This window comes from Copidosoma floridanum, unplaced genomic scaffold (genome assembly GCF_036245765.1).
Source record: "Copidosoma floridanum isolate Cflo_tuat_1 unplaced genomic scaffold, Cflo_Japanese_pri ptg000030l, whole genome shotgun sequence".
In the NCBI taxonomy this organism is placed as follows: Eukaryota; Metazoa; Arthropoda; class Insecta; order Hymenoptera; family Encyrtidae; genus Copidosoma; species Copidosoma floridanum.
The window spans coordinates 621,479-879,635 of record NW_028321907.1 but is presented as its reverse complement, the minus strand read 5'-3'; the positions used below and the strand labels follow the sequence as shown (position 1 = coordinate 879,635).

Sequence of the window (258,157 nt, the reverse complement as noted above, 5' to 3'; positions counted from 1 at the left end):
GTCACCGCCAGCGCGCAGTGCTCGCCTGAAATTATGAATTTTCCCGCACACGCGCATCCCTTGGTTCGCAGTTCTACTGATTTCGCGCGCTGGTTATCCACGTCCCCCCTTTTTAATCTCGTCCCATAAACAAGATTGGTTCGATCATTTTATCCGGTCTTTGTTATTTCCGACCTTCTTTCCCATATCCTTTGATGTGTACACCTTTGACGTGGTTTAAAAAAAATACTACCCACCGTGAATAAAGGCATTATTTATCCGACAATTACTATCGCAATAACCATACGAGCCTATAATTATATAGGCCATTTTAATTAATTCCGTTGAACAGACTTGATTTAATTACCTCGCGGATGAAGGTGTTTTTATATAGCTCGCTCAAAGCTTATACGCTTGCGGTGTTACGATCCTGGTATGATTACAGACTTTGCGCTTCTATTGTAAGGGTTATACCTTGTATTAAGTACCTACATTTTTTTTTTTTTTTTTTTTTTTTTTTTTCTTTCACGCAGGCATGTACACGTCGCCCTTTGTACATATTACTCATAGTACGAGTGACGCTGTAGCCTACACCGGTTAAACTAATCTCGGCAAGCTAGTCGACGACCTCGCGAGAGCAGGTACCTCTATATTGTGCGCACGATATAGTCACGTCTCGCTGCAATAATTTGCCCCCCGATGTAATAGACTCGTTTATTGAAATTTTCAGTTAATACTTGAGTGGGTGCAGGTGAACCTGTAGGTAATGATATTCATCCATCCCCCAACGATATAATGGAAAATCCTCATCTATGCGTGCTCCATTGAATTCGTTTGATAGCCGCGAGAGGCAATGTAACACAACTCGTACGGAGTGTAAAAACTCGCAGCATTTCTTGACGCCGAGTGCGCTTTCACCGGCAATTCACGCCACCGCTTGCTTCGGCTGGCTCTAAGCGTGTGCGCTTTTACCTTTCGCAGGGATACATGTATACACAAAGCTACCGCAACTACGTATAAATATATACATATAGGTGTTGCCACACGAGCAATTGGAGAGCAAATTGGTGGTTTTTTTTTTGTTTTTTTTTTAATTATTTTTCATCGAAACGAGCAAAGTTTTACTCGTGTGAGCGCGCTAAATTTGAAATCACGCCGAATAGTTCCGATCGCGCAATTACACGCCGAGCACGAGAATGTGATGAATGTAATTAGACGTGCGAAAGGGAGAGAGAGACGGATGTCGGGAGGAGCCTAGCTGTTAATAGCCAAAACATTCCAGAGATAATAGCCTTTTTTTTTTTTTTTTCAATCCCCCCTGCAGTCAGAGGCAGGCACATTATACGTTTTCCCTGTCTCTCCCTCTGTCTTTGCACCGTGTTTTTCTTGGGAAGCGTAGTCGTCTGGCGCCAGCGAATCGGAAGCGACGTCGTCGATTCCGGCGAATTTGCATAATCGAAATTCGCCGGGCGTGGAGGGAATACAGAGAGCGGGTGGTGGAAGCAAGTGGATGCAGGTATATGTTATAAATACACGTACGCCCTCCTCCAGACAACATATGTCTACCGTGTATAGGTACACCTATACGCATACAGGAGTTTTCCTGGGTGGATGTATTTACATGTAGGACATGAAATACAAGCTCGCGCGGGATAAAATTTCGCCCCGTCAGATTTGGGAAAGTGGAGCTGCGACAACAGGCCAACCAAGGGGCTTGGGCGCTCTTTTAGCTACATTAGAGTCAAGTGGCTCGGATAGCACGAGGCTGTCCATCGGAGTCAATTTTACTTGTACCCAACTGTGTTTGCTCAAAGTGGATAAATATGAAGGATTGGGTGGCACGTGCGACACAAAGGGGGTTGAAGAGCAATATCAGAGCAGCGCGAGCGCAAATTATGGTATTCATTTGGAGCGACGAGCCAAGGGAGCTGGACTACAACTGTACCGATATAAGTAATATTATGCCGAACGAAGCTTTTTTTTTTTCAGGCGCTCATAGTTCCCGCAATGTCCCATCTGCTGTACAAGTACATGCTCTATTTATACTCGCGCTGTACCTCTGCCTATGCGTATACCAGTTGTACCAAGGCACCTTGGAAGTTATACAAGGGCGAGCTCTTTTACTTTGTTGGCGAAACGCGTAGGTATACATTGATAATAATTATTGGTACATAATAAAAGGTAGAACTTTGTAATCGCTCGTAATTGGCAGAAAAAGTGTGAATTACGTGCCCTTTTGTTTTCATTCGTTTTCACAAAAACCAATATTTATTTTAAACGCACCGTAGCGGATAATTGGAGTGGGTGTACCTTGTTCTTTCAACCCTTGATCAATTTTGCGAGCAAATAAATCTCTTGACGGGGCAATAATTGAGCAAACCCACATATTTATGTATACAGGTACGATACACCGATGATGAAAATCAACCGATTGGAGTTGATGGTGAATTTCATTCGTTTTATTTTTATTTCATTTGTTCACGATCCATGTGTGTACCCTCTGCTCTCCGGACTACAGGTGATGCATTAGATTTCATTCGGTTTCCCGCATCTTGGAGCTCCTTCTTTGTACATTCGTGATAACCTGCTTCGGACGGACCTCGCGTCTCGAGCAACCCCGTGCCGGCTGTCAATCGAAAGACCACCCTCTACCATACAGTTCCTCACTCGTAAGAGTGTATTAGGGTCCGAGGAGGGTTGAGATGACGCTGCGCAAATTCCATTGATATTGAAAGGTATACATATGTATGCCTTCCCTCGTCATCGTTAAAATCTGACGATGAAGATCGTATCCTGCAAAAGCCGTTTTCATCGTTTTAACGGCGAATACCCATCACCTGTGTATACACAGAGAGGAGTCGAAATCTGTGTATATATATATATATCTGCACGAGCGACCTGCATGTGCGTCAGCCCCGATCGCGATCAATGGCACGTAAAGCCGGCTACCGTCGCGCACGTGCATGTATACAAGTGCGCGAGCTGGACTGGCAAACGAACGAGTTCGCCGACTCGAAAACTTTCCGCGGCAATGAAATACGAGCTCGGAATTTTAAGTAGGTATACGCGCACTGTGCACGGGAGGGGCTGCCCTTTATCCTCGCCTATATATACATACATACACCCTTGCGCTCTCAAGTTTGTATTATTCAAAAGTTGCCCTCGACGCGTATAGCTGCAGGTCTACATGTATACCTCAAAGGATGAGCTCTTGGGCGAAAGGAAAAGGAGGAAGCATATACATATAGTCCCTACGCGCTCTCGTCATCGTATTTCACTCGTACAACTCGATCGACATTGAATTTTCACCAAGTTATGCAGCATAAATGATACTTTATGGATATGCAGTACTAAATGATAACGCGTTTACCCATTGTGCCGTGTACGTATTATGGTACGGCATAACCATCACACACAACGGCTGAAAGAGCTCTGAGCGCCACACTACAATACCCACCATTGTACACCTATACACATATATATATATATACCTATAGAGCACTCGAGGGGGAGTATAGGTGGAGTTGGCTCGAGTTCATCAAGTTGAATGGCCGATGCCGCCTGCAGCTGCAGAAACGTAGTCGCGCGTGAAAACGCATCATACGCGCCGCGGGGTTTTTTTTACGAAGACGTGGCAACCGATCTCTATGATGCGCTATTTTTCTTCTTTTTTGCAATAATGAAAATTGGGCTGTTGCGGGTGTATTGTCATCACTAATGTACACGGTGCGTGGCAGGTCAGCCTTGGGCGCACCGATATAATCCGAGGGCCATTGTCGTGGTTGGGCTCTCGCGGGTGTTATATTGTGCATCGACGCGCTCGGAGTACGAGCGGGGGGGACGAAGGCGCGCGCGTGTCATTCCATTATGTAACACGAGAACACCCCCCGAGGCGCGTCTCTGGCAAACACCATTATGGCCCTCCCCGAATTTATGTACAGGTAATACCGATGTGTAAGTACGGGCACACCTCCGTATATATATACATACGTCCCTCGAGTGTAATTTATACCCCTGGAAAGAACCGCAATTATTTTTCAAGGCTGTTTGCCGGGGGTAAGCACACGATTTTTCTTTTTATCCTGTTCGGACAGCCGGGAAAGTAGAGCGGGCGTAGGTGCGAGAGAGAAATAATGATCATCCGTGGCTTGCTGGAACACCTGCGTGCGATAAACGGGAGTACATAATATTTCCCTCCCTCTTCGAAAAACATACACAGGCCGAGTTATCGAATGTACGTACGCACACTCCGATGCACTGTCCATTATGTACTCGCGTCTCGGGCAAATCAATTGAATCATCTCTCTGATGTGCCGTGCACCGATGCGATTGCAATTGCATTGCGGGTATAAAATGTACTTTGATTTAATTATCACGATAATTTACACGTTGCGTGCCATTACGTGCAAGGAGGCTCGCGCGTCGGGTGAACAAGCATGAGGAGAAAAAAAAAAAAAAAAAGCTGTACAGCACCTTACGCGCTCTAGTTTTTTTAAATTAATTAACGGGTAGGTTGCTTGACGTGAAATTTGAATTCACCGAATATCGTTACAAGCAGCCGTATGTACTTACTACCGGTATCGGTGTCGAGATATTTTTCCTTTTTTTTTTTTTTCTTTTACGCAATATATTGATTCGCTCGTGCTCGCATTCACATGCAGCAAACGCGCGCGCGCACCCACACATATGTAGGCACACGTACGTGGCTTGATCGGCTTTTATATGTATATATATATATGGATGCAGGAGCTGTTCTGTGTATCTTTGATGTATGTGCCATCTACACACGTAGGTACGATTGTGAGATGAAAATTTTGGTACAGTGACACGCCGATGGTGTGTGTCAAGGAACGAGTATACGTTTCGCTCGTAACTATGTAAATTTTTTTTTTTTTTTTTTTTTGCGTGTCTCTTTTCCTTTTCCCGGGTCATGAAACATTTATGCTCTTGTACCGTGGAAAGAATAACACTGTCCGCGATTCGTACGACCGTTTTCTTTCCTACATCGTTTTGTTGGAATATATTACATTGTTTCCTTTTTTTTTTTTTTTTTTTTTTCCACATCATGGTAAGTAACGGCAACTCTCAAGGTGTCTTTGTTTCGCATTGCCAATTTGCCCGTGTATCTCTTTTTCCAACATTTTTCCCGGCATACACGTGACTAGGAAGTGCCCCCTTTTTTTCAATTAAGCTCCTTTTCTAACAAAACTTTACACGCCCGGAAAATCCGGCGCTTATCCGATAAATTCATTAGTGTGTAAAAATAAGAGGAAACAACGCGATGGGCCAACAAGAGGGTAGCTCGCCGCTTTCTTTCCACATATATACGTATGCACGTTCCATTTCAGCTCTCTTCCGCTCCGCTGTTATTTATTTTTCTCCCCGCGTCCCTTAATTCCTCGGTTTCCCTCCATCTCTATTTTTTCTTTCTTTCTTTCTTTCTTTCTCCCCTCCGGTTCTTTTATGTACGTATATACATACATAGCCACTCCATCACGACATTTTCATCCCTCGCGAAGATAACACATTTATTATTTTTCCTACCGAATCGTCCAAATTGGATCTCCTCGAGTGCTCTCGATGACAGGTATATATACATATATATATGAGACTCGAGGTTTTTCATTTGATTTGTCCCCCACGCGCCCCTCCCTTTCTCGCTTCCCGATCCGAGTTCCATTTATAGATTGCGGCAGTAATAGCCCGTCCGAATTGGGAAGGACGACTACGACCTCCCAACTATAAATTAATTGTCTCGATATTGGAAAACTCGAGCATCGCGATGAATGAATCGTGGCATTATTCCGCTTTTCCCTTTGCGCGAATAACCATTCGGGGTGAAAGTGCCCACTTTACAATTGACAATTAGAATTGTCAAAAAAAAAAAAAAAGTCCTCTAAAAAATTCACACCCAAAGCACATGCCATCAAAAATTTACAGCTTTTCCATTCGACTAGTCGCTCATGGAATAGCAGCAAGTCAGTTTTCGCGACGGAGCAAAGAGCGCGTACATGCACAAAGTGCGCAGCAGGTGTAATTCAATAAAAAGCTCTCGCTTCGCCAAGCGAGCCCCGGCAAAGGAGCTTCCGGAAAATCCCCCCTTCCCCCACCCAACTCCGCGGCGTGAACGCGTATACATATATACATGCATAAGCAGTATTTTCAAAATTATCGGAAACCGCGTGCAAACTTCCCATACCAGCAGGGTCGTACAATACGGGGGCGGGTAAAAGTAAATCGTTTCGTCGCACCCGCACGTACACGTATAGGATATACGCGTGGTGTTCACGGAAAAGGCACCTCTCTCTCTCTCTCTCCTCGCCCGTGTGTACTCGGCATACATGGCCGCGGGGGTGATTTCCTTCCGTGGGCGTGTAAGCTCCTGCGAGAATATTAGGCCAAGCTGCGAGGGGTTCCCCGTGTAACAGCTCCGGTGGATTGCCCCCCCCCCCCAAGAGTAACCGGATGAAAACGAAAGCTTTCCACTCCCTTTGACGATTTTCTCGTGCAGCCTACCGGCACTCCTTTTTTTTATTATTCGTCGCGTTGATTGACAAGTAGTTGGTATGTTGCCACGTTTTGGTCTCTGTCGAGATCGACGTTTGTTTATTTTTAATTTGAACAGGGAGAGATAACATGTCACCGGGAAGCCAAAGAAGGGAAGAAAGGTGAGCTCCGGGTCGCGGCGAGCAAGTTAGACAAAGGGACAAAGGCTGTGTACGTGCATTTTCCAGGTGCGCGATTGCCCGACGAAGGGAGAAAGGTATATAGAAAGGAAGGAAGGAAGGGAGGAGGTAGAACCCCCGATATGGTGGAGATTTCATTGCTCCCGTCACCATTTGCGTCTCCCCCACCCGCGAGTCGAGAGAATTTAAAGCTTCGGCAAAAGAGCGACACTCGGCACGTTTCCGATTGCGCGCGATGCAGCTACATTTCCCGTCGCCTCGGTTTTACCTCACAAAAGATCTCCGATATTACACGCAGGGAAAAACGCCGAGTTTTTTTTCCTCCCCCCCCCCCTCCCGTGTGTACCGATGACTGATTTGATTTACTCATCCGCGACGACTTTGCGGTACGGTTGATTTGAACTCCTGTGCTTATCTGCCGCGCCTCTTTTTCCCCCCCCACCCCCCTCCCGTCTGTCTATTTATATACGCGCGAGGGTGAATCATTCGATCGGAAATTCAATTTAACTTGCCCGTATTACGGTACAACCGTGCAAATTTCATTGTACCGATCGCGCCTCTTTTGCCGTACGGGGACTAAAAAAATAACAAAGCATATACCAATTGTAATAATACCATCCGCGTAATTTTGTTTTGTTGTCGATCGGTAAAGCGCGCCAGCAAAAACTAATCGTCTGTTTCAGTTTCAGTTGTACCTCGGGTTAGGGGGGGGGGGGGTGACAAGTAAAGTAAAGCCTTACCAATAGCCGAGCCCCTCTCGAGACCACACGATGCAAGAGTTTGAGGATCGCAAGCGACTGTGGAACCACTGGGTGTATATGTGCTGTCACAAATTTCGGCACCACTCGTTGGAAACGCGTCACCCTCGGACCACGAGCTTCCGTACGGAGCGCATCGGCAGTCGAAACTGGCACAATTTGGGGCGCGGGTATATCGAGGTACAGGAGCCAAGCTCGGCTCCCCCGAGTTCGCGCGCGCGCTTTCACCAAGGATCACACGTATGTGTATACACCCTTTGCACCGTGCGAGCGAGGACAAAACCTCCTCCTCGTTGTTGTTGTTGTTTTCACGCAGTGCCGTGTTACGTAACGATTGCGCGTGCCAAAAACTCGGAGGGCGAGACAAAGCGGCGGTATATGCAAAATCGCCAAGTGTATGTATGTATATTGACGGGCGCGCGCCCGACGCGTACCGAAGCAGGGATGCTGCGAGACTGAGGGGGCTGGTTTCTGCTGTAGCCGCGATCGTGGCGCCCGCCGCAGATGTATACAGGCAAGCCCGGAGAGGGCGCAACCCCCGGAAAAACGGGCCAGCGCGACAGAGAAAACGAACGGGGTGGTTGGGTGGGGTGGGGGGGGAAGATGTGCGCTACCGGAGCTCTGTGTGTATAAGTGGCGGGTATGTATAGCCTGCACGCTGACCGTCTATTCTTTTCCGCCCCCACCCCCCGGACACGGACGCACGAGTCGACTTTAATCGCACTGCAGCTTCAATTAAGCTCGTGGTCGGTCCTCGTTCGGCTCCCTCTCTCTTTGCTCCCCAAAGAGCCCTTGTTTTTTTTCCCGCGCCGAAGATCCATACCGATTTCTCGATCGATCGACCCCTTAGGGGAGAAAAAAAATTGTACTCATTTGACACACACATGTGACGTTTATTTGTTTTTTGTTTTTTTTTTGTTTTCTCTGTATGAGGTAATCAGTATGTATAATATAGTGATCGTACAAAATATATGTTCATGCATGTGTACGTGTAAACAATCCCAGCTGTGGTATACATTCAACTTCTTCGCGCGACTTCTCTGGTCTCGTTGCCGACGACAATGTAGTCGACGTTGGCGTTCCCGTCTTCGTTCCGCGAGTCGAGCCGATCCTCGTGCGTCGAAATTTTCTCCTGCAACGCCTTTTCGAGCGCGTCCCAAGTAAGCAGCGACTCGTCGTTGGGGTGCCCCTCGGGAGTCCCCCGCGCATTGCTCCCAGGCCTCAGTCTCGAGAAGGTGCTGTTGCAGCTGACGCTACCCCACAGCGACCAGGTCCCTATACCCCCAGAGGAGTACCACATATACATATATGTATACATGTACATAGCGTGGCCGTGTGTGTATACCTTACCTCGAGCGCTGTCCGTCCAGACGGGGGTGCGGCGCCTCCTGATTCGGGCGCGCCCGACTGACCCCGTGGACGGCAAGCTCGACGACGCCAGCGACAACGCGTCCCACGAGGGCAGGTGGCTCCTGCTCCTCAGACCCCGGCTCAGGGTGTCGTGGATCTCGAGGATCTCGCGGCGCAGCTGCAGCTCACGCTCCAGTACGACGCGCTGCTCCACTCCCGGGGAGGGATCCCTCGTAACCGCTGCTGCCGGCTCCTCGTGCAACGCCGACTCGGACCTGTTTGCCAATCGATATTTGATCATGAAAAGAGACTACAGTAGAAGAGGGGAGGGGGGGGGGACTAATTAGTTACGACCGGAGGAGAGCCCTGATGGAAATTCACCGAGTCAGCTCGTCGCCCGATCGGCTCACGCCCGTTCGATAACGTCAACAGCTGTCGCCCGTCGACCTCACCCCTCTCTCTCTCTCTACTTACCCGTATGCATCTATGGATTTTGGAAAGGGGTATACCTATGTACCGCGGGTATATGGTACGAGGAAATTAATCGGAGGATCGACGCACTTGGGAGTGTAGAGTTGTCGGGGCTCGCTGGTGGTAGGGCTCTTGTTGTTGAGCTGGTCCGGGCAGCTGATGGCCCGCCTCCGTCGTCGAGCCGCGTCCCTTTGGGCCTGCTGTACCAGCTCAAGCATCGACGTGCGCTCCTTCGGTGGCAACGCTTGCGCCGCTTCTTGCAGTACCTGCGATGCGTTACAATATTACATACTGTCATCACCTTTGTCATCGATACAATTATACTTTTAATACATATTTGTATGTATAGGCATCGGTTGTAACGTAAAATGAATGCTCCAAATGAATAGCTAATACGTGATGCTTGTTCTTCGTTTTGTACATACGTGTATACAGTTTCGCTTGGAGCGTCAAAGCTGAGATAGCGACGAGAGCAGAAGAGAGAAGCAACTGATGTGTGTACCGCTGTCGTGGCACGTACGAAGTGCGGTGGGTGTGCGGCTTTCCCGGGAATTACGGTGCGCGAGTTTAAGCCAACGATTCAATCAAACTATAGTGAGCGTGCACGCGGCCAAGCAAATAATCAAGCAGTCACTTTACCCCCTCCACCCGCTATATACTTACTTCCTCCCGGTGCGGCGCTTCTAAAACCCCGAGTTCATCCCCTAGAAAACCCGACCGAGCGACTACTGTGTGTGTATATGTATGTACATAATACTATCTGGCGGGTGAACCCCAATATAACTATATTTATACGCAGCATATATACATACACTATACAAGAGGTGCGCGCTCAAGCCAATAAATTGATTGGGAGTTAAGGTGAGGACTGTGATCTCGCATGAGTAGAGATCGGCATCCAAGAGTTTGGATTTCTTTTGGTGCATAAAAAAAAATACTCCACGAGTGGAGCAAAAAAAAAAAAGCTGCTGTGTGTAGGTCATGCACCGTGCATTGTCGTTTCACGTACGTCAGGATCTTGTTCGTCAACGCCCAACGTTGGATGTTTTTCGAAAAGAAGAGGTTACACATCACGCGCTGCGGACAAATCGATAACGGATCATCCGGGATATATAATATATAATCCAAGGACTCGCGCGACCGAGCCGTCTTTTCTCGTGAAGTAGATTACCGGTGGCATACCTGCGCGCGTATATTATTCATGAGGGGGTGCGCGTGTGTGCCAACGGAAGCCGATGCGGGATTTTCGCGCCTACACGGAGCCCCTTGTGGATATACAATGAAAACATTTTTCTCTCCGGCCGCGCCGGGATTTTCCCATCATCTATACACAATGCGCTTTGCATACTTGTGTCTGGATAGGTAAGTATAGATACACCTATACGCGTAAAAAGCATCGGATTTTTTGGTTTTATACATCTAGGGTGTACGGCGTATTGGATTTAGTTTGGCAAAGCTTATTTGATAGCACCCGCTGAGCACCGGTCGAAACAAAAGAAACGCATGCAAGTGTAAAGGGAATCAAGTTGATGTGTGTACATGCATCTATATGTATACATATGCATGAGCGCATGGTGTACAAACTCACCCGAAACTTGTTAAGAGTCACCAGAGCCGGGATCAAGCCACCGGGGCCCCTTTGTCGGCCTCTTCGCCTTGCCATCTTGGCGACGTGCGTCAAAGGACTCGCGTCCCTCAGCTCGATGTGCCTTGGCGTACCTTCTGCAACGGTATACACACGGCTTTCAATTATCGAACCGTCAAATCGAATACATACATCACTGCTTCGGCTGTAACGACCTCGCATTCAAAGCTCGGTGTCGAAACTTTTGGTTTATGCAACGGGGAATAGTTATTAAAACTCAATAAACATTAAAAACAACACAATCAATTTTTTCTTTTCTTTTTTTTTGTTTTCCCCCCAGTATATGTATAGCACATACGGGCGATCGAGAAAACGTGTAGCTGTTGACTTGAGCTACACTTCAGTCGGGGGCCAAGAGGCCAAACGTCGTTATCGAGTTTCGCGACAAAGGCCACCAAACGAGGAGACTTTGTTTCCTCGAAGGGCAGTAGAGGGGGAGGGTCACTCCGCATTCGGATGGATGTATACGTCACCTCTGCCCAACTCCCGGTCGAGCATCAGCCCCGGCAGAGTGTCGGTAGCCGCCATCAGGCTCGTCCTGGCGGCGCTCGCTCGCCTCACCGCGCTCGTACCGACGCCCCTGGCCCTACTCCAACAGAGCGAGCCCGGCCCTCCGTCCTCCTTGGCAAACTCCAGCTGGTACCTGTACACTCGAAAAGACGGATAATCATAGCCCGCCAGCCTCAACAACAGACGCGGGAGGTGATTCACAATACCAGACCTGAGTACCCGCTCCGAGTCGAGAAAGACGAGGCTCGCGGCTCCTGTGCGCTCGAGCGTCCGTGCGACACCCTCGGCCCAGGCCCAGCAGCCCCGGGCGAGCGCCTCGGCCACGCCCCTTGCCGGTGGCAGCTCGCCCGCACCCACCAGCTTACAAAAGTGCCCCAACGAGCGCATCTCCGCGGCGCACGTGTCCCGCCTGCGCCGCCAGCTCTCCACGTGCCAGGCGTTCTCTCGCGCCGCGCTTGACAGCCTCCCCAGGTACGGGCGCAACAGCGGACCCAGCACCCGCTTATCCCTCTCCATACCTATGATGACGTATACTTTTATAATACAGCCCCGTTGTCGTGTAATATAAGGTCTCACACGCGATTATAATATGTATATACCGTAGTGGAGCCACTTGAGGAGCGCCTTGGCCATGACGGTGTGGTCGTCCAAGTCGAGGTAGGCTGTCTCCCGGTCCCGCCTCACGATGTCGACCAGCACGTCGACCGACCGCTCGAAGAACGCCCTGGCGCAGCTCGTCTTCCGCTCCGCCCTGGACGACCCGCCGCCTCGCTTGGTCCTCCTCCGTCTGGGCTTCCGGCCCGTCACCCGATGGCCCTTGGCTTGTCTCAGCGCCAGGCACACCAGGTACACCAGGTTCTCCGTTGACTCGCTGTACGCCGCCGAGCCGGCCCCCGACCACACCAACGAGCTCCACGCCTCCGATGCGCTGTTGTTGTTCTGTTACCCATAAACATGTGTATACTTATGTAGGTATTTATTGTATACATCTTCCGAATGTATGGAAGAAGATAAAAAAGCGTCCGAACCCGTAGAAGCGAGTCCTTGGCGCGGAGGACCTCCCCAACGAGTAGTCCGAGGTACTGAAGCTGACGGGTGTTGTACTCATCGGGGGGGGTTCTCGGCGACATCGTCGCCATCACCTGACGCCAGCGGTTCATCAGTTCGCGTTCCAAAAGCTCGGCGCTGCTGCTCGAGGTGGCCTGCTCCGGGAGCCACTCGACCGAGTACGCGTGCAGGGCCACCAGGTAGGCCTCGAGTTGGCGGGCCTCCGCGGCGTAAGCCTCCTCGCTCTGGACCAGTCCTCCTGTATGGAATTTGCAACACCATGTCAACACGAAGCTATAGGGTATAAGTGTGTACTTATGTACCTCGGGTCGACTGGATCATGAGGTTGCAGCCCGGCTGGAAGTAGCACCGTAAGTTTTGACACTTGAGGGCCTTTAGTAGGTCGTCGAGGCACGAGATGACGTGCTGGGAGACGCCCCGGTCGGACGTCCAGTCGGCCAGGGGGTCCTCGAGCCGCCACCAGTATATCGACCTGGCGATGTGCCTGGAGACCAGCCTCAACCAGCCCTGCGTACCATTTGTTGTTTATTTTATTTTATTTTATTTTTTGCCCTTTCTCGTGCATTTCTTCATTTTTACGAGTGTTGAAAACAACGAGCCGCTCGTCGGAGTTCAATTAAAAAGTTCCGATGGCTACTTCGAGAATGGGAGCTTTTTCTCCATTAGGAGGGGTACACGGCTCGAATGACGGTGGCGGCAAGTGGCGTGAAACATCATATCCGTTGAAAGAGGCGGGGGGGGGGGACGAAAAATCAAAGAATTTTCTAATAGAGGTGAAGAAAAAAGAAAGGGTGGGGGATGAAAAATCACTGTCAGTCTGGTGGTGCGGGAAATAAAAGAGCGGGACCAGTGGACCGGCGCGAAAGCTCTCGGTGCGAGCGATTCAACTTTTCTCATTAAGCCGCGCGCGCTTGTTTAAGCGCGACTATATATATACGTGTACGGCGGGGCTTTGGAAAATGAAGCAGTTGAACAGCGGACAGGCCAAAACTGAGGCCAAAAAGGTAACATAGTAGGTACATTTGTGCATGTATTCTTTGATGCATACCGTAGTTTTTTTTTTTTTTTTTTTTTCAAAGGACCTATACTATGGGGTGAAACAAGAACTGGCTATTGGATTTGGGATTATTTACTTTTATCACAACGTGCAAAACACCATTTATTTTCCAAGGATTGAAAAATTTCATTTTCCTTTATCGTGTAAAAAAGTTTTTTTTTTTCATAAATCACACGGTTACGACCTGAGCAATTTAATAATTAGCACTCTCCTGACTGATGAAAAAATTAATATTTAAAAAAGTTTCAAAATTTTTTCATTTATGTTTATCCAGTACACAGTTTAATAGTGACGAACTACAGAATTTTTATGTCGAAAAATTTGCATTTCAGGCGTGACAACTACATTTTTTACTATTAAGCAAAGAACTTGTAAAAAAAAATGTATAGTACACTGGCAAAAATGTTTTATTTTTACGCGATCCACAACTTAGTCACATAACATGTATGCCTGAGGTGTAAGTTGTAATAATTATAATAATTTTTTTTTTTTTTTTACTTATACATTTTCAATTTCGAATCAGAATTTCCTTTGTTCTCGAAGCAAGACAATGTTTTGAATAAAACAAACAAAATTGTTTCAAAAATATATTCTTCTATTCATCACTTTATATAATAACAACACTTGTTACTTGATCTATTGGTCAAAACGCCTCTTTCTCAAAAATTATCCATGTTTTTTCACTATAGTTGGACCATTTTACAAGTTTGTAATTTTTGATGTTCTTTAAATTCAAAGAAGGACATTTTGTTAAAAAGCCGTGGCTATGGCTTTGTAGTTATTGGATATTTGTAATTGCCACTCAAAACGAATGTCACAAAGAGTAATTAATAACTGGTATGAAAAAAAAAAGAAAAAAAAACCTCCTATACCCTTTCAGTTACACCCCGCAATGTAAGGAGCAAAAAGGTTGCGAAAAATAAAAAATTCCTTGATTAAAAATAATGATAAATAGTACGTATCGTTTATACATGACTCTGCAGGGCATACCTTACGTTTAACGGAAAAGTCGACCGGCAGTCTGGCCCGTAGCTGATCGATCACGTGCATGAGGGCCGCCTCCACGATCGCCGGTACGCTCTCGTCGCAGTAGTGCTGACGCATAGCCACCTCCGCAGCTAAAAGCCGGATTCTCCACAAAGTGGCCCGCTCCTCGCACCGGTAGCCCTGCCGCGGAGCCGAAGCCACCACGTACATGCCCTGCGAAATCGACAATCGTCACCCCACGCGCGCATAACTGCATGTACTTATATATATACAGTTTAACGATCCTCACAGTTTGGGCAGCCGAGTAGTGAAGAAGGGCGTCCGAGTGGTGGAGGGGTATTCGCCTCGGGTAATCGGCGCGAGCCGGCCACGAGTTAACGGAGGCCCCGACGAGCAGCCTTACCTCCACGTCCCGCGACTGCAGCGAGCCCTCCAGCCCTACTTTCAGCACTATCCCGCTCTCGTCCTCCACTATGGCGATCCTGGGCTCCCCGATCTCCGGCCCCACCTCGGCTACAGCCGATCGACTTTGTTTATCACCTGTGCAGCGTATACACAACGCGTACGAGATATTAAATATACCTTACCCGGGCCGTAGAAGACTCGACAGTGCTCGGGCTGCTTGAGTATCTTGTCCAGCACCTCGGCGTCGACGACCTGGCCGGGGGTCGCGCAGAGCTGCCCGTCATCGGTCGCACCTGTATTGATGCGCGCAACGACTAGTATACGGTGTTAATGGAACTGTTCGCATTTTGTGTACATTTATACGTACGATGAGGCCGTCTCGTGGCGGTGGCGAGGAGGGCCGCGAGTTTGGCCTTGACGAGGTCGCGTCTGAGCCGGCCGTCCGGGCCGAGGAAGTCCGTCCAGGGGCCGGTGTCTCCAGTCCTGAGGCTGAGGCGCGCGTACCCCGACAGGGCGCTGTCCTCCTCGACGCTCAAGCTCAGCCCGCCCTCCGACAATCCGTCCAGTCTCAGGAGGTACTCGAATCTCAGCTGCTGCTCTCGCGTTCGATCCCCATGTGCATATTTGTTTATTTTCACGAGTGTCCATCATTTTCGAGATTTTTATCATTAGGTAGAGGGTTATGGGTTTCGTTGTTTGTTTATTCATGTGGGAGCAGTGGCTTTAATAAGATGAATTGAACTTTCGCGATCAACGCGATTTTTAAGCCTCCTGTACAGCATATCGCGAATTGTCGGTGATTTTTTTTTTTATTACAAGAAATCACAACGTAAGCTGTATTTTTTTTTTTTTTTTTTTTTTTTTACTAAGATTACAATACATACTTTCAAAAAAAATATATATACCACAATAATGATATGGGCTAATGCGAGAAAGCGCATGAAATGTGGAACATATTGGTATATCGAAAATATTTGTTATCGATCGTTATGAAAAAAAAAAAAAAAAGTACGAATCATAACGTGAATTGTCAAATGAGAATATCCCTTTTTCTTGAAGAAAAGAAAACCACCGACCCAATTGGCTTGTACATTGATAATTATATTGCAAAGAGGGACGGATCCCACCCAGTATCAACGCGATCGTTCGTTTCCATCCTCTTTTGTTTTGTACATCTGCAGGTGCAATGAAACAACACATCTCATTACTTCCTCGCCGTTAAATCCTAATGCATCGAGCGCTTTTCCGCATCACCCCACCCCCCCCCTCATCCAGCTAGCAAACAATCATAGGCCCCGGGGCTCCCTCCCTCCCTATTTTCCATCCACCCCTTTTCATTAGCTCCCCTTTTGTCTCGTCCCTTTCACTGCAGTTTTTCACACACACACAGTCACCCCTTCCGGATCTCTTTTTCCCCGATCTTTCTCTCCGCTCCCCCCCCGTTCGTCCAATTCCAGCTTAACACCGCTCGATTTTCCTTCCACGAAACAGACGTAAAATGCCGGCGCGCCTCGCTACTTGTTACCTTTGCGCGGAGCTCGAAAAACAAATTGGCCCGATCGGCGGACGAGAAAGTGCACACAACGCGAGGGTGGAATAATGGAGGGGGAACCTGTTCTTTTTTTTTTTTTTTTTTTTAATTGACGAATTAAATGGATGCGTGTTGCGTTGACACCCACCTCTATTCTTCGGGGCTCGTTGAGCGAAACGAGAAAGGTGGCTCGAAACCTACTGTCCAGGTTGCCCACTCCGACTACGAGTCGCTGGACGAGACGCTCGACGGTAGCCTCGACACTGGCCGTGGATCTAGAAACTATTTTTTTTTTTTTTTTTTTTTTTTTCCACGGTAAAACTTTGTGTCCCGAGCAAGTTAAAAGTCATGTCAAAGTGCGGGTACGCATACCTTGGCGATCTCTGCGAGCTAGTTGTTTAAAGTACTCGTCGAGCTTGTTCAGCTGCTCGGGCTGGAAGTGCACCTTTCCGCTTGCAACCTGCAGCCCCGGTCCCGCCTTACTCCCCTTCTTCTGCTGGTCTTTCGCGCAACTGCTGCCTCCGCAACCCATTTTTCAACACTGGAATACGCTAAATCGGTAGGACACACTCGTTTTCGAAATTAATGTTGGAGGTGTAGTTCGGTCGACGTGCCGAACCCAACGGTGTTGAGGCGAAGCATCTCGCGATCAACAACGATTTTAGGCACAAGAAGCATCCGATTCGAGTAAAATGTACTTCAAGCGTGAGACACCGCTCAAATATACTTTGAGGGATGGGGTGTTTATCACATTTCACAATTTAAATCGGCAAAGAGATTTTTATACAAATTACCAACATTAAAAACAGGCACTTTACATTAGACGGATTGCGCGACGGTTGCATGATAATGATACCTGCAGCGGGAATTGACACATGTACACATAACGTGCTGAAACATATGCGCGGCCAGTCCGAAGTGTACCCAACAATGAACTGGTACGTGCGAGGTGTGTATAGTTGTAACACGGCCTCCACGATCGCGTAAACGTAACAATAAGTGTACAATCGGAACGAGTCCTGCACGCTCGCGTGGACATCCACGCAGCGCCGGAATTGCTTCCGCGATTCCAATTGTCCGCGGCGAGAATCGACTTCCGCTTTGCGCTCCCTCCTCCCCATTATATATGCCTACCGATCTCTCGTCGGCTTATATACCTCCTGCTGCCTACTGTTTAATACGCGCTTATACAGGTACACCTGCGCTCCCGTCCGTCGGATTATGTGTGCACGTCCGCACGAAAGATTATCGTTTTTACGGAAACTTGTTTGTTAACTCGAACGAGTGTTACGTAAAGTATATAATATGTAGCTGAGCTTTAAATCAACATACGTATACAAAGCGGTGGCGCATCAAAGGATTATTCTCATTTTTCTACAGCCGATTTGATTGAAAAAATAAGAAAATTAATTCTAGTGTTTACTAGTATGGTTTGATTACTTTTATTTTTAGTTTATTTTGTACCAACTGAATCCACGTTTGTAGTTCCGAAAGCGTTGTTTTTTTTTTTTCCTATATATGCATATACTTGACTACAAGTGTACTTATGTAATAATACAAATTCTACTGTGACCAACTAGTATGTACCTCATATTACGTAATTTTGTAACTTATTTACGCGTAAAATAAATATTTGTATATATTTTTTGATACCGAAAACAAAAACATCAGCGAAAAATAACGATTTCACAGACGTTGACATTAATTATTTCTTTGATGCACTTACCTTTGCGTGGTTCGTAAAAATATTTAAAAATGCACTTAATGAATCCATAATTCACATAATACTTATCAACAAGAATCGAATACCGTAATTTTTCGAAATTATTTATTAAAGGAAGGAGGCGACCCAGTAGAAATATATATTGTTTAGCCAATAAAAATAATAGTCAGACTTTCGTTGGTGAAAGAATATTGATCGTGAGGGTTGCGAATAATATTTTAACTTCTGATGTCATTTATTATTCTAAAAATATAAAAACTTTGAAGGCAAAGCTTTTTACGCGATTTCATGTAATACGTGTACAGTATATGTCTATAAAATACAGTGATTTGTTCTCGAGAAGAAGAATTTAATTAATTTGTGTCACTTTGTAAAAAGATAGAAACAATATAAGTTTCACGATATCATATAATCGTACTGTCACAGATTATTAAAGATATTTTAAAGCGGATGATGTGTGTTAATTAATATGTACCAACATAAGACGATAGAATTTTTCCGTTTGCTCCAACCGCAAAATTACGCACATATATACATATTAAATTTTAAAAAATGTGTAAAATATATGGACAAATTTCATAGATTTGTATCGGTTTTCATTGTTTCAGAATTAGTTCAAGTTTCAGTTTTTTTTACAACAGAAAGTGTGGAAAATTGAAAATTTATACGTAAATATATTGTATAATTTTACCATAAATTTTCATCAACATCAACCAGTTTTTTCTCCACTTGGACGATTGTAGCTGATAATAATAATTCTAATAATACATACACACATACTTATGTAAAAATTGGACGTCTCCAACATTTTGACACTCTGGTGGTTACATAGGTACCTACCTGACTGAGTGACCCTTTTAGAAAATATATATATAGATATATTTTATCTTAGGTTTTATACATAGCTCGTTAGGTATTTTCCCAACTTTCGTGAGTCGTAATACTTGTAATATGTTGTTTTAGTGTACAAATTCATAAATACAAATACTAACTCTCAATTTATAGTAAAACACATTAACTGTGCTATACTACTGTTGCAAGTTGTAAGAAAGTGTTGCTAGTTATCGTATCATGGCATGCTGATACATAAAAACGAATAAGTGCCCAAGTATTTATATACATTTGAATACAGATACACAAAACTTGGATGAGCAACGAAGTAGCAGGAAAACAACAACAGTAGTGGAGCCATGGCTTCGAATTACATCAAAGATGAGCAGGGTAAAACATTTTTCCACATTGTTGCCCGCATCTTTTTATAACCTCAACAATCGTCTCCGGTTTTGACAACAACCGACCTGCTTCTCCGCACTTCCAATGTTTCTTTGTGCTCTCAATCTGCCGAAGCACTTTGCCAAAAGCTCTTACGCTCTTTCTAAATGCAAAATACAGCAACGTCTTTGACTTCTGTTAAACTTTTCATACATAAATATCTCTTCAACTTTACACTTCTGTACGTACCTACCACTTTTCTCCAATTACAAGCTAACTTTAAGAAAATTTATCAGTGTTTGAAACTACAGTCATTTATTAACATCGATACTCTAAACGATAATTTTGATTTAATTTATTTGTTTTATGCTTTCATGGGTTTTGAGTAAATTTCGATTAATATTTTACGTATGCCAACAGGAGATACCTTTATACCTGCAAGTCAGAGACCAGATGGAACTTGGAGAAAACCTAGACGAGTGAAAGATGGCTATGTACCACAGGAAGAAGTACCGCTGTATGAAAGCAAGGGAAAGCAGTTTGTAAAAAATAAACCAACTTATCCTGTTGGTATGTCTCCGGAGTATGCAGCATCTCTCCAGGCAAAGAGAGAAAAGGAGATTTCCAAATCCAACCCTATTCCAGGTTTGGTGATACAAACTGAAACGAAGAAGAAAAAAAAGAAAAACAAAAATAAAGGGGTGGCAGCTGTGACGGAAAATCTTGCCAAAACAAAAATATCTGAACAGTCAACGGCTGTGAAAAATGAGCAGACTGCCAATGATAAGCCAACAGTACCCAGTAACAAATCCAAAACAACTGCTAACAATAGTAGTACAGTTTCTGGGACGGCAAATAAACAATTATCTTCTGTGGATCCTTTGAAAAGGTTGAAAAATTTAAGGAAAAAAATCAGGGAAATAGAATCTCTGGAAACTAAAATAAAAAATAAGGATATTAAAAATCCAGATAAAGAAATGCTCATGAAGGTTGCAAGAAAGGCTGAAGTTCAAGAAGAAATCAAACAACTTGAAGCTAATCAATAATATGCTTCATATTGGAGCTTTTATGAAAAATAAAATAGATTTTATCATTTTGTATTATATTAGTTGATATCTAAACTGTGACCCCCAAAAAAAAAATTGGGTTGTGATAAAATCTGTTTTCACAATAATTGCGACATTGCTAAATTTTTACTTTATCTTTTATTCATTTTGGTAGAAAATTTGAAATTTCAATAGTTTTTCTATAAAAATTGTTACAATCTGCCAGTGGAGTCTAGACTTATATAACGAACAGATTGATGTATGTATACATTTATTTTGGTTTGGTATATATGAACTCATAACTTGATAAATTTTAAAACTCCATCGACAAAAGAAAAACATTTTTTTAACAAATGAACATCTATCAAATTTGTCAGATTTCAAGGCGCTGACTGACGTGTAAATATTTTTACAGCTGAATAAAGTTACTATTATATTAATAAAACGTTGCATAACAATTAATTTTGTCTTAAGAACTAAAATGTCTTGCTGCTGTGTCAATATACGTGTGTTAGTTTTTTTGACTTTACTGGCTTCTGTACTAGTAACAATTTATATATATTACCCTGAACTTATCGCGGGTATAAACATGGGTCCAAACCAGACTGTGAAAATCAAAGATGCAGATTAAAATTGCTTGTTTTTTATCAGGAAAAGGTGTTGAAAAGGTAAGATCAGATCAAGTTGAAGGGTTAAAATTAAAAATAAATATTTTGAAAGATGAACTACAAAATTTTATCAAAGAAAAAATTATTAAAATGGTATAAAATATTTTATTTAAATTTACTGAATTTTATGCGAATTTGAAAACCATCTCTCGATAATTAAAGTTTGTACACACATCAATTTTATTACTAGAACCACCGATGCACAAGACTCTTTGAGGCTGCTCTTGGTAAACGACGCTGTACACTGTGTTGCTCGAAACCGGAACTTTAGCAAGTGTCACACCTTGATAAGTTAAATGAGAAAGGTATGGCATTGCACCACCAGCAATTACTCTTTCTTCAAAAATATTTGCAACATGAATTCCTTCATCAGGCAGATCAAACACCGTTGCTACTTCCATTGTCCTCAGATGCCACAGAGATAATTTTGGACCTCCACCACAGAGCTAGAAAGAATCCAAAAAGATTTTGTATAGCATAGTTATTCAAAAGTAGACACTCAGTGACTATTTAAAAACATACTAGCCAATCATCGGTGAGATCTACAGCACCAATCCATTTGCCCATCTTTGATCTCGTTACTTTGTTTTCCAAATATGGCTTAACAACGTTTGTGTTTTCCTTGTTATTGAGATCCCATAATCGAACGCTACCATCTTCACTACCAGATGCCAATTGTTTTCCCCTATCCATTCAAACAATTATTGAATGATTAGTTAAAGTAACAGACAAAAGTAAGTGTTGAGAAAGAACGCTAATACGTACGATAATGAAATGCTGTGGATAAAATCAGTGTGACCAGATAAACTATTCAATACTTTTCCATCCTCTAAATTGATAATGTGTATTTTGTTGTCTCCACAACCTGCATAAATCAAGTGATTTTCTTTGGAATAACTCATACAGTTAACATCTGGTTTTTCAAGACTGTCTCTGTAAAAACAATATTTATAACAATAACAACGAAAACAGAAACATTGTGTCATTGTGTTACAAAAAATTGAATATTTAAAGCTGACAAAAAACCTTTGTGACGGAATTTGAATGACCCAAGAAGGTTTTATTTTCATGGATTTTGAAGACGTAGCAGCTTTCCAATCCCATCCAACGACTTCACCACATGCTCCAGTGATTAAAAAATTTTCGGTGGTCAGCATGCTCTGTACTTTTTGATCCGGATGAGCCTTAAATTGATAAGTGGGCCCCTGTGCTTCATTGTTGTCCAATTGCTTGGGTCCAAGCGCCGAGAACAAACTAATTCGAAAAAAAAGAAAACTCAAAGTATTTCCTTCTTAAAGTAAAAAAAAGGATTGGATTATTGTAGAGCAATCATACTAACTCGAATACTGATATATCGCCGTAAATGTTACCTGCCAGTAAATACCGGCCATCCGGAGAAATGGTTTGACACATTACTGTGTTGTAAAACAATTTTGAAGTTAAATTCTCATGCATGGTTGCACTTTGGTATTTTAACTGTTTCACTGGTGCACCAAAAGTCAATTAATTAATAGTTTTATTTTCTATTTATTCAACGTGCAAAACGTGTTTACAAAACTCTCCTAGTTTTATTATATATAGGTTAATGTAAATACTGCTATACTGCTACAGGTTAAGGTAGGTGTACTCTCTTTTGGTCCTTGATGGTAGAAACGCGCTAAAATTTTAATCAAAGGAAATAAATTATTTGAATTTGCGCTGAGATTTTATAAGTTTACTTTACAAATTTTTATTTAATTAAATTAATAATTTTTTAAAGTATGGAAACGCAAGTATGTTGTATTAAAATTTCTTGCACGAAATGAATTACAGTATGATAAGAAAAGAAACAGGCAATGGGTGTATTAAGATGTTCCGCAATCGCCGCCAGCCACTTACATATTTATACGTACAACGTGACAACGTGAGTAGTCTATATTTCAACGTTCCTATTTTATTGGGTTATACTATTCCAACGTTCCTGTGTTATAAATTTTATAAACCAGTCGCAACATAAACCAACGGATAGAAAATAAAAATTTTATTGTCACATACCATTTGCGGCAAGATTAGAATTTATCTTCCATTTGAGATTCGATCTTTAAAAAATGGTTTTATGGTCGATTTTCAAGTAAAATATTAATTTTATTGTTGCTGCAAATGGCATTTTACTATACGACTAAACTATTTTTGTCATCCTTTGTACTTACAAAGTTGCAACTGGTTTATAAAAACGAGCACATGGCACTGCTTGAGTAAAAAATAAAGAATCAAACAATATCATAAGCATCAGTATTTTATTAACAGTATTACACGCACATCATACATAAAACAACCTTTATCGATTACAAATATGTAGTATCCAACAAGTGTATGGAAAAGTTTTCGGTTATGTTATATTTTTTTTTTTCTTCTCTTTTCTTGAATTTTCTACTCGTATTTTACGGATGGTCGTAATCTGTATGCCATGTCCGTGTTATATTATTGTTACTGCTTCGTCTTTCCTTTCATGTACTTATAAATCACGCGTTCTCATATCATTAATCGCTTTCGGATCATTGTATTAGTATACATTTTTTGCTTGATCACACAATGTACAAAAGAGAGAGATGGTCAAACTATACAAAAAAAATTATAAATAGACAACAAAAAATTCGTTCAAATAAAATCAGACTCCTTTGTAAAAAAAAAAAAAAAAGCCTACACTGTATAATGTAGTAATAGTACTTCTACTATCGTAAGGACAAACGCGAAGTCATATTTGAAGAAGAAAAACGTGTTTAGATTTTTTTATTTTTTTGTAAAAATTAAAAAAGAAAACAAGATCACAACTTTGAAAATAATTTACTTAATGATGTGCAAAAATAGTAAATGCAGCGATTTATTTTAAATAAATTTGACACCGTACACTTACGAAGACATTAAGTATTTTCATTTCATTACGGTTTTAAAACACATTTGCAGCATTTTTTAAACCATCATTAAGGTAATCCGACGGTCACTATAATTTGCTTGAAAAATTCATTATGTACATCATAACATTAAATAGTATGCTTTCTCAAAAGCAAGGATTGCATACTTATATGTTTTCTTCAAATTCGGCAGAATTCGATTTAAATAAAATCTCATTGTATACAAGAACAATTTAACTTGGATCAATATATTAAACTGTTTTTGTATCAATTACGATTATTATTTGTAATCAAAATTATCATAAAAAAAACTAGAAAAATGTATATTTTTAGGCTATGATAAAAATATATTCATTTCAATTTTTGGAAGATAACGTAAAAAAAGAGAAAAAAATTTATGGAAATGTTTACAATTACAATTGATTGTAGATATTAAAAATGAGAATTAAAATTAAAGCCCTCTGCTACAGAGGAGAAAAGCATTTTCTCTCAATTGTTGATTACAAATTTTGTTCCTCGATTATTTCTGCACTAATTTTTCTGCTGTATTACTTTTTATCCCCTAAAAATATAAAATGTTCACTGCCATCTTCGCGGAAGATTGCTTTCATTTCTCTTTCTACCCTTTTACAAATACTAGTTCCGAATAATTGGTTAATTTTTTTTAAAACGATATTGTCGCAAAAAGCACTAGTCGTTCAAAACGCTTATTTGTACAATCTTTGCTGTTGATAAAAAAATTTGGTTTTGTAGGAGTAAAGTTTTAAATCGACCGTTCGTTTGACAATATTACATCTGATCGTCAATCCTTTAAACTTTCGCAGTTACGAGTTTAACAGTCACGTGGGAAGTTCTGATAAAAATTATCATAGTAAAAACTTCATCTATATAAAAACACCACCAAATAAATTCAGCTATGCAATTTCTGGTGAAATTTCAAGTAACAAATAAAGAAATATTTCAAAAAATTTTAACTATTCAAAATAAAGACACTAATTATAAAAATTAAATTATACTTGACACTTGTGTTTCGTTTCTTTTGATAATTAGACAAATTTACCTATTTATTTTGACCATTTGAGCAACTATTAAGATATTAACATTTGTCTTTTTTTTCTCTATCTCAATATTACTATACACATGAGTAATTGATTTCATCTATAGTACGTACTTAATAAACAAATCTTTACATGGATCAATCTTAAAGGTTCATTATTTGTGATGCTTATGAATTCTTGTGCTATTGTACTGAAGAAAACATACACCATTAATATTGTTAGATTATTGAGTGTTACCATGATTAATTGTAATGTTTTTCAAATTTGCGTGGTTGCAAAATTATTTTGTTGTCATTTTAAAATTAATTTAATAAATTTGTTCCAATATCTCGATTACTTCAGAAGTATTCATGAATTGTATCACAGCAATTTATACATACAGGAAAAAATATAATAAAAATAAGCACTTGTGCAGGTAGCAAAATTCGTTAGTTTACATTTTTTGACAAAACTAAAGTCCGTTCAGATTGGTGCATTAGACTTTACTAAAAATACTATAAGTTTATATTCACCTTGAAACTACGCACAGACCACGACTCGTCATTACTCTTCATTTTCATTGTTTAATTCTTTTGTTTTTGTATGATATTTATACTTCAGTGACAAAGGCGATATTAAAAAAAAAATAAAAAAACTCGAAGGTAAAATAAAGTTAGAACATCACATTAACAAACAAAATTTTTTTCAAGCATATCAAAAATATAAAGTTTCAGGCTGGATATTTATAGGATTGCTGGAAAACTTTCACGAACTGTAAGCAAAGTATAGCATACAGATAATTTTTCGAATATTTCATAAGTCTATTTCATCTGATAGCAGTACAAAAATAAAAAAAAAAAAAAACACAAAAATTATTTGCCAAAGCTTGTCGGTGGATGAATATGATAAATTAATTCGGATCTTACGGAATAGGACTGCGGGTTGAAGCTACACGGATCGTATATTTTTATGTCACTTGATTGTGGCAACAGGTTGTTTGTAATTAACTTTGACTTGAGATGATTAATGAGACCAGGTTTTGCGCTGTTTCGATCCAGCTTTCGTCACAAAAGGGTTTTTGACGAGAAATTTGCAGCAGGAGCTTTTGTGATAGAATTTTCGGCAGCTTTTTACGCTGATCAGAGTCTTGACGAGCAGACAAGTAAATGATATTATTATTGATGCTGACGGGAGAATGTCGCATCGCAAAATCAAGATCTTTGGCTTGATGTAATATCAAAGAAGTTTTTCTTATTTCACTGGGACATTTGAGCGTCATATTAACAGTTGGCTATCTCGAGGAATCATTTTTTCCTGCACAGTCCGAATGATTGTTTTTAAAATTCAAAGATGGAACTGTTGACACAATTACCCAGGCTTGAATAATCATTGGATATTGCTAGTTGGTCGTGAGATGACACATAAGTTGAATATTGTCTTTGTCTCGGGCCCTTTGATTCAAATTTATTGGATAACTTTTTGATTTCGTTATGATTTTTCTGTGATAAAACAGCGCCATAATGGTTGTTTGAAACGGAGGTCTTAAATTCGATAAAATTATTGCAACTAGCTGTACTAAACGTCGTCGTCATATTTCCCTGTAACATGGGTCCTTGTTTGACTTTACCTACTCCGGAAATTGGGCCTGAACTTTTGTCAAGCTTACAATTCGATTTGATCTTGAAACTTGAATTATCATTGCTGGCATAATGAGATGCAGTGTGACTGTCTCTTGCTGGATTTTTCGACAATGTATTATTGTTACTCTTGTTGGACATAGAATTTACAGCAACGGCTAGTGATAAATGTAATGAAGCACTGGCTCACTTTTTGGTCATGATTTTCAAGTATTCTAAAGCATTCTGAGCTGCAAAAGCTTGAGCATCTTTACTCGTCAATCCGGACCCATAACAAACTGCAACCGGCAATGTTGACAATTGAACGAGACATTGACATTTTCCTGCAACAATACAAAAAGTTAAATTTTTTAATTTCATGTAATACAAGTAATAACTAGTAATCTAATTTTGATGACTGATTTATTGAGGTAGCTAAATTATATATTTTTTGAGAATCAAGATTTCATAAAGGGGTAGACAAAAAAAACTAAGTGGAACACAAAAAAATCAAGTTGTTAATAAATACGACATAAAATAACAGTATCTCAAAAAATTCGTGCACGTTTTAGTTTTTATAAATAATATGCTTGGAAGTTCAAGTGCTTGAAAAGATAAGCGCCATCGTCTGTGGAATATCACCCTGATATAATATAAGAACAGTTTTATCTTTGCAGCTTTTATTGTAACAAGTGTTTATTTTTTGCAATTAAATATCGTAAAACACTTTTTTATCATATGATACCTAATTGATTCATAATCAAAATCTTTATACGCAATATAGTAACAAAAAAAATTTACTCAAAGGGTGTCTTATGGTTCATTCTTTAAACGAAATATTTTTAATTTCTACTGCAACATAACCTATCACATAAAATTATCATAATAAAATAGAATATAAATTACTAAAAAAATATTCGGGCAGCTACAATTAGAGCAAATTCTTTAGTTTGACACTTTGCAATGAATTAAATAAAAACTTAATAAGACAAGCAGTGGATGGTTTGATATGCATTTAAAAATGACTCTAGATATTTGCACATACTTGGAAAAAAAGCGTTATCTAAATCTTAAAATGTTACAGGTCAGTAAGAGCGATTCCGACAACTACTGTAAACAAGATATATTTAAATTCAATACGAATCTTTAGAATTGTGCATACAACAAAAAGTGTTCGATCAAGTGAATTGTACTTTTACTCGAATTAGTTGTAAAATATAAAATGTCAACAAATTTGAGAGCAGCAAAAGCTCAACTTCGAGAAAAAGTGAAAAATATATTGGAGAGTATTGATGTCATTGAAAAAAAGCGACAATCCCAAGTAGTGTATGAAAAGGTAATTTTAAAAAAAAACAAAAAAAAACAAAAAAAAAAAAAATGACAAACAATTTTTTCAGTTGATGTCTTTACCACAATACAATGAAAGCAGAAGAATTTCCATCTATTTAAGTACATCAAATGAGATTGATACAATATCTATTTTAAAAGACATATTTGCAAAAGGAAAAGAAGCATTTGTTCCACGTTATAACAAAAATAAAATGGAAATGGTTCAACTTTATTCAATGGAAGATTATGAAAAATTGCCATTAACAAAATGGAATATCAAACAACCAGCAATTCATGAAAATAGGGAAGATCCTCTTGAGACTGGTAAGTATACATACACATTACAAATATTATAAAATCAAGATTAATACAATATCAGTGTTAATTTTAAAGGTGGCTTAGACTTGATGATACTGCCAGGGATGGCTTTTACAAAAAATGGAAAAAGATTAGGTCACGGGATGGGTTATTATGATAAATATCTTGAATCTATCGCATTGCATAAAAAACAAATGCCTTATTTGATAGCTTTAGCTTTCAAAGAACAATTATTTGAAGATATTCCAACAAATGAAAAAGATATTATTCTTAACACAGTCCTAACAGAGTAAACGAAAAGTAATTCTGTTTCATAAAATAAAATTTTACTTACCGTTTATCGATTTTTCTTCAATATCTACATAAGTCACCTCAAATTGCTGTTCCGAAGCGATTTCCTGTAGGAACTGTACTAAGTTTACGTCACCATCATTCAGACATGTACTCTGAAACATGAATAACACATTTTTTTACTAGTTTCATACAATCACTTAATATTTCAATTAAATATATTTGTGTAAATTACTCATAATTAACAAACCTGAAGTTCAAAAAGCTTAATGCCTGTGGAAGATTTCAAATTCTTGTGGAACTGTGATACCTTGTGACTGTGCGTCGTAGTCAATGTAGCGATTTTACTATCTTTTAGAGTCGAATAGTGAGTACTTACATTAACGTTTTTCTGCACAATCTATAACGGACAACCAATTAGAGAATGAAAAATTTAGATAGAAATAAAATGGCAAAGTGGAAATGAGTTTTAATTTCAAAGAAAGAATTATTAAATAAGAATATTAAATTAACATGATAATTTACATCCAAAGTATCTATTGTATTGGAAGAAAAGAATGTCCGTTATAGATTTCTAAGATGCAAGGACAATCAAACTTTCTTTAGATTATCAAAGAATCACTTCCACATACTTGTTCATATACATGCAAAATTACTAGAATATTTAAGGACAAAATATAAAAACTTAAATTATAAAAACTTTTAAATTTCAAAATTGTTTACTGCACACAGACAAATACATAAAAAAAAAAAAATAAAAAAAAGTAACAAAACAACTTATTTAGCATAATCCTTCATTTTACGAAAAACCACATTACATGAGTACCTTGAATATGTATGTAAATATGTATCTCCATATTTAAAAAAAATTATTAAAGTGGTATTACAATTCATTTACATACAATTAACATAAACTTTTGGTATTAAATTAACTTCATATTAAAAAAAAAAAAAAAAAAAAAAAAAAAAATTTGGGACGTGAAAGCTACACAAGGCAAGTAATGAAAGCAAACAAAATGAATTATTACCATCAAATAAGCGGTTTTTATAGAACTTTGAAATATTTTAGAACCAATTTCCAATGAATGCAATTGAATGTTCTACATCAAACTACAGCCCAAGTTTACTATGAGAGAAAAAAATGTTTACCTCCTCTTCATCTACAGCTTGAGTACAATTTGAAGTAGCCTCTTGTAATGATTGCCACATCTTATGTGCAGCTTGCCTTTTTGCCAACTTTTTACTTTTGCCTTGTCCAACTTGCTTGTATTTCAATATAGAACAAATAATAGTGAACTGTCTTTCGTGAGGTAAGCCTTCTTCACTTTCCATTGAATACTTTGGAGGAGGCCAATGACGAGACATACACATTTCTTGAAGTGAACCGATTGGATTATTAATAACTTTTTCTTCACCATAATTACTTTGAACCTCTTGGTTATTATGGGAGCTTGTTTAAAACGTATGTAGGTTGGTTAATCTTGTACATTAAAAGTAAAAATCGATAAAATCAATAAATATATAATCATTGACTTTTTACTTACTCGGAAATGCTGTTTGGAAGTGAGCTTTCAGTATTCTCAGTAGTATTTATTCCAATAATCTTATCGAGCACAGCTTTGGCAGCAGCATGCTTAGCTTCTTTTTTGGATCTACCTGTACCCATAGCTTCAACAAACGAATTTTATTTTATTTAACTATTGTAAATTTTTTAAAATTCAAATTAAAGTTAAATAAGTTTGCAGAATTGCATAAGATAAGAAGACAGCACTAACCAACAACGTCAGCAACAGTAACACGATAGCGAAACGTTGGCTCATGGATAGCACCTTCAATCTGAACAAGTTCATACTTAGGTGTGGTACCTCTCCGTGATAACAATTCTTGTAAAACAGACACGGGCGTTTTACTTGGTAAGGCTTTCATTTCCAGCCTTGCTGCCTCATCAAGTGGTAATGCTTCAGACATTAATGCATGCATTGTAACTTTAGTTTTAGTGCGTCGATGAGCATTATTAGAATGATTTGGTAGCACAGCTCCAGCCATCATGTTTCCTTGACGGATTACTTCTATTTGAGTATCCTAATCAATAAAATTATTATTAGCATTATTCATGTCAAAACAATATTAGAGTATTTAAAATTCATTGGAAAAACTTCGTACCATCATAATATTTGGTTGTACTTGGTGCCTCAGCTCTTCCATTATAAACTTCTAAAATTATTAATATTTATAAGAGTACAAGTCGAGTAACTGATAAGATGTATAAAAAAAAAATAAAAAAATAGTAAATAATCCTCTTCAGTTATGCTTGTACTAGACTATCTCAGTATTAGCTTGTAAACGAGACGGAAATCAGAACAAGTATTCGCATTATTAATTTAGATATTGGAAATTGTTGGAAAAGCCGGCTTTCATTATAAATTCACTTATTAGTCGGCCATTTTTGTTGTTAATATTAGACTAGCCGACATACTGTCGGTGTGCGCACATTGTAAACTTCATGAAATTGTGAAACACGTAATTTAATACATATTTTTGATAACGCACATGTCTTGTGACTCTTGTGTTGACAATACAAAAAATTCAAAGTGTATAGTTGAAGATATCCGTCAGGTATACAACTACGCAGACGACGTAGACCCAATTGTAAGTCAGAAATTGATTTTTCTGACATAAGTACGCGTTACACATCAGTCAACAGTCAACAGTAATTTACAACCCTTCATTTGAACATATATTTCAGCCACGGGCTCTCTATGATTTACTAGTATGAAGTGTATTTTCCTGTCTAGAGTGTAAAGTACTGTAAAATTACGTTTCGGAGCAGAAAAAAACATACACAATATAACCTGCAAGCTTAATGATCGAATAATAAATAAGTAGTAGATAAATTAGTAGCAAATTAGAGAAGAGCTTACTTTTTTTCACAATTGTAGAGCACTGTCAGAAAGCCGCAAACGTTGTTTATTGTGACAGCGGGGTGTGTTGTAGGTAGACGCTGATCCACCCCCTCGGGTGTTTGTGCGCTTTAAAGAGATAATACTGACTGATATTGACAGGAACAGGATATAGCGCCAACAACGACAACAATAGTGATGCTGCTGTTGCTGTTGAGGGGAGCTCAACTAGCCAATGTTCCTAGCGAAAAGCGAATCCTGCTTTTTGTGATCGATCCAAATCTCACAAAAAGCTTGATCCGTTTGACGACGGGAAAAATGGTCAGTCGAGCTGACTTCCTCGTTCGCGGTGGCTCTTCTTCTCTGAGGTCTGAACAGGCAATGGGTGTATATTGTTTTCTGTTCCGCAATCGCCGCCAGCCAGTTGCGTACGTACGACGACGTGACAACGTTGCGTGGTTGGCGGCGCTACTGTCGATTTACTGGTCATGTGACTGATAAACTGATGTTCTTCAGAACCGGAAGTAAGAACGAGTAGTCTATATTTCTTATATGTCTATAGAGGCATACTTCCGGTGTTATACCATTCCGCCGTTCCTGCTTTATTGGATCAGTGGGGTTATACCATTCCAACGTTCCTATTTTATTGGGTTATACTATTCCAACGTTCCTGTGTTATAAATTTTATAAACCAGTCGCAACATAAACCAACGGATAGAAAATAAAAATTTTATTGTCACATACCATTTGCGGCAAGATTAAAATTTATCTTCCATTTGAGATTCGATCTTTAAAAAATGGTTTTATGGTCGATTTTCAAGTAAAAGAATAATGTTATTCTTGCTGCAAATGACATTTTACTATACTTACGACTAAACTATTTTTGTCATCCTTCATACTTTGTACTTACAAAGTTGCGACTGGTTTATAAAAAAGACCACATGGCACTGCTTGAATTACTATTGTTACATGACGCCTAGTGAGAGCACGCTTGAATACGAAAGTCAAACTTTCAACTCACGAAAGAGAAGTTTGTATGTTTTTTTGTTAAGACTAGAATAAAAAACTTTTAAAAATGAAGTTCGCATATAAGGTAATTTTCAACTAATTTATACTATTTATTTTTATCCCTGCTACCTTTTGCTAAAAGACGTACTGATGAAATTTCTTTTCCATCAATTTACGTATTCCAACCTACAATTAAAACTCAACTCTGTTATATTTTATTTTTTAACCAAAAAATTTGTAATAACACGTTTTTTTTAGTTCAGTAATTTATTGGGATCAGTTTACCGTGAAGGTAATTTATTATTCACTCCTGATGGCATGTCAGTTATCAGTCCAGTGGGAAACAGAATCACAATATACGATTTAAAAAAGTGGGTTAATATTTTACAATTTTTTAAAGCTGCACTGTTATTAATATGTATATATTTTTTAAATGATGATTGATATCTTTTTTCTAGTAATAAATCGCAAACTTTACCAATAGAGAGTCGATTTAATTTCCATGCCTTGGATTTGTCACCAAATGGTTATTCACTTATAGCTATCAATGAAGGTACATTATAATTAAGACAATTTAATTTCTATTGAACAGATACCATATTCACTGTATTTATTTTAAAATTTAATGTTCACAGAGGGTGAAGCATACGTCATAAGTATGATCAGTAAGGTTGTGATTCATAGATACAGATTTAAGAGAAAAGTACAGTGTGTCAAATTTTCTCCTGATGGCAAACATTTTGCAGTATGTAAAGAGGGCACTGGTAAGACATTATAACTAATTTATGCTTTTTTTATTTTTTGTGAATAACCAACAGTACCAATTAATAAAATGAATTTTTAGTTTTCATTTTCACAGCTCCTGGTTTGTTAACTGGAGAATATAATCCATTTGTTATGGAACGAGTTTTTCATGACTCTATTGACGACATAACGTGTATTGAATGGTCTTTTGATTCTAAGTTATTACTTGTTGGTTCAAAAGATAAATGTGCAAGATTGTATAAGCTTGATAAATGCATGAATTTTAAAAAGTACACATTGGGATCTCACTCCGATGTCATAGTTGGATGTTTTTTTGAAAAGAGTAACTATGATCTCTCAACTGTTTGCAGGTAATTTTTATTTTTGATCTTTTTTGAATTTTAAGAATTTTATGAATCAATTTGAAATAAAAATTCTAAATTAAATAGAAACGGACATCTCCAGTTATGGGATTGTTCCTTAGAACCAAGTGACCTTGTTTATGAACCACTTGGTAAAAAAATTAAGCCAAATGACAGCGACAGCGAAGATGACGTGGATTTAGACAAAGTTCTAGAAAAAACAGAAAAGCAAAAAAAGATTTCTGAAAATAAACCATCAGACGATGAAGAAAACATAGTAATGGATGAAGTAAGAAATACAAGGAGTAAAAATAAATTGCTTAAGGAACAAGTTAAAAAACTAAATTACTCAAAATTAGGAAGACATTATTTGTTGGATGAAGTACGTAAAAATGATAAAGATGCTGTTTTAACTGCTGCTGCTTATCATCAGGAGACTCGAATTTTAATTGTTGGATTTAGTAACGGATCTTTCTTCTTGTACGAAATGCCAGAAGTTAATATGATACATTCACTGAGGTACTTGTTACACAAATTATTAAGTTATTGATAATTATTCTACAATTAATCCTGAAAATGATTTTTTCTAGTATAACAAGTCATCACATTTCTTCCATTTCGATAAATTCTTCTGGCGATTGGATAGCAATCGGGAGTAAAGAATTGGGTCAGCTACTAGTTTGGGAATGGCAGAGTGAAACTTATGCCATGAAGCAGCAAGGCCACAGTAGCAACATGAACTGTGTTGCTTACAGTCCCGATGGACAGTTTATTGTTACAGGTGGTGATGACGGAAAAATCAAACTGTGGAATACATCCAATGGTTTTTGTACCGTAACATTCCATGAGCACACATCTTCTATTTCTGGAATATTGTGCAGCAAAAATCGAAAATTCATTGTATCTGCCTCTCTGGATGGCACTGTTAGAGCATATGATTTAATGAGATATCGAAATTTTAAAACTTTTACGTCTCCCAGACCTGTACAGTTTGCTTGCGTTGCCTTGGATCCAAGCGACGAGTTTATTGCTGCTGGAGGACAAGATGTTTTTGAAATATTTTTGTGGAGCATGAAACTGGGAACTCTGGTGGAGGTAATATCATCAGCGAAATTACTTTTTCACAAACATGTTGCTTTAGGTTTTCTGTTTATAAGAACAATATTTACTATTTTGTATTATTTTAGATTTTAAGCGGTCATGAGGGTCCAGTCATGAGTGTGGCATTTAATCCTAATCCCGCAAGTACCGAGTTAGCTTCGGTTTCGTGGGATAAAACCTTAAAGTTTTGGGACGCCATAGAAAAAGGATCGAGTCACAATACAATACAATTGACCTCCGATGGTTTATGCGTTGTTTACAAACCAAATGGTGAAGAAGTTGCGGTGGCAACTTTAAACGGCCAAATCTCATTTTTTCATTGTAAAAGTGAAACGCAAGTCGGCACAATAGAAGGAAGGAACGATTTAGGCAGTGGACGATCAGAAACAGATTTAATTACTGCAAAAAAGAGTTTAGAAGGAAAGGCTTTTACAACCTTATCTTACACAGCTGACGGCAATTGTATCTTGGCTGGTGGACAGTCGAAAAATGTTTGTATTTACAGCGTCAAAGAATCCATCTTGTTGAAAAAGTTTGAAATTACTCAAAACAGATCGTTAGATGCTGTTGATGTAAGTGCGATCGATTTGCTATTAAAAATTATTTATTTGTGTAATCTGGAAATTAATTTTTGGGGGTGTATTTTATCAGGATTTCATAAATAGAAGAAAATTAACGGAGTTTGGAAATCTCGGTTTGGTTGAAGAGCGTGCAGAAAGTGAAGGCGGTAATGTCGCTTTACGATTGCCGGGAGTCAGAAAAGGCGACTTGGCGAGCAGAAATATGAAACCTGAAATTCGAGTTTTTTGTTTACAATTTTCACCAACAGGTAATTGTTAATCTCTTAGAATAGTTATCAATGATGTTGATAAAGATTTTTAATTTTTTTTTTTTTTTTTTATGTATTAGGACAAGCTTGGTCAGCAGTAACAACAGAGGGTTTATTGATCTATTCATTGGATGTTGGATTGGTTTTTGATCCATTCGAGCTTGAATTGGGAATAACGCCTATGACCGTAAAAGAAACTTTAAGAAAAACGGATTATTCGAAAGGTACTTGATTTTTTATGTATTTACTATTATAACGTATGCAGATCTACCCCTAAAGTTTCTTATATGACTAAAAATGTTATTCTCCGTCATTGCAGCTGTTATGATGGCCCTTAAACTCAACGAAGTTTCACTGATTCGTGAAGTGATAGAGAATGTTCCTAGATCTGACAGTAAGTTTTTAATAAATAAAAAAAATTTTGTGTTCAGCTTATGCTTACTATTAAAATATTGATAATGATTTAAATTTTAGTTGTACTGACTGTGGCCAGTGTGTCTGGAGCTTACATAGAAAGATTGATGAAATTCGTTGCTAGCGAATTAGAAGAATCGCGGCACATACATTTTTACTTACTATGGGTTGAATCAATTTTAACCGAACATGGACCCAAGGAAAATGCAATATTCAAATTACCGACATTGTTATTACTGCAAAAAAACATGCAACAAAAATACGATGATCTCAGTAAAATGTTAGCTAAAAAAATTTACTTTACAAGGAAAGATGTTTGACATTTTTAATGTTTATTTCACAAGTGACTTTTAATTTTCAGATGCGACTTCAATCAGTATACCATTATGTACCTCCAGAAGTTGAGTCAGTTGAAACACAGGAAAAACAACAAGGAAATCCAGGATGTGATGTCGGACAATGAAAGTAATCACGAGTCAATGGACGTAGATTAATTAGAGAAAAAAAATAGCTAGGGCAATTCTTTTGCTCAACATGTACAAAGTGTAATTAGACAAATGACTTTTCCATCTAATAATCATGAATTTTTTAATAAAGAATTAATATCGCTCGAAAATTGATCTACCATTTGGATGTTTATTCTCTGGTGGTTGTGGTAAACAAAATTTAGAATAACTGCGATTGATAAATTATATGAAAAAAATTAACGACTTTATTGAAAAAATTTGCATGTAACATCGTCTCTATGTTTCTACATAAGATTCAAGAAAATAACGCGTCAATGCAAGCAGGTCGACTGTTTGACAAAAGCTTCAAGCTCTCCATCGTCCATCGTAGAGGAAAAAGCGGAGCGAATCGTATCTTCTCAGGTCTTTTTCAGCAACAGGATCGGCCAGTAGAGAAAACTAAAGACCATGAAAAGGGTGGGGAAAATGATGCGACTGTACTTGTCGATCTGCTCCGCTCGGTTCTTTGGTCTCCTTATCAAAACCTCGGGGTCCAGCCAAGTGTTCTGCAAAAGATTGCGGCTACCCGCTCGCTTGTTTCGCGATTTCGGCGAGTACACGGATTCGTAGTCCCACACGGACACGCTCTTCTCAACGATCGACAGCCTCTGCAAGCCATTGTACAATTTCATCAATTTAACACGTCACACTGCATAATCACGGTTCTCATAACATCATGTTACCGTAGGCAAGCGTCTGTAAGCGTTGAAGGCCTCGCACTCCCTCTGGTACTCCAAATCCAAGACCTTGACCACGACAAACTCGCCGAGTGCCGAAAAAACGAAGAACATGCACCCAGCCATCCAGAGATCCAGAGCCTGAAAACAGCCGGTAACGTGTGTTTTTGTATCCATACTTGCAGTATGAATATAAATTTACGTACCTTGACGTAAGCGACGGGCGGTATGTCGCTCTTGAGGCCGGTGAACATAGTGACGAGGGTGAGCATGCTCGTGACGAGGAGCGTGATACGTCCTGGGATGGCGTCGAGGCCGAGCCAGAAGCTGAACCAAGAAAGCATGACCACGAGACTCGAAGGGGCGAAAGTTTGTATCAAGTGGTGGCCGATCTGACGCTCGAACTGGAAAAAGACCATCAGCCGCGAAAAGTTGCCTGCCCACCCACGCAACGATCATTCTTTTTTTTTTTTTTTTTTTTTTTCATCTCGCTTGCGCATGCAGAAATAAGAGCGCTTACCATTTTTCTCGTTTATGAATATCACCGACTCGCCCGCCTTGAGCGGGTTTTCCAAGTTGTACTGGAGCAGCTTCAGCTCGGGGTTGACGACGACTCCCTCGGGGCCCCATCGGAGGCTCAGTTTTTCGCTGTCGTAGGAGACTGGAAAGCGGAAAAAAAAAACAACCAAACGAGTTGTTTGTCCATAAAGAACATTTTTTTATTTTTTATTTTTCTAAAGACAGGGAGAAAGAAGAAACTCTCCCGTTACTTTCGGCTTTCGCGAAGCGGCCTTTTTTTTTTCTTCTTTAGCACTTTGCACACCGGCGTCATATTATGCACAATCATAGTTGACAAGTGCGCACGGTGTAGTAGGCTTTAGGCGCATGTAACGGCACCTACCTTTTCTCTCTCTCCTCTCGATCTTCTACAAAAGGCTCTCATTTTTTTTTTTTTTAATTGTAATTTCAGTTATTTGCTCTACACACAATTGAAGCAAAATCGAGATCGGCGCTCAAGTGCACCTACGTCACGTATTATTATGCAGATTTACGTGTCTGGAGGAAAAAAAAAAAAAAAAACTTTCATCCGCAAGATGTGCCTCTCTGGGAGAGGGGCCCTCCTTTTCGCTCTCCTATGGAGCATCTACATATTAATATGTACACACAAGCGCGCGCCGATACATCCGAAAGTCTAGCTGTATAATAAAAATATATATCTCGCGCGTGGATGCCCGTGCGCGTGTTGTACACACGCTAGATCGAGTCGGTCACTTTAATTTTCAAACCGGAGATTCGGGGGCACGAACGATTTACGTGCTTTCTCTCGCGCGTCCCGTTCTCCCGACGCCGCCGATACACGTCAATTTTTCCATATTATAAATATTAATTGACCCTCCGCGAGATTATTTTTTGTTTTTTTTTTTTTTTTTTTTTTTTCAATGGAATTTCTCGTGTAGGTACGTACGGTTTTATTTTTTCGACCCGAAAAACAAAAAACAAAAAAAAAACACAACGACGCGCCGAACAAAAAAGTAGGCAACGAGGAAAAACTCACAGCTTTCGATGTACATCGGGCAAACTTGCATGTCAATCGGATAAAATTGAAATTCCATCTGACAGGCGATAATTGCGTGCATTCGCGCCGCGTAACGGACGGTTTTATTCCTGTAGAGGGTGACGGAGGAGTGCTTGTTGTTAAGCGCCGAGATCTCTGGAAATGGACGTTTAATAACGGGCTTTCAATGAAAATGTTACTTTGGAATAAAAGCCGTGTGATGCTCGGACACGACGACGCGCTTACCCGAGACCTTGGAATTCAAGAAATACGGGTCGGGCTGCCAGATGTGGTCGAAAAATTCGGGCGGAAGCGTCACGTAGTCCTCTCCGTCTTCGAAAATTTCGATGGGCATCCTCAAACGGGACTCTGTCCAGGTTTGGTAGATAAACATGTCGACCCTGAAAAATTCTTATCTTTACCTCTTCCCCGTTTTACTCGTTTTATGTGCACCCGCGATTTTTGTGCCGTTTCACAACGACCGCAATGTATACTTGAAGTTTATTTCACTTGGAACTAATTTGATTGTGGTAAAAATACGGGAAGTTTTTACGGATCGAGTAAACGACGATGTAGTATACTTAACGAGATTACCGAAAATCCATGTCTTCGACGTTGATGGAGTTTATGTCGACGACGAATATGTTGAAATGCACGACCACTGGGGATCGGCCCTTCGTAGGTGGTCTTATTTCTGAAATCACAGGCGTATCGGGGATACATTGTATACTCGTGTTAAACTGCGCGGAGTCGTCAACGTACCTTTTATGTAATGCTCAGGCAAAACCATCCTCGGCCACGTGGTATGGTTCTCCCCGTGAGGTGCATAAGTACTAAAATTATAAAAAAAGGAGTTGTAATAAAAAACGAGGAAAGATGTGCTCTCGATGGAAAAGCATCGGGAGGCGCTCACTTCATGGAGAAGACCGCGGTAAGGGAGCCAACGATGGTGGAGTACGCGAGAAGACGTGAGACCAGAGTCGCGCTCTTCATCGTTACATCTGAGACAAGACAGTGAGGATGTATCCTAGAGGACCCAACGACCGAGAAGAAGAAGAAAACGATGCGTGCCGATTAATCAATTGGCGGCTCGTTTTTTCCAATCTAACGCTTGATCACCGGAACCGCTGGTAGTTGTTGCCGGCTCGACGATTAATTTGTTACACGTCAGGTGCAGACATATATACCCACGCAAGCTAAAATTTCCGTCCTCTTGCGCAATAGATCTACACATTTGTTGTTATATAGCTTTTCTCTCCTGTGACAATATTGTACCTTTATACTATACGTTTTAGCACACCGTGTGTTCCACCGATCGCATATATCGATAGATTCCGTGTATGGTCTACACTAAAAAAAATGATCAATCCGGGAAACGTATGAAAAAAACTCGCCAAAGAAAGACAAACGTCGAATTTCAAGCGAAACGATGCTATATTGGAGGGGGAAAAAAAAAACAGGTCGCCGGTGGACGATCGCAAAGTAGCATACGTAAAAAATCTGTAAAACTGAACTGCCCACTCGTGCGGATTGATACCGAAGAAGAGCAGAGCGAATGTGTTAGCACTTATACCTTGCGCCCGGGCATTGTCGCTTTCGTACATTATGCTAAAATTTCTGGTGCGCGAATACATGCGCGCATTCACGTTGTACTGTATAAAGGCTTACGTAAACTTTTGCTTTCTAAAGTAAGTGTGTGTATATAATACCTATATGCAGATAAGTTGTTGGCACCGCGTGTTCGCGAATGTATACCTATCGGTGTTACAGTTGTGCCGTTTATTTTGTTCTCAGGGTACTGGTGAAAACCAAAGAAAAAGGCGCAAAAACGATCGGGACCGGGGAGGGAAGGGAAGGGAGTATGTACAATAAAGGACACTGCATCACGGTGATGCTGCCAATGCCTGTGTGTACGTATATATATATATAAATTGTACATGTATAGGTACCCACTTGGTCGGACGAGCGCAGCCGACCTCAATCCTCGATCGAAGATGACTCGCGCTTTCCCCACCTCCTTTCCCCAAGATTGGACGGATGGACCCGTCAGCTCGGATCCAGCCGAGAGACCCGTAAACTCGTGGCATAGCCGGTACCGTTTCCTATACATACACCCGTACCTGCCTACGGCTCGCGAATCCTCGTGGGATTTGCCATTTTTTATGTTCAACCTCCAACAACAACCGCTTATACCAACACCGATTCGTAAAAACTCACATTTCGAGCCAAAGATGGGTGACATTTATTGTTTCAGCTGTTGTTTGGTTTGGGTAGACGAAACACTTTTGATTTGATCCGTAGTATCGAGCTTTTACGCGGATCGGTAACCGGAGGCGTCTCGAGATGATCTCTTGTAATGACCAAACGAACAAGACGAGTTGATTTAGATTTGGGGCGACGGGTCTCGTGGGGATTTTTTTTCTTCGATTTTCGAACCCGGAAACGGCTCCGAAACTCGCGCGTCAAGTTCACATACGAACGGTTCCACGAAAAAAAAAAAAAAAAACAAGGCTTCCAAACGTGTATTTTTTTTCTTTTTCGAAAATTATTTTCGTACTTTTTTGTATTAAATCTTAATATAATTTCAAACAGATAAATCGTTTTTTTTTTTCCCCCAAGTCACGCGAAAGCTAGCCTCGACTAAATGGGTTTGACGTTGAATGAAAAAAAAAAAAAAGAAAATTAACGATTGATACGTGCGGTTATATAAATTCTTGGCTTTGGCGAAAACAAACAATGTGACTCGTGTGAAACAGTGGCGCCTAGTAAAAACCTGAAAGCTCGAAAAAAAAGTGTGTCACGTCTCATTGATATTATTTTACGATCTTGAATTTTCCTGCGCTCCGAAGGCCCATGAAAGACACCTAACTGTATATCTTGCTCTCCCGAAAGAGTTTTCCGATTTTGAGTTTACCTAACTGGAGTTTTCCGTGGAACCGCTCGTACAGAACCCACGTGCTTGCATATTATGAATAAGTAAATTTATATCATTGTACACGTATACATATATACATATGTATATCCATACACTTGCCGCAGAATAAATTATAATAGAAACGATCGAGGAAGTTGATCGATCGACGAGCAAGGCGTTTCTAATGTTTTTTGAGTGGTTGTATTGTTCTTTTTTTGTTTCTACCAAACATAAAATGTACGCCACGTATTACATTGTGATGAACAAAAAGACACGACAAGTAAGTAGTTGTGAATCGGGGGAGAAATAGTGGATACGTTGTATATACAAGTATGCGCAGATGGAGCAATCAAACAAGGGTCCAGATCACCGCCAGCAGCCACTATATAGAGGGCAGTGCACCGAAAGAGCGTGAGAGAGAGAGAGAGTTCGGGTCGGGGGTAGGTATTGATTGCACCACGGCGTTGTTGTCGGCGTCGTCTGGCAGTGAGGTGGTTGGTGGCGCGGGCGAGCAAACGAGTGTGCATCGGCCGGCCTCGATACCATTACTTGACAACTCGCGTATACTTAACCCTTTTGCTCGTGAACTTGTGAACAGCTCGACATGCCTGCAGGACTCCTCGTCGGCATCGTCGACGCGTAAAACCCCGCGCAATTTTGGCACTGCCTGCCTCGAGCCGATACACGGTCCATCAGCGCGCCCACAAGGTTAGTGCCCTGTTGAGTTTCATCCCCATCATTGTACGTGACTACATGAGTATAAGTAGCATATATTATATTATACGTGTATCTACATATTTATGGTTCACAAAACATATTATATACATACCTACCCATGCGTGTTGAAGGTCGTGTCGATTTCGGTATGAAAACCCGAGGCTACGGAAAATATAAGAATTTTACTTAGTTTTTCACGCGTACAGACTATAAGTACCTATACATGCTCTAGGTAAATTTTTTTTTTCTTTTCATCCCTACATGGCATAATATGTATGTGTATGTATGTATTACACATACAACCACGTGACGAAATATTGGAGTAAAGTTGTTACGGCACGGTGTACTCGTTATACATATTGTACATACAGTAATATATGCCTTTACTTACGCGAGGGAGATAAGCACGTATAATTATATACAAGTGTAAACCCGTTGATAACGTCGATAATTGCGGTTAATCATCCGCCATTTGTGTCAAAAGTCATAGACGCGACAGGTGAACTCTGCGGGCTGTGCAAACTTTTGACACGAATGGCGATCATATGTATATGTAGTGTAGACACATACCTACCAATGAGCATACTTAGTGTTTATTCTGCCAAATTATTTTTATTCTTATCGGTACGATTTAGTGGATCTAATAAATAAATGGAAAGGCCAGCAGTTAATTGACATCTCGGTAAAAGTAAAAATTAATTCAATTCAGGGTCTTTGAAAAGCCCGACTTTGGATACTCTTCTTACCTTGAATGAGTATACGGTGTATATATATAATGGACTGTACTTTTCGCAGTCGTTTTCCCCCCAACCTGTGGAGTTATAACTGTCGATAATTCTATTAAACCTTTACATCATGGAATCGACTAAAAATACATCATTGGATGGTTTTCATAAAATGCAAATGGTTGAGAACAACTTCATTATCATATGGACAGGGTATTCTTGGAGAAGCACAGCAAATTATTCTAAAATTAGAATACCTCTCCAAATTAGGATACGTGTTAGTTTTTTTTTTTTTTTTTTTTTTTTTTTTTCGATAGATGAAAAGTGAGTGGTGTGTTTGTCTCTCGCTATCGTAAAACGTCGTCAAACCATAGTAAAAATTTTTCCCGTTTTAAAAATTGCCAATCCAAAATTAACCACATCTCGAGAATGGTATACGTCACATCTTCCTAGAATTAAAATCACCGATGTACAATAGAAGATCACTTTTTCTTTGAGGTAAATTTTTTTACCAAAGCCATGGAATTAATGACGATTGAGTATAAAAATTAGTATCAAGACTACATGCAGTTGAATCATAGGGGATGCCCACTTTGACGTTCGATACTTGCTGCTCACACCCCTCACACGTGCACGCTTTCATGCATACTTGTATAAGGGGTGGTTTAGAAGCAACGCTCTTTTGCAAGCATCAATGCACAACCATATAGGTGTACCGTAGATAATTATATCAATATGATTGAATATCTATCTATGTATATATATGTATATATATTCACAAAAGCTGCGTATCCGCGCGATGATAAATACGAGCAGCAGCTAGCAGTGGTGGCGGCGTCGGCGGCCGATGCTGGAGAGGAGAAAGTCAGTCAGTCGTGAAAGTGTCGGCTTTTGCATCCTTATTTTTTGAGTCCTCGCTCTTACACACAAATGCGTTTTCAAAGTCTTCGGTATAATTTTTCTTTCATTCGCGGCTACTTATACACACGCGGGCTCCGTTGCGCAAGCCACCGATTTAATTGATATAGGCGCGTATTTGCCTCCAGGATTTTTCTCTTCTTCTTCTTTTTTGTTTTTGGTTTTGTCAGTCGGCTAATAAAACATACTAATCGGTCAAAGGAAGTGATTATGGTTGAGCTGGTTGTTTTTTTTTGCGCAAACGATAAACTGTCGATTTTTCGTCGATGCCACTATATAGCAAATCGAAAACGCAATCGACGTACTTGAGACGCTTGCCTCGGTATCGTTGGCATTCCGCGAGGTTTTTCTGTATCGGTAACGCAGCTGCAGCGGTATCATTGTTATTATTGTTATAGGTACCCAGCAATAGCAGCGTCAGTCGAGCGGAGGATGTAATTTAACACTTTCACTGAAAGTCCGCGAGTGCAACGCTCCTTGGCGCTCGAGGAGAAGTTTAATTTGACCAGAGGGAAGGGGGCGGCCGGTGTTTTGAAAAGCAAAAGTTGATCCGTGAAAACCCTCTAGCACGTATAATAAACCAAGCCATTGTCACACAGGCCCTCCTCCCCCCAGGGATTTTTTCCGTTTCACCGATTCGACATCGGTACCTATATACATGATAAAAGTCGCGCGCGGGAGGTACACCCATCATCACATATACTTACGTGGGGGCAAAAACCAGTTTTGTTGTATACATACATAAATACGTTACGCGCTCGCACGCGGGCAGACCCGGCAATTTCTTCGGGCGCTGATTAGAAACGCGTTTCATGTTTCAAGTGCAATAACCTTGCGAGTATAACATCTGCGAGATGGATTTTCTAATGCACTTATTCGCGTAATATCGGAGAGAGGGCGAAACAACAAAACCCAAAAACAAGAGTCGGGGATATTGGTTTTTTGGGGTTTTTTTGGGGTTTTTTTTTTTTTTTTTTTTTTTTGGCGTTGTTTTTCATTTCATCGGAACGAATCGCGTATTCAGAGTGTATAATGCGTACACGTACACACGGAGGGTTGGGAGGTAAAAAAAAAAAAAAAAAAATTCACTCCGTCATAAACCAAAGAGAACGTGTAATATTTATAAGTAAGCTTTTAAGAGCTCGCATAATTTGTAAACTTGTGACTTGTCACGCGAGATATCTCTTCGCAGATTGACAGCCGTCTCTTACTCCTTTTTTTTTTTCTTTTTTTTCATAAGAATCATCATCAGAAGAAATTAAGTCTCGCCGCGTATGTTTATGTACAGTGATGAATAGAGTAGAGTGGAGTACATAGATAGATCCACACACATTGTATAGGTATGGGCTTCAGAAAGTGTTGTTCGAAAGTGCCTCGACCCTGCATTTGAAGAGCCGCGCGATGCATGCATTATACGTTATACACGTGTAGGGGAGAAAGGTGATTTCATTCGCGGATCTTCTTTCTCTCCGCCACAGTATAGGTATACTTACACATACACACTAAACTCACTATGATCCCAATGATGATGATCACGATGTCTCTATGCGGTCGCGGTTTAATTGTAATCGTTTTATGGCTCTCGCGTGGATGCTTTTTTTCATCTTCCACTGCACGCATTTGCACGCATCTCTCGCCCCACTCGATATCTAGGTGCCATTATTGGTGTGTTGTATAATTACACACGTGTAAATATGCAACAGATACAATGAATGGTTTGCGGGCTACAAATAAACTTGACCACCGTGGGTGCACTCGTATATAACTGTTTCACTTTCGCTGGCGTATGGGCACGAGATGTTCTGTAGGTATATATGTTATTGCCTCTCATCCTCAAGTATACGTCATAACGTCCCTCGCTGCGCAGCCACTCTGATCAGCTGTCCCGGAGAATGCATCGGTATACGCGTGTAAACCCGTTGGTATAGATTTTTCGAAAACTCCACGCACCACCGCAACTTGCACATGTATTTAATTTTTTTATTTTGACGCCTTTCTAAAAACAAAGTATATATATATATTAAGAGAAGCTCATAGGAAATCAAAGTCGAGCCGTTCAGTCGTAACGTTGATTCCTTTGGAAATATTTGTGCGGCGCGACAAGGAGGAGATGCACACATATACGTACATACAATAAGGTGTACGGGTATATATATAGTAATTGCTAAAGTGCCGATGGCCGTAAGAAGAAATAAAATCCAAGAGGCGCAGGTAGCCGAGCTGAGCAATAAAAATAAACGGGTACGGTACCTTTGTCGTTATCATCGGGAGCGTATATGTATACACTAGTCGGGAAAACCTCCAACGGGAATGATGGAAAAGTCGGGTGGGTATAGGGCTGTAAGAAAAAACAAAAAAAAAAAAAAAAAAAACACAGGTGTATCAAAATATATACTAGTGTATACAATTGTGATCAACGAGACTGGATACACGTACATGAGCGCAGAGCTGCAACGCGCTTTTCTTTCCTATACATATAGGTATAAAATTTCTCGCGCGTTCTTTTTCTACCACATCATACAGGTGGTATATTGCGGAAAACGCGGGAGAGGAGCGAGGACTCGGGAAGAAAGTATATAATATATACACGAGCCGAGGCGCGCTCGGACCTAGACATTGACCTCGAAAGTGGGAGTCCGCGGCGATAGCGGTGTAAATGTCTATACCTACACATTTTAAGTACTTATTCACTACGTCCTCTAATGCCCTGTTATGTTGGCTGCGCCAATATATACACCTATAGGTACTCGCTTTCATCAAATAACAAAACCTCGTTATAAGATATATCGACAAATGCCGAAACGTCGATTTAAGTATATATTCCTGCAGTCTCTAAACGTATGCTCATTATATTTACGCATAGGTAGACACATGTATATGTTTGGATGCAATCTAATAATTCGAGATGGGAAAATTCGCATGAGCCACATTAAATTATTGTATTTTATTCCTGTCGACGTGCTGTTTTTTCACGTGCGCGCAAAGTACGCGTTATTTTGCATTTTTCCAATTTTTGTTTTTGCCCATATTCCGAAGGAGCAAAAAATTGCTTGGAGTTAAAAATTTAAGTGGCCCGTAAATTATGCGAAAATCGAGAGGATTTCCTTTAGTTGGAGACGGATCGGTATACATTGTAATCACACACGCGAGCGAGGAAGTCACTTATTATGTAAATACGGTAATAATCTTTGGATGATTTATGATTGGCTTTGGTTCATACAAATATGCGTATTCATTGCCAACTAAAACGTGACCTTTACCCCGGTCTTGAATTTTTTGTGTATTTTTTTAAATTTCAAACTCTATTATATTTTCCAGCCCATCTACACCGATCATTCATTTTTTAGATGACAGAAATCATATCTAAGCTCAAAATTTTGAGGAATACACGTACCTATGTACGCATATAAATCCGTGATAGAAAGGCAAAAGCATAGAGCGAAACGAAAGTAAAAACAACGTCCGCGGATAGTTTTCGAGAGCTGTACGGACGCATAACACGAGGTTCGCTATTACCCGGTGATGGCTAGTACACGGCGTGTAAGCGGTGCACGCACGTTCGTAGCTCCGATACGAGCAAATAAAAAAAAAAATAAAAAAAAAATAAAACGGAGGGAAAAAGGAAGGGAGACAGGAAGAACCAGTCCCCCGATGACTTTCCGCAACACCGTAGCGCACCGCGTTACGCGCGATACATATATGCGCACGCTCGCCCATTACGGTGCTCGGCTACATCAGTCGTGGAAAAGTGTGTGCATGTACGAGTACTTTTACCGAATCGTATGTGTTATATAGCGCCCGGGAGCAAAAATTTCCACGCGTAATAAGATTAATCAAGCCGATTTGAAGATTTACGAGCGCGATTAACGGAGGCCTTTCATTGCTGGGTGCACTCTGTGGAATCGTAGAGAGAGACGCGCTTTTGTCACCAAATACCTATTCACGTTCCGAAGAACAAGACGTTTCTTTTTCCAAGAAAATATTAAAATCTTTGTCGTTTCGCGATTTTCGCGAAAAACGTATAATCGTGCAACAGGTGATCCGTGCAGTACAGAGGCGAAAGAGCTGGTTTTTTTTTTTATCTGTGGATTCTGATTTGAAATTATAATGGGATACCGCGAGCTGATACCCCCCACGTGTACGATAATATAATGATAACAGTGTAACAGGTAAAGGAGGTGCGCTTGCGTTAGCGAAAAAGTATGGAAAAGACACGGATACGAGGAAGAAGCGCGCGCGTAATTGCGCAAAGTATATACACGTATATAGGTGGTGTCCCATTACGAAACGACTAAACGCGGGTTTCGTCACTCTCTCGCGGCAATGTTTGAAAAGAGCGCAAATATTTTGACCCCTCGTTAATATGTTTCCACGACACGCGTTCGAGTGTATGGCTCGATTGCGTGTATCCACAGCGATGCACTGGACACATTACCATCGGGGTGCGAAAGTGCGATCTCGCCAGATAATTTTTCCTACCGATCGCGAAACTTTTATCGCCATTTGACGAGCCGATCTATCGCTAACTAACAGCAAAGATCGTTTTGTTGATCGAGAAAACTAAGCGATCGCGCACTACGAAAATGAAGTTTTCAACACCGGCCGATAGATCGGCACGAGGCTTGTAAACGCCGTGCAAATTAGTCTCGATCGAGAGGCAGGTAGCGTATGTACGAGCCGATCGGTAGCTGATGGTAGGAGGGAATTCGTCGCTGTATACCCGCTGATGCCTAATTAATCGTGAAAGAGAGAAGGGGGCGTTAGTGCCATATAGGTATTACTATAAGGTGCCATGTACGGTGGCATAGTTACGACTCGTATAATGCGCTTGTACCAATGTACATCAGCACTCGTCGGCCCGCGCCTCTCTTTGACTCGTGTACTTATCTATCCCCGACAGATTCCCCGAAGCGATTACGTGCCACTTTTTGCGCCACGGCGTGGCACGTGCGTATACGTATGTACTTTTACTCTATAGCTTTTTCGCACCTCCTATTTTTTTCTTTTCTTTACCCTGCAGAATCGTAAAGCTGGTGGAAATTAATACAACGCATCCAAAGGTCTATTTCGAGAGGACGATCGGCTCATCGCCTCCGTATATGTGATGGATTTTCTTGAAATTTCGTTAATTGATGTACCGTCCGCTTCAGAGCCTTTTTTGCGCTGAATCGATAAGAAAGTGTTACGGTTGAAAAACAAGTACCCGGTTATTTCTTTATTTTTTTTTTTTTTTATTGAAAAAAAAAAAGAGTTTGGTCTCGATGTCTAATGCGATGCAAGAGTTTGAACGAGATCGAGTAACTGCTCCATAGGTGATGGCGGATAAGGACGAGATGGAAGGTAAAACAAAAACTCGTTACTCGGAACACACGAGGAAAGTCATTAGTAAGTAAGTATATCGTCTTGCGCATCCACCTCGATCCACCATAAATTTAAAGATTTTTCTTTTTTTCCGTGCACGATAACTGTGTGTGTATAGGTAAAACCTAACCGATCGGCTCATCCGATTTCCATCCGAAATCAATCGAGCCCAGAAAGTTGTGTGGGTTAAACGGAAGTTCTTTGAGAAAAATCTCATTGACAAGAAATATTCAACATCGAGCCCGATACATTTTAAGTGTAAGGTCTCGAGGACCGGAACGCGACCGCAAGAGCAAACAGATCATCCCAGTGATAATTCATGAGCCTACGGCTAAGAGACGATCCACTTTTTCAAAAGTTATACTCTATCGGGTCCACCTCGTCGTTTGCTGTACGCACAAACATCGGACGTATCCGAGAGGATCCGAGGTTATTATTTGTTCAAAGGCACGAAAGTTGGCCCGAGGCTTACATGGCTTTATACGCGTACCGATGATCGCTCCCAACGCAGAAGGAAAGCCGTCACGAGCGCGCATTACTCATCACCGGTTTCGACAGGGGATATTCAGACTCTTGGCTTTAAACTGTAGGTATATGATAATTTGCCACGAGGGACCTGTCGGCTAATCGATCCGAGCGGATCAAAAATGACACGCGTTAGATGCCTACGTACACGGAGTTAATGAGCCACATACGTATATTTGTGTACAAGGTGTGTACGAGCGAATCGGGAACGCGAGGAGCGACCGGGAACAGGTTTCATTTCGGGGTTACCCTGCGGGTGATAGAAACAAAATAAAATAAATGATTAAAATGAAGAAAAAAAAAAAAAAAAAAAAAAAAAAATGTATTTCCTCCCGGCAACCTTTGGGTGAAAATATTAAGGTCGCGAGAGTGAAATCGCTGAAGCTTCAACTTTTGTCCGGAATCCGTGCAAGGAGCGATAATGTATATATACTGGGGAGCCCGATCGTTGCGTTACAATACATATATACATACGTGTGCACGAAACCAAAGATATACATACATATGCATACAAGGTGCCGTTCTACTCTTTTTTTTATTATACATGCACACATGCAGCAATGAGCGCGATCATCAAATTCCTTCGCACACTTTGAGTGTGATTCCAGGTACATTTATTAAGCGGACGAAAAATCTGCTTCGACCACATTGGTAAACCAGGTCGCAACAAAGTCGCCCGATGGATTAATAAAAAAATAAAAAATGTCACCGTAGCAGTGCATTATTTATAGCACACATACCTGCGCGCGTCTAACGACTCATGTATACCTCAAGCGTCCATACGCATAGTTAAATATGTCATCTGCATTTTCAAATTTTTTGCCTTTGCGTTATTGTTAGTGATGTAAGTAAAATTTGCGTCCAATACTATTATCACATGTTTTTGTGCGCATAATGTTTATAGGTACTATTGTCGCGCTACCAAGGCGATATGGGTAACATATGCACATGCTGTGAGGTAAATTTAAGTACTCCAAAGAAAAATGGACCAAGGGGGTGTGAAGAGAATCAAAATAGGATAAAATTTATCGAAATCAACGAAAAACGTGTATCAAGTGCCTGCATGGGCGAGCTTTCCGCTGGTGCCCTTCACTGCGCCATCCACGTGGTGATGGTAAATCTCCCCGGGGGGCATACATGTACTCTCGCGAGGTAGAAAGAAGGGGTTGCCCGTTGGGCCATCGTCGTCGGACCCGCCAACGTGATCGACTCGCTCGAGCCTTTCGAGCACAGGTGCACATCACTGCACACACAACCATCACCAGCACAGCCGAAAGTTTCCTCCCCCCCCCTCCAAAGTCCCCCTCCTCCCTGGGCATGATAGGTGCCTTTCGGGAACGGAGCCGTAGGTAGCTACCATCACCACCACCACCAGCGCGGCTACCGTGGACCAAGCTTATAAAGTATACCAGGAGGAGCGAGCGGGCCTGAGTCGCTGGCACTTGGATAGAGAGCCACGCGCCGTGTGCCACGTTGTGTGTAGTCGCTGTGCTGGCTGGCTCGGGGACGGTCCACCAAAAAAATCGGCGAGTCGATTTTTTTTTTTTTTTTTTTTTTTTTTTTCCCTTCGAGCCACGAGATCGTTGTTCCGATCTCGCGAGCCGATCCCCTCGATTCCGTTGAATTTCAACGCGCTCGCGAAGTGATTGCCCCTCGAACCCGCCCGCCAAGGACTTTCTATTGTATACCTGTTGTTGTGCACCGCAGTTACATCCTCGTACATTTGCATCTGACCGGAACTCGCTCGACTCGAGGTAAGAGAAATATTGGGTTTATAACCAGAGGGCTCCATCCTCCGCAATGTCATTCTCCCGCGCCTTACTTACTTACTTCGCACTGGCCCGAATGACCGGCACGCGCTCTTTCTTTCCTCCCCCCCCCCTATCCTCATCGCACTCGTTACGATCTTTCTCCGCGTGATTGATGGGATGAGTCGCCGAAACAACGACTGAGCTTTTTGCTCTTTCGTTTCGACTAACTAACTCGCGAAAATTGCAAATGTATAACGAGGCGACGAAAGTGGGACACGGACTTGCCTCTGAGCCAAAGTGGAACTGCAAATCGTTTCGAAGCTTGCACCTTTTTTTTTTTTTTTTTCCTTCTCCCAAGTCTCCGATAGAGTTAACTCTGCATCGAGACGTCTCGGGTGATGCTTTTCGCGCCGAGGCGATTAAACGAGCGCACACTTTTTTTTCCTCTCTTTACGACGATTATCGCTATTACCGATTTCGCACGGATCGTACGCTTACTCGTGATTGAAAAATTGTTTCTATGGTAACATTAGCTTTTTCGGTGCAACGTGGCATAATTGAATAGTGATTGTTGAAAATAAATTGTTTGACGAGCGGTATAATGGAGCTCCGTGAGAAATTACGGAAAATCGGTGCATATCGGTATGTACAACTCGATGCAGAGAGCCTCTTCCCAGAGACAAGATCGAATAGAAAGTATACGAATGCATTAACCATCGGGAAGAGAAGCGGGTGCTGTCATCGAACTGCAGCTGCTGCAGCGGCGAAAGTTTGCCCTTGGAAGAAAGGTCCGGTGGAAGTAGGTAAAACCGCGCTGTGTTTGCGGTGCCGTTCTTTGTGCGCTATGTATATATCTCGATACCCGCGCAATCTCTTTCTCTCTCGTGTACTTAATGTATTCTCTCATCGGCCAATCGCAGCAGTCTGTACTTATTTATACACGTGCCTATAAACCTGTTGTACTTAATGGATTTATTTTTTCTAAAAAAAAAAAAAAAAAAATCGTCTCTACGACTTAACGATCTCGTGTCTGACAAACGCGCCCGTTACGTGTTACGGGGATACACCTACGGTTTCGTAACTTTAACGAGCTAAAATTCAGTAATTTTTAGAAATTTGGGTGAAAGTGTCGCAGGGGTGGGGAGTGATTAATCGAACGGCATACATCAGATCGGATCGGTATAGAGCGCGGAGCACGAGAAGCCGTTAAGTGGAGCGATCGTTGTCCGAGACGCTGTAAAACGAGTTCCGTAAGCAGATGTATATATATAGTCGGGGGGGGGGGGAGAGGGGAAAGGAGTGAGAAGGTACGGTATCGGTCATGGGGCGGCGAAGGAAAGGGGGGGGAGAGGCCCATGGTGCGTATCAGCTATATATACGCACCGCATCGATCTCACTCTCGGTCTGGAGGCCAAGGCCCCCGCGGTAGTTATACGTACGTATACATATATCTGTAACTGCTCTCTGCGGTAGCGGCACATGCTGCATCAGCTAGCTCTCGCGTCTCACAAATTACGGAAGAGACGTAGAAAGAGGGGGTGAGGGGACGACGAGTTTATCCGCGGCGAGCATCAATTTGCACTTTCTCCGCTAGCGGGGCTCGGAAAAAAGGCGGAGTATAACTCCTATATATATACACCCACCAACGCCGCGAATAATACCTATACGCGTGGGTTTATGTATATACATACATATAAATAGAGACTTGGGCACTCGTTTCGTTTCCGCATATCAAGTGAAACTCCGTCTATAATCTGCCGAGTGCACGCGAGCGTTCAACGATCGCGCCGCTCTTGGGGTATTTGTACTCATACGAATACCGATTCCTACAACTTGCACGATTTTTCCCTGCGTCCTTTTCTATAATTGCCGATTGAACCGATTATTTCGGCTTCTCCGCGTGTGAAGGATATCTATATCCGCATGTTAAATCATTGGTATGCATCTTGTGCACGCATGATTATCACGGGATCATCTCGTTCAACGGTGATCACTGAAAGCTTTAATGTTTTATTGATGAGAGATATAAATTTATGTGTGTTAATTAGGTAGCAAGAGTTCAGTGACACGAATTCCAAAGGAAAGCGCACGAATTTCGTTCGCACGATTAACATTTTTTAATAACCAAATGCGTTGCTTGGGATTTCGGGGATTCAGGACGTGTTTTTTTTTCTTTTTAATTTCATGACGGTCGGCGGTGCGAGTTTCTTATATCTGTGCACTACTAATAATAATAATAAGTACTTTTTCTAGTTGCGCTCTCGCGCGCGCTATAAGCTCGGGAGCGATCATTTCCGAGTGAGAGTGTGAGATTTCTCTTTCGGAATCGCTGATGGGCGAGCGTGCGTGTGCGCTCTTAATCACATCTGCCTCGATGAGCGTGTAATGTGCACTTCCTGGTGGAAAAAAAAAAAAAAAAAAAAAAACATCGCCGTGAATAGTTTTTAGGTGCATCGTCACAAAACACGCGCTGCTTTCATGTGCTATGTTTGGTTGTTTGTTTACAGGCAATGGCGGGTCTCATCAATTCGACGACCACCTTCATAAACGACGCCTACGACTATTACCTCTGGACGCTGTCTCTGTCGGGTGAGGACTTTTTTTTTTTTTTTTTAATTTTTTGCAAAGTCAAGTACACATACAGCAATTGTAAGTGGAAGCTTGAAAAGTGCCCGATCGGCAGTTTTTATTTTTGAGGCTCGAGTCGAGGAATTTGTTTCGCAACCGCGCCTCGGCTCGAGTTCGGCTGACTCTGCGCCGCACATTTTCCCGAGGAGTCAATTGCAAATATGCGTACATATTTGAACTGCCGTATATTTGTACGGTTAATTTGAAAATAATTTTCCGTCTTTCGCAGACGAGCGGACCAAGGGATGGCTCCTCGTCGATTCGCCCAAGCCCACGGTACTCTATACACTGCTGTATCTCTTCATCGTGTGGTCGGGGCCAAAAGTAATGAAGCGCCGGAGCGCCTTCAGGCTCACCTGGGCCCTCGTGCCCTACAACCTCGCTATGGCCCTCCTCAACGCTTACATTGCAATCGAAGTATGCACGAGTTTCTCCTTTTTCTCTCCCTTTCTTTTTTTGTCTACTGTCACTTATGAGCAAACGTTCCGTTGTAGCTGTTTGTAGCCTCCACGAAGTTACGCTACAGTTACGTGTGCCAGCCGATAAGACACATATCGAGGCCCGAAGAGCTCCAGGTAAAGTTTCAAGAAAATTGATAAATCAGTCAAAGAAAGTTAAAAAAAAAAAAAAAAAAAAAAAACTCACTCAACGCAATTTGCTCCTTACAGATCGCTAACGCCGTCTGGTGGTACTACTTTAGCAAGCTCCTCGAGTTTTGCGACACCTTTTTCTTCATCCTCCGCAAAAAGGACAACCAGCTGAGTTTCCTGCACGTCTACCATCACTCGACGATGTTCTCGCTCTGGTGGATCGGAATCAAGTGGGTGCCAAGCGGTTCGAGTAAGTTTACATTACCTATCTTTTTCTTTTTTTTTTTTTCTTTTTTTCCTTTTCTTAAACTCACGCGTGTAATCTCTCGCCAGCCTTCCTGCCCGCCATGGTCAACAGTTTCATCCACGTGCTGATGTACTCGTACTACGGGCTATCGGCGCTCGGGCCGACGGTATCCAAGTACCTCTGGTGGAAAAAATACTTGACCATCCTCCAGCTGATTCAATTCACGACTGCCCTGATCCTCGGCATCAACGGCATCAAGAACGGCTGCGACTTTCCGCTCTGGATGCAGTACGCCCTTGTCATCTACATGGTCTCCTTCATCGTTCTCTTTGGCAACTTTTACGCCAAAGCCTACATCGCCAAGGTATGACATGGTTACAGTTTTTTTTTTTTTTTTTTCTTCTCTTCGTCATCGTTATCTTTGCATCAGAAATACATGTGTATATTGTTGGTTTCGCAGGGTAAACGGGCCTACGCGGCGAGGCAGTTGCAAAAGGAGAAGCTCAAGGCAACGGCCTTGGAAAGCAGCAGTAACGGCAAAAAAGTTGGCAACGGGAAAGCGAACGGCCACAGCAACGGCTACACGAACGGAGTCACCAAAAAGGTTCAGTGAGCGGGGGACACCTACAGTGTGCCTTATATAGGATTAATTTCAATATATACATACACAGGCTGGCAAAAAAATTACTTTTTGACTCGTTGTCGAATGCTCCGCTGGTTGTTAGGTAGAGAGTTTTTTTGCTTGCCCCGTATCAGTCGAACGACAAAAACTTGTTGGAGGCAGAGAATCGAGCGGATCGGTTGTTCGGGGCCGCTGTAGATGAGTTATTATTATACATTATAGTTCGCAATAAGTGTTCTTTACCATATTACCTATTTCTCTGTATCCTATATCCATGTACATACCTATGCGTATAATACGTATATGTATCCTTGCCTGGAAAGATAAATGGTCTCGCTTTTTTTTTTCATCACATAGTCAACTTGACTCCTTTTACATCGTAAAGCAAAGTTGTTCTTTTATTTTTCCCAGGCAGTGGTATACGCATGGAAACAGGCACGAAATTAACCGTTTGGAATATAAATATACCTATATCAATTGAGATGTGATGGTTATCGGAAAATTTTTAGTCGAACCAAAAACACATGCTGCTATTACATCATATTATACTACTGTTAATTTTTAAGTGAATAAGTCTTGCGAAGAAACAAAAAAGGATTATTTAATAATCGTGATTAGCAAGTAACAATAACATTAATAACAATTATTATACTTAAAATGATCATGATAATAGTAGTAGTAATAATAATACAACACAAACGAAAATCACATTGTACAGGCGTTGGTGTTCACTTTGACTCGTTTCGTCAAAGATTTTTCTACAAAACTTATACATATACATATTATGTAGTTATAAATTATATATTATACGCATTACATACGCACAATAAAGTGTATATATAAATTTAATACATGTATGTACGCACGTAAATCTAATTATAATATGTGTGGTGAGAATAATGTATACGTGTGACTATATGGTAACATATATGTATATTTATGTTGCACGCAAGCACGCGTATGTACATGTATTTAGTTGTTTTGAAATTTTTTACAATGCTTACACAATTTTACAACGTACAAAAATACCAAGTTTAAAGTACGATATATAACTGTACTCTTGATTCTACATAGTATACATCAGATGATAATGATGATGACGACAATTGTATACTGCGTGCAATTTATTTGATACAAATTTTGTGTGAGCTTAGATCAATTATCATAGTTGACCAGAAAAATATATTGAAAGAAAAGCTTGATGATGTGCGAATGGACAAAAATGGTGAAAAATCGGATACTCGCACTAATAATGTACACGTATTACGCGCAGTAAAGAAAAAATGAAAATTAGAATTAAAATTTGCTAAAAGTCTACACATACCACGTTTTTTAAACAACTTTCATTTATGTTGGAAATTTACAATGTTCAAAATGAGACAAAAGAAAGCTGTAAGATTATCGTTTGGATAATTAACGTTGTTTCTTGTTCTTTGTTGAAAATACATTTGTATTTGTTGTAGACACCTAATATGCTCAATACCTTGTCAATACAGTACATATTATTTTATTTTACACACATTCCAAGTAGAAATTCGTTTTTCAGTCTCTAGGAATGATGTTTGTTTTATTTTATTATTATTATTTTTTTTTATTGTTTAAGTTGTGGGCAATAAAACAAAAAGACTATCGAGTCATCAGCTGGTACCATATTATATGTAACAAATATTATTGTTATAAAAAAAAAAAAAAAAAAAAAAAAAAAAAAAAATCGTTGCTGAGCAATGTCTTATTTAAATCGTTTGCATTCGTACTTATTTTTATATAACACTCTACTCCAAACACGTTTGAAAAAATATACGAGCGTCACGTTAATGTTTTAAATTTATTTATTTATTTCGAGTTAAAGTACAAAATTTCAAGTACAATCAGTGGCATTTAGCACCCACACATAATGAATCGTATAAAAATTACTTTGTAAATTAACGGATATATCACCAAAACGTGGGACTCGATTATATATAAATAATTATCAATACTGCACCGGGATAATTCTTAATTTAAATAAGGTAAATTATTTGGCCGTCGATCCTACAATAGTAAAACGTATACATTTTCCGGATAACAATATAATATAAACCTTAGGCATTATAAACTTAGTGCGTAGGTCGCGTTCAAGTACGGTTCCTTAAAACTACTACGGCCAGCCAGACGGATCGGATTTTCCCGACCAACTTCTTGACGTGGCAGACGAGCGCGAACTCAATGGGCCCGGACATGACGTGAATTTTCGTAGACAGCAAAAAACCGGCCAAGTCCTCGAGATCGGTGTACCGCACCCTGACGACGAACCCGTGTGTATAATACGCCCTGTAGAGTTGGCGCAGCTCCTTCTTGTCGAAAAGCGGCTCCTCGGCCGAGGAAGGGGAGTCCTCGACCTTGTCCAGAGTCTCGCGCAGAATCGAGTCGGCGTGCCGGTTGAAGATCGTCGGCAGCCCGAGCGTCGTCCGCCACTGGGAGAGACTCTGCCTGAGGTTTTCCTCGATTTCCGCCGTCACGTCGGTCTCCGCGTCCTCCCTCGCTGGCGCCAGGTTCAAATCCACGGCCTGGACGCTCCGAGAACCACCGGCTGGAGCGTTGGTGAACAGTAACTGCCAGTCCTTGCTCACCTTCGGGTCGTACCTCATGTTCACGGGTGCCAGCGATTTCTGCGAGTTCTCCCAGATCTGCGTGGAATAACGTATCGATTGGCGAGCTGCGGAACAGCTTGTAATTTATTTCGAAGTGTTCGTACTCAAATAAAAAAAAAAAAAAAACAGCGAAACGCACGTTGTGATGGTTAATGATGCGCGAGACGCTTATGAGCGAGCATCGGTTGTCCTGCAGGTCGTAGTGCTCGCCGTTCTCGGCGTCCCAGAGGGTGGCGTCCGCGTTTTCGGCTATCGTCAGGGCGTAAGAGGCCCACTTTCTCGTCTGCGAGGATCCTGCGCGGGCGTAGTTAAATTTAGAGCCCGATAAAATCGAAATGGCCAACAGCGATAATACCAACCAAGGAGCACGTAAGATTGTAGGCCAAGGGCGGCGAGGAGGGCGGCAAGGAGGGCGGAGCGGCCGTAGTGGTCGACCTTGTTGAGATTGAGGGCCTGCCTGGGCGTAAGGGGCCCGTAGTGCACGGGTAGGGGCGCGAGTAGCATGACGAGGTTGGCCGCGTCATCGGGTCCCTCGACCTCGGCCAGCCTGTACGGCACGACGAGGCAGCGCTGGATGGCCTTGCAGAGCGCGTCCACCGAGCTGGTGTCGATCTCGCGGGTCCCGAGGGTGCCAACCTGCTCGAGCTTCATGAGAACGTAGATGCGCGTGTGCCAGTGGCCCGGGCTCGCCTGGACGTAGCCGAACGAGACGCTCGGACTGTAGAGCGAGGACAGGCCGATCCAGCGCTCGAACTGCTGCAAACTGCCCTGGTCGCTCTCGAGCGGCACTCGCGCCTCCCCGAGCCACTGCAGACCCCAGACCGGGTGCTGGTCGAACAGACGGAGCTGCACGCAGGGCTCGTAGCTACTGTTGGTGTATCATGGATGCGTTATTTATGTATTCCCTCGAAAATTGACCGTGTAGGCGATGAGCGGCTCACCTCATCGGCTTGGAGGTGGGGATCTCGAACTGGAGGGTCTGCTGCCAGACGGGGGCTGGGCCGTCCGAGGTGGTGGTGCAGCGCAGCATGTCGGCCCACTCGACCTCGACGATCGGCTGTACGAGGGCCGATTCCTCCCTGAGCGGGACCTCGACGCCCCGGAGTATCGTCACGGTGAACACCTGCCTGTAACGCCCGGCGTGGTGCGGCTTCGGTATGGCACTGCTCCTCGACGAGGGCCGGAGTGGCCGTCTCTCCTGGAACCAGCTGCGCACCGATATGTCCAGCAGTGAGAACATCTGCTCTGCCACCACCGTGTCCGGCTTCTCGGCCTGCAGCCGCCTCTTTATCTGAAGCGTGTACGTAGTGAAGTTGTATAGAAATGGTATTAAATATTATATTATACGCTACTGCTTGGGACGGCATTTTTTGAACTGTTTTTTTGACCAGAAAAGAAAAAAAAAAAGCAACCAAATTTTCTCATTTATAGCTGGTTCAAGCGCACATCGAAGAAACAAAAAAGAAATAAACAAAAGCAACTAGTTTGTGGGCAGTTACCGCCTCCTGTCGCTCCCCGGGCCGGCTGGGCGGTAGCGCCGTCGCGAGACACAGGGCCGGATCGTGTAGCAAAAAGTACCGGGCCTGCCTGGCGCTCTGGTGCCTGTCTCGCCTGAGTTGCGCCAGCGAGTAGCAGTTCCTCGGGTCGTTGGGGTCACTCGCCGAGGGCGTGTACAGGTACGTGCTGGGCTCCGGTCTCTCGGGATCCGAGCCCATGATGCTCAGCGACACGGTGCACACAACGAGGCCGGAACGCGGCCGGCCGGTGGCATCGCTCATGGAAAAATCAATCTCCATCCGGCGCTGCTTGGCCCGCCTCTCGGGCAACGGCAGCGGCAACAGACCACTCGCAGCCCCACCCTGGCTCTGCACCTGCATGCTAAAGTTGCTCGAGTCCAGGGCGTTCCTCACAAAAAACTTGTGCAGCTTTCGGTTGAACGGCTGGCTCGTCCGGCAGATGACCTTGCCCCGGAACAGCAGCGCCACGCTCGCCACCTGCAACGCCGTGCCCTCCTCGTCCCGGACGACCACGTCCCTCACGGCGATCTCCAGCAGCTTACCGTAAGCTTTCCCAACTGCCACTCCTTCGTCCTCTGACCGAAAGCTGATCTGGCTCTCCAAGGGGTAAGGCTTCACCACCCGGCTCGTCAGCGGATTGTCCGAGATCGAGTAGAACCCGTCCTCGCGGAACGATTGCTTCTCCACGGCGGCGCTTCTCACTCGGCTGGGGCTGTGCGTTATCACCCCGCTGTCGTCGATCCGCCGCTGGAAAAAAGCGCTCCGGTAGCACAGGCTTAGGCTCGGTTTCTTCTCCCGCGACGACGACCTCTCCTGCAGGCCGCTCACAAAGTCCGTCGTTCGCTTGCTCGTCGCCATTGTCGACCAAGGGTCGTTACTTGCTGCCCGACAGCGACCAGCTGCGACTGTCTGACACGTGAAATTTGTTTGCACCGTTTCGCGCCACGACGTTACCGTGGCAACCAAATGATACGTCCACTAATGTTATATACTACTATACCATATGCTACGTACGTCTTCCTTACAACCTTATGCGCGTTTTACTCGCTGCATGTACGACATGAATTTTGACGATGCGTACATCCATCACCACACGGTATGTATAAAAAAATCATCAGAGACAATCGACCTCGGCCTCGAAGTAGCCCAAGTTGTGGTTGAGAAAGCTAATCCTCATGAGGTCCAAGACGTTGGCCTGGCTGGCGAGCAGCTCGGCCCTCCTGTCGAGGTCAAAGCCTCGTTTCCTCGGGAAGGCCCGCTCGGTGCTCACTTGTACGGCCGGCACGGCCAGGTACACCCTGGCAAGGTCGCCGAGCCTCGGGAACAGCCGGGAGTGCCGTCTCCACCACTCGTTGATCCTCGAGTCCATCGGGACGACGTCCTCGCACAGGTAGTGCGCCAGCTCGGCCTCCACCGCCTTCTCTAGGCTCGGCTTCTGCTCGTCCCCCATCCGCGCCAGGTACTGCTCCAGCGGTGAACTCGCCCGCTTCCTCGACCTCGGCACTGGTGTGCCAGTGGTCTCGAGCATCTTGTCCCTGACGATGTCGACGACCGTGGGCCTCTCCTCGTCCGATAGCAGCCTCGTCTTGAACCTCGGGTCCAGCACCATGGCCACTACCATGGACTCGTTGGCGTTCAACGCGCGGCCGAACCTCGAGCACATGGCCCCGCCGAGCCGGTCGGCGAGACAGTCGTCCAACGAGGAAGCGGACCTCACGAGCTCAAAGACGGCCCGCGCCGTCGGTATGTACAGCGACAGGGGCGGGTAGGGCTCGCCGGAGAGCATCTCGGTGGCCTGTCTGAGGGGCGCCAAGGTCCCCACGTAGCGCTCCATCGACTCCCAGTCGGTGTCCGTCAGCTGCAGGTCCGGCGACTCCTGGAGAAAGGCGCGCACGGCACCGCGTAACCTCAACAAGCTGTCGAACATCTCGTGGATCGAGTTCCACGAGGGCACGACCTCGTCCCGTAGGAGGCTGCCGCCGGTGGAGGACCCGGACTTGGACCACAGGGCCGAGAGGAGGCGCTCGCACTTGGTCCTCAGGGCGTTGAACTCGTCGTGGTGGTCGAGGGCGTCGTCGACGGTCAGCTGGAGTAGCCGGGCGAGGCAGGGGACGCGTATCCAGTTGGGGTTGAGCTCCGTGGCCTCGACCACGTTGTGGCCGTTCGCGGTGACTATGTGGACGACGCGGCCGCCGTCGTTCGGGGCCCCGGCGAATCCGTACTTGAGCAGGACGTTCTGGATCAAGTGGAAGAGGTCGTGGGCCGTGTTCCAAGCCCGGGGCAAGCTCTCGAGCTGCAGGAGAAAGTGCCGGGGCTCAAAGTCGGCCGTCCAGTAGTGGGCCGTTATCGACATGTGGTCGCTCACGCTACGGCCCGTCCACCCGTCGATGCTCAAGGCTATCTGCTTCACGCCTTGTTTGTATTATGTACACGCGAGGGAATTAGTATGGACGCGCGGGCCGATGACGAGTCGAGATTACCTTTGGCCAAATCGCTCCTTACGGTCTGTTGGACCTTTTGCTTCACTTGGTCGTACATTCGCGGCAAGATGACCTCGTAGAGGTGCTTTTCGGTGGGGAACTGGTAAAAGGGCTCGGTGACTCGTAGGGCGTCCCTGGCGCGCTTTATTTCCGGGGACGTGATGGGGAAGAGATCGAGCGCCACGGAGAAGGCTATGTTTTTGGTTAATTTCCGATTTTTGGTCCAGATTTCGTTGAACGAAGGAGCGGCGCGGCTTTTCGCTCTCGTCGTGCCTTTGCTCTTGTTCATTTTTACCGGGAATTCGATTTCTTTCGGATTTCACTTAGTTGCGAGGAAAACGAGATCTTCCGTGTGTACTTATTTTTATTTTAAAACTCATGACTATACTTCTAACGTAAATATAATACAGGTAGGTAAAGGGATCTAAAACGTATAGGCTATAAAAAAAACTCTAGTCTACTCATATACACGTCCTGCTGAATGTCACGCGCTAGCTTTTGTTTCGTTTGCGTCAAAATTTCGTAAAAATCGATTTTGGTGTCATGTACCTATACCTGATGTTACAAACAAAACCATTTTAAAAGGTGAAAAAAAATCAGTTTTCGCACAAAATGGTAAAAATGGTAAGTAATAATGGATTATACGCATTCGATTTTGTGATATATATGCCATATATTATATGATACGTATACTGACATAATTTCTTCTTTACCGGCGTCCAAGTCAAAGAGTAAATTTTATTTCTCGGAAGGAGCCCACAGATGGCTAAAAGCGGTTTCTACATGGAATATGCAAAACCAAAGTAAAAAGTGTACCAATTATTAGCAGTTTTTAATATTATTCATTTTTATTCGAACAATTGAATAAAAATTATTTCAAATCGCAAAAAACACAGCTCCCATTTGAGAAAATCCTCGACATCGGCTACCGATAAAAAGCCAAAAGGTTTTTTACTATCCACCAAGAATGTCGATCTTAGGTCTCGGAACAGATGGCAGCAGTCGACTCGTACCAAACGCACACACGGGACGTAAAAACGTGAGATTCGATCAATTTTTACTACACAACTGTGGTAAAAAGACAAAAAAAAAAAAAAAATGCTTGATAAAAATTTAAAGACTCGTGATTTCTTATAGATCAAAAATTCCGTCAAAAGTGCGCAAAGCTCATCGCGATAGCGATCCTGCCGCGAATAGTAATGTCGATCGGTACAAAGATCGGATTCGAGAAAATTGATTTCCAACTTGGTGCGCAAAAAAAGACCTTCAAAATGGGAATGGATCAAAAATCGGATACTCTACGGGCACCGAGTATACAATCACTCGGTGTTGCTCCTAATGCCTGCTCTTATCTCGTGTGTGCATACACCCAACCGTAAACGATCCCCCCGAGCAGGTGGGTCATCAGGTACACTCGCTGGCTCTTGCAGGCTATTTTTTATATAGGCGGAGCCTGACCGGCCGCCTGCTGCACGGATATGTGTATATACCTCTCCTCCTCCTCCTCCTCCTCCTTTTTGTCCTCGCTTCGATGCAATGGCCGACTCTTGGGGCCTTATCCAATGCGTGCATGCACATCATTTCTCCCTCGAAACGCATGTACTTACCCACATGATACCTTAATTTTTCAATCTCTCGCTTGATTTTGACGAATCCAAGTACCGTCACGCGAGGAAGAGCGAAAAAATCGGCAGCCAATGGGCACGTGGGATCGTAAATTTTGTCCTCATGTATATGAGTAAAAGACACAGCGCATAGGGGGCCAACGTTGATGCAGAAGAGCGGCAAACGTGCGAGGGATTTTAAGCATCGGCTTGCTATATATTTCTCCCGATCGCCCGTGCACATTTCTGGGCCCTCGTTCACTCCTCATCGGCGGTACTTTGGCCTACGAGCAAAGAGTATATGTGTACCTATACATATACTTGCTAATACACGAAGCGTGTGCGTGGATACAGCGCACATCGGACGGGCCATAAAAATTTTTTGGAAAAACCTGGCCGACTAGCGAAGACGGGGACGCGCGTGTATATGTGTCTATAATATAGACACTCGGACGAAGGAAGGTCGGCAGAGATTCCCCGTTATACTCTCCGCAATGAAGTGCAAACGTGCTGCTGATGTTTCTTGCCGTCTCTCTGTGCGTTAGTATACGTGCGTCGCTTTCCTTTCTTCCTGCTTCCGATGCACTACTGCTATATATATGTATACACGGAGCGCACTGTTTGCTCCCTATATCTGCCAAGTCCCGTTACCCGATCCTGACGCACCGGCCATATAAACGCGCACCTATAAGGTACACATTTTTTCTCCGCCGCTGTCGGGGCAATAAAATGCGCAAACTTTCCTGATGCAGCCTCTGTCTGTGCGCGTCCATATAATGAGTATATGTATACATCCCCTGCACCGGCTATGCGACTCCAACGTGAGCCACCCCTCGCTTGTTTTCCTCCTGCATCGGCGCCCTTTTGACACACGGGAAGGAGAGAGCATGATTATACCTGGCAGTAAATTTAATATTGTTTAAATGTGGTTTGCCGAGAGTGGCCCCCCCCCCTCCTTATCTCCCCCTCTCGATACTGCCGAAAGAGAAAAAACAACTACACTGCGCTCTCGGTTTTTTGGATTTTTTTTTTCCCTCCCCCCAACTCCATCATGTCCGCATGCGAGAAAGAATATTTGTCAGAAGTTACAATAATATGTTTTTTTTTTTTGGTTAATCGTATCCACACGAGCGCGATAGCAGGAAAGCTTTGGGTTTTTTTTTTTTTTTTTTTTTTTCACTTGCACCTCCGGAGAGCGGGACGTTTTGTCGTCTTACGCCGTCTGCGAGCGATAAGGCGCAAGGGACTGACGCGTGTGGGTGGCAAACAAACGAGCAAACGAGGACTGCGGGATTAACTTTCGTTAATTGCTCTTCGAGCATATGATTTTTCTCTCTCGTGCTCGTTTTTTTTTTTTTTTTTCAATTTATTTTTGTTGTTTTTTTTTTTTTGTTTTTTAATTTTATTTTCGTCTCGACGCGTGTGTGTGTGTGTTTTTTTCGACTCGGCGCGAGTGGATTACACTACAACTTTGCAACGATAATGATATGCTATAGGCACTCGCTCGCGACACAGGTGGTGTAGGAGCAAAAAAAAAAAAAACAAAAAAACGAAAAAAGATACGAACGAACCTCAAAATAACAAGCGAGACGCTTTTCGAACATTTTGCAAGCTCTTATCGTTGTACTTACTTACGTATATATTATATCGACGGTTGGGTAAAAGACAGAGCCAACTCAGATACTTGGTGAAAAAGGAGCCAACTCGAAATTTGGGTTGAAAAAGGAGCCAACTCAGGTTCGGATTGAAGAAGCAGCCAACTCGGGAGTAATTTTTTTTCATCAAGTTTTGTCGTGGTAGCACTGAAATTCACAATATAGGTATACCTAAATAAGCGAACAAAGATTTTCCATTAATCCAATGGTTCAGAAAAATAATTTATGTTATTGTAATAGAGTGTGCTACACTCATTAAATTATGTACTTTACAAGTCTGCTGCGATTAGACGTAATTCTATGATCAGACTATGGACGTAAATCATTTTAAATGTTCTTCAAAAAATTTTTAAATACTTTTTTATTTTCAAACATCGTGTTAAATAAAAAAAACTTGTGTTAACTATACAAATGTTTTTTTTTGTGAACTGTAGCATGAACAGTTATTGTAATCTTTAATTTTTCTCTACTATTAATACACTAAATGTATGTCAATGCGGCACGCTACTTCATAATACTTTCATAAAAACTGTGATATTCTTGTGGGATGACACCACTCTGTCACATATCTCTAAGATTTTTTTTTTATTATTTAATTGAATTTTTGTATTGTATGCTTTGTTAAAATAAAATAAAGGATGACCATGGTATTATTAAATCAGATTTGAGAGGCAAACATAAGAACAGATAAAAAAATAACGTATAAAAAGCACATATTTTAATAAGTGTAGTACGCTCTATTACAATAACATAAATTATTTTTCTGAACCATTGGATTAATGGAAAATCTTTGTTCGCTTATATAGGTATACCTATTGTGAATTTCAGTGCTACCACAACAAAACTTGATGAAAAAAAATTACTCCCGAGTTGGCTGCTTCTTCAACCCGAACCTGAGTTGGCTCCTTTTTCAACCCAAATTTCGAGTTGGCTCCTTTTTCACCAAGTATCTGAGTTGGCTCTGTCTTTTACCCAACCGTCGATATATAATATGTATAAATACGAATGAATTAAAGCGGCGCTGCGGCGTAACGTTTGTTTTTCTTTAATCGAAGGAGCTCGAAATAACATTAGTCGTTCTTCCTCGAGAGGGGAATGCGTGAAAATATCGCTCGATCGAGTTGTACAGAAAATTTGGCAAAAAAAAAAAAAAAAAAAAAAAAAAAAGACACGTAAATTTAAACAGTCAAGAACAAGAGAGGGAGGGAGAGAAAAGACAGGCGTAAGTGCTACAGAGTGACGGCAGAGACAAACGGTAAGAGCGTCATCGTTGTAGGGGACGAGGGAGCTCGAGGCTCGTGAGGGCAAAGGGCTTTTAGCCCACTAATTTTATGTAAAGATATGAGCACAATACGTATACCGTCTCTCTCCACTTATAAGCTCGTGCTATATATTATGGTCCCTCGCTACGTTCTACGTTGGTGGCTGCTTGCTGGGCCCGAGCGTGCCATAACTTCGTGCCTATACGTGTATATCTACTAGCATCGTGTGTCCCGCAGGTGCCATAATCTACTCTCCGGTACGGATTTGCGCACCCCCTATCCTTGCCCCCCCCCCTCTGTACGTGGAAACGTAACTGCACTGCACGAAGCCCATCGGAACGAGCATCAGCCAACTATGCCTTGCTTCAACTTACACTTTGGTATACTGTATAGTGCATACTTATATGTCACCCTCTCCGCATAACTGAACTTTCGAGCCTGTGAACTATAAAACTGAGCATATACTACATATATATACAACAACGTTTTCGAGATAAGGCAGCCCTTGGTAGCTATATAGGTACGGTGAATAACTTTTACTTACCTGCCGGGATCTCAAGAATTTGGATACTTTCGCTTCGCGTGTATACATATATATATAGTTCGACGTGCACCCTTTGAAAAATGAAAAGGGTGACGTATATAAGGCACTTCTTTCTCTCTCGCGTAAGTGCAGTATACTATCCCTGGCTCCCACGGCTGCACGTAACGCGGCCTGTATATGTATGTACAGACGTTCTTATGCGAGGCGGCGTATAAAAGCTTAGCTGCACACACGCACATTATCCGTACTTCATTTGGTACTGCATATATATATATATATATATATATATATATATATACACCTACGTACAATGTGATGCGAGCACGTACATACATACATATAGGCCGAGAGTAATTCCTCTCCAAAGCCAGCATTTACATCCTATAGGATGTATATATATGCAGTGCAGCGAGTGAGCTTGTGCGCGCCTTTGGCGAGCCTTCGTTTTATTGGAGTCGTAAACAGTGAAGAAATAATAAAAATAGAGAACAACATTTTTACAAGTCGATCATTAAAGCCGGCTCGGCTCACAGGGATATATATATATACATACATCACGTATCCTCATCCGTACGCCAATTAGGTATAGCGTTGTTTCGTTTCCCTTGCCCTGCTGCTACTTTTTTTTTTTTTTTTTCGTTTTTTTTTTCCTCTCTCACTCCCTATATATTATATATATATCTTAGTATCAAGACGGAGAGCTGCATCGTGATGCCTCTTCTGCACGATACGGCGAAGCTCGCGTGTTCCTCCTCCCCTGGTCGCTTTCTTTTTCCTCCTCCTCCTCGACCACCGCCCCCAGGACACGTTGTACGTGCACGTTATGCATGTATATCTACAGCTCGGGGGCCTCTCTTTTTTTTTTCTGTTCCTATGCGTTTGTATACACAGGCCGCCGGAAAAGTTTCGTGCAACTTTTTTTATATATTATATACATACCGTCCGAGCCGAGCTGTAAACCGATTAGGTGTATACCTTTTTTTTAATGAACGCAGCGGCCATGCGAGAGTCGGCGCCCTGTGACGCGGTCGATCGAAGGGCGCACAAGCTGACACTTGGGTGCCTTTTTTTTACCCCTTTTTGATCAAACGCGCAGCTTTTCTCGGAATATACGTGTAATAGGTATATTACGCATTACTATCAGATCCAGACCTCATACATATAGGATTGGATAATGAGTATATATATTATATACAATAATTATCTCGTCCGACCTTTAAGTGTGCGCTCGCCCGCGACCGACCCACCCCCGGTTACCCAACCGCGACGAGCATCGTTTCAAAGTTATTATTTAGTCTCTCGTCGCGTGTATTATTTATTGACGTGATGTACACCTCTGTTGGTTATACATGTATACATACGATGCATCGCGGGCTTTGTTTGCTCGTATCAACGGAGCAATAAAAGATTATTATTGTGTACGTGTTTTCGCGAACTGCACGGGTGGGGCGGAGCTTAGCCGGGTACATTTTTCTTTTCTTTTTAGATGAAACTGGTATATCCGTCCGTTTGGTCAAAATTGACCATTTTTGACACGTGATAAATATAAACCAAAAAGCAAAGCGAGTTGTCTGTTTCGTGGCACTTTTTACAGTTCGGTTTTCTTTCAAAAAAAACAATTCACAGTTGCACCCACCATTGGCATCAATCGCATAAACGCCGTGCGATGGCGCTTAGACCCCAAAGTGCGGCTATCCCCAACCCCCGGAAAAAGGGTACACCCAAACTCACCTCATCTCGCCTCCAAATGACGCAGAGATAATCAAGTGGCCCATGATAATTGAACGCTCTTTGTCCGAGTCTTCAGCTCTGGCTTCATTTTTACAGTCTACAATAAATTACACGAGTTCACTTCCTCCCCGTGATGTTATATACCTACACGTATAAGCCCTTCCCGCTGTTCCTTCCTATCGCTGCACCAACGGTTCTTCCCCCCAATAAAGCTTTTCCAAAACTCTTACCCACACCTATACATTCTATACCTACGGAGGTACAACATATCTTGTACCTATTACGTGTATATACTTACAAAACGTCTCGTTACTCCTGCCCCCCCCCTCGCTGCCTCCGTGCCGCCTTGTTCTTTTGTCGTGACATTTGGCGGCAATCAATTAAATTGGTACATCGTAAAAAAATTAGCCCCTCTCTCTCCGAGAGGATCACCGTCGCTTGTTTGATTGCAGCGCGGATTTATTTTCAATACAAGCAACAGAAGCAGTCCGTAAACTCTTTATTGAGGGGCAATATTACCCCCGCAGTGCTATACTTGAACCATATTTATAGAGTATATTATATGGGTATATACCTATATACACACGTATACGGCCGGGTCCTCTATGTATCCTTCACCTATGCGCTTTTCTTATATCATTGTGCGTCCCCTAAACGCTACTTTATGAACTCTTGTACGTGTAAATTAATTTTTTTTTCTTCCGTACGCGAGCATCATCCCTGTATATTATTTGCCATGTCCTGGGAATAAAAATGGTTTTTTGGGATAGAAGTTTTAGAAAAAAAAAAAAAAAAAAAAAAAAAAAAAAAAAAAAAAAAAAAAGAAACAGGAAGACGAGAGAAAGGGGGGAAGAGTATAGGCGCAGAGGACGTTATTATTTATGCACGCTCGCAAGATACGGTAAGCTATTTACGACACCGAGGGCCCAACTGCGATGAGTAATATACGGCAAGGGACGGGATGCGCGGGCGTGCATGCGTGCGGTACGTGATCGCTCGGGAGGCGAGAAAAACGTGCAGGTATAAGTTTAAATAATATACATACACATATAATATAATGTACCTGGGACATGCAGATCGCAGATGGGGAGAAAAGTTTTTCGCAGGTCGTACATCTGTGGGGCGTCTTCCTACAGTACCGTTATGATGGGTCTTGGGTTCATTAGCGAAAAGCAGAGGGTGAAAGGAGACAAATGCGACCGAGCGCTTTGGGGGTCCTACGGACAGAAATCTCTTGGATACCTATGTGCGTACGCTCGAGTTGTCCTGCAGCGAACTCTAACAGTATATATGTGGAAGGTACGTCGACGTGTACACTAATGGATCCATGAAAAAATATCCTCTCTATGGGAATCGAGTAATTGAAAAAAAAAAAAAAAACAATTGTTATAACAATCGGAGAGTTAGCTCAAATGGTAATTTTAATTTTCGACCACGGCTATTTCCCATACACGACTAATGGCAATAGCTAAAAAAAACCATACACATTTATATTTTCCAAAAGCGCGCAACGTAATGGGTCACCGATTTTTCGTGGAGTAGTACCAGTAGATCTTGGACTGCCGTCTGCAAGACGCAAACAAATAATAAAAACTCTCCAGCTTGTAATGAGCGTCTCTCGGTATGTATGTGTATGTACAATATGCGTGTGCGGGTATACACGCGGAGACTCGGAGGGAAGGAAAATGGTCCCTCCGTGTCGGAGGTTCGTGCGAAGGGTGTGCCTCGCAAACAATATAAGAGCAGAGGCGGGGGGGGGGGAGACGTGCTCGAGGATGGCAAATTTTCCGAAAGGGCCTACGCTACGCACAACAGGTATATGTATAAATGCGTACAATGGCCCGTGTACACGAGGGAAAGATGAGGGGCCCCCTTCTATCTTCGGGCCAACAGAGCGTGATTTTTCGTCTGGCTCTAACTGCTTAATTGCAGGGCAAAAGTACCGTTAGGCACGTCGTCGTCGGGTATATTATATTGGTATAGGTACGCATGCTCACGGGTAGTAGTTTTTCCTTGGTCTCGTCATGCCCAATGTGCGGACTTGCTACGGCTTACGAGTGCACACAAGTATACAGGTACACTGATACCAACTGCAATGAGAAAGTAACTCTCTTTGGGACTCTATGCCAGCTTTCCTCTTCTCTCCCTCTTTTTTCGTTCTCGAAGGAAATTTTCGAAACGCTCGTGCGATACAACTTATTTTCGTGAGGGAAAATGGCAACAGCATATTATAATATATACACGGTACGAGTCTCAATGGCTTTCAAATCACGAACAATAATTACAAATTGCACAAATGGCAAAATTGTCCCGTGGGTGGGTTACCCGTGTATATATATATATACATCAATACAACAGCTTTTGACGCGCGCGAGTCGTCAACCCCCGCTAAAGCGCTTACTGTATTATCTCCATCTATACCGCTGCCGGTGATGCTGGTGCCGCTATTGCACCTCCGGTTATTATTTACGACGTTAAACTGCTTAATTTATTGGTTTGCGCTGCTTTACCCACAGTTTGGATGCGATGCGGCAGCTTACGCGCTCGTCGTATATAATAATGTTATAGACGAGCGCTGATGTGTTATATAAACGGCTTACGCGTGCACAGGTAGGTACACTATTACGCGTGTCGTAATGTACAGTTAATGGTCAAAAAGGGGATTTTTTTTTTTTTTTTTCCTAATTATCGACCACGTTTTATCGATTGTTTATCGAGGAACCATTTACTTTTATACGTTACACATTGTATACGATCATCAATATGGTGTACCAGCAGTGTATACGGCAACAACTTTTTTCATGCACCGAACGCACGTGTGTCCTGATTATAAACTTGATACTACAGTCACTAATTTGTGCCCTGCAATTTTCCTCGTGGGCATTCAAACGATCCGTATTTTTTTTTTGGCATACTAGACTCGATCGAAATTTCTCGCAATTTGCTAATAATATGTTTATCGTCATTATTTGGTGTGCCGGAGACCATGTCTTATATTGTCAGTTTTAGTTACAGTAGCAGCCGTTTACGAGTTAACAGCCCGTGGAGATTAACGATCCGAGTGTATAATATAATAGTTGCAATAACAATAATGCATATATAAGGTGCCAATATGAAATATATGAACGGAAGTACGAATTGGCGAGAAAAGGGTTGCAATCGGGTAAAGCCGCACTATACGACTGTCGAGCACAATTATCTTATAAATTAACCCGAGCCGCGGTTGAAGGTTTGTTTACAGTGCACCGAGTGGGAGACCACCGCTGAGCTGCGAGCCAACGCTTTTCAAGTTTCCCATAAACAGGATTATTTTGTTTCCCGTACAGCTTTACCATCATCCAACAGTCTTGTATCATAAGCCCTTTGAAGTTTATACGTGTATGCCCTAACATTTGCGGTTTCATGCAACATTTTAAACAGTCGGCTGCTAGTGTGTAAATCATCTGCGACGCGCTTGATGTACAAGTCGTTTACATTTGATCCAGTCGGACTAATTGTTATGGCGCAATAGCTTTATTACGTTTCAAACACTTTGAATCGCAGTATTTTTTTTTTTTTTTTTTTTTTTTTTTTTCTTCACGACTGTACTCTTAACAATCGAGGATACAAATGTTTGGGGGGCAAAGTTTGTTTTATTTTCAAATACGGCTCATTATTTTTACTGGAAAAATCTTGGGAGTATAAGGTAAAAGCACGTAATATGAAACGTGCCCATATTATGAAAACTCAAGATTAAATAATCATGAAAATTCTAATAATAAAAATAAAATATACTGAAGAATCTCTATAATACTACCGTATCAAATTAACAAAAATAGTAAACAATTTCAAACATTATTGTATTGAAAAATATATTATTACGAATCCGGTTTCCATAATACGGACAGTTTGAAACATAACTTGCAATTTGTGATGTTCCTATTTATGAAACGCACGAGCCCATTTAATTAACATGTATTTTTCATAATTGGGACTTGTGTCTCATGAATATGGACACAACTTTTTAGCTATTCCATAGTTATGGACATTTTGATCGTGTCAATATTTGCTTATAAAATTATTTTTTTACATCTAAATTTCATTTCAAAAATGTCAATTTGTTCAGAAGAGCATAGCACTTCTATTAAAACCAAAAATTATGGACATATAACTATTTTTTTATTTAATATTGGTCGATGAAACGTAACAATCGAAATTTGTATCCATAATACGTACTTTTACCTTACAGTCGGCATGTCGCCGAGTAATCGAAAAAATACTCGTATCCGGTGGGTCCTCACTTTTATCCGAAGATCAATGACTGTTTCGCGTTCCTCGAGTCGACGAGGTGTACGGCTGTTCATACAAACAGTCTCGTACAAACGTCGCGCGGAAACATTTGTATTTGATAAATATTTCCCCTCTTGGGTGTTCCTGTGCGCAAAAGTGAATAACTGGGTGTAAAAGCATTCATCGTAAATCGGCATGTATTATGGTAATATGCGTATAGACAGTTGCTGCACGTATTTCGATTTAGCCGAGCCTTTTGGCATCGAACGAGCGCTCGCGTGGCTTTGATTTATGAAAGAGCGCCGAGAAAATTATTTTCATCCGCATACGATACACTGCAATTCTCGAACGAGCCAACGCATTACACAGCGCAACGCCTTCCAAACGGACTCTATGTACGCGCGGCGTTTCGAAAGTTTGAGAAGACGCCATAAAATGATCCGGTGTACGTATATGATACATGTATATAATATAAATATACACACGGCAGAGTTCGAGCGCGTGTGCGCGAATCTGTTTCTGCAACGCTGCGCGCGATGCCTACTTGTCTGCGTTGCGTGTCCAAGTCCTCTTTCGGTTTCTCTGTGCTTATTTTCGAAAAATCCCGCGTGAAAAATTTTTTCCAAGTCCTGCCCATGCAGTCTCGGGAGAGAGAGGGAGATCCCGTTATTCCGAAAACATGGCTGAAATTCCTCCGTTTCCCGAAAAAAATTTCTGCCGCTTCTCGTTTTCCTAAACAACGTCTCACGACGGCTGGCTTTTTAATACCCCCTTCCGAACATTGTTGAAAAGATTATGAAGAGTACCTGAACAAAATCTCAATGACAACTGAAAAATTGCTATACGTTTTCGGGACAAGCCGAGTGTTTCAGACAATCTCGGGATTTTCTCGTTCGGTTGCACCAAGCTTGGACACATGAGTCACGAGTAAGTACAGATAAAGAAGTTTCTAAAAGCTGTATCGTAAGCACGTACGCGTACGAATTTCCAAGAGTTGGGGAAAACAAAGTTTCAGAAGGTGATTTTGTAGTAAACATTTTTCGGATCGCCGTACAGTCCCGTGCGCTGAGAAAACTTCAAAGTACAAGAGACTTGTATAGCGATCGGCATTTCAGTGTACCCCCAATGTGACACCGATGCGGTTGTGAGTCAAACTGTTCATCGAAAAAACCCAAATCGCGGGTCTTTTTTCGAGGATAATAAGAAGCGTGCACATCCCCAGAGATGTCATATATGGTATGTTTTCCAAAAGGCGTGAATCGTAAAAATCATTGGAGAAACGTTACATTGTTTCCTCGGTTTCACGACATTTCGAGAATTTCGACGCCAACAGCCTTAATCCTGCTCTCTTTCCTCCGGAGCGCTTATACAGTATATATGTATGCGTGTACCCTTTGTTTCAAGAGCCGAGAAATTCGCCCTCTCAAATACCTACGTATACACGCACGTCCATATAACGCCTCGGAAGAGAAGCGACAAGCCAGCCCCGGCGGTCCGTGTAATGCGCCATATAAGCCTTAAGACGAGCATTATCGGAAAAGTAGGAGTGCGAGGGGAAAAAGGAAAGCACGCCGGGGCCAATATAAATGACTCTCTGCAGCCGATCCTCTAGGTATGTATATACATGTAGTTGAGGCGCACTTAAAGTCGCACGGGCACAGCTGCCGTTTCCCCATTTCTATTATTCTCCTCCAAGTACCGTTACCTCGCTCCTCTTGTCGCAGAAAACCAGCGCGTGGAATTTTTTCTCCGCACAAACACCACCGTAGGATACATCCCAGGCATGTGTCCTGCAAGTGCTTCCAAAATCCGTGGACGCGCGAGCTTCGACAAAATATTTATACAACCGACCAAGTTGCACATTAACGTGTATACATATACTTGGGTCGCTGCTGCCACCGATCATTACTATTATACATATAGGGTACAACATTTTCCAAACTTATACGCACAAGGAAACTTGCGTCCTCGACAGTATACACTGTACGCGCAATGCCCAACTTTTCATATTTTTGTACTATTGACGCACGTCTATATTTTTATTATGTCCGTATACGACGACAACCCGTGCACTTGAACTGTAGAAATTTATATGGTAACGTATAACAGGTGGATCATCCTCAATCCAAGGTCGAGCTCGAGGCTTATCCAGCAGATAAACGGTGTACGCATCCCGAGGTGTACCTGTGTACAGAAAAGTAGTCGGCGTAACTCGACGACAACACACATTATCTTGCCACTTTACTTATAATACTTACTTACTTTTTTGGGCATCAAAAGCGACGTCTGAAAAATAAGACCCAGAGGTCGGGTAATTTGCTCTCTGGGTATACGGTGGTATACATACAGGGCCTTGGAGCAAAAGTGCGACCGGGATATAATACATAAACACCGTTATGACCACTGTGTACGGGACACGTTTGAATTATTGCACCCATATACAATTATTATTGGCCATTTTTGAATTGTTAACTGTACATAATGTGATGTAGTGGTCAAAACGCGCAATAGTTTCTAAACAATTATTAAGCTGCATCGAAAATAATGTAATGAGCTTAAAATCGGTAGTCCGCGTTACCGATCTCAATTTGGATTTGAAATGGTATGAAAAAAAAACCTACCATCCGCACGCTGGGTACAAAAGTATACGAATGTAACGGGACGAGGAAAATTTTTGCAAATAAGCACAAAACACATTTGCATTTTCGTGTACGGATATGCGCAGTAGACAGAGAATCGCGGGAGATATCATATCCACACCAGTGTGTATGTATGCGCACAATCGCAATCTCGTACAAGTGAGTCGAGCGACGCCATCAGGCCGAAGCACATTGGCCAACGCCGGCCGAGCCGTCCTCTCCGGGGCGGGGCCAAATTGGCAGCCTATCCGAACGGCAGCGCCGAGCATCCCTTCCTCCGCGTATACGAGCACGACCCTAGTACAGCTCTAGTCGCTCTGGCTAATGCTGCCCGGACTCCTCAGTTATCCGCCAGTGCTAGCTAGCGTGCCCCAACAAAAGTGTCACATAGACCATGTACAGTCCATACGTCAGTTTTCCAGCCGCGGTGAGTGTGTATACAAGGACCGGTAGTTCATGACAGCAGTTCGATCGGGCGAGTCGCCGATTTCTCGTTGCGATCGTATAACCCGTCCGTCCGAGGTATCAAGTACTTGTACTAGTGACGCGTTCACTGCGGAAGAACACAGTTTTTCATTAATTATGTGTGCCGCGATGTGCGTTTGATTTTTAAGTGGTGCTTGACCATTCGTCCCGTGAATATAAAAAGTGCTTGAGAGTAGTCGACACACGCAACAGCCCTATAAATAGCCAGAGTACATATTGTTATTATTGTTATCATAAATTAAAAAAATTCAACATTGGTGCATAAAAGACCGGGTGACAGTTGTCGAGGAGAGGGCGAGGACCCTCCAGCAGTCGGGCACATGAGTGCGGACATCGACGGTAACATGGTCTCGTATTACAACCAGCCGATGTACAGGCAGCCGCAACACCCGCCGGTGGCCCTCCTCGACCATCAGCAGCAGCAATCCCCGCCGCTGTCCGCTCCCGACGAGTCCCAGCAACAACAACAACAACAACAACAGCTGGTGGTGTCCGATCCCCAGCATCAGCAAACTGTTTTGCCCGAGGTGTTACCCGGACCGCACCAACAGCAGCAGCAGCAGCAGCAGCAGCAGCAGCAGCAGCCACAACAACAGTGCAGCACCTGGTACAGCTATGGCCAGTTGCATCCGCACCATCCCCACCTGCTGCACCATCATCATCATCACCACCACCAGCAGCAGCAGCACTCGTACCTCGATGGCCACGATCTCTGGAACCCGCACGCCCACTATCTCCAGTACCAACAGCACCAGGTCTACCAGCAGCACCAGCTGAGCCAACAACAGCAGCAGCAGCAACAGGCGCAGTTACCGATCGGCGGGGTGGTGCAGTCGCAGATTGATTGGAGCGGCGACGAGGGCAGCGGCCAGCCGGGGGTGATAGTCGGGGCGGGTATGCCCAGTCCCCCGATAACCGCGAGCGGCAGCGAACTCAGTAGCCCCGAGACACCGAGTACCCCGAACGGTAGTAACGGTAGCATCGTCGCGACCGGTTGTACGGCCACACCGACCGCAAACACTCCAAACGGTAACAACAACAACAACAACAACAACAACAATACCAACACCAACAACAACAATACCAGTGGTGGCGGCGTCACCACCCAACAGCAGGCCCTCAGGCCCGGGCAAAGCAGAAGCCCCTACGAGTGGATGAAGAAGACCACCTACCAGCCCATTCCAGGTAATTAGTGTGCACTTTTTTTTATTCAATTCTTTACCGTCTCTCTCTCTCTCTCTTTCGAGTACACCTATGTATAAATTATCTTCTCTTTCTCTTCGTCGTCGTCATCAACATCATTGCATTAATCTTTGGTGGATTAACATTCATATGATTGTACACTGCTATACCATGACGAATCAAAAAGAAAAAAAAACAATACCATTGCATACTTGTACGTTATTATTCACGTTGTAGGGTTTCGTTTGCACTATTCGTTGGGATTATCTGTTAGAGTTCGTATATGTGATGGGGGTAAATCGGCTCCGCGCACACGAGCTCCGGGAATTATTTGAACAATTGTATTGTAGGACACTCAATATTTTTACCTACTATACAGTTTACTCGTTAAATTTTCATGAAACATGAGCGCGAATCACGAGCGACGGACCGTTTCCGCGATAATCCCCTGTATATGCATTATATGTATATCAACACACCAAGATGTCTGGATCGACAGGTGCTGCATGTGTTTTAAAAACAATTTGCCAAGCATATTGGACGTTAATTGTAAAAACGTACAATGCATCGCACACCTGCAGTATAATTATTCGTCGCAACTTCGTATCGTCCGTAAAATCGGGTGATCTCGAAAAGAGCTTCGTTATCGTAGTCCGCGCGCGTAGGCGTTATCGCGCTCGAGATTAAACGTAAAAATTTGACTTTGTGCTTTTTTCCACCCAAGCTCGCGCCGCGGTTAACAGTGTATGGAAACGACGAGTTCTGTTTTGAATCTCAACACCACCCGTGAAAAAGGAAAAATTACCGATTTTTCGATCGCATCGCGCGAGTATTACCGATCCCGGGAACCGGTTGAAGCTCAAGGGGGGCCCAGCACCGATTGATTTCGCGCAATTTTGTCCACGAGAACAAACAATATATAGAAAACAAAAAAACCTGTGTCTGTATTGTTGCAGTGGCGTGCAGCAACGCTGCAACGGCCGCAGCCGAAGAGCTTCACCATCTCTGCACCTTAGATGGTATTTATTTCTCAATACTCACTTCACCACTGTAGAGGTTGCTGTTGTACAATATATACTTATGCATTCGATTGCTCTGTTTTTTTTTTTTTTTTTTTTTTTTCCCGCTACTTTTTTAGTTCAACTTTTCCTACCCTATGTATAATACTACATTGTGTACATGTTTTAGTTGTTGAAGCTTTGCTTACTTTTTCTTTAAGCAAGTCCTTAAAAATATTATGTTGAAAATACAGTACCAAGGAGAGATACGTAAATACGAATTTGGAGAGATTTCGCTAATCGCGAGAGGGGTCGCAAGTTGTGGCGATGGTAATAATAATGACGATGGCGACGCGGAGGGCTGCTCGTCGCACAGCGCATGTATAAGTATACGCGGGAGGGGCTGCGTGCGGAGCCATCGTCGCGCCTCCTCGGGAGAGAGAAAAACATCGGCGTCGTCGGCGTTCCTCTCCCTCCTCCTCCGCGTTATTCACTGCACGCGACGTGTATATAATACATATATATGTATACGCGTACTATAATAGTAGTAATACTCTTTCGATCCAACCGCGTATAATGGCACTGGCGGGGGGTGGCTCTTTCCATTAAAATCCAGCTCTCGTTCCAACCTATACGTTATTATTATACGGACATGGGATACGTCAGTCGGGGCAGGGAGGGAGGGAGGGAGGCGGGGCAGGATGAAAATCGACCGCAGCTGTGGATGGAGTCGCGGCGAGACTGACTTACTCTTTTCTCGAGCTATACTTGTTCGCTCGAGAAAAAAAAAAAAAAAAAAAAAAAAAAAAAAAAAAAAAGGACTTTACCAAGTCGGCGACGACGCTTGCGTGCTACATGCACGCCGCTTTTCAGCGTCTGCGTGGTTTTTTCTTTGATCGCTCCCCTCCTTTCCCCGTTTTTTTTTTGGTTCGCCAGCACTGGTGCTTGGAATCGCGTTTGGCCATTATCTGCATTTTATGGTTATATTGCAGTCTCGGGCATGACAGGCGAACGGGGCAAGCAGGAGCTTTTGGAATAAAAGAAAAGAAGCCTGCTGCACGTGGCCTCCACCGTCTCGTATTATACATACATACATATATACAGCTGACACTCGCGTCCATGGTGTATACACACGTATACAATTGCAACGATTTCGTGCTGCTTCTTAAATTTTTTTTTTTTTTCTCCTCGTTTCATTATTTCTTCCCTTTTGTTAACGCAATGCCTTTTGCGCCATCGGTATATCATTGGCACACGCATTGATAGACCCACGATGTGGAAAAGTTCCTTTTTTTTCCTGGCAAGTATGCCCCGAGCAAAATATTGAGTATTATCTTTTAACATCATGGCACACGTGGCGGTATAAACTTTTTCAACTGAACGCGTTGTTTTTTTTTTTTCTTCTTCAACTAAAAATAAAATGGTCCCGAGCGCAGCAGAGTTCGGTACGCGTGAGAGCCGACGCCATTTCGGCGCGCGAACCGATTTCTCTCCCTTGACGTATACGTACCCTACTTATATACTCGCTCACTACGTTGTTGACAAAACCATAATAGCCGAGCTCGAGCGCGCGCCTCTCGTTCTGCGGTCACTCGTTTCGCAGCAGGGCCTGCGGGGCGTCACAGTCGGGCGTCACGCGGAACGACAGGGCGGTGGTACACGTATATACATATAGGATACAGCATATTGGTACCCAACCCACACTTTGTTCGTGTGCCTCGTGGTGTGATTATGGGCGAGCTTAGCTGTGCCGTCCATGGCCAATCATTGTCCACGAGAGGAATCCTCAGTTGTTACTATACTTACTTTAATGTTCATACATTTTTTTTCTTCCTTCCTTTCTTTACTTTTCTTTTTCCTATGTATTTCCTTTTCTTTTTTTGTCGGTCGAGTCGCCTCTTTGAAAAAATAATGACAAACCAAGCTACGCGGTTTTGTATCATCGAAGGACCATTTTTTCACGCCCAATAAGACACGTATCATAACGCTGTGGTACCTATATAATATACTTATGTTGTTATTGCAAACAAGTATGCATATACAAATGTAAGTTGCCACCAGACTACACACGCGCACACGATGCAATAGACATGCAAGCATCGACACAATCGGGTCGCCGTTGACGAATGGCACCTCGCGGGACGCTACGTACAAGTGCCCATTGGGGAGTGCACGGGGCGATGCGGAGGCCCAGCCGAAACTGATACCGGTACACCAAAAACGAAGATGCTGCTGCACCGACGCCGTGGACAGTGCCGACACATGGACACGTAGTATTGTTGGTATACTTAGGAGAAAAAGGTGCGGGTGTACAAGCTACCCTCGTCGTCCTCGTTGCGTCGAAATTGAAGCCCGCCCGTCCGTGTAATGGGGTGGCAACGACTCCCCCGAGTCCCGTTTTCTTCTCCACTAAGCCAACCTCTCTCTCCCGCTCACTTCTTCGCTCTGCCTTTTTCCCCCCTCTCTCTCTCTCTCACTCTTAGTTATTCGTTCAAACGTCCCCGATTCATATTCTCCTCGTTGGTCCTCGGCTTCTCCCGCGTCGACGTGACGAGCGTGAATCAGACTCACTTTGGACTATATACCATACGCTACATCTTACTCAGGCATATATATCTCCGTCTGATGGATGTATTATGCTCCCGGCGACGACGCGGCTCCTCGTCTTGAGCCCACTTTGTTGGATTTTTCAACGCGTTTAGCGCCTCGACCTGTACAAATACATATATCCTTCATGTATACGTGTATCTACGGCCATCAGCGTCTAATCGGCCACCATCCACAGCGTATAAACGTCGTAAAGCTCATCCTCCAATTAACTACTCGGCTGTTTTTCCGAGTTTTCGAGGGATCCCTCAACGATAAAGATGTATAACATATACGTATTTATAGGTTTTTTCAGAAAATTTTTACAAAACACAGTTTCAATCTCTCGCTCCTGCATAATTATTATACTTCTGTGTGCATACGGGCATAACTCCGAGGTGAAAACAGGTTTTAGCCTATACGTATATAATTATTATGTTGTCTTTTGATGGTCGCTGTGTGTACGGTAATAACTGCTGCTTTATAGCCACCTTCGGGAAGGGTATATATATACACATACTCGAGGGTACGTGCTTTTTAATAGTATATATATACGAGATTTATTCGCGTTAACGATTCGCGAGGGGCCCCTCGTAAGGCTTTTCTTGTTTCACTTTCTTCTCTCCGTATTATCTGATGGTGTATGGAGGATGAATGTTCGCGCAATCGGTCTGATATTGCTGCGGAGTCTTGAGGGGATCAAAAGAGCCGACCTGACGAATTTTACGTGTTTCAGGGCAGTTTTGCCGAGTCGTTGGGTCACGAGATGCTGTTTTTCTTTTCGTTTCAATACTTGAGTTTTAATATCTCACATTATATGCCGTGCCTATATGTATTTTAAATGAGTCGAAAAGCACGTACAGTCGGTTTTTGTGAATTTTGAGTTCAAAGGTTTTCTAATGAAAATATTTTGATCATCTGATTATGGAGAGGAAGAAAGTCAAAAGCCTATGGGATGAAAAAACGTTTTTACAAAAATTTGTTTTGCAAATTGCTAAATTATTCGTGTCTCAGGGTATGATAAGGTTTTTAAACTAAAAAATATCGATTTGACGTGTCAGAGTTTACAAATTGAAATAAAAGTACGGTTTCCAAAACTTTTCATAAATCATACTGGAAAATTATAACATTGAGATAAATGCATCCCTGCAAGTTTTCGTTTGTTTCAAATACGCCGGTTATAATATTTTTATTGCAACTGAGAGATATTTTTCATTACGATGAAATTTCCATCGAAAAGTTCTTTAAATTAAAGCAAGTCTAAAATTAACTTTGCTAATTGTGCTAATAATACGTTAAAAATAATAGCATCCGTTTTCTCGGTAAAAATCAGCCCAATTTTATTCCTCACGTTTATAAAATATTCTAATTTCTCAACGAACCGCGCGACAACAACGCAAACATAATACACGCGTGCTAACCCCAGAATAGGATATAAAAATCATAAAAAAATAACGAAAAGCATGTCATACATGTATGAAAGTAATCGATGTAGCTCTTAAGAGAGTCACATCGGCCGAGTGATATCACATCCCGAGTTCAATGGCAAGTTCGATCAGGTGGGAGTATATAGACAAAGGATGTCGCGATCGTGCGACGATTAAAGGTCGATGTGCATCGGAACACACGTTGCCTGTACGCGTGTAATTTATAAATGCTACATACATACCACGTACGAATTGCCGATATAAAAATTATTTGATACAGATCATGTTCACGCATGCGAAGAACGAGCGAGTTTGCGAGAACACATTAAATCATATGAGAAAAAGAGCCAAGGTGTGAAGGTAGAAACACATGTATGTATTTTTTAATGAAAAAGCATTAAAACGCGAGTAGGAAAAAGGAGGTGCTTGGCACGCATATACGTGCGCTGCACACGGAATACAAGCGAGTATACGTATGACATGCCTAAAGAAAGAGAGAGAGAGAGAGAGAGTGAGAAAGACGAGAACAAGGGGGAGGGGGGTGGAGGCATCTTTGCGATTAGATAAGGGCCGAGCGGGCGGCAGACATCAAAGCGCGACTCGCTAATCCCGCACTCCTTGATAACCGAAGGCCTTCGTAGAAACGCGGCGCAGCTCTTTCTCTGTATATCTCTCACCTGAGCGTCTCCCGCTCTTTGCTCTCCTCCTCATCCTTCTTACCCTCCCGCGCAATCTTGTATTATATACTAAAAAGAGAGTACAATATAGCTCCGTTACCCATATATATATGCGTATACTCGTAGGTAGATACTTTTGGTCCCTTTTCCCTTGTGTGTGTGTGTATAAATATATGCTGTGCTCGCGCACTTCCTTCCGTCCCGTATCTCTCATGTCCGTAACGCGCCCACCTCCTCTCGTCTATACTTGTACACCAAACTTGTCTTCCTCCTCTCGGATATACTTCGACAATTGTTGGCCCCGAATATTGTCACCGCCTGTGGTTGGCTTATCTTCTTTTTTTTTTTTTTTTCTTTTCGCCAAACAGTCCACCAAATGTTACACGTATATACAGGTATAGAGACAGGGTCGATATCGGACTTATCGGCTCTTGTCATCGGAGCCGGGCTATTTGTTAGTTTTACGGCACCTCTCGTTCAATCCGATCTCGGGCGATTAGTATCAATTAGAGTTGACATTGTTGTGCTACGCGATTTTCTCTCGAGTGCCTTTTCATTCTCTCTTTTTTTCTTCTTCTGTGTTTGCCGCAACGAGTACACATAATATATGCCTTTGAGTGGCAAATTTTTGACAATGACAGGGTATCGTTGCAAATCAGCAGTGCCTAAAAATAGAAAAATTCATCTCGAGCCCTTTTTTTTTCCTTCGCTCGGCGCCATAAATTATTCCCATGGATTCCGATGGTTATCTCGCTGTCGTTGCTGACACATTGACCGATCAAAATCCCGATTCCACCTTCCCCCTCAACGCAGTACGTAACATCGATTTGGCCATAAATATCCGCATCAGCTGAAACACGAGGAGGCATTGCCTACTTAGCACTTTCGGGGTGTAAAAAGTCGCTTTGATGGATCCGCTTGTTTCTCCTCCTCCTCCTCCTCCGTCCGACGCTCGCGTTTCTCGTTCGGTGTCCCATGCAAATCTTCATTAGATCATTTTTACTGTCCACCAAAAGATTGAGCTGTTTTTTTTCTCCCCTCCTCGATTCTGCTGACCTCAAACACAACGTACTTGCTCGCCAATTCAATCGAAGAATCGCGTACAATATGTTTTTTCCCTCTTTTCCACTGATAACGGTGTAAACACTTGATTTGCATTCAATGCCCACGTAGTTCTTGTGCAAAAAAAATGTTACATATAGGACTCGAAAAGTTTTCGTTTAAAAATGGGTAATAATTCTTGCTTCTCACGCGTTGTTCCGCGCTTTTATCGAAATACGCATACAGTAAAGTCTACGTACCACGTAATATCGTAGGTAAAAAAAACTACGTAAACATACACACATATACGCGATGGGGCCCAGGGACACGAGCGCGAGGGATTTTATCAAGGCGGTCTTTTTCATCTACAGCCCGGCGTGCCTCTTGTGAGATACCTGTCTTGTATATGTACGGCGTGTATTACATGTGCCTATACTTGCGACATCGCTTGGTCAAACCGCCACTGCAGCAGCTGATAATGACAACCAATACGTGATGTGTATATATATATTTTTTTTTTTCTTTCACCAAGTCAAGTACAAGAGAGCCCCATACTCTTCGAAACTTGACGAAAAACCAATATTTACGCAATTGACGATAATGTATTATGTCACCAGAAATGTAACAGTTAATTGTTACATATTGATATTTCACGGAATTTCATTTTTTCACTATCTCTGATATATTTCGGTGACTGATATTAATATACTATTCGTTACGTTATTCGTGTAGCTCTGGGTTATTGATGTTTCACTGATTTGCAATTAATAATAGTTAAAGTTCGATCACTGGGAATAAGTAAATTGTCGTTGGAAAAATCGGTAAATATTTATATCCATGAAACTACGCGGCGAGAAATTAACAACATAAACATACGTTTCGGAAATGGATAAATTCTTACTCCATCGTCCAGGAAACTTTTTTTAGCACAATTATTTTTGTCGCTGAGAACGCTAATCTTTATCACTCATTTTTGCCGTTTACAAAATTTACTTTGTGAATAGAAAAATCCTCTGGATAACCAACGCGAGTTTACGGTTACAGATTAGTAATTTTAGTTTTCAACACTATCTCGAGGTAATTCCACTGATTTTTCACAAAATTTCCTTATTCGCGGTGACCTGATTTTTGTTATTTAAAACCAACAAAAAGATTTTTTACCAAATCGGCTTAACGGAGCAAAGTATTCCAATTTCATACGCGTGTAAATATACGTGCGATTGAGAATGGCGAGCAAAAATAGAGTAACGGGTAGAGATAAAACGAGTTCAAGAAATCCAATGTAGAGCAGGCTGTACTGTATGAGCGCAAAACGAAAATCCCTCAAGTAAACAGACGCGGAATTCAAGGTCTTTCAATTTTACATTAGGTTTAGCTATTACGTATAGGTACCTATAATATGTGTGAGTCAACACGTATTTCTTCGATTTTTTTTATTTTTTACATATTTTTCATTTATTTGTTACCTGCTACGAGATGGACCTATAGCGTATGCACGATAATCGATGAATTTTATTGTTATAGGCCAATCAATTTACACTAAAAACGCTTTAGTTTGCATGAAAATAGAATTTGAACCGTATAATGTATCGCTGTACTAGTCGCTGCTATAATATTGCTATTCAGGGTTTGCGCACTTGAAAGTTACAGAAAAACAAAACCATTTAGAAACTTTTCAAGACTTGTATAATAAAGATTTTTTTTTTTGTTTAAAGCACCAAATTTTAAATGAATTTTACTAATACGGCGTGTACGAGTTATATGAGATCATGAGCATTTTCAACTCGACTCGAAATATAACATCTATAAACGTTTATAATACGTCTAAAATTTGGTGAGAATAAAAAAAGCGCCATCTTCATTTTTTTAACATTTTTTGTTTCAAGTATATCAGTAGAGGCCCAAATATTTGTAGGAAGAACGCTCATCCTGCTCCTTATTGCTATGAATATTAAAGTTTTCAATTTCACTAAAGAAGCAAAAAATACTTTGTCTCGCACGACTCCAGAAGTGCGCACACCCTCGATGAGCGATTATTTATCGTACAGACGAAAAGAGCTAAAAAACAATAATTGTTAGCTGTGCTATATTTGTATAAAATAGGTTGAAGCAAAATAGTCTAATTTAAGCGTTTCCCACGCTCTCTTTGATATGTTGCAGGCAAGACGCGAACGAAGGACAAGTACAGGGTCGTGTACACGGAGCACCAGAGGCTCGAGCTCGAGAAGGAGTTCTACTCGAGCAAGTACATAACGATCCGACGCAAGTCCGAGCTCGCCGGGGCGCTGAGCCTCTCGGAGCGCCAAGTGAAGATCTGGTTCCAGAACCGGCGGGCCAAGGAGCGCAAGCAAACCAAGAAGCGCAACGAGCTCGAGCAGCGCGACGTCAAGCCGATCCTCGACGTTCACGGGGTCGTCCACCCCGGCCCCGTCATCAACGGCATGACCGGCCTCGGCCTCGGCGGCATGCCCGGCCTCGGCCTCGGTGGCTTCCTCCACCACGGGAGCACCGCCAGCCCCTGCAGCAGCACTAGCAGCACCAACAACCCAACCGGCGCCCCCGCCATCGCCACCACACCCACCCCACCGCCCACCTTCGGGACCCACCACCCGCACCACCACCCGCACCACCACCACCCGGCCCACCATCACCCCCATCACCACTCGCAGTCCATCTTCCAGGCGGTGGCTGCCGCCGCGGCCGCCGGCCACCCCCAGCTCTCCGGCCACTCGGTCCTCGGCATGTGACGCGACACCAGTCCCCCGTCCTGCACGTTCGCGACGGCTGCCGACGCCCTTCCGCTCTCGGACCCCCAATGATAAGCCACGCGCGGCTTAGCTCCAAGAAAAATCATACGTGCAAGAAGATTGTTCGCGTCGGTGAATCGAAAACGTGTACCTATTTACACGCCTTCGCGCGTGTGCGCTGCGAGTTTTCCCCCGATTGGGGGGGAGAAAAGTCGTTTTCAACTTTGATTCGGCGGAGGTGGTCCCTCGGGAGGGAGTGGTGCCGGAACGCTTTGAACTTTCGAAAAACTCGACTTATCTCTCGCAAGTTACAGACGGGGAAAGAAGAGAGAGGGGTGTGTGTGTGTGTACTTGCTTGCTCTTCCGACGGCCGCGAGTGTATAGTTTCATCCCGGCTCGGCGGATTGGAGTGCACGTGGTGGTGCTTCGGGCGCATGTAAATATATAGTGAACGGCACGAGTGTTGTTTGTTGTGCCGGGGGGTGTTTAGGAAAAATTGTTCGAGAGGTGCAATTGTGTACAACCTGCGGGGATCGTCAGTGCCGATTTCGCGAGTGTACGAACCATTTCGACGAATGGATGGTTTGTGACGTGCCCGGAATCGGGAGATCCGAGCTCACCTTCATCGAAGCTTTGGGAAAAGAATAATTTCTTTTTTTCTTCTTCTTTTTTTTTTTTTTCATTGTACATAGAGCATATGTGTAATACCGATGAAGCGGAGAATTGTAGATGTGATGCTGATATGAGTTGGCGCTGTTGTTAGTTAATTTGCAAAATTATATATTATTTTATTTTTTTGTGTACGTAGGCGTATTCACGGACATTTTATCGAATACTTATGTATGTAATGTGTACGAATTTAATATTACTTTCATTCGACGCATTGATAGGTTCGTTAAAGGGCGCTCCGTAACATCTACTCTTACGGAAAGTTGTTTCATTTTTATGATTAGCAATATTATCATTATTATTATTATTATTATTATTATTATTATTATTATTATTATTATTATTATTATCATTATTGGTATCATAATGATTATTTTTTTATATTATTGTATTTATTACGAATTTTATGGGGTAACGTGTCTGTTTGTTGATACTGAAAAAAAAACAAAGGTAAAAAAAGGACGCGTTATCCTGATAAATTGGTTCTAAATATTTTTATTATATACTGTATACACTTTAGTTGATCTTTAACTCCATTTTGATTGAAATACTTGAAAATTGCGTTAAATTTGTGAATTCGGAATCTCTAGAAAAGTTGTATCATCTGAAAGTAATATGAAACTATTAAATTTCTTGATTCAGTGAAAAAAAAGTACTAGTCTTTCAAAAATAATAATTTGTTTTGTACTTTATGAGAATTGAGTGATTTTTCATTTATATCATGGTATTACTTGAAATTGTTTTACAGCGATTGACAAAATATTACTCAGATTTCAAATGTTTTGTCGTGTTCACAAAAACATTATTTTTTCCGCCACCTTTGAATTTCATCGTTTTCGATAAACGCGATCAATTTCCATCACTTCATTTTATAAACTTATCAACTTTACCATTTAAAGTTTTAAATGGGAAAAATACATAAATGTATTAATGGCACGCCAATAACATTGGAATTTGTAATTAGCACGTAATACGTGAGGTATGGCCTTAAACGCGTAAGCAACGAGTGTGTGCGATCGTTGTGTTTCCAACAGCGATCGGAGGAGAAAAGCTTAAGTTGAAAGGCTTGATACAAATAAATGAATAAATATATAAAATAACGTGCCTTGAGCATTTTCTCTTTGATATTACATTGTTTTTGTTGATAATGATATAGTATTGTCGAGTATAATACGCGTTTGCGATAATCGTATTTAAAAGACACTTTACTCATAGCACTGTAGAGAACAACTATGGTTTGCAAATAATAATGCGTAAACGGTGTTAAACATGATGTATCGTTAAGACACACGCGTAAACTTGAAACGAAAAGTTTCGTCTGATTTTATTGTTTCGACATTGTAAATACTCATAATTGACCGGAATGCAAGAGTGTGAAAAAAAAAAAAATAAAAAATAAAAACGAAAAGACGCAAAGAAAGGCGATCGACTCGAAAAAAACAATGAAGAGTTGTAGTCTTGATTTGGTGATGTGATTGAAAAAAAAAAAAAAAAAAAACTTAAAATCTGCGATCACACTATTCGTTTCGAAATAAAGAAAATTTGATAAAAAACAAAAAAAACAAGGCTATCATTTTTTGTAACACATGACCTCCTCGAGCAAATGTTTATTCGTGTTTCTCAACACCGTCTTGATTTTGTAAAGGAAAAAAGAGAAGAAAAAAAAAAAAAAAAAAAAAAAAAAATTGAGCACGAAATCAGACTGCGATCAACAACTGATATACTACCATCGCCAAAACAGCCAGATAAGCAGCTCGACGAAAACAAAGATGATACAAAATTATAACAAGACGAGCCTCGAGCGGAGAGAGAGAGAGAAAAATATCCATTACACGTAGGTATAAATCACGAACCAGCACAGAAGCAAACAACACTTGGTAACGAGTAAGTACATCACCACATAATACAGTGTGAAACGCAAATAGGGGAGTAACATCATACACAGCCTGAACTATACATACATGATAAGTTGCCTCTCGTGGATCCACGTGCTCCTAAATATACATGAAGCCACATATAGACGTGGGTATATGTATACCTCATACATACATGTGAATCACAAATTCCGTTTGTGTTGCAAACAATACCGTGGGTGTGGGCGCAAAGTGAGGGAGGGGTCGGGAAGAACGAAAGCACGTACAGGGAGAAAGAGCGCAACGAGTCTCCGGAGGGCCCTTGACGTAACTGCCAGATCGATGTGCCCCGGCATTAGCTACGAGCTGACATTTTTTTTTCTCTCTCTATCTCTCGTTGAACGCTGTACTCGTACTCTATGTGTGTACTATGTACTGTCCGCCACCACAGCCATCACCGGGATTTAACGTCGATATTTCACCAGGACGACTCGCTCCCTTCGGCTCTTCGTTGTTATGTTGTTCTTCGCTACTCGTTACAGTCGTCAACTCGAGTACGAGATAAAAATCATCCGACTTGGGACAATGTCACGACTGACTCTATACTCGGGCACTGCAAAGTCTCGCTTAAAGAGGAAGATTTTTATACTTTACGGGCAATATTTCGTAGCTTAGAAGTAAAGGTGGTAGTTTTTGCCGAATAAAAAGTTTTGGTTCGAAGAAAGCGTGTGAGAGCTACGTCACCGTGAATACAAGTGAGTTTTTTTTTTTTTTTTTAGCTCTGATATCCATTGCCAGCTCAAATAAATAATTTCAAACCGAAATAGTTAGTCAGGACGTAAAACAATGTTTGGTAATTTGCCTCCTGTATGGAAAATGTTCGTTTAGCTTACTGGAGTTAGTAAACTAAAAAAATTATTTTTTTTTTTTTTATAAATTTTAATTACATGCATGTTAAGATGTTAATTCAACCCATTGGGACGCGCGTAACGATAGAAGGTTTCACAACAGGTGTGAAATGGATGTATCTTACGAATCGTATAAATAAAATATGGCAAAAAATTGAGCAAAAGGTTTCTCCAAAGATAACTTGCCTAAAGAAAAACATTAAAAATACTACGCTTGGAGAAACCAATACAATAAATCCAAATGTGTTTGTATGAAACGTTTGAAGCGTGTGTTTGGATTTTCTATTTTTTATAAAATCATGTAGTACACAGTAGTGCTAATGAGCACTTGACGAATGACTAAACCAATGGTTCGTCAACTATGTAACCAGCTCTACTGGACCAAACAACTACTCTCCAAGACTACAAAGTAAGTTTTTGTCACGTTTCGCAAATTTCTTTTTCTGTTGAACAATTTTTTTCTTTTATAAAATTGTTCAAATAAATTGATGATTAATTGATTACCAGCACTATTGTGATGTAGGTCATACGTGTACAGAACTTTGAATGACATTTTCAACTACGCCATAACACGCGGTGTACCCAAACTTACAGCGCGCGTATCACAAGCCTTCCTTGTTGGATCACTCCTGTTATTGGTATTTTGGGTGGAGCCGTGAACTTTGCACAAATGGAATGTTTACCGTTAAACAAATCCCTTGTCTGGTTTCCGAATGTCCATCGGACCAAAGCCGTATTTGTCTCGATCGAAGGAAAAAAAAAAAAAAAAAATTGGAAGAAGCAAAACAAGTAACTCTATAGAAAAGAAATCGTAAACTTTTTGTGCGGCTTGTATATACACGTATAATATACAAAAATAAGCCCGTCCGATAGCCTTGAGGGAGGCATCAGAAGTTCCGAGAAAACTCGTATAAATTTTAACACGTCCGAGAGTTGCCTTATATTTTTTGATACGTTTTAACATCTCTCGGCATCAGCGCGAGGAATTTTACAAAGAGGAAAAAAAAAAAAAAAAAAATAGGAGTTTCCGACGCGCGCCCGGGACTCTCGGAGCTGCGGCGAAAAAAGAAAAGCTCGAAAAAGGGGAAAAAAAAGGGTAAATAAAGGGATAAGGACGAGGAAAAGGATACAGTGCCCGAGCCGGCATCGGTGTATATAAACGGGTGTGTATGTGCAGGGAACAACAAAAGCAAAGGAGCTGCAAACGAGAATGGCGCGCGCGCGGCACCGATGGTAATTGGACTTTGGCTAATAGCTCGGGGGGGAGGGGAGGGAAAAAAAAACCTTGAACTTTGCCAACCAACACGGACTCGCCTCTGCATCCCTGCAGGTATATTTATATGTATACAAGCGAAGGTACGCGTGTAACCAAGTTAATTGGCAAAGTTATTTTTTATGGAACTCGTGTATTATAACTTACAAACAACTATGGATATATAGGTACACTCATACTTTGCGGTGTAAGTTTTTATTTTTGATTATCCTGAAAATGGCAATATTATAAGATGGAAAATCCTCGCTTATTTAGATAACATTCGACAAGTGGATTGATTATTTTGTCAAGTGCCATAAAATTTACAACCCACCGCTAACTCGACCGATGTACAATATCATCTCGCCTCAACTCATATTCTCACTATATACATGTACTTTGATATCCCATTCGGTGAAACGCTTCGCATTTCCCTTTAACATCGATTTGGTCGCTCACTTTTACGATTTTTCGCATCGCGTTGCAAAAAAAAAAAAAAAACATCAAGCAAAAAATCGGGCAATCGTAAACATTTGTTTTCCAACAAAATATTTTATAACTTACACCGAGAGAAAAAAAAAAAAAAAGAATATAGCGCAAAAAGTCACAGGGGAAAGTAAAATAGATGTACAACAAACCAGTGGGTATATAATATACACACGCGCATATTTTTTTTCCCAGCCCTAGCTCAAAGAAGCGCTGCACGGAGACGCCCAATAAAAACGTACGGGTTGCCGGACTGGCTTTATTTTTTTGCCCCACGCCGATGCGCTCACCCCACAGGAGGTAAGGGTATATATATATACATAAGTATAAATAGGTTGTTGCGGCTCAATTCAATAGCTTTCGAGGTATGTACATATAGGTATATATGGGGCGACGGTGCCAGTGCATTATATGCTGCACCCATTGGTAGCGAGTCTCGGCGAATGGTATATCCGCGCTGAGAGTCCCTTTCGGAGCTACACTGTGCCTTGGATACGATCGACCTAAGCTAATACCGCCTATATGCGTGCAGCGAGGGAAGAGAAGGAGGCAGCGGCAACGAGAGAAGTGGGCATCGGTGTATATGTGTATAGGTGCACAAACGGAGCCGGCTTTTCAGGACTTTTTTTTTTTTTTTTTTTTTTACGCCGAGAGCCGTAAGAATGGCGAGCCTCGGCCTCTCTGCAGCCGATACTCACGTATATATGTACCCGATGCGGCTCGATCCATCGTTTTTCAAACATTTATTGGTACACGAGCTCGACATTTTTACACCGATCGCCCGAGTCTTTGGCCATTTTTATACTCTTTGATAAGTTGTACCATTTTTCTTGAATTGACTCGCTGGAAAAAAAAAAAAAAAAAGAAAATGTGTCTTATTTCGGAGAGTATAAATAATAAAATTCGAGTCGAAAAATATGCAACGCAGGTATAGACGTACGCGTTTTAGGCGTATATATGTATATCCTCGATTTTATTGTTACTTTCGTGGTCGCGGTTCACATCATAAAGTAAAATCGTAACGTTCACTGTAAAATAAACTGGTTTCTCGATTGGCTTTCGTTTATTGCTCGGCCAATGTGGTCGTTTCATAACTTGTATAGGACCCGCAATGTTGTATACTCGAAAAATTCAAGCTGTGCCGAAAGTTTACACTTTTTTTCACCATAACTACACTGATATGTTGTTTCTTGAGTCTCCACGCCTGCATATTGCCGATGCAGAAGTATACACAAAAAATACTGGATTGAAAATTCCATGACAACGAACGACGAGTGCGCCGCGAAAGGCGGGCGTGTATACCCAGATTTTTAGCTGCCCCGTCTGACGGACCTGTCCAAGAATTTGATGAGATAATTATTTCTAAGACCGAGTAAGAGCATCGTCTCCTCGCACAGATATACGTGTATATGTATAGCCGTCGTAAAATAAAAGATCAGAGGCTAACGATACCGATCAGCGCCAACAACGTTTTCGTTTCTTTTACGACGCCCAACTTTCGAACCCAAACTCTTCCGCGTATACCTCTCGTTTCGATTGTTGTCTTGGGCTAGAGAGAGGGAAAAAAAAAAAGAAGCGACCCTGCAACGTTATATCGCGGGCCGCGCGTTAAAAACTCCCAAACGATCCTATAAAATCAACCTCGTAACGAACCCACTTCTAAGCGTATACGCATATAATGCCCATCACTTTGTGCGCTCGATCGCTCCTATACATTATATCCTTCGCCCCGTAAACTCGATGAGTGTATATATACAATACATTGTATGGGCATATAACGAATAAAAAAAGATGCAAAGAGCACTCCACAATAGTATCGGTATGTTTATTATCGAGTCGGGCGACTATTGGCCAGGTGCATGTCATGCAGCGCCAGCCTTGGTGTCAAAATCATCCAACCGCGGGTACCTACATTACACGTCAACAGCATACACCGATGCACACTTTTGGTAATAATTAATTAACTAGCAAAAAATAAGTGTATTTATTCATCTGATAATGGATGTTATTATAAAAACAGGCTTTAGGAATATCACGCACTCGATTTGTTTTAACTTGAAAGCCTTAAAAAAAGGTAAACAGTTGGTTGAAAGTAGTCATGTGTGCGATGTTACAGAATTTCAAAGTGATGGAGTTAGCAATTTGACAAGTGCCGTCGTAATAAGGCAGACCTCGACCTCGTTTTATTTAGATTATTTTGAAAATTGTCTATAAGTTGCATTGCACATGAAAATTACTTTTATTTACAGTTGGATAATCATTGAAATTTATGTAATTTCACTCCATTTGTCTTTGCCCTACTGTTACACCCACATTTCATAAACGTTCAAATAATAGAAATCACAATAATGATCATGTCTCATTTCGTATATTTATCTTTCTTTTTGCCATCTGCTTCTGAGAGTGTGCTCTGGATCGAAAACTAGAGAGGCTTCATTAATAAGTGTGTTGTTACATTGAAACATTTTACAACCGTTCTTGGCACCACATAGTTCATTTTTTTACATTTGTGTAACTGCAATTTCATAATATTGATACTATTTATGCATATGCATATATTCTTTCCTTAATTAAGCAAAAATGACAGTAATTTGGTACCCCAGGTTTCCTGTTTACTTGCACCTGGTCAATATTGTAAGTGTGTCGCTCTTATAGTTGGTACAGTCGTTGCTTGCATTTTGAGTGACATGAAGAAGGGACCAAAGTAGCTCTACGAACGAAACTCGCTTTAAAAAATGGCCAAACGCCCCGATACCATGAGGCATCATATAAGTAAGTACATACATTGGTATCAAAAGTGCATGCGACGGAGCGACGGCGAGGGTGCACCAAAATATAAGTATCCTCCGCGTTCTGTTTTCGAAAGATCGGCTCCAAACGACATCTCGCGATGGGCTCGTAGAAGCTCCTAAGCAAATATACGTGGTGCAATCCTCAGTCGATCTTTGGGGTGACCTTCAAAACGATTGGCAACGCGTTACATATTTCTTACAAAGCGATGACAGTCTGTTGTTGTTTTGACAAATGCCAAAATATAATACGGCATGTATTGACACAATAGAAGTCACCTGTATTATCGACCATGGCATATATGTATATATATATATATTTCGTTGATTAAAGCTTGAAATACTATCAAAGTAATGAAATTCAAGGAGGTGGATTGAAAATTCATTCGCGTATCGGCTGTTGTTAAGACTGAGACCTGTTTGCTCGGCATTAAATTTGAATTCAAAAATTTGAAGGAACATTGGAAAAAAGCGCACTCAATCGAAATATTAATAAAATGGAAACTAAAAGTCATTGAGATGAAAAATTTCACTGGGGCTAACGAATGGTAATCAAGTGCCGATTTTCTCGCAAGAGCTAGGTGTACTAAAGTAGAAGATAGAGCACCAAGATTATACGTATACGTACGTAATCGGAGCATTAGAAAAGCGCAGCTGATAGCGGTTCGACCGTCGGAAGGAGTGAAAAAAAAGCGAGAGACTGGAAGAAGGGTATAGAGAAGGATGGAGAGCACGTACATGGCTTGTGGGAGCAGAGAGAGTGAGTAGCCGTATCACATAATATATGTATCTAAAGGCGATACGTGAGCTTGATGCTGTACACGGACAGAGAGAAACAGAAAGGGGACTGTATAGTTGATACACAATAATATGCGCATCAGATCAGGCACGGATTTTATCACGGGCGAGAGCTTAAAAACTACCACCATGCGCTCTGCGTGGATGCCGTTAATACCGTTCTTGCGTGTATCGATATCGGGTAGCTCGACGGGTTCGCCACTGCCGGATTCAGGCTTGCGATCTGCTCTCTCTCTCTGCTGTAGTTGTATAGTTATCCATCGCACTGCAAAAAAGGAGTACAAGAGGAGCTCGAGCTTGCGCGTGCCAAGCTCTCTTTTGCGCTGCCCGTTTTGTTTTTCTTCCTCGCGGTTAGCTGCATGCGAATACATATATCTCTGAACGAATTCCGTCTCGGTCATCATCCATCGGGCCGGCCGGATCGGGAAGCCTCTCTCCGCGGGAGGCGTGCTCGACCTTCGTGGACTCTTTGCTCGTTCCGCCACTGTACACGCTGCTCTAATCCCATTTTCTCCATCTCACCTTGCTCGCTTGCTTATTCATTGACTCGCGTTACTTCGATTTGCGCTGGTAGGTAAGCACACTCATTGTTTCGCTTTTTTTCACTTTCTCTTGGCCATTGGCTTCTCTTTCGAGGTTCTATTTTGAATTTTTCGGCTTATTTTCAACGTACGAGGCTGATCATCGGAATATCATTGTCCTCTGCTATCGATTTTACATGAAGGTAAGCCACCAAGTTTACTTTTTAATTTTTTTTTAATTTTTTTTTTTTTTTCATCGACGTTAAACGCGCATTAAAAATAGTATAATTCAGTTGATAAATAAGTTGACAATTATTTTTTTAGTTGACACTGGAAAATGTCATCAAAAGGCATACTGAGCATCACTGAAGTAAATGCTCTACCAGTTGAAAATTTCGAATGGCTGTTTGGCAACGTGGTTGAACTATGTCCCGAAGCTGCGTCCAGTGCAGCTAAAAAACGACCATTCCTTTCGACTGAGGATCTTAAAAGAGCATTTGACGAGTATTTGGATAAACTGGACAACTCTGGTACGTCATATTCAATCAACAAACTTGTACAAGGTGCATTCTGATTACAATGAAAGTATCATCCACTCCACAGAAAAAGAATTAGTTTTGTTGAGACACCCAGACTTATCTAGTAAATTATCGGAAGAAGATAAATTGACCACGGAATCGCAGAGTGAATTAAAATTCGTGGACCTAAATGCCATTACGAAAGATGATAAACAAACGCTATGGAACAATAATTATTTGTGAGTACGATATTTGCAAGCCATTTTAATAAGCCTGTACTACAAAAATAATTTAAAAAGTTTTTTTTATTCACTAGATACACAGAAAAATTTAGGTTCCCATTTGTTATTTGTGCGAGAAAAAACAATATCGAATCTATTGTTTCTCGACTGGAATCGCGATTGAGTAATTGTAGAGATACTGAATTGAAACTTAGTATAGAAGAAGTTAAGAAAATCAGTCGAATGAGAATAGACGATTTGGTGTGGCCTGACTTGTAATGGATAACGTTATTGTTGTTACACTGTGTTACTGTTGATTTTGTAAATTTTATATGTATGAGATTTATTAAAAATCTTATAAATACAGATTATAAGGCAAAGTATAGATCAATATTTATTAGAAACAATTATCACTTAAAAGCAAACCTTATAAGATTCCCAAACTCTTTTCTACAACAGCGTGTGGTTGTCCCATTTGTTCCCTGAATTCTGATGTGTTTAATATATCTTCAAATCTATTAATTACAAATATTTCATACATTAGAAATAAATATCAGGATAAATTCATTAAAATTAAAAAAAAAGTCAACTTACCCTATGTCTTCATCTCTTCCAAGTATAACGTCACGCATCAGATTGGATGACGGTAAGAATGGCAGCCTACCGATTTTTTCAGATGATTTCAATTCCATTGCCAAACGCATTGGTGCATGTAAACCTTGTGTGTTGCGAAGCATAAGCATCTCCATACGTTCACTATTTTTCTGGTACTGCAGTGATATTAAAATTAAAATTATTTTTTAGAGAGTATTTTTTTGAATCGACCAAAGATACAATCCATATCTTACATTCTTTTCTGATGCTTCAAGCGGGTGTGAATAGCCTATTGTTTTTCTGGTGGCACTCAATCTAGACAAATATAATTGTGGGTCAAGACAAGTTTTATGGAAGAATACAGGATGAACTTTGTAACTGCTTACCCCGAGTCAAAAGGACTCTGAATTCCATAAGTATTGCTGCTGGTGTTGGGTTCTTCAAAACTCTTGGATGTTGGCTTTGAGGCGAATCCGAAACTCTGGAAACAACATTGACACACTCGAGTCAGAATTTATAAAAATATCTTGTTTGTTAAAACGAATAAAAGATTTGTAAAAGACAATGACTCAACACTTATTAGTCAAGAAGGAATACTGGAATTCAAACAATAACCTCAAATAAACAAATGACTCGAATACCAAAAGGCGAACAGTTAGAAATGAAAATTATACATAAACTACGTTAAGCTGTAAAAGAAGATTGCGGCGTACCATTTTGTTGACTTTTTTAACACTTTTGTCTACACGTTCACTAGGTATCAAAACCTTAAAATAGTTCTTGACACTTGCTGCAACTTTTTTAACCAAAAGCGGCTTTTCCACTAAAACTGAAGAGTGAGAAAGAAAGCACACACACATATGCAAGTCATGAAGATACCGATACCTGCGAAACCGTTATTATCGACTAGCAACAATTTTTATTTTATTTATTACAAAATTATTATGCTGCTCTAAAATGTTGGCAAATATGAATTCTTGGTAACCTTTTTTCCATTCTATTAATTATTTTTATAGAAATTACGATGCCATTAAAAAAAAAGTGTATTTTCAAAAAAATAAAAAATGTGTGTGCGCATGTATACGCGCAGGTGAAAAAGGCGCCAAGATACGTTATTGACAAAACAAACGTCAAGCGCACACCCGCCGCACTCGCCCTTTCCTCATTAGCATACTAACAAAAAATGTTCAACTGAACCCTAAAAGTACCAAAGTTAAATTGTTATGTAAAAGTGATCGCGAACAAACTACTACTGAGTACGCGATAAAAAAAAAAAAAAAAAGTACGAAATTCATATGAAAAAATGGCCGATTATTCGCACAGAAAGAGCACAGTGCGCGAGGCGCTCATCGGCTCGAACCTGCTGTCGTCCACCCAACGAGTCAACGTAAGGTTTTATATCAAGTGACAATAATTACCTCGTACCCACACGCGATGCCAAACTTGACCGATTTTCATTTTCGTTGTTGGTTGATCGTCTAAAGGATGGAAAATTACGGGGCAGGTACCTGTTTCGCGCGTCCGTGAGGCTCGTCATGGAGTACATCGAGTGGATAGGCAGCGAAGCGCTGATGGACCGTGAAAACGTCACCGCCAACGTCAAACTCGCCAAACAGAGGAAAGCCTCAAAGCTGGACCTCACGGTCAAGGTGCATCCACGCGTGTGAATTTGTCCACGTGTGCGGCGAGAAAAGGTAACAATAATGTTTGTTTGTTTGAAACGACAATCGCCAGGATCGGTCGATACTGCTGCTTTCGCCGGACAAGAGGTCCAAGGAGGACATTGAGTACGCGAGGTCCGTCATAGTAAACACGAAGGCGTTCAAGAAGTATCCGGAGGATATAAAGGAGTCCCTGGCTGCCGAGTGCGGTTACCAGTACGTGCTCCCCCAAAGGACCGTGACTCGGCAGGGACACAAAGCCACGGCCCTCTACTACGTCGTGCGAGGGACACTCGATATTTTCAAAGATGTCACCGACAAGACCACGGGTAAAAGTTTAAGCTGTGATCATAGAACAGATGCAATTTAGTTTAAGCTTTTACATTTTTAAATTTAAAAGAATATTTATATATGTATATTACAGGTAGTTTTAATGATTGGTAATTTGGTAAAAAAATTTTACAACGATTTTTTTTCTTCTTTGAAATATTTACCGACTTATGAATTATGAAAAACTATCAGCTGTGAATCATAGCTATTTTTGCATCTATGTTATTATAGCTACATTATTGGTATTATTATAACAGCTATAATTACAGCTTATTTTTTTAGCTAATAATTTTTGACATGTACTTACTCAAGCAATCGGATTTTCAACAGATGACGATCAATGATGTAAAAAAAAAAGTTATATCATATTGAGTAAACTTGTATTCGATAGGCCAGATAAATCAAACGATCGTCGGATCACTGGAGCCCGGCGATATGTTTGGCGAAATAGCACTCCTTCACAACGTACCGAGAACAGCGACAGTGGTGAGCAGAAGTAAGGAATCATTTGATTTAAAATGTATTTAGTGCCAAATGTATAAGGGATAAGTACGCGAAACTCGAGTCTCATTTTTCATCGCAACATTTGTTTTTTCATACTACTTTCACGCTGCGTAACATTTCATGGCAAATAGTTCGCGTAACTCCCAAGTATCCCTGGTAGATTATTAATAAAAAAAAAAAAAAAAAAAACCGTGTATTAATTGCTTTCTTTGTGTGTGCATACAGCGGCCATTGACCTGTTTGTAGTATCCCGAAGTGCGTTTAACAAAAACTTGAAGAATTACCTTATGGAAGAGTGGGACGTGCTTCGCGATGCCTTTGTTAATTTCAATTATTTCAAAGGCTGGAGCGAAGATACGATCCGCGAGTGCTGCATTTTGAGTAAAGTGATAAACTATGATCCAAACGAGGTGAGAATCAAGCATTATAAATAAAATTCGCAAAATCGTTTGGTTACAAAAAGAAAAAAAAAAAAAAACAACTGTTTTTATCCTCGATTGAGGTGCTCTTGGGGGACGGTCGAGGAATGGTGCACTACGTATACTTCATTCTTTCCGGGGAGTGCAGACTCGTGGAGCACATGCTCGTTGATAAGAAAAAGTCGTCCGATGGAAAGCAGGCCAAGTACAAACTCTACGACAGTCAGAGCATAGACAAGAATCCCACTAGGCAGCGCAAAACCAGGAGTAAGATGATCGTTGATCTCGCCTTGAAAGACGACTTCCAATCGATGATATTGAAAAACATTGCTCAGGTGCATTTTACTTGTGTATTGATGTTTTGGTCAATTTTGTATTTTCGTGGCTACATTAATTTTTTATTTTTTTAGAACACTGATGACAGTACAGTGACCGCGGGACAGCAAGCGTCGGCGACTGATAACATTATAAATTTAATATCGTCCAAGAAGGACGAGCATACAAATATTGCTATGGAACGAATCAGCGTGATCACTGTAACTCTCCAGGATGTCGTAAGTTGATGGTGTAACTGCACGTGTAGTTAATTTTTTTTTTTTTTTTTTTTTTTAATTTTCTTGCATTTATAAAATTTAGATAAACCAATGGCATGAAATCACCGACACCGTGGAGATGTTGATGAAGCGGCCGTCCGTGACAAACTTTCGGTATTATCCGAAAAGCGTGGAAACGATATTTATGCAAATTTGTATTCTTTACAGAGGTGCATGTTTTGGATTGGGTGAGTTCAAACACTTTTCTTTTTTTTTGTGACAACATTATTCATCGATATTTTTCGTCGATTTGAAAAGGTGAACAAATGAAAAATCGCCGAATCGTTTCCATCACGCCGGTAAAGTGCCTCTTGATTCCGCGTTTCTGGTTGACGAAACACAATCGAGCCAACATATGGGAAAGGGTGAAAAGTTTCTTGAATTTCAAGTATCCCAGCCATCAAGAATTATTTCATAAATTCACGAATCATAAAAGGTATACTGATAATAATAATGATGTTAGTTTAATTTGGAAATTCATCTCATGATCTATGAAAAATATTTCAGGTGGACCGAGTATAAGAAAAATTATGTTCAAAAGCTTAGGAAAGAGAAGCGCAATTTACCCAACGATACGAAATATTACGATGTACCGTATTCAATTAGAATAAATGAAAATATTGATAGTGACTAAATTATGGAAAAAATTTAATTGGTAAGAACTCCATAGTGAATAAATTAAAAGTTTTTTTATTTTCAGAATATCATGTACTTTGTTTCACTTACAGAATTTTCCAAATAAGGTGATGGTTTCAGTGGCAAGTAAAACGAATGGCTTAAAAATTTGTACATAAAAAAACTTTAATTCTCAGTATTATATACATATACTTACATTACCTACACAATAAAAAAAATTCTAATTTTGAAACGCATTTATCTGTGTTAAGTACGTACATAACAGTGATTTGTAAAAAGTAGATTGTCGTTGTTTGTTTTTAATCATTATTACCTATATGTAATAAGTTTAAATACTCAAACATAAACATTTTTTGGTAAAAAATTTTTTTTTTACACTCACACACACACGCGCAGACACACACTGCACCAACTGATACATTTAACCGCAAACAAATAACATTATGAAAATGGCGCAGTCGTAAACTTCAATGATTAACATTATTAGTATGTAATAGCGCTCTCAATGTACTGAAACACTAAAATTCATTATAATCGCACAAAAATAACTTAAATCGCGGATATACAATTACGTTGATTATAATTACACATGTAAGTATAAAAACAATTTGATTGTATAATAGGATTTTTCAACACTGAATTAACAGTTCTCACGGCTCCAAACACTATTACCTATACACACATACTTCTAGGCGTAAGAACTTGTGCGAGAGTTTTTCAACAAACACAGTTTTATCGATAGTCATGGTTCAACGTAAAAAATAGTACAAAAATACTTGTTCGCGTCTTTATACGGACTTACAGTGCTGTAAATTTTTACAGATATGCATGTCGTACTTGCAGCAAATAAAAAGGGTCCCTCTACGGGTTATTCTTCTTCCAAGGAACATCCGTGGAGTTTAAATTAGCAGATTCGACAAACAAATAGCTTGGATTCATAAACGTGTCCAGCGCTGAGCGGTATTTACTTCTCTCGGTTTCCCGCTGATGAATATTGACGTAATTGTCTTTTATCGGTATGACGATGGTCGGCTTGTCCGTGTCGTCAACCCCTTTGTTTTTCCCTTCCGCCCGCAAATTGTCGTTCACTTCCATGTTTTTCGGGGCGTTGCAGTAGCCCGAGTCCCTGTCGGTCGACAGTGACACGTCACCGCTTTCCCTATCCTTTTTCCTTTCGGCCTCGCGCTGCTTCATAAATTCCTCCCGTTTCTTGCTTATGTCGATTGGCTTCAAGTAATTATCTTCGTCCTGTTCAGGCTCCGTCTTGATTTTTGTCAGCATCGGCGTGTCCTCGCCTTCGGAGTGAACATTCCTGGGACTGTCGCCAATCACGGTCAAGTAGGCTGGATCCGCGGCTCGAGGCGAGCCGTTCATGTAGTCGTGCCGAGCTGGAACGTACTCCACGTCATCCGGTGACAGCATCATCGACAGGTAGTCATTCTTGCCCTCCAAGTTGCTGGCTTTGTTCATGCTTTCGTACATGTAGTTCAGTTCCACGTAGTGCATTTTGACGCCATCCTCCAGTAAGTCGCCGATGCTCTCGACTAGTTCTGTGAACGACGGCCTCAGACTTGGCTTGGCCTTCCAACATCGGATCATGATGTCGTAGCTGAAATGGAAGAAGAACAAGTGTAATTTTCGATGAAAAAAGAAAAAAAGAGGGAAAGGGGATAGCTTCTCACATGTCTTTGGTGGCATAAGCGGGCTGCTCCATTCTGTAGCCCTCGACGAGTTTTTGGTACTGCTTCTCGACTTCCATGCCAGGGTACGGGATCTCTGCCAGAGTGAAGAATTCCCAGAGAACTATGCCAAAGGACCAGATGTCTGACTTTGTCGAAAAGACCTGGTCCCTGATCGACTCGATGGCCATCCATTTGACCGGCACCGGGCCGTTGCCCTGCTTCTTGTAATTGTCGTCCTTGTACATAGTCTTGGCTAAGCCAAAGTCGCAGATTTTGACGACGTTGTTCTCCGCGAGTAAGATATTCCTCGCAGCCAAATCGCCGTGCAAAACCTTCCTTCGGGAGAGATATTCCATGCCGCGGGCCACTTGGAAGGCCCACGAGAGAAGGTCCTGCGAGCAGATGGGCTCGAGATTCTTCTCTTTGTAATCACCCTCGTAGTTGGAGCGCCATCCCGGCTGGGAGTCGCTGTGATCGAAACCAACGTTAAGTCTCATCGGGCCACTGATATTCTGAGTATCAGCGCAGTAGACGACCGACTCCCCACTTGGTTCGCTATTGCTCGAGGCAGTGCTAAATTGGTTGGGAAACGTCGATGTTGGGTGTTTTATTCTGTTGGCAGGAAACAATCATGAACGATTGAAAAAGTTTAACGTCATTTTTACCGATTTCTCGTTACATGTCGATTAATTGTTATATTAGTCAATGATTTATTAATTAACTCGTTTAGCTTTCAAATGAGTCAGTCATCTTGTAAAAAGTCAGAGAAATTTTATCAAACGAATTCGTCAAATCGATACCTCTTTGATTCCTTTCCAATGGATGGATCAATTTTACCGGTCGACGGGTCGATTTGATCGATGAAATTTTCTCGGTGACGCAGCAGATAGTTTTGCAGATTTCCAAATCTACAGAATTCAACGATAACCAAAAGTTCACCTAAAAAAAAGGTTTAAATAATATTTTTCAAACAAAAGTCATCAAAACGATGGTGCGAAAATACTTACGTTTGGCAATATTTTTGGTACAGGCGCCAAGAAGATTCACAACATTCAGGTGCTTTCCCAGATGCACCATAATTTTTAACTCACTCGCCAGAGCACGAATGTAAACTGGTTCTGCACTTTTTCGGACCATTTTCACGGCCACGGTCGTAACGGGCTCGTCATCGATGATCCCATATGCTTCTGCCTTCATGACCACCCCAAAGGCACCACTTCCCAGTTGTTTTCCTTTAATGAGAAATATCACGAGTTATTACGAAAACTGGTAATTTTTTTTCATTCGGGAGAACTTGGAAAATTTGTAAATACCTAACTTTACTTTTTCCCTCGGAAATTCCCACTTTCTGTCATACGGAAGGAGTTCCGCTTGGTCGTCCACCATTAGCTCCGGATTTATGCAGTCGAGCGCTCCTTCCTCGAAGTACGTCAGACCAGCTTCCAACAGTTGCTTTCTCATCAACTTCAAATTATCATAGAATAACGATTTAACATTAATTTCTATTAATTTTAAGAATTTGTTTTTTTTTTTCCCCCTACCTTTTCATGCCGTACTTTTAGGCAAAAGTAAATCAAAAGAAAAGTGAGAACAATGATCAAGCAAACTATCATTCCGATCCAAAGCCATGGCTTTTCAACCCCTAAAATCGAGACGAACATTTCAATAAAATACGACACTTTTGGCCTGATTCATTGAAACAACAGTTTTTGACATTGTGCAAATGTTTTGCTGTACCTTTAACGATGAATTTTTGGGATCTTTGAACCGATCCAAAACGATTTCGGGCGACACACGCGTATTTTCCGCTGTCGCTTTCCAACATGTATTTTATTATCAATTCCTGGTTATCGGACACAAGGTTGTACTGTTGTTCCGACAGTTCCAAAGGCGCGTCATTCTTATACCACGACACATTGGGTTTTGGCATTCCTCCGACGTAACACAGTAAATAAATCGAATTGTGAGCTTCTCTCGATGACAGAGTTACTTCGGTGTCGTTCATATTGACATTGATAAAGTATGGCTCTTTTGGATCTGCCAACGGAAACACGAATAAAATCATGTTAAACTGCATTAAAAATACGAGCAGTAAAAAATTAAAAAAATTATAATTCTCATGACTACCTTCGAGGGCAAGCAAGTAAGATATTTTATTGGTTTGGTAATCGAAATCCGTCGCTTCGCAATAATAGTCCAATTGATCGGATAGCTGCACGTTTCTGATGGTGAGAACAGAGCGGTGAGTGAATTTGGTATCTTCCGAGGTAACTTTTATTCTTTCTGAAATTCGATGAAAAGATGAAATTTGAGCAGACTATGATTTTCCAAAGTATAAGGGTATTTTAGAACGAACCGGAATTCACAACCAATTCTCCTTGATCGGACAACCACATTACCGAAGAAAAGTTGTAATTCACAGCAGCGCATACTAGAGTAACGTTGTCGCCTACGGTCAATTTTCCTTCCGGCTCTATGATCCCAAAGGAGGCGTCGGGTACTCCGTCTTAAAAAAACAATTTTTTAAGCTCAGAAATCGATATTTGATCAAACAACGTAATATATGAGTGTACGTACCGGTAATAAATACATTTTGTTCCACGGAATCGCAGGCGTATACATTGCAAGCGGTGCAGTTTATTCTGCCAAAGGTTTTCAAGTTTGTCGTTACTTTTGAGTTAACTGTTGTGTTACTCTGCCCAATTGTTTCCGTACCCTTGGACAATACAATTTTTATTATAATGCATACAATCATGGATAAAAATTATACATGAAAAGCGAAGATAATCAAAGCCAACCTTGAGCTCGGATTTCTCGCAGTCGTCTTCGGATTGAAATTTCGGGCAACTCGTGAAAAACCACGATATGTTGGACATGGGATAACCAAGTGCTTGACAAACAAATGTTGCATTCTCGCCGAAGCCGTAAAAAGACTTGATTTCAGCCGTATCTAGCAGAGCCCATGGCTTAGCTGAAATTAATTATTAATAAGCCGTACAAAGAAAAGTATCAAAATAATTCAACGAAAGATGGTGTTGTACAAGTACCGTGAACTTCGAGACTAAAATTCAAGTGTTTCACTTCGACGTCATTGTTCGCTTGAAGGGTGTAAATCCCCATATCTTGGATCTGAACGCTATGTATCGTCAAACTAGTCGCCGGTGGGACATTTGTCACCGTAAATTTGTTTCCCGATGAAATTTTCTTACCATTGGTGCCGAGCCTGCAGATTTTCATTTTTCTTTTTTAATTCCACCCAACACAATATTTGTCTTAATGCAAACAAAATAAATAAATTACCACGTGAGCGTTGGCGTTGGGTACGCATTGACGTGGGCTGAAAAAGTTACCGAATTGTCGGCGTGTACTATATAGTGTCTGTTCTCCTCGTCGGATGTTAAATTTATGTACGTGTTATAAGGATCTGTAAAAAAAGGATATCATACACCATGAAAATGAAGGGTTTGGTATTAAAACGTAGGGGTCGCGTGATATTCACTATACCGTGTATTTTAATGTAGACATTGGTACTCGTGATTTCCAAGGGTGCCTTCACTTGGCAAGTGTATTCACCCTCGTCGTCGTAAGTTACGTTGTTCTCGATTAGTTCAGAAGTGACCAATCTAACGCCACCTTTTTCTTCGTGAACCGGATCTAAAATGATCCTGGAAGTCTACAATAATGGCACACGCAAACGGATAAGCAAACAAGTCGATCACGAGAATAACAGATAGTCGTAATGATGCATAAGGAAATAAATATATTCAATAACATACGGAATTTCGTGGTGTCTTCCAAGATATGCTGTAGGGGTTTTCTATTCCCATCTCAACGACGCACTTGACTGACAGGGTCGAACCAGCGGTGACGTGCTCGAGACCGTCCGTCTTGATAATTGGCTTTTTCAGCGAATCCTTATTTATGATCAAAAGGTAAATGTATATCACTTGCGATGAAACGTCCTCATCGGTTTCACAGGTGTAGTAATCACTGTCCAGGATTGTGGTGTTTTCAATGACGAAACCAATTTTCGGATCGAAAGTTATCCTTTCGCTCGGCTTGAGGTTCTAAAGCGACGGAAAATCATAGGGTGCCATTATTTTGCCATTTTTCAATGAGTGTATAGTAAAGAAATCGTATGCACATTACTTTGTTGAAAGCCTTGAGATTCACGTGGAATCTAGGAGAAGTTGGACGGCAGGGCAGAATGGCCCGGTTCCCGACGTGCGCATAACGTATCACGTAGCCGTCGAAAATTTGGATGAACGCGCTTTCATTGGCTGCACCGGAAAAGAATGTGTATGGCGTTATACGTGATACATATGTGATTATTATCGAAGATAAACGTGGTACATATTTTTGTCTCACAGTTTACGTAAACGTAGGTCCAACTGGCATTTGGATCGTCGTAGTCTTTGCTCGTTACGTTACCGTCGACATTGGCGCAGCCGTACCAACCGGTGTCGCCAAAGACGGTCGATCGCCTTTGAAACTTTATTTCCACGCTATCGTCGCTCTTGTACCTCGAAATTTTGTGCTCCGACGTGGTTATCTTTTCATCGAGTGACACGGAAAAAATCGTTTTAACGATTAATTTTTTATTTTTTTATTTTTTCTAATTTGCCATTAAACTCACATTGTCGTCCTTGTCGTCTTCCGGGTAGTAAAAGTTAACATCGCCGAAGCTCGTGCAGGTGATTTCCAGAGCCTCTCCCTCGTTTATCTCGAGCTCCTTGACGTTCGGTTGGAGCTGGGGCTTGTGTCCCAGACACCCTGTCGTTTCCATGAAAAATTCGTGGTGTGAGCAACAAGTTGGTGGATCGATACGGTCTAGTATAGTTTTGTGGAGGAAAAAATACGCATGGGCCCAAATAGGAGGATCAGGAAATGGGAGTGTACGACGTGTGTCGCGGGCGATAACAAAATATATACATTTCTAGCCGCAACATTGGGCAATAGATGAGTTCCCAGCTCAGTTGTGATCGTGGAATTTTACGAGCGAGTTTTTGTAAAAACAAATGGTAAAACCGGTAATTCGTGTATTACAGTATTTTCCAGTGGATTTTCACTAGGTGTGTACATATTGCGCGCATTGGAGCAGTGGTAGCTTCAGAGGAAGTCTTTCTTCCCTTTTGTGATAAAGCGTGTTCATTATCAAGGCAAATGTATGGATATAATATATATATAATGCATATGTGCTCATGCAGATGCTGTACAGCCACTGTGTACTACATACAATGTCGATGATACTAAATGCGGCCAGTATGTTTTGCTTATTAAAATACAATTTTGAAATTCAAGCTATTGTTCGTTTTATGTGACCAAGCAGCCGGAAGTTGGGGCATTTGTGGAAATTTTCTTTGAACTCGTTTGTTGATCGAGAAAAGGATCAAAGCCAGCAGATGGTGATATATTGAGCGCAGAGAGAGAAGCTGCGGTGGCAGCCAATTAGTCATTGACGTCAAAACTATTTGGGAGAAATTTTTTTAATTTTATTTCTTAAGCTTTCACAGATGGGTTCATACATTTTTTTTTTAACTTTCACTTCCTGCAACTTTTTTCTTTTCAGTTTTATTTAATACTCGCAAAAAAATTCTTCCGATGAGGAATGCATCGTCTTTTTTTTTTTTATACGCTGATTTTAGTGAATTTTTAGATACGTAGTGCGACTTGTTTTCATTTTCAAGTTTACTTGGGGAAACATTTTGATGAAGATTAATTGTGTGTTTACAAAAATTTGTCATAGTAATGAATTATTTGAATACATCGTTTTTTGGTCAAAATTCTTTTGATGCAAAATTGCAATTCAAACGTTTGAACTAAATAAATTTGGAATGCATTACAGGTAAGGGTTTTCCCATACGATAAATCTGTCAGGAATCCACTACGTTGTGTACAGCGTACGTCACTCAGATCACATGAACCTATATATACACATATTATACGTGTGCAACATCAGGTGTATGAATCCCGAAAACTCATCTCAAGTGTTATACAAAGTAATTTTGTACTATCACGTGCACATATCCATGAATTACGTATTTGCGTATATAATATGACAAAAGAATTTGCCAGTACATGTGTATAGTATACATATATATTATGCAAACATAAATGTAAATCGGTAAGTTATTTTCCATACTGATTGATATGTGACTTTAGTTTTTTTTTTTTTTTTTTTTTTTTGAGACAAAAAATGTTCTATATAAATATAGTACGCGCAGAATTGCAAAAAGAAAGTTTTTGTACTTTCTCGAGTCATGTCACGAAAATACGATTAACGACATATGCTTCCCAAATTTCAATGGAATATTAACACGTGAAAAGTATTATTACCACCATCTGTCAGCACCATTTGACTATAATTGAAATAAAATTCCATCAAAAGCTACTTCTATCCCGTGGATTTAAAGAACATCTTACGATGGAAGCAAATGCTTAAACTCGAGGTAAAATAATGAACCAATCAAATATAGTTCAAAGAACTTTAATATTAAAAATAAACAAAGTAGCAAACGTAGGTGTATATTATCTTAGGCATGAAAAAACGTGGCTTTTACAATGAGCATCGGATGTGTATATTGTAATACAAAGATCGTGACGACGATGATGATTAAGATAAAGGTGTGTCGCACAGCTCGCGAACGTATACGCTGCAGAGGATAGGACCGTGAATGAGTTGCTCTCTTATGTTACGTAGGTATACATTGGAATGTCGATTTCAAGGCTGGATACACCATACGCGCGTACACGATTTACGTGTCCAAATAATTATGCGATCCGTATGCTTTTGCAAATAACTCGTTTAGTACGGGGCGCGTTCAATTGGCGATGAAACGTTTCTACCAAATTTTTGCGCAAGATGACGTCGAAAGGATGACAATTGAGTATACCTCGTTTCGCGACTCATTGACGACCCGTCCGGCCGCTCGACCGGTTTCTCGGACAAAATAAAACGTGACATCATCGGTTCCCATAGACGTGCCCGAGAATGTACACTCACTTACCTATACCGTACGCGTGAAAAGATATATAAGTATACAGCGACAGAGGAGAGAAAAAGGAAAGCCTGCTGCCGATGTGGATCGCGATTACAAGAGAGATCGGTGCGACGGCTACGTAACATGTATATACACGTGAGCTTCCAACAGGTGTGACGGTATATACAGGTAATAGGTTGAATTGTTGACTGAAGGCTACAATGTGACGATTACGTGCCTGCAGAGAGTAGGGCAAGCGCGAGGAGGAGCCACAGAGCCCCTCGTCCTTGGGGGCCCGACATCGTCCTACGGGTGTATATCTCCGGCTCGCTGGGATCGGACGCACTCGATACGCACACCTCACATGGAACGATCGATCATAGGCGCGATCGCGCACCAAACCGATTTTATGTATAATACTCGTACGCGCCCACTTACCGCGTGTATACGAGTGTACTTTTGAGCGCGGGTTCCAGCAGCCGAGCCGACACTGCCGAGCTGGAGAGCGCGCCGTTATGTCGCCGGAGCGCGAGTCGCCCGCCCTTGTCCCGCCTCCCTCCGCTGTGTATATGTGTCTCCCCACTCGCCGCGCGTTCCATCGACCTGGAGTCGATGCATACATTTTATACTTCCACAATCTTTTCGAGGCTGGTACCTATACATATATTTTTTCGGTCCCTTATCATTGCCCCTCCTGGATAATGTGCTCGCATACATATGTCGCGTTGAACGGGTCCTCTCCTTTCGAGCTCCGCTGTGACTGATTATTGCTGAGGGAGGGAGTAGCCTGCACCGCAGTTGTTTACCCGTCGCGGACGCTCTTTTTAACTATAGCCCGGGATATTTTTGGACCGGCCGATCTTATCGGTATGCGCGTGTGCTCGTTGTCCAGCATCCAGATTTACACACGCAGAAGCTCGTTTTGCCGTGGTCATTGTTTTTTGTTGTTGTTTGTTCTCGAATGTACGGGGAATTAAAAAAAATACAATCTTTTCGTACGATTTATAAATCGCCTCGTAAAAGGAGGATCAATTTGATGCCGGGAGAGAGTCGATCGCGACGCGCTACTTGCAGGTGATTTTTTTCATTTTCACGTCACAATCTGTCATGCTTACACAAAGGTATACAGGATCCACTTGGTTTTTCCGAGTCTATTTCGATCGAGTGCTCGATTTTGTAATAGTAATACAATACACGAGCCACTCTGTGAAAAAAAAAAAAAAAAAAAAAGAAAATTTTATACATGGTATTTTTTATGCCTTGGAATCGGACAATTTTTTTTTTTTTTCTTTCGAGGTATACTTACCTTAAAAATTTAGATTTTTACCTTTCCTTTCGCTTGTAAAACGCGTATAAACAATCAGTTTTGCAGCTTTTGGTGCTTTGGAAAAGCTTTTTATTTCCTCAAATTAAATAGAATCGCTTATTAAATTTCATTGTACTCGATGAGCCACTTAATTAATTAATCATTTCATCATTGTCTTGTAGTACATATTAAATTTTAAAATTATCGCATTAAACTGAAATTATTAATGTATGTATATATATATATATTTTTTTTTTCTCTAAACTTCTACAAATCATGCGTACTGTGCGCTTGTACGTAACGAGCAGCAAATGATTAGAAAGGAAGTCCTTTCCTTTCGCGATAACAAAGCTGATTATCATGTCAGCTTATGTTTGCGAACAAAACAAATACGATAAAAGAAATCTCAACGAATTTTTTTATGATCATAATTTTTATCGAAAATTTCAATAAAACTGTGCCAAAACGTAAAGCGAGTTACGTATAGTTTTTAATTTTTTGGGAAATGTTTAAAAAAACAAACAATGTGTAGGTGTGGAAGCATTGATGTATTTACTGTACTTGTTCAATACATAATATGATAATATATTAGTTTTTATAACAAACAATAAATTATAAATTCCATTTCTTCCATATCAATAGAGTTATATCCGCAAGATTAATGCAATTAAAATAATACTGTTTGGAATTATTTCTTTGAGAATAGTAAAACCATCTATATTTATTTTTATTTCACAGTGCTTACATAACTGTATATAATTTTTCTATTTTTATTTGTATGACCTAAAAATGCACCTGGCTTGGTATAAATTACAATAGTAAAGTTTTTCAAACTTTATTACACCTAAATATCGGACTCGGAACAGTAGCCATCATAATTAAAAATGATCCAAAAAACTACATTGATTTGACTGAATATGTAGCAGTGGTAAAAATATTGCTTATTACCTGTACTTTCAATGTAACATTTGGCCCTAAAATTTTTTTAAATCATCCCTTAATTGCGTCTATTAAGTTGACCTTAAAAAATCAACTGTGCATACATAACATGAGAAACTGAAATTTTCCAGCACAAACAATAATAAAAAATTACTGTGAACGGAAAAAGAATCAAATAAAATAACAATAAAACAATAACATGCGCATATATTTTACAGATAATATTGCTCATAAATTAAGAATAATTATCGACCCCACCTATGTTATTCAGTACTATAATTCTTTACTAAGAGGTATTTTTTATCTTTACAAATAATGGCTAGAAAAATTTGAATTACCAACTATTTATCTAGGTACCGCTTCAGATGTACATCAATAGGAAGTAGTTTTTGCGAGGATTAAGAATATTTTGACTAGACGGATTATTTGATATGAGCCATGAATATAGAGCAAATCTTAGAATATTATTTGACCGTTGTCCATTACCTAATGTGAAAATAGTACAAATCCTATTTCCTCTTATAAATCGTAATAAAAATTTTCATGAAAGACTGAGCACCTGATTTTAAATTAATGTATTCACAACGAAAAACTTTTTTTCAATTGAAAATTGTGCTCTTGAGAACCAACATTAGCGAGAAAACAGTAAACTAGTATAACTATAAAATTTTTTTTTTTTGAATACTTGTTATACCTCATGGCAATCAAATTAATCAAGTAAAACATTTCCATTTGCCTGGCTTTCAGCCAATTACCTGAAAAATTTTCTTATCACTAAAAGTTAAGTTTATTTATCGTTACTTGTAACTTTGAAGTCATTTGGTAGTACAACATATCACTTTTCGATATATTTCTCTCTTCATTTTATGAAAAATTTTTTGATAAGAACTCATGAGAAAAAAAAATGAGTTGAGTGGATACAATCCTGTGTAGCTAAAAGTGATTAACACAAACATAATCATAAAGTAGCTAGACATCCTAATGATTTCCTGATGCTGGAAGTTTCTGGTAAAGATACAGCCCATTTTCTCAGTGCAGTAAGTAAAACGGAACTTGTCACGAGAATCGCACCACCCACTGAATATTTATTTGGTATTTCATTGAAAAATAGTACTTGCCAAAAAAAAGCAAAAACAATATCTGCTGATCTAGCAATGGCAACTGGTCCAGCCTGTTCCATCTGTAGGGCTAAAGTTAGTAGAATTTGTCCACCAAAGCTAAAAAGAGCTAAGGCTACCACAAGTAACCTGAGAAAAAAAAAAAATTCGTTTTCTATACTTCAAAGACAAACACCTAATACTTTACTTCATTTCATTGACTTACGTACCTGTCAGTGCCGCATCGTGGCAAACACATAGCTCCGATAGCCCAGGTGACAACAATTGTCTGAACAAGTGCAAAAGATCCAAAATTTGTCATTATGATGGAAAAGTGCAGTCCTTTGAGGGCTCTCAATAAAATATAAGCGTTAGCTCCAAACAATGTTGCTGTAAAAGCTGCAGCTGCCCCCCACAAATCAGCGTGCTCGGTTTTTTCATGATTATCAATCAATGACACAACGGTATGGCCAAACAGGAGAGGTGGCCTCGTTATGAGAACTACTCCAATCAATGTTAGGCAGACAGTGATTATGTTGAACAGACCGCAGGGCTCTTTTAAAAATACTCTCGCAAATATTGCCACGAATACAGGCACAGAAAAAACTATGACCGATGCATCAGCCAAGGGCATGTGTCTGAATGCATAAAAACTGAGCATCAGACCAGTTGTTCCAACAAAACTCCTCAATATCAACATGAGGCGTCGACCCTTTGGAAACGGATGTTCCCCTTTGTAGATTAAAATTGGAATTGCAGGCAGTAAAACTCCAACAAAGCGAAAAGCAGCCAATTCCATTGGATTGATCTAGAAAGTACAATACTTTTTATTATTAATTTTATGCAGCAATAGTCAGATCTTTGCATCAGGGCAATTTTTTTATTATTTTGTAATCAGATTAGAGGTTTGCTTACATCAACCAAACTCTTGACAATGACACTGCAAAGTGAAAAAAAGAGCGACGATATGGTTGCCAAGAGAAGACCAAGGTACGGGCATGATTTACAGTTGAATGTGTAATAGCTGGTAGTGGTCGGACGGCGGCGAATAGATTGGCACTCAATTTCATCATCTACTAAATGCTGCAACTCTAGATGTTCCCGCATTTCTATACAAACGTACAAAATTGTCTAACTGATATACTGACAAAAAATATAATAACAATGACACAAATAAGTCTATAATAATATCCATACCTTGCAAATTAAAATACTCTAATGTCCGTTACAAAGCACAGTTCAATTTACTTAGTCTTCAAGTGTTACAGTGATGTGCGATTTCAATGAGTGTCAACTGAGCATAATTGCAATTCACCTCGATTAGCAACCTGAATGTTGACACTTTTTTTTGCTTGTGCATCTAATCATTGAATATCTTCGAGCTTGTAGTCACACTTTTTGAAGTGTATGTAAGTGAACCTTCAGCTGTCTTGGATCTTTGTAAGCATAACTTTATTTCAACAAAAATAAAACGGAAAAACCTTCAAGGATCTAACGATTATTTATTAGATGAGCAAAACGTGCTGCTACTTTAAGCTGAGAGGGTAATAAATTACTTACACATTATTTAAACATCTGCAGACCACATCACTGTCATTTTGTAAGCATTTGATAAAGTTACGCAGGTGTGCTTAGAAGACGCGTGCCTGAATCTGTTATTGCGGGTGTATTCCGCAATCGTCGCCAAGCAGTGAGACAGTTACACATATACATATACGGCGTGAAGCACAAATAGAAAGAGATGAGCATCGAACGTAGGTATTTTTTTCTTTCGCACATGTGCGAGAAAAACAGATACCCACGTTTGGTGTTGTCTCTTTCTACTTGTACTTAAGAACCGGAAATAAGAACGAGTAGTTTATGTTTCTTATATGTCTGTGGAGGCATACTTCCGGTGTTATACCATTCCGCCGTTCCTGATTTATTGGGTCACTGGGGTTATACCATTCCAACGTTCCTGATTTATTGGGTTATAATATCCCAACGTTCCTGTTACACTATTCATTCTTGTATCAAAGATAAATTCTGCAAAAAATAGCCACCTGCAACGAGCACGTTGAGCCCGTGCGTTGTGCATGGCAGTTTTGTCCGGATATCATTAAAGTTTGGATATCAAATGGGAACTCGTATTTATTTGCATCACTCATCAAAAGTTGTATTTTTCCATTTTTCTCTACGAGTTTCTCATCAATAAAGCTTAAAATTTGGATTCAATTTATTATTTGAATTACAAAGACTCGTCGTCAACCCTTGTTTTTATGAAAAAATAATTGTTTGTATTAGCAAATAATTTTGTAAAGCAATAATAATCGTATGGTGTTAAATATGAAGCTTTTGCTTAAATCACGTCAGACTCATGTCTTTACTGTAAACATGGCTTTGCGACTTGAAATTTGTATATTTTCGGAAAAATTCTTTAATTTTGATTAGCCTCGAGGGACCCCTTTTGAGATTACTACATATTTTCGTATTCGTCGAATGGGGGGGGGGGAGAAGGCTTCTTAATTCGTATGTACAAACGACACCTGGTGAGCAACTTGTTCACTGACTCACTGTTTCACTATACATACTACTTGATGTTTGCAAACAATAATTTAGACATTTAGTTGTGTCCTATGTGTTGTGTATATTTAACATGTGTCTGATGTGTCGCGTTATAAATAATTTAATGTGTAGAATTGTAGATGTGATTTCAAACGAAAACTAAAATAACTCGTCGTCGGAGCTGTTGTTAATCCGTCAGGGGTGTAACTGTGTACCTATTTTCCAAGTACTACAGTAAAGAAAAGGGAAAGTTCGTCGTAAATTAGTTGATTACTTAAGTTAAGTAGCAGCTCGAGAAATCGAGTGTGAAAATGCTCAGTGGCTGGAAAATGAGAGAATTCAAGCTCACCTAACGGGAAATGATTTTTGACACTTTTACCTTGTCTGCTCGACTGTGCAGTGTGGGTTCTCTTAGTATGTGATGTCTTCTCCCGAAATTCTTGTTTCACTTTGTGTAATTCGTATCGAGATCAGGGACTTTGATCTGCCCCCAAAGGACGCAAGTAAGTATTATTTTTGTTGTTTTTTCTGTTCTTTATAGAATACATGCTCAACTATTGTGTGCTGTAATGGTTTTTTTCTGGAATATCTATCGATTTTATTCAACTTGTGATGTTTTTTAATTAGCTGATTTGTTTTAAGGTGCAATGGAAAGGAAGAACATGCAAGGCTCCAGAGAGCCCAGGGACATAACTGTAGAAACTTATTCAGATCCAAATGAGAGGCCTTTGCCCATACTGCCTCAAGGTTCTGGAGTTACAAGCAAGTCTCATTCGATCTCAAGAGAAAATTCGGAGGAAAAATCTTACGCTGCAGCAGTTTCAGCCTCAGCCTCGAACATGGATAGCTCTGCTGGTGCAGCTGCTGCTTGTAATGTAGCTTCGGACCAAATCAATTTCATCTCTGGAAATCCCTTTGTAGAAGTCAGCAAAGGCATATTGCACCTTTACAAGGAAAAGTTAGTACCTGCATGCAAAAACGTTTTCTTTTCCTCTCTATATGCATAACTATAAATCGACTAATATTATAACTTGTATCATAACTTGCAGCACACTCACGGAGATGCGTTCAGCTGCCAATCAAAGTAACACGATTTGTATACTCTCTGTTCCTGCAAACATGACCTGTCATGACTTAATGACGTTTACTGCTGCGTGTCATCAAAATATTCAGTATTTTAGAATCATTAGAGATGGAAATCCCAACCATTATATGGCTCTTTTAACTTTTCGTTCATTGGTATATTAATTTAAAAAATGTTATTTTCTCACATTCGATTTTTTGCATTTAAAAAATTAAAAAAAAAAAAAATTTCCTTACAGACTGCTGCTAGCGAATTTTATGAAACATTTAACGGAGCTGCTTACAACTCATTGGAGCCAGAAATCGTTTGTCACATGGTTTTTGTTTCCAAAGTCGAAACTGCTGATAATGGTTTTCCACTTTCTGGACACACTGAATTACCATCGTGTCCAGTGTGCCTAGAAAAAATGGATGAAAGTGTCGATGGAATATTGACTATACTGTGCAATCATACTTTTCACGCCAGCTGTCTTGTCAAGTGGGGTGATACATCCTGTCCCGTATGCCGTTATGCTCAAACTCCAGAACCAATCGCAGACAGTCATTGCATGGAGTGTCGTGAGTATTTCAGATTTTTATTTTTAAATGAAAATATTCTTAAGCTTATTTTACAATCAAATTTTTATGTTACCATTTAAAATAAAATACTAGCTGGGGATTCGACTAATGAAGCACTATGGATTTGCCTGATTTGTGGACACATTGGTTGTGGTCGGTACGATCAAAGCCACGCATTCGAGCATTATAGTGATACACATCATTGCTACGCAATGGAGTTGGGAAATAATAGAGTGTGGGATTATGTTGGTGATCACTGGGTTGACAGGCTATTACAAAATAAAGATGGCAAGATGGTAGAAGGAGGCCAAGAGTCATCCAAAGGTGAAAGAACAGCTGTTGATGAAAAGGTTGATTCTGTACAGTTGGAGTTCTCTTACATGTTGACCTCACAACTTGAATCGCAGAGATTGTACTTTGAAGAATTAGTTGCTAAAGTGGAACAGAGAAATGCTAGTGATACAAGAGAGCTAACTGAACGAGTTGAAAAAATTACCGAGGAAAATTCTAAGCAAAAGGTAATCTTAAAATTACACGTAAATTAATAAATTGAAAAGCTATCATGTACTAAATTTTCGCTTTTTTTTTTTTTTGTTTTTTTAGAACCAGTTGGCAGCTCTAACTCGAGAAAAACTAGCAATTGAAAAGAAGCTACAACATTCAAATGCTAAATTAACACAAATTCAAGCTCAACTAGCAGAAGAAAAAGAACTCAGGAAGGCACTGCAAGATAATCAAACATCTTGGCAAATCAAGCACAAGCAGTTACAAGATGAAATGAATGTTTATAAGGAGAAGAAGGAAACAGAAATAAATGAGTTGAACGAGCAGTTACGCGATCTCATGTTCTTCTTAGAGGCGCAGAAGCAGATTGAAAACTCGGCTGATAAAGAAGAAATCGCATCTGGTCGGATTGTTATTGAACCGAGTTCAAACAATCCCAAGTCCAATCAACCAAAGAGCAAAAACAAAAGAGATAAAAAATAATGTCTTTTTTGTACTGTGAGCACTTCGTGAATTATTGTTCAACGACTTTTTACTTGTGAAATGTTAGTTTTTTAATCGTAAAACCGTAAATAAAACGAATAATTTTTAATACATAAATAGAGTTTTCTTGAATACTCCAATGTGTTTATAATTTTTGATCCATTGTTTTTTTGTAAGGACGTTAAGATAGTCATAAAAAAGACAAAGTATTAGTAATTTTTTCCAGTTTTTATTATCATATATAGATCATATATTTTTTTTGAAAACACTTAATATAATGTACTTATAATTATATCGTAAATTTTTGGACATGCTGGTTGGGTCAAGAGCCGTGACTCTGTTTCGTGGAGTTTTATTAATCAATTTTTTTTTATTTTTTTTTTTTTATTTAAACTTCAAATACGAAAAATTTGAAAGTTCATAATTTTTCTTGAAAACTCGCTCCCAAATCACGACCACGTTCTTCGCTTGGTTTCTTTTTACTCTATTTATCAACCAACTTTTATAATTCGCGCGACATAGTAATCGAAAGTTGCAATTGAAAATTCGTTTCTTTACAAGTATTCCCCCTTTATACCTTAATAATAAATACGTCACGATTAAGAAACGACAGACGCGCAATCAATCGGCTGAATCGTCAGTCGATTTATTGATCGTCCATCGGATGAACTATGTATACCAAAAGCATATTATACTCCACACCGCAGCAATCAAGTGTAATTCCTTTATTATTTTTTTATTTTTTTTAATTTTCATATCTTTCTCTCTCTCGCTTTTTTTTTACAAGTGTAATATTGACATCTGTATTCTTGACGAGCTCGTAATTACAAAATGCTGCACGCAACGCATTGTTGCCTTTTTTTTTCTAAAACCGCACAAGACTCCACCTTTTTTAAGTGTTGAGCAAATTCTTAAGTACAGGTCAAAATTTTTTCTTCGTGAGAGCGAATAGTCTTTTTCTTTGTAAAATTTTTATCTATCGTTAGTATTTAACTAACGTGTGCGTTCAACAGAATTTGTCATTCGGAATTCATACAATAAGCATACGCATTCTTTTTTTATCTGAGTATGTGTGCGTAGAATTAGCGAAACCTAAGTGTAATTATTGAATTCTTTGGTTTCTTTAGTTCCGTAATATTCTTTTTTTTTTTTTTTTTTATAAAAATAGTAAAATTGCGTCATGCAAAAAATAGCAGCGACGAATTATTCCCGAATTTTCGTCTCCCCCCCGCATAGTGCAAATTAAATTACAACACAGTTTTTCATGAATTTTAATGACATGATGAATTAAGCCTATATGCATAATAAAGTTTCTCGCAGATGGATTGGGTAATTTGCGTTGTTAGAAAAGATTTAAATTAAATTTAAAAAAATACACATAAGCTCCCCACCATCCTTACGTACTTGAGATTAATTGAATTAATCAACGACCTAGCGGATTTTCTCTGGAAGAAAAAAAATCTTTTTTTTGATGAGTCTTTTATTTTGCTTCGTTAAAAAATTCATTACCTCTCTATTAATTTATTTATGTATTTTTTCATAGCTTTACGACATATAACAATTACATTACATTCAGCTTTTTCAAAATGTGTCAACAGGAAGATTATTGGTCTCCGGACAGCTCGGTGACGGCATTTTTATGCAAATATTCCGTTTAAGTTAATTTGCGTGGTCACTGCACGTTGCGTTCTATGTTATCTATTTTTTTTTTTTTTTTTTTTTTTTTTTCTTATATTCCATATCGAAGATGTTAACTGTAATTCGTATGAGTGAAGAGGCAAGGAATATATATATATATATATATATATATTTATTGGGAAATTTAATTTATTTTAGTAAACAGTTGTTTTTTCTGGATCAGGCAAATTTTCCTTTTCTCCGTCATATTCAAGTTCCAAGTGCGTATAATGCATATACCTATAATTACGTATATGTACACTCATCACGTCATAGCAAACATCGGTGACTATTTACAATATAAATACAATCAATCGAATACTATATATATTAAATAAAATTTATTTATACGTGTATTGTGTCATGTCTTAGTATGTCGTACTGTTAGTATTTCATTTTTTTTTTTTAATATTTATTTATCTGTTTCCAAAGATTCATTACAGCAACACGGTTAACAATAATTAGATCAGTGGCGTAAAATAGCGCATGTTAATTCCTACAAAGGTAGTGGTCGTGTGGATATATTTTAACAATTATGGGTCGTGGCCGCAGAAAAAAAATTATTTCTCTGCATCTCGACTAGAAAAAAAATTCTCTCTACACCTCTGTCTCCTCGACTTTTGGGCTGCAGATATTTCCCAACTATACCTTCCCATTTTTTTAGCTGACATGAATGATGCATAGGTAAACGTTCGTTGTGCTCGCTCTCGTTTCTCTCTATTTTTCTCCCCCCCCCCTCTAATTTTGGATTATTAATATTAAATATTTTATTTTGTGTACTAATTAGCGTGTCTTATTATCTTTCCTACTCACACATTTTTCCATTATTATATATCGTTACTCGCGGTAGTAAAAAGCTAGCGTAAAAAAGTTTCTGTCAAAAGCATGAGGTACCTTTGTCATTATTTAAAAAAGATTTTTATTTTATGAATTATCAATAAGCACCACGAAAAAGATTTGGGTGATTGATAACGAGAGCGATAAATATTCGTGTCTGATGATCCTGATTTATACAGTATATTGATCTGCGATCTGTGCGTGGTAGTGTATGAGTTAGAATTTTTTTTTTGGTAATTAAAAAATACGAGATTTAATCTCTTTAATTTTTGATTCGACTACTAATAGGAGATTCGGGTCTCTATACTTTGACTCCTTACAACTACGTTTTATGTGAAAACGAAGAATAGATTCGTTTTAGTGTGGAACGTTTACTGTATATCATTCATTTTATTTTTTTTAATAGCTTGGCGTGAAAATATTTCTTCATACATATATTTATTAGAGCAGTATTATTAGTTTTCCTTAGATTAATTTTTTTTTTATTTTTACAAATATTTAAAATCTGCAAGAGTTGATCTACTAAACTTTTTTTTTTTTACAATTTTTCAAAAGACTTGACTTGTAAAAATTTTAAATATAAAAGTTTTTATAGTATGTTCTTACGGTACGTGAATAATATATTTAAAAATTTTCATGTAGAACTACGGAGATCCATTTTGAAAATTAAATGTGATTTAGCAAGGAAAAAAAGAGAGCGACAAATTTTATCATTGACAAATGAAAACAAGCAATCGAGTTTTCTCTTTTATCTCGTTATTTCATTCTCTATCAAATTTCATAAATTTCTTTTTCACACTTGTTTAATCCTACATATAGTAATCTGGTATTTCTCTTTTTTCGTAGTGTTTTTTTTTTTTTACTTGGTTTTTTATTTTATTTTATTTTAGTTATTTTTTTATTAAAAAATAGTAAATTAAGCATCGCGCAAGATTGCGATAGCATGTAGTTTTTTAAATTACTTTTTTCTTTACCCTCTGCCCTGCTTCAATTTATTTATGGAATACAGTGTTTTTTCTGGATTCTTATGTTATTATTTATTATTTTTTTTTTTATATAATATATATACGTGCAACACAAGATTGTGACGTTGCGTGTTTAGATGATCACAACTCGAAACTGTTGCCCAATCGGAAGAAACCAGCCGTTGAGCTACAGAATGCAATAAGTGTCAGTCTCAACACTCTCGTTTTTTTTTCTCGTATTTTATCCTTTTCATCAATTAATTTTACTTTTAAAATCCTTAAACTTTTTCAACCATTCAAAAGATATTCGTCTATTTTCAAGCTCGCTCTCGTGCCTAACGATTGATTTTGTTATTCCTTTTTGAAACATCTATAGCAGAAATATTCATCTAAACCAGACAGTCAAGCCGTTGTTTCCTATCTAGCCATATAGATGCTACTATTTTTACTTATACATATTGAATTGTTTTCAGTGTTTACGATTTAATTTTATCCGGTCTGTTTTCTCACGCACACGCACCCTCGTCTGTTTAGCACATGTGTGTAATCTTTTGCTCTCTCACCCATTGGCACCAAACTTTTATGATCAATAAACTCGTGCTTCGCAACGTTTATTTAATATAGTCCGGCAGTGTTTGGTCTTTACGGTCAATGAATACCTACTCGAAAGGCAGATGTAGATGCGAAGTTAAAACTCACAAGAGAAATGTTATTTTGCGTTTTTTTTTTTTTTTCTGATCAGCTTTATTTTTACAAATAAATTATATTCATAACAAAAGACATTTTCTTTTTTGTACTTCCGCAAACGATGTTTGAAAAAAATGTACATCTGTTGGTTAATTATATAGGATTGTTACACTTTTAGCAAGTTACATATAATTACTCTTTACATATGGCACGTAGAAAAAATAAGTGATACTATCGGTTGGTGTGTATATGTACGTGTGTATGTTTTGTGTGTGTGTGTGTGTGTGTGAGAGAGACATCGACAGCCTGAATCGTAATTGACATGGATTTTTAACGTCTCACAGTTGACGATTCAGTTTGTAGGTACAAGGAAAAAAACATATTATAAAATAACGTTGTTACGAGAAGTATAAAAAAAGTCATTGTAAATAAAGCGTCTTGCATTAACATTGAGAACGCTTTGAATAAACAGCGCATTTTTTTTTTCTATTAAAAAATATTAATTGATGTACACAATAACTAATAAAAATATACACTTTTTCTAGATATTCATATAATTATATATAAATTTAATTCGACTTTCGTTTGTTTAGCGTGACCTCGGTATGTATATCTTATCATATATCATAATATAATAATCTCGAGGAATTTTGTGATCGACAAAAGAAAAACCGAATGAAACATAACACATACATGTAAATGTATACATATATTGTATACCTGGCGCGCGACACGATTCCGATGGCCGCTGAAAGAATATTTATATTTATGTATAAACTTACAATGTGTTCGGCTTCGATAATTACTGTCGCTTTTTTTTCTTACAACCAATCATTGTAATAATAAAATACCCCGAATTTGCCTCGGATGTATATACGCAGTACATACTCATAGTAAGCACAATTACGTGTATGTATATTTATATAATATACGTCACTTTTATGTCGACAAATAACGAATTTCTTTTTTTTCTCTTTATAACTATATTATATAATATTCATACATTAATATGTCATTTACTCCTGTTTTTTTTCACGCATACATATCTGTCTCAACATCATGCATATTTAGATTAAAAATCTTTTTATATGTATATATATATATATATATATTTTTTTTTTTTTATTTACGACAAAATATTCGAACGTGGACGCTATGATAGTGCTAGGGTACACAACAAACTCGTGATTTCACAATTTTACATTCAAATCTCTCACGTTTTTTCATTAAAAAATACCATTTTTTTTTTTTTTTTTTTTTCCTATTTTTCTGCCGTTGCACCACATGAAAGCACCACGAAAAAAAAAAATCTCTTGTATACACACACCGTCAGTCAACATCCCAGCCTTGTTACGTGCCAAAGAAGAAATTAATCAAAAAATCAATCCACTAAAGTTGGAGTGCACGCGCGCGCTGAAAGAGATATTTGAGCAGTTCCCTGTCCCGAATAAATCACGCGTTGGTTCTCAATGAGCGACCAATTTTTTCACCAATTAAAGCTATGTATTGACTAGGTTCATCCACGGCCGCTTCTAATAACTTGGGCGTGCACTCCTCTTTCTTTTATCTTGCCACCAGTGAGACTGGATTCCTATTACATTGGCTGAGATTTATGTCATCCATTCATTCATTTTTTTTTTTTTTTTTTTTTTCTACACTCTCACTGCAAGCGGTCGCTTCATCTCTTAGCATCCAAAGCGACGTTATCTTTTTCTTCCTATTCATTTAGTCTTTATGTATATATATATTTTTTTTTTCAATAAGTATAGTTACTAATGGCGAGTATCGAAATAAATATCTAAATTCCATGTTTTCCGGCTTTCCTTGCTGGACCTAGCCATCGCCGCCTCCGAATCGCCGGCTCGTGGCGTCGTGTCTCGTGTACCGAATGACGATGACGATGGCGAAGATTATAATGATAATGGCCAGTATGTAAAGGCAGTGCTCTTTTGGCATCTTTCAAATAACGAACAGCCCGATGGAGTTTGGCAAAAAAGTGTCAGAGGTGGGGCGAGGCGATCCGCCGTGCGGGCTAACAAAACTTGTCGAGCCACCAGATGTTGCAGGCCGAGCTGACTCGTCTTCGTCGGCGCTTGTTCCCGGCCGCGTCCAGGGGCTTCTTAACGAAGCGCACGTTGTAGGGATCCTCGGCGAGCTCCGGGTAGAGCTGCGCGTCGTGAACGTACTCGGCCTCGTAGCCCGTGGCCACGCCAGCCTTGAGTATTTCCTCCTGCTCGGCGACCGTCCACTCGAGACTCGCGAGCGTATTGGCGCGCAAAGCCTCGACCTCCCGGTGCCAGGCCTTGTGCACGGCATTGAGCTTGGCGTGGTGCAGCAAGCGCTGGCGTTCCTTCTCGGCAGTCGTACCGTAGCGCAAATTTATCACGTAACTGGGCCCGTGGATCTTAACGTCGCTGAGACCCGCCGAGCCCGAGGCTTCGTGGAAGGTCGTGTTTACCTGGCCACCCAGCCGCTTGAGCTGGCCCTGGTCGTCAGGGGCGCGCCAGGTCTCCTCCTTCACGAAGTAGAACGCGTCCTGCTGCGAGGAGTGCACTACAAAGGTGAACGGCAGGAAGTAAGACTCATTGAACACGCTCGTGAAGACGTCCCGGTAGATCGGGTTGGCCGAGGGCACGCTCGAGACGACGGCCTGGCCGCTCTTGGTGCGCGACACGAGAATACCCCTGCCGAAGGGCGGATCCGAGCTGGCGCCCAGCCGCGTCGGGATAAGCTCGCTCATGTCCTTCTTGAGGGCGGAGCGCGGCGGCGCGGACAGTCCAACGGCGTCTGCCGAGTGCCGCTGCTGAATGTAAGCCAGGAAGCCCGACTGCACCCCGAGATTCGTCACGTGCTTTTTCTTCTTCTCGCTCTCGCCAAAGATCGAGCCGCTCGATTCGAGGGCCGGCGGTACCAGGCTGCTCGGAAGGCTCTCGGGGAATAGCTGAGGCGCGAGGCTCTTGAGGTCGTAGCCGAGGTTCGACAGCCAGCTGGTGTAGTCTGTCGACAGTAGGACAAAATTGCATTGAGACTAGTGTGACTTGAAATGGATTCATAATTTTTATAAAAATAAAAAAAAATAAAAAACTCACCTGTGGGAAGATTACTTTCCGAGGAACGTTGAACGTCGATAGGGTTGTTGCCGTTGAAGCGGTAGAGATGCAAGTGCGTCGGAGTTTGCAGCCTGTCGAGGACGTTCTCCCAAAGCGGGGACATCCATTGGCCGATGAGCGGATCGTAGACCTTGCCGTTCGGCATGTGCACCAGCGTGGTTATCTGTTGTCGAAAAAATGTTGTTCAAGTTTCATCGAAATCCAATAAAAGTGTAAATTAGAAAAAGCTGTACTCACTTGATCGAGCAAACCACCGCAGAAATCGACGGGTAGATAGAGGTACGGGTTGGAATCGTAGACAATGTGCCCGTATGGCGACCTCATGATCTCCCTGATGCCCTCGCCGTACTGATTGAATATCATGATCGGTGTACCGCACTGGTCTGTCGCTATGTAATACTTGTTGCGATAGACTTGGGCGAATATCAGATGGCCCCTGTCGTCGTACAGCAGAGACATTAGTTTGCCGTCCCGAGGACTGTAGATCTGACTGACTTCGTGGGGCCTCTTTTGGTTGTTGTAGAAGAACTGGGTCACGTTGCCGTAATTGTCCTTCCGAGCGGCGAGTCTATCGAGGTGATCGTAGTAGTACCTCACATCAAACCTGCCCCGCTTAGTGGCCCGGACGAGCAGGCCCTTGGCGTTGTAGCTGAACCTCTCCTCGCGGGCATTTTGTATCACGAGACCGCGGCTGTCGTACTTGTAGAGGCCCTCGCCGAATTTTACGATGCGGTCCATCGAGTTGTACTCCATCGGTATGGTGTTGCCCCGGTAGGTGAGGGCCAGCATGTTGCCGTTGACGTCGTAGCGGAAGCCCCAGGGCTCTTGGGCCTCGACACCGACCAACTGGCCGTCGCTGTCCCACGTGTAGTTCTTAACGTTGGTGTAGGTGTTGACTCCCACGTTGCGGGTGTAGGTGCGCGTCTGGTTGATCCTGGCGCGCGAGTCGTGACTGAACTCCATCCTGAAGACCTCGTGCTCGTAGATGGTCACGGTGATCTGAGTAACGAGGAAGCGGCCGTCGACGGTGCGCGAGAACGTAGCTGTACCGTCGTGCAGCGCTGTCGTGTTCGCTTGAGGCCGCGACACCTTAAACTGGCCAATCAACTCTAGTGCCCCCGTCCGCGGACTGTAGGCCATAGGGTGGGCGGGCAGCGCGAGGCCCCCTATCCTGCCCTGAACGCCCACAAGTCGGAAGTTGGAGTCGTAGTCGAAGGTGAATTTGGCGTTGCTCAGGCCCGTTTTTGCCCCAAAGTCGATGCGCTCCTCGACGAGGAGGAAGAGATCGCCACTGTCATCTACGCCCCCACCACCGGTAACACCAGCATTAGCAATACCAGCGACGGCAGCACCAGCACCCGCGCTGTACTGGTAGTCCCACTTGTAGTCGAGGTCACGCTCCGAGTGCACGACCTCCGAGGGTAGGCCCGAGTCGGCGTAGCGCATCTCGCTCTTGCCGTCGCCGTGAACGACTTCGGCGAGGCCACCCGAGCCGTGGTAGCGATAAACGACGCGTGCCCCGTCTCCCGGGAACACGGTTTGCAACAATCGGCCGTCGTGGCTGTAGTGCTGGAGGTAAGAGCGCTGGCTACCCGGTGGCGTGTAGGTAAGCCGGGTAAAACCGAGCGAGGCCTGGTAGGAGAATGAGTGCCTCGTGCCCGAGGGCAAGACGATGTGGCGCAAGCCTCCATCCTCGTCGTACTGTAACCCAAAGCTCCGGCCACTCGGGAGAGTTATGTTGGCCAGACTGCCGCTCAGCTCGTCGTACCCATAGAGCCTACTGCCACTGTCGTCCCTACCGTCGTCGCTGCTGACCTTGGCGAGCTGGCCGTGGCGGTCGTAGCCGTACGACTCGCTCGAGGGTCCCCAGCGCCAACCCTGGACCCGGTTGTAGCGATCGTAGGTGACGTTGAGCGCCTCGCCAAAGTCCTCGCGCGGCTGCCAGAGCAGGGGTAGTCCGGCCGGGTCGTAGCTGACGGTGAGCAGGGCAGCGCGGCCCCTGTCATAGAAGGTCTCTCTACCGTAGGCTTGGTCGAACTCGACGCTCACGGCCCGCGAACCGTTCACCCAGATCTCACGGCTGAGCGTCTGCTGGAGCCGGCTGGGATCGCCCACGAGGCCGTAGCTGGTCGTCATGACGTTGCTCAGCTCGCCGAGCGACATGGCCCTGTAACTCCACATCGGCAGCAACTCCGCCTCGACGGGCAGCGCGGCCTTCAGCAGCGGGTGCTTCGTTGTCGCAGCGCTCACGATTTGTCCACCTCCCGGGAGTTCGAGCTCGAGGGTGCCGTTCGGGAAAGCCGTGGCGCGTCTCACCGTAGAACCTGTTGCACGACAACCAAGGGTTATCAACAATATTGTCACGATATGGCAAGCGAGAGAGTGAAAATTGATTTTTAAGATAAGGGAGGAGAAGAGCAGCAGAAATTGCCGCGTTGTAAAATCAGATGCACGTACCGTCGGTAATGGTGAGCACCTTGGAGCGTTCGTTTTTCATCCTGAACTCCATAAATCGTTGTTTATCTCCCCATTTGAGAGCCTGAAGGGGAGCGGCCACTTTAACGGCGAGGCCCTCGTCGTTCGTGAGATCGGATGTCAGCTTGATTTTTTCCCCGGTCGGCAGAATGACATCTGTTACCCGACCCAGATCGTCGTAGTTGTACACGTAAGTTTCGCGGCCCTGGAAAATGCCGCGATGATAAATTTCAGTTGGCTGTGCAACACGTATATATGTATACATAAAGTATTACGCCATTCGCTTTATTCGATCGTAAATCCCTGTATGAACGTCCCATATAAACGAGCCGTATGCATAACCCGCGTCACAAACTTTGCACCGCGGCCCGATAAAAATGCATGAATAATTTATTCAGCGGGCCATCGCCATTGTCGCGACCGAGCAATCCATTTTTTACGTATTACATTAAATATTAAAAGTAAATCAAATTACGTGCTCGTGACAAAACCCGACCAGTGCGAATAATAGTGATGTCATCGGGTGGACTCACCCCTGATCTGCTGGTAAGCAGGCCTGTGTCGCTGTCGTATCCGAGGGTGATTTCTGCCCTACCCTTCTCCGACAGCCGCTCCAAGAAGCCGACGCCCGATATCTTCAGCTCGGACTTTTGATCCTGGGTGTTCTCGATCGAGCTCACTGCGTTGCTGTAATCGCGCAGGAACTGTATCTTGTTTCCCGCGCTATCCGTGACCGTCGACAGCTTCCCGAAACTCGTATTCTTGCTATAGAGGAACGAGTAGCGCGTCTTGCCCGACGTCAGGTCCTTTGTCGCCACGTGCTGCCCGTACCTGTGTATTCATGGTATTTTTTTTTATTTTTTTTTTTACTCTCCTCCATTTTAGTTATTAACAGAATAATTAAAAAATCGTAGTATTTTTTTTTTTTTTTTTCCAACCCGAGGAGATACGGTTGCGTCGGCTCATTCGTTATTAAACGCTCGTACGGCACCGTCAGGATCGACGTGCGTCAACTATTTTCAGCCAACTGCTTATTTATTTACAAAAGTGTGGATATCGAGTTACGTGCACTTCCAATCCTGTATATATGCATATACGTATTGGTAACGCGATGGGAAACACGAATTCGCAATCGATATGAATATTTCAGCTGATCCTCGCGCCGTGCGAGCCAAAAGCGCGGTCAATCGATCGTTGCTATTATGTATAGCACCAACGAACAAACAAACAAAAAATTGTAACATAAAGAAAACAAAAAAATGGCAAACGTGGTCAACCAACCTGTTGAAGACGTAGACCTCGTTCGAGGGCGGGAAGGGAATGTTGAACTCGCCACTGTTGTCGTACCCGGGCAAGTACGGCTGGAGCGCGAGCACGTGCAGGCTGCCCTGGTCGGCCACGTGGAGGACGCCATCGGGGGAGACCGTGAGCGCCGAGATCGACGTGAACCTGGCATTCGAGGCCAGCAAGATCTCGGCGTTGCTCGACTCCTCCGTACAGGCGCAGCCTTGAACGGTAGCCACCACCTCCTCCTGCTGCTGCTCGGACAAATCCTCGTCGGCCATCCTGGTGGCGTTGGCTCCGCTGGCGGCGCCACTACACTGGCACTGCTCGCGTGCCGCTGTTCCGGCGGTATCGCGCTGCTGGCCCGCAAAGTGGGACATCTTGCCGGCCGAGTCGACCACGCGGATGCTGTTGACGCGGTGCGAGTCACGTGCTGCTATGTAAAGCTCGCCGGCCGGCGAGAAAGCGACCGCGAGCACCGAGCCCAGGACTTCGTTCGACTTTTTGCGCGCCGCGGCGGACTGCGAGCTGTTGATCAGCTTCTGGAGCTCGGCGCTGTTGGCCCCGCTGGTGCAGTGGAGCGGCGTGCCCGCGACTACCCGCACCTTGAGGTCCCGGGTGAGCTTGAGGACGAGCCGGTCGTCGATAAAGTGGAGCGAGCCGTCGATGGGCGACAAGCTCAGGCCAGTTGGCCACTGCAGCTGGGCCTGCTGGGCTGGGATCGCGCCAACGCAGGGCGCCGGCGACCAGTGATTGTGATGGCCATGATGCCCCACCAGGGTGTGGATGACCCCGTCAGGGTCCACGGCTCGGATGTTGGTTCCATCCGCGATGAACATGGTCTTGTCGGCCGCGATCACGATACCTGCGATCAAACCGTGCGTGCCAATCAACCCAAAACACTCATTTGCTCGGAATTATATTATAATGGAGGGAGCTTTGCTGCCTCGTTGCTGTTACACTACACTATGTACATGTATACGTACAGTTGGGCGCTGCACGAGGGAGTTAATCGATGGCACCCGGCCCTCATTTGCTCCCGAGTAATTTGGAATCCAATCATTTTAATTATTACAGATGCGCTCGGGGATGACCCATAGTGCATGCCAATGTGGAAACGCGCGCGCGCGCGCGCGCGAGATTCTCCCCTTTCCCTTTATATATACATATACACGTATTATACGCTCGGGGCTCGTGAATTTGTAAATTACTCGCGCCTGCCAGACGTTTGTAATTTTAGGGAGCTGCACGGTACGGGCATTGCCATTTTGCGAAACAAATAGCCGATGGTGCAGGTATTATCGCTGCCCGTGTATCGGATACATCGGAATATAATGAAGCACTCGGGTGAAAATCGACCGAGCCTCGACGAATAATTTCCGGGGCTTCTTAAAACGCAAAAGACAGCGGTGGCATGTTTATACATTATACACACACGTATGCAAATATACGGGGCAAAAGGGGAGGGAGTAGGTTATGAAATAACAGAGACGGGGCGGGCTTCGTTCAAAGGCGCTCGAGAATAACACGCCGTCGAATGTTTGCCGTGGGCAAAGAAGGGGGTAGGCGTTTGTTTTACTTACCTTTGGGATGAGCGAGTTTGGCTTTATTAGCCGGACCCTCGTCCCCGCAGTGGCCCTCGTCTCCGGGTATGCAGCGCTCACCGTTCCCCACGACCGGCTCGATGTTCAAGCGCGGGTCTTTGACGTCGGTGAGCGAGAGGGTCCGGAGAATCTGATGTTTCTCCGGATCGCTGATGTAGAGGTGCCCATCGGCCGGCGACACGCACAAGTAGTACTGATAGGCGACTTGCGTGGCGCTGCGAACGAACCACCAAACGAGTTATTTTTATTTTGCCCCCCTTAAATTTCCTACGGAGAAACAATAAAAAAAAAGGCCTACCTGAGCACGAGGACGGTGTAGACGTTGCCCTCGGGCGTGATGCGGCGCACGAGATCAAAGTCGCCGACGTAGATGCTGCCGTCGGGCCCACTGGCCAGCGCCACCGGAGTGAGGAGGCGCGCCTCCTTCGCCAGGCCCTCGAACAAGTCCCGGCCGTCGAGGTCCCTGCGCTTCCCGGTCCCCATGACGACGTTCACCTTGCGCGGGTACTGCTTGAAGTGGAGGGTCGAGCCGTCGCCCTTTTGCAATATACCCTCGTGGAAGTTGTAGTGGTGGTGTATGTCCAGGCCCCAGCCACCGATGTCCGATATGGTATCCTGATGGCTGTCGGCGTACAAGCAAATTACGTTGTGCGTTGTTACATTGATCGCATGGTGCGTATGTATATATAAGTGGTCGTTGATTACCCCTCGAGGCTGGCAGTCTGGGTCTCCCAGATGACGGACGGGCAGCTGGAGTACTGGTAGCCGACCGAGACCCGGGCCTGGGCGACCCCGTAGACCTTCTGCTTGTACACGTTGCGCTTGTTCCAGGCGAAGGTGTGCACCAAGTTGGGATCGGCCTCGTAGGTCTTGGTGTGCACCGAGCCCTCGATCTCCACGTGGACGTGCACGTGGGTCAACGATTGGGGTATCACCGGGCCGGTCAGGCGCATCCGCACGGTCGAGAGGTATCCCGCCGCCTGGCTGCTCCGGTACATCAAGTGGAGGTTCGAGCCCGGGATGGCTATGCTCTCCTGCACTATCTGCGCTCGTGCGACAACAACCCCGAGATGTTAATAATAATCACGGATCGAGCACCCTTTCGAAAGAACTCCCGAATTCCCGAGATTTTTCGCATCGGCTATAACGGCGGCGAAGAAGACGCCCGCGAATTGCTCGAATGTCTCGATAAATCACTCGGCTAATCGCGTAGCGGTTTGTACGAGGCACGAAATTCCTCCGCGGCCAACAAGTCCTACCGGTCTCCCAAAATCCATGTAATTCCACGCGGCCGCGAGACTTGGAAATCCAGTCGTTACCTTACCGAGCTTTGGTTCGTTCGTTCGTTCGGGGGTGGAGATAAAAACGAGGTGGCGGAAGGCTCTACACATGCACACGCTGAACGTGTGTACAGGATATGGGGTGGTGGCGGTGGGGCATTATTATGCCAGAGTAGCTTATCAGGGCTCGGGAGTTTGGAGCTCGGCGCTACTTGTACCGGTACATAAATATATACATGTTGCGGTGGATGGGGGTACAAACAGGACGCAGGGACCGGCTGCAGCCATTAATCTCGGCGCAAAAGTGTTATTGTTGTTGGTGGTGGTGGAGGAAAAAGAAAAGAAAAAAAAAAAAGAAAGAAGCAACGAACCTGAGTTTCGGCAAACACGAGGCTCTTGCCTGGCAGGCCTCCAACCTTTTCTGGCATCCATGTGCCGACGATTATCGGGAAAAGAGTCTCGTGGTCGTGCTCCATGCACGGCCCGTGCTCGTCGAACAAGCTCCCCGAGAAGCCTGGAAAACCTGCGGGCGGGCATCGATTGTACAGTCACACTATATAACACTACACTTATTTGCACATGCATATTTTTTACAGGTGCAGCTCTTGTCGTCGAATATACATATGTAATGTGTATAGGGTTGTATTTTTATAAACTGCGAGAAAACTGCATTCTTTTTCAATCGACCCGTGCGAGAGGGGGCTGATGATATTTCCAGTGAAAAGCGACGGGGCGTAGGTATATACTTTCATGGCAAATGTTTACTTTTAATTATTGCGCGGCGATATACTATATAGACCTTTTCTTCGAAGTGCACGGGGTACCGGCGATGCCGGTTATATATATTCTTGAAAATTGATCAAGCCCCCTCGGTTATAGCTGCTGTACCCTGTAATTATACATATATCTCGGACAAGAGCCACATCGGAGTTATCGCTTTTCAAGTTAACGGGGAATGAAATTTTCCTCGGAAAAAGCAATGGCGAGAAAGTCGGGTGGGGGGGGAGATGCGCAAAAATACCAAGGGGTACTGTTGGGTGTTTACCAATGGCCGGGCTGGGCGGTTGATTAATCGGCCTGAAAGAGTTTTCCTCGTCGGCGATAGTCAGCACGACCGGCGGCAGCACAACAATCTGATTCCAGGGGACAAAAACTGTTCTTGTCATCGGCTTGAAGGGGCTCCTCTGGAATTGCAGCGTCACCGCGCCTCCGCCATTCGCGAGGATGTCGAACCTATTACCAGTTCAATTAACTCCTCAAAGACACGTTCGTTCGCTCATTTGTTTGTCCTCCTCCTCCTCCACCGATACTCCCCCTCTTCTCTCTCTCTTTTTTCCCTCCGTTCCGCTCTTTGTTTCAAAATAGCCCGTTTAATAAAGTCACCTTCGGAGGTATAAATTACTTTTCCCGCGACGGCCCTCGATAATGAAATCTTTCCCGATTAATTTTCGTCCTTATATATATAATGTAAAACCCGAGGCTGCTCGCTAAAAAAGAAAAAAAAAAATCGTATCTCGGATTTCAAATTAATTTTCCCGTCCTCCCCCTTTTTTTTTTCTTTAAATTTGATTCCCAAGCGGGGGTACAATAATAACTCGAGAGAGGGAGAAAAATGAAAAATCGAGCAGCCTCATCTGCTACACGTACAGCTTCCGATCGGACGGAACTTGATCTCACCCAAAGAGAGAGAGAGGGGGGGGGTATATGATAAATGTGAGGGAGTAAAGAGAGTATAGGTATGATTAAAAGTGCCACTCACCATCCCCCGGCTCTGGTCAGGGTGAACCCGAACTTCTGGTCTTTGTCGATGGAGACCCTGACGTCTATTATACCGAGTCCCTGCTCGGTCACCACTTGGCCTCGCATCACCGCAACGCGTCTGTCACAAATTTCAAACATGACTCTCTCTCTCTCTCTCGCTGCTGTTAAAACACACACATCTCTCGCACAGGGCCAGCCAACCGAGCGACACGCGTCCACCCCTCTCTTGCCCCAAAGCTCCATTAAATTACCACGTATAACATATATATTTAAGTAATAAATAAAAATACACAAAGGTGCTATAGAGAGGAGGAGCTCGAAGAGCGAGGGGGTGCGGGTGAGCTGGCCGTGGTTAGCTGGCCCCTTTCATTTTGGGGAAAAGCTCGATCTCCCGGCCCGCGCGGTATACAATGTACGATGTGTATATAGGTGCAGTGCAGCGGAGCGCGCCCGATCGATTCGCCGGGGCACGGCCAGTCAGCCGAGGTGGCGCGTTGGCGGGGACGACGACGACATTGCGGCCGGTGGTGCGGGCATCGGAGAAGCTCCAGTTACGGAAATGTAAAACGCCAAACGAAGTTCGGGGCTGCTGCTGCTGCTGCTGCTTCTGCTCGTGGTCGGTGTTGGTGCCGTTTGTGCCGTGCACTGCCGGCGAGTCGATCGGGGCCGCGCCGGTGGCGCGTGTAACTCTATACACCGGGAGGGCGCGCTTTTTCCCAATTAATTACAATAACGGCACTTATCGTGTACAATATGTATTTTCATGTATATTATTATATTATACGTAATAATCATAAGAACGAAAGTACTACATTGTTACTTCGAGGCGAAATTTAATGAGGTAGAACTCATGCATACTCATAACCATATCATTATAGAGGTGTACATTTTTGGTGTGCGTGTGTCCGTCCAATTTGTCAGTTTGTCTGTCTGTCTGTTTGTTTGTCCGATGTCCACGTGTTTTGTCATAATCACTGTGTGTGTGTTTGTCGGTCATTTCACGTTGTCCGTCCGTACGAGTTGATTGTAGGTGCTCGTGTTCGTGTGAATATATTATGTGTTGTGTGGGTATAATGAGAGAGTGAATCGAATGCAAATGTTTATTATCCAAGCCTGGCACTCGTCTCGAGCGATTTGCCGGAAAACTTGATGCGACAGAAGGTCCATAAGCTTTTTTTTTTTTTTTTTTTTTTTTTCTACTTTAGTATATGTTTATTGTTCATCCCATCGTTTGAACTTGGCATGTGTGTCTTTTGTTTTGTTACTTTTTTTTTTTTTTTTTTTTTTTTTTTTTTTTTTTTTTTCTTTTTACTGCTTTGATACAAACTTAAAGATCTACACTGCTTTTTAAAGCAAACTAAAACCGAGTATAACGTACTTGTTACGTGACTTTTAAAATCTTTATTTTGAGGATCGCTGCTTTTTCTTTTCTTTTATCGTTCGACTAATTGGTGGAAAGTACAGATGATATTCTCGTGGATTGAATTGCCGGCGTTAAAAATATAAATAAAACTGTGTAAGCCGAACATTCGATATTGTTGATGAGTTTTTGCTAAAAGGATTGCCCCAATTTTAAATGACGAGTAAAAGAACTGATGGACAATTAACAACGTAGGACATGGCCAGCTAAAATTATTATTAGTTTGTCGTTAAGGATTTCGCCCCGCGAAAAATGATCAAATTACCAAATGTTCGAAAAGTTTTCATTGTTGCGATGAACGAGATCCGATAACAAGCTCACCACAAAATTTAATGTTTGGCCTGACGTGTGCCTAATTAAGTTATTTAATAACGTAGACATCAAAGACGAAACGGCGTGACGAAACAAACAACGTAATTATAAATTATTAACGAATTTTATGGAACGTTAATGAAGTATGTAATTATTCAATTACCGTAAAACAACGTTGCTATAATATACGATTATGTAAAAGAAATTACATTCGCAGCGAAAAGTTCAAACCCACGCGAAAACACATTTAGGTATAAGTTATCGTCGTTTGAGTGTCTCATTAAAACACTGTTTTATTTATTTTTTTTTTTTTAATTAAATGATAAACGTGATGTAAAAAAAAAAAAAATAAAAAACAAATTCATGCTCATCATTATTTTGTCAGTTTTGAAGGTACGAAACGCCGTACTTTGTGCATCGACAAAAACAACTGCAGGATTTATTTTAAAATGTCTGAAAAAAGAAGTACACATGGAGTACCGCGCAATCATCGATTGCCTATCGAGTCGTGAAAATTATCCAGACCAAACGTCTCTTGGCACCAAAATGAAAATTTACTTTGTAAACGTCAGCCTTCCCGCAGGTCTGAGTGAAGAAGGAGAAAACAACTCACTGATCACCTATATAGCGCTGCCACATAAATTACATACTTCATAAACAGTTATCCAGTTATCGGTAAACGACGCATCGTGAATAATAGTAATAACGTCCGAGACGTCACCCGAACCGCGAGCTAGTCGCTTGAAGGCTTTACGTATACATAACTGTCGCGAACGGGAAGTTCTCTCGGACAGCAGTATGCACTCGTTGGGTGCTCAATGTACCATCAGCCGGAGGAAATAAAAATACCAGTGTAAAAAGCGTCGACGCGCCCGTATCGGATCTCGCGAGAGGAGGGGGAGACCCGCAAAGAAAGAACCAGGGAGGTGTAGAAAGCGAGAGAGCGCTCGGATATATATATATAAGCTCCTCATCCTCTTTACGTTACACCGATGTATCATCATTAACATCGTCATTATCATCGCCCTCTCACTTTCTTTCCTTCGAAACTCCATCGCTGTTACTCGGCCATGTACAAGACGTAAGACAGAGAGAGAGAGTAAATCGCGAGACTTCCTGCACCGAGAAGCTATCGATACGCCGTTCTTTCACTTTGATCTCTCTTGATCTTTCCCCATCTGTCAAAGAGATGTATCGCGATGTATCCCACGTTTCTCTCCTTCCACCACTACTTTCCTCCGTCCTCCTCTTTATTTTTTACTCTTTTCTTTTATTCCTTTCGTTTACGCATCCGTCCGGCTTGCCCGTCATTTCCTCGCTGATACCAACACCTCGGACTTTTCGAGGTGTTGAGAAAAGTTGCCGTTCGAAGCGAGTGACGAGCGGGCCTCAAAGATGACGGACGGATGGACAGCCGAAGTACGTGAGGGTCGAAGGAAGTTTGCAGAGCAACTCAGAGTTCAGGGGTATAGGGTGGGGATGTTGGATAAGTCGAGGATTATAGACGAGACACAGGGTTTCGTTGGATACTTTTTTTTTTTTTTTTTTTTTCTGAGAGAGAGAGAGATGGAATAGGGGTTGGGACGGGGTAGGGAGAGGCACAGTTTTTAGACGCAGACAAGGGGGCAGGACAATTTACACGGGACTTCCGGGTGATTACTGGGTCGATTCATCCGACACGCAGTAATTTTGGTTCCTTTCTCTACTTTATTTGATCTTTTTTTTTTTTTTTTTTTTTCAATTTCTACTAGCTTTACAACTTGTACTTTGCGATTTATTGATTTTTCTTACATTTTTTTTTTTTACTTTTTTTTTTTTTTTTTAGTTTTTCATAAGAAAAAATTTAATTTACTGTAACTAAATAATGATAGACGTTCTTTCTTAATTTTTTTTTTTTTTTTTCTGTGAAAATTTTATCAGCTTCGCGAAAAGCTATGACAAAACAATAAAACCGATCACAAAAAGGCGACATTGCGTAAAATGAAAAAAAAAAAAAAAAAAAAATCGAATGTATCTAATATATATTTGATATATGCTTTAGGATGTTCACTGACTGCTGTTCAGACAAATGGGACGTTCAACACGTTTTGTATTTTGACAAAAGGTGACATGTATACGTGAGTGCAAGCCTGGCAATATAACCAATACAAGCCTGATCAAGATGTTTATGCATAAATATACTGTGATATAGTAACAGGACTTTGTTAAACGTATAAACTAAATAAATATGGCAAGAAGACAAGACATGACAAAACAACAATCTGACGACATACCACAGATACATAGTAAGAATAGGAAAGGGAGGTTTTTTTTTTTTTTTTTTTTAATTGCGTAATTACATGACTTTTATGCAGCACATGGCGTGACATTATTACCGATACTCGACACACGTTGACCCAACTACTTAATCGTTTATTTTTATTAGGTAGAACATCCATACATAAAAAAAGACTCTCAAAATCTAATTTATAAATTTTTTGTATGAACGGAAACAAGAGTAATGAGTCAATCAACGTGAGTCGAATAGCGGATCAAAGAACGAAAACAAGGAAAATTGACAGGTATGACGATCAACAAGCAGAAATGACTTATTATCAAACATGACAATTCACGTAATGTAATGTAAGAGTGAAAGGAAAGGGATACAGCAAACACAAGTATGAAACGGAACAGTAGTAACGCACGTAAATCGAAAAGAAAAAAAACAGTGGCATCATCTCATTGTTACGAATGTTGTGAAGGTTCTGGGAATAAAAATTATTGGAAAAAGTATTTTTTGCATATTGTTTTAAAGATTTCTCGATTGACGCTTATTACTCGTATACTGTAAATCCAAGTGTGTTATCCAATAGAAAGTTACTCATTCGAGGGTGCAATTAACAATTTGTAGTACTCAAAACTAATGAAATTTTACAAAGACAGCAAAAATTTAATTTGCTCAGTATTGTAAAAACTGAGGTTCAAACAGTGATAGAAAAATGTTTGGACAGTATTAGAACGGTAATCATGTTGTTTTACAGTAAAAAGACATTTATGCATTTCTACTAAATTAACAGATTTTTCTATAGAGTGCAGAATGTTGGTCTTATACATGACTGACGAGAAAGTCAATAAAAAAACTTGAGAAATATTCAGCTGTATGGGGGTGGAGTAATTTTTCTTGATTAAAAGAATGAGGTCTCGCAGTGTAGATTTCGTAAAAATTGTCTTGGAGCAACACACTTGGGCTCCCATAGTATACGAGCGATGATCCGAATGGAAAAACATTCCCTTGGAGCGTGGGGGTACCGAGATGATGTGCGGGGAAAAATGGGCAGGAGGATAAGATGAGAAAACAAAAAAATAAAAACCGAGAGAAATCGGGGCAAACAGAGAGAAATAATAAACGATAAGTGCATAGGGTGGATAAACCTCTTGTGCGAGTCGTTGAAGGCGCGGTGTTGGAGGCAAAAAGAGAGAGAGAGAGAGAGACAGATTTATAGAGGGTGGATTGAGACGTGAGAGCGCCAGCGTGCGTGCGTGCGTGCGAGCAGCGTGCGTATGTGTGGGTGTGGATGTGTTTGTGTGGGCGTGTGTTTATGTGTGTCACAATATAAATGCGTGAGAGAGCCACAGGGATGAAACAAAAATAAGAGACACGTACAAATAGAAAGTAAAAAATATATATATATATATACATAACGTATAATAATAATAGTAATAATGATAATAATAATAATAATAATAATAATAAAATGAGAAACGAGCGACGAGCAAAAATTGATGATTTGGTTATGAAAAAAAGTAATTAACTGCAGTTTCAATTGATGCTGAATAAAAACGATTAGCGAAAGAGATAGAGATAGAGATAGAGTGAGAGAGAGAGAGAGAGAGAGCAGAGCTGCAACTTACCGCGGCTTAAAGGAACTCCAGAACGCACTACGTGTGAGAGAAAAACCAACGAGAAGAAGGGCGTTACCACGGTCACATGACTCACGTTAGCGAGCCCGAGCGATTCTGCCGATTGACCCGTGGACCAACCGATTTACCGATCGTCATCGCCTCTGTCTGATGTAATAACAACACCGGAGTCGAGGTGATGCCGCAAAACAATTATTTATAATGCGTGTGGTGTTGTTGTTCACGAGTAAATGAGGAAAAAGGTGTGTAGGCGTCAGGTGGCAGATTCGCTTGGGCTCAAAAAAATACAGAAACATTAGACGTAGACAGCACACGCACACGTACACCCACAAGCGCACACTTAAGTAGTTTACAAAAATCACTCGGCCATTCGCGCCCTGCTCGTCTCAGACACGCACGCACACACGCATGAACGCACCCACTCACGGACTCGACCAACACATAGAGAGACTGTGGTACTTTTGACGTGTATGACGGACACAAGTTGGATACTGCACAATTAGGTATACACACATTGACTGGGAGAGTGAGAGTGTGAGGGTGAGAGCGAGACAGAGAGAAAGAAAAGCTTCTTCTCCTCTTTTATTATTCATACTGTTTCAAGCCTTTTTTCTTTTTTTTTCCTTTTTCTTGTTTTTCAGGCTTTTTCTTTCATTATATATGGCTATTGTTTTTCTTTTTCCACTTCTTCTTTTGTTTGCCTTTTAAGCTCTCTTATTCACGGGCACAGGTACAACACTCAACGATTATGGAAATGAAAGAGGCTCTATGACTGATTCACTTGGAAATTAATCTTTGTTTTTTGTTAATCGGTATGGCAAAACAAATACATACATGTACAAAATGAAAATGGAACGGCAGGGTTGACTAGGAATCAATGAAGTTTTTTTTTTTTTTTTTTTTTCACTACGTTTTCCGCCTAATAAGAGGTAAGTACCATAAACGCAGTGGCGACCGGACAACACGAGTATAAATAACATAATTTTTGCATAATCCGCGATACTCGCGATATATAATATACCGTCTGAGGCGATGTACGTTTTGAGATGACTTTTCTGGACGTATGGTGTACACATTTTTTGCAACCTTTCCTAAATGTCTGCGCAGGGGTTCACTAGTGGTTTAATTTATGTAAAGAAACCAAATGTTTGCATGCAAGCCACCACCACTGATATATAGATTTGAGCGCAGCAATAAATTAAAAAAAAATTCTCTTTATTTGCTATTTTTTACATTTTTTGTGGAATATTTAGATTTTGTTGTAGAATGTAACAAATATAAAACACAATATTGATTGCACTTTGGTGACTACAAATTAATATTTGTCCTCATTAAAAAACTATTTAAACACAATAATTGACTTGAGAACGAATAAATGTATACTTGATTTTTCGACTACTAAAATTTATTTGAAATATTTACTTTTTTTGAAATAAGGGAACAAGCTCTTACAAATTACTGCGAGATTTTTTGCACTTTGAATTCATTCATTAAAAACAAAAAAAATCACTTGGGAGTATTCACTTGGATGGATAAATTTTTTTCTCCAAGCAGTGAAATTTCAGGACAAACGTATATTTTACCATCTTGAATTGACTACTTGAATTCGTAAATAAAAAACATGCAGTAGATGAATTAATGTGGCACACATGAGTTTTTCGAAGCGTTTAATCAAGTGCCGCACGATTATAAAAAGTAAAACGTTCAAGCAACAGTATTTGAAACCCTTAAGCAGACAATTGGAAAAAAGTTGGGAAAAAACGTGTACAAGTATTAGTGCACCGAGTGCTACCGAAGAAGTAGTACTAAGACTTTCACGGCCACGGCGTAAGTAAGTAAACGGGACTAGCGCGAAAAATCACCACGCGTATAATACCCCCTTAAAATTTCCAATCAATACCAAGTATATAATATTATGTGTAGTGGTGGTGGTATGTGTTGGCGCGTTGTATCAGCGATGCTACCGTGCTTCAAATAAAATCGTTAAACAAGCGCGGCTTCTACAAAAAAATGATCGCTCGGCTAAGCTCACAAAAGCCAGCTATATGCGTGTATGTACTATAATAATATATAGAGAGAAAGACAGAGCAAAAGAGAGAGAGAGAGAGAGAAAAAGAGAAATACAGAGAAAGCACGGTAAAAGTCATCTCGGTTACAGGCTGAAGGTGGTGTGTGTATGACGTATTGAACTCGCACACTCAAGGATTAATGTATGAACAAAGTTTGTGTGGAAAAGCGGAGAAAATTCAGGTGCGCCTTGGTTGGACCGAATCGCGTAACTCGACGGGGTGGTGGGCGCACTCTGCGAATTTCGGGTCGCGAGGCCGGAGTGGCCAAATCGCGCGCTGAGGTACGAACAGCAAAAAGCCTGTGCACCGAGTAAGAGGGAAAAAGCTCACGACATCAGATTTCAAACTTGTGTCAGTCATACGACGTTATGCGGCACGACGACGGTGGTATAATATAATTATATGTTACACATAAGAGAGGCCCGTGGGCTGGCCGGCCGAATCGCGAAGTATACACATACAATATAATAGGTATACTCTGTATTTTACTGCCCCATATTCGCGAATCTCTCTTCTTGTGTGTTTGTTAGTGCTCTGTCGTCGCCTAAATTTATTACATCGAGTCGAGCCCGCAAGTTCGTTTCATACACGGTGTAATCCTCTGATCGCCTGTGTGGCGCCACGCCGGCTGGCAAAACTCTGCGGGCCCGCAGTGGCAATATCACGATTCGGCCGGCACAGCTATACGACCCTTTTTTACTGCCTAGTTATCCATTTTTTTTTTTTTTTTTTTTTTTGTTGCTCACAGCAACCTCATTAGTTTATCATGTAACGGACTACTCTTTTTATTTTCCTCTCGCTTTTGTTTTGCATGCTTTCTGGCCTGTGAAAGGCTTCTTCTTTCATAACGTTTTTTTTTTTTGTTTTTTTTTTGTTTTTTTTTTTTTTTTTTAATTTTTAGTTGCTTTGAGTTTTTGCGGGGCTTCGAACTGAAACTAAAGCAAACTTATGGTTTTTGGTTCCCTGTACGTGCACGGGTTATTGGAAATTTTTTTCGTTTTACTTTTGTTTTTTATTCAGTTCCGGTTTTTTCGGAGCTCTTTGGTCGAAAAAATGAAAGAACCGAAATCGATACACGTATTTGCTCTTTGTAAAGTAGCGAGAGCTGATTTTTCGTCTTTTCTGATATTTCACATAGGCTTTCCGACAAATCTCTCGCGTAGGATTGAATCATCGAATTTTTTTTTTTTTTTTTTTTTTTTACTTTCAAAATTATTTTTTTAACCAGAATGAAAAAAAATGATGGGGAAAGAAAATTTGAGCTGTAACAAAGCGTTCATTTAGTTTCAGTTGTCAGCCAACTCTGATTGAAAGCGCTTGTGACGTTTTTGATGTGAAACGTAATATTATCCAGCAAATAAATGTTGGCAACTGTGTAATTTATTTTCATTTGCACGAAAAACGAAATAAAACTTTTTTTGATAGATACTGCAAATAATAACACTTTTTTTTTTCTTTAAATGGTGAAAAAGTAAAACAATGCATTTATCTAACGAAATTGATTACGACTCTTATTGATCGGACAGGAAAAAAAAGTCAAAGGAATTAGTTGCCACAAGAAAAGCATAAAAAAACAACGTGATACTCGACCTATCTTGAAAAAAAAAAAAATAAATAAATAAATGAAAAAATTTAAATAAATTAAAAAAAAGTCCTTTGACGTTGTTAACTTTATTGACAGTCCCGCTAGTTGAAGCCACTGTGGGCTCAGAGAAGGGTTTGAGGTATTGGGTCAGGTGGGTTATACACAAAAGAGCAACACTAGACGACGAACACGAATCCCGCCAACACCAGAGGCACTTTGAGAATTTCACAGGTTCCCGCACCCCGGGAGAGCAGCACCGAGAGAAACAAATAACTTGAAATGCTTTGACTGCAGCCTCGTCGCGTATGGTCGAGTAGCTCTCTATTATTACGCGAAACACACGAGCAAAGGTACACGGTACGACGACTTTCAACAAATACATATACATACCCAAGCACTTTGGGTGTGTAACTCGATGTATATCCGCGTGAATTCGCGAAAGCCCTAAGAGCGATTGTGCGATGTGCACCCGAGGTAAGTGTAACCAAACACAGAAAGACGCGCGTATACGAGCAATCGAGCTGAGAGACACATCCGATTAGAAAAAAAAAAAAAAAAAAAAAAAAAAACGTTTGTAGAAACAACGGTGATGGGTATGAAAATAATATTAAAAATAAATAGCCGAGGTGGTGCGAGTTAATTTCCTCGTGAATTTTCACGAGCGCAAGGAGCCGGTTCCACCGCTCGATAGGATATCCCCATAGCTCCGGGGTAGAGAGAGCGAGTCGAACGGAAGGGCAAATAGCGGGTCCTTTGATCGGCGTGCTTCCGAGGTGATTTCAGTGCTTCTGGCATTCGCAGGGGGGCAAGAAGGGGGAGGTGATACACAGGGAGCAGAGGAAGGCTCAAAGAGGGTTTTCTCCCTTTTAGTTTTTTTTTTTTTTTTCTTTCCTTTCCTTTTTTTACCATCCTCCTTTTCACTCTTATACACTCCATGATGTATGTGTTTTTTCTTCTTCTTCTTCTCTACATACTATGTACTTTTCGACTCACAACCCCCCCCCCCCCAAATTAAACTCTGCTCTTGTTGTTTTCCGCTTCTTTTTTTTTTTTTTTGTTTACCTTCATCTTATCCGTCTCTTTTTTCTCATTCGTGCCAAATCCACACTTTGCATTTAATGAAACAGATTGGCGGGTACGCGTATATTCTCCTTCTTATTTTTTCCTTCCTCCTCTTTTCTTCCGATCGTGCACAGCCCTCCCACTTCAGACGCTACTTTTCTTATCCATTCACGTTGCGAAGGGGAAGGAAGGGGATGCTCGATCTCGGCTCGTTATAAAAGATTCTGCATGAAACGCGAAAGAATTCCCCGAGCCCCTGCCACGGGTAAGGTCTCTCTTGTTATTAATTTTACGACGAGATTTCCCGCTTTGAATGCTAAAGAGGGCGCAGCGACATCGGATGAAAGTGCCCTTTTTATGCTGATCTTGAAAATTTTGTTGAAAATATTATATACGTGCCTCGATCGATCATCCTGGCTGCGTAAATTCACGTTTGTGTATACACCCATCACGAGAACACATGTATGTCTCTAGAGGCATGCAAAGAATAATAATAATAATAATAATAATAATAATAACAACGTGATATCCCAAGTCTAAGATAAGTGGCGCGTGTATTGTTGTACACGTATTGATTTACGCAGCCGAGGCCGGAGGAAAAAGTAAGAAGAAGAAGAAGACGCGCGCAAAGGAGGAAAGAGTCGAGCGGGGCTCTCTATATGTATATGTATCCATATATACAGGTGTGCGCGCGTTCCTCCTTTTCAGCTCGACTTTTTCCGACCTTAATTTCACCCGCCGACCGGGAGAGTTTGATTAAAAATTTTTCCTTTCTTCCCCCGGCTGGGGGCGCGCGCGCGTCCCTTTGCGAACGAGCCCCCGCATTTATACGTTGATGTATACGCGCAAGTGCACGCCGTATATCTAATTCGATAAATAAATGCACAAAGGAGCGGTCACACACGTGCGGAGCCGCCGCTCCTCGCTCTTGTACCAAACTCATGTAATATCGCTCATATAGGCAATATTAATATTACATATTACATATAAATAATAGATAAAGTATATATATATATCATATAAAATGTGTACGTAATTAAGTATAACAGAGCGTCGCTGATGGGGATGTATATATATATAACGTACGAGTGAGACTCCTTACCTCTCGCTGTACTCGTCGATACGGGCGTAGCTCTGGACGCTGTTCTCCTCGATGAGGAACTTGACGCGCTGGTAAAAGGTGGCCGTGACGCTCGGGGGTTGCTTGCGCAACAGGACCTCGACCGGGTCTTTGCTGGCTATGCACATCAAGTGATCCGCGCACACGGATTGCGAGCAGCACTCGCTGTCCGAGCAGTCTTTTGTACCATCTGCGAGGATCATCGATACAATGTAATATACTTTTTCCTTACTCACCCTTGTGAAATTTTTATCGTTTACATCGGGAATGATTAACGTTCGACCCCGTGCTAAGAGCGCAAGTGGGCTTGACGATAATTTGCGATTTCCCGTTTGGGTGATCGTAAAAATCTTAATCGCCCACCGAGATGTACATATATAGGTACGGAGGACTCCATTGTATTATTGTGTGGTAATGATACCGCAACACGAGACGTCTCGGGAAAACGAGGCCGAGCGCTATCATCTGTGCGTATTGAGCGTTCGGGGGGGGGGGGGAAATTCGACGCTGTAATTGCTTAATTTGCAGTCCCGCGTGCAGATACGAGGGTATACGTATAACAAGTACCCATACACGTGCGATACATCCCACGCGGAAAAAAAACAAAATTTTATTACCACCGCGTTCAGTATGTAAATTTTTGCTCCAAGCGCCTTCCATTGTTGTATACGCATGCACATGGGAAGCGAATAACGAGATGATTACGGCCCGGCATCCCAACAAGTATACACACCGAGTGTTTCCGAGCCGCGAACCTTTGATAATGCACACTCTTTACGAGTTGATGCGAACAATTGATGCCCATCGTGTTAGCGTCAATTAACCAAACAGATGTAATCAAACGCTGCAGCGCTTTTGGGTGTCACATACAATACTTCGATTGTACGTCTTCCCACATGCGCGTTTATTTTCACACAGGCGATCGGAAAAATATTTTTCACAGCTTATGCATTTAAGATGAGTATAGGTGCAGTACTTATTCATGGTTTTATTTCTCCTTGATATTGGTCGACATCATCGCGTTGGCAGTTGCCGATGGGGTAACTTTTCCAAATTTAATAAACTCGAACAATCCAAAGTTACTTCTGGCTCTCGGCGCGAAAAGCACGGGCAAGCCTCTCCCCGGCTGTTTTATTTTCCAATTGAAAACGGAAAAGGACTGTCTAGCGCGGGCATTATTTGTGGTATCGGTTATTGGAGAAAAGAGCCGTGCACATTTCAAATTTATCATGAATTAAAAAAAAAAAAGGGAAATTAATTGAATGCCGGAGCTGTCGATTTGAAAAATCCGCGGTCTCTGTTATTATTAAAAGGAGGGAAAAAATATAAAAGCCGAAAGAGCGAGCCAGTAGGCGGAAGCGTTAGCGTATTAATATCTCGCATTACGGGATTGAAGTTACCGCATCCGCGAAAAAAGCGCGGAATTATTCGCTCGGCAAAATTATAAACATCGAAACGTCACGGCATCATCCCCGAAGCGCTCGCACAGCCGCAAAAAGCTCTCTCCCGGAGCACAATGCAGGACAGGGGCGCGACACGACAAAAAGCCGCTCTGGCAAATGGGGGAAAAAAAAAATTTGCGGACCCCTCGAAAAACGGCATTTATAGAGGGCGAGCGCGTATATGTGTACCACTCGGAGAGGAGGGTGGAATATTGAAGCGAAATTTATTTGATTATCTCACCGCCATCGTTGTCTATGTCGTCGTCGCAGTCCATTTCAAGGGGAATGCTGCAGTCCCGGCCGGCCCAGCCGGGCAGACACTCGCAGCTGGACTCCCCGCCGACGGGCGTGCACGAGCCGTGTCCGCTGCATTTGTTCTCGCAGCCCGCTGAAAAGGAAAATTTACGCCCCGAGTTAATCGTTTTACTTCTCTCGAGTGCAGCACCCGGCACCTACACCACGTACACCCTCTGCCAAATACAGGTAGCCCCCCCCCCGTTTTTAACGAGAATTCCTCTTGTTTCCTTCGTTTCTCTTTTCCACGTTTCCTCCGCTACAGGGTACTATTTTTTTTACTCTCCGCGTCCCCGATCGAGCGACACGCGTTATAGTGTATATTAGTCTGTTGCCGGCCTTTTGGTATTTCAGCCGAAAAACCTTTCCCGTATCGACCCGAGCATCCGTATAGCTCCGGGTCTCACCTTTTCCCCCGAAAATACCTCGCGTAATGAAAACTCGATAAAAGGAGTCGATAAACAGCCATGACGTGGACTTACGTAGAGTGCAGTGCTTGCCGTTCCATCCCTGGCTGCAGACGCAGGTGCCGTTTCTGCACTGGCCGTGCTCGGCGCAGCGGGGGTCGCAGGGCTTCTGGTCGCACTTAGTGCCGGTCCAGTTGTCGTGGCACCTGTTGAAGATGATACATAAACACTCGAGAACATCCGCAAAAGGTGGTACAGCGGTGATGGGGGTGTGTATATGTATATAACGTACTTGCAGCGGCCCTTCTCGCATGTGCCGTGGGAGCCGCAGTCGAGACCGCAGCTCGGCTGGGAGCAGTCTACGCCGGTCCAGTGCTCGTCGCACACGCACGAGGCGCTCTCGAGGTCGTAGGTCCCGTGGTCCGAGCAGCCGGGCAGGCACTTGTATACCTGCTCGTCCACCTGGTCGCACCGCTCGCCCTGCCAGCCGGCCTTGCAGTAGCACTTGCCAGCGACGCAGGCCCCGTGTCCGCTGCAGCTTGGGTCCGGGCAGTCCGCTGTAGGCAGCACACATTTACACCTTGTGTTTTATTATACATTGTTTGTATTGCTCTGCCCTACATGCTCTACCGTTATTGGCACTCTCCATCCCAAGTTGATAATATACTTTCTGATGTGTATGCACTCGCACGGTGTACGACCCGTACTCAAGCTAAATGAATTTCAAAAGTTAAGCGGTCGCGTGTTTGCGAATTTGTGCTTGAATATTCATGAAACTCCATCGTTTGGAGGTTAACTGCGACTTTGTGCTGGAAAACTGATTTCTATATTAAAAAGTATCGGCAAAGCAGTTTTGGTGAACGCGTCGACAGCATTTATCGTGTTTTTTTGCATCGTATAATTGCATTACGGTTCGTAAAAATTATATTCATCGCATGGTTTCACCTCAGAGTTATGGCAATGAGAAATTTTCTTTTTTTTTTCCTGCAAAACAATGAGAATGTTTTTTTGCATTTATATATTTTCCCGCAGCTCCGCTCCCCCGGTATTGTACGTTTATTCCGATTCGCCTCTTCGTTATTCCGTTAAAAATAAAATGTTCAATAGATACCTACACGTAGATTCAATTTCGCGTTATCGGATTTGGCATACTTTAATGCATCCAACTTTGCCGGACAAAAATACCCACATCCGTACCGATCGCGTACTGCGCGTGAAAATCGAGATCTTCGATGATATTATTCTCACTTTTTTTTTTTCCTTTCTTTCTCGCTTGTTCTCGGCGGTCTAATTTTACTTGAAAAATGGCTCATTCGATATTCATCATCGACCGTCAATAATTGAAACATCCGCTGTCACATCTGGCACGCACGCTGATTGTACACAGGCCGGATATATACACGCAGAAACGTCGAAACCGACGGTGATCTCATTGCCGATCGAATGAAATCGGAATAATATATATATTGCACGCAAATACGCGTATAGATTTGTCGGGGCTAAATTATGATTAAACGTCGCGGCTTCGAGTTTCCGGTGCACGGCGAGTGCCGCGCGAGTAATTACAATACCGAACAATCAAAATTGCAAATTCGCATGGGCAAATCAATCGGGGAAGAAGAAAGAAAACCGGTCGCAGATGACCTCGAAGTACATCCACCCATGTATAATCACCCACCCCCCCCTCCCCCAATCAATTGCGATTGAGTCGAGCGCAGACAATCACGTGTATATAACATGTGTTCCGGGAAGAGTTGCCGAACAAATCGGGCCCAAACAGCCGCGTGATTGCCGTAATAGCTCAATCTTCCAAACTATGCCCGCAGTTTAGTTTCCGAATAGTATACGGCCTATAGGTAAGTACGGACTCATTGTCATTCCCCCGCGAAGAGAAGGGGGAAAGGGGGGAAGCTCCGAAGTTGCGTTATAAATAATCCACGCGCAGCGTCGGCGACTCGGTATGCGCTAGAGATGGACGCGAATTCACGCGAGGGAGGCTTTTTCTCATCAAGCTCCCCCGTAAATCCAACGGGCTGCAGGCTCGGACGGATTATAGTCCAGGGGGATGTGGGTGTACGTATTTAATTTATATGCGCGGTGGGTGATACTCACGCTCGGAGCAAAAGTCGCCCTTCCAGCCGGGGTTGCAGACGCAGGAGCCGCGGACGCATTGGCCGTGCTGATTGCAGTCGGGGACCTGGCAGTCGCCGAGCGGGATGTCGCACTCCGCGCCCTTCCAGCCCTCCTCGCAGTGGCACATGCCGCCTCCGTACTGGCCGTGGCTCGAGCACAGCACCCGGCACATGCTCTTGCTGCAATCGGCGCCCTGTTGGGAAACACACACATTGTCACGTCGACATACACTTACTTTTTACACGCTCCAATTTTATTCATTATACTTTATATTATATACATGGATAAGTACAATCGATGGACATTGCGGCGCTCCAATACGTATAGCTTGTAATACCCAACAGCTGCAGTGTGTATTCATCAATACGTTATATTTTACGAATTAAGGGATTAACTTGCATGCACGCTAACATTAATTACACTGTGTACCTACATCGAAAAAGCTGGAAAACTATCGGGATAACAGCTTATTTGGACTGTACCAGTTTTAACTTAAAGCATCTAATGGTAAAAGGTGAGGTCCAAAATTATTACGTTTTCATTCATTTCGAGGATCTATTAATAAAAAGAAGAGAAAAAAAACTCCTGGTTATACCATTTTAAAGGTATTTTCGACAAGTTAGGGGTGATCCTTCAATTTCATGTCTATATGGAGAAAGATGAAGCTTACTGGTTGAAAGTGTTGGACATGAAATTTAACGTATTGCTTGCCTTTCATGTACAAAAAAAAAAAAAAAAAAAAAAAAAAAAAAGGACTGGCACTAGATGTTATTATCACGTAACAGAGACGACAAAAGCTCTTGGCCGTACAAAGCTCGAGCTTTATTTTTCATTTAATACATCATGCACCAAAGCGTGAAAAAAAGGGCAAATGTGACTGTGTACGCAACACTAACGATAAAAGAGGAAGAAGGAAGGGAGGAAGAATCGTAAAATGTTTTTGCCGCTTCATCATTAATTAAGTCTAATCAAGAAGAAAGTCCCTGGCGTCGGCACCACCGCCGAGACAAAGGTGAACTTTTTTTCCGTAAAAAAAAGGGCAAGCAGCAAGGCTGGTTGCTCTCGAGGCGGCAGTTGCATTACAAAAACATCCTCGCGCCCCACATATATACATATACACACCTACCGTATATTATATGTATATGCACGCTCGCGCTCTTGATTCCTCCGTCGCGGAAAGAGCGTCTCTACGGTGCGACTTTTTGATTCCCCCGGCCCGCGCACTGCCGCACCTTTTTTTCCTCGCTTTCATCCAAACCTTTTTTTTTCTTTTACACTCCGACCCTACTGCTACGGCAGTCAACCCCTCGCGCGACAATGCCCTTATATATAGGTACAAACAGCACAGCACAGCGGCGTCGGGGTATCGCTGGGAATGCGAGTGTGTAGGGGCTGGGACATTGTTGCTGGAAGACACGCGACGCAATATACGGCGCGACTCGCGCTTACGTTTGCCTCACGTGACAGGGCTGCATGCACACGTACTTACACAACGAGGGTACGGTAAGGGGGAGGGGGGGGCTGGATTCGTTTTGCGGCCCAGATTTAGTGCGCCGACCGCGCGAGCTCGTGAATTTCGCGGTTGTTTTGAAGCCCAGCTCCGTCCCTTAGTTTCCCTTCGCCCCGTGGGGCTGCTTGTGTTTCTGAATTTCCGAGAAACGAGCGCCCGAGGGTTATAAGCGGGTAAATGGATTTTTTCCTTTTCTCTCCCTCCCCCACCCTCTTTCGGTGCAAAATGTCGGATCACCGGGGAGGGGGGGTCAACTAAATAAATTGAAAGAAAACAAAAGTGCAAAGTCGACTTTGCGCCCCGGCTATTGTGTAATTGATAGTTTTCACTAGCTCGGCCCTCCGCCGCTGGTAATCCCTCCGGCAAAAAGTTGGCCGGGGAATTAGTATAACTCCGGGATCGGCCGAGAGCGGGGCTTTCAAAGAAAATATCGTTATGGGGGAAGGACTGCTGCATCGTTTGTCAAGGGGGGGCGCGGGTCCAATGAGGAGGAGAAGTCGCAATTAAATTGCGATTGCTACGGGCTCCAAACCGAGCCGGCTAATTATAACCCGATGGATTTGCCAAGAAATTCAAGTGGAGGATCCCATACGTATATATATATAGCTCGGCAGGTATACTCCCATGCCTAATGCGATTAAGGTAACAACAGTTTTGGGGTGTGGGGGAGGGGGCCCCCATACAATACACAAGTTTCGGCGCGCTGTATATTATGTGTACGGCAAGTCTTTTGCACTCGGCGGGGCTCTACGCCTGTATACCTATAGTTTCGCTCCAGCGCGATAAATTTTAAGCCCTTCCCGGTCTCGCGATTCTCCGGAGAGCTTTGCGCCCGACGTTTTTCGACAGGAAAGTAAGTGAGTAAGTAACCAAGCCCACCCAAGTTACCCCGATGCTCTTATATTATAGACGCACGTATAGGTGAACGCGATAGTATTGATTTTGCAAAAGTACTGGCATTGAGTACGGGCTCGGTGCAAGATTGTTTGAGCGTGTACACCTGGGCCATTTGTTAGCGTGACGGATGTCAATGTTCCGATGATTGGCTCGCATCATCCGCGACCTCGGCGATTTGCCCCGTACAATGGCACACGAGGGCATTTCAGGGCGTCATTTAAAATACACTCGAGGGCGCGTACAAATGGGCGGCGCGCGGAGATCATCTGTCTCGGGACATTGAAACTGCAGGTCCGGCCATTCGCGGCAGGTCGAGCGCACCGTAAGCGCCACGGTATAAGTGAATTGGTTTGCCCGCGCGCCATTGCACGGCACTTATCCATACTTGATGTGTCTCGTAGCGGAGCAATAGCCGTGTGTCTGTGCACCGTGTATGGATAACGTCGGAAACCGCGGAGTCGCAACGACAGCAGATGGGCACCTATATATGTACCTGTACCCTAAAAAAAAAAAAGCCATTACGCGAAAATTGGCAAATTCGAGAGTCGCTGACTGTCTGGCTCCTAAAAACGTCCCGCGGTTGAATTTTACGAGCACGCGCTTGCATTATTTCACGCGCGGGAGAGCTTGCGTGGCTCTAGAGAGTCCTGCGACGCACACAGGGCGGAACAGACAGCGCAGTATCGAGAGTAAGTATCGAGAGACAACAGAGTTTGATTCTCAATATCACGATGACTAACGACATTCCAGTCTACTGCTCTCTCCCCCCTACCATTCCTAATTCTTCTTTTTCAATGCACCAAGAGAGAGAGAGAGAGAGAGAGAGCTGTGCATCGAGAAGAGGTTTTAAAGAGCAGAGTTCATCGCTCGGGTCGGTCGACGCACAAGCAATGAACTCTTTTATCACGCATAAATAAGTAAGACGTAATAATATAAGCCTCTCGCGAGGTAGAGCGACAAAAAAAAAAAAAAAAAAAAAAGAGACAGTGTCGCATGCAAAGCACTCTGCTAACGTTTGTATTATAATATGTAGAATAGCACGAGCAACACCATCATACGGACAAAATAATGACGAGGGATGGGGGTGCACATGTGTGCAGCGTGACGTGAATCACGCCGCCTATTCGTTTTATCGGGCTCATCGAGAGCTCGACAGATATACAAGTATAAGTTACTCTCACATGGAGATATACATATACTTAGGTAGGTCTATGACAATAAGGTTCGGCTGCGCGCGAAAGCCCAAAATTTTAATGACAATTAGTCGGCGATGGCATGGAGAAAAACAGCCCTGCGGTTTCAATGTATATAGGTATACCCTATACTATACCCAACGCGGGCACGTTTAGAGTGGGCGCGTCATTCGAGGCTGATGCATCAGGTGCACGTGACGTTGCACGCGGGGGAATCGTGTACACCCCGAAACGAGACGCGTGAAATTGATAGTCGGAGCGGGCGCGCGGTATATAGGTAGTAGGTATATACAGAGCACCTAAACCATACGTGTAATTGGTATACACCTATGTGTGCTATATATATGCACACAAAAACACGATACTGTACACGCGTATATATGGGTGAACATAATGTAATATAGGTAACGGCGTGGACTGGCAGGCGTGCAAATCCGCGTGTAATGTGGAACACGTTATACTGCTGCCATATTATATATATGTTATGGCCTCTCAGTCGTAAAGGGCGAAGCGCACGTGACGCGCTGAATTCTCTATCTGACGGTAAACTCGGGTAAATCGACAGATGAGGCGTCGAATAATTAAGATAATAGCCTTTGTTGCAGCAACGGCGCTTCTCTTGTAATATATATATATGTATACGTACCTATACATGGTACATGCACGACGACTGATGCTCCGCGGAGAGCCACGATATGACGATATACAACTGTCGCGCCGGCGCGCATCAAGGATCGCGAATTCAGGTCACGTAATATTCCGCGAATCGCAAGCACGACCGAGCTTCGGCACCCCCTTCCCACCCTTAACCATCGCTCTTTCTGCTTGTACGGAGCAACACTCGATTATTATGATTTTTTTTTTTTTTTTGTCGCCCCCCTACGCTCGCGTGCTCAGCTTGGCTCCCTTTCTGCGATTAGGTGGACCCATACACGTACACCTACCCACCACCACCAACTCATCGTCGCTTCGTGTGTACTTACTACTTGCGACTGTAGAAGTAAATCAGGAATTGTTTTTATTTTTGCTGGCACTGCGATGGTGGCCAGCGTGACAAACGAGATCCACGCATGCAACACATCGAGTTAAAATGTAGGCATATATTTAAATGTACTTGTTACTATTTTTATCTAAAACTCGTAATGTCCTATAGCGAATATAACGCGTATACGTGCACCTCATCCTACTTAGGCCCCAATGGCATGGGAAAACCTTGTGGGCGCACGCGATCTGGAAATATTGAACGATCCTTTTTCAAAGATCAGCGCGTTTGAAAGGCGCAGGGATACCTATCGTGTATAAGCACTTACGTACACGGGCTGTAGAAATAAGCCCTGCATGCGCTCCCGAGGTATATATATATATATGGATACGTGAAATAGGTCATGCATACACGTAACCCCCAGCTCCTCTTCCGCTTACATTGATCCGGCAATCGAGCGAAAAGTGAAAATACCTCAAACGATCTCAAACTTTTCAATTCGGAGCACTCGTAATTGCGTCGATGGATTTAATCCGGTTATACATAGGTACCGCTGCTCGCGCCTGCAGTCGAGCCATATGTATCGGCACGCAAATTATCCACTTGTGGAAAATACGCTCGGGCACAAGTTTTGCCAAAAGAAATACGGAAAATTGCGGCCTCTGATCCCCCATTGACATTTTTTTTTTTTTCCCTCGTCCCGTGGGATTTATGGCCTATACGGTTCATCAAGCATCAGTTGCTTGCAGCTCTTTTGCTAATCGAGCATTAAAAAAATGTGAAATTCATTTGAAACTATCACCATCCACGAATTTTCGCAGTTGCAGGCGAGTCGAAAACTCGGGCATTCAGCCGAATTCTCAGGCATTTAATGAAAATTCCGGAGAGTGCGATTGACCGATCTTCCCGATTTCCCGGGTATTTAGCCGAACGTTTACCTAGACACGATGTAATCAATGTTCAAACTGGCATTTGAAATTAAAAAAAAAAACAAAAAAAAAAAGGAAAAAAAAAACAGTTTGCAGAATTTATAAAAAACTTTGAGTTTACCATCCCTGTCGCCGTTGACTTTCCAACATTTTTGCTAAATGCCTGGGAAACTCGTTAGTGTAATGCTATAGGTTTTTTTTATTCACCTATACGTCGTACCCACAACGTGTGTGTATATGTGTACGTATAACCAGAGCACTCAGTTTTTATCCAATTTCTCGTCGCCGAAACAACGGTCCATCACCGCCACTTGCGCCCCGTTTCTCCACCCCCCTTCTCCCTTTCGCGTAACCCTGTTCTTTTTTATTGTCGTCATAAAAGAATGTTAAAGGCCTTTCTTTCTCTCCGTTGCTGCAGCGTGTATACATCATCCCCTCTATAGAGCATTCGCCGAGGGCGCGTAAAAATAGCCATAGCTGTCGTCGTGGAAGACCAAACAGGGGGTGGCGGTGGAGGGGTAATGCACCGGGACCCTTTCTTTTCTACCGACTTGAAACTGTGTCATCATCTATATAGATACACACACCGCATCACTTATCATACATATACGTCAGCAGACCCTCGAGCGCCCCAGACCTGCTCTGGTTGTGTGCATACCTACGTCGTCAATTTTATTTGGCCTCGCAACCTGGGTTGGGTATATATACATATATATATGTATGTATGTATGTATACCGGCATAAATCATTCGAGATGACGAGAGAGGCATTTTAATCCAAAAGCTCGGAGGACACGTTATGTAGGCCATGTGTATGCATGCGAGCTGATGTACAACGTATATACATATATATATATACAAGTGACGCATGGCGAGACTGTGCATGTGTGTGTGTGTGTGTGCGTGTGTATACCTGAACCCGAGCTGCAGCTCGGAGCGTCGTGGGCGCATCCGAGATTTTTCGAAACCATTCGGCCTCTACAGGCTCCCCCTCGTTGCCTCTCGCACTCCCCCCCCCCTGCATCACGGAAATCACGAGCGATTTCAACTTTTCATCACGTCCGATACGTATGTGAGCCACCCCTATGCTCCTTTACATTCAGGAGCATCGGTCGAATCCGTGTTACAAAGTAGCCTCTACGTCGGGTGAAAATACGGGGCCGTGCTGAATTAAATAAGCACCGAGGGAGTGGGAGGGTGGATCGGAGATCGGTAATTTTCCGGAAAGGCAAGCCGAGAGCATAGGTTTGTGTTTTAAAGGACGTCGGCCTCCAACCGGGCCGGTAGCTGGTGCAATTATTCCCCTCGGCGCGCAAACGCGATTTTTAATTAAGTTTCGACAGGCGCGAAAAGCGACAAGTACCGCGGGCACCCCGTCCACTGTTAAAAGCGAGCTTGGTCGTCGCAACAGTGGAGCCCCGAAACGTGGGAGTTCCCTTGGCTGGCTTTGTCCACCGGGGCACGGCCGTGCGGACGCATCCATTATAATGTAACATTTTGTGCGGCGTCGTCGCTAATTTTTTTTTTTCTTTGTTTCATCCCTCTTTGTTTTTTGTCCCCTCCGTTCGAATAATACGAGCTTCCTGGGCGCCGGAGTGAAAAAGAGAAAAGGACGACGAAGAGGAAAACGCGGAGCAGCGGAGGAAAAGAAACAAAAAGGTAGCAGCAGCAGCGAGGGTGATGGTAATGGCGGTGGCATTTTTTTTTCTTGTTTTTTTTTTTACACGCGCACATGTACTGGTATGGTGTGCATATAGGTATACGTCGCGCCGTGAGCATACACCGATGGGTGATGGGGTCGCGCCGTCTCCGGTCTATTCGAGATCGACAGGCAGAATCGCCGAGACGATATGACACGGGAGCGCACACGTGCGAGTGCTCGCGGGATTTTCATCAAAAGTGACGCGCGAGTGGGAAAAGTACAAGCTGCCGGGGGGACCCGGTCGTCGGCTATCCTACCCACTGCCGCTGCTTTGTATATACGTGACGTGTATGTATATATGCACGTAAAACGGGGGAGGGCGGGGACGCGTATAAATCGAGCTATAGCGAGCGAAATAAATAGAGGACCTTTGGCTCGAGAGAAAGGAAAACGGCGCGTGGAAACAGAAAAAGGGCGCAGAGGGAGAGAACGTGTGTGCGGAAAAAAAACAACCCCCGTGGCCTCGTGCGGCGTGTACTACACAAAGAAAAAAAAAAAGAAACGCCAAGAAGACGAAGAAAGGGGTATGATGGCGGTCGCCGGTCAACCGCCAATATATTGTACACTGTGCGTGTTGTACATATCACGCAGGGGCAAGGTCTGCGGGGCACGTATATACATACTCTCGCACCTCTGTACAACCACTACCGACACGCGTTCGTTTCATATGCAGACAATACGTGTACGAGCTTGGTGTATACATATATATTGGGCCCAAGTTAATGAACATATGTCGACCCTGTTTAGAGCCTCCCTCCCTTCCTCACGCTCTGGTCTACAGTGCCGATGCTGTCGTTACTTACACCGCACGCGCGAACTGTATGGCCAAACGCGCAGTGCCCCCGCCATACATACCCCATACCCGAGTGCTGTCCCATGTACCTATATGATGCGGGCGCCCGTAAACCGTAGTGCGGCGTCGGGGGGTGGTAGGGAACCGAGGGGTGCGTACAAAATATATAGTTGAAGGGGGCAGGGCGCGCACCCCAATGCACCCGCTGAGAAGCAATAGGTACACGTATAGAGTGATATCCTGTGAAATCACGGCACGTCACAAACTATGTGTATATGCACGTACACGTAATACCTGCGTAAAAATATATGCCGTGTATGGAACGCGATGTCGAGGACCAGCGTTCAAAACTTTAAGAGATTCGAGGTGACAGATGCACGCATCATACATGTATATATACATATACATATACATAGGTATACGTGCAGAGGAGGCGAGCGGCGCCCGATGTCCCGATAAGACGAATAGGCGATAAATTTATGCACCGGCCATCCAACGCTCCGCAGGGAAATCGCTGTCGTCCACCGGGACGATGGATACCTATATTATATGTACCCTGCACTCTATACGTATATATACTTGTGCTCTGTATATACATATATTCGAAATGTACTCATTTACTCTATAAATCTAAAAGTGTACTCTCGAGTTTTTAGAAATCCTCGCGTTAGACGATGAAGGGATATTTTTCTTTTTCCGTTTTTTTCATTTTAAAAAGATCGACTGTGGAGACCCTGTTGTAACGAAACGAAAAAAAATCACGTTCGATACAAAAGCTAAGCCTACCTATAGCTTCTGATAATTTTATTAGCTCGGAAAATTTTTTTTAGCCATCTTATACCCCACGTTCCTCCATCTCTTCATCAATGTACCAGATTCATCCACAAAGTCAACTTCCAAGGTTCCATGCCGATAATTGGCCAGTGTAGCAATCGAGCATCACGCGATGCACACTGTTTTATTCATCAGAGCCGAGGAAGCGAAGACAACCGGTCACGAGCAGGCGGGTCCAGCAGCTTCATACATATAAATATAAGTGTATATATATATATTACAGTGAGCCGAGAGCTAGATTTATTTCCGATACAATAACTCTTGTTCTCCTTTCCCGCCCGAGATAACAGTGTTGTAGTTTCTCGTGTAACATGTACGGCTATACTTCGCATGTTGACATGGTATTTATTTGTTCGTGTTGTTGAAAAATAATTTTTTTTTTCAATTTCATATGTTTAACATACGCGAGTTTTGTAATATATACACGACGACGAATAGATGTATATAAACGAAGTAAGAAGGGAAGGGCGTGAAATTACAGTGAAGAAAAAATAAAAAAAAAAAAAAAGGGTAAAAACGACGGCGACGGAATTAACGTCGGCAGAAGCGTCGCGTCGCCGCGTCACGGGGTAAAAAACCCTATAGGTCCACTCCACTCCTCCGAGGCGCTTAAAGTATTAAAGGGATAACCGAAGCAGCATCAGCCGGACGAGGCCGGCGAAACACATTTAAAAGTACTCTTTTCTCCCCCCCCCCTCGCGCCACCCGCGTATATATAAGCCCGAATGTCCATTAAAAGCTAAGGAGCCCTGGACGCTATCAAAAAGCTCACGCTTTCGCTGCGATGCTCAATCTCGGCGTCGTAATCATTAATTTGTCGTGGAGGGAAACGAAAAAGTAGTAAGCACCGGCGCATCAGCCGTAAAATACCAAGCCGGACACGCTCGGCCACAGAGTGCATCATTCGATCCCTATACATCACATCTCCGGCGCCCGAGTGCATATATTATATATGTACAGTGAAGCGACCGCACTATAATCTTTGAATCTCTCTTTCGTGCCCGTATAGGTATGATGTGCGCGGGGTACATCACTCTTATATTATATGCGTGGCGAGGCATGTCGCTCGGACGAGGGACCGACAGTATACAGGAGAAGGAACTAACGCAAAGTTGACAAACGGAATGTGCATCCGCTGCGCGTCATTAATCTCGCGGGTGTCCCATACGTGTATCGGAAACGAGGCTCGAAAATATACCTGTGCATGCAAGTGCACTTTGTCGTTTATTCAAGAAGCACGAAGGAGGAGGGAAAAAGAAGCTTCTCGAGAGGTGTGTTGTCGTGATTTTCCGAGCGAATATTTCAGCGTTTTCGTGGGAGCGATTAGCGAGCTTTGGGGCCTCGGGAGTCGCTATTATTCATCCGGAGGCAGGGAGCAGCAGTGGCGAGATAATGGCGACGCCGTCTCTTTGGCCGGGGATCTAAAAATAACGAAGCGCCGCGAGATGGGGGGTGGGGGGAGGGGAGGAAAAAAAAAGAAGAAGAAGGAGGCGGGAAAGGAAGAAGAAGAAATCCATATCCCACTCGAGCCGAGTGGATGAGGGAGAAGTCGAAGAACCGATCGTCCGAGAATCTTGTCATCATTAATCGCCGTCGCGCATGTGTCTCGTCCGCACTCTCGCCGAGGGTTAAGTAGCAACACGTAAGTCTCTCTGCCACTACTGGCGGTGAAAGAGGAGGAGAGGGTAACACGTATATACATGTATATGTACGAGGTGTGTGTATATATACACAAGGGTGAGAGACAGCTGGGAGTCAAGAGGTCGGCTATGGAGGAAGAAAAAGAAGAGGAGGAGGCGCGCCTCTAAAACATCGGTTTTACATTTAGCGTCATCTCTCGAGTGTCTCTCTCTCTTTCTCGGCTCTCGAGCCGTCCTCGTAACTGCCAGGGCTGCTCCCTAATGGAGGAGGCGTGAGCGCGATAAACTCGCCCTTTCCCTCTCGCTTGCTCGTCAAGAGCCCGTCTCTCGTATACACGAGAACAAAAAGAAGAGTCCCTCTCTTGTATATAACGTACAGGGAAACGAGATCTATACGGAACACCCCCTGCAGTGTCTCACGCGTATGCAGGTCAGAGGCTGACGATTGTGTGCACCACCGGCCGATGTACAGCAGAGAAGCCCGTGAGTGTGTCACCTTTGCACCCCCTGTTATACGTTGACACTCCTGATTTCGAGTATCGCGCAGCGTCGTCTTCCTGCTTCCAGTTTCTTTCTTTGCTCGTCTCTCCAGACTCGGTGATGAGAGAAAGATACAAGGTGTATATATACTGCTGGCGCTGGACTGCGAAAAGGGATGGGGGGGGGGGGGGGAAGAAAAAATAGAGGGAGCCGAGAGTGCGCGTATGTATTACTTATGTGATGTGTATACAAGGAGGAGGAGAAGGAGGAAGGCGGGTACCTATAGGCCGGTGCAGTCGGGCTGGGTGTATAGGGCAAGTACGAAGGGGGCGCGTGCCCTTCCCGGCGGAAGGACGAGCTCGTATATCCTCGAGAATACATATATAATATACGTAATCAAAGGAGCCCGAATAAGAAGTAGAAGAAGCCATGCATATAACGCGTAGGGGAGGAAAAAATGAGTAAGTACAGACGGTATAGTTGTAAGGAAACTCGACGGAGTAGAGAGAAAAGGGAGAAGGAATAAGAAAGGGGGATATGCATCGGGAGGACTGTATATAGCTTCTCTGCATTTTTTTTTTTTTTTTTTTTTTTTTTTCTTTCCGACCAGCGACGACGACGACCTGCAGATACTTACCCCACGGTGGATGGAGCACGCCAACAGGATAGGACTGCGAGTGGAGCGCGCAGGGTTGTCTGCGCAGGACGCATATCGACCGGGCTTCGTCCGTAGTACGGACTCCGTACAACCTACATGTATATACATGTACAATAATACCACCACTACCAACCACCTACCGTACGTATATATATGTATATGTATACCAATACACCCACCGCGACGACTGCATTACGTCACGCCGTCGTCATGGAAATCGCCGAATCGAGAATATGCCGCAAGCGCCGGTGTGCAGGTTCGCGCACACGCTCCTCCTGCTGCTTCGGGGGTAGTAAATGCGTACACGCGAATAATACGTGTATACAAGCGGTACATATATATATATATGCATTACATGTATAGGAAGGATTTTCTCTTTGCAGCAATACATGATGGTTGGTACATTTATATACCTTTGTGAGCGCGTGAGTATGGGTATATACACACAACATCTCCTTTCTCGTGCTCGTCCCGCCACCGCCGTTGATGCAGAAGAAGAGGGGGGCAATGGGAGGCAGACGTCGCGCGATTAGGCCTCGACTCGACGAGTTAAATCGCCCGAATTATTCGCCAAGTACGCGCAAATTGTATCCGTAGCCCACCCACCCTCGACTGCCACTGTCGGGCGATGTCTTGATCGTATACTTGTATACCTATACGGGTAGCGTCGAGCCCGCGGAGATATATGGGAAAAGGAAGAATAAATAGCTTCGCTTCGGCGAAGGGGTTGATATTACATTATAGGTGCACGTGTATCCCATTGCAAATAATGTCGGCAGAGATCCCGTTCTTCCATACCTTTGGAGTACGGATAAAAAAATGTTGTTACAATCATTTCAACGGTAATTCCTTCCGTGGATTTATTATCGTTCGTTTTTGCGCTTTTTTTTTTTTTTTTTTTTTTTTTTTAGCAGAAAAAACTCCGGGCTTTTTTCCCTACACTCTTAATACACACATATACCTACTCTATATACTTTTCTTCTCTTCTTCCACGTTTCCCTCATTGTTGTTGTTGTTTAACGGGCTTTACGCTTCGTTTGTCATATGCTCGTACGACGGTTTCTCCTTATTCCTTTTTTTTTCCCCTTTTCTACGCGATTTAACCGAAATTGAGGTGTATTTGCGCAAGGAGACGCAGGAAGAGGCGACGTACGCGCACATGCACACAGCCATGTATAGGGGGGTAGTCGGCAGAGTGGAAGGGTGGGTCACACACTCGGGAAGGCTCGGCGTTGCGCCGCGCGCATCGATTGTGTCCTGCATCGCCGTATATACTTGTACACAGTCGTCGGTGCCATCTGGCTCGGCTTGTACGTTATAGTACATGTACACTCTGTGCACACGCTAAGGGATATGCAATGCCTACACCAATGTACCTACACTACGACAGGGTTTAGCTGTACAATGGCGCGTTGAAACGACACACAAGCAAATGTGCGTACGTATGTGTGACGGCAGGGGTCCGTGGCCACATTTAAAACGCATGTATGGGTAATAAGTCAACAAATGGCCCCAATCTAATGGAGATATAACCATGACTGATACCATTAAATTATATCTTTTCGAGTTTATCTGCGGGATTTCGGGGGCTTACGAGGGCTCGCGTCCATATTATATTATTTATTGTACCTATATATACGCATACCGTGGTACCCACGTATGCCCACATGTATGTATATATATTATATGCACGCGTGGCTTAATCTCGTATCCTGTGGTGTTTCGACCGAGCGCGGGTTTTAATCCCCGCGCATTTGCATCCGTTCGCGCACGGTACACACGCGCCTCTCGACCTCTCGCTGGCCAAACTTTTCTCGAGAAATTTAATAATTTAGAAAGTTTTCCTCCCCGAGAATGCCCCCCCTCCACCCTCCGAAGGATTCGCTCCCGGGGAAAAACTTTTTATCGGTTTTCCCGAGCGCGCGATAGGGAAATTTATAAACTCTTTCAATCCCAACTTCTTATTTCGGGATGTCGGTGGGCGCGCGCGCGCGAAATTTCGGAATCCGATACAATGAAAGTAACGCCCCTCCCCCCCTCACCCGGCAAAGTTATCGGGTGTTATTTTTATCATCCGAGCTCTGATAAACGAATTCCGATGCACGAATGTTTCCCATACGCGCTCGATCCATCGGTGTTGTGGTGGTTGTTTTTTCCCCCTTCCTTCGCGAAATAAGAAACGCCCGATCAATAGGGAAAAACCCTTTTCTCCCCCCCCCTTTACCTTCCACTCGGTGGGCGGGTGCGAAGAGAGAGCCGAGAAAAGGAATAAGTGCAAAAGCTAGTATTTGTTCGATCGAGGCAATTGCGCGAGAGAACCGAAGCAGGGGAGTTAATTGCCGCGTAAAATTGTAATGAGGGCGCGTCGCTCCGGAAGACTGCCTGTAGATGTATACTGCATCGGGGGTAACTGCACTTGGTGCTCCGTTATTGGCCCAGCCCGGGGACCAATCAATTAATTAACGCGCGCCAAGGAATCACTATCTGCGTCGGTAAAACTACAGAGTCAGCCAACTGGAACGACTCGCAACGCGGGCATATATAGGCACACCCCCAATCATCGTCACCACCACCACCAACGCTGTCGCTATGTATTAATATACAACATGTATATGTATATATGTGCGTACATCCCTCGTGATGATCGTAATATAAATATACTCGCTGGTGCGTGGTGCGAAATTGGCAATCGAGTGCCAGCGACGAGCCAATCGAAACAACTCGAGAGAGAGAGAGAGCGCCTGCAGATCTCTGGTTCCTTTTTATTTCCTCGGCGTGCACATAATCCTCGGAAGAAGAGCCCGCACCGAGAGGAGTAGGTGTATACATGAGAGGCGGATACGTATACGGGCACGCCGGCCCGAGGGAGCGCTTACGGGGGCCCGCGAGCAATAAACACCGATTCGTCACTACTACGAAGACGTGTACGCACGGGGGGAGAAATCGTCGGAATTGCATTTTAGCCTACCAATATTAAAATGTCCAAATCAAATTTCGCGTCAAACGCCCGGCACAGAGAGCCCCAACCCCCCCTCGGTCTTTCCTCCGAGGATCAAATTAGAGTTGGTAGTTTGCCGGGCGACAACGGTCCCCCTCTGCATCCCACCCTCCTGATCTCTACACAACACGCACACACGGCTACTGTTCGAAAGGGGGCTCCTTCTTCTCTCGCCCCCGGGTCCTCGTAAAAAAAAAAAAAAAAAAAAAAAAAATCAAACTACACGTCTCGCCAGCTAGAAATTCGCCAACTATAAACAGCTCTGGATTTTTTTTTACGACGAGATTACGTCGCGGCTCGGATATTTTCTCCTTTCGGTCATTCCTAACGATGGGGGGGAAAAAAAAACATGCTCGCCGTGACCGTAAAAACCAAGTGCTCGGAAACACTTGCAAAACGGTATCCAAGCCTGTAACACGTATATATAAAAATGATAGTAATGATCCACATAGTGGGTGTGGCAAGAAAGATGGGTGGAAAATAAATCGAGATGTCAAGAGGTCGGGGGCAGGGGGGGGGCTCGATTAGATCAGATACCAACATTATTTTCGTGAAAATTCACGCTCCACGGGGCACAAGCATCAGAGGGCAAATTGCCACGAGACGCGTACATATACACACATCCTCTTGTCCCGAGGGGGTGGGACTCGAAAAGTACAAATTAAAGTCCCGACGCGCCGGGATCGAAATACATCCCACGGCTCGGCGGGCGCTGTCGGGGAAGACACATCCCGCTAATTCGCGGAGCAAAATCGTCATCGCGGCCTCCCTAATACAGCTCGACGTACATCCTCGAAGGGGTGACCCGATGACGGAGGGAGGCGAGGACAAGAAAAAAGAAAATCTCCTTCGCACCTCTTATCTCCGGGGGGGTAGACACATGGAACGGGGGTGCCCTTAGCCCTCGTGTACATACATCTTTGGGATTTGAATTTAAGTCACGCGGATCAGTCCGATTTGAGGAGTTTTTGCCCTCGCAGGGCCTTTCACCGGGTTAGCCTCTCCTCCCTCCGTATACACACACTAGTCTGTATGTACCTGTACTCTCGGTGGGTAGGGAGCGAGTACAGTCCAGACAGAGCCAACCAAAGGAATTGGTGGAGGGTGGAGCGCGCGTGACTCCGCATTAATTCTCCGATGGTGGGACACGGTTACATTTTACTACCCCTTTGTATATATATACTGTGCCATCGGTATATGTGTATATATATATGTGTGTGTGCACGTATGATAATAATAATAATAGTTTGGCCAACGACTGCTGGCGCGACGAAAATCGTTCCTTATCGCGGCCGGCCGATACGGCCTCGTGGCTGTATCTCTCTGCCGCTGCTGTGATGCTCGGACGGACAGTGGCCCCCGAAATTTCAGAGGAGGAGGGGGGTGCGAATATAATAGCGCGAACGTGTTGATGCTGCAACAGTATAGAGGGCGAATGTGACGCACGTGCCCCGTACACTATTAGCTCGGCTGTTTGCGCATAATAATATGCCGTGTATGCTTGTTGTCGGCAGGTGTCCCGTGGCGCGAGGCTACCCACTCCCGCAATGACTCCCAAAGTGGGATGAAAACAAAAACAGCTCGATACTCCAAGTACATATATATATATATTTTGGTGCGTTTAATGTGTATCCCATTTCCGGCCGTGGGAGCGAGTAGAGTTGGGCCGTAAGCGACAAATGTTGCAGTTGTTTAATTATAATTAGTAGGTACACACGTGATGCCCTCGGAGCCCCGCGATGCTGTTTGCTTTACAATAATACACGGCCGAGGAAATTGTCTGGCGTGCTATACGGTATATGCATTATAGGACCTGCGGTATAACCTAAGTAATGAGTTGCGGTACGTAGGTACGTGTGTATATGTATACGTGTGTAGCAGTGGGGTTACCTATATAGTGCTAGCTCTCGCGCTGAAGTAAGAAGAAGAAGAAGAAAAAGAAGAAAGAGTCCATGCAGGGACGATCGAAGTTGAGCGAGCCTTGAATTTTTCATGCCTTGAATTTTTAATTTCAATCTCGAGATTTCTCGGGCATCCTGATTCATTCTGCCGGCTCGGCTCGTGCGCTTTTTTTTTTTTCTTTTTTTTTCTTTTCTTTTTTTTTCGTTCGCGCGCACCGCTGATGCTGCTGGTATTTTTCCCGTCCGCAGGAAACCCGGCAATTCCGGCCCGTGTTTAGACGTGCATTCTCGCGCCCCACCGGCAAAGCTACAAACTGAAGATGAGATTTCGCTGTCGCGTTGTTATTATTAATTTCGGCGGTGCCCATTCGGCGCGCGTTTCCCCGATCCAACGTGACTTTCATCCCCCAAAATAACTCCCCACAGTATATTTATGTACACGTACGTCACATCCGAGTGAAATTTAATTGTCGCGGTGGATATTATTCACCTCTGCGAGAACGCGGGCAACTTAATTGAATGTTTTTTTTTTTAAAAGGCCATACCGCAACGAAACCTACACACGTGAGAAAAAATTGGATCGAGTTTCTCGAAGCAGCAAAAGACGTTTTGATTGGGGCATCACGAGCAGCGTCGATCCGTTCCACGCAAGTCGCGGAATATTCGTGGATTGGAGCCACAATGTCCATCGAGCGAGACATTCGATGATAATGGTGACACATGACTGACCTGGTAGCCGTCGATGCAGTCGCACTTGCCGAGGTAGCAGGAGCCCCTGCCGGAGCAGTCGTTGGGACAGGTGGTGGATACGCCCTCGGCCTCGGCGACGATGAGCGTGACCTTGTACGGCTGGAGCTCGTCGTTGTAGACCGAGATGAACCAGCGGCCGGTGTCGAGGTACTGGAGTAGGCTGACGTTGACGAGCATCGACTCGAAGCTCGAGCGCTTGTACAGCAGGTGCTGCAGCACCATCGAGGGCCCCTCCTCCGACGGGGGCTGGGCGCCCTGGGTCCTCGTGAAGCTCACGTGGTCCCTGAGGGCGTCCCGCTTCAGCCGGTGGTCGAGCCTGCCGCCCTTGACGAACTCGACAAAGTCGTACTGGGTGACGCTCGGGGCAACGTTGCGCCGGCCGTACACGGCAAAGTTCGCGCCCCAGGGCAGGGTGAGGTTCAGCCGGATGAAGGCGGGCTGCTTGTTGCGGAACTCGGTGCTCCAGAAGTGGTACGGGGGTATCACGGCCGAGTGGGCGACGTTGTACGACTGGAGCTCGCGCACGGCCGGCCATTGCTGGGCCGACTGCTGGATCTGGGGGTCGCTCTGCTGTGGCTGCTGCTGTTGCTGCTGGGACGACGACTGCTGCTGCTGCTGGTCCGCCAGGTCGGCCGAGCTCGAGTGCTCCGCCGTGCTCGTGGGCAGGCTCTCTGAAAAAAGGACCCACACCTTTTGTTTACACGTTCGTCAAGCTTGCTGGACCGTTCGATCGGGGAATTCGGGTATATGTATATACATTGCATGGGGTAAACAAATATATATATATTTTTTTTTCCCAACTTCCGAGATAGAGGGAAGACAATAAAAGGTTTCGAGATACGTGGATTTATTTCGCGTGTCCTTTGTTCCCGAAACTCGCGGGCCGTACGAAGTTTATTGGGAAATAAAGTAAAAATGGCAGCCTTAATGGCACCGGGGTTATCTCAAAAACGCAGGATGCGGGTCCCCCCTCTCTCTCCCCCTTCCCCATTTTTTCCGGGCCCTCTTATTGTTTAGCTCGAAAGTTTTATCTAAATCCGTTTTCCGTAAAACTGCTGTGCCACCCCGTACGTGAGCGTACACAGGGGAAAAAGTGATTTCTATACACAGGTGGCAAAAACACTGGCAATTTCTTTCCTCGGGATAGCGTTTGCAATACAAGTCGAGGAAGGAGAAAAGCGTTTATTTGACATCTTGTCGCTCTCTTCTTGGCGAGGGGGAGGAAAAAGTAAATTAAAACAACACCGAGTGCAGGCATTACGACGAGTTGCGTGGGGGCACGATGTATAAACAGTTAATACTTCTTTGACGCGCCTTTTGTTTCTTTGTTTTTTTTGCTGTGCGGGCCGTCGCTTCCCCATCCCATTGTCGCGATGCGGCACGAGACACCCAAAGAAAGGAAAAGGCAAAAAAGGGAGGGGGGCACGCACCTGCAGCGCGGCAGTAAAATCTGTCACGATTACGCTCGCGTTTTAACCGTACAAACGGAAAAATTTATCCCGCTCCTTTTTCCACTGTCCTCTCCCCCGCCTTTGTCCGGAATTCACGGAGGATGCGCCACAAAGGGGTATAATTTATTTGTGTTACGTAGGCCCACGACTCCTTTGACGCGACCCACTCGAGTCTGGATTCAAGCTCCGCGGGTGGGAGGAGCCGAAAATTTTTCCTCCCAACAATAACAGCGGCATATATTGTTACTGGCCAATTTGAATTAATCCGCGGAAGGGGTTGGGAGATAAATTATAATATAAATTCAAATTTTAAGTCGAAAAGGCGGCGATTCGGGAAAAATGGCGCGGCCGGAGTATAATATATGTATATATACGGGGTATTAGAGGTGCGCGTTAATGATCAATATTGCGCTAAGCCGGGGCGAGAGGGGGAGAGCACGTGATCGCGCATACCATCTGCATATTAATGGCTTTCGGTGTGTTGGGTTAGGGATAAATGCCGAGGGGCCGGAGGAAAGGGGGTCACAGACTCTGAGAGCTACTCTTTGTACGACGAGGTGAAGGAAAATGCTCTCTCGAGAACTTTTTCCCGTGTGTCATCCGCGTGTATCGATCGCCGCCCACGCGACGAGCAAACATTGTTTTTGTCCTCCGCAAGCAGCTTTCCCGGGACGGAGTGTCGCCCGAGTGAAATAATTAAACTTTTTCCCCTCCCCCTCCAAATATTATTTTTCACGTCGCTCGAGGGAAAACACAGGAGGGAGGGAGAAAAAAAAGGGGCATGGTGGCGCTGGCGTTGCAAGGATGTTTGCCGAGTTTGGGCCGTGCGCCGGTGTAACGGGTTATTCGGCAACACCGGCCCGAGGGGGGTGCGATCGATTGTTGGAAACTCACCTTCGGTTGGAATTTGCGTGGATATCGAGTCGTGCGGATTTGCATTTTCGTTGGCGACACTCTTGACGTCTTGCACCAGGCCGCAATTCGTCGTGTCGATTTTGTTCATGGAGTTAACAGCTGAAAACACACGGACACCTCGTTAATACAATCAAATGCATTTTTTCAATATCCCATTCCTCTCTCATTCGCTCACTCTCGTTCATCCGATATACCCGATGGATCGTCGTGGACGCGCTTATGAATATTCAGGCGCTGAATTCGATTAAGCCAACAGTTGCCTCTCGGCTCCTTCGCTCGTCTTCGACTGGTACAGTCGTCGGGGGGGCTTTTGTCATCCGATCGCCGAGCCCCACGAGTACAGGTATATATACTATACATATAGACGTGACGGACGCTCTTTACACTCTCATTTATCTCGCGAACGTCATCTAAACTCGTTTTGATGCTTGTCCCATCCCAATTTTTCCGTGAGGTAGGAAAAATTTTAATTAACGGTCCCGTTATCGACAGCGATTCGCCAAACGAGTTTTATCAGTTTCAAATAGTATCAAAACTCCGCAGAGACGGAGCCAAGAGAAAAGTTATCTCATTTCCAGTCGTGCAAAATGGCATGACAATCGTTGTTGCTCCAACTAGGAAAAACGTTTTTTTGCAGACGAGATGCTCTTTTTTAATGTTCGTTTCACCCGAGAGCAAATATCACGCCGGGGCCAAAAGTAGCATCTCCCGCGCCGCGGTGTACAATAATGCCATAAATAATACGGCAGTCACGAGTGTAGTGTATAAGTATGCCGGGCGCGTGTGCGCGGGAACGAGAAATTGCCCCGACTTTTCTCCGACGATTTCTCCAAAGCCCCCCGCGTGCTCGGCGCGGCTTTGTGCCCTGATTACCCCGAGCGCGCCTCTCGCATCCAAAGAGATAGCGCCAGCCCCCGAGACACGCTCGTTCGAGCCCATCGAATTCCCTCTGCGTGACGATCCCCCGATTGATTGTCGATCGCGCGCTACACCCCCCCCCCTCTCTCTGGCCTTTATTTCAACGACACGCACTGCCTGCAAGTGAGCACCCGAGTATGTGTTTCAAACATTTCGAGTCTCGAGACGCCTTCTTTCTTTTATTTTGTTTGCGGTGAGCTATAGCGTCTCCGAGAAATCCGCAGAGTGCAAAACAATGGGGTGCAAATGGCGCGGGGAAATCACAGCTGGCCGCCAGATGGTTTATTGCACCGTCACCCGGTGCAAGTAGACGTGTATTATTCGCAGAGCCCGAGGAGGAGGAAAAAAAAAAAAAAAAGTTTTCCCGGCCGCCACGCGCCGTAAGTGTGACGTTATCTTTTATTAACGCCCGTGCGAGCAATTTCTCCGTCTCCTCCCGGTCATATTATCTCCCCCCTTTGGGGTAAGGGGGAGAATTTATGGGCTTTCGTTCGCGGCGAGGGCGAAGACAGAAAAAAAAAGAAACTTAACGATTCAATAACGCGAGAGAGCACAGCGGCACATCGTCTTCGTTATCGGATTATTTATGAATTGTGAAAAATCCTAGCCGTTTCGCGTCGGCCGGTGCAGTTACGGCTAATTAGGAAAGAAATCGGACGCCGCTCGGTGTAGCCTTCGGAAATGATAAATGTGTCTCAAGTGACTCTCAACGCCCCCCGACACCGGGCTCTCGGAGGCTCGTGGTCGTTAGCCCCTGCGCTGCTACTTATACGCCGGAGAAGGGGACGGCGTATAGAGAATTTCGGAATATTATGTGTATTTCAGGGGGAAAAGCGCCTTTTAATGTGTCCATAATTAAGTATTTAAATTCGGTATTTTTGACAATGCCTGATGCGTTCTCACAAATGTGTTTAAAAACCCTCTACGTGACTGTTTTTTTGTTCGCTTTGTGTGGATGCGGGACTCTAAATGTAAATGTCAAAATAAATATGTATATCTACTATACGGTGCTTTTTTTTTTCTATGGACCGAAAATTACGACCTTCCTGCTCACGGGGAAATATATGTACACAAAAGCGCCTCGAAAACGTGAATCATGCACTCGAGAGAACATCAATAAAATTTTACATTCGACTTATTACGCTCGTATCATCAGCACGTGATAAATTATTCAAATTCAACAATTTGGAAATTTCATTGCCCGAATGAATTTCATTGCAGCTCGAATGATTTAATTTTGTAATAAATTTATCGCTCGTACGTACGTCGTTATGAAGTACAGAACTCGAACAAACACCGAGGGCACTCGTAACTTTTATAGTTAAAAACTTTTCCGTCGTAACAAAAAAAAAAAAAAAAATGCTAGATACACCCTATCGTTGCGGGCGTGCGTTTAATTTGTCTACTCACAACGTGTTGACACACGCTTGAAACGCTATCTAGTTAACTCGAGCTGGGGGAGTTTTTTCTCGCTTAAGGGCGCTAATTTCCCCTCAAGCTCGTAATATTTACTCGGATACCTTACACTGATGATTACGTTAGAAAAGCTGGATGTGCCAGGATTTGCATGCATTGCCTTTCGCGTGAGTTTGAGATGAATATACAAAGACTGATGAAAAAAGTTATCAAAGTAAATCACGATGAACCGGTGCTCAAAGTTATAATTCCAAGAGCAATCTCCTTCGACCACACTCGCACACGCAAATCACGCGAGAGATTATGCTAGCGATATATATTGGAGTTGGAATCGGAAAAATTGTTTTTTTACAGGCACAACTTTAGAACATAAATTACGTAACGCGTGACACTATCTGACTTTTTTTTTAAAGGTTTTTGCGTGTATTTTGCTATAAAAACTTTATTTTGGTTTTAGCTTGAGAAAAAAACTCCGCAGTAATTTATTAAGACTTTTCAAAGTGACAACTTGATAAATAAAAAAAGGCGTCAAACGTTACTTTATGAATGCTCAAGTATTTTTCCACCATAGCTTGTGGAAGACACAAGTTGTCGTGAGTATCTCCAAAGTGTGTGCGATACGAAAAAAAAAAAAAAGATTTTTCCGATCTTCAACTAGATATTTCTTAGTAATTTCATTCATACGTCCCAATGGTGACGTATAGCAATGTAAACTCACTAGCACAGTAGGTAAGCATCGCGACGAGGGCCACGGTGACGAGTATGAGGGCGATGCTGAAGCACTTCCAGGAGCACCGGTGCTGGCAGCGCTTGTCGATGTGGAAGCGCGACGGCGAGTAGGGCGAGTAGTGGGGCACGGCCGCCGCCCTCATTGGAAAGCCCGGCATGACCAGGGGCTGCGCTTGGGGCACCACGTTACCCGAGCCCCCGCTTCCCGCTGCTCCAGCCCCCGGGCCCAGTGTGCCCACTGGCACTTGTTGCTGCTGCTGCTGCTGCTGAGGTGGTAACCTGCGACAGAAAGAGAACAAGAGGCTGAGTTTCGTTTGCTTCATCCTTACATACATCTACTATAAATAAGAAATTGCTTTGATTTATATAAGTATTACGTGTGAATGACAAGTGCACTATACGCTCGAAGGTATAATCTTTATCTTGGGCCACAGACCGAACGTGATAAATATTCCACTGTACCAAGTCGTACCATCAGTGCATTATCGGCACATAACCGATGCACGTGTAAAGTAATCATCCCTGATGTATTCGTGTTTTTGGGATTCGCAGTCTACGGTCGATTGAAATTTTGCACGTCTTAATTTAAAATCCTGACATTTAACGTGATACTGAATGTAGGAACAACAGGAACCGCCACAAAATGATTGTACATTTATGGAATATATTATATATATATATATTTTTGATAAATCCCCCGAAAATGTTCAGCACGAGACCTACTTTCCCGAGGAGAATGAAATACGACTCGGTCTAATGTAACTTTAAATTGTGATTTATTATTACAGCGTGTTTTAACTCTTGTGGGTAATTTACGTCCATGCATGCCCTTACGCAAATACTCGCGCGCAGAAAAGTAGATGATGAATACACTTCTTTCGAGAAAATGTCGGCTCTGCGGGAACGAAGGAGGAAACGGAAGACTCGGCTAACGAGGACAGGGGCAGGTTCCGAGATTCTAAACATTCGTAAGTACACTGTAAATCCAAGTGTGTTATTTTAACAATAAAATAATAAAGCTGCATATTATTTAGAAAAACTAATACAACAAGTAGATTCAAATATCACAACTGAAAATTATTTTTAATAACATACGAAAACTCACAACACACATACAAAAATTCGTCACTTTTGTTTAATTAAAGTTAAATTAATAACTATTAATAAATATTTTCATCCATCGGTCTAACTATCACTGACCCACAACACTCCCACGCGTGTGTCTTTGCCCAGTACTTTTGAGGGCTTACAGCAAAAAATGACGGTAACCTTTAAAAAATATCGTCCCGCACTCCCGCTCGTTGTGGACGCGAAATCTAGATAATCCACGAGTCCATCCGGGAGCTCATTTTTTTTCCTCGCCCCTAAACAGTCGGCGCCCACGTGCAAAACGAAAATCAAATTTCCAACCTCCGACAAAAAAAGAAAAAAAAAAAAAAAAGAGAGAGAGTCCAGGTCCGAGAGCAATAATACATTCATAAATAACCCTCGCTCCGCGCGTCTGCGTAAATTTCGGGTCAAAAGAGCAGCCCGTCGCCCGAAAACAAGGGGGAAACGAAAAATAGTTTCCTTGATTAATAACAGCGGCGAATCATCCGCAACAGCAAGAATGAGTTCCGGGAAAAAGAGAGGGTCCGTTCTGGAGAAAAAAAAAAAAAAAAATGTCCCTGTCACGTCGAGCGGAGAGAAATATATACATAAGAGCGGTGGGGCGAGGAAACCCGTACGGCGCGGGCGTACGTCAAGCTGGTCTATACGTGTGCACGTGTGTTCGTAATGTGCCCGAGCGTAGGTGTTTTGGAGTTCGAGTTTCAAAGGGTCTCGAATGCCACACGGGAGGGAATATGACTAAGCCAAGTTCGTCCTTGTTACCGAGGCGCCTCACGTCCACGAAGCCACGGTCAACCCTTGGACTGTATATTATTACGTACACGGCCCCGCACAATGGAGGCTCGGCCGCGCGCCTTTTATTTTATTTGTATACACGCACGCAAAGCACTGGAAAACGTGTTTTCCTGTGTACATCTATTATAGCCCGCTGGATGCGAGTCGATTTTTGATTTGGGAGGAAATGACCGAACCGTACGCTTATACTGGCTTTGGGGTTTTTCCACAAGCTGTATGTACTCACGAGAGCGAATAAAGAAAAAAATCGATTTTCTGCTCCGCTATTATTGGTTGTATATATGTGGGCATCTGTAACATCGTATAGGACTTATTTTGCTGAAATATTTACGCGGTTTCTCGAGAAATGCTACGTTTGACGGAAAAAAATTTTCTATTTCCAACGACCTAGCTTTTCTCGGGGAGGGAGGGAAGAAAAAAAACTAAACCAGTTTTGAGTTGGCATTTTTCCACGGTTGCGTGCTTTTTGCGCGATTCCGCTATTACGTGAGAAGGAGATCTAATCTAGATTTTCTCTCGGGGCAGCCCAACTGAACGAAATTACAGAAATTCCGCTCGAAATGAAACACTTACACCAATGAGATAAAAAAAAAATAAAAGATCATTTTTATTGAAAAAAGCTATTTTATTTGCTCGAAACCGAGAAATCAGCGAAAGAGCTAATCGTCGACACAACAAGCGGAGCTCGAGGAAGAAATTTGGAGTTGGGGAAAAATTTTTCATTTGGATTCCGGCGGGGCACGGAAATTTTTTTCCAGAAAAGGAGCCCAACTATAAACGGACGGGCACACATCGTCTCGATCCGAATGCAAGAGGAGGAAGAACGAAGGCGGCAGGAGGTGGTGAGTATGGGCAAGAAAGGAGGAAAAAATTCGTCGTACGTGGCGAACGTGCAGGATCGAAGGGCTCGCTGGCAATTAAAAGCGTATAGATACGACGGAGGAGGAGAAAAAGAGGAACCGGATGGCGAGTAAACAAAAGAAATCTCAATTCGTAATAAAGCCTCGAGTTCTTATATCGAGGGTGTACACGTACATATACCGCCGGCCGGCATTCCTCGGCATTCCCGGAGCGACAATAGAGCCGGCCCCTCGACCGCTGCGTGTTATGCTTCCTCCCGGCGGGTCCGAAATATTTCTCATTTTCACTTATTCAAGTTGTTCCTCCTCCTCCTCTCTTCGTGAGAAACGCTATCAGTCGGCGCACGCACGCCCACGTATACGCACGTAATAATTATCAGAGAAGAAGAAGAAGAAAAAAAAAAAAGGGATGAGGGATGGGTGAATCGCGCGAGTTGGGAGTTTGATCACGTTCAGGCCCGACTGTCAGTGTTGTGACTCTGGACGATCGAGGATGAAGAAACGAGAGGAAAGCCACTTGCCGCTGCAAAAAAATGGGAGGAGGCATCGAGGGGGAAAAAAAAAAAAAGGAAGAAACCCCTCGCCTCCGTGCTCATAGCCGATGTCGTTACTTACGCGCGTAAAGAGATATATAGAAGCGGGAGCTCGAGGAAAACTCGGAAGCAAAGTGTAATACATACGCATACCTATATACACTCGCTGCGGAGAAGATTGGTGGATGGGACACAATGTATACTGTGGTATACGTATAGTGCACGTAGCCGCGCAAACTTTGGTAGTTGCCGATCGGACGATGAGATGGTGGCATCGGCGAGCGGAAAAAGAGAGAGTTAGGACCGGCGCATCCCGAAGGGAGCCCTCCCCCCTCGCTAATGCACAGCCGAGCAAAGGCGGCCGGGAATATTACACCACGTGTGCCGGTAATAAGATTTCGGGCACGTGACGACAATACAAAAATCCCCGCGTTGGCCCCCAAATTGCTCGCCAAAGGGGGCGCGAGCCTACTCGCCTCCTCCACTATCCCCACCCCCCTTCTTTCCATCCGAGAGAGCTATTGTCCCGGCTGCTTTGCCTCCTCTTTCTTTACTCTCTCTCGGCGGGTTAACGCGCGATGCTCTACATGTGCCGGGGAGGAAATCGGGATTTTCGCGCACCGACGCGCGGCCGTACACGTATACATTTACAGAGACCGCAGAGGCCCGTTTCCGGAGTGCTATCGTATTTATTAGGCGCAGCCGCCCCTTCTCCCCCTCCCCCCTCTTTTTCCGCTGTCCTGCGCTAACGACGCGGGGCTCTCTCTCTCTCGAAAAAGTTTGCGGGTGCCGCAGTACGTGTCACTCGAGAGCGAGGTTTTGGTTTTTTTATGCCTCGCCACCCCCGCAGTTGCAGGGGAGTTTTGTTTGCCGCGTGTACCCATTTCGGGTACTTATTAGCATTCGGTTCGTCTCCTGTTATTGTTGTCGCTGCCATCGGGGATCGTGTGTATATATACCTATTGGGTAAATTCCCCCAACTTTTTTATTCACGAGCCCACGGACTTTGGATATATATTGAGATATAATCTTTACGTTGCGATCGACGACGAATAGATTATTTTGCAAGAACATGTGCACCGAATTTGTCATTATAGGTGAGAAAAGCGAGTCTCGGGCACAAAGGAAAGGGATTTAATATTAAATACGCCAACGATATAATATGTAGACAGGCAAATAAATCTTAGTGTTTCAGTATAGGTGCGATAAAAAAGAAATTGCCGTGAAAATGGTTAAAAAATTAATATCGAGATACCTATCTGTGTGTACTTGTAGAGGGGAGCTCCACTCGAACCGTGAACGAGTGCTCCCCTCGGGAGAGCCTCGAAGACGATGTTTATCTCAACTCTATACGTATACTGCGTGAAAAACGGGGAGTAAAGGCATCGACGGCGCCGCCAGTGTAACGTAGCTACAACAAAGAGAGCGTAACACAGGGGGTCTTCGTAGCCATGCCACCCAAGAGTAAGATCCGATATGGACTTGCCAAGGGTTTTAACGACGCGGTCACGAGTGCATTTGCAACAATTAGAGAAGCTGCGTGCGCGCGTCGGCGAATAATGTATAACGAGTTTCGGCTATGATTTCGCGCAAACGGTGCCTATATAGAGAGATCCTCCGAGTCAAAGAGCTTCGCTGCAACTAAAAAGCTTTTATGATTGGGCGACGGAAAAAGGGAAGCGGACCACTCGGCTGGGACTTGTTTGTTAAAAGTTGAGCGGGTTTCCATCCCGCCGATACGATTATTCAAAACGATCGCGCCACCACTCAATACATATATACGTGTATATACATATATGCACGTGCAGAGTTTTATAACTCTCAGACGTCTCTCTTCTCCGTCGGTCGGTGCATCCAATTGGCCGACCACTCGCCGGGCGAGTAAAATAAAAAATACGGCCCCGGCCGTAATTCCATAACCGAGATTGAGATGATTATTTCCGGGGTCGGGCGGGTGCGGGCATAAAACGAAACGTATTAAATTCATGGCCCAATTTTCAAGCGATTCAAGCCGGAAGGGTAATCTTTTTTTCCTCCTTCATCTCGGCTTCTTCTTCTTCTTCTTCATGAACCGGCATCTTTTTCTCTCCGAGGGCGCTTAACGCGCAATTTGTTGTAACAACTTTTCCAATAAAAAACTCTGCCCCCCCCCCCCGGGGGCGCGAAGACCATCAGCCAGACACACTTTTTTTTTTTTTTTTACATTTCCCGGCAGCTACGTGTACTCAAATACGTATAGATGTAATGCCGTCGTCAAACTTTATTAATAAAAAATTTCCCCCCTCCCCTTTCTCGTCGCCGCGACTCTGCCGCACTCTTTTATACATAGCCAAGGAGCTCCTCGACGCGAAGGCAGAGTCGTATAACAGCCAGTGCCAACACCATGGCGTACATAAGTATATATACGAGCGGCGCCGATAATCATCGTAAAAGTGTACCCTAAAATAAACACGCGTAGGTCATATACCGGGTTATGATTAAGCTTTTGTCCCCTCGCGTTACGCCGCACATAAATCCGAGAGAGGGAGAAAGGGGGCTATTTCGGAGACAGGAAAACCCGCAAATGAGCGATGGAAATAAAAAAGCTGCGAATCGGAGAAGTGCCGAGCAGCTGATGCTGGACTCTTGGATTTTACATAGCGGGTGGACGTCAGAGGTAGGTACATACACCATTAGAGGGAAACACCTCGTAAACGTGGCCCCTCCCAGCTGCAAAGGTGCATCGGGTATAAAGGAGAAAAAAAAAAAAGAGCGTACATTATATACCATACACAGACTACGTGCCTTTTTCTGCGGCTTTCGTGCAAGTACGTCTATGTGCGCGCGAGGGAGCTACAGCAGCTACTCTGGCCGGAAACTCTATTTTAACGTAATTGGAGGTTCTCTCTCTCTCAAGACCCTTCCCCCCCGTTTCTTCTCGTCACGACGACGACTCGCAGTGGTACACGTACAGTCGTCCAAAGAGACTCTCCTCTCTTCCGCGTGCACTGCCGCAGTGCATCTCCGTTGCGCTTTTTTTCGACACTCTTGGCTCATCTCTCCCCGAGAGCACCGCTGCAGTGTTGCACGTCCCGGGAAGATGCAGCGGCTTCCCTGCCAGCTTTTGCCTCCTCTTACCGCGTTTTTATCGAAGGGCGCCCACCTCCCCCCGCCACACCTCCCGCTCTCTTGAATTCGAGAGCGGCAGTGTACGGTATTTCACACACGTACGCGGACTGATGACCAGCCGAGCGGTGATCCGAGTCAATTTCGCTGTATTAGGGGAGCCACACTCGTTTCGGTTCATCATCGCGCCCTTGCTGTACCGGGCCACTCTAATCACGACTCTGCTTGCGCAACGGGAATGTGGGCCACTTCTTTTTTTTTTTTTTTCCATTTTCCGCTCGGATGGCTTTTTCGGGCATTTTTTTTTAAACAGAGTCCAACAGAGTTCAATTGTCGAGATGAAATTCCAAACGGATGGGGGATTTTATGGATTTATTTTGGAAAAACAAAAAATTGGTTTTAATCAGCGAGTCTCTTCATTCCCATTGTTCCCACCGCGTCACTTTTCAAGGGATATATACATATATGTATATTATCCAGCGGCCGGAAATTTTTCCCGCACTTTTGTGCTTATCGCGCTCTTATAGAGGAATTGTCGCGTGCACGGGCTAAACGCAGCTTGAGAATAAAGCTTTTTTCCTCTGGGGCGTAGACGGCTGCTCTTTTTTTTTTTTTCTCTTCAACGCGAAATTTCTATTTTATATTCGTAGGGGCAAAGAGACTGTGTTTTAAATAAACGTGCAACTGTACGCGTACGGCTGTGCAGGCGCTTTATTTCAGGCGGCTTACCTCTTATAATGGATTTAACTTATCTAATTTCGCTTTTTCTCTATTTTCCCGTTCTTTTCAAAGTTAATTGCTGCTGGTACATTATATATACACGTGCACCCACGTGTATTTCATAATCATCGCTTATTCGGGTCACATGCTTTACGTGCACACGTGCCAGTCAAATAACATTTGCTTTGAAAGTACTTTGCTATTCGTAGTTTTCGTGCGTAAAAAGAGTGTGCAGTCGCTGGATGCAGTTCAACGAGAGGCTGGAGAAAAAGAGAGTGTTTTTATTTCTTGTGTTTGCATGAAATTCCTCGATTTTTTCATGCATTTATTTAAATTCTGCAAGTAATTTTCAGAACAGTATAGAGCTGCTCTTTTCACACGGCTGCGGCGGTAAATCGGTAATAAAGGACGACAATATTGCATTTTTTTTTTTTTTTTTTTAGTGAAAAAATTTATTCATTTGCAATGAATATGCAAGCATGTACTTTATATAAGCAACATCGATGAATAATTTTCCTCTGATTTTTGATGAATATTAATACTTTAATGAAGATTTTTTTTTTCATACAAATTAAAGTAACAAGTTTGTAAATACATGTTTATAGAGTGAAAAAATCACTGCTAATTTTTTTAAGCGCATAGCTTTTTCGCTGCACGTTATTTTATTTTGCTCACCATACTTACGAATGGTGCTTTTTATCGATTTGCAAAGTACTTCAATCCATCCATTTTTTTTTTTTCTCATGAAAGCAGATTAATTAATAAGAAAATTTTTTTAGTGCAATTATCGAAAAAACGCCACATTTGATTTAAAAAATGGAAACCTTGAATTTTTATGATAGAAAAAAAAACCCAATTATACCTACGTAAAGATTTACATCTAAATTTTGTAGACGCGCTTTTTAAATGTATAATTTAATTTTACGGTAAAAAGCAAGAAAGGTGCTCTCGTCCATCAAAGCAGGCCCAGTGAAATCAATACCCACTTTTCTCCGGAACAACAAACACACAGAGTCGGGCGTGGGCGGACATCACTCAAAATCGGCGTATTGGCAGCAGAGAAGCACTTATATGCCTGTACCTCGTAATGCCAACGCCAAATATACGCTCAGCCCTCGAAAAACCATACACGAACTACAAACACGCTGCGTGTGCACGAAACATCAAGGGCGATCGGCCGATTTGCCGAACAATTTCGTGCAGCCGGCCGATGCTCGCCCGCACTCGTGGAGCTTCCAACAAAATCGTTTGTTGGTTCTCCCTCTCCCTTCCGCCCCCGCCTCCGCTATCGAAAAGCCCATTCGTCCGAAGAAGAAAAAAAAAAAAAAAATCGTAAGTGGCCATTCATTCGTGCGGTCTATCCTCTCTCTCGCTCGCGCTGCGAGGCGCACGAATGATTTTTTACGGTGTGTGCTCTATGGCCAACAGATGCAGCCAGGATCGGCCGAAGCTCTATGCACACACAGGTCCTCCACCTCTCGTCATTCGATCCTCTTCCACGCTCGTGCGCCGGCGAAAATTTATGGGGGCTTCCCGGAAAAGCCGTCCTTTTTTTCTATGCTCGCGCCACATGCTCGCCGCATGCATCCACGTACACCGTATATATACGTACAACACACGGACGCGCCGCTGGCCACTTTTACTAGGGTTTCCTAATTTATCGCTGCACTTGCACGCTGCACGTGTAACACACGATGCACATATACGTACGTATGTGTCCGTGTGTACAGACGCGCGTACAATAGGCGTTGACGACGCCAATGGCCTTTTCAATTTTCACACGCACCACCGATTTTTTTTTTTTTTCCAATCGTCATATTTACCGTATACATATTTATACGTGTGGCTGCTTCGGCATAATGGACGTACTTCGCTCTTCCGCCGCGCAAAACATTATGTGCCGTTATTGTGACGCACCCGAGGACCTATTTTTCATAAATACACTCACATCCACATTTTTTCCTTTGATATATTATTCTTTACAATATTAATTCGATACAATGTACCTATTTGTGTGTTATTCCGTAGCTGTCGATCTGTCTTTGTGCTTTGAGATACACATACGCACCTACGTGTGTCTGCTGCATATACATATACATGGGTACTTGAATACATATTGTGATTGGCGTTTAAAATATATGTACCCGTAAAATTTGATATTCACCGGAATCGACTTGCAAAGACGTTTTTCAAAGTACATATACAAATGTATCTTTCACACCGCATCTATATGCCGCTCATATATTATACACGTCAAAATTTTTCTTGAAAAATATAATCAATTTTTTTCCTTTTATTTATCATTTGAAGTACAGTCAGTCCAAAAAAAATGTTGTCAGAAAATATAACGTACTGCATTTCCAAAAGTAAAAAAAAGTGTCCTATAGCGTTTTTTTAAAATGTATCATATTCCCTAAAAATGTACGTACAAACCGTATTATTTATAAGAAACACAAGTTGGATGAGTATACTAGTCGAGAAGAAGAAAAAAAAAAAAAAAAAAATGTTTTAAAAAGCTACGAAACAATCACATAAGTATCCCTTCCGCCACGTCCCATCGTTCCACCAGCCACCCTCGACGTAACGGTGGCTCACATTGTTAAAGCGTCGCGTGCTCCTCCTTGATTTCCTCGATTTCTCATCATCCGGGGGCCATCGGTGTACACACAGTCGAAGGCAATAGATGGAAGATACACTTGTACACCCATAAGCTTGTGCGCCCCTCTGCAACTTCTTTCACGGACGAGTTGACGCCTTACAAATGAAAGGACCCGCTCCCCTCCCCCCCGGCCATTGTTACGGTTTAATTGTATTTACGTGACGACTGAATGGACACCATTTTTCTCCTCCTCACTGCACAATGCTCCTCATAAAAGTCGTGGAAAATAATAATTGTACGTGTATACTTTTTCCTGCGGATAGCTATACGCGTGTCGTACACTTTATTCTTCCCTTTTCTGTTTCCGTATAGATTACGCATCAGCTTACGCGTCACTCCTTGAAATTAATTCAGCGTCCCGGAGAATCGTCAAATTCTTCTGTCGTGCACCGTATGGTGTGCACACATACATCACATTTTTAATATATTAGATTTCCGGAAAATGTGACAAAGTACTTCATTACTGCTAATTTCACAGTATAGTGCTCATCACATTAGGTATACAGTTTGCAAGAGTATAGGGGGGGGGAGGAGTCATAATGAAAAAAGTTGAACGATCGATAAGGTGGGCCGGCCTAATTGTACGTGTTTCCATCGGAGCCGGGAAAAACGGGATGGTCGATTCGGACCTATCGATCAAAAAACCGGGAGAGGGATGGCGACGCCTGCAACGCGCGATAAAAGAGCAGAGCCAACTGCGAGCGATCAATCAAAAATCCGGAGCAAAAAAAAAAAAAAAAAAAAAAAAAAGAGAGAGAGGGAGCAAAACGCAGTAAATCAACCAATCATCATTCGGCTCTCCTTGGGCGTCGCGTTGAGCGTACACGTGTAAATCAACATCGGAGATGTAACTGCGCGCGGATTCATCGAGTGCTGCAATATCCATAGGGCGCCATCCATAGTTGAGTCGGGGGTGCGAGACTTTAGCCAAAATAGGTATATATACTCGTATAAAACCCCAGCGCAGCGTCGTTAGTGCTCTCGAGTCTTCCTGTCCCCTTCATCATCGGGATGAACAGAAAGGATACGTCGCTTGGTAAAAGAGAGGGGAGGAGGGGGGGAGGGATATTAAAAAAGAGAGAATCAAGCGCAGAGCAGCGGAACAAGGGCAAAAAAGGACAGGAGTTGGGCGGAGGGAAGCCGCTCTCCCCTGCTAATACCCCATACACTATATATATACTCTGCCGTTGCTAAGAAGAGAGTCCCCGTGTACGCACACACGCTTCGCTAGTAATTTTATTTGACAAAGGCAATTCATCGGTCATCTCTCCAAGGCAACTCACCTATAGTGGTATTAAGTATTATATAGGTGGGTACAAGAGAGCAGAGCCTACTCCTCGAATCGAAAGCCGGCCTGTCGGGAATCATTTCACGCGCTGCTGGATGCACGCCTAACCAGAGCTACTTCAGACTTTTACCATCGACCATGACATGTATGGTATACTCTATTGCGTCGATGCCTCATCCATGTGTGTGGGTATACTCACTCATCCACATATAGAGCATGGATATCATGTGTGGACGAGCGAGGGAGAAGAAGGAGACCATGCCCATCCAGTGTATACACGGAGCATATAATATACAATATCGACTACACGGGTTTGTTGTATAATGTATAGCCGGCAAGTTCGGTGCAGTGCATATACTTACTTACTCTCTGTGTAACGAGCTGCAGTGCAGCATCAATGGCACACAGGAGGGGTGGGGGTGAGCGCGAAACTCGAGGCTGGGGGGAGAAAATTAGAACACCACCGCCTCGCGGGGCCATGCAGGATTGCTTATTTATACATATATAAGGGGGAGAAGGGTGAGCAAGGGAGTCAAGAGAGAGGGAGAGGTGCTACCGCAGTGGGTGAACTCGTCTCGAGATCGTGCCCCAATTTGGGGGACGATAAACTTTTTTCTCTCTCTCTCTTTTTTTTTTTTTTTATCGTTTCGCCTGCATCTACTCGAGCCGCTCCTTATTTTCGTTTCCACATCTGGGGTAAGTGTGTGTGTGTGTGTGTGTACCTACTGCGGCAAAACTCGGCGATTGATGTCGTATATATATACACGTTTATACGAATCGAAGCCGGACAGATAGGGCCCGCGTGATCGATCGATCTGATTAATGCCGGGCGCGTGTGTACACACGCTCGGCGACTCCACGAGGCCGAAACTTAATCACGCGCCGTTCGTATTATGCGCAAACTTATTTTCATCATTGCCGCGGGTGTATACAATCGTATTGGGCTAACTCCCGTGATCGATCATCGATCTTCATCGCGCATCGGCACATGACGCGGCGCTGGCGCGTAAACTCCCGGCAAAGCGAAATTTAAGAGTTGTAACGAGTTTCTTTCTTTCCTCCTTCCCGTACACACACACACACACACGCACAACGTGTAGGGTGCACGTGTATATGTATATACCTACACGCGGGGCTGGATTGATGGATAAGGGGATAAAGTTGTCGGAGTCGCGGATTAAACCCCACCTTCGGCGTTTGTGCTTTGGCTGACGCCAACAAGCGAAAAAGGAAAGGGCTTCGATAACAGACTCTTTACGATATCCGAGCAGTTGCTATACGATCAATTGCTCGCGATTTACTTAAGGGGCCGGGGAAAATAATAAAAACGAAAGGAGGGATTTTAGAGCCCGACGGTGTATACATATATGATGTTGCAGTGCAGAGCTTACAGGTATACCTACTTATGTGTGTACGTGTACTATATTTTTTTATACAAGGTATAAGTACACTTGGATCCCCAAATGACACGTCACAGTATAGACACGAGTGCCAACGACAACGTCGTTTTTGCACTTTTTACTTTATGCAGGACGGAAAAAGAACCGAAGGTAGGTATATAAAGACGACGTATTCCCATATGCAGGTGGGGAGGCTCGATATATTGCGGAGCGGGGCTGCAAGAAGAAGCTGCACACGCGCTTACTTTGAGGATGAGGGACAGTAGGTACAATGCACACGAGCGGCTACATAATATATTATGTATAGGTAGAGGGATGAGCAAAAAGAAAAAGTAACATAATGGAGTGCGGATTAGGTATCATACGAGGGATGAGGAGGGGGAGCTGTTACGCGCCGCTCGCGATTCGTCATCGGCATTGTGAATCCCTCCTCTCCCCCACCGCGTCATGTGATGTGGCACTGAGCCGTAATTTGAGAGACGCCCGGATGAACGTGTGCGTGTGTTATAACTCATAATGTACTTGCGCGTATATGTATACAAGGACAACAACCCGAGAGAGAGAGTATAATGTACGAGAGACTCTGGTCCCTCGATAGCTCGACAGAGTCGCAGCAACAACGGCGTCTAAGAGACGATAACGGCGACGGCCACCAGGTGCACGTTACCTATCGGCTCGTTACCTATCGGCCAACCCCGTGCTACATGTTTATACTATATGTATGGAGAGGGCCAAAGGTGCCCCTTCTTTGCAGGCAAGCATATCAGGTAAAAAGAGACGCAAGCTCTCCTACGGGTGTGTAGGTATACGTGTGCATACATGCAACACGCCGTCGATCGGAATAACGAGGGGAAGAGAAAGCAGCACGCGACAGTCAGTCAGTCAGGGGTGACACTGTATTACACGCACTGCATACACCATACTTGTATAGGTACAGAGGTACGACACTTTGTATCCGCGCTCTCAAGGTGCTGGTGGAGTAGGTATACTTACTTGGAGAAGAGGCGCGGATGCGGAGATTAGAGATGAGGCACTGCCTATATATGTGTATATTTATACAGGAGGGAGTAAATAGAGGCGTAAAGGCGGGGCGCCGGTGCCACCAATACCACTACCTTACACGAGACAACGGAAGGTAAGTATAATAGAAGAGACGATTTTTTTTTTTTTTTTTTTTTTTTTTTTTTCTTTCTTTCATTATTCCCATACCCAGGCATGTAGAGATGGGTATCTATAACTTCTCTTCTTTTTCTTCTTCGTTCCTTTCTTTTATCTCTTTTCCCGATCCTCCTCGCCCTTTTCACTCTCGATGTCTATTGAGGGAGGGTGGGGGTTGGGGAGAAAGGCTCTTCTATGACGAGCTCGACGGATCCACTGCAGCAGAGTCCGCCTCACACCTCCTCTTTTGCCTCCCTCCGCCCTTGTATTATATTGTATTCCTGTACGTACAGTCTGCAGTACACAACACCACGGAATATGCACGGTATGGCGCCGATACTACTGCATTATGTCTACACACAATACCTATATAGCTACGTGCATACATATAGGTATGTATAAATTTATGGACTCGTAGGAGGTACACTATTATCGTATGTATACGTCGACAAAGAAGAATATTTTTCCTCCTCCTCCTCCTTTGTGTCGCCGTCTCGGCACCTACAAGAGTCGTCATGGTAAACTTGGTTTTTTTTTTCTACCTTATACTTCCTCGCCGTGTGCAAGTACTGCTGACACCTCCTATCACATTTACTATTAAACACGTACCAATAAGTGACATGGCAGCACCACGTTGGCAAATGAGGGCACCACGATATCGTGCCGGCGAATTAGCACTTGGATAGCCGGGACCAAAATATTTCAATGGCAAATGAAAATAATCACGAGTCAATAGGTCTCAGGAACTATGCATCAAAACTTTTACTTGCTAGAAAATTTTGTACTTTTTGTAAGTGTTTTTTTCTTTTTTATGGGATACAATAGTACCAGCGTGACGAATGTACCAATGAGTTGTCTATATTAGGTATATGTATATAGGCACATTTAATAGCTACTCGTGTTATTAATAGCAGGTATAAATACAAATGTATACAAGTGCCCTTGTGCACTCGCTCGATCAACGGATTGAAAAATAATTAAATTCATGCCACTGCCAACTGCTACGTGCAACTAGAGTGGCCTGATTTATTCGATACCCGATGATGGTTGGGGCCCGTACACAATGTACCCCATTAGACATACACATACGTTTACAGATACATATATATGTATACAGCAGAGGCCCCTCGAGGTCCCTTCTATTTTTCTTCCCTCGACGAGAGGGGATGTTTAAAAAGCTCACGTGCAGAAGAAAGGTGGCCCCGTAATCTGCACTGAAAGAGGAAAACGAGGAGGAGAGAGAGAGAGAGGAGGTACACCTATTGAAAGATAATTCCTTATCCGATCATTGTTTGGCAGCAAAATCCAAAGAGGGTTTACCGTGTATACGTGCACACAGCAGCGACGAGGCCGGGGTTCATTATACCTATACACACCCTATACATATAGGGTACGTCGAGCTGACGACGGGGCGTTTAGCTGATACGCCCGTGTGTGTGTGTGTATGTGCGCCCGGTGCTTCCGCTCGGCTGGCGCACGAGCTCCCTTTCGCGTCTGTGTGCAATCTTGTACACAAGAGCCGAAATTTCTCGAAAGGCATCGGCTAATAAGTGCAGTCGAACGCCGGGGGCTGGATCGAGAATTGGTGATGTCGGGGCGCAAGGGGTGGAAAAAAAAGGATGTTACCCGATGGGTACATCTAATGGGGATCGAGAGGAAAAAAAAAAAAAAAAGAAAAGGAAGGCCGGAAAATGCAATGCTCGGCAAGAGTTGTATACATATATATATAGAGACACCCCGCCCCACCTACTACTTCCTACCGACTATGTACGTACATATCCGCGAACGTGCAGGATTTATAGAGGAGTTTGTCTATTGGTTTTAAAAGTTCGCCCCGTTCTGCTGCTCTTCCTCCTTCCTCCTGTTCGATTCTTTGCTCTTTCCGTCTGGCCCCGCGCGCCTGTTGACTTTCAAAGTTGGCAAGCGCGAGCGAACAAACACTTACGTTTGCGTTTACAATTTTAATTGTTCGATCGGTTTCTCTTCAAATATTCCACTGGTGGCCGGGCGGGAACGGCAAACCCGGCGCTCCCTCGTTCTCATCGGGCAAAGTGCGGTGGAAAAACGCTGCACGCGGTGACATTAATGCTCGAGCAAAGTTATTAGCTCACGATCAAAGATATAATTATATGTATACATTTGCTTTGCCGAGGGCAATTTTATGTAAATCGCTTTAATATTTCTTAGCACATTAAACATCTTGTATGGAATCAGAGGTATAAAATATTTAATTTCCCAGTAAAATATTTACAGTATTGGACTTTTTATTTGATTTGATTTTTTTTTTTTTTTTTTTTTTTCGAAGGATTATCAGAGTCTGATGAATTATACTTATTATTTTGCGCTTTTCGCGAGTTGCCTTTTATGCTTTTTTAACCCTAATTTTACTCTTTATTGTTCTTCCCTCACGAGTTATATATGTCGCGAAATGGAGTACCCGAATGAAGAAAAAAAAATAAGCCAACTACCCAACAATAGTTTAAATTCAGTCAGCCATGCATATAGTACATCCAACTGGGAACAACCACAAGCTGCTGCTACAGCTGCTGCGAAATGAATACTAATTCGATCTGAATTTCACTCGTTTGAATTTCAAAGGCCTCGACTGTAAGTGGTTTTTATTATTATGATGATTACCATGGTACCTATATTATACACAAGAAGAAAGAACTCGTCGCGACAGCCCTCTTTCGGATCGGCATAGACCCGCTCGCGCGTGTACCATATATTAAGCAGTTGCTCGATCAAGAGGCATCATCGTAAAGCCGAGCTATTGACGAGCGCGGCTCGGTATATATAATATTGTACCACCACCGTATGGGTGTATACAACGTGTGGACGAGATAAGAGAGGAGAATCGCCGGAGCGACGGGATCATTGGCGCGACCGTGAGCGACGGCGATACACCGAGGCGTGGCGCGCCCGGGTTGAAAATAAAATTGCCACTTCGGTACAACCCAGTTTGAATAATTGAAAACGAGCGCAGCGAGAGTCCGGCGAGAGCCCTTTGGACGCGCTGTTTTACATTATGTACCCACCACCCGCCCGGATCATTTTGCGCCGGAGTTTACGATTCGTGTATACCTACGTACTCGCGAGGCAGAGATGAGCTGCTACTGCTGTTTCCTCCCCCTCCCCTTTTTTTTCAACGCCATTTGCGCCGGAGTATTTTTCGAAAGTGATGAAAAATGCACGCTTGCATGGGGTGGAAAAATAAAACTCGAGGCGCTTCTTCCCTCAGGGGATGGAAGAAAACAAAAGCAAAAAAAGATACCAACGCGGAATTAAAGTGGCGGAGGGGCGTGTTTGGCAATCAATTTATGTAGAGGCACCACACAGACCCGTGTCTTTCCCAGACATTTTTCAGTCCAGACATCGCTCAATCCCCCAAAGAGAGGAATAGACACACACAAGTATAGTAATCAAGAGTTAATAGAAGAGTTTAATCAAGTCCCCGGTTTGTGCATCGACACAATACGTAACATTAACCACGCGACGTAGGTGGTAAGAGGGGGGGGGGAATTGGTGTGTGCCCCTTTCCCCCCACCCTCTGGTGGGCTGCCTTCGAGACGTCAAATACAATTACCCAGCGGGGCGATAAGATTATCCAACGCGTGACAAATAACGGAATAATGAAGGCTGAAGGCGAGCGAGGTTGCGCGTAGTAGATGGGCTTCAAGTTTGGAAAAAAAAAAAAAATAATCCTTCGGGCCGCCTGTACTTCTCCTCGGCGGAGAAGCAGATGGAGCACGTGCCTCGTTTTTCTTCCGCTCCACGCCTTCGTGCACGGCCGCGTCTCTCCCAATCTCGGTAGAGCACAATTATACATGTAAATTTTTCAAACTGCCGCCGTCGTCGTACCAGTTATGTATACGTATGTAGGAAGGAGCAAGACGAAGCAAGGGGTCGACGAGGCAGGGCGCGAGAAAAGGGACGGCCGAGTTTTCAGTGGTAATTGGACGATTGAGCGTGTCTACCTATATATATATATATATATGCGCGCAGGCAGGGGATGTATTTGTAAGAGCAAGAGGGGCAGCCAATACCTACTCCAAGTTCCAGAGACGCTCGTTTGATGTCGAGTGCGTGCGTATAGGCATTGTACATGGGTATATATATATATATATAATATGTGAGCACTAAGCTGCCTATACTACATACATATATTGAGCTATGGGGGACTTATTGGCGGAGGAGCGGTAGTGCGTTTGACGCTTTCAAGTTTGCGATTGCGCGCCAATGTACCTATATGTATATACGTATATGCATACCCCACGCATCTATCTATCCATCTCGTCTTCGCTTGGTTCGCTTACTCGGCAGTGCAATGTACCCTATATACATATACATGTATAACGGGGTACGAGGGTGCCCGTACAATATGTCTGTACAACAACAACAACAACAACAAAAACAACAACTACCGTAGCAGGGAGTATGGGGATGCGGTATATATACCTATTACCATCCAACAGACCTTCAGAGGCGTGCCAATGCGAAACGCAAGCTTATATTATGTACGTGTGCACACACTGAGCGTGCAGGGTATATGGGGGATGCCTTTACCGTGAGTAGCAGCAATTGTTGGCTCCACACAGAGAGACGGTATATCGCGGGAGACGTGTGCAAGCGCAAGGGGATGCGAGAAGGAGAACTGTCGGGGAAAAGGCTGTACGCGATGCCAAAAGAGGGTATTGGAATTAGAATCAAAGTTGTTTGTTCCCGACGCGCTTCGTCCATTAATCCTAGTTAATTCTAGTTTGCGTCCCCGACGAACTTCAAGGCGCTCTCATCTCACGGCTGTAATTTGGGTTATCGGGTATAGCCTCCACTGTCAATCCAAGTGTGTTATTTTAATATACTTAAGCGTGTAAATCGCCGTCACAGAATTTACACGTTTCTAGGCGTTTTATTCCAACACGCCTCAACTGTGTATTTTCCACGCGCTTCACACGTATTATTGCAATAAAACACACTTATGAGTGTTTCTTTAACACATTTAAAGTGCTTTTAAAATATAACGCGCCTATGTTGTGCAGTGTTAAAATATACGCTATATATGTGTAATTAAACACAGTTAGATTTACAGTGATCTGTTGCTATAAGCTAGAGTATCGCAAGGGAAAACCCAACGCACGAGGATCACGGTGTGCATCGTTGGGTGTAATTGCAGAAAAAAAAAAAAAAAAAAAAAATACAATACCCCTTACGTGGACGGCAATTAATCACGCACTCGATGAATCAAACGGCAAGCATGGATCATCCGGCTTTTCAATGAAACGCACCTAATGGAAAAGAGAATGGATCGAGCTTTTATCGTAAATCGTAATTAATAAGGGCGCAACTTTGTTAAGCTTTGGGGCTCCCATCCTCACGGAGAGACAGATCCACACAAGGTGCGGGATATATACGTATATATGTGTTGTCGAGTAAACGCGGGAAAAACAAAGCATCAGCGTAGAGAGAGAGCATGGATGGAAGATGAATTGAAATCAGAGAGAGATGGGTATATCCGCACGTGTATATTGTACACATATTAAAGGATCTACTGGTGGACGCGGGCGCGACAAAGCCGAGAATGAAATAGAGATAGATAGGATCGCGGGGAGGAAAGGAAGAGGACGGGACAAATATACATATGTATATATACGTATAACGTATTATACGGTAAAGCGAGTGGAGCTCAAGGGGGTGTGTACACCCCCGTATATACACAGGGAGCTGCCGAAGACGGGCCGTTGATTAGTCTCCCCTTTCCGATGTTGATTATCCGTTAGCCGAATATTCAGCAGCAGCCGGGAGAGAGAGAGAGAGCTTTGTACGGGAGCCGGGGAGGGAGGGAGGCTCTTTATGGCCAATCCTTACGACGAATCTGGAATTAATGCCACTACAGTAATACGTTTTCGAAAATAACTCCTCCTCGCTGATATATATGTATGGACTACGTATAGGTACGTGTACGCGCAGCTTCCTCTCGGGCTCTCGGATATTAATTTTGCCGGCAATCTCCCCCACCAACTCGGGCCTCTCCATGCGGGCTGAGGCTGAAAGTCTGCCGCTGACGTGATATCGGAGCCCGGCTCGGGTTCTACGTGACAAAGCCCCGCGTTTATTATGCTTGTTGTTGTTCTTGTATTGTTATTGTCATTATAATGATAATAATTATTATTATTGTTATTGTTATTGTCGTTATCATCATTATCATCTATCAGTTTCGCTCTATTGTCTCTCTCTCTCTCTCGGGCATATCGGACGTGAATCGCAAAACGTTGTTGGGGCCATTATAGCGCCTGATTGTCGAACAACGTGCTCTGCCGTTCCATCGACACTGACAGGAAACACATAACCCAATGAGACCACACATTGTACAGCTTGTGTTTATACATTATGTACATTTATTGGGGACAAAAAGTTCTTAGATATGTATCACTGATAAACGCATCAAAAATATTTTTACCCATTCACATTCGTGGATCGTAAATTCGAGTAAAATATGTTGTTGCTTTCACGCGCATGAATTAAATTAATGTTTTTCAAAAAAAAAAAAAATAAATAAACGAAAATAAATAAAATTCAGTGGAAATAAAACAAGTAGGTATACATCTTTGTCGAGCTGATGAGACTCCGCGCGGTATCGTAAATTGTAAAAAGTCATGTTTTTAAGTACTGTATACCGAGGTCATCGGCACCTGCCGGCTTATTAGACAGCGCGGGGGTGCGAAAATAGCGTTTCATCGGATAATGAATTTGTTGCCAAGTTTAAATGGCATTCGCGATACGAGTTTCTCTCTCTCTCTCTCTCTCCAGTTCTCTGGCTGCCACGCGTATAGCTTACACATCCTCCGCATACGCCGCTACGCTGGTGCTTCTAGAAATAGTCGTCGAGCGGATACGGAAAAGCCAAGCGGTGTAGCAATGCAAATAAAAAGGAAGTGGCAGCGTGGGGGGAGGGGGAGGGATGAGGAATAGCGCGCAGATGATTTGCACCGCTCAAGACTCGGCTGAACTCTGTTGGGCAAAATTACTCGCGCACCCAAAGTTTTGCCTCCCGTCGAGGCACATATATAATACTCTAGCTGCGACACCGATATGCAGATGCGCGATCAAAACATCGGGACGCGACGACAGAGAGACAGCAAGGAAGTTTATAAGCTACCCGCGTGTCTCCGACAGGAATTTACAATGTACGACTCATTAGGGTGAAATTATACTTACAATTAAACGATCTATCATATTTTTATCAAAGTTAAATAAACAAGTCAAAGTTTAAATAAACAAGGCGCGTGTGTTTTTTGAAATATTCAAAAAGTTAAGCGAGTGCGGATTAAGCGCGAACGAGTATGTATATATACTTACCCTCTCGCCGCGAGCCCAACTACAATTCTAGCTCGGCTCTAAATTAGAATTAGTTGAATTTAATTGCGCTTAGCAAACATTCGGTGGATTAAAGTTGTATATCATACACGTGCACGGGATGGTAGGGGGGCGCATTACACTTGTCAGTCTTGATTGTAAATATTGCAGCTGCACAGCCCGAGATAAAATTTATCCATCAGGGGCTCGAGGCGATTATACTCTGGTGAAACTTTTCGGGTCGGCTGAATTGTTTACATCTGTATAATTTTCTGCAAAAAAAAAAAAGAAAAAAAAAGAAGAGAAAATTAAATATGAATCCCCATCGAGTTTACGACCCCCGCATCGGGTCGAGAGAGAGAGAGAGAGGCACTCTGTATATATATGATATTATACTTCCGACGTGTGGATACAGGTGGTCGGTGTACATGTATGGCGAAGCACTAAAAATCACTTTTCATGTACGTGCGATGTCGCAGCCGTATTCCGCACGTTCGAGGCCCCCCCGAAAGGAGGGTATAATTTTTTTCCACCGCTCGCGAGAAGTACGTGCCTCTGCCACTCACACTCGCGGGACATGCGTTGAATGAGCGATGGCGCGAAAGACCGGCAAAGAGGGGGGGGGGGGAAAGCTCCGCTGCTTTCATTTAGATCATATCGCAGCCACCGCTCCGTCTATATTTGTCCCGGCGCACTTGCTGGAAAGAGTCTTTCCGAGTACACCGCACGAGAAAGAGAGGGAGGGAGAGCGCGTCAACGCGTTCGCGCTTTGCCGAGGCCGCGGGAAAAAAGGGAGCGAGCAGCTATCTTCTACCGACTTCCGTTCCCCCCCTCCCTCGATACACGTGCACGCGCCACTGTTGTTGGCGGAAGCGAGAAAACTTAGCTCCAAGGTACACACACGCGCGGTCCGGCTAATTGATGACCTTTGCGATGCGCCGACGCCCGGCCGCAATTATCGGGCCTAATTAAACCCACGCGTAAATCTTGGTCTATTTTTCTTTCGCTACGGCTGCATCCCCCCACCCCCGTTATCCTGCGGGCCGAGATCATTTCCAAGTAGTTTCCGAGGCCAGTGGCCTAATTGTGAGTTACGGGGTGGGTATATATGTTAGGGGGTGGCCGCGGACTTTGATGGGCCGGTTCGATATTTATAGCCCGTTGGCCGGGCCGGCGACGCCCTGACTCACGCTCTGGATGTGTGGTATGCGCGCCTTTCTCGGGGTCGGTAAATAAAATTACGGTGCCTTACGGGGAAAGCAAGTGGCGGCCGATGGAGGGCCAATAACTGCGGAGGAAAACAACCGGAGGGAGACCAAAATTACATTTCACCCGTACCAACGGGCCGTGCACCCTCGTCTACCTTTATATGTAATATAATAGGCCCACGTAAAGACACTCTTGCGCAATATTTCGCGCCCTCCCAACTTACATAAAATGTGTGTACGTGTGTGTGTATATTGTATAAGCTCTCGGCTCTTTCCACCGGCGAGCGTGTCACATGCACAGGGTGAGCCAACAGAGGAGCACCAAGTCTCGGCAACAGGAGGCAGGAGGGTCTGGGGGGGGGGTGAGCTAAAATTTCCAAAGTTTTCGCATGAAAACCAGAGCCACAGGGAAGACGACGCGGAAGGGTGTGGGTCCACCGAAGGAGGTGCAACAAAAAAAAAAAAAAAAACGAGGGAGACTATATACACACACACTGTGCAAGACGAGTCGTTTTGGAAGACGAGTAGGTACACCTACATTTATATATTACACCGAGGAAAGGAAGAAAGGATTTAAAGGGAGGAATAACCACTATTTCTTCTCCTTCCTCAAGGGGGTAGAGGCAAAGTTTTCGGCATGTCCCGGTTTTCCCGTGTCGGCTACCGGTGATGTGTACACCTATACACACGCGCAGCTTGGGGCTACAAGTTTATTTTTATACCTGTATGCCTACCGCGTACAAGTATATAATGTATCGTATACGTGTATACGGAGAGGGAGGGAGGAAGGTAGAAAAGATAGGCACGCGTATACACGGTACTCTCGTTCTTTCGTCCATCGCCTCCTTCCGGCCGTCTCTCTCACCCTCCAGCAGCAGGCTGCCATCCTCTATACTTTCAACTCCCCGCGCGGCTCGATATTGATCCGTTCGTGAGTCGTCGGAGTGCGCAAGAGGGAGCGACCGACCGAGCTTGCAAGAGAGAGAGAGAACGGGAGCGCACGGTGTGCCGCTCGCTCGGTTATTACTTTATGCCCTGTAGATAGATAGATGCAAGCGGTATACGGGGGGGAGAGAGCAACAGAACAGAAGCAGCGCGGGGGCAAAGCGAGCCGATCGGCTGCGACGTGTACACACACACACACAAAGTCATCGGGGGGGCTAGGCTAAACCCCCCTTTGCTTCCGTATTATACCGACACACGACGGCGACGACACGACCCAACTCTCGTACTTCCTCCCTCTCGCCGTCACATCTCCTCCCCCGTCCTCTATACGTCCGTGTATGTGTACTGCGGTGGAAGTAGCGTACTCCTTCGACTTCTCCGATACTATAACCACCACCACCTCCTCCTATCTCCGTGATACGATATCGTGAGCGCCAACGACGCCACTGATGCACGGCGCAGACATTCGACTGCATAATGTGCATACACTCGGCTCTTCCCTTACGTACGCGCGTGCATGCATATACGGTGTGGCTGATGTGTTTCTCGCGTGTACCTATCCATATGTATTAATGTACGTAGCTGCCACCACTGGCCCTCTCGGCTCCTTCCTCCCCGATATAGCCATGCATGCACGCCTCATGACGTCTAGTCCGTGCGATTGACTTTCGACCCGTAGGTATACCTACAAATCGACCTATACCTGGCATTACGTTACATTTACATGTACACAGGGTACACACCTCGTGTGTCTCTTGGCCTATGGCAATCTGTCCCCCTCCTCATTCGAGTTATATTTACCACCACCACCACCACCACCAAGCTCCATCTCCGGGAGGAAACCGAGATACGGGGTGGCTCGTCCACGTACCCATTCGCTTGCATGACCCCGACTTATTTTTACTTTTATATTTACGATATGGACCGATGGTCCATATGGTTGTACCTAATTGAGATCGAGCTGCACTCGTGACGGTTATCATTCAATTATCCACCGATAATGCACTTCGATCATCCGTTCCGTGGTCCTGTCCATACATATTTACCTGCACACATTGTATAGCGTTAATTTGAGCTCGGCAAATTCATACGTCAAAGTGTACGTATACATATACGTATGAGGCCGGGTAACGCTGCTATTGCCCGCAGAGCCATCAGAAGTAAAAGAGGAAAGAAGAAGAGATACACTCGATGTAAATATGATTCTCACCAATGAGTGAATGCACAGCTCGAAAACTAGGTTTCTCACAAGAAACTGGATCAAAATTTCACAATTGGATAATATCCGGTGCACGCATATATTATATTAACCGCACCGAGTGCGACACTGTTAAGTTACACGTACACAAGACTTGTACATTTACAGTCAAAGGGAGGAAAATGAGGTGAGTGTACATGCAGTCGTGCGTGTTAATATAGTACACGGATGGGGGAAGGGGCTCTGCTGGCAAATGATATAGGTTTTCCGAGTTTCGTTATTTAAGTTCAAGGATACCTGCCTGCTCGTTGTTTGGAAAGTTTATACTGCGCTCGCGGAATGTACAGTGTACGCGTAAATAGCACGACCCCAGACTAGCTCTATGGCTTCGCAAATATACCTACTACTTATTATTTTCAGCTGTACCTACTTACTCTTTCGTTGAAAATTTCTCGTTGGTATATCTATATTTGCCTCCCTCCTCCCGCCCACACCCCCCCCCCCACAATCACCTTGATTGTTTCGATGAACATTTTTCTTGTTATGTCCAAGTGTAAGTATACTTCGGTACACCTGCAACGCCATACATCCAATAACAGGGGTTATCGAGCTTTTCATAACAACCCACGTGTGCTGTAATATATATTATTTTTTTAATAATCACTCCCTTCTTCCTCTCCCCCAGTGATGAAATAACAGTTTTTTGAATAACCGCTGTGATGTACGGCACCCCAAATATCAATAGGGCACCCATAGGATTAATAGTTCAATTAAGGATATGAAAAAAAAAAAAAAAAAAAATGGATGGATTTGAAAATTGGTTGCCTGTAATAGCCCAAAATATCAACGTCAAATGTACATCGTAAAACCGATCGAATAACCAGATCAACGAGTAAACTCGTGCGATCAAGTGCGACGTCTACGAGAATGTACAATTAATTATAGTTGAGGGTGGTTGGGGAGCAAACATACCCGAGATTAAGCGACGGGATCACCACCGTTGCGGCTGGCGCGAAGCCGAGCTGTATACGTATATAGTCATGCGCCCCGAGACGAAGGGGGATGAAAAAGTTCGGAAAATCGCAAAGCCCCCGTTTCCCCGGCGATCTCACGGGAAATCGCGGAGGAGATGATTTCAGAAATTGCAACGGGCTCGCGCCACGTACAGTGCACGCTTAGCGGGTATACCTACGTACAAGTTGCTAGGTACCTCGCAGGGAGGAGAAGGGGCTCTCGGGGCGACTCGGAAGGGGTAGAATGTATTTTTAATTCCACCGGGCGAGTCAATGTTTCAGGACTCGCGGAATCCAGCCAGGGACCGAGCACGAACTTCGCGGGCCAGGTAGTACACGCACACTCGGTTAATTTTAAATGTTCATCCCCCACCACTCCCCTCTCTCTCCCCGTGTTATACACACCCACGTACCCGCTTCTTCCTCCAGCTGTCGCGCTCACGCCAGCAAGTTGCGCGTTATCTACCGACTCGCGTGTAACATCTCGTCGCCGAGGGTGAAACTTTGCCCCCTACCGTGTTCCATCGAACCGGATTCCCTCTTTGCGTCGCGTTCGCCGACAGTGGGAAGTTCCACCGCACTCGGATTCGCGGAAGCGCGCTTCTGAAAAATTCAACCGTCTTTATTAATTTAATCCCCTCCCCCCCGTCCGCAGTTTGGCTAATCAAATTCAGGGCGTTTTTTTTTTTTTCCCACGGGCGGCCAGACAAAACTCGATTCGCTGCGTTTATTTTTTCTGGCTAATGGGCTCCCCCTTCCTTTCTCTACCCGCGTGCGCTCGCGGTTCGCGAAATTGAAGCGAAACCCGGGGGTTCCGTTGTGCGGGCGGCCGCGTTCGAAGTTATGTAATTAACTACAATTAAACAAAGCCGCGCGCGTTTGTTTACCCGGCGTTTTTATACAACTCGCGGCTCGAAAAAGCGACGGCCCGTGTATAGTCGTCGACGCTGTGCAAATTGAACAACAAAAATGAAAATATTGCTCGGCGCGCTCCGTCTGTCGTGGAAAGTCGCGTTGTTTGTCGCTCGAAATTGAATTTTTCGTAACGCGCGTCGCGAGAGAGGGAAAAATCATTTTGAATTCCGAATGAAAAAAAAAGGGGGTCGGGGTGGTGATAATGTTTGCGTCGAAACTTTGTTCCCGGTGGGTGGATCCGCAGTGGGCATGCAATATCAAATTTTATCTCCGTACTTCCGACATTGACGGGGCGCAACAAGACTAATTGGCCCGAGGATTTAACAAGTTTCGGCGCCGTTAATTGGGCGATCGCGGCGTTTCGTTGGCTTCGCGGAACTTCTTCTCGCGTATAATACATGTTCTCCCCTTCTTTCGCTCCCGTCATTCTTTTCCACCCCACCGTTTCAAAAGAGTTAAAAATACGCCCCATAACGTCTACATATACACATACACATACCGGCTCGTGGAGTAGCGCGCCCACTGTTTTTTCCGTGGCTCGCGTCTCTCTGCCTAATTTCGATCGCGGCCCTTAACTTTTCATCGGGTCCTTGCGCTCCCCTCGAGACTAGACGTACCCTCCCCGCGGACTGTCTGCTGCCCCCCAAAGCGCGGGGGTGGTCGGCGGATTGATTTATTCATCAGGCCAGCACTGTATACGCACTACCATCCGAGGGTAGGAAATAATATTTATAAAGACGACTGCGCACTTTTGGTCCCTTCGTTACCAGGTGACACTGGGGCTTCGATCGGTGGGGCCGGGGCTGTCACTCTCTGTGTCGACGGAATTATATAGGAAAGACCGCCGTCGTCGAGGTGTATTGGGATATATCCCATCGATCGAGGTATACGTATCGCGTTGTTCATTATAAATATATAAGCGCATTTTTGACGCTCCAAAAAAAAATCAGAGGCACGGCGCAGGTTGATAAATATCGGAGACGCTCGACGAATGTACGTCGTTGCCTTCCATTCATGCGCACGTTGCTTTTTTCTTCTTCATTTTTTCCGCGCGACTTGAAGCCAAGCCAAGCCCGAGATCGGAGATAAAAGGGGACGTATGTTTGCGATTACGCACACGCGCCCGAGTTCGCTTGTGTCATGCGGCAGCGGAGGAGAAAAAGCGCCACTTGACGCTGATCGCGGAAGCGTGCAGGTCGGCCGAAAATAAAAAGCGCCGAGTAGCATTAGCTGGGTGGGGGGGGGGGAGAAATTGCGCGTAGGTATACGAGCCAACGCAAGAAATCTCCATCAGCGGCATCTGGTGCTGCAGCTCGCGCGGGGAATCTCTAATTTAAAGACAATTTAGCCGTCGACGCGCCTCGAGAGCCCGAAATTAACCGTCGCGCGCGTATACCCCATCGTACCTATATAACCAAACCTCGTCATCGGCAAATACGTGGAATGAATATAAAAATAAGCTGTATACGGTCGCACCGCGCGAAGAAGATGCCGGATAGGAGACGAAAGAGTCGAGAGCACGAAAAGACGTCCGAGCCTATACCAACGAGGAGCTTTTGGCAGCTCTACAAATGAACAACCAAAGATCTATCTCTCGAGCTAAAAGTTTTCCTCGAAATTCTGAAATCCAAACACATAGCGTGCACAGAGAGCCTTTTATGCGCCGGCGATGCGTGTGCTTTTACTGTACACACCAGCGCCACTGTTGTATATGTATACATGGGATGGAGATGCGCCCGGCGATAAACTTGCGCGCGATGAATAAATAAATCCGAGCTGATGCCGATCGCTGATGGGCCCTCTCCCCTCTGAGCTCCCGGGCTCTATAATAAAACACGGCTATCTCTCGACAATTCATTTCGCTGGGTGGATTTGGAACGTCTACCTACATATACATATATACAAGTATGGACTGGAGGACAGTGTTTGTTTGTTTGTTTGTTTGCCGTGGGTTTTTTAATTACGAGATTATCGCGCAAAGTAAAATTGGATTGTCGGCGACCGAGGGGAGAGAGATAAAACTGGAAATCAATATTTGTAACGCGGAGCTCGTCAAGCCCCGTCTACGGTACGAGCGAGTCGGCTGTGTATTGGCAATAAAAAGAGTCGTTTGTTCGGCCATTTACGGAACGTAAGTGCCGGGCAAACGAAAATGTGCTAAGAAAAATATAAGTATATATACATCCATCGGGCCTCGAGTCGCTCTAAGCCCATTTGGCCTTTATGTACATTCGTGGGAACGAGGGAGGGATGATTTTATACATTATTGTATTTGTGCCCGTCTGAGCCTGGAGACTCGACCGAAAGCTGGAAAGATCGGGATTAGTTTTCCCACAAGTAACGCGCATCCACACAAATGGAAAAACGTAAGAGGATTACGCATACGTGTATACATTGGAGATGGACGTATCCCATTGTGTGCGAAAATGGTGACGATGACGATGATAACAATAATAATGATGATGATGACAATATGCTGCCACCTAATTCCATTATGCTGCCCGTAATTGATTATCGAAAGAACGAGTGGTACGGTCTACCGTAGGATTAGGCTGTATATATAATATACATTGCTTAATTTGATGTGATATGTGTCGGAAAGAAAAAAAAAATGTCTCAAGCTCAGTCGAGAGTACAAAGGTGACGACTGCAGGGTAACTTCCTTGCGAGTACAATTGACGAGTGCCAGTTGTGTGTTACGACGAATGGAGGTTTGACAACCATTGTGTCGAAAAAAAAGTCTTGGAAATGTGTATTATATACATACATGTAGATGTACCTCTATAATAATAATACAGATGTCCGCCAGCATAATGGCAGTAAATCGACCGACGATGATAATTCGGTTAAACAACGGAAGCCCCCGCGACTCGAATTAAAAATAATTGGCCATTGTGTGGAATCCATCGAGCCTCGTAAATCATGACGACAGAATGACAAAACGTATTTCATGCCTCGCTGGGGCTAGAGTGGCGTGTGTGTGTGTGTGTACGAGTTCGACGTTTGTGTATCGGTGCACATACGCGCGCCCGCGGTGACAAATGATATTTGACTGTGCGCCTAGATGATCCGGCAAAGGAGCCAATTAGATTACCACCACCGGCCGAAACTCGATAAAAGTGCTGTGTGTGTATTCGCGCCTAAAACCCGCGCGATCATTTGATTTCGAGTGAGCTTTTTTTTTTTTTTTTTATTTTCATTTCAATTTAGAACTCGCGCGTAGCACCTATACGTAGTACTCAATCCCAAAGGACGGTGTGAATGTTCACTCAGCCCAATCAATATTGGAAACTTTGGTTAGGCTCATTATTGAAAAAAAAAAAAAAAAAAATGTAGATGAGAAGAAAAAAACCACGAGGGGAGTCTTATTGTTGTTCACCGTGCGCCCCGGAGTGTAAAACAACGGTGATGAAAAATTCACCGGCCGTAGCTGTAATACTCGGGAGATGAGCCAGGTAGACGTAGAAATTCTTTTTGAGCAGAATTAAAGAGCCAGAGGAGGAGAAAGAGTAGGGGCGAGGGCGCAAATGAAAAATGGAATATTTAAGAGAGGGCGCTAATTGTCCCAAGACCGAGGGACATTCGCGTAATTAACACCAGTCCCCCGTCGAGCATTAGCAAATGGATCCCCGGAGCTGTGCGCCGTGCCGTCCATATCGGGATGTAGAGGTGTACGCAGCGAGAGACTGCAGGGGTGCAGAGGACGGGAGACGAGGAGGAGGCGCGGGAAAAGCGAGTCTCTTGAATAAGTAACAGTGAGTGACCGCTCAAGTACGAGCAGACCGACATCGGCCGGGCGTATTACATCGGTGGTGCTTCCCCGCGCTCGTTGTATGATTAAGCACCTATTTAGTGCTCTGTCTGTCTGCTGGATTCCATTTGGCCCCATAGGCTACCTATACATATACATACGACGGGCACTGCTACTGTGCGTGCGAAGGTACTTACGGGCCGCATAAGGAAATGCAGTATTTATCACTGCGATCCGTCGTCGTTTCAGCAGCTCCGTTCGACGGGGGGATGTGTAGGTATGTATATCACGCAAACCCCCTGCGGTGCATGAGCTGGTAGCTGAATTTAACGCACGCTTGGGCAGTCATTCGCGATTTGAGAGTCCCGGAGTAGGTATAACTATACCATATGTATAGGCTATCAAAGTTATTTTTATGTTCACTCGGTTGCATTTACCTTTACAGACATCGCCGTAGGTGATTTTCAGAACAAAAAAACAAAAGGGGGCAACAACAGCAGTCCCGAGTAAGTCGGAGGTTTCAAAGAAAAACTCCCAAATTGGTAACTCAATGGAATAATTGTCACACGTCACATCAAGTAAAGGTACTATTCTATTTCGTTTTTATTTTGTCGCCCTGCCAGATCTTCTTTTTCTCTCTTTTCTATGCCTCGTTGTGCGTAGTACAATAACCTTAAGTTTGGGCCTCATTTTTAAGCAGAAAATTATAAGTTTAAGTAATGCCATCAATTTAAAGTCATACGCATCGACAATCTAGACGAAATAGATACTTATCTGATTTGTTTTAAATATTTCTTGTACGGTTCCAAGAGCAAACAAAAACAGCCAAATAAAAATACATTTTTTTTAAAACATTTATAATCCAAAATTATGGCTTATTTGGCTCTATCTACATTATTTACGAAAATACGGGCGTTTTAAGATTTGGCGATTTTTTTAAGCATAAATTTCAGACTCTCAGCGATGCTACGGCTTCGTACTCGATAGCTATAATGTTCTGGACTGCCTGGACACTTATCTGATAAGTTCTTAATATATTATGTGTGGTTGCAAGGGCCCAGTATCAGAAAAAAACAAAATTATTTTTGTTAATTTTACTGATCCCAAATTATGGCTTATTTAGCTCTATCTTCATTATTTACGGAGATACGGGCGTTTAAAGATTTGACCATTTTTTTGCATGAATTTCAGATTCTAAGCGATGCCACGGCTTTGCAATTAATTGCAATATTATCTTAGACTGCCTAGATACTTATCTGAAATATTTTTAATATATTATGTTTAGTTGCAACGGCCTGATACCTTAATAATTAAAAAAATTTTTTTATTAATTTTGATGATCCCAAATTATTGCTTATTTAGCTCTATCTCCATTATTTACAGGGATACGGGCGTTTAAAGATTTTACCATTTTTTTTCCTGAATTTCAGATTCTAAGCGATGCCGCGGCTTCGTAATCGTTTGGAATCATGTTCTAGACTGCCTGGACACTTATCAGGAATAATCGTAATATATTATGTGTGGTTGCAAGGGCCCTAGTATTAAAAAAAAAGAAAAAAATTTTTTATGAATTTTAGTGATCCCAAATTATTGCTTATTTAGCTCTATCTCCATTATTTACGGAGATACGGGCGTTTAAAGATTTGACCATTTTTTTTTGCATAAATTTTAGATTCTAATCAATGCTACGGCTTTGTAATTAATTGCAATAATGTTCTAGACTGCTTGGGTACTTATCTGATAAATTCTAAGTATTTTATGTGTAGATGCAAGGGCCTAGTATCAAAAAAGTTTTTAAAAAAATTTTTGTGAACTTAAGTGATCCCAAATTATTGCTTATTCAGCTCTATCTCCATTATTTACGGAGATACGGCCGTTTTAAGTTTTATTAATTTTTTCAAGCATAAATTTCAGATTTTAAGCGCTTCCACGGCTTGGTTATCGATAGCTATAATGTTCTGGACTGCCTGGACACCTATCTGATGAATTTTTAATATTCCAAGTGTAGATGCAAGGGCCTAGTATCAAAAAAATTAAGAAAAAAATTTTTGTGAACTTAAGTGATCCCAAATTATTGCTTATTTAGCTCTATCTCCATTATTTACGGAGATACGGGCGTTTAAAGATTTGACCAATTTTTTTTGCATAAATTTTAGATTCTAATCGATGCTACGGCTTTTTAATTAAATGCAATAATGTTCTAGACTGCTTGGGTACTTATCTGATAAATTCTAAGTATTTCATTTGTGGTTGCAAGAGCCTAGTATTATTAAAATTAAAAAAAAATTTTTTATAAATTTCAGTGATCCTAAATTTTTGCTTATTTAGCTCTATCTCCATTATTTACGGAGATACGGCCGTTTTAAGTTTTGGCAATATTTTTAAGCATAAATTTCAGATTATAAGCGTTTTCACGGCTTGGTCATCGATAGCTTTAATGTCTTAGACTGCCTGGACACCTATCTGATGAATTTTTAATATTCCAAGTGTAGATGCAAGGGCCTAGTATCAAAAAAATTAAGAAAAAAATTTTTGTGAACTTAAGTGATCCCAAATTATTGCTTATTTAGCTCTATCTCCATTATTTACGTAGATACGGCCGTTTTTAGTTTTGGTAATTTTTTTTTCTATAAATTTCATATTCTAAGCCACGCCACGGCTTCGTTATCGTTTGCAATCATGTTCTAGACTGCCTGGACACTTATCAGGAATAATCTTAATATATTATTTGTGGTTGCAAGGGCCTAGTATCGAAAAAATTAAAAAAAAAATTTTTATGAATTTTAGTGATCCCAAATTATTGCTTATTTAGATCTATCTCTATTATTTACGGAGATACGGGCGTTTAAAGATTTGACCATTTTTTTTTTGCATAAATTTTAGATTCTAATCAATGCTACGGCTTTGTAATTAATTGCAATAATGTTCTAGACTGCCTGGGTACTTATCTGATAAATTCTAAGTATTTTATGTGTGGTTGCAAGAGCCTAGTATCATAAAAATTAAAAAAATATTTTTTAATAATTTTGATGATACCAAATTATTGCTTATTTAGTTCTATCTTCATTATTTACGGAGATACGGGCGTTTAAAGATTTGACCATTTTTTTTTGCATAAATTTTAGATTCTAATCAATGCTACGGCTTTGTAATTAATTGCAATAATGTTCTAGACTGCTTGGGTACTTATCTGATAAATTCTAAGTATTTTATGTGTGGTTGCAAGGGCCTAGTATCAAAAAAATTGAAAATAAATTTTTATAAATTTCAGTGATCCCAAATTATTGCTTATTTAGCTCTATCTCCATTATTTACGGAGATACGGGCGTTTAAAGATTTTACCTTTTTTTTTTGCATGAATTTCAGATTCTTAGCCATTCCACGGCTTCGCAATCGTTTGCAATCATGTTCTAGACTGCCTGGACACTTATCAGGAATAATCGTAATGTATTATGTGTGGTTGCAACGGCCCTAGTATTAAAAAAAAAGAAAAAAAATTTTTATGAATTTTAGTGATCCCAAATTATTGCTTATTTAGCTCTATCTCCATTATTTACGGAGTTACGGGCGTTTTAAGATTTGACCATTTTTTTAAGCATGAATTCCAGATTTTAAGCGCTTCCACGGCTTGGTTATCGATAGCTATAATGTTCTAGACTGCCTGGACACCTATCTGATGAATTCTTAATATTTTATGTGTGGTTGCAAGGGCCTAGTATTAAAAAAAAAAAAAAAAATTATTTTTATGAATTTTAATGATCTTAAATTATGGCTTATTTAGCTGTATCTTCATTTCTTACGGAGATACTGGCATAAAGTTGTTGTGACTTTGTAGTCGTTTGCAATAGTGTTTCAGATTGCTTTAATCGCTATTCAATTTTTAAAAATTATTTTTTAATTGACGGCATGTGCCTACAATAAGCGAAATAAAAAATCAGTCAGTAAGTTATTTTAAACAATTTAAGTCTACGCTTACCCTATCGCTATTTTTATTATCTACAGAGATTGTCGTTTTTAATTTTTTGCCCTGCTAAGTCTTTTTTTTGTTTTCTTATATCTATTATTTGTTCTTGGTACATGTACAGAGCGCGTCAGTGTTTTATTGTTTGGAATGTAAAAACAAAACAGAAAAAAAAAAAAAAAAAACAATGGATCAACTAGTTGACTAGGAATTTTTTGTTTTTGGATGGAAAAAATTGATTGTTAGGGTGTAGTTGCGCGCAAGCTACGGCAACCCTCGATGATCCTGAAATTTTAAGGGATATCGACCGTTGGCCAAGGGAGACTAAGAGGGAGTGAGAAAAAAGCTAGTGGAGAAGTGTCAAAGTGCAGGTACAGTGCCATACAAGGGCGCCAGATCGCCCAGCTGGTCTACTCTTGGTGCGTCGAATCATGGGTAAATTTTCTGTTTATTCATAGAAGAACGGATGTGTGAATATCACTTGCAACGTGACTGTTGCGGCCATTATGGCTGTCAGGCGTGTGGCAATTTAAACATAAAAAACTTCGATGCTTGATTGCCCCGCCCCCCTCGCACAAAAAAAGGAAAAGTCATTTTCATCGACGATACATATTTATGTACCTATTTGAAGTTGTCTCTGGACGTTTACGTGTACACCTGTTATTTTTACATGCAGTCTTTAGGCGTTAACTTTCTTCTTGCGTGTAGCTCGATGATGAATAAATAACAATCAATAGCTATTCAAGAGAATCGATGGGGGAAAGAAAAGGCGAATTAAAATGCTCGCAGTAAAGGAAAATATAGAGCCAGTTGCTTGATACCATGTGAGTACCTGTGTATGATCACGACGGATGCGTAACATTTTATACAATTCACCACTGACCAATATATACGTTTCGATGTAATTGTCATGCAGATTTTATGTACAAAAGGGTAAAAAACTCGTGTACTCAACGAAATGCAAGTTTTTACAGCGTGACGACTACGTGGTGGTAGATCGAATCGATAAAAGGGAAAATCCCCGGTTCTAAATTGAAATTTTATAAACGTACCAGCGGCCACCGCTTTCATGCTGTTAAAAATTAATTTCTCAGCTTTCGACGCAAGGGCACAACGCGATATTTACAGTGTTGTATACTTAATAGCTCGCGCGCACGTATACGCGTGCACGCACGTGGCAATGGGGCGTGCGCGTGCGACTCTGAGGAGGTGGCCGCTGAAATTACGACAGGAAGCGATATCGCGCAGCTTGGCGAAAATTATTATTCAGTACAGAGGTGGGGAGGAGGCAAAACGGGGTGAAAAATTATTGGTGCTCAAGCGGCCGTGATTATGCAACCAGAATCATACTTGGCTTTGGTTTAAAAGAAGGGCCATTTTTCTGCGTCAATACATTCGCAAACGTCCTCCAGTGTTATTTGCAAATAATTTATTGTGGGGTCATCCGATGGGAGACCTCTGTCACCTCTGTCATTGCCGACCAAACAACAAGTCGAATCACTAATCTCACGGCTTATATAAATACCTCCACCACCCCCACGTAGGTATATATAATTTATGTACACACATACGTGTTATAGCTATATATGCAGGGAGTAAAGCCGTTTGAGCTCCGCACCGCAATTATAATACAGAAGACGAACTGTACGTGCTACATGATGGGGAATGGAGACGTAAAAAGCGAGGCGAGCCAACGTGTAGCTGATGGGAAGCCGGTATAGACGTAGAGCCGCGCTGCCGTAAATAATTCATCCGGTGGCGGTAGGTTATACGAAACTGCCGGCGCTTCGCCCCTTACCTACATGTATACAGTCTAGCGTCGAAGGAGCTGCTCCACGTCCATATACCCGTATGGATATATATTTATCAACAGACAGTGAAGGTATATACGTATATATGTACGAAGAGTGAGCTTTTCCGTCTGTATGAGGGTAAAACACCGGTGTTGGTGCGGTGTGTGCTCGGTGTCATTCAACTGATGAGTCAATTGCGATGCCACCCCCCCCCTCCGCTACCTCAGCGCCGTCAACCCCTCGAACCCATCGTAGCTCTCTCACTTTGCGGTACACACGCCGGCACTTGCCACCCTCGCAATTAAAATGTAACACTTTCTTCTTCTTCTTTTGCTCTCTTTTTCCCTCTGTATGCGTGTGTGTGTGCAACCCCTGACTCGAGGACGCGCCATACACCCGTGATCCCTCCGACTCCACCTTTATACATACATGCTCTTTTTTTCCCTCTATGCACACCTTTGGCTCTAGCGTCTTTCAATGCATTTCATGTATGACTTGAAATATTCATGAACGAGCCATGCACCGTGTATTATACATATATGTATAGACGCGAGCCTCTCCTACAACGTATCTATACACAGTAGCTCGGTTAGTAGCTACATAGGTTGGGGCGCGTGGCATTTTGCAACGTGAAAGACCGATAATTCATGAGTCGACGCGTGTTTATACCCACGTACGCAAGGCGGTAGTTTTTTTTTTTTTATGCCTTTCGAGCTCAGCGGTGGCGGCACCAGTGATGCTACATTACATACAAATATGCCGCATACGCGACGCAAAACACGCGTCTTTTTCTTTTTTTTTTTTTTTGCATCATACTGTATTTTTGCAAATATATATGTATACGCTGTTGTTTCCGTACGCGTTTTTTAAATATGGATCCTTCAAGAGTGCTCTCGTCCCTTTGTGTCTTTCTCCCTCGTTTGCTCCCTTCAAAGTAAACTGCGACAGCGGGGGGTCGGGATAACTTGATAAATCATATACACGAGCTACTGCGCGCGTATTCCATCATGTATAGGTATTATAAAATAGAGATGGGCGCTCGAATCGATTTATCGAGGAGCCACCGGACTACACGTGAATTCATCCGTAGATTGGACGTACGTGTATATGTATATACATACATGCGCGACGATTTAATTAATTTCGATTTGATAATACCTGTACCTCCGGATTTCGTCGACGGCGAGCGCGCTACCACCACTATAGCTACTACCCTATATCGGCGAATAAAATCGCGTTGGCAACAAATTCGTAGTTGTAGGTTTGTCCTCTCGCTTATATACTAATATAATATCCATATGCACATAGGTATTACGCGCGTATACATATACAAACAATAAAATACGTCGAAGCGAGCGGATGAAATCCCTCATTCGTACGAGCGCGCGATCGGGAATGGGCTAATCCCGCCCGATGATTACTCCCGAATGTACAACAGTTCTAGTTTCAACTATTGTTATTGTCATTGTCGTCGTAGTTGTTGTTGCAGTAGTTTGAAAACTCATAACAATTGAAATCGTGATTATAGTACCCGGGGATTTCACCACTACCGTAACCCGATGAGCAAAACTACAAAGTGACGAGTAATGTTTTTATCCATATATAATTAAAGGCGAACCTGAACACGAGCACGTGATTTTCTCCCCTCTGGCGTCCAGCTCTTTGTTTCACCCACTGTACCGTGCGGTCCCTTTGTATTTCAGGTGTCCAATTTATCATCGCAGGTGGACGCACACACGCGCGCAAATAAAGCCAACCCTCTGTCATAGTAGCCTACAAAGCAAACAGTAACGGCTATACTTACGTATAGCTATGTTATACCTGGGATGCAGCCGCAAAAGGTGTTTTGCCACATCATCAGACGCACACCTAACGCTGTGGGGACGAAGAATGAGGCAAGTTAAGGTATAGAGCAAGAGCTAGAGTAACGAGGAGACGTACCTATCTAGGTAGGAATTTGAATGAGGCAGCGCCGCGACGGGACCAAAGAGACTCGCAAGGGAGGAGTCTGCACATGGAAGAGCAGCCAAGGGTAAGTATATGTATACATGTTTATACACCTGTGCACGTAGCTGCGTTTAAAGTATTCGGCTCATTAGGCACGACGGTGCTCCCGGAGATAAGAATTGAGTGGCTTTACGAGCGGGAGAGCAGCTGCCGTGAGATTGCCCTTGCCGGGGAAAGAAAAAATTATCCCCCCTTCCCCTCTCTCCCTCCCAAGGGGTGAAGCGAAGATCATCGGTATGCGGGTCACTATGGTACTCGTTCACCCCCACGGCTCACGCCATACTGAGGATAAAAACGCGAGAGGGTGCAACGGAGCTAACCGTGAAGAAGATGAGAGTAATTTCGACTCTCTCGATATTCGATGGAAATTCAATATATAGGCATTTCGAGGGATATACCTGTGCATGGGTGTCGCCGGTGGCGGTGCCAATAATGGCGATGATACGGTATAGAAGAGCCTCATCCACCGTATGATGTAGGGGGGGGGGTGATGCAGACGGCACACAGAAAGAAGAAGAGGGAGAGAGGAAGCTTGCAGAGGCTCGCGCGCAATATCAGACAAACGAATAAGCCCGAAGCTCATGAAAATAAATTTCGCGGGGAGGGGGCCAAAGGCGCGCGCCCGCTTTATTCGCGACGCATATTTAAAGAGCTTCCATGTGTGCCCCGTATATACATGTATATGCATACCCACTCTGCTCGGGAGGGTCGGCGAGTATAAAGAGGGAGAGAGTCAGAGGGCGCGGAAAAAAGCAGCGCCGCGAGAAAGAGGAGGGAGTGGTACACGTATAGGAAACGGAGAAAAATAAAAAAAAAAAAGGGGGGGGCAAAGAGAGGAGTAGTCGCCGGGAGGAAGCCGGAGGCCTACAGCCCTGTATATGTATAGGGGAAGCGTATAGCGAGGGCCAATCGTTGCCTTCGATTGTCCGGGCATGCGCGCGCGTGTTTATCCAAGGGGAAAGCCGCGGAACCCGAGGGTACATCGGGCAGGAAAGGGGGTGCGCGCTACTACCGCTCCGATTGCGTTAGACAATTGACATCCGCGCGACGCTATGTGGACTCTTCTCCTCCCCCTTCCCTCTGTGTCCTATCTTATCCGCGCTGCAGTGCCGGATACAGCGCCATTTTCGGATTTTCCTCGGGAAAAACAGGAAAATGTTTTGACGCGCCCGAGCGCCGACGGGGGAAAGCGCTTTCCGATGTAACGCCGATGATCGGGCGATGGGAGTCACGTGCAACCGGGATGAACTTTTTTTATTTTTCCCCGAGTCCGCGCCGCGACCCATGAAACGAAATCGTTTTCCCGCGCACCGGCCAAGCCGATATTGACAGTCGAGAAGTGCACGTGTGCCCCTGTATGATGCGAGCCGGGGATAATACATTGGTGAACCAATCCACATATATACATACATCTACGTTTACCAACGCGTTTTTTGCATATGTGTGGGTACGTACGCCAAACAGCTGCTGTACGATATAGGATACACGGAATATATGTATAGGGAAGTGCGCAGGTTGGCTTTTAGGCGCCAGATATATACAGATTACAGCCACACGATGGATTTCGAGCACCAGCTTGAAACTTTCTGCCGTGTGATATAACAGTTATCAAATTTGAGATACGAATGAAAGCTCTTTTTACATCCATCCCCCAAATGGTATATATGGGTAATTTTACAAAATTGTGCAACGGATAGGTATCATATATTATATCCTTGCTTTTTGTCAAATACTGGATTTTCGTGTAATTACATAATATGTATAGGTAAGGCAATGTATGGTTAACATTTTTATGATAAAAGTACATACATATAGGACGACTGCATCAATAAATGACCAGGCACCATCGAGTGACTGAAACGAGAGAGAAAACATATTTGTTGTTATCACATGAGCATACTTTTATGCAATCAGTAATTATCATATAATCATTTTTATCGATAAGGCGATAACGATACAGTTGATGATGTATGTATGCATACGTAAATAATAGCGTATGTGTGCATGGCAGTGAAAAAAAAAAGCAGATGCTGAAAGCTCGGCTTCGTACGTACTATAATGGGTACACATATGTATATATAGATGTTGATGAAAATGATTGCGCGCTTGGTGACGTGATCCAGTCATTACTGGCATTAACTGGTCATTTACCGAGGCAGCCAGCGTGAATGCGAATTCCAATCAAGACTCGGTATACGAGTCGCTAAATTGCTTTCGTTCGAGCGACGTTTTAATTTGGAAGAGCAAATCTTTCTTTTTTTTTTTTTTTTTTTTTTCTCCAAATGACCCTCCGTTTTGTTTTGTTTTTCATCAATTTGAGTGTCCCCCACAACCCCCCACTCTCGATACCTTTTTTTTTTAATCCCGTAAATGACCAGATATTTGATGCGATTGTTGATGGGTGATGACTGATGGAGATTGATGAGACGATCCGTAAACAACAAAAATCCACGAAAATGCGCATGCAGCAGTGTATACGAATACATTTGAATGAATATGCGTACAGAGTTACGCCAACAGCCAGACTGGGTGATGGTAATTCATAAACTTTGATCGGATAAACGAAAACTTGCCCGAGGGTACGAATAAATTTGAAAAAAAAAAAACAAACCTTGGCCACGGTACAATAACCACCAAGATATTTCGATTATATCGTGTAACAGAAAGCCGTGGCACTGATACACGTACGTATCTCCTTGTCGGAGGAAGAGGGAGGTGGCATCAAAACGCTGTGTTTTCGTTGTACATTTATACACGCAGGAGAGAGAGCGACGGAGGCGGTAATCCGAGAAAGAGATATTAGAGCAGAGGCCATCGGATCTCCGCGCCCCTCGGCCGGCGTATGGAGAAGAACATTATTTCCGTGTTTTTTTCCCCCGCTCAGCCCCCTCCCCCTCCGAGAGATAATAGAGGTGACGCACGCCCCCTCGTGCATGTGTGTGGCACGAGCGCGTGTCGCACCCCTCTCCCCCGCGCCGCGGACCAACACGGAGAGGAGATCGTATTTCGATCGATCCCTCGCTCCGCCACGCATCAACTAAAAGACGTCGACGAAGACGAGCGATGAAAGAGGCTCTTACGCGCCGAGTGGACGTTTCGGTGCGTAAGTACAATACCCACCCTCGTACAGATATATACATATATACCTACAATCGCGGGAGCTTTCGATGGCCCACTTTCATTTTCTCAACTGAAGGGAGGATACCATGGTATATAGGTGTAGGCGTGCGTATATTAAGGAATGACTCCGCGCACACGCCGAAGGATCTACACGCGCTGTAAAGGTGTATACGTGCAGTAACCCACGGTCCTCGCGAGGAATCGATTTTCCTTGACGCATGCGCCAAGCGCTCGCGCTTTTGTATCTGTCTTGGCGGAATGAAAGAGCTTTTACAGAGAGAGAGCTTGTCTTCCACCCCCTTCGCTCTATATTGTAGCTTGCAGGGACGAAAAAAAGTCGAGTATTAGGGGGTGGGGAGGGGGGGCAGCGCGAAATTTCTTTTTCAGCCAATTTTCGCCCATAAGCGGGATGAGAGAGGGGACGAAAAACTTGGGACGACTCCCTTCTTCTGCAAACTTTACTTTCGCCAACACCGCGTATGAGTAACTTTTTAAGCGCCACCCTTGTACTTTGACCATCATATTGGAAAAAGCGCGAAGCCATGCGATCGAACTGTTGGGGGTGGCGAGAAAGACCGCAGCTCTGTATATTGTCTGGTGATAAACTCGGGTATAGCTACGAGGCCACGTTAATTAAAACAAATACGGCCCTTTTACGAGCCATCTGACGCACGTACAGGTATACGCATCGCCTACCCCCCCTTTGTCTCCTATCTGCCGGTCCAAAAGTAACCAATTTAAGTGTCACTCGGGGGGAAAAATTCGATTTGCGAGATCCCGATACGCGCGAACCGGTGTTATTTTCAAGAAAAACTGGCTCGTGCGCTACGTGTGCTTGGATTTTCAAAAAAAATGAATAAAATAAAAAAAAATAGTAGCTCGCGGGGGTGAAATTAGAAAAGCGATCGCACGGATATCGACTCGCCGAAGCTCGCGGGGCCGTATTATAAATATATAACCGTACATACGTCGAGAGAAAGCGACTCAAACTCCGCTCGGGAGCGCACACAGAGGCAATTTGTTTCCATAATATGCCTGCTGTACATGTGCAAGTCCTACGTATACGCTACGATTTGAAATATAGCGAGGCGGTGCGCGCTACACGCGGAGAGTACATCATGTTGTACACATCACGCACAGGCGCGCACAGGAGCCCTCGTGTATACACACATACATAATATACTGTATACACCCAACAACTGCAACACTGCACCCCTTGCTCCCTTACTCTGTGCATGTCTCCCCGTTCGCTTCTCCTCCCCTCGTATATTTGGTTTCGACTCGTCCCTCGGCGACGGTACTTCCGGTCCGCGCGCAAGTGGTCAATTAACTCGTTCCTATTTGTATCTTATCGATCGTGAAATTCGTGCGTTCTGAGGAGGGGCTCCTTTGACCATCCAATCTGCGCGCGAGGAGTATACGTGTGTGTGTGTGTGTGCATTGTGGAAGCCCGTCGAGTCGAGGAGACCCTGTTAATACACGCGGAGAAACCGTACACATACGCCACTGGGAGAGAGTGTGCGAGTGTAGCTTAGGTGAGCTTAGTCGAGGACGATTTACACGACTTGATGAATCTACCACCACCTCGTGTATACCTTATACCTACACGGCGCAGCTGTACCCTATACATCTCCCATTGTCATCTAGTGGACGATGCACTAGGAGTAAATAAATTCCAGAGAGGAATACTTGGGTGTGCAAAAAATGATCCCTTACCGCAAGTAGTATAGTCCGTAACCGGTCCTACGACTTTATTGTACCCGCCATTCTAGTCTTAGGTATATACTTGCAATCGCCGCCTTGATGAGTTGATACCACTATAGGTATATATACCGTGTACTCGCGTTTAGCTGCGTCAGTTGTGAGACTGCGCGTACAGTCTCGGTTATTTTGTTTGAAAAAAAAAAAAAAAAAAAAAAAATTAGATACTACGCAAGTGCAGTCAACAGTGTATAGTTACACGGTCGAAACACCAATGAGGCAAATGGTTAAAATAAGTGATTTGACAAGCTTTCCCAACAAGATATAAAAGCCAAAACCAAGGAGAAGAGCTTTCTCTAAAGTGAATTTCCATCTGATGTACTTACCCCGAGACCAAAAAGTGGACTAATTCACCTTTTGAAAGTTTGTAATTAACATTTTTAGTTTAAATTTTCAACCTAATGCTCTACGGATTATCATAGATGACGACCTTTTTTTGTCGTACACGTACAATGGGCATGAGAGATACATGCATACGCATGATGGGGAAGGTTAATTAACAGTATTACAATAAATGGATGAAACAGAAAGAGGGAGGGAGTCGGGCCAAAAATACACACAGAGCCAACCTTTCATTTTCGCCCTCGAGGAACGAAAGGGGGCGGGTGGGGGGTTTCCAATGTAATCTCGCGAGACACTGGGCATAATTTAAATTCAGCCACGTCAGGCCGGGCTGCGGGAAAAGAGGCAGGGGAATTTATCTTGGCACCTTTTCCTTCGTCAAATTGCTCTCCGCAGCAGTGGCAGTAGCAACAACGTCCCCAAGTGCCTCTCTCTCTCTCTCTGTATACATGTTAACGGGAGACATGTCGAGCACGGGTCGAGGGAGGAAGGGTTCGATGCGATATCAGCGTTATCGCGGCCAACATTGTCCCACCTAAATTTCCGGAGGCACCAAGACCGTCCAGCAGCTACACGCGCACACATATATGGACGTGCGATAGGGCTTTTGCTGGGGGGGGGGTGCCCAATAATGAATGCGCGTAAAAGTACAATCGCAGCCCAAGTCGCTCGATAATAATATCACGGCGTGGGGGAGGCGGTCAAGCCAATATCTCCCCTTATAATACATCGGTATAATTTTGGCGTGGCGCCTGCCGTGGCAGCACCAGACACAACAATGGGAAAGGATACTCGAGCGTATTCAATCGGGATACAAAATACGTGCCTCTATGTGTCGTATACGTGCGCCCATCCAAGTGACCAAGAGCCAGGGGGGAGAGAAACGTTTGAAAGCTCAGCCTCCCCTACACACATACATGTATATATAGGCACGTGGGCGTCAAACAGAAATATACCTATACTGCAAACGTCCATATACCGTAGGCATCGGCAACACTCATGTATACGATATATATATAAATATGTTCATACGAATGTATGTGTTCTTGCGAGGGATACACCTATATACATACCCATACGCATATGTATATCTGATGTAGCAGAGAGGAAACGAGGTATAGATCAGGCTGTGTATTATATCGACAGGGGAGCCGATGCGAGTTGTTGTTGATGTAGCATCGTGTAACATTTATGCCATTGAAAACTCAACAAACTCAAAAAAATGTGAAGCTATATGATCAAACGGTAGTTCCTTGGGATGAGCATTGTTCGCGCGATTAATCAAGAGTCGAGGATTTATCGGAGCAACGCGAATGTGCGATATTATTTCGCTTTGCCCTCCCAATCTAATATATCTTCCCGCTCCGCGTGTTATTACAAGATCTTGTTACACCGAAATTAGTTAATTGTATTAGGAGTGGGAACTACAGTGCCGGCAGTTCTCTCCCCGCAGCGGTAAGTAATGCGTGGGACGCTACGAGTATAATCTATAGCGCCCGAGGAGCGTATGTACTTATATGGCGATGGAGCTGAGAACGGCCAAGGGAAGTTTGTCCGGTTCCTCCCCTCCTCTCGACGCGGGGGACACAACTTTTTAGCTCCCGGCTCATCGTCGAGAGCTGTTTTTCCCTTTTCTATCTAGAACCATTACTCGATTGTGTCTTTTTTTTTTTTTTTTTTTTTTTTTTTCCGGTTCCGGTTGCGCATTTTTATTTCCCCCCAAGCGTTTATTATTCACGCGTTGTTTGGCCAAATCGATTAGAGTAGTTGACCTGCGTTTGCCCGTACGTACCTTTGGTGAACCAACGGAGCTTCAAAAAGCGATGCTGAAACGAAATTTCCAAGCTAAAAGCGGGGAAAAGCTGTTTTTGAATAAAGTAATGTTCTGTTAAAACTGCAGGAGGAGAGATTTATTTTTTAAAAGTTATTTGGCCGAAAAATCGGGAAAAAGCTCGGCAGGGGGTACATTGATGCATCGGGGTTTCTCCAACGCGTAATGATTCATGGCCGATTCATATCGCGTTTCTTCCCGTGACGGCTCCAGATACTTCATTTTCCTTCCCCCCCACGTTTGTGTTCTCGAGTTATCACTGCAGAACTGACAAGCTGCGTAGGGACATTTTATCGAAGGCACATCCGAAGATGAGCTTCCGCCCGTGGATGCGGGCTGTTTTGACTTACTACAAATGCTACTCGCTGAAAAAGCCATTTCGTATATCTTGACTGATATTCCAGCAGATCTCCCCCGATACCGAATAATCGAATACGAGATTTAGGGACTTCCGATGGAAAAGCTCTTTTAATATTTCAACAAATATCTATAACTTGTTCCCGAATTTATTGGGGGCACGAGCGACATCCGTTCAGTGAACGATATATTATATTTCGGGTCTCGCTGTTTTGATCAAAGTATTTCATTTGATCGCTATACAACCGCTGATGTTCAATATTAATGACCGGATTTACTCGTGTTTATAAAATGTCAGTCTTGAAAGTGCTGGAGGATGACTAATCAATCAAATTAATTTGTTAAACTGATCGTGACGTCACTGCCGAAATTGGATAAAATTTGAACAAAGTTTGTCATTATTCAAAATAAATTTCGTTACATTTAATGGATCATTTGATTTTGTTCTCAACTTGAACCATTTCTTCGTTTGAAATCAAATATTTGAGAAATTATTTATAAGAGACATGCATGTCGGCAATATTTTCAGGTGTAACAATGACGGAGTGGAACTTTGAATCGGAAACACGACATTTATGGCTAAAAGGGAAAAATGTCCTAAAAATGGGTGCAAAAGCGGCTAGTAGTGCACGAAATTTCGGATTCGTGCGGCCACACTAAACGCGAGCGATGGACTAATGCCGTGGAGTGCACGCATATACACGGTACAGCTATATAGGCATGTGGGGGGGGGGAGGGCTTTTTGACATCGCGTCAGCAGCAAGGTTTGTGGTGGCGACGCGGAAGGGGCGAGTTGATTTTTGAAATTGTTAAACTCGCAGTGGCTGACCCTAGCTTTTGTGGAAACGAGTGCCAAATCACAAGATAAAATCTATTTTTCACAAACGTCACGTTTTTACGTGTGTTTTTGAACAGCTTTGTTTTTTTTTTTTTTACTTTTGTTCTCAAAATCAGTATTGTGGTTTGAAAATTTGAATAAAAATTATGAATTTTTCATATAATTTGCTTTAAATTTCAGAAGAAAACTTAAAAAAAGTGTTTGATTTATTTTCATCTGACCCCGTATACGTGCAAAATAAGAGAGTCCCGTTCCGGGAGGTATGTTACAAAAAACTCCCTGTCTCTATTCCTGCGTCAGCTGATGGGAAAATAACTTTTGCTCGTCTAATTAGACTATTTATGTACGAAGGAGAGTTCAATGAGACCAGGATCAGAGTATTGACTCGATGAATAAATCAATCGCCTGCGGTGGCGAAACTTTCAGCGCATCTAAATAGCCGATAGTTTCAATTGTCAAGCGGCAATAATTAATAATAATAACTGCTGGAAGATCATCCGATCAGACGTTTTTTATACATATAGTAATACACGTTTAATGTATAATTCATTAAAAAAACGATTTGATAAAAATAAACCATCAGTGATGCATGACGATTTATTTTTCTTGAACCATCGTTTGGAAGGATTATGTACCACCCTCTTTTCTTGCTATCAGCAGTACTCGTAATCTAATATGCCACGATTTAAAGTGTAAGCACGCGTAAGTGTATATATTATATATATGTGCAGTGCACAAACAAAAGCAGATTCTTCCTGGCGTACATAAAAAACGACGGAAAAAGGGGGGGTCCTCTTTGGGGGTAAGAAGCAAACTTAATGGAGTTATTTCGTAATTTGTCATTTTTTAAAAGGAAGAGCAACAGCCGCGGCCGACTCGGTGGAAAATAATAACAACGCGGAAGCGCGCGCCGGGAACGATGGAGAATAATGGGGCGAGCCGCGGAGAGAGAGAGAGCCGAGGTGCACGTATAGCCGTGTATTGCACGGGAGCGCTCGTCTGGGGCCCGATATTGTAATATGATTCCAAGCAAAGGCAGTTCAATAACCAGTTTTCATTGTACCGCGCCAGGGTATATACGCGGGTGGTGCTCTCTCTCTCTCCCCGGGAAAGCTGCTCTGATTAACGTCACCCTTTGAACGAAAACAGTGTAGCTCTTGTGTGTTTTTGTGCCTTTGTGCGCACCTCCCTCCCTCCCTCTCTTTTTTTTTTTTTTTTTCGCATCGCTTCTAATGCTGCCGCTACGGGGAAAACCGATGCGCCCTGTATTTACGAAAATTTGTACGCTGCAGGCTTTTAACGAGCTCTGGCTTTTTTCGCTCCGGGCGCCCCGGTGGCTGACTCCCGACTCGGGTCAACGCGATTTGCATTATTTAATGGGCGCGGAAAACACGTTAAGCTCGTCCCCGGCCGGCCGTAGGCGGAGATCGGAAGGAAAGCGTACACCTCATCGCGCTCGTTTGCCCATTATCGCGGCTGCTAGGCTCCACCCTGTAGATTTTTCTTTTTTTTTCTCTCCGAAAGTGCGAAAATTGCAGCAGAGTTGGGGTGAATTTACGCTCGCCCAGTGCATATTCGAGGCACAGTTGGCATCAAAGTACTGCGGGTGTGCGACCCGGCAAATTCAAAGGTCTCTCGCAGGCCGTACGTATCAGTTACAACAATTAGCGCGGAAACTGCTTTAAATTCCGAGAGTCTGTTGGGCGACGTAACGGGAGGGGAAGCTATATCCACTCTCCCCGCGAGCGAGTACGCCAGTGCGTATATATATATAATATTGTGCGTATTTTTGCATTAGAGTTCACTCGCGGGGAAACGTGAATTATCGGCTCATTGATGCAAAATGTGCGCTAGTGTGTGGCGTTATATTCCCTCGGCTCATTTTGCGCGGCGCATCGCGAGCGGAGGGTCGTTTCACAAAGGGTGGAAGGAGGATGAGGATGGAGGTATAAAAAGAGCGTAGTAATCATTATTATTACTGAATCAATAAAAAAAAAAATAAAAAAAAATAACAATATCTTGTTCACGCACCTCACCCAACGCGCATATATTTTATAACCCACTTTACCATCAATTTCACTCACCAATGTTTGTAAAGTTACGGAATATTCTCATTTTTTTTTTTTTTTGTTCGGTTGTTGAAATTGGTTTTTTCAAAAAGCCCAGCTCTGGAGTCGAGAAAAGCATTTTACAAAATTGCGCGGAGCAACATTGTTTAATGATGGATAAAACTCATTGTTTTTTTCGATCGCTTCGTTCATTCGAGGTGAAAATCCTTGCTCGCTTGGTTGATTGGAGTATTGAAAAGAAAGAGAGAAAAAAAAGGGGGGGGATTAAAAATAGCACGCACACAGAATATAATGTAACAGATATTGTTTGCCCCACATAGTGGACGTGTTATATTTTTACATAAAATTCAAAAATGTCAAAGAGGGTTATCAAACCATTTGCGCTCCGTTGAATAACCATGCATTTATTGTTATTATACATATATGGTGAAAATGAGATATGGTGATAAGACCCGACGGAGCTGGACCGATCTTTTGCCCTTTGAAACGGATTGTGCCGAGGTGGAGCGTAAATATTATTCCTAATATCTTTAAATACTAGAGGAGTTGGGGAATGTCTCGGCTTAACCCTAAGAAGAAGCATCAAGGGTGGCCGGTCGAAAATGTGTTTGTTTTCGCTTCACTGATATACATACAGAGTATAAGATATAGCCCCCCCACAGGAGCGGCGCGCCGGGCCTTTTTTCTCTTTAAAGTTGCTCACGTCACTGAGTGTTTTAAAATGAAAAAAAAAAAAAAAAAAAAAAATCACCCTTTTCCCGCACCGTCAGTTATATTGACTTGTGTTTGTGTATTCAACTGCAGAGACGGAGAGATGGCTCTCCGAAGTTCTTGGAATAAAAACTAAACTCGACATCTGCTCGAGAGCAAAACCTTTTTTTTTGTGTTTGTGTTCTGCCGAACGTCATCTGCATTTGAATGAAACGGAAAATTTTATTTTCTTGGAGATGAGAAGAAAAGTAAATGAGCTTATTATATTTTTGGAGTTTCACTCCGAAGCAACAGATATCGATCCGACCTACACACTGTATCTTACGTGACGCAATTAAATGAGGTCGGCGAACTCCCTAGAGTTTATCCTTTTTTTTTTAATATTCCGCAACGGTTGCGAGTGCATCTATTCATAGAACATTAACCACTTGACCTTTTTTTTAAAAAGCATGCAAAACTCAATTTGAGAGATGAATTACTAGCATCGTCGAGCTCAAGCTAATAAAAATGGAATAAGGTTTGTTTGGAACTTTGTATACTTACTATAATTTGTCAATAATTGTTGATTACATGAATAATTATTCTGTCATTCAATGGCGTATCGATAAAAATTAAAATTTAAAAATGAATCATGTTAAATGCAATGAAAGATGATGCGGTTGATGATGTTTTATTATTAATATTATATATATCCATGACCATGCATCAATGACCTTTAACTGAACTATAAATATCATCGCGTATGTATTGTTTGCACCAGTACTCGCGTTATAAATACATTCCCTCTTTATTTATGAGAGTACAGAGCTGTGACATATAAAGAATGGATGTACCTTATAAATCAGAATAAATAAAAAAGGTTTCAATTTGGAGCCTTAAAACACAGGCACCATAGATCTTTGGATAATACTTATTGAGCGTTGCGTTCGTAAATCTCGCGGGGGAGCTGAACTCAATTTAGGCCAATCTAAGAAGACGTGACTTATATGTGCACATGAACAATGGCGTAATAAGATAATAACATCAACACACCGTCGTCAATAAACGGCATTCAAGTTTTTTGGTCCAAACGAATTTGACTCTGTGTTGACCTGGTAATTAAAAAAAAAAAAAAAAAAAAAAAAAAAATCTCGGATTTTGTAATTGCGCGACGACTGATTTCGTATGAAGAAAACAAACACGGAGCCCAGCATAAATATAGTTCAGCGGAAACGTCACAGATGAGACGGGCCGCCAAAAGCAGACATCAGCTGGCAATGAGTATAAAAAAGGAGCATCGAGTGGGGGACTCACCTGGCGTGCCTCCTTGGAAGCGGGGGCGGCACGGGATTGTGGTAATTGTCCATCATCGCGTACGAGTCCCTGTCGGCCGGCTCGAGTTTTTGCGACTGCGATGGCTCCTGCTGCTCGTAGCTGTCGAGCTGGTCCAGCCGTAGGAGCTCCGCGTCGCGGGGCGAGTGGAGCTCGCAGTGGGCTACGTGTAGCAAAGGCCTGAGGCTGGAGCCGCCCTCGCGCTGCTGCTGCTGCTGTTGAAGCGACGGGGGTGTCTGGGGCTGCTGGACCACCCCACCGACGCGCGAGGGCGGCCCCTCCCGGAGCAAGCCCGGGGGGGCGGTGGCCACCGGGTCTAGGCCATTGGCGAGCCGGTACTGGTGCTCCTCGCCCCAAATCTCGAACTCACCGGCGGCCGAGTAGTCGCCGAAGCCCGACGTCTCCTTCAGGGTGGAGCGGGCGGCTGAGCTGCTGGTGGAGTGGCCGCTGCTACCCCCAGGCCCCCGGGCCTCGAGGCTCGAGGAGCCCGAGCCCGAGCCCGCGCACCGCTCCTCCCGCCTGCGTTTGCGACTTATCTTGAAGGAGAGGCGGCAGCGGTGGCCCGAGCCGCCAAAGACCTAGCTCTCCGACCGGGGGGGGGGGGGAGCCCTTTCGCGCGCTCGATCGTCCACGCTCACCGGCTGCCACCCGGGACTACAGCACCAGCCGCGCACATCACTCTCGATCTTCACCGATCTCTCTTTTTTTTCGCGATACGAAATACCGCGGCCAGTCACTCAGTCTTTGTATATACCTATATTATACAAATATGGTAAATTAATAACCTCGCGCACAGACACAAGTAAACAAACAAACACGGGTCACTCGCGGCGAGGAGCCTCCAGGATCGATCATCCACTGCGGGCCTCCTTCGCCTCTTCCTTCTCCTGCCCGATGCTGCCGTGCACTGCGGCAGCGCTGGCGTATATCCCCCTCTCGCTCCTCTAATTGGGTCAGGCGCCGGCGCTAAAGCCCACCTCGATCCTCCTTCGTCTCCTCGTCCTCGTAGTCCTGGCTGGACATGAACGACCCGTGCCAATGGAATCCTTGGTGGCTCGCGTCCACGCAGTTGTTGTCACTGTAACATCACTGCAGCTGAAGGAGCGGTAGGTACAGTGCGTTGTGTGTATGGCTGTTGTATAAATATACACCCGGCACAAACAGCTCCGATTTGAAGACTGACTGAACCGAGAGAGCAGACTGAGCAGACGAGAACAAAACTGGAGAGAGGGCAGATTCCCTGTGTGTACGTGTATATGAATATATATGTATATATATACGTTTGTGTGCGCAGAGCGGAGGCTGCGATGTAGAGAGAACGCGAGCTGGCTGCTGTGTGTGGTATAGAGAAGTGGAGTGACACCGTCGGAGCGCGCCGCGCGCCATAGCCGTTGCTTCCCCCACTTCTTTCCATGGCCCTTATGCAGCCATACCGTCATGGTGTATACAAATATATGTGTACATGTAAAAATCTCCGAAAAGTTACGAGATTGAGATAATCATTGTTTATTTAATTCTTACTTTTTGCACGGTTCAAGTATTATTTATTACCTTCTGTGGATTTAAAATCGCTCATTTATTATTACGGCATTGTGTTAAACTTCGATCGAGTTTTACCATGTATTCTATAGAAAATGACACTTTGAAAAGATTGATGGCGCATCGCAAATTATACTTATTGTGTACTTTTTTTTCTTTCTTTTTAAGGAAATGTTATAATAATAATAATAATAATAATTGCACGTTATTTAACTTGGCTTGCGAGTGATTCGAGTTTGCCTTATTATTGGTAAAAGTTTGGGAACAAACGATAACTGCCCACTTTATTAAGTCGTTGATTAAATAAACCATTTTTATTCTAAAATGTCCATAATTACACCAGAATTCAGATTACAAGCCTTGTTTCAACAGTACTGTCGATTTTTCTCCAAACGAATATTCCAACTTTGTTTCCTTCCGTACATGATCATTATTTCTTATATATATATATTTTTTTTTTAATGCCAATTATTTTGTCAATGCTACGATAAAACAATGTCCTGTTTTTTTTTCCCGCGATGTACAACTAGATATTTTTTTATTTACCATCGAAGCAGTTATTGGGTGTAAAAAATCGGCATAAGCTATCGTTCCAAAAAAGATGTAGAAAGCACCGAAGACAAACTTCAAACTAATAAAACCTTCCATGGAGTCACGCATCATTTAGATAATAGTTTTACATGAACCAAACAATATTTATCAACAATGATAATATATATGATAAAATCCTTACGTATGTATACATTATCGTACTCGCAATCGATTTCAGATAACTTCCCCAACCTGTTCAACATGTATGGGCAATTTTACCAATTCCGAACTTACAGATTCTCTCAACTGCCTACAAATACGTTAAAACTATAAATTAATGATGTAGTTGTAAAATTGTGTTGTGAAGGCAAGTATTTTTCAAAATTTTCCATACCCCCTTGCGACTCGAAAAGTGTTTTTTCATAGATTTGTACATTCGTACGTATATATCCCGAGGCGCTGCAGGGCGCGCATATATCTCTCCCCCTGTAACCCTGTATACACTCGGCGCTTGCGCTCGCATGCCAATCCTGCTCTCTCGCTCCCACTCACTGCCGATCATGCAGGTTATATTCTGCTCGCTCCGACGCTCATGCCGCAGCACACACACACACACACGGCGCAAGGGTTCATGAATAAAAGTAGAGGTTGACAGGAGCAATGGTACAGCCAAGGATGTGACTCACATCATGTGAGGTAGGTATAGAGCAAAGTGCCCACTGCGCAGCCCCCACACACGCACACACAAGCGCAGGACGCGAAGGGTCATTGCGATCCTCGCGCCGCCGGGCGTCCTTTGCGCTCGATTTTACTCTGCCGCGGCGTGTCCCCGTACATATATGTATACGGCCGCGTGAGGATCATCCGCGAAGGAGAGCGCGAAAACGCAGATCCACGGGTAATATAATTATTGGGTGTGGCGTTTTTGGGATTTTTTAAAACTTAATTTTCCCGCACGCACCCTCCAAGTGCCCGAGGAGGACGGGTGTACATCATCATCTGCCATGGACGCCGTTTGTCTTGTGCCGCGCGGGAAGAGCGGAGCGTATACTCCTCGGCTGCAGCGTGAGAGATTCTTATCTATCGTCGCGTGGAGTTTTGCAAACGCTTTTCCCGAGCACGCGAGCTCTTCGGCCCACGGGTTAACATATACTCACAAAGGGATCGCGTGTCCTTCCCCGAGTTTGTTCGGACTTGAAAAGCCATACACGCGTTTCGGATAATAATTACGTCTTTGCCTCTTTTCTTTTTTTTTTTTTTTATATATATATATATTATTACTATTATTATTTTCAATCGTACAGTCGCATTGTTTTCCTCGGATCTCAACTGTATAATGGATTGCGTTGTAAAGCTTGCATTTAATTCATCACGATCGAAATCGGCATTTTATTGTCGGGTTGTGTACATTGTTTCCATTCATCGTGCCCGTACGTAGGTACACCTAATAGGTATACATTTTGCAATGACGACGTATATTTTAATAGCGCAAACGGCAATCGTAAATTCAATGGAAACGATATGATAAAACAAATTAATTACGATGAATTCTACACTTTACTATAGTTAATCAAAAGTTTGCCCCAACCGTTTCGCCGCGCGTTAATTATGGCACCCCATCCAATAATATCCGCGATGTATATACGCGCGATCAGGTTGCCCATAAGATTGTGTGCGTTATACGCGCGCACACATCTCCTGTACAGCTGATTATACACAATACACGTATTTTATGTACGGGTATGTAGATACACTACATATACATATACCCTGCGAACTAACTATAGAGTTCCTTATACAGCTGATGGAGGATGGGTTATATTGCGTGCGTAGGTATATGGGTGGAGTGAGTAAATGTATGCATGTAGCAGAGAGATACGCGGAGGCCGGGGGCTCGATGAAAGCTCACGAGCGATCGCGCCAATGTACATGGCAAAGGGGCCGCCCTCGTGCATGCCCTACCTTAGGTACACACTCATATGTGTTCACGTGTAGTTTTGCACGCGCTGTACATAATGTATACACGATGGGGGGGAAGGGATTTTTGATTCAAGGACCGGGTAGGTATACCCAGTGGCAGGGAGAATCTGTTGCCCAGCGAAAGGGGGAGCCAATAATTCACGAAAAGGGCTCCTCGGGATTCTCGAAAATTTTTTTTGAAGCTCAGGGAACGTATAGGTATACCTTTACTCGTGTACATATTGCACGCGCTCTTCCCTCCTCTCTCTAGATATATATATATAATACTTTCGGAGCGGGGGAAAGGGTAAATCCGGGATCAAATTGATTTAGCTGGCCTCCCGGTACGCGTATATTTGTGTACCCTCGCCTATCTCTTTTTTGCTACATCTATAGGGACGTATATGCATAAGGGTTCTGGGCGCCCACAAGCTCATCTATAATAATACACCATACGGCAAGCATATGAATATAGGAGTACAAAAAGTATAGGCACACCTATACCTACCTTGTACCTGTAAGCGATTAGTTATCGATTCGGCATATAGCTGCTCGTTCGCGATGATTGCGGCGATTAGTGACTTTTGTGCGCTCGGAGGGGACCCGAAGCTATAATTATACACGCACATCATCAACGGAGCGTCGAGAGAGTGTGCTGCTGGCCCCATTGTTATGGTAATGAAGGCGCGAGGGAAGATGGAAAAATTAATGGCACACGACCAGTGACGCGTATACTCAATCTCGCGCCCTCGCCCATACAATATATACACACCTGTGTACATGCATACGGGAGTGCCCAACGAGCTTCATAATGTACCCCCATCCCCCTTCACCCTTCGCTCGGTACAGCGATGCAGGGAAAATATATAAAGCTCTGCAGCGAGCTGCCATCCCCTATATATATATATATATATATGCTTGCACCCTTCGTCTACTCTCCGCTGGCGCCCCGTAACGAACAAAATCAATTTGGGTCAGTTGCCGATGGAATCGAGTTTGCTGATTCGAAATTACACGCGAGCCCGCATAGGCCGGTTCGTTAAAAACAAAAAAAAACGGTGGGCGCCGGGAGGAGGGAAGAAAAAAAAGCTCTCGGGGGTAAACAAGTTAGCAACATCATCATCATCATCGCTTCACACGCTGGTATGGGTGCACATGTATATTACATTGACAAAGGCGGTGCGACGTGTGCCTGTACAGTATGTGGACAGAGCGGACTATAAAAGTTGGTGGGGGGTCGATGATGGGTTGTCGCTTCAGCTGGTAGGCGATAAAGTTGACGGATCACTCTAATTTTGTTTCAAAGGATTTAACGCGAAAGTTTCGGAAAAATGGGAGAGCACGTGGCTGCGAGATATGTAGCGCGGTAATTTTCACGGGTGAAAACAGACGGGAAAAATTATACGGCGCTAAAACGTGCGCTTCGACATGGAAATCCAGTGAAACTCGGTCCAGCAGCCGCGCGTAAATAGTCGCACGAGTGGAGGGCGGCAAAATCTAATTCCAATGCGAAGCCCCCGTTCCGTGATGAAACAATGCCTCCGTTGAACAATAATGTGGTCAGTGCGTCGGGTGACTTAAAATTCAATACGCTTAGGTAATATCGTTACGGCGCCGTTCGCGTGACTCGACAAAGCGAGGCCTCTACTACTGCACGCAGTTGCTGAATTACAGTGAGGAAACGTATAACGGAATGGTGCAACTCTGGGTCGGCCAGAACCATCTTTCGCCATCTTCGTATACCTATAATACCGGGAAATGCTGCAGTGTGCGACATACCGGTGGCAAATACAAAGTGTATACACCTGCCTTACCCGTTTACCCTCGAACTTTCATTTCCGTTTTATCCATTTTGAAATTTCGACAGCTAATTTATTTCTTTTTTTTTTTTTTATTTTATTTACCAGAAAAATATCCTCACTGCGATTTTTAATAAACAGTCGGAGCTTTTGGTGATATTGTGCCGTTTGTTACGTTTTTCATCAACTTTTCCAAGCAGCAGACTAGGGTACGGTTTTTTTTAATTAAAATGCCTCTTCCAAAAAATACTCATCATCCCGACGCGGGTGCACTCTATAAAATAAGTGGTTGTAAGTTGCTTGGCGCTCGAAACGAGCTTGTATTTCGTTGATTGTTTGCAAGAGTATGGGAAATAAATTAAATTTTTGCTGAAAGTAAACATATGTGCTCGTGCGAACAATCGTTTGAAACAAAAAACGAAAAAGAATAATTACAAAAGTGAGGCAGAAGCAGCAGCTCATGTGACTCAAATATGCCAAAGAGAGACTTGCACACAACCCAAACCGAGAGTGAAAAAAAAAAAAAAAAAAAAGGAAAAAGTTGGCAAAGGAAAGAAAAGGAAAATATGTAAGGAACCGAAAGACTTCAAAATACACATACATAGGCGAGGGTAGCAAGCCCAGATGCTCTCGCTGCAAAATTGCATTTCGCTTATTTAACGCCAGCGACGGCGCGGCTATGCGAAGACCGAGCACCAGCATAACCCGATTTGCGGCCACAAAAAGTTAGCAGCAGTATTCAAACTGTACGACGAGCGGGAGCGCGATAAGGCAAGTTTGAAAAAGTAAGACGATGCCTCAACAGCCGAGCGACTATTAGCTTCTGATTCGCAGACTCGAGTTTTCGGAAAGCAAAAGGAAATTATTTTTTTATCAATATATCACCAATACTTTGGATTATTAATGTCTCTTTTATCCAATTCAAGAATTTTACCAACATGTATGGTAAAAACAAAATGTTCGTAGTGATATAGCAGACTGTCTACAACGATATTCCAGCTTCAGAAAAATTTTGCCATGGCCTACTTCGCGTAAAATAACGATTTCTTCTTCAGAAATAAGCCTTATCTGTAACGCTTATAAGTATAAATTTTTAAAATAGCATTCTTGAAAAATCACCTCAAATACTAAATTAGCCTTGTAGTTCGTATACTGTATCCCAGCGAAATTTTCGGGCGTTTTTTACACGTTACAATTCACCACGTGCATGTTTATATGAATGAATTTAAAATAATAAGAATTTCGTTGTGATCACATAATAACGGTTAAAGAGAAAAAAAAAAAAATTTCTCACGTTTATTTATTAATCATGCGTATCTTGCAAAGTATGTACAGGGGTTCTCTACGTAGCAGATGCTTATACATGCATAGTCGGAGAGACCGACTGCAGGGGGACTCGAGACAATCCCAAGCTGCCTCAGCTTCTCCGCGTGTTCCTGACCCCTTCGCGAGCATCACCGTTTACGTACAGTTGTATGTATATATTGGCACGCTCAGGTGCGTAAAGCCACTCTAGTATACATATGCACGGGCGCGCGCATACACCCACGCGCAAAGGTACATCGACCCCAGCCTCCCCGTGTATACAGAGTCCTGACGCGGACGTTGAATAGAAAAATTCATATAGAGGGTATGAACAAACTGCTGATAACAAATCTTTGTTTTTCAGCATCGCTGCCGTTTGATTTGACAGTTGGGGGGAGCAACAATTGTATCGCTCCCTCTCTGTCTTCCTATATACGGTCCATAGTTTTCAAGCGAGCTCGGGGCGAGTATCTTTTCATGGGCACGTGGCTTTACAAGTTCACTTGTCTTGGATTAGATTTTTTCCACTTTTTCTTCCGCAGAGTAATTTTTCGTGTGTGATGTTTTGGGAATCGTTGGAAATAAAGTAGCTTCTAAAAAGCACGAAGCACTACGCAATAAATTAATCATCGCGTCGGAACTAACAAGGTTCATACTACTAAACGGCACAACTTTTTCACCATGAATTTTGACGTGGGCATAGGCCCATTGAAAGCAAACTCGCTTGCTTCAACAGTTTTCGGGGCGTTTTTGCATTGCCGGATATCGGTTTACCATAGCCAAATAAAGAGCCCTTAATGATTATACACACCATAAAATTCGACGTGTAAGCCTTACTTTTCCCCAACAGGACGATGAATAAAACACCATACCCGATCAAGTCTCGAGCGTGCGCACGTATAGTTTTGGAGTTTTAATTTTTCACCAACTTGGTACGCAAGATAATTGAAATTGTATTTATTACAATTATGCACGTACTCTGGTTAACATTGAATGACCTATGGCACTCGTTCCCGGGAGCGAAGGAGGAGCTACGTATTATGGAGTCGAATGAAAATTTACCACACGAGCTTGATTTACAATACTGATAAATATTTCAAGCGCGCCGTGCAGTCACTGACTTATTTAAAAGACTAAACGACGTGCAAGCACTTGTTTTTCATACACCTAAAATTGCCTGTACAAAATTCTTAAAAAAAAAAAAAAAGAACCATACGTTTGTCGTAAACAACGTGGTGCATTTTTCAAGCTCTCCGTCCACGAGGTGAGAAAACAGATATGTATACGTATCGATCGATCATCAGCAGCTAGCTCAGCCATGTATACTTTGCGGGTGGAAAAATGAAGAGTACATTCGTATCCGTCCCTGTCGGCTCCCTTGACTTTAATGCGCATAAGAGCGCGGGTGTAGCAGCTAATGCCTTATGCAGAGAGCCACTCCGCGGTACGAGAGGGAGAGACGTGCAGTAGGGAGGCAAAGGGAATACAGGAAGCCGGGGGTCCGCACGCAACCTAATGCATATACAATGTCCGCGGACGCGCAGGCGCCCCGGGTAATCGCGAGACGCATTGAGAGATTTCTCGCGCGAGGAGTAGCCCCTTCTTGGCCCGACTCGGTCCCGCTCGTTTCATCTTCTCATCCTCTCAACCGATGACCTCCCGATGGGGAAAAAAAAAAAATAAAATAAAAATAAACTGGACACACTTTTGTTTCTCGCGCGAGAGGATCAGAGCCACTTCCTGCAGCTTCGTTAGTTAGCGTTATCGGACGATCGGCGCTTCGTCCTGGCGGGTGCGTGCAAGCAGCTCTTGCTTCCTGGCGCATCGATCGACCCTTGGAAATATTGTCAACGCGACCCGGTGCGCCTGCGCTCACCCTCCTCGCGTCGCGGCCCTTATACTTTTATTGTACGTATATACATATGTACCTGTATACGTTTGTGCGCCTTGTACTACCCACCTAGTGAATATTACATGGCTCACGGGTGTGCAGGTTGCGCGAGATTGTCCCGAATGTGGAATAAGAGCCAGCTGTGGGCGAGGGCCTGGCCGGCGTTCGAGTGTACACCTATAACAGGACACCTTTGTCGTGTATATGCAGTGAACACACTAAACTCCAGACTGGAGAATTTTTTCCTCGTCCCTCTGGCCAGCCCCAGCGTTGCTCGATGGCTTTTGACTTTTTCAAGCTGTGCATCATGAATGCCCGTGCCAACTTTTGCGGAGAATAATTCACGGGGGAGAGAGTCAAAGAGAGACCCCCCCCTCCGGAGTAATGAATATCCCTGGAAGAACGTCCATGATTGATGAATCGGGGGCTTTTTTGGAGATGAAAAATCGTCGATTAACAAGCCCCCAACAGATAACCATGTGTATATATTCACAAGTGAATCCCTTTGCGCGATAACGAAGGTGAAACCGAAATAATTACATTCGTGACTTTTGCGTTGGTTACCTCGTCGGCAGAGGTGTGGAGAGGAGTAGCAGTCGAGCCGGCTGAAAGTTCGTCGCCGCGAATTCTCATTACCGACAAAAATAAACAGAGCAAATAGAGCTTTGCGATGAAAAAAAAGAGAAAAAAAAAAAAAAAAAACGCACTTTCATCAAAAAGCGGAAATGAAGGAAAGTCCCGCGGCACATTGCGATGATGAGGAATCCCGGGGCGCAGGGGGGGGCGGGGTAGGACTGCCGGGAAACAAAAAAAAAAAAAAAAAAAAAAAAAAGTAGGTTAATTTTGGCACAAAACAGAGGGAGGGAGCAGGTCGCTTTAAAAATCAAAATACAGAGCGAGCACAAGTGGTTCAGCCCCCAACCCTGGGTTATGCACTTGATACCAACATCCACCGCGAGCGCTCTTAGTCTTTTTTGTTCCTCTTTCCACGTCCTCCCGTTCCGGCGATGATTTATCAAAGTCACCCCCGTGCAACGTTACAACATACATGTGCGCGGGTGTGTGTGTGTGTGCACCCTTGGAGGAGGGGGGTGGTTGAAAGGGGCGCGAGAAAAAGCGAGAGCCGGATTTCAAGAACTCTACTCCCTTTTTGTCCGACGCCAGCGAGCGGCTAATGGCGTAACTTGATAGAGTGCGAAATACGCGCCCCGTGAATCCGAGCGTGCGAAATTTGTCCTCGCGCGCGCTCTATATACATATACATATATATATATTGGCCACGCGTACCGTGTATACATATATATACATGTATAAGCGCAGGGAGATAGTTGGAGCTTTTCTAACGAGATTCCCGAGCGCCGGTGGCTTCAGCCTATTATACGTGTACGTAGCTGCTCGGCCTTTTTTTTTTTCTTTTCTTTTCGCGCTCGCTTACCCGTTAAACCGAGGGACGCGCTTAATATGCGCCAAGCCTAATGTACCGAGCGGGATTTAATGTATGCAGCGCGTGTTTTAATCGTGTACACGGGGCTCGCGGGGGAAGCATCGCCTACAGGAGTACAGGATATACCTTCTGTTATCCACGTTGATGCTCAACTATTACGTCCAACGTAAGCTCATGACAATGCTCGATTGCACACGTTCAATGTAACTGTGTGTGTATTACTCACTCCGAGTGCATCTATATTTATAGAAAACATTTGAGTCATCAAAACCGTTATTAGCTCGAGTTGCGGCTGTAATTCATCATTTTTTGACGGAGAGACTATGGGGGGTGAATTTTGAATTTGAAACGCATTGCATGCCGCAGGCAAATTGTGATTCAATAAAAGTGCCTTGGAGCCTGACGTAAGAGCTACTCGTACTTTTTGCAGTGCAGCCACTCGAATGGCCAATAAAGTTATTAGTCTCGACACGGAGGCCCGTATAATTCGTCCATTCGTCTCATTCAAATGTGTATCTCTGCAGGGGTTGGAAAAATTCCAAGTGCTACGGTATACGTGTATACACGCAAATGTGAGTGCATCTCATCTTGCTTCGATTCCACACGTTATTTATTGTGTATTAAAACAGTAAGATAATAAATTTCACACTTAAAAAAGATTGAGTATTAATCTTGTTACGTTTTTATTGGTATTTTTACTGTAAAATTACCAAGATTGTGTTTTATCATGCAACTTGTGACGTAATAGACTGTACAAGAGATATATATTATGTGGAGTTAATCGTCGCACATAATATCCAACACGTTTATACCTACTTGAAAATTCAAGGTCACGTTAAGTAAGAAAATTGTAAGTTGAAATTACCATACTAATGCATTATTTGTAAGTTGTAAACTAATTTATCAAAACAAGATATCATTGTCATGAATTTCAATGAATCGGTTCTGCTTACGCTTACTAAGCAGTCACGTTTGTGATTGGTGCAGACTTAATGGCTTCGTCAATTTTGTAACTATGTTGTTGTGCTCACTATCATGGAGTGAAAGTTGAAATTTGTGATGTCAGTACTTTCAAAATTATTTTCCACAACAATGCACATTTTCGATACAGCGTCCATGCAAGTCACCTCGGAAGTCTTAGATGAGTAGTATTGAAACCTACGAATGAAGACGTACTTACATTTCATCTCTTTAATTATTACGTTAATTCAGAGGGATGATTAATTGTTGACATACATCAAGAAAATTTCGTCAAGTTCAGTCTGTTTAATCAATATTTGGCTTAATTGAATAAACATGTGCTTAAAAGTAGTTAAAGTTTCATACCTGGGCTCAAACAACTGACGGTAATTCGCTTAAGGAACTATTTTTTTCTGATTTAGGAAAAAAACTATTGCTTAGTATTCTCTTTTTTTTTAATTTACATTGTGACAGTGTTATAAAAAAAAAAGGATCACAATCATCTTCACATTCAACAAAATGGATCTCGTAGATGTGATGAGGTAAGCAGTTTTTTTTGTTATATTTAAAGTTACCGTGATAAATAATTAGTGACATTTTATTAAAAAAAAAAAAAAAAACTACTTGCTCTTTTAAACAAATGTAGAATTTTGTTATTACACCCATGTGAATATTTTTAGCGACTGTAACATATTATGGAAAGTGATTGACGTAATGCAACTGGTGATAATAGTACTGGGCAACATCACGGCCATCCTGACTGTGATACTGAGCCGTGGCCAACAACAGAGCATCACCTCGAACCCTCTGATCCTAAGTCTCGCAGTGTCGGATTTGCTCGTTGGTTTTGCGGCACTGTACAATTTCACCGTCATCGACGAATCTCTGCACGACAACAAGTATCCGTGCCTGCTGAGGTTAGTCCATACGTGTACCTTCAGTTTAAAATGCCATTTCTATAAATCCAAAGTCCCCAGGTATACGTATTTGTATTTTCCACGCATATTTATAACCATATTCGTTACTCCATCGACCAGATTTGTACTGTTGTGCGGTTCCTGCTTAACAAGCTTCTACAACATCGTGGCGATAGCCGTCGATCGTTACATCGCGATACTTTACCCGCTCAAGTACCAGCTGTACATGACCGAGGGCGTGATATCTGCCATGGTAATAGTCATCTGGTCGGCAGCTTGGATGGTATCGACGGTACCGTTCTACTGGAACACTTACGATCCAAAGTGCGAGTGCTGGCTCCACGCGGTAGTTCCCAGGTATGAAGATCGAGATGATTTGATGGTCAGGTCCGACAATCTCGTGTGACTTTTTCGACTTGTCGCTTTGCAGGTACTACGTGATGCTGGTTTTGGGGCCGATTTTTCTGGTGGTTTGGCTGGCCATTACGACGCTCTACTGGCGAATCTGGAAAGAAGCGAGGGCGTACACGCGCAGGAAGCTGACGATTTCCACATCCACCGGCCAACAGTGCACTCCCAACTACGGCAAGAGCAATCGGGTATGGGATCGTTGGCGTGCACGCAATATCTCATACACTCTGCATTGCCATAGTCGTCATCGTTACTTTGTTTTTGCCCCCTCAAGGTGGTGCTCACGATATTGGGGTGTTTCTCCATCTGCTGGCTCCCGCTGATGATTGGAATGTTGCTCCAGTCGTTCCACGTGAATCTTAGCATCACCGTGCACCGAGCGATGTATTGGGCGGCGTTGTGCAACAGCAGCGCGAATCCAATAATCTACACGTGGAAGAACTCGACCTACCGCAAGACCTTTTGTCGCCTATTGAGGCTCGAAGTACGGCACGGTGAGAAGAGGAAACAGAACGAGCCGACCAAGAGGACGACGTTGCAGGAGCCAAGGACTATCTCGACTGTGCTCCAAGTGGAGGTTATTGGGCACAATGCGGCATCTTGAGGGAACTATTTTTTTTTTTTCCTTTTTGTATTTTTTACTACGCCGTAGTTGTAGAAAATCATCATCGTGTTATCTTGATCACAAAATAACTGCTCATCAACCATTAAGCTGGGATTAGGCATTAATATCAAAATTTACTTTTAATTATACTTACCCGCAAAGATAATTAAAAAAATAATATTATAAAGTGGTTCAACACGAGCGTCATGTTTTGTACGAATACGGTTTAGTTTAAAGGAGAGCTGCTCACTCTATAGTTTTGCAAATATCTTACAATTACGAAACGCGAGAGAACATGTAGAAATAAAGAACGAGCAATTTGTACAGAAAAATGTTTTTTCAATTTATTAATTATGCATCACGAGAACTTGCACTATATTATTGATTATAGTTATTAAAGGGAAAAAAAGATAAAGTAATGAGTACTTGATAAGAAAGGAGAAAAAAGGCGGGAGTGTGTAAATATGGTCCCTTTGCGTGGGTCGAGAGACGAATATTACCGCTTACCGGTACTTTAACCAAGTATAAGTTTTCCCATTGAAAAATAAAAAGTACAAATATAAGCTGCATTTATCCGCAGGGCTGTGTAAATTGAACAAACGCGAAATCGCACGTACGGCTTAAATTAATAACGATACGACGCGTGTTTGCATAACGGATACAGTTATACGCGTATAATATATGCCCAGATGGGGGTGCAGGAGATGTTATTTGAATTCTTGGGCATCTCTAATTTGCAAGTATCGCTGTTACAACTCGGGACCCAACGTGTTGCTCCGCACGTAGGGGCGCATCCTTTCCTTGTCTCCCCCCGAATCCGAGAGAACCGACGGAACTGCCTCGGTATGCCGGGTTGCTCGCGAGAGCGGAAATTTCGAGAAAATCGGCAACAATACACGCCCCTTGAATTATTTCGGCGGGGGGTCGGTGCGGCCGTCGTGGCTCCAATTATCGAATATCAACAATTAGCCGCTGGTTAGCTGCTACAGCCGAGCCCCATCTCCGCTGGCATTGCTATTCTGCCGTTGCCTTGGTTAATCAGGAGCGTCAATCGCATACTTGCCGCTCCCACTCTCTAATCTATATTACCTGCATCTCGCGTATCTCTCTCTCTCCGTATAATTGCAATTACGTCAAATGCACAATTTCAAGAAGCCCCGCGCGCTTCGCAGTATACCTGTAGGCATGTATATACTCACTGGCCAATTTCAACTCTGATGCTATTGTTGCGCTGCATCCTCGTCTAAAATGCACGGCATCGCGGGCTGCTGGAATACTTAGTTGGCCAAACATTACTGAACGTTAAGTATATCCTATGCACTGCATCGGTCCGCAAATTACAGATACGAAAAAAGTTGGTACAGGTAAGTACATACTTGAGTGTACATGGGCCTGGGTATCGGAAAAACGCCGCGTGTGCCTTTGCAATGACTTTTCATTGGATCACGCCTTTAGAGCTCCTCCGCTCTTACTTGATCCGATTGTTTTGGTGATTCGACCAAAAATGTGTTTGATCAGGAATAGTCGTTGACTCGTCAATCTAAATAAACATTTTTTTTATTTACTTGTTCGCAAAGTCCGTTGATTATTTTTAAGGGTCATGTTTTTACACGGACAGTTGAAAGCATCCATGTACCGGGTATACTATTTAAAGACGTACCTTTTAGCGTAAAAAATTAAGATAAAAAAAAAAAAAAAATCGATTGATTTCGCAACGTCTTAACCCGATGAATGTGTTAGCAGCCGCGAGCACTTGATTGACTTGCCGGCTTTTTTCTTTTTCCATATCGATCAGCCCTTGAAATAGAACTCGAGGGAACGATCGTAGATTAAATTATTGATGCACTCCTGGAGGGGATTCGACATGCAACGCCACTACCAAAAGGGATATCGGACGTCACAGCTACCTTTCGAATAGCTCCACGAATGCATACGGATCGTTCATGCCGGCGCTCGCTGCCTCTGCATCATAAATGATTTTTAATGGGTATTTCCATTCGGACACTCCCGTCTACTTGAAATTCGTATGTAAAAATACATATCCATTTGCAATGATGTGTATAGACACATCTGCTAGCGTAATAAAATATATATTTTTCAAAAAAATTTGATACCACATTTGTAGAGTATAAATCAGTTTTCATTCGAGCCAGAGACGAGTGGTGACCGACGTACCGTACTTACGTAGGAAAAAAAAAAAAAAAAAAAAAAAAAAAAAAAAAAAAAAGAAAATGTCAATGCGCAAAATGTTTGTACTCGTAAAGGAACTGCAAGGTGGGAGGTTTTTCTCGTGGAAATAAAAAACTTCCTCTTGATGGGATGCGGGGAGAGCATTAATTGCTCAATAAAAAAGGTGGGAAAAAAAAAGAGAGGACTGACCACGATTGCCGAATGGCTCGACTGAGCAGTGTACGGGTAAGTTGTAGAGGCGCGGTGTATGTATACCATTAGGCAGCGGACCAAAGTACATAAGAGCGAAACGGACATCAGGTGGGAGAGCAACCGCGTGACAGTTAACAGCGTGGGCGTGTGTGAGCAACAAAAAGCCCAAGACGCGCGAAGCGAGGGGGCAACGAAAGCGAAAAATCAGAGGAGATTGTAGCCCGAGCGGGTGGGGGGGGGGCGGCAAAAGTTTGTTCCCTCGCTCGGCCGGTTGCCTGATGGCTAACTAGCTTTGGAAGTTATCAGTACACGCGGCGGTGATTAGCATCGCGGTTCGAGGATGCCGCCGTCGAAATAGACCTCGGGAGCGCAAAATCCCCACTCTACATGTTGGTACATTATACTTACTCGCTGCTACGTTTCGACGTTGTCCTGCTCTCTTGGGTTCTACGCGTGTGTATATATATATATAAACGCTCCTCCCAGAGTTTGAAAGCCCGATGATGCCGCGTTGGCAAAGTCTCCGCCATCGTCACCAGCCACACGCCCCCCCGCACCATGTACTTTACTCCATGAATTTCTTCGAGGGAATTTTCGAGTCCATGTGCTAGAAAAAATAAAAGTCTCTCGTTAGTTTTTTTCAAATTTAGAGACTATGCAACTTTGTTACACCTTACTAGAGTTGAATTTTTTTTTTTTTCAGCTCAAAATAATCACACGGGAAAAAAAATTGATGTCTTTGAGTTTTTATCGAAATGAAGCTGCTGTGGTTCCGAGAAATGTTTTTTGTTACCAGTGAAAGCCCGGGACATCGAACTTACGAGGTAACGTGTCTTGTACCCGTGGGGCACTGTTAACCGTATGTTGTAGCAAGGGGTAGCGTGGAGGCTTCCAATGCGACTTTCCACGTTAAGCGTATACACGGCACGAAGGGGCTGTAGCCGGAACAAAGGAGCCCCGAGGAATTCATACAATATTCTTGCAAAGATTAAAAATCATTGTACGCCGACGTGGGGCCAACGCATCACAACGTGAATAAATAAAATCGATGGGGCACAAGTGTACACTTTGTACGGCCCGACGTATAATATTATAGGTACACGTCGACGAGGCTCACTATTATAAAGGCATTGTTGCTCTGTACTATTGGTGCGATTTGAGCGCCTCTTTCCTTGCCTCCTCCGCTTGCTTTCGAGCACCGAGTTTCAACACTTTTTTACCACCCGGACCGAAAACCCCGAGCCGGCCTCGGGGCCGAACTTTTACGCCGAGGAGATTAAATTCCTTTTCACGGGACGCATTCAAACTTTATACCTGCCGTGTCTGCGGATACTTGCTTAACCGGATGATGGGGGGACCCGTTGATTTGTCCGGCGCTTTGTGGTGTTTAAGACAATGGCAAAGCGATTGCGAGCATATAATGCCATTCGCGACTGTGCCATCCTCGATAAGCATTGGTATGAAGCTCAGCTTTGTTTGCAAGGTGATGACTTTTTTCCCTGAGGTATGTGGTCGGTGAGAGTTGGGTGAGATTTTTCAAAAGTTCGCCAGCAGCTCTGGAGCGCTCGGGATTCTTTTCAATCGGGAGGAGCGTCCTGAAAGTGAAAAACTGGAAAAATTCTTGCTAAACATGTACACAGGCATGCACGGAGCTTTTTTTCCAAGGGATCAAAGAGGCGTGGTCGTGAAAAACAAAAAGCTGAAAAGTCCCGGGATTTTCCTTTTTCGCCGAGTCGCGTGGTTTTACGAGTCATATAGAAATTGCACAAACTGGCTCGTACAGATAACGAAACGGGCCATCGTGTGTACGCAATCAAGTCCCGCAGTGGGTCACGGGCTCTTGAAAAAAAAAAGCGGATGCCTGTATGCGCACACAAACTTTTTCAAATTACCTGCACAGCTGTGCGGGAGATGCCCCACCAAGAGACGAAAAAAAATAAAAAATGATATTTACTCGCCGTCTCGTGAAACTTGTATACGCTTGGATCATCTTAAAGCTCTTTATTTTCCCATCACCTGAAAAGAAAATTCGTCTTTTCCCTCCTTCTTCGCGTCCACGGCATACTCTTCTTCATCTGAATCATTCGTATTCACTTAATGTCGTTCATGCACATCGAGAGCCATGAAAGGGATAAATGCTTTTTCGGGCACCGCGTTCCCAGTTGCGAGGCTAAAGAAAACAAATGGCTCACTCGTGTACGTTTAACACTCAACAGGCGTGACCCGACGTACCCGTCTCGCTCCGGTATTTTTTTTTTTTTTTTTTTTTTTTTTAATAAACGCAGCTAGCGCGTATATTATACACCTACGCGCGGTTCACGGAATCAGAAGTGAAAAAAAAAAAAAATCTAGTTTTTTTTCAAATCGGGTCCCCTCCTCCAGCCCCGACCCTAACTGGAAAAACGCTCCAATTGGCGATTTCGAAAAATTTACAAGCAAAAGGATCCCGCGAAGCGTAAGCCGACATTTTCAGCGGGGCTCCCATGGGCGGGCTTTTCATTCCCGCGGACAAAGAGCCCGGATGACTGGAAGGCTCGCGGACAAAAAGCCGAAAAAAAAAAGAGTTGAAAGCAACTATACCGTAGGGGCACGCATTACGTAACTATATATAATAGTGTATGGGGATGGGGTGGGGGGGGGGTGTGGACAAAAAGCGCAAGTTCGCAAACTGTGCCAGAGAGCGGTAGTCAACGGCACCCGGCAGCGGCCCATTTCAATAACACGGGAAATTATACGCAATTAAACTCGCCACTTGAAGCGCCGCACCGTCCGAGGACTCCCCTCGCCCGTTTTATACCCCGTGCACACTTTAAAGAGTCACGCGGTAAAAGAAGAAGAAGAAGAAGAAGCGGGGTGGGGTGGGCAAAGCCCTCGAAACTTTTCTCACGCGCTCCATCTCCCGAGATTATTCGCATCTGCAGGGAGGGAGGGCTCTTCTGCCGGTGATGGCACTAAGGCTGGGATCCGCCGGGGCGCGCACAACAGAGGCGACTCGGGGCCAAACGAGATGATATCGCAGAGGACTGCCGCACACGTACATATATATACACACGTATAGCAATATAAGTTAAGAGCGCGCGCGCGATTCCGCGCCTGCAGGGAGACAAACTCGCTAATTTGCCGAGAGCTTCTGCTCGTACACTTATCTCATCCGTTCCCGCATCCTATCGCCTCCCACCCCACCCGGTCTTGTGATATATTACGTTGTACTTGCTCTCGAGCTGCTGATGCACGGCTGTACATTACGGAGTTGGCGAGCGTGACGGCTGATGCCCTCCCGTGCCCCGATTGCCGAACCATGTACATTGTACTGCAGCTTCCGAGGTAGTAGTCGCTAAAGCTTGAAATGTCATCGAGAGGAAGAAAATTTCACCAAAGTGCGGGCGATTTCTGTCCGACAGTGCACGTCCAACACCGGCACACGTTTTCGACCATCAGCATATTGCGTGTATCGCCGAGCAATTTATTGTCTCCAATGGTCGATCCAAGGGTTTTCGGCGAGAGGGGGGCACCGTGTGCGGAGCATCTGGGCGCGCAGAGCCTTCGTCCCTCCACATGGTTCACGGCTTTTCTCCTCCGCACGAGACGGCTGCACCTCTCGCTTCTCTGCACGTGACTTTCCTCATTTTCCTCTCGTCTCTTTTTCTTGGCTTTATTCACCCGTATATATATATACATACCGACGCAAGGACAAAGTAAACGCAGGGTTTCGCCGTTTTTTCCCCACCCCCCTCCCCCCACCCTTGTCCCGGTGTAGGTATATTATATACCTCGCATCAGCTACCGCGTGCACCCAGGGGGAGACACGGAATGGAAATCCGAGCATCATGTGTCCTGTACTTCTGGCTTTGAGGCTCTTGCATGCATATATATGTGTATAAGTATAAGTATACCCGTGGAAAAGAGACACCCTGTGTAGTGATTTTTCGAGTCTCGTTGTCGTGGAAGAAGAAGAAAAAAAAAATTGAACAAGTACATTAGAAACGCGTCTTTCCATCCGACTCGGGTGTATTATTAACCAGAAAATGGATGCTCATCCGCTCGAGTCGCGCGTTTCCTCCGTCGCTCCGTTACGTGACGCTTGTTGTTTTCCATTGTCGATATACTGTTGCATCGGTAAACAAGCACAATGGAAAGCAATTTTTTTTTGTCTCACCTCTATTCTTTTTCTACAAGAGGATGCATTATAATTACTAGATCGTTTTAATATACTTTTTTATTCCTCAACTTAAACTACAAACGAGAAAACGCAATAAAACCAACACCGACGAGATTACCAGTAAATAAATTAGCCGAAAAATCAAATTTGACTCCAGAACTTTGGTATGCGTGTACATGTTATATGCATGGGGGAGAACGGACGAGGCATATTATAGTGTAGACCATATAAATATATATATATATAGGTGTGTAACCACTAGCTAGTAGAACATGTATATATGTATATATGGCGGGACGAGGGATAGAGAGAGCAGATCAGCGGCGCCGAGTCCTTTGTCAGGACTCTCTCGTGACGAAGAGGCGCTAATTACAGAGAGAGGAGGGTCTACTTCCTTTGCCCCATCCCCACCCCGACTCCATACATATAGAGCTCGCAAATTCTGCACGCGAGGGGTGGTGGTGGTGTCCAAAAAGAAGCGGCGGCTGCCGAGAGGGAGATAGGTAGGGCGCACAGAAGCAAAGATACAGTATAGTTAGAGGGAATAGCAAAGAAGCACATACGGTCCTGCAGCCGCGGCAGAGCTGATACGGCAGAGTCCGGAGTTTGCGGACTACATCCAGGAATAGACAGTCCCGCCGCAAAGTGGAAATCCACCGCCATGTTACATATACATACCTGCTCATATATATACATATATGGTTCACTGGTTAAATTGTACACCTACTGCATACATGTGTATATACGTGGAAACGAATACATCAAAATGACCAGGCGAAGGTGCTGCAGATGGCAGATAATATACGGAGTGAGTATTAAAGAGCTGGGGCTTTGGCTCCTGATGTGATGGGCCATATATATATATGAGCCAAGCAGAGCAGCGATGATCCGTAGATTTTCTCAAATGTTTATAGAGGGGGGGGGATAGGCACTCTTTGCTCGTCGGCAACTCTTTTTTTTTTCCTTTCGTCGGCTCTTCCGGAGCTTTTATTTACTCGAGTTTACTTTTCGGAAGGGGCTCTCCACTTGCGCCCGACCATCCGATCTCTCATGTGTACTTTAGTTGGATTAGCCGCGGAAAGTTTACGATGATGAAAATGCCAGCAGAGCCCATACCACTCCACCGGATGCAAGGGGGGGGGAGGGAGAGGGAGGGGTTTGCTTATCTATACGTCATGTATCATATACTATGTGTGTAGTTTCGGCACAGATGAGTTGATTCTCCGGTGTCGTACGAAGGTATATAACAATAATGCGCACAGTTGACCGTCCTCGGGGAGAGGCTTATCGGTGCGCGACCTTTTGTTTGCTCGACTGTGTATTAATGGGCCTCGGATGGAAATGTGATTGTTCAAAGATGACGGAGGACGGACCTTTTTATACACGCAGTAGTATATTATATATACCCTCTTATACGCTCGAGCTAAGGTATTGTTATTTTTTACTCCACGTATACCTACCTACTACAAGAGAGCCTCTTTTTTTTGCAAGGATTTAATTTTATCTGTAGTAGTGGTTTGCTTTGTTCGGCTGAACGGACGGTCGTAAAATTGCGAATTGTAAAGAAGGCGATGTAGGTTTGCTTTTAAAGAGAAAGAGAGAGAGAGAGAGAGATGAGCACCCTGCCCTTACGTATATATACGTACGAGCACAGCTCGATTTGTCCTTTCGAACGAAATATGTTGCAGGCTGGAGTAGCTCTGTTATACATATACATATATACTCGGAGCTAAAAAGTCGGGAGCCATGCATCACACCAGCAGGAGATTCGGCAAAGGGAGCTTCCGAGCCTCGATGTTATGGCCTCACGCACACACGTATGCAGGAAATCACTGTCATTCGCAACTCGGTAACTCGATCAGACGTCTCTCAATCCGCTCGAATTCAGGCGCCTTTTAATCAGGTTTCCCGACGCGCTCCTCCGGCCGGTCTCGCCTCTGCTCCTGCGCTACAGGACTACATACAACTCGCTCTCTCTCTCTCTCTCTCTCTCTCTCGGTGTCCGTTTCCGTGTGTGCTGGCTGAAGGGGTGAAAAAGCGCCCGTAGTAGCTTGGCATAGGTGTACACACAAGTGCAGGGGGGACGAGAGAGAGAGAGAGAGAGAGCAAGCTGTGTGCCGGAAGAGAGGAGGCAGGGAGGGCCGGCAGACCCCCGTGAAAATAGGTCCTTGCGTACACCACTCGAATCCGCGTGCATACTCGGGCTTATAATTGACTTGACGGACGCCCACTCTCTAAAAAAGAACCCCCGACCCTTTGAGAGCCTCCACCCCTTTTTCTCTGACCCTTTGCCCAGTACTTATACCCCCCGCACACACGTTTCTGGACGAGCTGGAGAGGCGAGCACGGTACCATCGTGCAGTACACAGATTTGGTAAAAGTTGATGCCTATATATATATATACGTGTACGTACACCACGGAGTAAGCGCGGAAAAGACTGTATACGTATAGGGCCTTTGTAGAAGTTAGGTATATATATATACGTGCGATAACATTAGCATGCCCTCTGCTGTATGAGGTATATATATGCAAAACGGGGCTGTTTTCGCGTCAAAGCTGCTCCGCAAATGAAAGGATGTGCGTGCGCGAGGCAACCCCATGGTTGTACGGCCACGATGGCAGTAATAAAAGGTCCCCCCCGTTTGCTCCTTGTTCTTTGGCTCGCTGCTATGATTTCGGGGAGGCGATGGCGCGCCAATGACGGGGGAAGGAAGGGAAGCGGGGAAAAATCAAGAAATCGAGTAGAAAGCTGGAGGCGCTCTTTCGCGCGGACATTAAAAATAAACTCGATGGCCCAGTCGTGACGGTGATTACACCGCCGCCGCGTTATTAGCATGCGCGTCCGCGCACCATTTCAAAAGTCCCGTGACTTTTCCCCGGGGAGTAACGAGGCCTAAATAATCTTGGTTGTTTGCTTATAGACGCGTGATTTTTCTCGTTACGAATAAGTACATAATTTTACCATGCAAAAAAAAAAAAATTGCTAGTGCACGTATTTTTTTTTTCTTTTCGAATTAATATCGATCAATATAAACTAACAATTAATCACTCGAATCGCTGGATTGTAGTCTAAGCGCAATTCCCAATGAGCAAAAGCACCTGATGTATCATATATGTATATTATATACGTGAAACGATCGTTAAAGCACCGGCAGGCTGGAGGATGGTTGTACCTAAACTCTCCAAAATACCAACAGTAGGAGGGAGAGCGGTGAAGGAGGAGGGTAAGTTTGTTTTGACGAGATCTACATCGGCGAACGTAAACACACTCGATCTCGAGGGGAAACACATTTTTCCTCTCCTTTTCTCTCGGAATCGATAAAAGATCGGCATGACTTGATTTCGATGAAATAATATATATACATATTCTGGCAATTGTCGCAACACACGGGAGTTGAAAACAAACCGAGCGAGGCCGCGGTAACATCACCCGAGTGGTAATAAACACGGGAGGGAGAGCTGGGCCCCTATATATTATTGCCATTGTCTCGAAGCGATGATATTAATACACGGGGTGTATACATACGTGCGTTGCGGTATGGGAGACGCGAGAGCCGAAACAAGCCGAGGATCGTCATCCCTCTAAGAGCATCAGCTACACGATTCCTACACTTCCAATTACAATTTTCAGGAATTCTCTGGCAGCTGCGTGCCTAAATCAACTTCCCTCTGCAACCCCCCCCCCCCACTCTACAGAGCAAAGCCAAACAGAGCCTCATCCCTTTTTGCGCCCGTTTATGTACATGTGCGCGTATATCATCCATCCGACGCAGCCCCCTGCAATATGTATATGTATATATACACACGACACAGCATCAGCGACGAGTATGGTATAGTACCGTGTGTATATATAATACACCGCGCTTCGTCCAGTGGCGCGGCGGTGAAGGCCGGGCCTCCAAATATTTACGCAGCCCACCCGTTGCCCTCTGCACGTGTATAATCTCTCTCTGCGCCCCCGCATGAGGGAAACCGGTTCGCTGCTTAGTTAGCCGGGCGGGCGCGAACTTGCGCGCCCGAGCGGGACATGGACGGATGATGCTCCGTGTATACATGCATGAACTATCTTCCTCCAATACTACATCCATGGGGCCAATGATTTCTTTTTTTTTTTTTTTTTTTTTTTTTCTTTTTCCTATGTATGTACATCTAATGGCAAAAAATAAGGCACTGCGTCGGATAGGGCTCGATCGTGCTCCAGAGTCGGTGCATGTCATTGGGTATCCGACACGTATAGAACATGTACGCGGATATGGCGTGGCTCGAGCAACAACTGATATTTCCGTGTGACTCGGTATATACTTGCAGAAATTGGGGGCACCACGTGTATAGTATTGGGGTAAACGCGAGCGGGAGCACATAGCGTTGGTTGCACACCCACCCACACGCGCATAAATATATATGTTATGTATACATATCTGTACAGCGAGGCGATTGCGTGGGTTTGCGAGAGGAGCTGCACGGGTTTCAATCTATCTTGCCGTTCCACCAGACTTCATATTCATTTGCAAGTGCCCCCCCAATACATACAGCTTGGGTTGCTGCCGCGCGCACAGCGAGAGGAATTGCGTACAGAGTAGAATTTCCACCTGTTTTCGTTGAAATTGCGCTTAGGAATTTCGGAGGCAGAACGACGAATCTCTCTCTCTCTCTCTCTTCCCCCGACCACCATTGTGTTTGTTTGCTTGTTTGTGTGGAGTCAGTCAGGTTGTCAGGTATGGAGCGCGATCGCGACTCTGTAATTAATGAGTCATTGAAGCGGGTGAAAAAAAGGGAGATCTATGTATAGATAGCCACCCCTCGTCCATCTGTATACGCGCTTGATTAGAGATTTGATTCTAAATTCCGTGCAATTTGCGAGGCCGTTTCGTCATTACGACCTCATTGTCATTTTAATTTTGGGGGGCGAGGGGGGCCATCGGAAATTCGACAAGGAGTTACTTTTTGCTTTACTCGCGCACATGTACAGGTATTGGGGTACTTTCGAATTTGTTTCTAAATCGCATACTTCCTGTCGAGACGGACTCGGAGTTTCAATGGGAGCAACACGTAACTTTGATTTCTGAGCCCCGCCCCTTCGTATAGGGAGGGACATCAAAGGGCTCCATTGGCGCACGGGGAAGAATTTGGTCCGAGTGGCGTTTTATCTCCTCCCGGAGAGCCGCTTGTCAAATCAAACGTGGCTTTTCACCTTTCGGCGTAATCATTTTGCGACAAATTTCAAAGTAGATCCAACGTGAGCAATGAAAGGAAAAAAATAGGGAGGGGGGGGGGTTCAATTTCAATGCAGGTATTCAAATTCGAGTCTACACGCTCGAAGAAAGAAAGAAAGATCGAGACGTAAGGGTGTCGCGGGGATTTTCGGAAAGTGCGCGTCTCGCGAGCTCGGATTTTATGAAAAGTGAAATCCTACGGGGACTCGGGTATATCGTTGGGGGAATCCCCGGCAATCTCCATATTTGCATTTTGCATGGCTCCATAATAGCCCGTTAAATTCACTCCGAAAGTGGGTCGATGCGGGATAAAGCAAAAGTTTACGTATCGAATTATTACACGCGTATCGAATGACGGGGGATACCGTTATTCCTCTCGTAAAACTGCGATATCGCACACAAAAAATGCTATCACGTTTGAGTAAATGTGCGCGGGTTATTATTTTTTTTTCTCGTTTCGCGAAAATTCCACACCGAACCGATGTTGCACAGTTTTTTCTTTGCAAACTCGATACGAAAAATTAATCTAAATGCAAAAGTTGTTTTTATTTTTCACCACGACGTCGCCCGGCGAGACAAAAAATTAAAACCAATACATGGAAAAAAAAAACTGCTTCGGATACAGATGCGGAGAGATGAAAAAAGAAGAAAAGACACCTAGAGGAGAGGATCAAGTAAAAATGTAAGGAGGAGCAATGCGGGGCGCCGTAACACTATCATCAAGTTTTCATAGCTCAGTAGGGCAACGGGGCGCGAAAAGCAGCCACTTTATCCACTAATTTACAATTCTAGGCAGCCCTAATGGGCAACATTTGGATGCAAGGCGTATAGTATGCGTTATCACCGGCAACGACGACAGAGCGAGAGAGAGAAAGGGCAGGAGAAAAGATTAAAAAAAAAAGAGCGTGGGCGTACGGAGGAAAACGACCCTTGACGTCTACCACCCCCCCCCCCCGGTGTCCCCATGTGCATACATATACCAACGTCTGGCGTCGCGTCGAGCCAGAAACGAGCGAGAGGCGCGCGCGCGCGAGTTTTGCATACAATACGAATTTCAAGTGAAAACAAAGAAAATCGAGACCCATGGGATAGCGTATAAAAACAAAGGACTCGAGCCGAGCAAAAGACGGGGAGGGGGCGAGAGAAAATACAACAAAAGCCGGAGCGCAGTGAAGGGTGAAAAAAAAAAAAAGGAAAAGTAGTAGTAACGTAGCAGCAGGCAAATAGAAGTCGGTAGGTGTAGGTGTACCTAATCCACACGTTCGCGCGAAAACCAAGTGCAGGGGAGTGAATGTACGTAGGCTATGCAGGGTTGGGTTCCCGCATGCCCTATCGCATTGCGGCCGGTGGAAGGAAAGGATGAACGACGACAACGACGGTGGTGGTGAAACGAGTCCCTCTATACCTTGTATACACCACTACCACCCGAGTCTCGGCCATCTTCTCCCTTTCTCTCTCTCATCTGGTATACCGTCCTGCGGCTTGTATTAAGATTAGCACAAAGCACTATCGACCAAGCTCCCTCCACCCCCCGGTTCTCTTCTGCTGCTTCACGGAGCGCACACTTTTCCGCCGCCAGAGCTACTGGTACCTACACCCGTCTCCACTGAATCTGCGGCCCCGCACACTTTTTGCACCCCCCCCCCCCACCCTCTTTATTGCCATTCTTCCGAGGGTGAGCTTCGCGTTTTAGCTGTTCTCTCTCTCTCTCTCGTTATCTCGCGAAAGAGCAGGGAAAAGAAGAGCAGCCGGAGAAAAGGAAGCAGAGGGCCCTCAGCCCGTAATTTGTGACGTTTCCGCGACTCTGCAGCCCCTCCAAGTATGGGGGAGGGGGGGGTAGAAACGTTTAGGCGCTCACGTGGAGTGCAATCTTCTCTCAGCTTTTCCTCAGCCCCCCTCTGACTACTACTACTTTTTCTTCGTCGTCTTCTTCGGAAACCCCCGACTAATGTATGCTGCTTTTTGCGAAAAGCGATTCGCCCCTATTTGCCGAGCATTGGTATATATATACGTGGCTTTGAAACTTGGAGCCCGCCCGAGATATTATACTCCTCCCTTGTACCGCGTAGTCTTGAGCAGAGGATAATCGTCTTGGACTCCCTGGCATCGGCTTTTGGATTTGCGGGATACGCTGAGACCTAAGTGTAGGCCACTGCGCGATGCCATGGCCATACGTGGGTTGTTATTCCCATTAGGCGGTAGTCATGCGATTATAATACGTAGAGGGAAACTTACGTGTAGCCGACACACATATATTATACCTATGTCGTCGAGTATTACGCTTCGTCGAGGCGTTTCGATAGCAGCGTCGAAATTTTTTTTTTTTCTGTCAAAACAAAGGCTTTCTCGGCCTCATTTGCATGAACATAAAGTTCGAAATTGCGGATAAATTACATCACGAAATGTTCCGCTGTACTTGGGTTTACGTTGTAAAGTTGGACATCAGCGTTTTTCTTTCCCGAGTGAGTAGGTGATAATTTCAATTCAAGCGTGGAAGTATATATACATATATATCGAGATATCAAGTGTCTCGGCCGGCGTTGCGCTGTAATTATAATTTTTCCAACGAGGTCGGGCGTAACCCTTAACGATCTCTCTCCAGTCGCCAGCACCTAATGAATCTGGGCGCATAATACACGCCCTTAACTGTTAACTGAACATTGCGCGATGAGCTGATGGCTGTAACGAGTGCATATCTTCTCGATGTTCGCAGGATGGGGTTACGATGAGATTTGTGAGGGATACGATAATTAGAGAACAATATCTCGTTTGCCACGTGCAATTGCTCCCTAATGCTTCCCGTAATCGCTGAATAATTTAACACTACTTACGTTCGCACATCTCAAACCCTCGATTCTATACGTTTTGCCGTTAAACGTTGATATTCATCTGACACGTACCTTATACTTTTTGCTAAAAATAATATTTGCTCTAGACGCGATGACACTCATATAATAATCAATGATACCTTCAAGTTACTTTATGACAATCGCCCATATGAGCTTTTTCCAATTAAAAACAAAAAAAAAAAAAACATTAATTTTTAAATAACAAAACGTTTATAAAGTACATAATATATGCACTTGTAGTAAGTGTAATCAAATAAATACGGTTACCGAGCAATATATATGAGGAAGCTTTGTGCCGAGCAATTGGTTTATTCTTTTGTTCCGTGGAGCAACAGGTCGTATAATTAATTAAATCACGGGCACTGAATGTGTGGACATCGAGACGAATCAACGACAAATGCAAATCTTAATTATGCAAACGCGAATAAACGAGCAGATAAATGAAATCCATTATTCTCACGTACTGTACCCACCTATCCACTCGCATTTGAATATTACGTGAAAAATACAACGTCGACGCGAGGAGGGGGTGTCACCCGTACCTAATATTATCATGACATTTATGGGGATATGTTTACCGGTACTTTAACGTGATAAAAGCCACGCTCGATTTTATCCGTCAGAATTACGGGACACTTTAAATTTGCGTAATTCGCTAGTACGCGTGTCATTCACCTGTGAGCAAAAAAAAAAAATAATAATTTATGGTGTTGATTTGAATTGCGACAAAATACTTATTGTATGAAATAAAACTATTCCAAACAGATGCATATAGCACCGATCGCGCGAGTAACGAACAAACGGCGACATCTATCCTCGACGCTTCGAATCACGCTAAAGTCACGCTTCCACGACCAGTTGTGGATAAACTTGTAATTTTCCTTTTCCTTTGGCACCAGGTAAGTATACCAATGACAAAATCGATCGAAACAAGTAATTGATTTTCGTCTAGACGGATGAAATAATTATTGTGGCTGGCGTTCTCATGATGTACACGCTACTGTTGGGTAAAAATAATCCCACCATCACGTTATTACACCATCGCTTTCGTTCCCCCTGTTACATATTACGTGAATTACCTATATATTATGAATGAAGGTCTCTCCCGATTACCTTTTACGTGTAACGCTACTTCCAAATTGTATATGGCTATGCCCACTTACATGAAACTCGGGTTGCCCAAAACTGAAATTAAATTTGTTTGTTCAAATGAAAATTTTCTGACAAATCGCCAGTATGATTGTTATAGGTAACAATGTAGCAGCCTTTTCATGAAAAGTTATTGCTGTTTGATTTCAATAGCATTTCATCGGAATAAAAAAAAAAAATAATAACAATCTACCACTGCTCAAAGAGGTATGATTTGAAAATCCTTGTATTACTATGTAGCGAAAGCGTCATTTTTGGCACAAGACAAAGGAGACAAAAATACAAATGTAAGATAACAACTATTGAGATTGATGTTAAAATGCCGAAGGTCCCGGGCCCGAAATCGATAAGCTATTTCCTTTGATGGAGTCGAGCACGTTGTACTTGCAGTCATACAGCTGCAGAAACGAAGGAAAGAGCGAGAGAGAAAAAAAAGTCCGTTTGTGCGGAGGGAGGTAAACAAACTGTGCGTGCAGTCGTTTAAAGAGAGACGACTTCTTGAATTATTGTGACGTAAGTATAGGTACTGGACGCACACGTGATGGTGGATTCTCGAATATGTACATATATATACTGCCGCCAATCGAGAAGGAAAAAGAAGAAAAGTGCTACTGGGGGAGAAGGCCGATTGTTGCTACGAAGGGCAAAAGTAAACATCTCGAGCCACATATTATAAGTTTACAACCATTTTTCCACGTCCATCAATTTCATTAATACTGCAATGGGAACGTGCGTAGGTATACACGTATGGGTATAACTACATTCCAAACTATACTATAAAATGACAAACTATTGCAGTGGACATCTATGTTGATTTAACGTCGAAATGATTTAAAAACCGGCTAACATTTTATGTAATAAGAAGCTCGCTCCTAAAAGAAAAAAAAAAAATTGAATCAACAGAGGGTAATGTATTGAATACCAAATCATCATAGTTGACCGGAAGAATGTACTATCTCGTTTCTGAATTTCAAAAACGTATGATCACTGTCTTTTGGTGTCAAACACCAATAATTTCCTATTCTTTTAAATAAAAATGAGGGTGCACGTAACCACCGACTAACTTATCGCGGACTATGTTAATAAAATATGGGATAAGTACGGTGATACAGCAATATTTTTCAGAAAAGATGAAACGGAGTGGGATGTGCGTATACTTGAGTGCGGGTATAGGAGCGAGGAAACGGTGGAATGTCGAATTAGTGACACGCGACGTGTTGTTACATCGTATACCGTTTTCATATGGATATGGGCAATCTTTCCATTGTAAGGTAATGATAAAGTATAAAATGTTGCAAGTTATGAAAGTATACGTGAACACGATGCACGCAAACAATGCAATATGCATTTAACGACAGCTAAAACGTTTTACGAGCTGTGCCGTAAATTAAAATTCGTGTACTTGTATTACACGAATGAATCAAGAATGCACGAATTTAAAAAAAAAAAAAAAAAATTGAGCTTGTCAAAGGAGCTGATTGGCAAACAATCGGAAGCCAAAAAAAATGGTCCTACGCGATAAAGTCACAAGAAACCGGCTGACCCGCTATTGACGATGGCGACAAGTATATATGTATGAGTAAAACCCGGCTAGTATGTAGGTGTGCATATATATGTATATGATAATAGAGGCTACGATCACAAAAGGCAGGTATAAGGTGAATTCAGCATAAGTTTGCGCGATCGATCAAGCGCAGAGGTGTCACCAGGGGGTTCGCCGGCCTTGGACGAGTAAAATAAAACATTCCGTTATGTAGCCGTAGCAGCAGTATATTATAGCCCACAGCCGAGCGGCCATCGATCGGCCTGCCGCGTTTCGCGCGATCGTCACAGAAAGGCCGATCGCATCGCGCTCGGTAGGGGTGTATATATATATATACATACTACGAGAGAGGGTTGGACTGACGGCAAGGGGTAGGTACTCGTATACCGACAAACACAAACGGACAGTGGTTGGCAGGAGATAGAGAGCGAGGGTGTGTATAAAGGAGCGAAAAAGTATGGGATGGTATAAGTAGACGCGGACGCGTCCGGTCTGCGCGCGCTTAGCCGACGCTTTCGATTAACGAGAGCGCGAAGCAAAGTGGAACGTGTAATTTGCCGAGTGAGGCTCTCTCCGTCTCCTTTCTCTCTTTTCACTGTGTACCTGATGCACGAGAAACATCGAGTGTGGGTGATGTACGTTGACGCCGAAACTTCCTCTTTTCCTGTCTACTCTTTGCTCTGTGCTTTCGAGAGCGACATCCTCAAAGTAGAAAGAAAAAAAAAAACTTGCAAAGGATTCCAACGAGGTGGAAGGTATCTAGTGCCTCTTTGCATTTGTAAAGACTGACGTTTCTTTGCCTTTAGGTCATAGTTATCTGTTTTTTCGAAAATAACTTTGCATCGAAAAGACAATTTTTTTTTTTTTTTTTATAAAAGTGGCGAAAAATTATTCGCGAGAATTCGCAAGGTGGGGCTTTACAAAGAGTCCATTGTCGTTCATTCTTGTCATCACCTTTTTTTTTTCATCTCAGCTTATCCCGCCCTCGAGTATCGATCCGAGTCTCGGTGCTTTTTGACAAATACGCGATTCATGCGCCTCAAATGGAAATTTCAAGTTTTGAAAAAGTTATTCAAATTCATGCGCGGCTCTTTGTTCTTTTTTTTATAGATATGGCACGAGGCTCTCTGCAGCCGTAAAAATGTCACCTCGTGAAAATGAATCACGTTTACCAACGATAGAGGGAAAATAAGCAAACTCTGTGCCGGAGAGATATCCTCCCTAGGACCCTCGGGTTTTCCTCGAAAGGAGGAAAAATCACAAGCGCGTCAAACCACGGAAAACTTTATCAAGCTTTCTTTAGCGACGATCCACGTTGAATTTTACGACCAAGGCTTTTTAGCGAATACCCATACCTTAAACTCCACAGAATAGGAACAAAAATAATATTACGAGTAACCATTCTCATTGGTATACTTTTTTTTTCCCCCATTGAAGGTAACACGAAATGGCGATGTGTATCGCAAACTGTTGTAACTAATAATACACCTCGATAAAGCGTCGTTTCTTCAAACTCGTTCAAATTTAATAGTATTGCTCGACAAGGAGTAACTTGAATTAAAACATTAAATTTAATTTAACGGTTAATTAAAATCGATGAAGAAAAAAAAAAGAAAAAAAAAGATTGATCCAGATTACCATCTGATTCGTCGAATCAGTATTATTTCAAGCAAGGCCATTGATATATCAAGCGTATCTCCCATGTCACATCGAATAAAAAAATTACTTCAACCAGCCGGAATAAGTAATTCATGGATGTGCGCGGGCTAATGAAACAATCACTTACCAACGAATGTCACTGGGTCAATGCCGCGTTTGGAGAAAAAATGATTTTGTTTTTTTTTTTCAGACAATGACTCGTAGATTTACATGAAAATTTGAAAAATAAAAAAAAGAATCACTGTGAAACGACAGGGCTTCGTCACCAATACTACACGAGTATTCCACTTGGCTCCGAGACGAAAACGGTACGGTCGCGACTATCATCAGTGGCGAAACGTTTCGAATAAAATAATGATAACAATGTACGTGCATGTAGTTAAAGGCTGCCCGTCCCCTCGCATCTCGGACTCTGTCGGAAGATGATGGATGGCTCCGCTCTTCCGAAAAACACCGGGTTCGGGCCAAAAGGAAGCTTGATTCAATTTAATTATTCAACGTCGGAGGAGCGTTTTTTAATGCACGCGAGCCGTGTAGTCATAATGTTATTCCGTTAGGTCCGCAAACAGGGCATCCGACGTGGTACGTGTATTTTGATGATCGTGTTTATCGAGCCAGAGTCGCATTAGGGTGCTGATCCGTTTAAAATTTCACGACCGATGCTTATTTCTTTTTCCCCGCTCCCCGCCATCAATAACCTATCGGTTGGTATAATTGAGACCTCGGTGTTTACCAAATGTTGGCGCATCGACGGAGGGCGACGGATCTCAAACTTACAGGAGCAATCAAAAACTCGGTGATATTTAGTTTGGCATAAACTCGGGGAAGGTAATAGGGGGAAGGGATCGTGTATTTTTTCTCAAAACAAGCGTGCAACGACAACAGGCGCAAGCCAACAAAAACACGAGCTCGTTACGCCGAATAAAATCCAAAGTTGATCCATACAGGTTTCTCCGCGTTAGTCCAGCCCAAAACTTGGTCACCCCCTCCCAATAACCCAGGCCCTTTGCCGCATTTCGATTAATTTATTATTATCGGTGCTCCATGCGAGGGTTCACGGGAAAGTCGGTAGTTCCACCCGTACACCTTGTATACATAATACACCGACCCTCCTCCCCCGTATATGTATGTATACCGTTATTTGTAAGCACTAAATTTATTATTTCGTGCAGGCATATACATATATATAGGTAAGTACATATCCACGCGAGTGTGATTTATCGGGAGAGCGTATATATATATAAATGGGGGCTCGATTGACCGATCCCACATTACGTGTATACCAACGGCTCCTCTACTCGCTCTACTTTCGTGCCGAAGAGATTTTCGTTCGATGGGCCGTGTGTTTTCCTTCTTGGTATATCGATGATTAATGCGTTGGGTGTTTTGCGCGAAAGCGTGCACGGGGTGAAGGGGAATCGAATCATAATTATCGCGTTATTCGCGCGAAGCGTGGCTCATTGAAAAGCCATTAGGCACTTTGTTGATAAATACGCGCTTTTTCCACGCGTGCACGTGTATTCACGGGGCGTGGACTGATTTTACAATTGTTTAGCGGTAAATTGTATAATCCTTATAAACGTGTGTATTGGGTTGTATACGCATAGGGGGACGGGCCCAACGGCAGCTCAAACAACTCTCCTCCGACAAGGTGATATTACATCCGTACTCAGTGATGTTACATCCACAAACAGGACAAGTGACAGCACTGGCCAGGTATATCCCGAGAAATAGGCCAAACGCAATGTCTCCGTTCAAACGGAAAGCAGTGTATTTTAGAGCCCGCCCCATCAAAGTCGGGAAGGTCTTTTGCGAGAAAGGCCCATCGGGTGAAAACCATTAATCAGCCCGCATCGGGTTGTACACAGTGCAGCACACGAGCACGTGAAATAGTTTATAAGGCGCGGGGGGTTTTCGCTCGGCATCGACCCCCCGGTTGGCCTACTGCTCGACCTGGCGAACCGCGCGGGAGGAGGGGGTCGTGTATAGGTAGGTTGGTAGGTCGCCGTGAGCATTGGTGCAGGTGCGGGCCGTCCGTCCGTGTGCACATGGGGTTCCCATCGCGTGGGGGAGCTTGCACGCGATCGGCACAAAGAGAGAGAGATAGTGTGGTGTGGGTGCGCGCGCGCAGGTACACACAGGCATCAGGTGTAGGACCTGCCGTATTCGTAGACGTCGTCGAGCAGAGCGAGCGTCGCGCCGCAGACCGACTCGGACTACTGGAGCGCTCTCTCCTCCGTAGTAGTACAGCTCCGGCAGGGGTCAGCCGGCCGAGCGACCGTGTGCGCGAGATAGTGCGCAAAGTTTCATATACAAACGAAGCGCGAGTGCACGTGAAAGATTGTTGTGTGCCGTAAAAGTGTTATATATATTATATATATTATCAGAAGAGCTCCAATTGTCGTCTCCCCCCGCCCCGTGGGCACGTGTTGCGCGCCGCTTTGGCCGGGACCCACCCCAGGCCGGGGTGATGAGTGTCAAGGCCGCTTGCTGGGGCGCGACCCCGTGGATTCCCGTGTACCCGTCCGGGTAAGGC

General features: G+C 43.4%; 19 protein-coding genes across 28 annotated transcripts; 9 read left to right on the top strand and 10 right to left on the bottom strand.

The window, feature by feature from the left end:
* Nucleotides 1-8,441: 8,441 nt before the first annotated feature.
* LOC106646300 (uncharacterized) lies at nt 8,442-16,979 on the bottom strand. Its single transcript, XM_089596265.1, has 15 exons — nt 16,820-16,979; nt 16,596-16,729; nt 15,284-15,509; nt 15,099-15,209; nt 14,801-15,051; nt 14,515-14,724; nt 12,770-12,974; nt 12,428-12,705; nt 11,999-12,338; nt 11,611-11,917; nt 11,363-11,532; nt 10,833-10,963; nt 9,335-9,510; nt 8,774-9,048; nt 8,442-8,698 (listed from the first exon to the last, which is right to left on the bottom strand). Exons 1-15 carry the CDS (start codon nt 16,977-16,979, stop codon nt 8,442-8,444), a joined length of 3,231 nt encoding a protein of 1,076 aa, XP_089452391.1.
* Nucleotides 16,980-19,080: 2,101 nt separating this feature from the next.
* On the top strand, nt 19,081-20,670 carry Pym (partner of Y14 and mago). 3 transcript variants are annotated; one of them, XM_014356089.2, is made up of 3 exons: nt 19,082-19,213; nt 19,303-19,391; nt 19,803-20,670. In XM_014356089.2, the coding sequence occupies exons 2-3, from the start codon at nt 19,361-19,363 to the stop codon at nt 20,426-20,428; spliced, it is 657 nt and encodes a 218-aa protein (XP_014211575.2). In that variant the 5' UTR covers nt 19,082-19,213; nt 19,303-19,360; the 3' UTR covers nt 20,429-20,670. The 3 variants fall into 3 exon arrangements, with proteins under 3 accessions (XP_089452408.1, XP_014211575.2, XP_014211574.2); XM_089596282.1 differs by having other exon boundaries at nt 19,081-19,391; nt 19,806-20,670; XM_014356088.2 differs by having other exon boundaries at nt 19,082-19,391.
* A 525-nt stretch (nt 20,671-21,195) lies between these two features.
* Nucleotides 21,196-22,718, bottom strand: thoc6 (THO complex subunit 6). Its single transcript, XM_014356087.2, has 5 exons — nt 22,436-22,718; nt 22,123-22,350; nt 21,862-22,029; nt 21,619-21,781; nt 21,196-21,542 (listed from the first exon to the last, which is right to left on the bottom strand). The coding sequence occupies exons 1-5, from the start codon at nt 22,549-22,551 to the stop codon at nt 21,222-21,224; spliced, it is 996 nt and encodes a 331-aa protein (XP_014211573.2). The 5' UTR covers nt 22,552-22,718; the 3' UTR covers nt 21,196-21,221.
* A 3,187-nt stretch (nt 22,719-25,905) lies between these two features.
* LOC106641609 (protein Loquacious) lies at nt 25,906-31,879 on the bottom strand. The gene is made up of 8 exons (XM_089596526.1): nt 31,500-31,879; nt 30,742-30,792; nt 30,354-30,660; nt 30,123-30,246; nt 29,728-30,028; nt 28,829-28,969; nt 28,622-28,733; nt 25,906-26,984 (listed from the first exon to the last, which is right to left on the bottom strand). The coding sequence occupies exons 2-8, from the start codon at nt 30,781-30,783 to the stop codon at nt 26,848-26,850; spliced, it is 1,164 nt and encodes a 387-aa protein (XP_089452652.1). The 5' UTR covers nt 30,784-30,792; nt 31,500-31,879; the 3' UTR covers nt 25,906-26,847.
* On the top strand, nt 27,863-28,580 carry Mthfs (methenyltetrahydrofolate synthetase). Its single transcript, XM_014356090.2, has 3 exons — nt 27,863-27,976; nt 28,038-28,293; nt 28,363-28,580. Exons 1-3 carry the CDS (start codon nt 27,863-27,865, stop codon nt 28,578-28,580), a joined length of 588 nt encoding a protein of 195 aa, XP_014211576.2.
* A 576-nt stretch (nt 31,880-32,455) lies between the features above and the next one.
* Nucleotides 32,456-36,541, top strand: LOC106641602 (periodic tryptophan protein 2 homolog). The gene is made up of 13 exons (XM_014356078.2): nt 32,456-32,571; nt 32,745-32,857; nt 32,945-33,039; nt 33,122-33,250; nt 33,331-33,601; nt 33,680-34,111; nt 34,183-34,687; nt 34,780-35,265; nt 35,345-35,522; nt 35,603-35,746; nt 35,842-35,916; nt 35,997-36,216; nt 36,298-36,541. The coding sequence occupies exons 1-13, from the start codon at nt 32,554-32,556 to the stop codon at nt 36,428-36,430; spliced, it is 2,799 nt and encodes a 932-aa protein (XP_014211564.2). The 5' UTR covers nt 32,456-32,553; the 3' UTR covers nt 36,431-36,541.
* Nucleotides 36,542-36,550: 9 nt separating this feature from the next.
* Nucleotides 36,551-39,667, bottom strand: alka (glycine receptor subunit alpha alkaliphile). Its single transcript, XM_014356079.2, has 9 exons — nt 39,588-39,667; nt 39,437-39,507; nt 39,269-39,368; nt 38,921-39,075; nt 38,675-38,830; nt 37,640-37,780; nt 37,326-37,555; nt 37,126-37,260; nt 36,551-37,050 (listed from the first exon to the last, which is right to left on the bottom strand). The coding sequence occupies exons 1-9, from the start codon at nt 39,665-39,667 to the stop codon at nt 36,802-36,804; spliced, it is 1,317 nt and encodes a 438-aa protein (XP_014211565.2). The 3' UTR covers nt 36,551-36,801.
* A 2,443-nt stretch (nt 39,668-42,110) lies between these two features.
* LOC106641592 (very long chain fatty acid elongase 4) lies at nt 42,111-57,372 on the top strand. 3 transcript variants are annotated; one of them, XM_014356064.3, is made up of 7 exons: nt 42,111-42,296; nt 54,093-54,174; nt 54,443-54,630; nt 54,708-54,788; nt 54,882-55,053; nt 55,137-55,414; nt 55,511-57,372. In XM_014356064.3, exons 2-7 carry the CDS (start codon nt 54,096-54,098, stop codon nt 55,661-55,663), a joined length of 951 nt encoding a protein of 316 aa, XP_014211550.1. In that variant the 5' UTR covers nt 42,111-42,296; nt 54,093-54,095; the 3' UTR covers nt 55,664-57,372. The 3 variants fall into 3 exon arrangements, with proteins under 3 accessions (XP_014211550.1, XP_089452310.1, XP_014211549.1); XM_089596184.1 differs by lacking the exon at nt 42,111-42,296 and adding an exon at nt 48,885-48,905; XM_014356063.3 differs by lacking the exon at nt 42,111-42,296 and adding an exon at nt 51,410-51,588.
* Nucleotides 57,373-57,786: 414 nt separating this feature from the next.
* Nucleotides 57,787-60,677, bottom strand: LOC106641577 (coiled-coil and C2 domain-containing protein 2A). Its single transcript, XM_089596264.1, has 5 exons — nt 59,802-60,677; nt 59,244-59,587; nt 58,662-59,167; nt 58,442-58,596; nt 57,787-58,338 (listed from the first exon to the last, which is right to left on the bottom strand). Exons 1-5 carry the CDS (start codon nt 60,675-60,677, stop codon nt 57,787-57,789), a joined length of 2,433 nt encoding a protein of 810 aa, XP_089452390.1.
* Nucleotides 60,678-60,933: 256 nt separating this feature from the next.
* On the bottom strand, nt 60,934-62,588 carry LOC106641576 (zinc finger BED domain-containing protein 4-like). Its single transcript, XM_014356044.2, has 2 exons — nt 62,300-62,588; nt 60,934-62,231 (listed from the first exon to the last, which is right to left on the bottom strand). The coding sequence occupies exons 1-2, from the start codon at nt 62,586-62,588 to the stop codon at nt 60,934-60,936; spliced, it is 1,587 nt and encodes a 528-aa protein (XP_014211530.2).
* A 13,718-nt stretch (nt 62,589-76,306) lies between these two features.
* LOC106641594 (uncharacterized) lies at nt 76,307-87,827 on the top strand. 2 transcript variants are annotated; one of them, XM_089596815.1, is made up of 3 exons: nt 76,307-77,674; nt 78,628-78,690; nt 86,561-87,827. In XM_089596815.1, the coding sequence occupies exons 1-3, from the start codon at nt 76,810-76,812 to the stop codon at nt 87,145-87,147; spliced, it is 1,515 nt and encodes a 504-aa protein (XP_089452941.1). In that variant the 5' UTR covers nt 76,307-76,809; the 3' UTR covers nt 87,148-87,827. The 2 variants fall into 2 exon arrangements, with proteins under 2 accessions (XP_089452941.1, XP_014211553.2); XM_014356067.2 differs by lacking the exon at nt 78,628-78,690.
* An 8,924-nt stretch (nt 87,828-96,751) lies between these two features.
* LOC106641600 (2-oxo-4-hydroxy-4-carboxy-5-ureidoimidazoline decarboxylase-like) lies at nt 96,752-97,459 on the top strand. Its single transcript, XM_014356076.2, has 3 exons — nt 96,752-96,953; nt 97,027-97,180; nt 97,258-97,459. Exons 1-3 carry the CDS (start codon nt 96,761-96,763, stop codon nt 97,439-97,441), a joined length of 531 nt encoding a protein of 176 aa, XP_014211562.2. The 5' UTR covers nt 96,752-96,760; the 3' UTR covers nt 97,442-97,459.
* Nucleotides 97,460-97,543: 84 nt separating this feature from the next.
* Pomp (proteasome maturation protein) lies at nt 97,544-98,598 on the bottom strand. The gene is made up of 5 exons (XM_014356077.2): nt 98,470-98,598; nt 98,143-98,237; nt 98,011-98,071; nt 97,757-97,932; nt 97,544-97,677 (listed from the first exon to the last, which is right to left on the bottom strand). Exons 1-5 carry the CDS (start codon nt 98,470-98,472, stop codon nt 97,590-97,592), a joined length of 423 nt encoding a protein of 140 aa, XP_014211563.2. The 5' UTR covers nt 98,473-98,598; the 3' UTR covers nt 97,544-97,589.
* Nucleotides 98,599-99,059: 461 nt separating this feature from the next.
* On the top strand, nt 99,060-101,897 carry LOC106641575 (uncharacterized). The gene is made up of 10 exons (XM_014356043.2): nt 99,060-99,143; nt 99,241-99,405; nt 99,491-99,746; nt 100,139-100,243; nt 100,477-100,661; nt 100,754-101,005; nt 101,081-101,224; nt 101,307-101,451; nt 101,522-101,699; nt 101,771-101,897. The coding sequence occupies exons 1-10, from the start codon at nt 99,060-99,062 to the stop codon at nt 101,895-101,897; spliced, it is 1,641 nt and encodes a 546-aa protein (XP_014211529.2).
* Nucleotides 101,898-102,311: 414 nt separating this feature from the next.
* Pvr (PDGF- and VEGF-receptor related) lies at nt 102,312-111,031 on the bottom strand. Its single transcript, XM_014356062.2, has 19 exons — nt 110,800-111,031; nt 108,218-108,354; nt 107,950-108,133; nt 107,731-107,861; nt 107,358-107,648; nt 107,086-107,254; nt 106,882-107,005; nt 106,629-106,804; nt 106,380-106,552; nt 106,159-106,297; nt 105,938-106,087; nt 105,709-105,864; nt 105,319-105,618; nt 105,123-105,223; nt 104,895-105,045; nt 104,589-104,813; nt 104,382-104,520; nt 103,582-104,193; nt 102,312-103,508 (listed from the first exon to the last, which is right to left on the bottom strand). Exons 1-19 carry the CDS (start codon nt 110,861-110,863, stop codon nt 102,761-102,763), a joined length of 4,170 nt encoding a protein of 1,389 aa, XP_014211548.2. The 5' UTR covers nt 110,864-111,031; the 3' UTR covers nt 102,312-102,760.
* Nucleotides 111,032-112,519: 1,488 nt separating this feature from the next.
* On the bottom strand, nt 112,520-115,581 carry LOC106641599 (solute carrier family 35 member G1). 4 transcript variants are annotated; one of them, XM_014356075.3, is made up of 5 exons: nt 115,464-115,581; nt 115,101-115,394; nt 114,819-115,012; nt 114,134-114,711; nt 112,520-114,053 (listed from the first exon to the last, which is right to left on the bottom strand). In XM_014356075.3, the coding sequence occupies exons 3-5, from the start codon at nt 115,008-115,010 to the stop codon at nt 113,765-113,767; spliced, it is 1,059 nt and encodes a 352-aa protein (XP_014211561.2). In that variant the 5' UTR covers nt 115,011-115,012; nt 115,101-115,394; nt 115,464-115,581; the 3' UTR covers nt 112,520-113,764. The 4 variants fall into 4 exon arrangements, with proteins under 4 accessions (XP_014211561.2, XP_014211560.2, XP_089452689.1 ...); XM_014356074.3 differs by having other exon boundaries at nt 115,101-115,353; XM_089596563.1 differs by having other exon boundaries at nt 115,101-115,339.
* Nucleotides 115,582-116,505: 924 nt separating this feature from the next.
* Nucleotides 116,506-119,192, top strand: LOC106641598 (BRCA1-associated protein). 2 transcript variants are annotated; one of them, XM_014356071.2, is made up of 6 exons: nt 116,506-116,950; nt 117,090-117,405; nt 117,497-117,686; nt 117,770-118,088; nt 118,182-118,606; nt 118,692-119,192. In XM_014356071.2, exons 1-6 carry the CDS (start codon nt 116,869-116,871, stop codon nt 119,073-119,075), a joined length of 1,716 nt encoding a protein of 571 aa, XP_014211557.2. In that variant the 5' UTR covers nt 116,506-116,868; the 3' UTR covers nt 119,076-119,192. The 2 variants fall into 2 exon arrangements, with proteins under 2 accessions (XP_014211557.2, XP_089452598.1); XM_089596472.1 differs by having other exon boundaries at nt 116,865-116,950; nt 117,075-117,405.
* A 5,140-nt stretch (nt 119,193-124,332) lies between these two features.
* Nucleotides 124,333-223,492, bottom strand: Ten-a (Teneurin-a transmembrane protein). Its single transcript, XM_089597142.1, has 24 exons — nt 223,289-223,492; nt 212,776-212,820; nt 173,184-173,473; nt 170,111-170,230; nt 167,745-168,436; nt 150,479-150,692; nt 148,659-148,923; nt 148,442-148,572; nt 147,907-148,053; nt 146,206-146,413; nt 140,379-140,405; nt 134,754-134,873; nt 134,016-134,227; nt 133,366-133,517; nt 132,420-132,757; nt 132,013-132,336; nt 131,694-131,929; nt 130,108-130,975; nt 129,360-129,657; nt 128,809-129,031; nt 127,704-128,675; nt 126,589-127,649; nt 126,331-126,514; nt 124,333-126,238 (listed from the first exon to the last, which is right to left on the bottom strand). The coding sequence occupies exons 1-24, from the start codon at nt 223,342-223,344 to the stop codon at nt 125,274-125,276; spliced, it is 8,148 nt and encodes a 2,715-aa protein (XP_089453268.1). The 5' UTR covers nt 223,345-223,492; the 3' UTR covers nt 124,333-125,273.
* An 11,353-nt stretch (nt 223,493-234,845) lies between these two features.
* On the top strand, nt 234,846-236,983 carry LOC106646245 (histamine H2 receptor-like). The gene is made up of 6 exons (XM_089596782.1): nt 234,846-235,120; nt 235,209-235,276; nt 235,415-235,651; nt 235,772-236,008; nt 236,082-236,250; nt 236,337-236,983. The coding sequence occupies exons 2-6, from the start codon at nt 235,254-235,256 to the stop codon at nt 236,664-236,666; spliced, it is 996 nt and encodes a 331-aa protein (XP_089452908.1). The 5' UTR covers nt 234,846-235,120; nt 235,209-235,253; the 3' UTR covers nt 236,667-236,983.
* Nucleotides 236,984-258,157: the final 21,174 nt, after the last annotated feature.

Coding starts and splice junctions, on each gene's coding strand:
- LOC106641594 (XM_089596815.1), top strand. CDS start 76,810: ATGAGTGCGGACATCGACGGTAACATGGTCTCGTATTACAACCAGCCG. Junction 77,675..78,627: donor CACCTACCAGCCCATTCCAG/GTAATTAGTGTG, acceptor GTATTGTTGCAG/TGGCGTGCAGCAACGCTGCA. Junction 78,691..86,560: donor CCATCTCTGCACCTTAGATG/GTATTTATTTCT, acceptor GATATGTTGCAG/GCAAGACGCGAACGAAGGAC.
- LOC106646300 (XM_089596265.1), bottom strand. CDS start 16,979: ATGGGTTGCGGAGGCAGCAGTTGCGCGAAAGACCAGCAGAAGAAGGGG. Junction 16,730..16,819: donor AGCTCGCAGAGATCGCCAAG/GTATGCGTACCC, acceptor AAAAAAAAATAG/TTTCTAGATCCACGGCCAGT. Junction 9,049..9,334: donor CGACAACTCTACACTCCCAA/GTGCGTCGATCC, acceptor ATTGGCAAACAG/GTCCGAGTCGGCGTTGCACG.
- Pomp (XM_014356077.2), bottom strand. Junction 97,933..98,010: donor TTGAAGCATCAGAAAAGAAT/GTAAGATATGGA, acceptor ATATCACTGCAG/TACCAGAAAAATAGTGAACG. Junction 97,678..97,756: donor GGAAGAGATGAAGACATAGG/GTAAGTTGACTT, acceptor TGTAATTAATAG/ATTTGAAGATATATTAAACA.
- thoc6 (XM_014356087.2), bottom strand. CDS start 22,551: ATGCATGAGAATTTAACTTCAAAATTGTTTTACAACACAGTAATGTGT. Junction 22,351..22,435: donor GGCGATATATCAGTATTCGA/GTTAGTATGATT, acceptor TTTTCGAATTAG/TTTGTTCTCGGCGCTTGGAC. Junction 21,543..21,618: donor ATCTCACCGATGATTGGCTA/GTATGTTTTTAA, acceptor GATTCTTTCTAG/CTCTGTGGTGGAGGTCCAAA.
- Mthfs (XM_014356090.2), top strand. CDS start 27,863: ATGTCAACAAATTTGAGAGCAGCAAAAGCTCAACTTCGAGAAAAAGTG. Junction 27,977..28,037: donor CCCAAGTAGTGTATGAAAAG/GTAATTTTAAAA, acceptor CAATTTTTTCAG/TTGATGTCTTTACCACAATA. Junction 28,294..28,362: donor GGAAGATCCTCTTGAGACTG/GTAAGTATACAT, acceptor TTAATTTTAAAG/GTGGCTTAGACTTGATGATA.
- LOC106641600 (XM_014356076.2), top strand. CDS start 96,761: ATGTCATCAAAAGGCATACTGAGCATCACTGAAGTAAATGCTCTACCA. Junction 96,954..97,026: donor GGATAAACTGGACAACTCTG/GTACGTCATATT, acceptor TCCACTCCACAG/AAAAAGAATTAGTTTTGTTG. Junction 97,181..97,257: donor CTATGGAACAATAATTATTT/GTGAGTACGATA, acceptor TTTATTCACTAG/ATACACAGAAAAATTTAGGT.
- alka (XM_014356079.2), bottom strand. CDS start 39,667: ATGAAGAGCGCGACTCTGGTCTCACGTCTTCTCGCGTACTCCACCATC. Junction 39,369..39,436: donor GCCTGAGCATTACATAAAAG/GTACGTTGACGA, acceptor CTGTGATTTCAG/AAATAAGACCACCTACGAAG. Junction 39,076..39,268: donor GTCGAAGACATGGATTTTCG/GTAATCTCGTTA, acceptor AGAATTTTTCAG/GGTCGACATGTTTATCTACC.
- LOC106641577 (XM_089596264.1), bottom strand. CDS start 60,677: ATGGCGACGAGCAAGCGAACGACGGACTTTGTGAGCGGCCTGCAGGAG. Junction 59,168..59,243: donor CCCACCTCCAAGCCGATGAG/GTGAGCCGCTCA, acceptor CACCAACAGTAG/CTACGAGCCCTGCGTGCAGC. Junction 58,597..58,661: donor ACAATCTTACGTGCTCCTTG/GTTGGTATTATC, acceptor ACGCCCGCGCAG/GATCCTCGCAGACGAGAAAG.
- LOC106641599 (XM_014356075.3), bottom strand. CDS start 115,010: ATGCGGGAACATCTAGAGTTGCAGCATTTAGTAGATGATGAAATTGAG. Junction 114,712..114,818: donor TTGTCAAGAGTTTGGTTGAT/GTAAGCAAACCT, acceptor TGTACTTTCTAG/ATCAATCCAATGGAATTGGC. Junction 114,054..114,133: donor CCACGATGCGGCACTGACAG/GTACGTAAGTCA, acceptor TTTTTTTCTCAG/GTTACTTGTGGTAGCCTTAG.
- LOC106641598 (XM_014356071.2), top strand. CDS start 116,869: ATGTCTTCTCCCGAAATTCTTGTTTCACTTTGTGTAATTCGTATCGAG. Junction 116,951..117,089: donor TCTGCCCCCAAAGGACGCAA/GTAAGTATTATT, acceptor ATTTGTTTTAAG/GTGCAATGGAAAGGAAGAAC. Junction 118,089..118,181: donor CAGTCATTGCATGGAGTGTC/GTGAGTATTTCA, acceptor ATAAAATACTAG/CTGGGGATTCGACTAATGAA.
- Pvr (XM_014356062.2), bottom strand. CDS start 110,863: ATGTCGGGCCCCCAAGGACGAGGGGCTCTGTGGCTCCTCCTCGCGCTT. Junction 106,553..106,628: donor TTTTAGTCTCGAAGTTCACG/GTACTTGTACAA, acceptor AATTAATTTCAG/CTAAGCCATGGGCTCTGCTA. Junction 104,194..104,381: donor ATTGGAAAGGAATCAAAGAG/GTATCGATTTGA, acceptor TCCTGCCAACAG/AATAAAACACCCAACATCGA.
- LOC106641602 (XM_014356078.2), top strand. Junction 33,602..33,679: donor GATCTCTCAACTGTTTGCAG/GTAATTTTTATT, acceptor TAAATTAAATAG/AAACGGACATCTCCAGTTAT. Junction 35,266..35,344: donor GATCGTTAGATGCTGTTGAT/GTAAGTGCGATC, acceptor GTATTTTATCAG/GATTTCATAAATAGAAGAAA.
- LOC106641609 (XM_089596526.1), bottom strand. CDS start 30,783: ATGGAAGAGCTGAGGCACCAAGTACAACCAAATATTATGATG. Junction 30,661..30,741: donor TACAACCAAATATTATGATG/GTACGAAGTTTT, acceptor TTTATTGATTAG/GATACTCAAATAGAAGTAAT. Junction 26,985..28,621: donor TGAAGAAAAATCGATAAACG/GTAAGTAAAATT, acceptor GTATTGTTGCAG/GAAAATGTCAATGTCTCGTT.
- LOC106641592 (XM_014356064.3), top strand. CDS start 54,096: ATGGCGGGTCTCATCAATTCGACGACCACCTTCATAAACGACGCCTAC. Junction 54,789..54,881: donor CGAGGCCCGAAGAGCTCCAG/GTAAAGTTTCAA, acceptor TGCTCCTTACAG/ATCGCTAACGCCGTCTGGTG. Junction 55,054..55,136: donor GTGGGTGCCAAGCGGTTCGA/GTAAGTTTACAT, acceptor ATCTCTCGCCAG/CCTTCCTGCCCGCCATGGTC.
- Pym (XM_014356089.2), top strand. CDS start 19,361: ATGGCTTCGAATTACATCAAAGATGAGCAGG. Junction 19,392..19,802: donor TTACATCAAAGATGAGCAGG/GTAAAACATTTT, acceptor GTATGCCAACAG/GAGATACCTTTATACCTGCA.
- LOC106641575 (XM_014356043.2), top strand. CDS start 99,060: ATGGCCGATTATTCGCACAGAAAGAGCACAGTGCGCGAGGCGCTCATC. Junction 101,006..101,080: donor TATTGAAAAACATTGCTCAG/GTGCATTTTACT, acceptor TTATTTTTTTAG/AACACTGATGACAGTACAGT. Junction 101,700..101,770: donor AAATTCACGAATCATAAAAG/GTATACTGATAA, acceptor AAAATATTTCAG/GTGGACCGAGTATAAGAAAA.
- Ten-a (XM_089597142.1), bottom strand. CDS start 223,344: ATGATGGACAATTACCACAATCCCGTGCCGCCCCCGCTTCCAAGGAGG. Junction 170,231..173,183: donor GATGCTTACCTACTGTGCTA/GTGAGTTTACAT, acceptor GTGTGTTTTCAG/CTGTTAACTCCATGAACAAA. Junction 148,573..148,658: donor TGCGAGAAGGGCCGCTGCAA/GTACGTTATATA, acceptor CATCTTCAACAG/GTGCCACGACAACTGGACCG.
- LOC106641576 (XM_014356044.2), bottom strand. CDS start 62,588: ATGAACAAGAGCAAAGGCACGACGAGAGCGAAAAGCCGCGCCGCTCCT. Junction 62,232..62,299: donor AAGGAGCGATTTGGCCAAAG/GTAATCTCGACT, acceptor AATACAAACAAG/GCGTGAAGCAGATAGCCTTG.
- LOC106646245 (XM_089596782.1), top strand. CDS start 235,254: ATGGATCTCGTAGATGTGATGAG. Junction 235,277..235,414: donor GATCTCGTAGATGTGATGAG/GTAAGCAGTTTT, acceptor GAATATTTTTAG/CGACTGTAACATATTATGGA. Junction 236,009..236,081: donor CTCCACGCGGTAGTTCCCAG/GTATGAAGATCG, acceptor GTCGCTTTGCAG/GTACTACGTGATGCTGGTTT.